This window comes from Notolepis coatsorum (assembly GCF_963971535.1).
Source record: "Notolepis coatsorum genome assembly, chromosome: 16".
Classification (NCBI taxonomy): Eukaryota; Metazoa; Chordata; class Actinopteri; order Aulopiformes; family Paralepididae; genus Notolepis; species Notolepis coatsorum.
This window is the reverse complement of record NC_140180.1, coordinates 58,243,248-58,523,044: the sequence shown is the minus strand read 5'-3', so window position 1 is coordinate 58,523,044 and position 279,797 is coordinate 58,243,248. Positions and strand designations below refer to the sequence as shown.

Here is a 279,797-nt window from a genome sequence, read left to right as displayed (position 1 = left end):
GCACTATACAACTAAGGTTAATAAGTTATAATTAAGATATCAATTGTATAAGATTTATTTAGGATAACTAAAGACAGGACTTTACTAAAACTTGACACTCACAGTAATTTCTTCCAGAACAAGCTTAAAATAGCAAAGGATATGTTGATCATTTGTCTGTCTATATCGTGTCTGTTTGTCTCTCTCTCTCTCTCTCTCTCTCTCTCTCTCTCTCTCTCTCTCTCTCTCTCTCTCTCTCTCTCTCTCTCTCTCTCTCTCTCTCTCTCTCTCTCTCTCTCACACACACCTTTGTAAAACACTCATGAGACCAAAGAAAATTCCTTTGAAAACAATATGTAGGGGAGCTCCAGTAGCTCACCATGTACCTCGATGCGAAAGCGTCGGGGAATACCGTGCTGCGTCGCGGATCTGGTTGACTCCGAGTTTGATTCCCGGACCCGCCGTCATTTGCCGAGTTTCTACCCCTGTTCTCCCTCCCGTTTCACCCTGCATCTGTCGGTCATGCTTGACCAGAAAAAGCGATAAACGCTAAAAAATGAAGTTAAAAAAAAAAAGAAAACAATATGTAAAGATATATAAGATGGTATATATATATACATATTGTTCACAATATGGTGAGGCATAAGACATGGTGTTTACGCATTCAAGTGGTTAGGGCTGGGCGATATAACGATAATTATCGCATCGGGGAAAAAAGATATCGATATTATTATTATTTTTTTGTTAAACCCAGAGACAGTGGACAGACTTGTCTTTCTTGCCTGCAACTTAAAGTAATGGCTTTGCTTGTCCAAATGACAATACTGACCAAATTGAGATTTATTTTTCTCTTTTGTTTGCTTTCTAATGTAAAATACAGTTTGAAACCGTCTGTACACAGTAGGCTATGTGTGCTAGCAGAGCTAGTCTCCAGTCACGAGTCACGGTGCACATGTGCGGTGGTTTGTCCACCAAAAAAGCGCCAAAAGATAGAAAAGAAACTAGCAGAGCCAGAACTGTTCAACTCCCCTGGTGCCACAGCCAGCAGAGAAGCCTGTTTACTTTCGCTTTCAAACCAGCTGCAGCCTGAGAACTGGAGTGTGAGGGGCTGTAACACTAAAGATAGCGGCAACGACAAAGAATTGCTGCAAAATAAACATACATCTGTTGTTAAAAAATATATATATATATATATATATATATATATATATATATATATATTTTTTTTTAAATACTTATAACAATATCGATATCAAACTGGACATGAAAAAACAAAGAGCACCAAACAAAGCTAACAAAACAAACAGCAGAACAAGCTCACTTGACTGGATCACAACTCACAAGATAGGACACAGGCACAGGCACGATACGGGAACAACACGGGGTACTGGAGGAAATGACGCCACAAGGAAGTGAGGACAGACCCACACTTAAATACAGAGACTAATTATAATGAGCAACAACTGGCAAGGCCAGGCCAAAACACAGAATCAAATAAACACCAAACTAGACACAAAAAGCAATATCACACACAACAACTAGACAGGTAGACGACATCAAACAAAGGCAGGGATGGCCCAAGATAATAGGAGGAGGTAGGAGACCACTGTCAGGAGGTAGGAAATGTCCAATGTCTTTATCATAACCAGCCCAGCAAGAGCTGGGCCTGGGGACGTTACAGTACCTCCCCCTCAATGGGGGGCTTCCAGACCCCCGAGAACAACGTCCGGACACGGGTGAAGCAGGAAGCCGGGACCCCGGAACGAACCCAGGGAGAGGACCTGGAGACCTGGGGCCGGGAGCCCGAACAAAAAACCCAGGAGGAGCATAGCAGCCAGGGGCGCTGAAAACGGGTGGAGAGGCCCGGAGAGGGGGGGTGGGGATGGGAACCGAGGCCCGGAGAGGGGAGGTGGGGAGAGAAACAGGGAGCTGGAGAGGAGAGCTGGATCCGGGGACCGAGGCCCGACGAGGGAGGGTGGGGACGGGAACAGAGGCCTGGAGAGGGAAGGCGGGGAGAGAAACAGGGGACCGGTTAGGGAGCCTGGAGCCAGGGACCGAGGGTAAGGACCCCGGAGCAGGATCCCGGACGAGAGACCCTCCAGCCGCCGGACTAGGGACCGGTTCAGGAGAGCCGGAACGGAGGTGCGGCAGCGACGACCCCCGGAGCAGGATCCAACGCAGACCACGGCGAAGACCACGGCAAGGACCAGGGCGCCGATCACGGCGTAGGGCGGGACCAGACGGGGAGCCAGGACCAGTCGAGGAGCTGGGAGCCGGTGTAGCAGCCGGACCAGGTGTAGAGGCTGGGCAGGAACCAAAGCTGGTTTGAAAGGCGAGGCGTGACGTAGGATCCGGAGATGAGGAGCCTGGAACGGTGACAGCCGGGGCTACGCTGACCGGAACCAGGCTGGCAGCGACGGCCGGATCAGCTGTGGAGGCCTTGTTAGCGGTACTAGCCCTGCTCGCCCTCTGAGCCTTGCTAGGCCTCGGAGGTCTGCGAACTGCGGGAGCTAGGCTAACCGTGGGGCCTGAGCCAGCGGTAGGGACTAGGCTACCAGGCGTGACTGTACTAGCTGTGGACATCTGGTCAGCTTCAAGAACTGGGCTGACCGTGAACCTTGAGCCTAAGCTAGCAGTGGGGACTGTGCTAGCTGGGGAGGCCTGGTTAGCTGCGGGGGCTAAGCTAACGGGTGGAACGGTGCTAGCTGTGGATGTCTGGTTTGCCTCAGGAACTAGGCTGACTGTGAACTTTGAGCCTAACCCTTGTGGCTTCCTAAGGATTTTGAAGGATTTTGACAAAAATGGGCCTTGGATCAAAGCCATATAACTTTAACTGTTTACTATTTAAAAAAAAAAAATTCCCCCATGATTAACAGTAATAGCCTAATCTCAATATATCTGTAACAAATTACATATATTTCGGAATTGTAACCACTTAAATTTGTGTTTGTTTGATACCACGTCCGTTTTTATTGAAAAAAAACTGATAAATAGTCATATTTATCACATTTCTATACATTTCTGATACCACATTACAGCGGTAGGGACTAGGCTACCAGGCGTGACTGTACTAGCTGTGGACATCTGGTCAGCTTCAAGAACTAGGCTGACCGTGAACCTTGAGCCTAAGCTAGCAGTGGGGACTGTGCTAGCTGGGGAGGCCTAGTTAGCTGCAGGGGCTAAGCTAACGGGTGGAACGGTGCTAGCTGTGGACGTCTGGTTTGCCTCAGGAACTAGGCTGACTGTGAACTTTGAGCCTAAGCTAGCAGTGGGAACTGTGCTAGCTGGGAGGCCTGGTTAGCTGCGGGAGCTAAGCTAACGGGCGGGACTGTGCTAGCTGTGGACGTCTGGTTAGCTGCAAGAGCTAAGCTAATGGGCGGGCTGTGCTAGCTGTGGACGTCAGGTTAGCTTCAGGAACTAGGCTGACCGTGAATCTGGAGCCTAAGCTAGCAGTGGGGACTGTGCTAGCTGGGGAAGCCTGGCTAGCTGCGGAGGCTAAGCTAGCAGACGGGGTTGTGCTAACTGTGGACGTCTGGTTAGCTGCAAGAGCTAAGCTAACGGGTGGGGCTGTGCTAGCTGTGGACGTCTGGTTAGCTGTAGGAGCGAAGCTAACGGGCGGGCTGTGCTAGCTGTGGACGTCTGGTTAGCTTCAGGAGCTAGGCTGACCGTGAGTCTTATGCTAGCTGGCTGGCTAGCTACCGGAGCTAAGCTAGCAGACGGGGTTGTGCTAGCTGATTGATTGATTGATTGATTGATTTTTATTGTGGAGTAAAAGACAGCATCCAAGGGATAAAAACATGAGAAAGTGCAAGCACTTATTTCCATCATGGTCCCTGATTTTGGACATGGACAGACATCATAAAACATAGAGCATCATAATAAAACATACTAAAACAGAGCATCATAATAAAAACATAGAGCATCATAATAAAACATAGAGCATCATAATAAAACATAGAGCATCATAATAAAACAAAGATCATCATAATAAAAAACAGAATAAAACATAATAGCAACCCCATACAAAAAAAGCACTTCCTACCCTCTCCTTCCTATGGCTATTCTATACTTCACTGGCTAGCCATTTCTTTGTGGCACGTCTAAAACTTCCCCCCTCTTCGATGTTTTTCAGGGCCACTGGAAGCTTGTTCCACTCCAGTGCTGCAGAATATAAAAATGTATTTGTGCCCATTAGGGAGTTAAATCTTGGCAGAATAAAATCCGTACTGCTCCTTCTAGTGGAGTATGAATGATTGTCACGGAATCGATTAAAATAATTAGATAGATATTTCGGACCTGTATTTTGAACTATCTTGTGTGTGAGACCTAATTTGATGTGAATTACCCTTTTATTGACCGGAAGCCAGTTTAGTTGCCTAAAGAAAGTTGGCCCTAGGTGAGTGCGTGGAGGTAGTTTAAGGACTACTCTAATTAATTTGTTTTGAGCTGTCTGAAGTTTATTTTTCAGGACCTGTGGAGCGCCACTGAACCAGGAGGTGGCAGCATAGTCAAAGTGACTCTGTACTAATGCGCCCGCTAGCATTTTAAGTGTTGCCTGGTCCAGTAGTTTCCCTTGTCTAGCTAGGAATTTCGTTTTCTGGCAGATTTTAGTGTGGGCTTTTTTAGCCATGGCCTCTCCTGTAAGATGTTTGTCCAGTATGCAGCCTAGATATACAACAGAATCCTTGTTTGTTATTTGCTTTTCACCTACTCTTACCTTCATTTCAATATCTTTACCAAGCCGTTTCTTTGATCCAAACAGGATGGCCTCTGTTTTTCCTAGATGAAGAGATAGTTTGTTATCTGACAGCCATGTCTGCACATTTGATAGCTCCTCACTAAGGGTCCTCTCCACTACTGCCAAGTCCCTATGGGAGACCAGAATGGCTGAGTCATCCGCATAAAGAAAAAGGTCTGATGAACAGGCATTCTTCATATCATTTATGTAAATGAGAAAGAAGAGCGGCCCCAGGACACTCCCTTGAGGCACCCCGCAGGTGATCGCCTTGGCTGAGGAGTAGGTCCCGTTTACATCTACCATCTGAGACCTGCCTGATAGATATGAGGTGACCCAGTTCAACGCTGACCAACTAAACCCAATCGCCTTCAATTTAAATAAAAGGACACTATGGTCAACCGTATCAAAGGCCTTTTGTAGGTCCAACATGATCATTCCACAGAATTTCTTTGCATCAATCTCCTTTCTGATGCAGTCAGTCAAATACACCAGACAAGTCTCAGTGGAATGAGATTGTCTAAAGCCTGACTGATGCTCAAATAGGATATTGTTACTCACTAAATATGTATTGATCTGTTCATGAATGATTTTTTCCATGACTTTTGATAGTATACTTAAAATGCTAATTGGTCTATAGTTACCTTTGTCTGACTTATTACCTTTCTTATAGAGTGGGATTACTCTAGCACTCTTTAGATCTGCTGGTACCTTCCCATGCTCAATGGAGAGATTGATTAGGTGGGTAATAGCAGGTGTGATGCTCTCTGCTGCGTCGTTAAAAAACCTAGCAGTGGATGCCTGTGGATGCCTGGCTAGCTGCGTGAGCTAAGCTAGCAGACGAGGCTCACCTAGCTGTCTCCATGAGAGCACAAACCTTGTCCGACATGACCCCCATCTGAGGCGCCTGCGTAGGGCTCTGCTTCGCTACGTCGTCGATCAGTTTTAACCAGAAGATCCATTTAGCCGGGGAGTAGCTGGTCAGATCCCTGTCTACCATCCTATGGATGATGGTCAACGTGTCTACCACTTTGTCTGCTGTGTTCTTGACTGGTGGCGTCATTCTGTTACGATTGAGGTTGATGGTGAAGGAGAGAACACAGTTGCAGACCAGGAAGAGAGGAGGCAGAGACGGCGGGGTAACGTGGACATATATAGGCTTTACTTGGAAGACGACACGATACAAAATGAACAAACAGCAGAACAAGCTCACTTGACTGGATCACAACTCACAAGATAGGACACAGGCACAGGCACGATACAGGAACAACACGGGGTACTGGAGGAAATGGCGCCACAAGGAAGTGAGGACAGACCCACACTTAAATACAGAGACTAATTATAATCAGTGATGAGAATAACGGCGCTATAAGTAACGACGTTACTAACGCCATTACTGTTTTCAGTAACTAGTAATCTAACAGATTACTCTTCCAATTTTAATAACGCTGTTGCCGTTACTGCAAAAAAATGCGGCGCGTTACTATGATTAAAGCCGTCAACTTGATCTCTGCGCCGAGACACAATAATTTTTTTATTTATTAGTGGGCGCTGGGACAAGCGTATAAACATGCTGCCGATTGGCTGAGGTTGAGTACATTTGCATGGTAAGCCAATCAGAGCCTCAGAGGTAGAGTTGGGGCGGGTCTTCAAAAGCAAGTTTACACACAACTTAGAACATAACAACAAGACAAGCGAGTCACAGTCAACGAGAGACAGGTATGGCGAGCCCAACTGCACCAAAACAAGTAGCCTTCTCTAAATGGAAGTATAGCCATTACTTTTCCCTCAAAGAAATTAAAGGAACGAGTGTAATCGTGAAATGCACATTATGCCCTGGGCAAAAGTACTTATCCACGTCGGTCTCGAGTAATTCAAACTTACTAAAACATATTTCAACGTTGCATGCTTCCACGAAATTAGTGGCTAAGACCTCCGAAGGAGAAGGAGACAGTGCCACAAAACCTAAGCAACCGAAGCTTGATTTTAAGGATTCACCACACGTTTTGTCTCAGACCGAACTGAACAAACTGGTAGCCAGGTACGTCGTGGAGGATATGCTGCCATTATCTACGGTTGAGTCGGACTCATTCAGGGCACTAGTTGCCAAAATACCGGTCAGAGGAGGAGTAGCCCTACCGTGTAGAAAGACGTTTTCGAACCATGTAACAAGAGCTATCTAGGTGTAATGGCGCATTGGATAAATCCGCAAAGCATGAAGCGAGGTAAGGCAGCCCTGGCATGCAGGAGGTTCAAGGGACGCCATACATACGACAAAATTGCAAAGGAACATGACCATATCTACTCCTCATATGGGATATCATTCAAAATCACCACAACAGTCACAGATAATGGCTAACATTTTGTAAAGGCCTTCAAAATGCATCAGCCAGTGGAGCGGGATGACTCTGATGATGACGAGGATGAGGTGACGTTTACTGACATCAGTCAAGCCTTGCAGACCCGTGTTGTTTTTGATGATGGTGGTGATGAAGACGATACTGTGATCACGTTGCCGCCACATCAGAGATGTGCGTCACACACCCTGAACTTGGTGTCATGCACTGATATTGAGAAGTGGTTACTGTCAACAACCGGAACAAAACATGTTTACAGAAGTACTACCACAAAATGCACAGGGTTGTGGAATAAAGCAAGTCGGTCAACGGTGGCTGCAGAGACTGTGCATGATGTAATTTCCAAGAAGCTGTTAGTCCCATGCACCACAAGATGGAACTCATTCTATGATGCCCTGGCTCGTATATCTGGGATTCCTATAGTTGAGCTGAACACCATCTCGTCCAAGTTTGGATTGACAGCCATCTCAGAACGAGAACACCAGTTCATTAAGGAGTACTGTACGGTCATGAAGCCACTTACAGTTGCCTTAGACATTCTTCAGGGAGAAGATCATTGTTTCCATGGCACACTCCTACCCACGCTGGAGACATTGATATCCAAGACCCTGCAACTGAAGAGTGGCCTGCACATCCTAATTGACCTTCCAGAGGCAATTGTCACAGTAAGAACTTTAATTTATTTTAGATCTTCAACAAATTACCCAATACATTTATTTTATTATATGAATTGGAAAAGATAACTATTCTATTCTAGCCTTTACAGTTATGAATCATTATGACTACAGATGAGATGATGGACCTTCAAAGCCTTGTTGTAAAGAAATAGAATGTATAGGCATATAGGGAAATTAATAATAATAATAATAATAATAATAATAATAATAATAATAATAATAATAATAATAATAATAATAATAATAATAATAATAATAATAATAATAATAATAATAATAATAATAATAATAAAAAAAATAAAAAAAATAATAGAAATGAATATAGGTTAATGTAAAATTAAATATCTATAAATATGTTCATAATAGTCTATAATGCATATCTCTCTATCTGGATAGGGATAGATACAGATAATATAATATGGACTTTGCATCCTTATGTATAATTTCAGGCAGTCAAAACAAGATTTGCAGAGGTGCTGGAAAGCGAGGATGCTGTCTTGGCTGCTGTGACTTTGCCCAAGTTCAAACTACGTTGGCTGCGGACACAGGATAGGAAGGACAAGGCCAAGGCAAGTCTGCTGGCAGAGTGTCGGAAAATTGTCCAAGAAGAAGACCAGCAAGCAGGTACCATCCCACCAACACGACACCTCAGCACAGACTCTGCCATAGAGGATGAGTTATTTTCCTTTGAGGATGAGAATGACACGTCTGATACTGCTGAAAGTCAAGTTGCAGATTATTTCAAATCAGGAGAACAAGGTATAGACTCTCTTAATGGATTTGCACTGATAAAGAAGATTTCACTCCGGCATAATGCAGCCACTCCATCCAGTGCCCCAGTAGAGAGACTTTTTAGCTTGGGGAAGCTAGTCTTGACTCCACTGAGAAACAGGCTATCTGACCAGAAGTTTGAGAAGCTTTTGGTTTTGAGATACAACCACTGGTTCAATGACAAGAAGGGGTGAATGGATAGCTAGATAGGGTATCTTACATATTTGGTTAATTGCTTAAAGAGCATAATTTAATTTAGATGTATTGGCTGGCTGCAGCCTCTTGAAGTGAGATTGTCAACAATGGCCAGAGAAAGAGATTTATTTGTATGGAGATGTATTTTTTTTTATGTATTGCCTGTTTACATTTGGATTCCTTTGTTTTGCTATACATTGCACTTTTCAGTTACATTGAAAACACCTCATATTGTTACACTGTTCTACTTTTTCGAGGAAGAAAATACTTGAAGTACAGCATACTGTTATCTACCAATTGTCTGAAGTTGTATTTGTACTACAAAGTTAATTTGTTATTTGTGGTATAGTGCTTAAAAAGCATAATTTAATTTAGATGTATTGGCTGGCTGCAGCCTCTTGAAATGAGATTGTCAACAATGGCCAGAGAAAGATTTATTTGTATGGAGATGTATTACCTGTTTATATTTGGTTTCTTGATAAAAGGATAAGAAGCTGCTGAGGTCAGTAACCTGATTGATTGATTGATTGAAAACTTTATTAACAGATTGCAGAATGGGTACAGTACAGTTCAATACATACAATTGTTTAGGGGATGCAGACCAGAGAAAGACTTTCGTCTTGTTTACATCAGGGTCCCCCATTTTCAATTCATCATAACATATATGACATACAGATAGACAGTACTGCTACATCTATACATTTATGACATACCAGATTTGCAAATACAGTACTGTTTGTGATACGAAAAGAGTCCATAAAAGAAGTATATACATTTGACGTAGAAACTGCTCTTTATATCTCCTGGGATGAACTCTGAATGGACTGGCAAGGGTATCTGGTTTCAAGATATTCATTTTATAAGCACATTGTCAGTGACCAGAGAAAGAGATGTATTTTTATGTAGATGTATTTTTTTTTTATGTATTACCTGTTTACATTTGGATTCCTTCGTTTTGCTATACATTGCAATTTTCATTTACATTGAAAGCACCTCATATTGTTACACTTTTCTACTTTTTCGAGGAAGAACATACTTGGAAGTACAGTAAACTGTATCTACCAATTGTCTGACGTTTTATTTGCACTACAAAGTTAATTTGTTATTTATTTGTGGTATAGTGCTTAAAAAGCATAATTCAATTTTCCCCAGTTGTGGCCTGTTGAATAAATATCAAAATTCCAAAACATCTATTGTGGTATTTCATTTGTATCGATTCACTATATAAACATAGTAATTATAATAATATACATACATGGCATTTGATTGGAGGCTAGTCTCACTTTGTCCCACAGCAACATTAAAATAGTTTAGATTTGTGTACATTGTTTATGTTAATAATGTATTGTATTAAGTTTTCATTATAATATTTAGATTTATCATAAATAATTGAACATGCACATGTATTTTATGTTCCGTTAAAGAGGGGTGGAGGTCGGGTCACATTTGAGCAAAATTTTACTTGAAAGTAACTTAATAGTTACTTTCTGAAGTAACTAGTTACTTTTTGAAGAAGTAACTAGTAACTGTAACTAGTTACTTTTTGAAGAAGTAACTAGTAACTGTAACTAGTTACTTTTTTAAAGTAACTTGCCCAACACTGATTATAATGGCAAGGCCAGGCCAAAACACAGAATCAAATAAACACCAAACTAGACACAAAAAGCAATATCACACACAACAACTAGGTAGGTAACTAGACAGGTAGACAACATCAAACAAAGGCAGGGATGGCCCAAGATAATAAATAAGTAGAAATTAACTCTATTATTTTAAACCAGACCAAAATGGCCACCTGCACCATCTGGCTCATCTGGCCACTAGAGGGAGGTAGGAGACCAGACCACTGTCAGGAGGTAGGGAATGTCCAATGTCTGTTATGGTTTGACACCGACCCCAAACGCAACGACACAAGAGAGTAGGATTCAGAGTTGCCAAATACGAGGGCTTGTTTATTTGGTACTAAGAATAAGAGAAACAGGGAAAGCAGGTCAAACAAGACAGGTACAATGATCAAGGGGCAAAGTTCTGCTGCTCTGCAGCTTCTCCCGTGAGGGTTGTCTTGGGACAACCGATGGAAGCCAGTGATCATCCACCAACACGGGAGGCGGCGGATCAGGAGCTGGAGGCAAAAGGGGACTGAGGGAGACGGGCTTAACCCGGGAGACATGGAACACGGGGTGGATGTGCATGGATGCAGGAAGCTTCAGGCGCAGGGCCGCCGGACTGAGTACCTTCAGGACCTCGAAAGGTCCGACGAAACGGGGTTTGAGCCTCCTGGCCGAGGACCGTAGCGGGAGGTCCCTTGCGGAGAGCCACACCCTCTGCCCAGGGCGGCAAGTCGGCGCAGGAACCCGGCGCCGGTCGGCACCACGACAGGCGCGCTCAGATGTCTGGAGCAGCGGACCAATCATCACAGTACTTCAAGAAGCCCGTGGTGGGGAAAGAGCCAAACCTTACAGCACCCGGCGACCCACACGGCCCCGGCCTGCCCGGACGGGACCCAAGGAAGCCGGCGATCAGGGGCACTGGAGAGGGGGACAAAGACAGAGGCCCGGAGAGGGGGACCGGAGACGTGGACAGAGGACCGGCGAGGGAGGCCGGAGACGGGGACTGGGACCCGACAGCGGAGGCCGGGCACAGGGACAGAGAACCGGCGAGGGAGGCCGGAGACGAGGACTGGGACCCGGTGAGGGGGCTGGACGGCACCCGAAGACACCGGGCACGACAGGAGGGGCTCCACCCCTTGATGGCACCGGAGGACCAGGCGATGTGGGGCTCGTGCAGCGCGAGCCAGGGCCTGCCCAGGACCACAGGGACAAGAGGAGAGCTGGTGACGAAAAACTGGAGCCTCTCAACGTGGTCACCAGCAACGGTGAGAAGGACTGGACAGGTGCGTTGAGTGACATCAGCCAGGCGGCGATGATCCATTGCGAAGACCTCCAAGGGCCTCTCGAGGTCCTCAAGCGGAATGCCGGCCCGGGTGGCAAACCCAACGTCCATGAAACTCCCCTCAGCACCAGAGTCCATGAGTGCACCCACCGTCGCCCGCTGGTCCGCCCAGGCTAGGGTGACGTCCGCCAGACGGTTGGGTGGTGCACGGGTGGGTATGGACGAGAGGTCCGGAGGCGACTCACCAGCGGGCCTCCGGGGCGGGGGACAGGAAAGACGGCTCACCAGGATCTCCCGGGGTCTTGGCGAGCCTGGTCCTCTTGGCCGGGCACGGCAATTGGAGACACGGTGTCCACCCCGGCCACAGTAGAGGCAACGGCCGGAGAAGAGCCTGGACTCCCGTTCGGCCGGGCTAAGGCGGTTGCGTCCCAGTTGCATGGGTTCCTCCTTGGTCACGGCTCGGGAGGGAACAAACCCACCAGTCACGGAGGGGGCAGGACGGTCAGCACTGTAGGGGCGGCCGCCGGGAAAGGGAGCCCCTGAGCGGCGGTCGATGGCACAGTCGTAAGGCCGGCGAGGCGGAAAGACCTGAGCCCTGGACTCCTTGAAAACCCCCTCGGGGTCGTAGTACTCGGGGGGTACGTCTGGGGTAAAGAAAACCTCCTCGAGGTCGTGGTCCTCGGGGGGTACGTCTAGGGTACCGAAATCCTCCTCGAGGTCGTGGTCCTCGGGGGGTGCGTCTGGGGGGTCCCCGTCGGGTTCTCTCACGTCTTCTCTCCTGGAGGCGTCCGTCGACGCGGATGGCGAGGCTGAACAGGTCCTCGAGGGAATCAGGTTCCTCCCGGGTCGCGAGCTGGTCCCTGACTGCGTCACAGAGCCCACTCATGAAGGTTAGGCGAAGAGCAGGTTCGTTCCATCCACTCTCCACCGCCGCCAGTCGAAACTCCATGACATAGTCCGTCACCCTGCCGCTCCCCTGTCGGAAGGTCCCCAACCGGGCTCCAGGGTCCAGACCTCGGGCTGGATGGTGGAACACTCTGCGGAGCTCCGCCACGAAGTCTGGGTAGGAAAACAAAAAATCTGCTTCCATTGCCCAGGAGGAAGTGACCCACTGGGCAGCATGGCCTGAAAGTAGGTTCGTTATATAAGCCACTTGGGACCCACGAGCAGAAAAACGGCTTGGTTGATGACGGAAAACCAACTCACATTGCATGATGAATGTGGCACACTCCTCGGGATTACCGTCGAACAGCCGTGGGACGGAGAGAAGGGGTTCCCGAGATGCGAGATCTGCTGGGGCTGCGGGGAATGTTCCTGAAGGGTGTGAGAGGTGAAAGGCATTAACGGTGTCGCCCAGCGAGTGAAGCTGAGCGAGAATGTCGGACTGTTGTCCCGCCAAAGCGGCCATTGAACCTTGAATAAGCAGGACCTGCTCTCGGAGTCCCTGTACAGCAGCTGCAGCCGCATCCAGCTGTAGGGCGTGTTCCTTGGCTGACTCTAACTGGACTGCCGCTGCTGTGCTGACTCTCTTGCGGGCGCAGACTGCGCAGGCCAGTACGAACCCCTTGACGTCGTTCCTCATGGTGGGCCACCAGAATCGACGAGCCAGGAAGGAGAACGTGCGATGAACGCCCGGGTGGCAGGCGAACCGGCTGGTATGGCCCCACTGGAGGACCCGGGACCGGACTGAGTTGGGGACAAAGAGACGGTTAACAGGTACATTGCCTGGAGCGCGATGGAAGCGTAGGGCACGCCTTACCACCCCCTCGATGCCCAAGGTGACTACTCTCTCTGTGTCGGCTGGGGTCGTCATTGGTTGGATCGTAATGTTATGGTTTGACACCGACCCCAAACGCAACGACACAAGAGAGTAGGATTCAGAGTTGCCAAATACGAGGGCTTGTTTATTTGGTACTAAGAATAAGAGAAACAGGGAAAGCAGGTCAAACAAGACAGGTACAATGATCAAGGGGCAAAGTTCTGCTGCTCTGCAGCTTCTCCCGTGAGGGTTGTCTTGGGAAGCAGGTGTTGACTTTTGAACCGCTCTGCAGAATCCTCTCGGTGGGTTCTCAGATGTTGTTGCGAGACCGAGAGAGGGAGAGAGGGAACGAGTCAGTGACAGAGCAGTCTTAAACGAGCAGGAGAACAGGGTGTACAATTCTTCGTGTTAACAACACAGTGAGCACAGTTCCAAACACAGCCCAAGTGAATCTCTTCGTGTTAACAACACAGAGAGCACAATTCCAAAAACAGCCCAAGTGAAACTCTTCGTGTTAACAACACAGTGAGCTAAATCCAAACACAGTCCCAGTGAATATCTTCATGTAAACACACAGTGAATATCTTCATGTAAACACACAGTGAATATCTTCATGTAAACACACAGTCCAATTGTGAAATAATATCTTCGGTGTGAGCAAACACACAGTGAATATCTTCATGTAAACACACAGTCCAATTGTGAAATAATATCTTCGGTGTGAGCAAGCACACAGAGGGAGATGGTAGATCCCAAAATATAATTCCATAAAGGAATAAGCAAAAATAGATAATGGCTGGGTGAGTGACTGTTTGACAAAAAGGTGGTAGTCTTCAGTGTAAGTCTACACACGAAAAACGGAATAGGTCAAGAACAGTCAAATAGATAACTCACCCAGACGAGATGCGTAATTGGAACTGGAACAACGGTGGAGGCGAGCGCGCGCCACGGGAGCAGGTATCCAAGCGAAGGCTTCTAGGAATTCCTGGAGATCAGCACAGAGAAAAAGGCAGCAGCAGCAGCAACGGGGAAAAACATCCAGAGACAAATCAAGGCGACAAAACAAGACGATCCAACAACTTAGGGTGGGGAAAAACGGGGTATAAATAATGAGGGATCGATTGATTGAAAAGCGTGGGGAAGTGAGAGAACCAATCAGCGACGTCTCTGGTGACGTCAACGGGGAGAAAGCAGTGACAGCTGGGGAATGTGATTGAAAAGCGTGGGGAAGTGAGAGAACCAATCAGCGACGTATCTGATGACGTCAACGGGGAGAAACGTGTGAACGAGGGGATAGAACCAATTGACAGAAAATGAATGAAAACATAGCGAGGGTGGTTAAAGGAACAGAACGAGTGAGAGCGCAAGGACAGAAACCTCACAATGTCTTTATCATAACCCCCTGGGAGGGCGTCTCTACAAATAGTAGCTCCAGTTCTGCAGACCCCTCTCTGATTGGTTGAGCTCCATTGCAGCCTGGAGACGTTACAGCCTGTAGCCCCTAAAGCTGCTAAAATACACATTTTGTTCACTGTTTTGTTTCTAGAAGTAGAACAGGTTGGAAACCCTACGTATTACTCTCCCCAAAACCAAGACTTCTCCCCAAGCAGAAACAATTTATGAGTAACGCATACCTACTCCCATTATGGGCGGTAAGTGTGTACACAAAGTTAAAACACAGATATACACATTCTCTCCTCAAGTAGATAATGTTTTTTTTGGGTTATCAATGAATACAATTTTTTACATGTATTAACTCTAGAATTGCCACAGTTATCTACAATAGCAACGATAAAAAAGTGCCAACCACATATTATTATAATAATCCATCCAGTTTTCTTTTAAGTGTTTTGGTTAATCAGTGTTTAGGGATGCTCGAAATTGGCTTTTTTACCAATACCTGTAACTGAGGGGTACAATTCCCTGACTGTATTGATAAGTATGGTATCATTAAACCACTACCGCTTTATGTACTTTAATTACTGGCCATACAGTACATGATATATAAATATGATGAACACTTCCCACAATGAATCGGTTCCACACAAATGTGTAATCAAGTATTTATTGCAGCAAAAGGTACATAATATACTTCTCTATTTTACTTTGGATGCGCTTATAAGGCAAAGGAATGTGCGTAGGCAAATCAATAATGAATGTCCATTCTCTGGTTACGCAGGAGGTAATTATACAACCTGAATCTTAGGGAATTATATCTATGGTACACTAGTAATATATAGCGGGAGATACTGGAAGGGTCCCCCCGGTTGTAAGCCAGCAGGGGTAGAGGATCTGTCGGTAGTAGAGAGTCTGGTCAACGATGACTAAGGAGACTCCAAGTACAGGAGACGGTGCAATAGTCTCTTGATCCACAGACGAATACAGCTGTTCTCCGTAGACTGTAGCTCCACAGTGAAGAAAGCTAGCCGGCCTCAGGCTCTCTGAGGCGCAGACTCGACTTGGCTCCTCACAGGGTAAATCCCACACGTGTAGGCGTCGGCGATTCTCCGCTCCATAAATCACAGGACCAAAACAAATATAATCCAGCCGCAAAGGGCTATGTAGTCGTCGGGTAGATTAATCCAGTGTACATGTCCACACGGTTCTCGTCTAGGTCTCCTCGGGTGAAAGCGCCATGAAAGCAGCCCAGCCTGGATAAGCACTCTAGCTGATACGAGGAAGCGTTGGTGATGCTGGTCACTGTAGAACTTTAGCCGCACAATACACTATACACAAATAGACTATTACTGACTTAATAGAAATATGTCGCACTCGACGGTATAGCGCCAAACTCTGACAATTCAGTTATTAATTCGCACGCGGTCTCAATGCTCTATTTGGGGCCAAACAGGCCATACTTCACCGCACGGAGTATCGTGGGTGAGGCTTCAACTTATTGGGTAACTCTACTTCTGTATTCACCTGCGCCATATTTATATGCACGGCGAACAATCTAGTGCCAACCTCATTTCTGTCTCGTATCCCTGGGCAAGGCCGGGCATGTACAGACATGTCTTGACGGTGGCTTTGAACCTGACTCTGGAGGCACGGCCCTGGCGCCTGTGGACCGCTGTCCAATAGGAGAATGAAATATTATGGTCTGTGTAACTAGGCTAAAGGGATATTCCGTGTATATGTACAAGGAATATACAAGGGATATCAAACGATATACAAATACTATGCAATATATATCAATCAATAAATATATATATTTGGTTTAATCTGATCCTTTGTAACAGCCGCCTCCTAATTAGTCCCACCTAATTAGCTAAGCAGAGACAGATTAACCGCACTGTCCACTACTCAATGTCTGTTGTGAGGGGTCGGGCAGTTCACAAAGTCATGGGGTCATGGTCGTCATCGATAGTATCGGGGAGCCTTGGCAGTTCTATTAGCCTCGCCACGGGTCGGGTGTAGATCCGTCCTTGGACGAGCACTTCGGCTGCTCGGACCTTTCCGTCGGCACCGGTGATCACTTTGCTTACGCGGCCAGCCGGCCACATAGCTCGGGGTAGTGACTGGTCGATAATCATGACGACTGTTCCTTCTGTCAAATTGTCTCTCTCTTTCACCCATTTCTGGCGGGTCTGTAGAGACGGTAGATAGTGGAGTAGGAAGCTGTTCCAAAACTTGTCAGCCAATACTTGACTGTACCTCCACATTCTTCGGCCGTTCGCTTCTTCAGGCCTGTACATTGTCTGTGGTAGCGCGGGGTCCAGCCGCCCCATCAAGAGTGTGTTGGGGGTGACTGGGTCGACATCTGCTACATCACTTGAGACGTAACCGAGGGGCTTTGAGTTCAATACTCCCTCGATCTCCGTGAGGACTGTCATTAGGACTTCTTCCGCCACGGTCTGGGCCCCAAGCACGGCGTATAGGGCTGTCTTTATTGAACGTACTTCTCGTTCCCAAGTTCCACCGAAGTGAGATGCGTTCGGGGGATTAAACTGGAAGTCAATCTGGGATGGAGCGAGGTGGGTCTTAAGTTCTGGGCCCATAGCTTGGAAGCTCTCTCTCAGCTCTCTTTCTCCGCCTTTGAAGTTTGTCCCGTGATCAGACAATAATATAGACGGTTTGCCTTTCCGCGATGTGAATCTTCGGAAGGCCATAAGGAATGAGTCTGTGCTCATGGTTGGAAGGAGTTCTATATGCATCGCTCGGGTGGTCATGCATTTGAATACAATACCCCACCGCTTCTCGGTTCCTCTTCCTTTCTTTATATACAGCGGGCCGAAACAGTCCATACCGGTGGAGTGAAAAGGCTTGTCGCCGAGTCGGAGGCGACAGGGAGGTAGGTCAGCCATCCGGGGTATACTGGGCTGCGCTCGCCACTTACGACAGTCTAGACAGGTTCGCTGGAAGCGCCGCACTGCTTCTCTCCCTTGCAGTATCCAATAACGACGTCTGATCTCCGCGAAGACTCTCTCTGCCCCGGCGTGATGCACATCCTCGTCGTATTTCTTTATGATCAGCTCTGTGACCTTGTGTCGGCTGTTTAAGACTATCGGGTACTTGACGTCATCCGGTAAGTCTGGAGCTCTCCGCAGACGACCACCCACTCTGATGAGACCATGGGCGTCGCTCTCGGGGGCTAGGTGGAGCAGTCTGCTGTCTGATGGGACGGGCTTTGCTCCCTGTAGACAGTCTAGCTCATCGGGGAACGAGTCTCTCTGGGCTCGTTGTAGTAGAAGAAGTTCTGCTTCTTCGTAGTCAGCTGCTGTAATGTCAGTAGTGAGCTGAACCTCTGGGTGGTGCCACAGGAATGTCTTTAGCTGCGCACTCTCTAGGGTGAGGCAATCGTCTATGTCGAGGTCTGTGGAGACGAGTGTGTTCAATCCACAGAACATAGATTTCTTGTTTTCGGCCTCCTCTTTACTCGCTTCCCGTGGGGTGGGTGTAGGCCACTCTTCTTCCGGGGGCTTGAGGAACTCTGGCCCGTCACTGTATAGGTTGTGACGGGTGAGGTCATCCAGGGACATTCCCCGGGTGATGACGTCAGCTGGGTTGTGTTTTGTGTCCACATACCTCCAGCTTGCTACTTCTGTTAAATCTTGAATCTCTGTGACTCTGACTCCCACGAAGACCTTGTATCTGCACGAATCAGACCGGATCCATGTGAGTACTGTCGTGGAGTCTGACCACAAGATTGTTCTTTGCACCGGAATGGTGAGTTCACGTTGGATTAACGTGGCGAGTTGCGCTCCTGCTAGGGCTGCGCAGAGCTCTAGACGCGGGATAGATTGTTGCTTTCGTGGGGCTATTCTTGAGCGAGCCAGGATGAAAGCAGTATGTATTTCTCCTCCCTCCTCTCGGGCACGCAAGTAGGCCACCGAACCGTAGGCTACTTCGGAGGCGTCGCTGAAGACGTGCAGGTCCATCTGGCACGTCTCCGGCCTCACTGTGGGTGGGAAGTAGCTGCAGCGTATGTTGACACCTGGGAGTGAGCTGAGTTCCGTCTCCCACTCTCTCCATGTGGATGCAAGGTGTTCGGGTATGGGGTCGTCCCAGCCCTGGTCCTTGTCCCATAACGCTCTTACAATCATCTTTGCCCTGGTGGTGTAAGGTAGAATACATCCCAACGGGTCATATTGTCTGGCGAGTGTTCTGTATACACTCCGTCTGGTGGTCGGTAGTGCAGTCGACCTTCCCTGCTCCTTGGTCAGGGGTGTGTGTTTATAATGGAGCGAGTCTGTTTTGAAGCGCCAGACTAGTCCTAATGTCATTTCTTGGGCTTCTCCTGGGATGGTCGCCATCCAGGTCTCGCTGCTTGCTGCCTTGTCCTCGGGGGAGAGGCTGCGCAATACTTGCGGGTCGCTGCTGGCCCACTGCCTGAGATCAAAGCCGCCTTTGATCAGGGAGGCGCGGAGCTTGAGTAGAAGGGCCTCGGCTTCTTCTGGCGTCGAGACGCTTTGCAGACAGTTGTCCACGTAGAAACTATTTCCTACACTTTGTCGGACCTCTTCATCAGCTGCTGGGTCCTCTGCGACGTGTTTTTGCAGTGCAAACGTAGCACAGCATGGGCTGCATGTGGTTCCGAAAGGGAGGACTTCCCATTGATAGATGGCTGGTTGCTCATCCCCGATCCTCTCTCTCCATAGGAACCGCAGCAGGGGCTTGTCCTCCTCCACTAGTCTCACCTGCAGGAACATCCCTTTGATGTCGCCGCTGATGGCCACCTTGTCTTGGCGGAAACGTAGTAACACGCCTAGTAGAGAGGGGCCGAGTGTTGGGCCGGGCAAGAGCTCTTTATTCAGATTTTGTGATCCGATCTGGTAGCTGCAGTTGAACACAATACGATCCTTGCCGTTGTGGTGGACTTTGTGGTGCGGCACGTACCATGATTCGGTCGTCTGATCGGCCTCTTTAATGTCAATTTTCTTTATGTGTCCCGCTGTGATTAGCTTGTTAATCTCAGCGCGGTACACTGTCTCTTGAGCGGGGTCTCTGGCTAGGCGCCGCTCTGTGTTCAATAGATACCGCTCCGTCGCTTCTTTTGGGGCGTGGAAGGTAGGCATACCCTCTCGCCTCAGGAGTGGAGTTGCGTATCTCATCACTCCGTTGACTTTGACTCTCTTTGTCCCCTGCTCGAGAAGGGCTATAGCGTAAATGTCTTCCTTGGAACGAATGTCTTTCTTTTCGTTCTTAAAGGGCATTGTCTCTAGTGTCCATAGCCTCTCGACATGCTGTAGGAGGGTGGTGTCTTCTTCTGTCACTCTGGAGTGGAGGCAGTTAGTGGCTGCTGTTCGGTTAAGAGACTTAGCGAGGGGGCCTTGTAGTGTCCATCCTAGGCGGGTCTCGACTGCTGCAGGACAGCCTCTGGGCCCTGTGTGGACCCGGTCTATCGGGACGATGAGGTCTGCATGGTCAGAGCCTATCAGCAGGGTCGGGGTGGCACCGTCTATGAGCGGTATAGGTAGTTGACGCAGGTGCACATATTTATCCATCAGCTTGGCGATGGGGTAGGTGTACTGCGACAGGCCTATTTCTTGGCTGGTGAAAGCGTTAGTAATCCTATACCGTCTCTCTGGCTGCCCGCTTGCTGCGATAGTGAAGGAGACATTCTCGCCCTTTATCGTCTTTAGATCTCTTCTTATTGTCCGAATCGTCATCTGGTTTTCGCTCCCCCGCAGCCCCAGCTGGGCCGCAGCGGACGCGAGGAGAAGGGTCTTCTCTGACCCGTCGTCAAGGACGGCGTAAGTGTCCATGACCTTATCTTGGTAACTCAGTGTTACGCGGACCACCTTTAAGAGCACCCGGGCGCCCCCGCTGCTGGCGGGGTCAATGTACATAACACTTGCCTTTGTGCTGCTTGAGGGTGCAGGCTTTCTTCTGTTACTGTCGTGTAGGACATCTAGGTGGGCTCCGTCACACCGACTACACCTCTTCTTTAAGCGGCAATCGGCTGCCATGTGACTGCGCGCACATCGGTAACAGCGTCGGTTGGACTTTATCCATTGACTCACCTCGTCGGCGGTCATCTTCTTGAATGTGTCACATTGTGACAACCAGTGTTCCTTTTCGCAGTACGGGCACACCATCTTCCACTTCTCTTTCATCGAGGGGGTACTGTGGTTCTTGCTGCTCGGTACTGATTCTGATTGGTGCATGACGGTCACCAATCTGCGGCCATCGTTTGCTCTCCTAGGTCCCTCTCTGGAGCTTGGGGTGCTCCGCATGAACGTATCCAACCGTAGGCTGTTGACTTCTCTCGCCAGGAAGTCGGCTAGGTCTAGGAGGGATGGCTCGGGACCGTTAGGATCATGGTGGTCTCTTTGCCGCCTGAAGCGCTCTTGTCGGGCGGGCGGAAGCTTCTCTAAAATCCTCTCGACATTAGAGTTCGCGAACAGTTCGTGCATACCCTTTTCTCTTTGCGCCCCCAGCATCCCTACCAGGGATTGTACCTTGATAGACAGGTCATCTAGTGAGCGATTGTCTGTGGCTGGGGGTAGGCGGTCAATATGCCTTATCTCTTGTATTACGTAGTCCCATATGCGTCCATATCTTTGGTCGAGTGCTGCTAGAGCCGCTGTGTATGGGGTAGTAGAGGTGGCATAGGCCAGCGCTATATTGTGCGCTCGGGCCACCTTGAGGTGCTTCAGTAGGATAGCATACTTGTACGGTTCATCAGCTACATCGGACATCATTGTCTCTAAGCACATTCGTAGCTCCGTGTACTGTGCTCTGTTCTCGTGGGTGAAGTCCGGAAACGTCGGTGTGCCAATGTATGATGCCATGGATGGCTGGCACATCGGTGAGCGTTGGAAGAGAGGCCTCCTAGGCGAGTCTCCTCTTACGCCTCTTGGTGGGCTGGTACCTGCTGGGTACCATGGCCCGCGTATCCAGGTGCTGTTCCTCGGGGCTGGTCGTGCGTCAAGCTCACCCGTGAATTGAGTCGGGGGTCTGTAGCGCAGAGCCGCGGGGGTAGAGCCTGGGCTGTACTGGACCTCCTGGTCCTGTGGAGTACTGTGCTGCTGTCGGGCTTGACTCTCCTCCTCTCCCTCTTCTTCTTCCTCTGGCAGGTCCTCTAGATCCTGTAGTCGTCTATTTAGCCTCTCCGCGGTGTAGACCGTTTCTTCCTTGTAGCTGGGTCTCACTTGGACCGGTCGGGGAAGGGGTTCGGAGGGGGGTATAGGCTCTCTCTGGTGGTCGGGCTCAGGGTCGCTTGATCGGGTAGGGGAGGGTGCCCTTGACCCTTGTCTTGACGAGGCCCTGGAACCCCGTGCGGAGGGAGGGGGTGTTGCCCTGGTGATCAGCTGCTCCATTATCTGCGCTTGTAATCGGTCGCGCTCGGCTTCGCGCTTGGTGAGAGCGAGGTCGCGCTCTGCTTCTCTTTGGGCACCGGCAGCGGCGCGCTGGGCTTTGGCGGCGGCGCGCTGGGCTTCGGCCCGGTCCCTTACCATATTCTCTTCCGTCTGAAGGCGTCTAATCTCTAGACGTATACGATCTTCGTCGCTCCGTTGCTGCGCCTGAAGGCGTTCTCTTTCCATGGAAGAATGTTCGCGCTCACTAAGCGTCTGTGCTTGGAGTCGATCGCGCTCTGTTGAGGCTGCTAGGCTGGCGAGGAATGCCTGTGCCAGCATCTTGTCCGCCTCGCTGGGGGAAGACGCTGGTTGAGGTGATCCGCTCCTGGCAGTACTCGTTGGAGATCTGTTCTCCTGTGGCGAGTCCTGGAGATCCATCTCCGGGGTGCTCTCCTCTTCTTGTAGCGGGTAGAGTTCCATCCCTGGAGGGCTGTCTTTATCCTGGAGCTCTCCGGGGACTACTTCTTCGGTCTTGGCGGGGGGTAAAGTCATGTCGGGTCCCTCCTGGTCCCTACCGTGAGCTTGGTCAGTTACGTTAGAACCCACTAGGGCCTCTATTGGCGGGGTAGCCTGGTCGATAGGGTCGGACATAATTTTACTATCTACTTTTTCCGCGTTTACCGTCTGTAGAAAGCTAGGTAGTATATTGGCAACGTAATCCTCTAAGTACTGAGGTGTCTGCCGTCTACGCTGCGGGCGATCTACTTTAGGAGAACCGTTTTGTGGAGTGTTCATCATTGGCCATGTCAATATTAATACCACTATATTAATATTACACTAGTTACCCTCCGGCTCGAAGGACCAATTGTAACTGAGGGGTACAATTCCCTGACTGTATTGATAAGTATGGTATCATTAAACCACTACCGCTTTATGTACTTTAATTACTGGCCATACAGTACATGATATATAAATATGATGAACACTTCCCACAATGAATCGGTTCCACACAAATGTGTAATCAAGTATTTATTGCAGCAAAAGGTACATAATATACTTCTCTATTTTACTTTGGATGCGCTTATAAGGCAAAGGAATGTGCGTAGGCAAATCAATAATGAATGTCCATTCTCTGGTTACGCAGGAGGTAATTATATATGGAGCTCTTGAATAACGGTCCGAAAAACCAGGAGAATATTGATCTCTGTTACAATAACTTATGTAGTTTTCTGCATAAAGAAATTGGTCGACACTGTGCTACAAAGAAAGGCGGGTCGCCCAAAAAGTATTTTAAGACCAAACAACCTTATTGGAATAATGAATTAAATGGGCTATGGCTTAATTCAAGGGCAGCCGAAAAATCTTTTCTAAAATGCAAGGAACAGAGTGTGAGAAGAGACTTACTGAATGAATTTAAAGCTTGTCAAACTAAATTTGATAAGAAACTCAGATTTTTCAAACGACGTTTCAAGAGAGGACAAGCTCTCCATATAGAACAACTACAAGTCAGTAATCCCCAGCAATTCTGGAAAGAAATAAATAAACTAGGCCCCAAAAAAACCCAGACAGTCCCAATGGAGATTGTATTGGATAACGGTGAATCATGTTTTGAAACTGAGCAGATTCTGAAAAAGTGGGAAACCGACTATAGTAGTCTGTATGCTTGTAGTAGTCACCCTTTATTTGATGATGGTTTCCTGACAGAAATATGTAAGTTAAAATGTGAGGCCGAACTTGGGATGAGCAATAGCCCTACAGGTTGTGAATTATTAAATAGTGACATTACGTTAGACGAGGTACAGAGTGTAGTGGACAGAGCGAAACTGAAGAAAGCTATGGGTATTGAGGAGTTGTCGAACGAGGTCCTTAAAACTCCCTATCTGCTGAATGTATTACACTGTTTATATCAAACTTGTTTTAACACAGGCACCATCCCCTCGATATGGAACAAGTCCATTATTAAGCCCATCCCCAAATCTGCAAAAGCTGAGCCTAGAGTCCCACTAAATTACAGAGGTATTAGTTTGATCAGTACAGTTTATAAATTATACTCAAGTGTTCTTAATAATAGATTAAATAAATACTTAGAATATAATGAAATGTTGGTGGATGAGCAGAATGGGTTTAGGGCTAAGAGAGCTTGTATTGATCATGTTTTTGTTTTATCATCGGTGGTGAGAGCCAGATTGGACGAGGGCAAGAATACATTTGTTTGTTTTGTTGACTTTAAAAAAGCCTTTGACTGGATTAATAGAGAGCTTTTGGACTATAAATTAATCTGTTCTGGTATTGATGGACTATTTTATAAGGCTATCAAAAGCCTGTATAAGGCCCCATCTGCCTGTCTGCAGCTGAATGATGTTAGGACCGGCTGGTTCCCCACACCATTCGGTGTAAAACAGGGAGATGTGCTTTCTCCTACTTTATTCGCCCTTTATGTTAATGACCTGGCGCAAGAAATCAAGCAAGCCAATCTTGGTATTCCAATAGATAATATAATCCTAAGTATTTTATTGTACGCTGATGATATTGTTTTGTTTGCAGAAAATGAAGCAAATTTACAAAACATGTTGAATATTATGAGTTCTTGGTGCATGAAATGGAGACTTGCGATTAACAGTGAAAAAACACAGATTATGCACTTTAGGAAAAAACACGAACAGCAGGAGTAGTCATAAGTTTCAATTTGGACCAACGCCTCTGATTTACACACATTCTTATAAATATCTTGGTTTTACCTTTAATGAGTACATGTGCTTCATAGAAGGAAGGAAAATAATGTCTGAGTCAGCAGGAAGGGCGCTAGGGGGCGTGTTGAGTAAAATGAAAGTGTGCACTGACCTTGGGTTTTCAACATATACACAATTATTTGATTCAATGGTGGGTTCTGTTTTGTTTTATGCTGCTGGAGTATGGGGTTTTGATGATGCTCCTGAATGTAATGCGATCCAGAACCGGGCCATAAGATACTTTTTAGGAGTCCATAAATACACACCAAAAGGGGCTATAGAAGGGGACATGGCGTGGGATTCTTGCTTGGTCAAGCAAAAGGGTGAAATGGTGAGGTTATGGAACCGCCTGGTCCAGCTGCCAAATGGCAGGGTGACTAAAAAGATTTTTAATTGGGACAGAGCACACGGTCATCCCTGGTCAAGAGAGATGTCTATGATTTTTTCTTCTACTGACTTGAGTATGATTTTTATGAACAATTTGCAGTGTAAGGTTCACATAATTAAAACAAAATTATCAACAATCCATCAGGATAAGTGGAAGGTGGAGATTTTGAAAAAACCTAAACTTAGAAAATATATTGCAATTAAAAATGAGTATTTTACTGAACCTTATGTAATGTTAAACTTAAAGAGAAGACGGAGGTCTCTGTGTGCCCAGTTGAGGTCTGGCACCCTGCCATTGGCTGTGGAAGTGGGTAGATTCCAGGGTAAACCTGAGGAGGAGCGGCTGTGTGTTCTGTGTGATCTGGGAGTGGTGGAGGATGAATATCATTTTGTTTTTTATTGCCCTTTGTACACCACTTTGAGGAGGGCTTTATTTGAAAAAATTCAAATTGCAAACCCAGATTTGTTTTGGCAGTCTGAGAGCTGTATGTTGAGTTGTTTTTTTGTGGAGGACATCTTCGGTTTTGCAGGATTTTTGGAGAAGGCATGGCACCTGAGACAAAACACACTGTATCCTATATAATTGTATTTGAATTCACCTTGTTTTTCTGTTTTTCTGTTTGTTTACATTGAGTACAGCTTGTGTTATATTACGTTTTATTGTATTTTCTTGTATTTTTCTTTTTTTATGGCCATCTTGGTCTATGTAATTTGTTAAGTAATTGGTAAAGTATATTATTATATACTTATTGTTATGTGTCTTGTAAGCCCATATGGGCTGGGCATACATCTGTATGTAAGACACGAAAATAAAAAATATCAAATCAAATCAAAATATACAACCTGAATCTTAGGGAATTATATCTATGGTACACTAGTAATATATAGCGGGAGATACTGGAAGGGTCCCCCCGGTTGTAAGCCAGCAGGGGTAGAGGATCTGTCGGTAGTATTCCAATATTAACGAATACACCGAAACGGTGATTGACTATGTCTGTACTCAGGTAGAAGTAATAATCCCCACCACCAAAATTAATATCTACCCAAATCAAAAGCCCTGGGTAGACAAATCCGTCCGTGAGGCTCTGAAAGTGCGCACATCAGCATACAACACCGGGCTGGTGACAGGCAACATGGAAGAACACAAGATGGCAAGATACAACGTCAGGAGAGCAGTAATAGAGGCAAAACGGCGTTACAGGGATAAAGTTGAACTTCAGTTTGAACAGGCTGACTCTAGAGGCATGTGGCAGGGCCTCAGAACAATGACAGACTACAAAGGAACCCCCCTCAAACTGAACAGTGACATCTCCTTAGCAAATGATCTCAACTCCTTCTATGCGAGGTTTGAGGCTGTGAATAACAACACCAGCCTACAAACCACGGCAATGGGGGGGGGGGTCTGCTGATGGAGACTCAGTGTTCAGGGTAACAGAGCATGAGGTGAGACGGATCTTTAAAAAAGTGGATATCAGGAAGGCAGCAGGACCGGACGGCATCCCCGGCCGCGTCCTAAAAGTCTGTGCCGACCAACTGGCCCCGGTATTCACTGACATCTTCAACCTGTCCTTGGAACAGGCCGTCATCCCCACCTGTCTGAAGAAGTCCACCATCATCCCTGTACCCAAAAAATCTACGCCCGCTTGCCTCAACGACTACCGCCCTGTAGCCCTCACCTCCATAGCCATGAAGTGCTTTGAGAAGCTAGTGAAGGGCTACATCTGTTCCTCCCTCCCCATCAACCTGGACCCTCTGCAATTTGCATATCGCCCCAACAGGTCCACGGAGGACGCCATAGCCCATGTGCTGCACACAGCAGCATCACATCTGGACAAGAGGCAGGGGAACTATGTGAGAATGCTGTTCATCGACTACAGCTCAGCATTCAATACCATAGTCCCCTCCAAACTCATAGCCAAGCTCAGGGACCTGGGCTTGAACTATGACCTGTGCCAGTGGGTCCTGGACTTCCTGACGGGCAGACCCCAGGTGGTAAGAGCCGGCAACTGCACCTCCTCATCCATCACGCTCAACATAGGGGCCCCCCAGGGCTGTGTTCTGAGCCCCCTCCTCTACTCCCTGTACACACATGACTGCGTAGCACAGTGGAACAACAACACCATCATCAAATTTGCTGATGACACAGTAGTGGTGGGCCTGATCTCTGCCAACGACGAAAGGGCCTACCTGGAAGAGGTAGAGAACCTGTCACAGTGGTGTCAGGAGAACTGCCTCTCCCTGAACGTCAGCAAAACAAAAGAGATGATTGTGGACTTCAGGAGGTCGGGGGTCAAGGACTACAGCCCCCTCAGCATCGACGGGGCACCAGTTGAGAGAGTGAACAGTTTCAAGTACCTCGGAGCCCACATATCCGAGGACTTGACATGGACCACACACATTGACAGTGTTGTGAAGAAGGCACGACAACGCCTCTACTTCCTCAGGCGCCTAAGGAAGTTCCAAGTCAGTCAGAAGATCCTTAGGAACTTCTACTCATGTACAATAGAGAGCATCCTGACCGGCAACATCACCTCCTGGTTTGGGAATAGCACTGCACAAGACCGTAGCAGACTACAAAGAGTGACACGTTCAGCCGAACGCACAATTAGAGGGGGGCTTCCCACCCTCCAGAACATTTACAACAAGCGGTGCAAGGGGAAGGCTAAGAGAATTATTAAGGACTCGAGCCACCCGAACAACTGCCTCTTTGAACTGCTGCCGTCAGGCAAGCGATACCGGAGTCTTATGGCGAGCACAGAAAGACTCAGAAGGAGCTTCTATCCCCAGGCCATCAGGCTGCTAAACGAACAATAATCGCTAAACGAACAATAATCACTATGCAACAACCATCAAATGCACACAGCACACACACCCACACGCACACACTCACTCAAACAAACAACACACTGCAGCACCCACTCTCCACACTTTAGATCACACAAACACACTTACACTTTATATTTATTGATAAAGGATTTGCACTACAACTCGTACACCTACTGTGAATTGTACCTAAACTGCACCTCGTCCATTTATGCCTTGCACTATATAGTATTGTATATTAGTACACTGCACAGTATTGTATATTGTATGGTAACTACGTCTACGAACATTGTACATATGTCTAAACTGAACACTGTGACCTCTTTTTTTACTTCTAATTTTTACTATGTTTTTATTTCATACTTATCTTGTCATGCACAGTCTCTGGAGCGCAACAGTAAGAAGCATTTTGTACAAAAGTATTCTGTACTTCTGTATGACAACTATTAAAGAAACTTGAAACTAGTAGAGAGTCTGGTCAACGATGACTAAGGAGACTCCAAGTACAGGAGACGGTGCAATAGTCTCTTGATCCACAGACGAATACAGCTGTTCTCCGTAGACTGTAGCTCCACAGTGAAGAAAGCTAGCCGGCCTCAGGCTCTCTGAGGCGCAGACTCGACTTGGCTCCTCACAGGGTAAATCCCACACGTGTAGGCGTCGGCGATTCTCCGCTCCATAAATCACAGGACCAAAACAAATATAATCCAGCCGCAAAGGGCTATGTAGTCGTCGGGTAGATTAATCCAGTGTACATGTCCACACGGTTCTCGTCTAGGTCTCCTCGGGTGAAAGCGCCATGAAAGCAGCCCAGCCTGGATAAGCACTCTAGCTGATACGAGGAAGCGTTGGTGATGCTGGTCACTGTAGAACTTTAGCCGCACGATACACTATACACAAATAGACTATTACTGACTTAATAGAAATATGTCGCACTCGACGGTATAGCGCCAAACTCTGACAATTCAGTTATTAATTCGCACGCGGTCTCAATGCTCTATTTGGGGCCAAACAGGCCATACTTCAGAGTATCGTGGGTGAGGCTTCAACTTATTGGGTAACTCTACTTCTGTATTCACCTGCGCCATATTTATATGCACGGCGAACAATCTAGTGCCAACCTCATTTCTGTCTCGTATCCCTGGGCAAGGCCGGGCATGTACAGACATGTCTTGACGGTGGCTTTGAACCTGACTCTGGAGGCACGGCCCTGGCGCCTGTGGACCGCTGTCCAATAGGAGAATGAAATATTATGGTCTGTGTAACTAGGCTAAAGGGATATTCCGTGTATATGTACAAGGAATATACAAGGGATATCAAACGATATACAAATACTATGCAATATATATCAATCAATAAATATATATATTCGGTTTAATCTGATCCTTTGTAACAATACCGATATACCGATATTGTCCAACTCTTAATTTCCGATACCGATATATGCAGGGTTTCCCCCCCCCCAAAAAACGGAATAATTTCAGGTAATTAACATTACATATCTCTTGTCGTGTAATTAACACAACATTATGCATACTTTGACAATAAATAAAATAATAATTTGTTCTTACTTGCTTGCCTCTGTAAATAAAGGTTAAATAAATGTAAAAAAAATAAATAATAATAATTTGAAAACCGATACCGATATTTTCCGATATCACATTTTTATGCCAATATCGGCTGATAATATCGGTAGGCAGATAATATCGGACATACTGTTTTTTTTTTTTTTTTTTTTCCACTTTTTCCTCCCATTTTCTATATTTTCTCCCATCCCAATTTCGTATCATCCAATTCAACCCTCCCCTGTCACGAACGCTGTTTCTTGCCTCCCACAAGCTGCAATGTGGACTAAGTCATACATGGCACAAGTCCCCTCCAGTACTTGAGGTAACAGCAGTCGCATCTTTTCACCTGCGCAGCTCGATCTCTCAGTGGCGAGGAGTAACGCGTGGGAGGCTCACGCTGCCCCCGACCCTTCCTGATTCTACTGCGCAGGCGCACCAACCGACCTGTAGGAGTCGCTGTCCACAACGCCCGATCCCCACCCATCAGTTTCCCACCCCCTAATATGGCCAATGTGTATTAGTATGAACGACCAGCTAAACTGAAAGCAATGTGGAGCGCTGGGATCGAACAGGCGATCCCAGCGTCTCCGCATTCGTGGCGAGCGCCTTGCCCACTACGCCACGTAGCCGCCCATATCGGACATACTGTTAACCAATCGTATATTTGTCATGGTCGGGGCTCGGGCCTTCCTCTGCCCTCATCCTGCCGCGCCCATATATGGGCAGCTTCCTGCCGCAGCATTCCCACGCTGCCAGACGAGCATCAATCAGCGCGGCTGTGAGGAATTCCCTCATCAGGCAGCCCCTATATCACCTGACGGATCCTGTCGTCCCTCGTCGCAGTGTTAAACTGCCTACCTAGGTACGACCCCTCAGTCCGAAGACCTGCTAGACACTCTCGTATTATTATTCCCTGTTCTAAACTTCCTTCTCGTGTGCCCAAGGACAAGCGAGCCCGTCTGGACCCCTGGAGCTTGACTACAGAGTTCCTGCTCTCACCCCCGACACAGCCGGTGTCTACCTTCTCCCGTACTGCACAAGGAGTGCACCTGTCCTAAGAGAACATTCTCCCGTACTGCACAAGGAGTGCACCTGTCCTAAAGAACATTCTCCCGTACTGCATGAGGAGTGCACCTGTACTAACCCCAAGAACATTCATTCCTGTCTGTTGTACATTTCTGAATGTAATTTCTGTCTGCTTGGGGAGAACGATTAAAGCACCCTAAACCGCTCCATTCTCTCTCCTCCTGTGTTTGCTATTGGGCTCCGCAAGAACCCCCTCCTCACAGAACACTGCGACCATGTCGGACCCAGCACCACAGGACGTCGGGGAATGGAGCAACAAGATCCAGGCCGCCGTCAATGGACACGCCATTCTGGTAAACCAACACTCACAGATACTGGACGAAACCATTGCCCAAATCGGCGCTCTCACGCTCAGCTCCGTGGAGCGAGACAGACAATGTGAGCGTTTTGATGCATACGTCACTGCCCAGCTAGACGCCCCACCTGTTGTATTCCCACCTGTTGTATTCCCGCACAGGGAGTCCCATGTCCCCGCACCAGAACGTTATGGCGGAGACGTCTTTAAGTGTCGTGCCTTTCTTTTCCAATGTTCATTAGTATTCGGGCAACAGCCACAGCCAACAGTTCCCCCCTCTGCGATTCGTACTCTGCTTATGTCGGCGACATGCGAAACGTTTTCGACCATCCCCCCGGGGGATCGGATAGTACCGCCGCCTTGTTTACAATCCACCAAGGTCATCGCAGCGTGAGCGAGTATGCAATTGAATTCCGTATCCTGGCAGCGGGTTCCGAGTGGAACAACACACCGTTACGAGGGGCTTTCCGCCAAGGCCTCAGCGACATCCTAAAAGATGATTTGGGCGTCTAAGGAGAAGCCATCTTCCCTTGACGAGTTGATTAACTTAGCCAGAGATTTGGACACGCACCTTTGTGAACGCCGCCGTGAAAGAGCCAGCGCCGTCAACAGTGTGCCGCTGCAGAGCCGCAGACCCAGAGCGCGCCGTTAATAGTGTGCCGCTGCAGAGCCGAAGACTCGGAGCCTATGGAACTCGACCGCTCTCGCCTCCCTCTCCGTGAACGCCGTCACAGACTCAGGACGGGAGCATGTTTGTACTGCGGGCAACTCGGCCACTCCATCGCTTCATGCTCGGTTCGCCCAAACGACAGGGCTCGACAGTGACGCTGGGCGCATGTACGAGCCTTAATTATACTCCCAGCCCCGGCCCAAACACGCAATTCAGTGCCACGCTTTATCACAATGGTCAATCGCTCCCTCTGTCCACGCTGGTCGACTCAGGCGCAGACGAAAACCTCATCGACGCTGGGGTAGTGTCCCGCTTCCACATTGCCACCGATGCCTTGCCAATTCCCCGCGATGCTCAAGGTCTAAACGGGAGGTTGCTCTCGCGAATAACCCGCCACACCACGCCTCTCCGCCTCCAACTCTCAGGGAATCATAGCGAGGACATCCGTTTACACGTCACCAATTCCCCCCATAATCCCATCGTTCTAGGCATGCCTTGGCTAAAGCTACACAACCCTGTAATAAACTGGCCAACGGGCTCTGTCACGAGCTGGAGTGCTCACTGCCACGCCTCTTGTCTACGGTCAGCTCGGTCGCCACTGGTAGTCACTGGTTCTCCCGTTCCCAACGAACCTATTGACCTTTCGACTGTTCCTCCAATTTATCACGATTTAGAGGCTGTTTTTAGTAAACAACAGGCTCTCTCCCTGCCACCTCATCGCCAGTACGACTGTGCTATTGATCTGCTCCCGGGAGCTATGCTCCCCGCTAGTCGCCTGTTTAACCTCTCACGCCCAGAGAGGGAGTCCATTAAGGCCTTTAAGACCCCGCTCGGTCACTTCGAGTACAATGTAATGCCTTTTGGGTTGACCAACGCCCCTGCTGTCTTCCAGGCCCTTGTCAATGACGTTCTCTGTGATGTCCTTAACCGCTGTCTTTGTTTATCTGGACGACATTCTGATTTTTTCCCGCTCTATGGAGGAGCACGTCCAGCATGTCCGCCGGGTTCTCCAACGCCTACTGGAGAACAAGCTGTTCGTCAAGGCGGAGAAGTGTGAGTTTACGTCTCCTCCATCGGGTTCCTCGGCTACATCATTGAGGGCGGCAAGATCCGGGCGGACCCCGAGAAGATCAAGGCGGTGTCCGACTGGCCCCGTCCCACCAACGTCAAGCAGCTCCAACGCTTCCTGGGGTTTGCTAACTTCTACCGGCGTTTCATCAGGGACTACAGCCGGGTCGCTGCACCCCTCACCCAACTCACCTCGCTTTCCGTGCCCTTCGTCTGGTCTGACAGGGTGGACTCCGCCTTCGCCGAGCTGCGCCGGTGCTTCACCTCCACGCCCATCCTTGTCCAGCCGGACACGTCCCGCCAGTTCGTGGTGGAGGTTGACGCCTCAAGTACCGGAGTAGGGGCGGTCCTCTCCCAACCCTCCGCTCTCGACCAGAGACTGCATCCCTGCGCTTTCTTCTCTCGCCGCCTGACCCCAGCGGAGGTCAACTACGATATTGGGAACCTGGAGCTCCTGGCAGTCAAACTGGCCCTGGAGGAATGGAGGCACTGGCTGGAGGGCTCAGAGATCCCCTTCCTGGTCTGGACTGACCATAAGAACCTCGCCTACGTCCAGACGGCCAAGCGCCTGAACTCCCGCCAGGCACGCTGGGCACTGTTCTTCGCCAGGTTCAATTTCACCCTGACCTACAGGCCTGGCTCCAAGAATACCAAGCCAGACGCCCTCTCCCGGCAGTTTGTCCCCGAAGAGGGTCCCGCGCACCCTGACACTATCCTCCCCTCCTCCTGCTTGGTGGCCGCCACCACCTGGGAGATCCAGTCCGTCGTCCGGGAGGCCCAGCGCGTCCAGCCTGATCCAGGTAACGGCCCACCTAACCGGCTTTTTGTCCCCGACCTTGTCCGCTCCCAGGTGCTCCAGTGGGTCCACGCCTCCTGGTTCTCCTGTCATCCTGGGATCAACCGTACCCTGTCCCTGCTGAGGCGGCACTTCTGGTGGGTCTCGATGAGGGAAGACACCCGCGCCTTCGTCCTTGCATGCACCGTCTGTGCTCGTGGGAAGGCTTCCCACCAACCGCCCGCCGGGCTCCTCCGTCCGCTCCCTGTTCCCGGTCGGCCCTGGTCGCACGTCGCCCTGGACTTCGTCACCGGTCTGCCCCTCTCACACGGTAACACAGTCATTCTCACTATCGTTGACCGTTTCTCGAAGGCAGTGCACTTTGTTGCTCTCCCCAAACTCCCCTCTGCTTCAGAAACCGCGGACCTGATGGTGCTCCACGTCTTCCGTCTCCACGGGATCCCGGTGGACATCGTCTCCGACAGGGGCCCGCAATTCATCTCCCAAGTCTGGAAGGCCTTCTGTCGGGCCCTGGGGGCCACGGTCAGTCTCTCCTCCGGATACCACCCGCAGACCAACGGCCAGTCGGAGAGGGCCAACCAGGACCTTTGGTCCGCCCTCTGCTGCGTGACGGCCCGGGACCCCTCTGGCTGGAGTGTTTTCCTGCCATGGATTGAGTACGCCCACAACTCTCTGTCCTCCGCGGCCACAGGTTAGTCCCCCTTCGAGTCCTCTCTGGGCTACCAACCCCCGCTGTTCCCTGCACAGGAGGAGGAGATCGCTGTTCCATCGGTGCAGCTGAGCAGAACCATCGCTTTGCCGACCGCCACCGGACCCCGGCTCCCGACTATCAGCCAGGTCAGATGGTTTGGCTCTCGTCCCGGGACCTGCCACTCAGGTCTTTGTCCCGCAAACTCACCCCCCATTTTGTTGGTCCCTATAAGATTCTGTCCATTATCAACCCCTCAGTCGTCAAACTCCAGCTTCCCTCCATCATGCACATTCACCCCTCGTTTCATGTTTCCCAATTGAAGCCGGTGGGCTCCAGTCCCCTGTCTCTTCCCGCTCCGGAGCCTCCCCCTCCGCTGGTCATCGACCTACATCGTCCGGCAGCTGCTGGACGTGTGTCGCCGCGGCTTCCAATACCTCGTGGACTGGGAGGGCTACGGCCCGGAGGAGCGCAGCTGGGTCTCCCGCGGGTTGATCCCGGATCCTGACCTCGTCCGGGACTTCCGTCGGGATAACCCTGACGAGGCTGGAGGGTCGCCAGGACGCGCCCGTAGAGGGGGGGGTCCTGTCATGGTCGGGGCTCGGGCCTTCCTCTGCCCTCATCCTGCCGCGCCCATATATGGGCAGCTTCCTGCCGCAGCATTCCCACGCTGCCAGACGAACATCAATCAGCGCGGCTGTGAGGAATTCCCTCATCAGGCAGCCCCTATATCACCTGACGGATCCTGTCGTCCCTCGTCGCAGTGTTAAACTGCCTACCTAGGTACGACCCCTCAGTCCGAATACCTGCTAGACACTCTTGTATTATTATTCCCTGTTCTAACCTTCCTTCTCTTGTGCCCAAGGACCTCCGTTCCAGCGAGCCCGTCTGGACCCCTGGAGCTTGACTACGGAGTTCCTGCTCACACCCCCGACACAGCCGGTGTCTACCTTCTCCCGTACTGCACAAGGAGTGCACCTGTCCTAAAGAACATTCTCCCGTACTGCACAAGGAGTGCACCTGTACTAACCCCAAGAACATTCATTCCTGTCTGTTGTACATTTCTGAATGTAATTTCTGTCTGCTTGGGGAGAACGATTAAAGCACCCTAAACCGCTCCACTCTCTCTTCTCCTGTGTTTGCTATTGGGCTCCGCAAGAACCCCCTCCTCACAATATTATCGTTTTTTTTTGTTCCAAGTGTTATTTTTTATTACATCACTAACAAAATAATAAAAGAAAAAAGTCTCATTTAATCAGATTAATCACTTTATTCAAATTGAGGATTTAGTTTGAGGATATAAAAAAATAAAAATTATAAAAAGAAATTAGATTTTTTTTTTATTTAATTTTTTTTATTAAAAACGAAGGTTCGAAAAACCCTGACGAAGTTTGAATCACTTTATTCAAATTGAGGATTTAGTTTGAGGATATATATAATAATTAAAAAAAATATATATATATATATATATATTTTTTTTTAATTAAAAACGAAGGTTTGGAACTCAAATAGGTTCCGTTGTGATGTCACAGTATGATGTCATAATAGAACATTCTAGAATATTTGTGTCACAGTATGATGTCATAATAGAACATTCTAGAACATTTGTGATGTCACAGTATGATGTCATAATCAAACATTCTAGAACATTTGCGATGTCACAGTATGATGTCATAATCAAACATTCTAGAACATTTGTGATGTCACAGTATGATGTCATAATAGTACATTCTAGAACATTTGTGATGTCACAGTAATGATGTCATACTCAAACATTCTAGAACATTTGTGATGTCACAGTATGATGTCATAATAGTACATTCTAGAACATTTGTGATGTCACAGTATGATGTCATACTCAAACATTCTAGAACATTTGTGATGTCACAGATGATGTCATAGAACATTCTAGAACATTTGTGTTCTATATATATTCAACAATTCAAAGCATTTCTCAACCAAGGTCCCTTGCCTACTGGTTTGCTGTGGAAAGGTGAGTGTCCACAACAGCTAGCTAGCTGTTCTACTTGAATACTGAATGTTAATATTGAATCAGACAACATTGAATACTGAATGTTAATATCAGACCATATTGTATGACAGTGAAGTTATTGAATCTTTTTGTAGTGTCTCTTTTCGGTGTTGCACTTTTTAGACGGTCCCTGGCTGCGCACTTGCCTCACAGCCGACTGCACATAGAGATCAATATTATTAAATGTACAGCTCCGAGGATGGCTCGTTTAGGTGAAAATAAGGTTGTAGTTCATTGTCTACCTTACTACGATAGGAAAGAGGTGTCCTTTGTGTTTTAAAAACATTTTGCTTAAAGAACGAAGGTTTGAATGTCCGTTCAAAGAACCCTGACGAAGTTTGAATCCCAAAAACAGGCTTCGGGGACAGCCTTACCAAACATATTTATATTATTCAAATGGACCTCACACATGTTCTGTTGTGATGTCACAGTATGATGTCATAATAGAACATTCTCGAACATTTGTGATGTCACAGTATGATATCATAATCAAACATTCTAGAACATTTGTGATGTCACAGATGATGTCATAATAGAACATTCTAGAACATTTGTGATGTCACAGTATGATGTCATAATCAAACATTCTAGAACATTTGTGTTCTATATATATACAACAATTCTCAAGATCTCATTGTGCATCTTGAGACAGGATATATAGACTGTCTATCCTACAACACATAGAAACCTGCATTTCTCAACCAAGGTCCCTTGCCTACCGTTTTGCTGTGGAACGGTGAGTGTCCACAACAGCTAGCTAGCTGTTCTACTTGAATACTGTTGTTAATATTGAATCAGACAATATTGAATACTGAACGTTAATATCAGACCATATTGTATGACAGTGAAGTTATTGAATCTTTTTGTAGTGTCTCTTTTCGGTGTTGCACTTTTTAGACAGTCCCTGGCTGCGCACTTGCCTCACAGCCGATCAATATTATTAATTGTACAGCTCCGAGGACGGCTCGTTTAGGTGAAAATAAGGTTGTAGCTCATTGTCTACCTTACTACGATAGGAAAGATGTGTCCTTTGTGTTTTAAAAATATTTTGCTTAAGAATGATTGACAGCGGAAATTCGAATCTGTGAATATCTTTCTAACTTTACCTAAGTCTCCCGATTGCGACAACTGATCAGACAGGCCGAGGACATCAAGGGAGTAAGGATAAAGGGAACGGAATATAAACTAGGCCTATTTGCGGACGACGTGATAGTGTATACATGAGGCAACCAGACAAGAGCTTCCCGGCACTGATGGATCTACTGAAGGAATACGGCCACTACTCAGGATACAAACTAAACGTGACGAAGACACAGACATTAGCATGGAACTATACCCCAACGACGGAAATTAGGGAGGAGTACGGGATAAGGTGGGACATGGACAAGATTAAATACCTAGGGGTGAACATCACGAGAGGGGTGGGGAAACTGTTTGAGGCGAACTATACACAGATAAATCAGAACATCAAGAGAGACTTAGAGAGATGGACAGTAATGCCCTTGGACTTCAATTCAAGAATAGAGATCATTAAGATGAACATACTATCAAGGCTACTGTACCTGTTTCAGTCACTACCGATACAAATACCACAGAATCAATTCAGGGAGTGGGACAGACTGATATCGAGGTTCATATGGGCGGGGAGAAGACCACGGGTCAGATATAAAACACTACAACTACCAAAGGAAGAGGGAGGGATGGCAGTACCCAGCCTACAAGACTATTATTATGCAGCGCAACTGAGAGCAGTGACGTGCTGGTGTAACGACATGATATGAGGCAAGATGGAAAGACATTGAAAAAGAAGGGGAGGGATACAAGGGCAACAGCGATATGCAAAATGATAGAGAAGGGGGAAATGCAAACACTACAAAAATTAAAGGAGAAATTTGGACTAGAAAACAGGGACCACTTCAGATATCTACAGGTTAGAGATTACTACAATAAAGAAATAAGGGGGGACAAAGACGAAGAACAGAATGGAATAATCAAGATGATAGTATGGGCATACGAAGGGGGGAAAGGAAGAGTAATATCAGCACTATACCGGGCTATAATGAACAGCAAGGGACACACGACCGATTACCAGTGGTGCGTTATTGAAATCATCTGGGGTGACACGCACCACGTGCACGCGCGCTCCCGCGAATGCGCATTTAATGTCCCCTCGCTTGGGCACAGACTAAAGACAGTGCCTAATTGCCTCTACGAATGGAATGTAACACGTCTTCACAACAAGTTAGGTGTGAATGTGTCTGAGAACGTATTTAACACACCTGACGACCGGCGCTATTGATATGCAAATAGCGAGTGAGCTTGCACACTGTGCTACCCCGTCCCAATCCCATGAACAACGCATGCCTGCCGATTACATAAGGGAGAAATGGGAGAGAGAACTAGAGATAGGAATAACAGAGAAGGAATGGGGTAACATATGCGAGGTGCAACATTCAACAACAGGATCAAGGGTATGGAAAGAGTTTGGATGGAAAAACATAATCAGATTCTTTATAACCCCAGAGTTGAAGGGAAAGTATGCACCAACACAAAGGACATGCTGGAGGATGTGTGGGAAGGAGGGGGCAAATCACACACACATATTCTGGGGATGTCAGAAGCTGAAGGGGTATTGGGAGGAGATAGGGGAGGCAATGATCAGAATATTAGGATACGTGTTACCACAAACGGGACTGGTGCTTTACTTAGGGGACCTGACACACGAGGGAATACAAGGGGGGGACAAGTATTTAATAAAGATAATGTTGATATCGGCCAGAAAAGCAATAACGAGACTGTGGTACAAAGAAGACCCACCGACAATAGCACAATGGGCAGTGGCGTCGTGTGGGTAAAATAACAGGGGAAGCCAAAAAAAATTATAAAAATATTATAACAATATATTTTTATTAATTTTTTTCTTTTTTTTTTTTTTTTTTTTAAGTCAAGCAGTCACCATGTACACTACAGTATGGCTCGGCGGCCAGTCAAACTTTCTTTTTATTTATTTAACAGATTGCAGAATGGGTACAATACAGTATGGCTCAATACACACAATTGTATAAGGGGATGCAGACCAGAGAAAGACGTTTGTCTTGTTTACATCAGGGTCATTAATACTGCTGGAGCATTGGTTAATTTTTGGTCCGATTTTTCCTTGCACGATTTTGCGCGCCGCGTGGGAGCAAATTCGAGACACATATTCGGTTGCAAAAAGGTGTCCCACGGTCTCCTCTATGGCCGTGAATATTTTCACGCGGATCGGAATCACGGCGCGCCCGTGGGACACTTTTCCGTTTCGGCGAGTTTATTCCACGCTTTCTGTTTTCCTTTTCTAAGCATTTTAGGGGCTACATGTGAATGAGTAAAAGTTGCGGGACGCCCAGATGTTTCCACGATAGAAAGCTCGCGTGGATCCCATAATAGGCTCACTTAATACAGCGTTTTTAAAATCACGCGACATTTTCAGGGTCGCGAGCCGACCTTTTCCCCTCGTTTTCGATGATGGAAGTGATTTAGGAAAAGCTTCGGCACGCCGAGAGGTCCCCGTAGATTTAATCTCGCGAGGATCGGGGCAATATTCGGCCCGTGGGAACAGTTATGGGTTAATACAATGTTCAGAGTGCAGAGGGGAAAATATGCTGAGTGTTTTCCTCTCAGCCCCGTTTTAAACTTTTAGGGTGTGGCAGTCAGCTCGAATCTGATTGGCTAGGATCGGATTTGGACTCTATAATGCTGGAAGCCTGGAGAAAGAGACCTACCATCTGCCTCCTCTCCTGCTGCAGTGAGCATAGTGAGGCTGACAGTGTGTTAGAGGGAGTGAGAAGGAGAAGAGGGAGACATTAAAAAAAAATAAAAAAATTATAACACAGATGCACAGATGAAAAAGAATGTAAACTATATTAATTTTTTTTTTTTTTTCATATTTCATATTTGATATTAATTCATATTTTAATATTAGGGAGGCATGGCTTCCGTTGGCTTCCATAAGGATTCGCCACTGACAATGGGTAGGAATAGTAGAGGAGATACAGGATATGGAGAGGATAACACACATACAGGAAGAGAAATTTGGGGAAAGATGGGGAAAGTGGGAGGATTATAAGGGGAATGAAAACGACATCACAGAGGAAGGAACAAATGAAACACAAGAGGGCGAAGGGTAAAGGAGGAAAGAGGTTCAAGGAGGGTCTCTGAACCCATGTCACACACTTAATGTTTTCTATTTTCATTTTTGTTTAAGGTACGGTGTTTTTTATTTTCATTTTCTGAGTATTAATTTTTTATTTATTTTTTGTCTTTATCGTTTATATCTGTTTAATAGTACTGTAGATGTCATTGTATATGTTGTGTTGTATGTCTATAAATGTTTAATAAAAATTTAAGTTTAAAAAAAAAAAGTCTCCCGATTGCGATACAATAAAGCGAATCTTCATCACAAAAATCATATTCTCAAAATAATCTGACGGGCAGATATTATTGCTGGCGGACCTATTTCAGCCTGCGAGTCGCCTATTGCCACCACTGAATTTAGGATATCTGTTGGGTAAAGTGCGTTTAGACAACACTATTTATTTGGGACAGACCATATTAGGCTATTAGTATTACTTCACATAAAAGATCATGTCTAAATGAAATGCACAAAACGAAAAATGTATGTATCATAACGTTACCCTGGTATAGATCTGTATGCATGTATTTATTCATAACGTTAATTATATATTCGTTAACGTTAGATCGTGCATGGCTTTTACATTGAAAAATGTACTTGTCACGTGGTTCCGTTCTCCATTCTTCACATCAAAAACTAAAAACGAACTATCAAAACGTACACGGACCAAAATCGGCCCATTATTTACTCCTTTTTTCATTTGATTCTGACACCAAAATACGAAAAACAGCTCCATATTTCAGTTTTTTCCTGAAATTTGGTTTAAAACTGAAATAGGAAAACACCTCGTATTTTCGTTTTGTTCCCTTTTTTCGTATTTCCGTTTGAAACGAAAAATGAACTATCAAAACGTACACGGACCGTGTACACTAGGGTGACCATATTTTGATTTCCAAAAAAGAGGACATGCTGGCCCCAGCCTCGAGATACTTAATGATACTTTGCACAATCGAAGCGTGCATGGCCACCTTCATTTCACTATGTCTTGTGTACTGTACTGTATGTGATGAATAAACCTCTTGAATCTTGAATCTCTACTAAAAGTTTACTCAAAGATGCCTTTATTGTTTTATATTATGCTTGGAAACATGCACCCAGAAAAGCAGCAATTTTTTTTAATACTTGAACTTGAGGACTGCATACTTTTTTTGCAAAGCTTATCTTTATACTTTATGCTTATAGCACATGCATAAGCCTGGTCTCTTTTGAAAGATAACATTCTGAAGTTTCGTACACAATAAAGAAAAATCACCTTTAGTGCTAATGAGTAACATAGGGCTGAACATGAGTTGAACTTGTGTACTCACGTTTTTGTGTAGTATAGTTGCAATATTCCAAAATAATATATTTTTTGTATAAGCTGAAAAACACCTGCCGATTCCTCCTGAGCAACGTCAGAAGGATACGCCCCTTCCTGACAAAAGAAGCCACCCAACTCCTCGTCCAATCAACAGTCATCTCCCGCCTCGACTACTGCAACGCACTGCTCGCTGGCCTCCCGGCCACTGCCACTAAGCCTCTTCAACTCATTCAGAACGCAGCGGCCCGCCTGATCTCAAACCTACCGAAGTCGGCCCATGTCACCCCACTTCTTAGGGACCTGCACTGGCTCCCCATTGCTGCACGAATCCGCTTCAAGGCCCTCGACCTAGCATACCGTGCGGCAAAGGGAACTGCTCCCGCCTACCTCCGGTCAATGGTCTCTAACTACACACCCTCAAGACCCCTACGCTCTGCATCTTCTGGCCGCCTCAGACCTACTCCTATCCAAGCTCCGGGAGGGTCATCAAAGAGAAGTCGCCTATTCTCAGTCCTTGCCCCACAATGGTGGAATGAACTACCCACCCCAGTTAGGACAGCCGAAACACGTCCAATCTTTCGCCGTCGACTAAAGACGCACTTCTTCAAACATTATCTGAATTAAAAAAAAATAAAAAATCTAACCCTAACTAACCATACTGTCATGCACTTGTCCTAATAAACTAACCTACACTGTAGCACTCAACACTTTGATGAACATTGTTACTCAGCTGATAGAGTTGTGCTCTTCCTGATGGCTTGTCGTACAGAACTTGTAAGTCGCTTTGGATAAAAGCGTCAGCTAAATGACTAAATGTAAATGTAAATGTAAAAACACAGCAAATCCATAGCCTGAAGGCACATGAACGTGTGTTGTCGGGCCTTACAAATACATTTAATTTTGATTTGATTATCAATAAGGTAGGATATCTGGAACACACAAACACACTATTTTTTAAATCACATGCCATGAAACTCTGGGACCTGGCTGAATTTAAGACTGCACAAATCATGTTTAAAGCACGAAACAATTCACTCCCGGGTAACATCCAAAAATTCAGTTATAGAGAGGGGGGTTACAATTTAGAGGAGAGTCTAACTTCAATAAACAGGCTGTTCATTCAACAATGTATGTATATTTCAGTTTGTGGAGTGAATATGAGTTGCATAAGATAATAGGGTGTGAAAGTCATGGAAAAAATTGTATACGAACAGGTCGAAAAATACCTTGCGGAAAAAAATCTAATCTACGAATTCCAATCTGGCTTCAGAACATCCCACTCCACTGACACATGCCTTCTCTATTTAAACGACCACATCAAACAAGAGGTGGACGCGGGCAAATACTGCGGCATGGTCATGCTGGACCTACAAAAGGCCTTCGACACTGTCAATCACACCATTCTGATTGACAAGCTAAAAGCAATTGGTTTTGATAGTCTATCAGTGAGCTGGATGCAATCCTACCTGGAGGGGAGAGAGCAGATGGTGGAGGTAAACGGTACCCTATCCCCCCCCCTCACAGTAAACTGTGGTGTTCCACAAGGAAGCATACTAGGTCCGCTACTGTTCCTAATTTATGCAAATGACATGTCGTCAGCTTGTGACTGCAACTTGTTCCTGTTTGCGGACGACTCAGCCCTGCTGGTCTCTGACAAGAACAAATTACAGGTTGAAAAAACCCTCAGCTCAGAACTAAGCAAAATCTGCATATGGCTCGCTGATAACAAACTATCATTACACATGGGCAAAACAGAGTCCATTCTCTTCGGTTCAAATAACAAACTCAGCAAGACCGACGGCTTCTCAGTTACAGTGGGTGACAATATTGTCACAAGGAAAGAAGATATTACCTACCTGGGTTCCATCCTAGAGGCAAATCTTTCCTGTGACAAAATGGCATCCAATGTAATAAAAAAAGTCAACCAACGAACTCGTTTCTTGTACCGGATCTCCTCACTGGTAAACAAGAATACCCTGAAGACTCTAGCAGGAGCACTCATTCAAGGGTACTACGACTATGCTTGCACCTCATGGTACCAAAGCACCTCAAAGGCGCTAAAAACAAAATTACAAACATCTCAAAACAAACTGGTCAGACTACTGCTTGACCTTACTCCTAGAACCCACCTCACCCCTGCCCACTTTGACAACCTAGGATGGCTTAGAGTAGACGACAGAGTACAGCAACTTGCAATGGGCCTGGTCTACAAGATACACTACACGACCAAGGTACCCATGTACATGACTAAATACTTCCCAAAGGTCAGTGAATACCACGATCACAACACCAGAGGGAGCTCCACAAATCATGTTAAACCCAGATTCGGCTCAAACAAGGGACTAAACACGTTTCGCAATTATGCCACATCAATGTGGAACGCCCTACCCAAAGCTGTAAAGGAATGTGAATCACTACCCACTTTCAAAAACACTCTCAAAAAACACCTAAGGGAGACTGCAACTCGAAACTGGCCCCTGTAAATGTCCGAACACAACCCCCGCCAACACCCCCCCCCCCCCACTCCTACCCCCCCCCCCCCCCCCCCCCCCCCCCCCAACCACCTCCAATGTACAGTCCCACCCCCACCTACCCAATCCAATGTACAGTTTCTACGCCTAATGTATATACTCTTTTCTTTCTGGACTCTTTTTGTATCACAAATACAGTACTGTAATTGCAAATCTGGTATGTCATAAATGTATAGATGTAGCAGTACTGTCTATCTGTATGTCATGTATGTCATATATGTTACGATGAATTGGAAATGGGGGACCCTGGTGGAAACAAGACGAAAGTCTTTCTCTGGTCTGCATCCCCTTAACAATTGTATGTATTGAGCTGTACTGCACTGTACCCATTCTGCAATCTGTTAATAAAGTTTTCATTCATTCATTCATTCATTCATTCATTCATTCATTCAAGGTATACTGAATACTGTCTTGTATGTCATGTATGTCATATGTTATGATGAATTGAAAATGGGGGACCCTGATGTAAACAAGATGAAAGTCTTTCTCTGGTCTGCATCCCCTTAACAATTGTGTGTATTGAGCCATACTGTATTGTACCCATTCTGCAATCTGTTAATAAAGTTTTCAATAAATCAATCAATCAATCAATCAAGGGGGTAGGAATACGTTTACACTTCATTCTATACTCCTGCTTGTTTGTTTTTTAATCTGTTTATTACTTGTTTTTTTATTATTATTTATTTTCAATTTATGTTCGAAATAAATAAACGCATTCATTCAAGATATTGTGTGAGCAAAAGTATAGTTAATTTACTCCCTCGAGTCTGGCCCGCGCGCGTGGATCTCACAGCTGTGCCCGCACAGTGCAATACTCCAATTCAGCCACTACACAGGCAATACAACGAGCACCGTTTATGTTACTTTTGATCACTTTTAGTAATTTACTTATGGTATGCTATTGTGGGCAAGTAAGCCTTGATTTACGATGAATTGAAAATGGGGGACCCTGATGTAAACAAGACGAAAGTCTTTCTCTGGTCTGCATCCCCTTAACAATTGTATGTATTGAGCTGTACTGTACTGTACCCATTCTGCAATCTGTTAATAAAGTTTTCAATCAATCAATTCAATCAATCAATTAATTGTATGTTTTGTGTCATGCTCAACATGTAGACGAGCACGATTACTCTTATTATCTACACACGATGAGCTTGTCTTTCTGATGCATCTGGCTGCTTCCAAAGACAGAACACATTCTTATTTCTGCATCCGCCAAAACAAACGCTGCTATTTTACCGCTAATATGGTCACATGATCAGGGCGGAAGCTGACTTTATACCACGCTGAATCTCCCGCGAACGCAGCCATTTACTCTTTCCCTCTTCGCTTCAACGCCGGTGAGTCTGAACATCTCCCCCGATGTGGAGCCATCCGAAATACAATTTATAGTCAACGCGAAGGTGCGTTAGAAAGATAAGAAACGCCGACGGACTATTTAGAATAGCCTTTGGACGGCGAACATTTGCGATATGGACCACTTGTGAGGTTATCCGCCAGATTTGCGTATTGATTTCTCCATGCTAACTTGCTGTTAGCCCCGCTAGCTTAGTGAAAATAATGGCTTCCATGCCGCTCTAGCTAACAGGTTAGCATACACAGGTCTCGTCTCACTGCATTGTTCTTTGTAACTGTTTCTAAGACAAACTAATGGAAGCACTCGTTGTAGTACCACACTCTTGACATGGTGTGTTTTGTACTGGGGGCTGCGTTATGGAACACAGTAGACTGTAACATGTAATAATAACGTTAAGAGTGTTTCCAGCTGAACAAGAGAGTGCGGTGGAGCTAGTTTTCTATGGCGCACTCAGCTAGCACCGTTACCTAGCTACACGTCTTTACCGTTATCAGCCTTGAGACGAGGCAGCCACGTTAGCTAGCTTGAGTTAGTTTCTTATTTGGTGGAAAATGTCGTCTAACGTTACAGTTGTGGCGTCATGTGCGATTCGAATCTAGAGGGATGTTATAGGTTGGCGTAATGTCGGAACGCGAGTCGCGAAGAATAAAGGCTAACGTCGACTAGCTCGATACTTAGCATCTAGCTAACAGTTAGCTGTACCGCCCAAAAAGCAGCACGTTGATCTCTTCAGCTACCGGCCCAAGTTTTCAGTGCGCTGTGGCGAAACTGCTCCTCCACCCTGTCCCTCGCACGTCGATGGCATTTTCAATATAATGCTAACTTTAGTCTCTTTCCCTGGGCTGGTAAATTAATTGGGGATCTAACGTCATCTACGAAGCGCATCATGCGAACTTACTAAGTTGATGCGATGCTGATAAGCCAATGTGTTAATGATCCCGCCTTGTGTTTGTTTCAGGAGACCAGAAAACACGACAAATTCAACAATGGCAGAAAGCGAACCATCGGTCCAGTTCAAGGTGAATATGATTAGCATCGCATCTCTGAACTTCATCGGGAAGTAGATGTCGTAGTTGTTTATATTAAGTTAGCCACCTAGCTAACTTAATTTAACCAGAACCAACCAGTTTGATCTGACTGAGCCCTTCTCCATGTCTCTCACAGCTGGTGTTGGTGGGTGATGGAGGAACAGGAAAGACAACTTTCGTAAAGAGGCACTTGACGGGAGAATTCGAGAAGAAATATGTTGGTAAGTCTAGTATCATTAAGTGTATAATTACACTATGATATGGCACTCCATACATTACATTTAACCATTACACTGTTGAAGGTGATTAATTTGTGTCAGGTCATTGCCTCATCCATCAGGTCTGAAGTGCTTGGTCATTAACAGTGAGTTGTGCTGGCACAACAAGCTTACTGCAGATGCTTTTCACAAAGGCTGAGGAAGATTAACTAAGGCACCGGTTTTCTTTCTTGTCGAGGACCCACACATTAATACATACAAGGCATTGCACCCCCATTTGATACGATTATTTCTGAGACCCCCATCTGAGCAGATAGGTTGTTTGATATGATTCCAGAACAATGCTGAAAGTTGACAAGTTCTACTATAGAGAAATCTCACATAATCTCTGCAGGTTTATATTCCCCGTTGTCATAATTTTTTAAGCTATTAAAGGATAACTGTTTAATTTTTTTTAACCTGGGCACTGCTGTTTTCTATAATTTGGACTAACCAGATGTCTTGCTCTGTAATCCTGCGAGGGATAGCTCAGTTGTTGCAGGAAGAAAACAATGGCAGTTGGAGAAAAGGGTCAAACCTAGTATTACCATCTATTTCGACAGGGATGAATGAATGAATGAAAACTTTATTTAACAGATTGCAGAATGGGTACAATACAGTACGGCTCAATACATACAATTGTTAAGGGGATGCAGACCTGAGAAAGACGTTTGTCTTGTTTCCATCAGGGTCCCCCATTTTCAATTCATATAGACATATATGACATACATGACATACAGATAGTCAGTACTGCTACATCTATACATTTATGACATACCAGATTTGCAAATACAGTACTGTTTGTGATACAGAAGGAGTCAAGAAAAGAGAGTATATACATTTGACGTAGAAACTGTACATTGGAGGAGGTTGGGTGGGGGGGGTTGGGTACATTGGGATATTGACAACCATACTGGGTAATTTACATTGGAGGTGGTTGGGGGGGGGGCGGGGGGCACACTGTATAAACAAGTAACACTGTACATTGAGGGGGGGGGGGGAGGAGACACTGTACAAACAAACACAATTGTACATTGAACTATTGACAAAACCATACTAGGTAAATGACTGTACATTGGAGGGGGTTGGGTTAGGATATTTACAGGGGCCAGTGTTGAATTGCAGTCTCCCGTATGGCAGTCTACTAAAGAAGACACCCTACCAAAAAAGACTCTTGGCGGATACACTTTTCCCCACAATACATTGCATACCGGTTTGCAGCTGAAGCTAGCAAGCTCAATTCGATTTTTTAAAGTATTTATTCCCTTCAATAAATTTATGTAACACACTCAACAGGGACAAATAAAACGTAGTTTATAAGAGTTCTTACAAATTCTATAAACTGCCTCTAGCAGTATACTTACAAAAAATAAAAACCCTGCATTTTAAAACCACTTAAGTCTATATCTTTGCTAAAGCAGGCTGAGACCAGTCCATAAGACCCTGATGTGTTGGAGCCCGCCCCAGGCTATAACACACCTGGCTCAGCCTGCCAATGTCATTCTTGCACATAAATTCAGCCCATGCACGACTGCTGGCAAGGCCAAATTAGTAAACTTTTGTTCTTACAACCCCATTGTTTTACTTAATTTTGAACTCCAAGTTCTTACTGCTGCTACATTGCATATATAACCCACCAACCATGCTTGTCATAAGGGCAACACCACTGTGTGACACCTGCTGACTTAAGTATATACAATGGCAAGGACTTTAACACCATCAGTGCCGACCTTTTTTACCTTTTTACCCCATTGAATGCCATCATCCACTTCAATGTTGGCGTTAAAAACGCCTATTCTATGTTTTAAATTATTGCTATGTGTCTAATCTGCCCGTCGCTTATCAATGACTTGTTTGCAGTCAACATTGTCGAAACGGATTGTTTTTTAATCTGTTCATATCCTTTTTATAGCATTTCGAAAAGCTATCGTTCTCTCGCAAATTTTCTGAAAATTGAAAGATTCCCCCATAAACGGCATTTATTGGAATATTCTCAAATACACTAGACACATTGTCATTTGTCTGCCTATTTATGAATAGTTTTCAAATAAACGCTAGATTATCGATAGTATATGTGTACTTATGCACGCTATAGACGCGGGCTGAAAAATCTATTCTCTCGTTTCCTCAAGATCACACACACATAGGGACACGCTGTTATCTCAGTGAATACAGCTCCAATTACCTCAAGACTGGTAACATAGACTCCTTACCTTAGATCAGATGTTCTCCAAAAAGATTATTCCAATTCCTGATCGCCATTCCAAATATCGATCGCGTTTATTGGCTGCTGTAAATATATATTCCAGGCTGCTTTCTGTCTCGCGATCAGATCCCTCTTGATCAGACGGCTCGCTAGCACAATGGAGCCAGTTGGCTCCACCTCTACAGATCCCAGGTCAGTCTAATCCAGTGCTTCCCAATCCTCTCCTCGAAGCACCCCAGCCGTTCCATGTATTTGTTAAATTCCACCACCAGCACACCTGATTCAACTTAACAAGCCCTTTATTAGTTGAATCAGGTGTGCTGGTGGTGGAATTTAACAAATACATGGAACGGCTGGGGTGCTTCGAGGAGAGGATTGGGAACCACTGGTCTAATCGACTGACCTGCAGTTACACAGGGATAGACGATAGGGGGCGCTTTTTCCCATCTGAGCTCCTGGAGAGGGGCTGCTGTACCAACGGGAGACTCGTTGATGAAATATGAATTCAGATTGCTAATAAAAAAATAATCAAACTACATTTCTCGTCATCGGCACTCAATGGGGGGGGGCTGATAAAACGAGAATAGTCGTCGCTGGCATCCAAAGTGTTAATACTCAAAGACGGCTAGAATAATGAGTGTATGAAATGAGAATTTTTATAGATTTGAGCACAGGTATATATATAAACAAATCTTGGTGCCATCATTCCTCATTTAATTCCCTTCCCCCCCCTCACTAGCCACCCTGGGAGTGGAGGTGCACCCACTGGTCTTCCACACGAACAGAGGAGCCATCAAGTACAACGTGTGGGACACAGCTGGACAGGAGAAGTTCGGGGGCCTCAGAGACGGCTACTATATCCAAGGTATTTTACACTTTGGTCATGGCAGGACCATCTAAAAGACCTACCCAACATGCAGGCAAGGAAATTAATAGCTAGTAAACAAAGTTAATTGTTGGTTCGTTGTGGTGGCACCATTACAGACGCCCTCGAAACCAACCTGCCTTAATCAGCCCCCATGTGTTTAGCTCACTACTGTATTATCAGTAGAAATAAAGTATATCTATTCACAAATCGTCCTTCACTTGTATTAGGAAATTATTTCATTGTGTGACCTGCCTACTTCCATTTTTCTAGGACTGTACCCATACACCACCTAATCAGATCATTTAAAAATTAAGGCAAACATTACTTTGGTTTCCATCACTGATGGATTTTAATCCTATGGTTTAATGGGTGAATTTCAACACCAGTTTGGTTAATCTAGCCTTCTTTAGTTTAGGTGCATACATTCCTTACTGTGACTTGATTGTTCCTCAACACCCACACTAGCCTTTTCTTAACTCAAAAGGGGAAGTTGTTCATAAGAACAATTTGTAGCACTTTCTCTCGTTTTGTAATGCTTCCTCCCCGTTTTACAATCTCCATTCATTTTTCTCCCTTGCACTCAGCCATGACTCATACCGTCTCTGCTCCCTCTCGCACCGTCTCTCCTGTCTTGTACAGCTCAATGTGCCATAATCATGTTTGACGTCACTTCTCGAGTCACCTATAAGAACGTGCCCAACTGGCATCGTGACCTGGTGCGCGTCTGTGAGAACATTCCCATCGTCCTCTGTGGCAACAAGGTGGACATCAAAGACAGGAAAGTCAAAGCCAAGAGCATCGTATTTCATCGCAAGAAGAACCTGCAGGTAATACTTGTGTTTGTATACTAGTGTTTAGTCTGGTTGAATCTAACCCTGGAGCGTTGGATTGTGAACGTGGTAAACCAACTCAGGTTTGCGCCAAACAAACTATCTGTTTGGTGGTCTCGGTCAGCTTCCAAATGAACCCTGGAGCAGTTCGTCTTGAGGTGTGAAAGCAATCGGACCAAAAGCAATTGGAGTTGGATTTTGGCAGCTTTTGTTGACATCTTCCCCTATATTCCCAATTCCAAAGTGCAATTTTTCATGATGGTCACCTAATACGGTTGTGATTAGGGGTGGAACGGTTCACAAAATCCACGGTTTGGTTCATATCACAGTTTTGTGGTTACGGTTTTCGGTTTGGTTCGATGTACGTAATTTTTTATAAATACTTTTTTACTGTTCCTCCGGGAGGCCGGAGACTGTCGCATGTTTTCCTCCGACACATGTGCAGCCAGCCGGCAGCCAGCCTGGCAGCGCAGATTCTCACCGGGAGAGTGTAACGTGTGGAAGGTCACACTGCCTTTCTCCAGATCCTACCCTCGCTGTGCAGGCGCCCCGACCGAACTGTAGGGGTCGCTGTCCACAACGCCCAGGACCCACCCACGGCTTCCCTCCCCCTAACTCAGCCAAAAGAGTTAGTATAGCGAGACCGCAGCCTCTTGCATTGGTGACGAGCACAATCTCCGCTACGCCACTTGACCGCTCCTTTTTTATTTGAAGGAAGAAAAAAAAAAGGTTTACAGCGGTTTGCCTTAAATAATGTTTGGCACACAAAGACCTAACTGACTGACAAATGTAGCCTATATTTTTCAAAGTATTAACTTAGTGCAAACAAACTAAATAGTTAAACCTTTCTAATTTTGTGGCCACATTATAGACAAAGGCCATCAACATAAAGTATGCATATGCTCAACCAGCACTAGACTTTCCTTTCTTTAAAATAAACACAAAAAAAACTATCAACAACGTTTACATTCCCTGATCGTCAGTTCTTAATGGAAAGATTAGTTTTCCGCTTGAAATTAAAGTGCAGTATTTGAAATACAATGAAAGGAATATGGCTGGATTTCTTATCAAAAGGAAAAGTGTCAGTTATTTAAATTAAATAAATAAACAAACATCAGAATGCCATCAATATGAAATGCAGCATAAATCAAACTAACACACTGTACTGTTTCAAAACAACACTGCTCTGTTCATTCTATTTTTAAAATACGTACATTGTCTGTCTACATTTATTTAGACTTAACATTATTCAAATATTGAGTGCAACACACTAACAGTAATTATTGTGAAACTGTGGTGGATTAATGTAATTCGGTGAGTTGGAACTGTATGGGTTGGGGGGTCCGCACGGACAATTTATCGTGTGGTACCTCCGGACCTTCTCGACTATAACGTTGCCGGAGTTGAATCGAGTTGATAACATGCAGTGGAAAAGCGGCAATAGTCCCGGTTGGAGTTAGTAAACACAGTTGTATGTTAGCCTTCTTGGATGTTGAATAAACGCCTATCATTGTCTTTCAACACCCCGCCTCTCGGACTCCCATTTTCTCCTCTGCTAGCTAGTAGCTACGGTAACATTTCATTGGCTGTATTAGAGCTGGCGGGCTACCATAGTTAAACATGCGTTGTGTTGTACAAACCGTGCTAACGTTATGGCAAGATGTGTGTAGGCCTATGTAATGTTAATGGCTATGTTTTTAAAGTCGTAATTAAGATGGATTTATATTGCGCTTGCCATTTCCACAAACTGACTAGCACCTGCAGCCAGCTAAATTACTTTTTTTCCCTTCGCATCCCCTGAACTGAACAATACACAGACGCCCCGAACCGTGGAGGTCGTGTCGAATGGTGTACGGTTCGAATGCGTACCGTTCCACCCCTAGTTTGATGCTAAACCGATACATTGCAGGCACAAGTCGAGTGACAGTAGCCTAGACATATAGCCTTTCATAACATTTTTGCAAGCCAAGGGGATCACAAGATTATTTTTATGTACATGTAGTCATTATGATTCAACGTTCTGTTTAATAAAAGGCTGACCTGCATGATCACACGGCTTGGATTAGAAAGCTTGGTTTGTCAATTACAAACATAGATAAGATGCATAAACAAAACTATAAACTGAAACAAAGGAAACCATCACTTTTTGTTTCAGACCATTTCAAACAAATCTTAGGTGTGATCACCCTTAACTCATTCAGCGCCAGAGGGCGCTGTATACTGTGGTTGAAAGGCCAACGCTTTAAAGTATAGGAATATGTGGCAGTGTTTGCAGGGCTATAACTATATTATAGCTATGGATACAATACTATTGCCCATTGAGTATCGTTCAATATGTGAAAAAGAAATAATTTTTTCATCCATACATTCCCGTTTTTTACCGTGGTGAATAAGTATGGTTTTAGGGTAATTCATGTGAGGCTGGTAATAGCCCCCAACGTGTATTATGCTAAATGCATTGCCGTTCCGTCCCCACACTCTACAATTAAAAAATCAAATGCATATGATAGGTATTATGTTCCATTATGAATGCATCAAAGGGGGGGGGGGGGGTATGCTTAGATCGTCACCAACGGAATACGTTATGGACTAGCGTTACACACATATGCTCGGAATCACAATGAAGCCATGCTTTGATCAACGCAAGATTTATATCATATAGCCCTTACCTTGACTAGGATCTGCCCCAAAAAGAATATTTCAATTATCTGATCGCGAGTCCCAGTATTGGTGTCGATCGTGTCGCCAACATAATCCGCCATACATCGTCCATCTGGAGCATTTGACGCTCCTCAAGCCGATCGGTACAACCGCTCCCCTTGCCCGACATGGAAAAGTTTGCCCGGACCATATAATCGACGCACAGCCCAATACAGAGTTTCAAAGGATGTGCAATACTGGCGTTTTTGGACTTTTGCGATCTCAGACTCATTCCCTATGACAGGGGTGGCCAACCCGCGGCTCGCGAGCCGCATGCGGCTCTTTGCCCGTCAATGTGCGGCTCTTCCATGTCACTCATTCCATAAGGACGTAGAATAAACATTTACAATTTTTTTTTTAAATGGTTCATTTGCATGTTCTTGGTATCTGAATCTAGGGACATATATGGATCAGTGTCATAAATAGTGCGTCTGTTACTAGGCTTGAGTAAATTGTAATTAACCAAAGGAGAATATCAATTCTATTTAAAAAAATTTTTATCTTTGACTGTAAATAACACCATGCTAAAATTGACCAGACCTGAAAAATCTAAGCAAATGAATAAAGGGAAGATGATTAAACAGAAGGTTTTGTAGATACAGTACTGAATTCTGCCATCTTTTTTATAATGTAAATTTCTCCACCATTTTTCATCATATTGCAACACCTTTTTTTGCAAGACGTTCACAGAAAGGTAGAGAAACTAACTGCGTTCTGTTTTATGGCAATAACATTCAGGTTTGTGGGAGATAATCCCAAAAAATAAGAGAAATTAAAAAGTAAATCCAGAAGTCGGATGATTGACAGGGGCTGGTGTGAGCTGGGTAGGGTAGTTTTTCGAAATTTGAAAGCCCTGAGTCTCTTCCTTCAAAAGGCTACACTCACTTTTGGCTGTGCCACTTCCTCCTGTCAATATGCGCCGGTTTCCGACTCAATGCCCTGAGATTTCTATAATCTTATATTTCACTAATAACAGTTAAAATAATTGGTAAACAAACGTAATGCTAAAAATATACACTTTTACTGTATATCTCGGGCTTAAGAGGTTAACCCTGTGAGGCCCAAATTAAAAAGAAATTAGCAACTTCAGAGGGTGGGACATATAAACACATTTACTATAAAATAGCATTGTGAGGCTGAACAACAGGACCAATTGACTATACATGTGCTTAAAGGGGAACTATCTTATAAATGGCTTTTTTCAGTGTTTACCATTGTTTCTTAGCTATGTGGACTTATATTAATAGGATATATGTCTCTAATTCTCATATTGGTGAATTCTTCCAATTCTCCTCTCACAATATTCACCCTCACTGAACTGAGTCATCTGAAAAATGTGCATATCTGTGATGTCAGAGATTTCTCAGCTGCATAATAATGTGGCAGTTGATGTGGCAGTTGGCACCAGGCCACACAGTGGTTGGAGCCCAGCCTCAAAACGGCTTAAGATCTTGAGGTAGAAAAATGCGGTTTTTAGTACTTGATTAGAAATACAAAACGATGCATTTTTTTTGAAAAAAAACCTATGTGTTCCATAGACTCACAGGAATTGTGTAAAAGTGCCCAAATAGTGAAAGAAATAGTAAAATTGTTCCCCTTTAACATTTTTTAAATAAACATTATTTTTTTAAATGGCTAAAAGTGATTTTGTAATTTTGCAACCGTGGGTCTCACAGGGTACTTTTAACTAGGGCTGGGCGATATGGCCTAAATATGATATCACGATATTTTCTGACCTTTCGGCGATACACGATACGCATCACGATGTTTTTCTTTTTTTCCCCAAACAATTCATTATGAGGCTTACCAAGACAGTATTTGAGTTTGCAAGCCAACATTAAAGACAAAATAAAATACCCATGCATTTAGCATTTTTATATTATATATTAGATTTAGATTATTGGATTATTAGATTATATATTGCATATATTTAGCAATGAGATATTATATGATTTAGATATGAAATATGATGAATTGAAAATGGGGGACCCTGATGTAAACAAGACTAAAGTCTTTCGCTGGTCTGCATCCCCTTAACAATTGTATGTATTGAGCTGTACTGTACCCATTCTGCAATATGTTAATAAAGTTTTAAATCAATCAATAGGATTTTAGCATTTTTATGAAACTACTGTATATTTGTATGTCTCTAAATGTTTTGATGAATTGAAAATGGAGCCGAAAGTCTTTTTCTGGTCTTCATCCTCCAGTCAGTCCACTGTTGTTGTATTGAGCTGTACTGTATTGTACCCATTCTACAATCGTTAATAACGTTCATTCAACTGGCAACAGAATAATTTTGATTGACAGTCGAGTCTGCCAATTACGTCACACCGCTTGTACCCGCCCTGCTGTTCTTAGCACCAATCGGCAAGCAGCGCTATTCTTTTTTTACTTCCTGAATGCCCTCCTTGATTTTAACGAGAGCTCAGCTCAACGACAACAACAGCTCACCGCAGCCGACGAGTGATTACTAGCGCACCGCAGCATGACAACGAGGCATAATGATTTTACTGCAACAAATGTTATAATAAAAGCCTTTCCATACATCTGTCTGATTGAAAACTTTATTAACAGACCGCAGAATGGGCACGCACAACTCGGCACGGACTGAGATATGAACAGTAACGCTTGCTATCTATGTCGTCATCGGACGTTGCTATGTTTGGGTAAATACGCTGATGTGTAACTAGGGGTGGACGGTATGGTCTAAAATTTATATCACGGTATAATTTGAAGCATAGACGGTAACGGTATATATCACGGTATCATCGTTTTTGATAATTTTTTTTTTTTTTTTATATATATAATTTTTTTTTTTTTTTATATATAAAATATATATATTATATAATTAGACTTGTACTTGTATTATCTGCGAGACATCGCCACCACGCAACAAGCTCTACTGTCTGTGTGTACATTAGTAGCCTCTAGCTACGGCCAGGATTCTCCGGAGCTGCAGCTGGACCTATACTCGAGTAGCCTCGAGCTACGGCCAGGATTCACCGGCGCTGCAGCTGGGCCCTAGTATTGGTATAACGTTAAATCACATTCACAAGCCCTCAGCTCGAATACGCATCGAATCAGTGTTATAAGACATTGATATCAGGAGCTATCTGTAGCTACTGCTAGCCGGATATATAACGTTAATACAATGCCTCAGTGAATTATTTAGTTCAATGGGACATTTCGTTTTGAACGGTGAACTAAGTTGCGTTAACGTGAGCTAACGGCTAACGGAGCTATCATACACGTCTACTCTCTACTAGACTTGATGGAGCGTTTGTTGATGTCAGGAGCTATCGGTAGCTGGCCGACTAGATACCGTTCGGTTAGACAATGCCTCATGTATTAAACTAAAAGTGAATAGTTGACTGGGTCATTTTGTAACGGTAGCTAAGCTAACGTTAGCTCAGGGAGACGTCCCGTCCCACTACTACTAGTAGACCCGTGTTTACATGCGTGCGGGAGGGGCTGGCACGCCCACTGCGCGAAGCCTCCTAAATAACTTTTTCCAGTTAGCACATATCTATTATCTATGACTAATTCTATCTATTTTTAGGGGCAAATGCGAGTGAAATAGTCGCGCTGTGGTTACATGACGTCATTGCTATTTTAGAGCTGCACTACCGGTTACACGGTATAGGCAAAATCCATACCGTAGAGCAAATTCATACCGTTTATACCGTATACCGTTTATACCGTCCACCCCTATGTGTAACTATATAACGTATAACTATATAATGTTGATGCCACAAAACGAATGCCTTTGTTAATCATAAATACTAACTAACTTTGATGCAGTAGTGTGTGTGTGGGAGCGGCGTTGTTCAAAAGTTTGAACGGGGTGGACCAGATTGACGCGACACAATCCTCTTGGGCAAAACATCATGATATCCACGATACGTTAAAAAAGTGTATTGTTAATGAACTGTACCCGATATTTATATAATATCGTCATATCGCCCAGCCCTACTTTTAACCCTGTGAGGCCCAAATAAAAAAGACATTAGCAACTTCAGAGGCCAGAGGGTGAGACCTATAAACACATGAAGGGTGCCGTGACTGAAAAAAAAGGTTGAGAAACGCTGGTATATGGTGTGGCTCTTTGTGGTACCACAGTAATTTGTGTGGCTCTTAGTCTCTGACTGGTTGGCCACCCCTGCCCTATGATAACACCAGGCTCGCTGGATGGATAATGAATGGAAATATCATTGCAATCTCACACTCATTCCCTATGATAACACCAGGCTCGCTGGATGGATAATGAATGGAAATATCAAATAAAAGAAAAAACTGCCATTAATATGAAAGAAAGGAGAAAGGGTTCACGCAAATAGCTTTATGCTAAAAAGAACAACAATGTTGTATATATCGATGTTTTTCAAACAAATAGCCATGTTCTACTAGAACTAACACACCTGGGTATGCATTTATTTAGCTAATGCAAGGAATTATGTGTTTTAGCTGGGAGACTTTTGCCCAAAACAATATTTTGATCAAATGCCAAACTTTATTACACTACACATATCCGATTACACAAGAAGCCCATACAGCTTGTCTGCATAGACTTGTGTAGAACACAATGGGGTTGAGTGCTTTGATATAATGAGTAATCATTATCAATAATATAATTATTGATAATGATTACCTCCCTTAAAGGCCAACTTGCAGGTTGTATTTTTGTTCAATAAACAATGTGACTAGGGCAACGGTCACATTGGGTCACATGAAGAGGGGGGGTGAATTATCGAAATTGACCCAGTTTTAGTGTTTTTATCAAACATTTTGTTGACCAAACCACAACCTCCACGCACATGCATATTTTAATCCATGGTTCATAACGTGCGTGTGTCATCTTAATGATGACGTCACATCAGGTGCAGGGCAGCAGGGGCTCTGAGAGTCACAGGCAGGTAGTGGCAGGAAGCAGAGAGCCTTGCTACTACTAGCCGAGGAGTGAATGAAAATGTATCTGTTTCGCCTAACACTATTGCTCCGTGATCATAGCCATTCATCTCTAAAGCGAACCACTATTTGTAAACGCCACATCCATGTTACCATATCTGTAATAATCTAAATCATTGTGTCGTTGACACATATTGTGTATATAACGTTAGTAGCTAAGTTAGCTAGCTTGGTAGCCAGCATTCTCAAAACTCCTAACATGCCTCGATTTAAAATAGTTCTCTCCTCTTTGTATACCTTTGTCCTCACAAGAATTCTGCCAGGGAACTTATGGACACGACAGCAGTGGTAGTTATAAGGTGTTTGAGCTTGTAACATTAACGTTAGTTGGCTAATAGCTATCGTGGTAGCCCCTTTCGTGACTGATTCACCGAGTGCTATCCGAGGGGCTACTATCGTATCAACATGCCGTGACGTGTAGCTTGCTAGCCGGCATGATGCGTGTGCAGTGCTTTGCCCCACAGGTCTGAGAAGAGGACCTGCTCATTTTACTCGTTCCCAAAACTCTTTTACATGCCCCGATTTAAAATGGTTCACGACGGTAGCCATAATGCTGATGTTAGCGGGGTAACTTTAGCCAGAGCCATATAGCCAGTAGTACTATGACCCGGACGGGCATAAGGCATAAGTTGCCTGGAGTGACGGCACAGCCCTGCTAGCGTCTGATAAGCTTTTTCATTTGCTCCGTACATGTTATTCGTGCGTGGACCTTTTTAACCCTTTCTGAGTGGCATTTCCGGTGTCAAATGGAGAAAAATAAATAATGAAATTAGATGCCAATGATGTAAACTACCCATAATTGAAGAGTAGGGTTTAACCTGCAAGTTGGCCTTTAAGTTTAGTAGTTAAACCAGATTGTTGGTTAAAGGGGTTGTTCACTTTAAAGAAACAATTTTATTTTTCGTTATTGGTTTTATACATTTTATTTTTAATATAGGTGATTTGAAGCAGAGCCAGTAGGCCACTGAAATCGCATTTATCACATTCCAAATTGTTGCCTAAATAGTTACCTAAATTAATATAAACTGTTCACTTTTTATACTGTCTTAAATATGATTTTCAGACATGTTTGTTGCCACACCAACTTCCACTAGCATTGTTAACTATATTTTCAATATGTAAACAAATAAAATGCTTTGTAGATAATTGAAATCAGTCTTCTTAAAATTTTAAACAAGTTACTTTTTCAACATTGCCATTTTTTCTATGTCATGACATTTAATTATTTATTTTTACTTTGTTACCCCACAGTACTACGACATCTCTGCCAAGAGTAACTACAACTTTGAGAAACCCTTCCTGTGGCTAGCAAGAAAGTTGATTGGCGACCCCAACCTAGAGTTCGTCGAGATGCCTGCCCTCGCTCCCCCAGAGATCCAGATGGACCCATCCCTCGCCGCGCAGTATGAGCAAGACCTCAAAGTAAGTACGGCCTCGGCGAGTGCTGTTGATCTGCCTGGCTCAATGAACCCTCTGAGAGACTTGCGCTCTACACCCTTCTGTAAAGACAGATGTGAGCCATACACCTGTAAAGGCAAATAAGTTACATTGGGATCTGAACTATATTATCAGTGTAAATGTGAATGAGTTCTAATGCCTGTCCTCTTGTCCTCTGTCCAGACTGCATCAGAAACAGCTCTACCAGAAGAGGATGATGACCTTTAACCTGTTAATGACTCCTCCCCCACCCCACCCTCACTGGACAGGAAGTTGTCGGAGTTTGGCCCCCTTTACTGTAAAATCCCGCAGAATTATTTTTATTTTTGAACATTTTTTTGTTTCGTTTTGTGTTTTAAAACTGAGTAAAACAGAATAAGAGAAACTGAAAACAAAGTGAAAGTCGTGTGATTCTGATTTCACTGTATGACACACCTGCCCCAGTGTCATTGTTGGCATGGTGACGTGCTATTGTTCATCAGCAGCCTCCACAGTGCTTACCCAGCTCACAATGCTGTTGTAAGGCCTACTGGATACACTTAAGGGGAATAAACTTTGAATAAAAACATTCTCAATATGACGAGCTGTTGTCTTGGGTTACTTTACTTTTTTCGTAAAAGCTCATTCTGGTTACATTGCTAGTGTTGCATACTGTTGCCCACCTTGCATGGCTCACATGAATGGGGGATCTGAATTCTGAATTGCCCCCCAAGCTTGTTTTCTCATTTGCTTGGGGTCGAGGTCGGGAGGTGTCACTTCATTGCAGTATGGGCTTGTGAAGACCTTTTGAGGCATGCAACTGCTCAGGCCTACACAAACGAGCTACAGTATGCATATATTGTAAGAAGTCGGCATAGCTTTTGGCAGTTGAATGCTAAATGGTATAGAAAAGTTCCTGGAAGGTGGGAATTTTGGAAATGTTTTTGCAAGGGCCAGCAAGGCACTGAAAAACTAGTTCATCTGATAAATGATTCTTGGTCATTTGACGAACAGAGGCCTTGCACTATCTGTAGTTCTTTGTTCAAGACATCCAGCAGTAGTTTTAGAGAAATTAGTTACCAGCCTATCTCAAAATTATGAAATAATTACTAAAAGACTTCATGCTGAAAGGTAATTGGTATATGACTGCTACACAAGTACAAATAATCAAGTTTAACATGTGTTTCAAAACATCAAGAATTTCATGTAATTTTCCATGTTAACCCCAACTCCACTGTATGTCTAATTTGTCTACAGAGCATGTGTTTTAATCCTACTGGACATGGAACTTCTATTCATTTGCTAAGGAGTTGAAAATACTATTCTATGGACTCGTAACCCAACTATAATGGAATTTATTTTTATTAAAATAATTAAAAATAAATCTTTACCACTGCTTTCTAGATTGGCTCAACCCTGCAGGCCTGACCAATGGTCACCAGGTGGCGGCCGTGTTCTTTCATTTCAAAGCTTGTATAAAAAGTCAACCTAAACCAAAAGCATCTTGGTCTATGCTTAGAACTACAGTTGAACTCCCCCGATGTTTTTAAAACCAGGCTTGATCAATAGTTTCAATTTAATCAGTTAAAAATGCCTTTTCATGCCTTTTCACGGTTTGAATTTGAAAGAAAATGCACTTCCTGAATTCACTTGATTGATTTGGTTATCTGATTATAACATTGTGGGGGGATTTGCCTGCCTGTAGCAAGACCTTGACCAGGTAGGTAGGCCCACGCCTATAGCCTACCATGCACACTCTGTTTTAAACCGACCACTTCGCCCCCATTCTCAGTGAAGGTAGAAATAAATGTCACAATAATTAATGACATGAAAATATAATTATACATTAATTTTAACAATCAGAATCTGTGTATGACCGAGAGAAAGAGAGGGATGGAACAGCTGTTTTCGCCCTGGATCCAGTAAAACGCATCAGCAGCCTGCAACCACTAGTCACGGGCCGTAATAAACAGTTTCCTTATCGGCTTAACGGAGCGAGGGCAGATGACCATGATCTGCTTGTGTGCAGGGGGGGGGGGGGGGGGGTAATGTCTATTCCTGGTGGAAGTGAGGCGAAGTTCAGTTCCCGATCATTAACATCGACCCGTGTGTTTACCTATAGGCCTATCTTTCACACTTATTGGTAGTCTAGCCTAATCCCTTAAAGTTGAATTAAGTGACCCAAGACCATATCAATGTCTAAATAAATGAAGAGCTGTGATCGTTTGGATGCGTACATAATACTTCAGTTGGCACCATACATGATGTAAACTTGTAAAGGCACTCGCAAGAAGGGACCTTTGTGCAGGTGCACCTATCACACCGGCCAGCAGGTGCACCTATCACACCGGCCAGCAGGTGCACCTATCACACCGGCCCAGGGCGTGGTTTCGATGCAAGTGGACAATGAGCTCTTTACGCATGCGTGAGCCAGAAAAAAGTACGTTTTAGAATGATTACTGTCGGCCAGCGGAGAGAGATTATGCGGCTGTACACAACTGCTGTTTTAATCCTCTGAGCGAAGAGATTTAGCACAAAAAAACACTACGGGTTTTAACCACAGCAGCCATATTGTATGGACATCGGCGGAAAATAACATTGTTTTTGTACAAAAACTCATCTTCAAAAGACAGCCGACACTTTGGAAGAGTTGATTTTCTTCACTGGCGGTGGGATTCTATTGCACAGCTAGTTTGCCAGCTGGCTGAGGAATTCAGAGATTAACGGCTTGTTTTTAAATTCATTTAGCATATTTTAGTGTTTTATTCATTTATTTGTGTGGAATTGATTGTCGGCAAGATGAAGGACCGATTGGAGCAACTCAAAGCGGTAAGTTGTGTAAAAGTCCGTTGTTAACAAACATATTAATTTGATGTCATCTCGGGGAAGACTGTGTGCATACTGACTATAATTGTCATTATTGGACAAATTCCATTATTCGTGTATCAATTAGCCTGACATAAAGCATCAGGCTACCTCATTTGTGACAACTCACAACTTCAGGGATGTAACTCAACACAGGTGCAGCAGGGTGCAATTTGGGAACCAAATAGAAATGGGGTTGATGGGACAGATTAGATTATCATCATTATCATTACTGGAGGGAAGTCATTGTCACAGCTAGACGCGTTCAAATGACAACTATATAACCTATATCACGAAGGACACAACTCACCGAACATATGATGGCATATAAATCATATAGCCCCAAAACAGTACACAATAGCAGCCTACTGCATCATATGTGTATGTTGACGCAGTCTTTGGGATTTGTTTGGTACTAAAGGTGCTGCAAGTGATATTTTTGGTTTAAATAAGTGTGTTATCCCTCCCACTTTATCTAATCAGGGGAGAGAACCCTAGATATTTTTTATTTACTTCAAGAAATCTTACCAAACCAAATTTTCTATCTGCACAGGCAGATTAGTTTACTGGTTTCAAGCTCATATCTTCTTAACTAGTTTTTATTTCTTTTTGTCAGACCAGTTTTGCAATGTGGAGTTATCTCTCCTGATTGGATAAAGTGGGAACGGGATAGCAGAACATCTATTTTCTGTTTATTGCAGAATGGAGGGACTGGGAGACCCATGTTACTGACCAAACACTAATATTAGTGATGGCTGTTGGAATGTAGACTACTTATTTTAACCAAAATACCACTTACAGCTCCTTTTTAAAGTGATCCTGACATCCTTATTATTGGAGATGGTGATAGGACGAGTAGTGTGGGATAAGGTGACAGTGAGAGATTATCTATAGTTCATTGTGCAGAGCATTGGTGCCATCACTGTCTGTCAGGAATAGGAATTTGATTTCATCCCAGACAACCTACAGTAAAAATGTATACACCCATGGCAGTGGCACTATAGGGCACTTTTCCCTCTTTTCTTTCTGTTTTACTCTGTTGGTGTGGATTGGACCTTTTGGCTTCAATCATCAACATTTACTTGGTAGCTATAGTCTAGACATATATGACACCTCTAGCATGACATGCCATTTAGAACACATGTAATGTGAACACAATTGTGTGGTTTAAATGATTGTCATGGAGTCACAGTGACCTTGCAGACAGTACAGGTAATCTTGGGGACCAGCTGACCCCTCTGTCAAAAGAAGTTGAATGGAACCTGGGTGGAAAGAAGAGGGAGTTGCTGGTGCGATTATGAGTGGGCACTAACCTGGGAATAGAATCTGCTGGTATCGAGAACGCTTCTGCTGGCTCACGTTTAACCTACTGAGCAGCACTATGTTGGACAGAAATTATTTGAGACATTAGCCTGCCAAACCAATTTTCTCCATGAGTAGAGATCTTATCTCTATCTGTGCGTGGAAAATTCAGAAACTGAAGTGCCTCATTCGGCTACTAGATTGTCTCTGTCTAGTATTGGGGGGGGTGTATCAGATTCAATACTCGTTCTTAGCCTGGTATCGGCCCAATATCTGTATCTTTACATCCTGGAGGTCAAGTAATATAGCTTCATATGAATGTATAGTACAGGAGTAGCAAGAATTTAAGTGTACTTTTTCATTCCTGACGATCATGGTGGTAGTTAATGACAGTAAGCAGGCTTGCTACCCATTGGGCGAGGCCCTGATCCACTTTAGCCCTTGGGATGCGTTGCCATGGCCACCTCTAACTGTTGGCCAAATATTTGCTGTGTTTTTACGTTTGTGAGATGTGGTGGTCTGTCCGCAAGCGTTAGTAAGTAACTCACTGCCATGTTGGTTTCACCTCGGGAAGGAAAGAAAACAAAGCGGGTCATTTAGCCCACAAGTCGTCCACAACGTTCTATGTGGAAAGTTTCAACTATGAGACCTGACTAGCCATAAGAGCAGAGATCATTCCGTTTGTATCACACTCCTCTCTGTCTGTCTCCCCACAACCCCCACCCTCCTCTTACCCCCTTGAGTTTCCTTCCTAATGTTTAACTTGCTGGTGGGGCTCTAGGCTGCATATCGTTGCTTGTGTGTGTGTGTGTGTGTGCACGTATGTGTGTGCCTGATCAGGTCACCTGATGGAATGCTAGAGAGTCTTGGGAAAGAAGAGTAACAGGAAGCTCGGGATCAACTTTAGCTTCAAGCTATTGGGTCATGGTTTTGTCTGAAAGCTCATACTGCCCAATATTTAGAGTAAAATAGTGTAGTATAGAATAAACGTCGCTCAGGCCATTTTAAACTTAAACTTAAAAAAGGAACTTAATATTGGAACAGGCCGCAATAACTTGATATGTTTGTGTTGCATTATACTTATTGAGTTTAATGTGTTAGCCTATTTAGTAGACCGTAAGCAATAATCTGTTAAATCCTCACACGTCCTGTTCAGTGGTCTTAGTAATATACTGTGCCCATGTTTTTGGCACTTCTCTCTGTTTACAATCCTATGTGTAAACAAACGGCCTAGTGATTGTGTTCAGTGCTTCTCTGGCTGACATGAGCCAGAGCCAGGAGGGGACAGAGTCAGGAGGGTACAGAGCCAGAGCCAGGAGGGTACAGAGCCAGGAGGGGACAGACTACAGAGTCAGAGCCAGGAGGGGACAGAGTCAGGAGGGTACAGAGCCAGAGCCAGGAGGGTACAGAGCCAGGAGGGAACAGAGTCAGAGCCAGGAGGGGACAGAGCCAGGAGGATACAGAGTCAGAGCCAGGAGGGGACAGAGTCAGAGCCAGGAGGGTACAGAGCCAGGAGGATACAGAGTCAGAGCCAGGAGGATACAGAGTCAGAGCCAGGAGGGTACAGAGTTGGAGCCAGGAGTGGACAGAGTCAGAGCCAGGAGGGTACAGAGTCAGAGCCAGGAGGGTACAGAGTCAGAGCCAGGAGGGGACAGAGTCAGAGCCAGGAGGGTACAGAGTCAGAGCCAGGAGGGTACAGAGTCAGAGCCAGGAGGGTACAGAGTCAGAGCCAGGAGGGGACAGAGTCAGAGTCAGGAGGATACAGAGTCAGAGTCAGGAGGATACAGAGTCAGAGCCAGGAGGATACATAGTCAGAGTCAGGAGGGGACAGAGCTTCAAGAAGCAGGATTACCCGGGCGGCTAGGTGGTGTAGTGGGCAAGGCACTCGCCACCAGTGTGGAGACGCTAGGATTCGCGTGTTCGAATCCAGCTCTCCACATTGTTTTCAGTTTAGCTGGTCGTCCGCAGTAATACACATTGGCCGTATTACGGGGAGGGAAAACTGAAGGGTGGGGATCGAACGTTGTGAACAAGCGACTCCTACAAGTCGGTTGGTGCGCCTGCGCAGTAGAATCAGGAAGTGTCGGGGGCAGCGTGAGCCTCCCACGCGTTACTCCTCGACACTGAGAGATCGAGCTGCGCAGGTGAAAAGATGCGACTGCTGTTACCTCAAGTACCGGAGGGGACTTGTGCTATGTATGACTTAGTCCACATTGCAGCCGGCTTGTGGGAGGCAAGAAACAGCGTTCGTGACAGGGGAGGGTTGAATTGGATGATACGAAATTGGGATGGGAGAAAATATAGAAAAATGGGAGAAAAAGTGGATCAAAAAAAAAAAGAAGCAGGATTACCCGGTGAGCCAGATATTCATAATGGCATGTCATCGTCGGATGGTATATGGTTACACGACCTCTATAAGAGCCAGTATGCAAGTTTAATTTGACAACTTCTTATTTAAAACAGCAATAATAATAATAATCTTTATTTCTATAGCACCTTTCATACATGGGATGCAGCTCAAAGTGCTTTACATATAAGGCATTAAAACAATTACAAATAAATATGACAGTAAATAGATCTACAGTATATCTACAATCCTCAAGCACCTTATGGGTCTGCCAAATAATTTTTTTAATACATTGACTCAATGAGTATAATATCAATCGAGTGTATATAAAGTACATATACTTAAAATTATGATTGATAGCCACCAACCACAATAGCCTAAGAATTACATGGATGACATTGATTTCATATTTATGTGGCTAACAGGGTGATTCTGTTCTAGACGAACTTCCTATGTGTTAGCCAGGTAAACCCAACACTGTAAACCGTCATGTCTAGTAGGCCTATTGTAAGGTTTTACAATCCATAAAGCCAAATTCTGCTGGTTCATCATCTCTTACTCTTTTAAAGGTCGTATTCCATCGCAGCCATCCTGGTCACAAACAGGTGATTCATGTAATCAAATGGCAGGTGATTATCATTAAATGACAACCTTGGCCAATGAGCTGTGGCATTGGGCCATCTTGTATGACAAACTATGTCGTGAGAACACTATGAATAAGACGGTGTCGAGTGACTAGGAAGAGTTATGAGAACCACACTCACAATGTGCCTATGTAGCAAAGCGGTGCTTCGCAACATTTCATTGGTGGCAGTTAAATGTTCAAAGGCGTCTGGTCTGACAGAAATGCAAAAGAAGAATTTCATTCAGAAGCATGACGATTGTTAAATTTATTTGACATTTTACAGCAAATACGGCACAATAAAAAGTATTGTTTTCTAGTGTTGGTCCTTGAGAGTTCAGTCAGTCAACTGGAGAATGAAAACGTGTCTCCATTGCTATTTCTAAGTGTTGGTGCTTGGTGATACCCATTTGTTTACGTTTGGATCACTGAATGGGCTTTTAACTACAGTGCCTGCCTTTATGTCTTTCTGTTTGACTGTTCTGTTTTGACTGGTCCTGTCTGTCTGTTAACTGATATTATCACCATACTTTAGCCACGATATGATAAAATTGCAATTCTTAATTATCCGCAGCACCTTAGATTTTGTGGATCGAGAAATGTATTGTATTGTGATCTACCACTTCACTCTTCTTTCATAATGACCAACTTACTTACTTACTTAGGCCCATCGCTCCCAATGGAGCATAGGCCATCTACGACTTTTCTCCATCCAACACGGCTTTGGGCTGTCCTTTTCTGCCTCCCCCCAGCTAGTTCCTCGTCTCTTGAGCTCCGCCTCAGTGTCCCGCCTCCAGGTGTTCTTAGGCCGCCCTCTCTTCCGCTCCCCCTGGGGATTCCAAGTCAGGGCCTGGCGTGTAGTACTGGTAGCCGGTTTCCTCAAAGTGTGGCCTATCTATCCCCACTTTCGTCTCGGGATCTGCTTCTCTGCTGGTTCCTGTCTTCCTTTCAGCCATAGTTCCTCATTCTTGATTTTGTTTGGCCACCGGATCCCAAAGATGCGTTTCAGACAGCTGTTTATAAAGGTCTGTATCTTCTGCAATGTTCTTTTCGTCATTCTCCAAGTCTCTGAACCGTAGAGAAGGACTGATTTTACATTTGAATTGAAGAGCCGCACTTTGGTTGTCATGGCGATGTCCTTGGAGGACCAGATGTACCACGCGGTCCATCCCTTGTCGTGGGGTGGTGGCTTGAGTGCCTCAGTGACCCAGAGAGCTATGCCAGCAGGTGCACGGGCACCTGGCAGGGTCACCCATGCTGGACAGGTCAAAGGGTAGAGGTGAGACAAATTGGATCAACCTCACCCCAGAGCTTAAATCTGTTTGCGTAGGGCCAACAACCCTACCTGGAAAAAAAGCATGTTACTAAAGCATCATAATGACCAAAGTCTAAATCAATTATAGTTAAAAACCCACGTATCAATTACTAGGTGAAATTCATGGTCTTTCTGCAACATTATTTGATATAATTATGTGGTCTGTCATTAAAAGCCTTGTAATCGTACTGTGAAAAATATCTGCTATACTGGCCATCAATGTATCAATACAGTATGGTGGGAGGAAGTATCAGGATACTATACCACCCACCCCCACAACCTGCCTAACCTGCATCCTACAGTGGCAGCTGTCTATTACTCTGCCTGGCCTCCTCTCTGTTTGCTTGACTGCCTAAACATCTCGTTTCCTACTGTGTGTGTGGAGGGTGTTGACCAGTCTCTCCCAGTGCTAAACTTCTGATCTGATTTTGTTAGAAATCCTCAGGGATTAAGTGTCATCATAAGGTATTACAGCGAGGGCTCCAATGAAACCTCTTTGGCAAAAGGAAACATTTAGTACGAGAACCAATCGTAAGTCCACATGTGTCACACATTCACACACACGCACACACACACAAAGGATCAGTGAACTGGGCCAATTGTAAACGCCTGTGTCTAGCCACTGCCATGTGGAGCGCAGTTATATAACTAGACATTATGTTGCTTTGCATGTAGAATAAGACTAATGTAAGGTCTTGAATGACAGAAAAAGCCACCAGCAGTGCTACCGTATCTATCTAGTGTTCATTCAGTGATGGGCAATTGGTAGCTCATGGTCCACATCTGGCTATTAATACACATTTAAATATGGCTCCAAATCCATCACTAACCTGCATGTATTTGATAAAGGCTGGTTGAAAAGACATTTCTAAATTATATTTCATGCTACATAAGTGGCCCGTTCCATATGGAATTACAAGACGCCATTATACAATGAAACAAAAGCCTGTGGGCCGGTGCTCCTGACGGGGAGTGTCCCGGTGAGAACCGATCCCACAGCTACAAACACAGTACAGTACAAAGATATTGTAGTGAGGCGGGTGAGGGGCCCCTCTCTCCGGCATCACCCCCCTCCAAACCTTGCATTTCTATAACCCTTCAAACTGGCCGATACGTGACAGCCAGATCTCTTAGGGTTTAGTCTCTCACTGCCCTTTTAGACGGGTCAATATATGGTTGAACCTCAAAAAATTGCAACAAAAGGTTTTTCAATGGATTCTGGTACCATTAGTCATGCTAAATAAAATAACATACTAAAAGTCTACTAAAAATCTAACCTTGCGAAAGGGGTCATTTTCAAGATGGCGGTCGCCAATACAATATTCACTACAGGTGGTGCTGTCAATCGATTAAAAATATTTAACTAGATTAATTGCATGATTGTCCATAGTTAACTCACGATTAATCGCAAATTAACAATTTTTTTCCTACCTTAAACAGATCTTTTTTAAGTTCCAAGTTTTAATACTCTTATCAACATGCGAGTCAACAAATGCTTGCTTTATGCAGCCATTTAACACAAAAGGATGACCCTCATGCATTGCAAATTTGCATCAAATTCAAAACCGAGTGATGCACAAAATAACTTAAAAGAAAATAATAATTTAAAACAATGAATAAAGTGTGCATGAAATAATAGGGGAAAGAAAACGTTAGGAACTTGTTACATTCACCCAAATAAGGGCTGAGTAATCACCCCCCCCTCTCTCTCTCTCTCTCTCTCTCTCTCTCACACACCCCCCCCCCCTAGCTCTCTTTCTCTCTTGCCCCTTCCTCATCTCTCTCACCCCCCTCTCTCTCTATATCTCTCTCACACACACACACACACACACACACACACACACACACACACTTCAGAAACAAACATAGTATCAATGAGAGCATCAATAATACACCTGAGTGAAGTCTAGTAAAAAAAAAAAAATGTAAAGTTAATCATGAGTTAAAAAAAAATAGTGGAGTTAATAGAATCGGGCGATAACGCATTAATACCGCGTTAACTTTGACAGCCTAAAAACATTAACTAATATCACCATGAAACTTCCCAAGTTGATTGCTAACAATACATCCAGGGAGCGAAATTAACTTTTTGACTCACCGGCCAGTGGCGGGTAGTTGGGAAGAATCTACCCGCCAAGCATATTTCTTACCTGCCAACTTTCTTTTGATAAATCTTTTTTTTATTATTATTTTATATAATTTTTTTTTAATAAAATATATATTATATAATCATACTTGTGATTGTGTTATCTGCGAGACATCGCCACCTCACTGTCTGCAAACAGCTCCACTGTCTGTGTGTATACTCGAGTGGCCTCCAGCTCCAGCAAGGATTCTCCGGCGCTGCAGCTGGGCCCTAAACGCTACACAAAAGGATTCTCCTGAGCTACAGCTGGACCCTATTCAGCAGCCCTCACTCATGCGATGTAAGCCAGGGACTCGAATACGCATGTTGTTGTAGGACATTGATGTCAGGAGCTACAGTATCTGTAGCTACTGCTGGATGGCGTTGGGACAACGCCTCAGTGAACTATTTAGTTTACTGCGACATTTCGTAGTGACTAGTGAGCTACCTAGCCAACGGAGGTATTATGCACTGGACTATTGCTGGAGGATTTGTTGATGTCGGGAGCTATCTGTAGCTAGCCGGCTGGATAACGTTACACAATGCCTCATGTATTAAACTAAGTGAATAGTTGACTGGGTCATTTTGTAACGGTAGCTAACGTTATCTCACGAAGGTCCCACACTGACTAGACTAACGTCACGGTGAGGCAATAGCCTCTGTTTACATGCAGGCATACAGAAACAGGAGGGGTAGGAGCAGCAGCAGCAGTGCGCGGTGCGCTGCATGTCTGTGCTGAGACAGCGAGTGAGAACTCCGCTAAAGAATTGGATCATGATTTTCGGTTTTCACGACTATTTGATTGCCCGCCACACGGCGGTCAGACCTCTCAGTGGGAGGCGCCAAACGTAAAAACTGAGCGCCAATGGCGGGTGGCGCTCTCTAGTTTCGGTCCCTGAATACATCAATATTCTTTTTTGTATTACAAGTTTTCTGAAATGGTATGTTTAAATATGCAAATGAGGCAATATCTGATTAAATATATGCTGAATTGAATACATTTCCAGAGTGCGAATGTGAATGCAAAAGTCAGCTATTTATAAATGTTTGTACAGTCTATGATTGCTACTGTACAGTGTTATTTAGGCTACAGACACTAGCAAATGCGAATCCACAATACTTTAACAACTTCAGTATGACTGGTTAATACTCCCTGCAAGTGGAATCAACCACATACTGTAACTCTGTAACACTCCCCCCTGCAGAATTCCACTTGCTCACAACACTATCCAGACAGAAAATACAATTTCGGACCAGTCAGAAAACACATCAGGTACCAAACAATCCAGAACAACATATCGTCAGACAAAAAATAAAGAATAAAAAATGACTCTTCACAATCAAGCATCATCAAGGTTTTAAGGGTTTCCTGACCAGTTTTGAGGTGGATCTGCATGTCACTTCCTGTTGCCAGTAGGTGGCACTATGACTTTAACTGAATATTAACATGTAGATGTGTTCAGGCTGGGACGCTCATCAATCTTTCTTCATCCTCTGATGACTCTTCTAGAAGAAACTTATATGGATTGTCACATAGAGCTGCCGCGATAACCGCATTACCGCGGTATCGCTGTTGCATCACGCTCACCGCAGAGTTAGGCTGAATACCGCGTCACCGCTGTTTTTTATCATAATAATAAAGTTGGCTTGCGGCTTTGCAGATATACCCTACTCGGTTCCAAGCGACCCTATTGGGTAGAAGTGGTACCAGAAAAGTCATGTGAAACATTGCAGACCACTGACTGGTCAGAAGAGAGACTCGTCACAGTTTGGAGGCTCTGAACAAAAACAGAACACCGCCATCTTTACTGCCTCGCTAAGGATGCATTTCATTCAGGATTTGTTTGCGACAGAACCAAGTGCAATAAACAAAAAAGAATGGATTCACTGTGTATTCTGCCTTATTTATTGATGAAACAAAACCGACATCAACCCAATTTACCACCGAGCGGAGAGTTTAGTGTCACAACAAGATCGCTGATGTGTTACGTTTGTTGTTGTTATTAGCCTAATACTACCGTCAGCCGATATACACGAGAGGTAACGTTAAACCCGGGTTGCTTGGTAGAATACACAATGAGAGGTAACGTTAGCTTTGGCAGAATAGACGCAACGAGAGTATGGTTAATGTTGTTATTGATTGATTGATTGATTTAAACTGTGTTAAACTCTGGCTTGCTGCAAGCCCTCGGACATGGCTAATTGGCTATGCCCACGGAGCTTTCAGTGTACACAAGCGAGCGGCACCGCCTGCATCCCCACACGGAGACAAACGGAGTAGTACCTGGCTGCAGTGGAAAAGGAACGAAGTACCAGGTGCCTAAAGCGGGTCGAGTCGAGTAGGTACTATGCAGTGGAAAAGCGCCATTAGACTAGATGCAGGCTATAAGAGTAGACTACTACTAAAAAAAAATAAAAAAATGCATTCAAATTTTTTTTTGTGCGCACTGTGCGGTAATAACCGCGGCGGTAGGAAATATTTCGCAAATTTGTGCGGTAAGGAAAATATCAATACCGCGGCAGCTCTATTGTCACATTCTTCAAGTTGGCATGGTCCACAGACAGTAGTACATACATGGTAATCCATATCTTCTACAACAGGGGTTCCCAAACTTTTCAGGCCGGGACCCAGAAAATAAGGCGTCAGAGAGCCGCGGCCCAATGCACATCGTCAGGTTTTTTTTTTTTTTTTTTTTTTTTTTTGGCCTGGCGACCGATTTTTTAAGCCAAATATCACTTCAATCCTATTAAGTTAGTTCAAGTTAGTTATTCATTTATATGTGCTATTTATGAGAGGGCTAACGTGTTGCAAAATAATAATGATAATAATAATAGCCTCATTAAAATACTATTGTTGCTTCGGTTGTTTTCAGCGTTTTATGTGCATAATCTGTTATTTAGTTTGAAATGTTCGTTGAAATAAGTAGATTTTTCGTTTTTGTTTATTAAGTTAATATAAAACCATATAGTCACATTTTAGAATACAATAGAATAGAATTTTAGAATACAACTAGAAACACTGTCCTGGCCTGCTTCTAAGTTCAGTGGCCTGACAAAAAAAAATTAAAATGATTTTTTTTTAAATCATCTCGCAGCCCTCCCATGGCTGCTCGCGGCCCACCTTTGGGTCGCGACCCCGACTTTGGGAACCACTGTTCTACAAGAGCAGCGGAGTGTCTTGCAGCCAGTGGAGCAGTTACAATGAATGACCTTCAAGAGACTGTCTGGAGCAGCATTCATACTTGTCATAAGTGGGACAAACCGATTGTCCTGCAGGTTCCACCCCCAGTGCATGGCATCCATTCCCTTTTCTTTTCCTATCCAGACCATGATCTGGTAGTATGCTCTACGACAGTGAAGTTTGGTCGCAGATTCAGTTGGGGGCAGACGTTCAGGCGTTACAAGTGACAAAGCAGAGGCAACTTTCTTGCTGAAGGTGTTACATCTCATTGTCGCAAGGGGGAGTCTGTGCACTTGCCACCAAAAAGGACAGCCATTACTTGGCACCCAAGGTCATTGATCACCTCTGTGGTCTGGTTTGGGATGGTGAATGAATTGGCACAAGACAAAATAATAGGGTCTCCTTTTACAAGCTTCTGAAAAGCAGTCTTTTTTCCAACACCAAAAATCCTAGAAGTTGTGTCACAACCTGTCACTGCATGGATGAATATCAACTGAGAACACATGTCATGTCCAAGGACTTCTTTCAGGCGATTTATGTCATAACACTGCCAATCGCTTTGAACTTGTCCGATCTGAAATAAAGGCCCTTACTACCTTCCTTTGCATAGTAAAGGAGTAAGACAAGGAGATCAGTATCTTCTCCAATGAGCGTAGTGGTGTGTAGAAGAGATGCCTCCACTGCAGCCTTTACTATGTCTACATCAGCATCCCCAGATGCATTGACCACAGTGCAATCCTTTTGTTTCAGTTCATCAGTTATCATCCGGATAAGTCTCTGTTTATTGATATCTCTTGACAGGAACTCCTCCTTCTTACCGGATAACTCAGTTTCAGCAGTGAAGCTGACAATGGGATGAATATTCTGTCCTCGTCTTTGATGCGTGTTGTCTTTGATGGTTGGCCCTTCCTCATAGCCATCAAAGACAACGGTCGTCGCTGAACCATAATGCCGGATGGTGAAGTCAGCATATGACTGTGCTATTTCACCATAGGTTTTTCTGCACTTCCATGGTATTCGGTGAAGGAGTGAACCTCCATCAAGGACGTGGCATTCCGTTTGTGGTACAGAATCTAGTATTGCATCACCACTTGCATCACAGATCGCACACGCTAGTTGAGGCTTATCAGCCTTCTGGAAGATGTTTCTGGCTTCAAAGAGGGCAGGAGGGAAAGGACTGATCTCGTAGTGCATAACCTCCTCCAATGATGGCTCTCTAGTTTGGGAGACTACCGGCAAATGTTGAAAAAGCAGTGCAGAATCAATGGTTCGATCAGGAGCAACCTTAATAGTTGAGTTTTGTCCAAGGGTTATTGCTTTATCCTTTCTACTGAACGAGACCGTGAATGCAGGCTGTCCAATCATTTTGTGCATGATTTTGTTTCCGACAGACTCATATTCATGCACGTTCACACCTTCCTCAGCCACAACTCTAGTGACAATGTTCCTTAATGAAGAGTCTGGTGAGAATGGTGACCATACAGCAAGTTTTGTCTTCAGCAGCTTCTTGGTTTGTGCTGTTGAAGTATGATCTGAGGATGTCTGAATTTCTCTCTCTCATTGTCACTATGCCCTCTAAACCATTTCCTTCTGCAATATATATGCAGTTCCCATATCGTTCCTTCAGCTGGCTTTTTAGGTATTGATTACCATAGGGGAGGGAATCGGCCTTAGATAGGCTTACCTTCCCACCCGAAATTGCAGCGACCAACCTGTGCCCAGACCTGGTCCTCTGGTCCAAATCTTGCCGGCGTGTCTTCATCGTTGAGCTGACGGCCCCATGGGAGGAAGCCATCGATGAGGCATTCGAACGGAAGAGGCTGCGATATGCCAACTTAGCAGCTGAAGCAGAGGGGCGGGGCTGGAACGTGAAGGTGTGGCCAGTGGAGGTGGGCTGCAGAGGCTTTGTAGCCAGTTCCACCACAAGGCTCCTGAAGGAAGTAGGGATCAGAGGACAGGCCCAACGGAAGGCAATCAAAAAACTTGCCACTGCAGCAGAACAGAGCAGTCACTGGCTGTGGCTGAAACGTAGAGACTCATCATGGGCTGCTAAATGAACACGTGGTGCCACCGGGCGTGCGACACACACCCAGGCCTGATCAGCCTGTGGTGGGCCAACCTCGGCAGAGGGTGTAGTGTGATAAATGGCCGAAACACCCAATGAGGTTGGGGAACACAACTGAAGATGTGTCGTACTGGTGGCACCACGTGATCATTGCCAAATTCCACCCCACCCAAGAGGATATCTCTAACCTCATGCAATTGTTGTGCTGAATATTTAGGGATCTTTAACAACTAGTCCTATTAAGAATCCATAAATACTTTCATTTTACAATTGAAATTCTACCTTTGACTTTGAAAGACCACTCATCATACCGGTTATCACAGCATCACACATAGGGGCCCCCCAGGGCTGTGTTCTGAGTCCCCTCCTCTACTCCCTGTACACACACGACTGTGTGGCTCAGCGGAGTAGCAATACAATCATCAAATTTGCTGACGACACAGTGGTGGTGGGCCTGATCTCTGCCAACGACGAGAGGGCCTACCTGGAAGAGGTCAAGGTCCTGGCGGGATGGTGCCAGGAAAACAGCCTCTCCCTGAACGTCAGCAAAACAAAGGAGATGATTGTGGACTTCAGGAGGTCGGGGGTCAAGGACTACAGCCCCCTCAGCATCGACGGGGCACCGGTTGAGAGAGTCAACAGCTTTAAGTACCTCGGAGCCTACATATCCGAGGACTTGACATGGACCACACACATTGACAGTGTTGTGAAGAAGGCACGACAACGCCTCTACTTCCTCAGGCGCCTAAGGAGGTTCCAAGTCAGTCAGAAGATCCTTAAGAACTTCTACTCATGTACAATAGAGAGCATCTTGACTGGCAACATCACCTCCTGGTTTGGGAATAGCACTGCACAAGACCGAAGCAGACTACAAAGAGTGACACGTTCAGCCGAACGCACAATTGGAGGGGGGCTCCCCACCCTCCAGAACATTTACAACAAGCATTGCAAGGGCAAGGCTAAGAGAATCATTAAAGACTCCAGTCACCCGAACAACTGCCTCTTTGAACTGCTGCGGTCAGGCAAGCGATACCGGAGTCTCAAGGCGAGCACAGAAAGGCTCAGAGGAAGCTTCTATCCCCAGGCCATCAGGCTGCTAAACGAACAATGAACACTACACAACAACAACCATCAAACGCACATAGCACACACATCCACACGCACACACTCACTTTAAACAAACACACTGTAGCACCCACTCCACACACTTTATAGCACACACCCACTTTAAACAAACACACTGTAGCACCCACTCCCCACACTTTATATTTATTGATGAAGGATTGCACTACAACTCGTACACCTTACTGTAAATTGTACCTAAATTGTACCTCATCCCATTTCTGCTTTGCACTATATAGTACTGTACATTAGTACACTGCATAGTATTGTATATTATATGGTAACTCAGTTGCGTCTATTCTGCATCGAACATTGTACATATGTCTATACTGAACACTGTGACCTCATTTTCTACTTCTAAATTACATGCTATACTATGTTATTTGATACTATCTTGTCTAGCACAGTCTCTGGAGCGTAACAGTAAGAAGCATTTTGTATGAAAGTATTCTGTACTTCTGTATGACAACTATTAAAGAAACTTGAAACTTGCATTGCAATATTGCCTTTGCAAAGGTATCAGTTTTCACACATCTGTAGTCAGCTCTTCCTTCGTGAACATTAGTTCTGCAGAAAATGCAGTCAGTTTTGCTGTTGAACAGACCATCAGACACCCTAGTACTCCTTTTATTAGTGGTACTGGATTCACCACTCTGTTTCCTCTTTAAATGAAGATCAATTTCTTTACTGTTTATGTACATTTTGCGACAGTTCAAATGCACTTTACAGCCAGCGGTCACAGAATGGTGTCACCTCTCCGAACACTAGCTTCATTGATCCCATCAGCACCCTTTTGGCAAATCTTGACTACATCACCTCCATCTTCCAATTTACAAATGGGACAGATCTGGTCACTGAGGGATGCACTCATCTTGTTGTACCCCAAAGAAAAAAAAGAAGAAATTAAAATGAGATTGGCACTGCATTATGAGTTTGTATACTTGCATGTTAACAGTTCCATAATAAACATCTAACTAATTAAATTTATCTTATTTTATGGATAGTTATGGTAGCTAACACACCCAATAACAGATACAGACACAGGGGTGTAGCACATTAACACATTCCCTGCCACGGTTATATCCATCAATATAGCCAGTCTGCCACCACTCTAGCCTATGGAGATGTTCACCTTCTTTGCAGGGCTATAACTTTTTAAATTGTATTGCTAAATTGACATTACTATGGCCCATTCAACATCGGTTATCTATCGTTCAGGATGTAGGAACGTTATACTTTTTCATTCATAGATTCATACATAGATTATCGTTTTCTGCAGTAATTCATAGAACGTGAGTTATAGGCATAAACGCATATATAGATTATCAATTGCCGTTTATTCCCGATACACGCTATATAAAAAAATTCAACTGTATATGATCCTATACGTTATGCGTCATCATGCGAGGATGAAAGGGGGGGGGGGGGGTCGTTTATAATTCCGTGATCGTCAGTAAATGCTTTATGTAGTATGGGTGATATATTGATCAGATCGGTTTGCAGTGAAATGAATGAACAATTGGGCTGAAAATAGCGTCAGCGTCCTCTTACCGTGCGTCAAAGAGACTGGCGGTGAAAGATCCCAGGTATAGGACGTCGATCGCCTAGGTCCATTTCCGGTTTGTATGTCGCAATAAACGCCGAAATCATATAGATTATTAAGTTTATAAAGCGATCCATATGTACTATAGTATCTGTCGGGAGCCTTGCGACAATATCTGACGGCCAACGCCCGACCATCCACCAGGCGGCGGTATTGAGCCGTCGTTGTATTGAGCCGTAGGGTCCAGCTTCAGCGCCGGAGGTGTATATATGAATTATGAATGCCATGGCGAAAAAATGAAATATTGATCTCAATATCGCTGTACAGCGTGGTCTGGCGGTCAAAGCATGGTGGGCAATAACGTTTTAAAGCGTTTCCGGTGGTGGATGTGTTAAAAGGGAACTATCTTACTGTTTCTTTCACCATTTGTGCAATTTGACACAATTCCACAATTCCTGTGAGTCTATGAAACACATCTGTAAGGTTTTTTTCAAAAAAATTCATTGTTTTGTATTTCTAATCAAGTACTCTAAAGCAGCGTTTTTCCACTTCAAGATTTCAAGCTGTTTGTGGCTGGGCTCCGCCCATACTCGGAATGCGATTTGAGTGACAGACTCCCACCTGTAGCTCCGCCCATACTACTCTACTATCGTCAAAGGGAACCTAATACAGAAAAAAATGCTGCACGCACACACAAACACACACACACACAGAGACTGCTCCCTCCCCCGAGAGCCCCCACCCGTGCTAGCTGTGTTCTCTCTGTCTCTGACTGCTCCCTCCCCCGATAGCCCCCACCCGTGCTAGCTCAAGGTGCTCCCATAGTCGAGCAGACTGTACACTGAGCAGACTCCGCGGAGGTCCGCGCGGCTCTTTGAGCTTTCATAGTCGAGCAGATCTCAGCGGACGTCCGCGGTCTATTTCCTACATTTCTCGCACCAGTTTTACTACATTTCCCACAAAAAAAGTTTTACGCACTTGAATAACGGGTATATACGCAGTAGGGCTGTCTTAAATGCTTCGAAGCTTCGAACGTTCGATTCGATGGCACAAGCTTCGAACATTAAAATATCGAAGTTTAAAAAAAAAATTAAAAATATTATTTTTTTTTATATTTTTCAATATTTTTTTTTTTACTTCGATTTGTGTGTGTGTGTGTGTGTGTGTGTGTGTGTGTGTGTGTGTGAACTACCCATCCCAGTTAGGACAGCCGAATCCCGTCCAATCTTTCGCCGTCGACTAAAGACTCACTTCTTCAACCATTATCTGAAATGATATAAAAAAAATCTAACCGTGACTAACCTTACTGTCATGCACTTGTCCTAATAAACTAACCTACACTGTAACACGCAACACTTTGATGAACATTGTTACTCAGCTGATAGAGTTGTACCCTTCTTGCTGTCTTGTCGTACAGAACTTGTAAGTCGCTTTGGATAAAAGCGTCAGCTAAATGACTAAATGTAAGTGTGTGTGTGTGTGTGTGTAGGTGTGTGTGTGTGTAGGTGTGTGTGTGTAGGTGTGTGTGTGTGTGCGCGCACCTTGTAGAATTCCACACATAAGAAAGAAAGATACTGGGATGAACAAACAAAATAGGAAATAAAATGTAGAAATGCATGCAATACATAAATAAATATGAATCTCCATATATGAAATATAACATTTAGATAAGGTGCTACTGAGATGTTTTGGTGAGTTCTTTGTTTTTTTGTGGAAGTTGCCCTTCTTAAAAATGCATGAACATTCACTGATAATTGGTCTGTAGTGGAGTCTACAAGGTCTACATTGCCGGACCATGTAGAATCCGGACCTTGTAGACTGACATAATTCTGTGCATAGTTTAGTCTACACAGGCCATATTTCAAATAATCAAAATCTTACTTCATTCATCTTAAACATTCTTGATTTGGGGGATTGGTAGTTCCCATGAAATCTGAAGTTGTTCAAACGACAACAGCGATCCACCTTGAATTAAATCACACAGCCGAGTGAAACCTTGTTGGATGCGTCAGTCACGAAAGGGGCTACTTAATTAATTAATCCAACCAACTTTATTTATAGAGCACATTTAAAAACAACAACGTTTACGAAAGTGCTGTACAAGTCCCACAACATAAGATTAAAAAAAAAAATTAAATAAAAAAAAAAAAAAAAAAAATTTGAAGCTTCGAATTAAAATCGAAGCTCGGCCCCGAAGCTTCGATTGCCAAAAAAAGCTTCGAAGGTCAGCCCTAATAGGCAGCGAGATGCAATGTACCGTATAGGCTTGAGGTGGACAGCGCGTGGTGCTGAAATGAAACACGCATTGCATGAAATAAAAGCACCAGTTTTATTTAAAAATATTGGAAACGGAGATAACATTCTATGTTATCTCCGTTTCCAATATTTCGAAATAAAACTGGCAATTTTACACACTTCATTTAGAAAAGCCATTCAAACATCTCTCTTGGCATGGAGCGAGTGGTCAGAGTAAAATGCAGATCGGCGTCACATTAAATGCAGTTCGATGTCAACCAAAACGCCGAGCAGCGTTTTGTGTGACACCAAGTCAGCGGCGCGGATGTCCGCGCGTCAGAAAATAGTAGCTTCGCACCTGTGGGTCTGCTGTCCGCTGAGATCAAAGCTCAAAGAGCCGCGCGGACCTCCGCGGAGTCTGCTCTGTGTACAGTCTGCTCGACTATGGGAGGGCCTTCAGTCTTCTCTCTCTGTCATCATCAGCGTGGCTATTTAGCTAGCTAGCCGCTAATGTTAGTTTACCATGTAAATTAATAACTAGTCTAGGATGCAAAGCACTTTCACTTTTCACTGCACATAGAAACAGCGGGAGCATTTCGGGAGCAGCACATGTCCTGTGTGTTTTGCTCATACTATTTACGTTAGGCTAACGTTAGGCTAACTCACTGCACTTCCTTCCTTGCGGTCTGCACTAAATAAAGGTAGATTGTGGGCAGTGGCTCCAACCACAGTGTGTGCGCCTGGTGGCAACAAACATAGAGGGGGCGGGCGTTATTATGCAGATGAGAATTGTTATTATTTCAGATTACTCAGTTCAGATGAGAATTGGAAGAATGCGCCAAAATGAGAATTGGAGACATAGACCCCATTAATATAAACCTACATAGCTAGAAAACAATGCTAAACACTGGAAAAGGCCATTTATAAGAGAGTTCCCCTTTAATTCATATTTACCCATGTTCCACATACTTTAGCCCATGCTAGTAAAATGATGCATGGTTAAGTGCTTAGTAGACCAATGGGTATACCGGTACAACCTCAATGTAAGACTAAACAAATATCTACATTAAGCCTACTCTTATAATCGTGTTGTTACAAGCCTAGGCTTCACCTGTAACTCTGCCCCTCCACCTGCCTCTACTTCTCTCTCTGAGCAGCTACTTGGCTGGACTGCTTCTGTCACCTGACAAAATAATACATTGATGCATGCCATATGAAGAGGGAGACAAGATATGCCTATATTTATGCAGCTTTAATTAAAGTATTATGATTATTATACATTATCCCCCTAGTATAACATTTGTCACAATACTGAGCCTCACAGCTGCCATATAAGCCATTATTGAGCCTCACCTGTGAATCTGCCTCTCCACCTGCCTCTCCTCTGTCTGCCTCATCCTTGTCTACCTTTCTTTTTTTGGATGCCATTCTGACTGATCAAGTAGCTGCCTTCCTGCCTGATCGAACAAATGACCAAATTATCCAAATTTCTCACACACACACACACGCACACGCACGCACACACACAGTACTTCAACCTCTAATCCAAGTCTGATGCAAATGGCTAAGCAAGTTGTTAGCTATCATTCATTGTGCTAGCTAGTTAGTTTCTACTAACCTGAGCTAGAAATTAGCTAGCTAAGGTTAGAAACATAGCTGGCTAAGGTTTGTTTACTAGCTTAGGTTAGTAGATAGGATAGTTATGTAAGCTACTTACGGTCATCACTCACGGCAGTGAAAAGGGAAATTCTGATAAGTCCAGTAGTGTTTTACAGGTCAGGTCCTCCGCACTGTCTGCACTAGGGGTGAGTGTGTCATATAGCAAGCAGTAGTGTTTTGTCTGCCATAGCATATCTCTGTGATCTCCCAAAATTGCTGGCTAACTAAAGCTTAATTTATACATTCTAAAGTTGGCAGTTGTTGTTAGAATGTTGGAAGTTTAAAATTCAGCTGCACTCCAAAAAATCAATCCAGCATATATTTAATTAGATATAGCCTAATAGCTATAGCATATTTAAACATACAATTTCAAAAAACGTGTGTAAAACAAAGGATTATTGTATTAATGTTAGCAATCAACTTGGGAAGTTTCATGGTGATATCTGTTAGTTAATTTCTTTACCCTATTCAACTGTAGTGAATGGTGTATTGGCGGCTGCCATCTTGAAAATGACCCCTTTTGCAAGTTTAGATTTTAGTAGACTTTTTGTATGTTATTTAGCATGACCAATGGTACCAGAATCCATTGAAAAACCGTTTGTTTCCATTTTTATGAGGTTAGGTGTTTTTTTCCCCATAGATTGACCCGTCTATTTCTTTACACTGTTTAGCACTGTACCATTGCAGAACAAAGGTCTGGCAGAGGCCGTTTGCATTTATCATTATCTTAACTCCTACTGAATGAATTCCACTGGAATCAAGTGGAGGGATAAATATAAACATATCCCACAACATGGTTCATAATTAGAACCATATGGTTGGTAGTTTGCTCACTAGGTAAGTAATTTCACTAGGTATAAATCTTAAATAATACAGTCGATGACGAGGACCAGCAGACTGAAAGACAGCTTCATAAGCTGTCAGGAATAGGTAATTACCCTGCCACCGGCAATGATGTCAACTTTGTCTCCTTGGAAGGGGAAAGGAATTCAACCAATGGGACAGTTACACCAACATACACCAACCTTTCAAGTCAGACTGTCGTGAATGGTACTTTGTGACAGACAAGCCATATTGCACTAAACATTGTAAATCTCCTTATCATTAATCTATTGGCACCAAATCTATGCACCCTTTCATGCTTGGATAGCTCATTCTGCTTATTACCTCATATAATGAGATTACCTCATGTATGTGTGACATACACCCTCCAGCCCTCGCATATTGACCACATAATCATAGGTTCTTATACTTGATACGCCATAGTGTTTCTACCCTGAATTATCAACTACCTTCAAAGGGGGCCCGAATTAAATATGTCTGCCCCCATGTTTGATGTCATTAAGCCCTCCTAATCTACATCACAATGCAAAGTGTCTAACACATAATTTGTTGTTGTTGGCTATAGCCTTAGAGCTAACATTAGCTACCACACATGTCAGCTAGCTACTGTTAATCAACCATACCAAAATTATTTGATTAGAAACTAATTAGCATTAGCTGTAACTAGGGCTGGGCGATATAACGATAACGATAATTATCACGATATATTTTAATAATCGATATGGAAACCGTCTGTACACAGTAGGCTATGTGTGCTAGCAGAGCTAGTCTCCAGTCACGAGTCCCGGTGCACATGTGCGGTGGTTTGTCCACCAAAAAAGCGCCAAAAGATAGAAAAGAAACTAGCAGAGCCAGAACTGTTCAACTCCCCTGGTGCCACAGCCAGCAGAGAAGCCTGTTTACTTTCGCTTTCAAACCAGCTGCAGCCTGAGAACTGGAGTGTGAGGGGATGTAACACTAAAGATGGCGGCAACGACAAAGAATTGTTGCAAAATAAACATACATCTGTTGTTAAAGTAAAAATAAAAAAATAAAAAAATAATATTTTATACTTATAACAATATCGATAATATCGAATATCGAGTGATATGATATTGTTATCGATATCGTTATCACGATATCATTTTTGGCCATATCGCCCAGCCATAGCTGTAACATTTGTAACCTGACATAGCAGCCCTAATGTTTTGTAGCAAATGTTTGCGCTATTGCTTGCCAACAGCAAAAGAAGATGTTAGACACTTTGCATTGTGGGGTAGATTAGGAGGACCAAATTACATCAAACATGAGGGCATACATACAGCATTTTGTGGGCATTTTGTTATTGTTCTGAACTGTAGGCTAATGTCCTCCAACTCATGAGTCATAATAGTCACATGATGTGCTTGTAACATTTATGACACCTGTTGTGAACGTTTCCTACATGGCTTGGATGAATATTCCCTTCCTTATATTGATCCTGTCAATGTCAAACTATTGATCCTGTCAATGTCAAACTGTTTTTCCACTATCAGCTAGCCTTTGTGTGTCTTTTAGGTTTTGTTTCATACATCATTTTGCTTCATACATCAGGCTGTCGGGAAGCTGAACTCATTGTTAATTCATTGTTTATATTGTACATATCTTGCAGTCCTGTAGATTGTGTGTTTGTATAATTGTGTCTTACATTTTTACTTTTGTTGTTTATATTGTCTTATGTTTTTATATACACATGGAAATCAGGGAAATGTAATTTCAACTTTCTGTATGTCTTGCACAATAGAAAATGAAGGTGACTTTGACTTTAAAGTTCATATTGGACTATATAGGAACTGGGAAGTGTGATACGTATCAAACTGAAGATGTAATTTTGTTGTGATTGGAGTATCAAGATGGCAGGGTTTCAGACGGGTCAGTTGACGCTCCAAAATATTACAAAACCATTTTTCACAAAATCTGACTTATTTGGATTTTTAATTAGCCTATAATTTGCACTCCAAACAATAACAAAGAAAACAATCACACTGACGGATAATACATACAAAGTATTGATATATTGGCGAGCCCTACTCCCTCATATTTGTTCTGTCAATGTCAAACTGTTTTCTAAAATCAGCCAGCCTGTGTTAGTGTGGGTTTGTTATTTTGGCTTGTCTTGCTCATTTCATCGCCACATTTTTCACCGACTGAGAGACACAGGAAGGAAGTGGGAGCTCAGTGTTCTCTAGCTGTGACATAGTGTGAGTGCACACCCATACAGTAGGCTACATGTTGTGGTGAATAAGCCCCTGTACACTACACACCCATACAGTAGGCTACATGTTGTGGTGAATAAGCCCCTGTACACACCCATACAGTAGGCTACATGTTGTGGTGAATAAGCCCCTGTACACACCCATACAGTAGGCTACATGTTGTGGTGAATAAGCCCCTGTACACACCCATACAGTAGGCTACATGTTGTGGTGAATAAGCCCCTGTACACTACACACCCATACAGTAGGCTACATGTTGTGGTGAATAAGCCCCTGTACACACCCATACAGTAGGCTACATGTTGTGGTGAATAAGCCCCTGTACACACCCATACAGTAGGCTACATGTTGTGGTGAATAAGCCCCTGTACACACCCATACAGTAGGCTACATGTTGTGGTGAATAAGCCCCTGTACACACCCATACATTAGGCTACATGTTGTGGTGAATAAGCCCCTGTACACTACACACGCATACAGTAGGCTACATGTTGTGGTGAATAAGCCCCTGTACACTACACACGCATACAGTAGGCTACATGTTGTGGTGAATAAGCCCCTGTAGACATCCAAAACAAGTTGTGTGGAATGGATCTAGCGCACAGGGTGTGTTCATTGTGCTTTTGTGTTCACTGGAGCAGGGACATTTAAGCTGCATTTATGGGTAAAAGTTGAAGGTTGAGGACTTGAAAGAACACAGTCTCAGGATACAGTGAAATGGGCTATGTTGCATTCAATGTAAGCCTTTCGTACTGTAAAGTTAGGGTTGTGCTGTATAGTATATACTAATATAGGGTGGTAGCATTCAGAATATTAGTTTGCTACTAGTATAGGGTTGTATATTTCCGTAATACTAGTTTAGAATAGAATGTGGGCCATATCTTGGAGGACATATTACAAAGCGCTTACAACTATCAGCTGAGTCAGGATAGACTGGGAGAAGTCAGGTGACGAGAGAGAGGGGGAGGGAGAGAGATTCCTTGTCTTTGCTCCATGTGAGGAAAGTCAAGGGTTCAGACTTTAGACTCTCAGTAGTTCAGTGTAACTCTCAAAGACATGAACATTTGAGTTGGTTTTGAGACAAACACAGCTCTCAAGGAGACGACCCACAGTCCTCTTCCTTATCTGCTGCCATCATTGTCCTCTTTATGCCTTTTTCTTCTCGTCTTTCTGACCTCCGACATAATATAGGTTTATGTTCCCTCTCTCTACGGTTCTGACACCACAGCAGCACGGCAGCGCGGAGCCTGTTGACATTGTATTGATCTGAGGTTTCTGATCATCTTCTAGAGGCCAGTTGAGAACAGTTTGGGTTCTTTAGTCCAGCCCTGCACACACACACTGTAAATATTCAATGATGTACAGTACACACCCTGCAGGACTATAGATCACCTTACACACCCTGCAGGACTATAGATCACCTTACACACCCTGCAGGACTATAGATCACATCACACACCCTGCAGGACTATAGATCACCTTACACACCCTGCAGGACTATAGATCACATCACACACCCTGCAGGACTATAGATCACCTTACACACCCTGCAGGACTATAGATCACCTTACACACCCTGCAGGACTATAGATCACCTTACACACCCTGCAGGACTATAGATCACCTTACACACCCTGCAGGACTATAGATCACCTTACACACCCTGCAGGACTATAGATCACCTTACACACCCTGCACGACTATAGATCACCTTACACACCCTGCAGGACTATAGATCATCACCTCACACACCCTGCAGGACTATAGATCACCTTACACACCCTGCAGGACTATAGATCACCTTACACACCCTGCACGACTATAGATCACCTTACACACCCTGCAGGACTAGATCATCACCTCACACACCCTGCAGGACTATAGATCATCACCTCACACACCCTGCAAGACTAGATCATCACCTCACACACCCTGCAGGACTATAGATCATCACCTCACCTCACTCTGCAGGACGATGTGTTTTCATGGAACAGCTCTTCCTCGCATTGATAATGCAGTCAGTTTTCAGTCATTATTGGCTGGAACTTTAAAAGGTCATACTCTAGTTAAGCACAATTAAGCTACATGAACATGAATCTCCCAGGTTCTTACTGACTGATTAGCATGTAAAGGTACTATAATGTAAAGGTACATTGTATCCCAAATGTACACGTGGTCTGATACCGTCTCTGCTCTGTCTTCTTCCTTCTAGACATGTGACCAAGACGATGATGAAGTGGAAATTGCTATTGACAATGCAGCCTTCATGGACGAGTTCTTCTCTCAGGTATGTGTGTGTGTGTGTGTGTGTGTGTGTGGGGGCGGGGGGGTACAGTCATCTGGTCTCACTAGTAGCAGTTAGCAGGGTATTGTTCAGTATCTGGTCTCACTTGTAGCAGGGTGTTCGGTATCTGGTCTCACTAGTAGCAGGGTGTTCGGTATCTGGTCTCACTAGTAGCAGTTAGCAGGGTGTTCAGTATCTGGTCTCACTAGTAGCAGTTAGCAGGGTGTTCAGTATCTGGTCTCACTAGTAGCAGTTAGCAGGGTGTTCGGTATCTGGTCTCACTAGTAGCAGTTAGCAGGGTGTTCGGTATCTGGTCTCACTAGTAGCAGGGTGTTCAGTATCTGGTCTCACTAGTAGCAGGGTGTTCAGTATCTGGTCTCACTAGTAGCAGAGTGTTCAGTATCTGGTCTCTAGTAGCAGTTAGCAGGGTGTTGTTCCATCTGGTCTCACTAGTAGCAGGGTGTTGTATTTGTATTTACACAGAGTTAAACAAAAGTCAAAAAAGATACATAATAACCATATTGTGAAGGAGAAGTTAGAAGCCTAGAGGCTTATCGAGAACTTCCCGTTTTGTAAAATCAAAACATACAAAAATATACATTATTTTAAATATACCAGTAATACATTCAAAAGATATGTGTTAACACAAACATACATACACACAGTACATACATACATATACTGTATACGGCGTAGTCGTACATAATAATACATAACCACCTACCCATGTCTGCCATATGCTTCAACCTGGTAGTCAGTTGAGCATATGTAACTGACCAGTCTCTTAATATCAAACTGCATTTACATTTACATATTCAATTTATGTCCCTTGCCTATTTGTAATTGTATGTGGTGTGTGTGTGTAATACATTGTGTGTGTTACAGATTGAGGACATCAGGAACAGTATTGATAAAATTGATGACAATGTGGCTGAAGTCAAGAAGCTCTACTCTGTCATCCTCTCAGCTCCCACATCAGACCAGAGTAAGACATTCTCTCTCTCTCTCTCTCTCTCTCTCTCTCTCTCTCTCTCTCTCTCTCTCTCGCCTTTTATTTCTCTCTCGCGCGCCTTTTATTTCTCTCTCGCGCGCCTTTTATTTCTCTCTCTCTCTTGTATTTTATGGCCTCTGCAGATCATCAGTGGCAAAATCTCTTTCCACTGGCTGAGCCACTGTGTTCCTATGGGGAGCAGCGACTAGGAGCTGGCTGAGCCACTGTGTTCCTATGGGGAGCAGCGACTAGGAGCTGGCTGAGCCACTGTGTTCCTATGGGGAGCAGTGACTAGGAGCTGGCTGAGCCACTGTGTTCCTATGGGGAGCAGTGACTAGGAGCTGGCTGAGCCACTGTGTTCCTATGGGGAGCAGCGACTAGGAGCTGGCTGAGCCACTGTGTTCCTATGGGGAGCAGCGACTAGGAGCTGGCTGAGCCACTGTGTTCCTATGGGGAGCAGCGACTAGGAGCTGGCTGAGCCACTGTTCCTATGGGGAGCGGCACTAGGAGCTGGCTGAGCCACTGTGTTCCTATGGGGAGCGGCACTAGGAGCTGGCTGAGCCATTGTGTTCTTATGGGGAGCAGCGACTAGGAGCTGGCTGAGCCATTGTGTTCTTATGGGGAGCACAGTGGCGCCCAACTAGGCTGCAGTGCTACTCTTGGCGTGGCGCACTGCTAGAAATTGCCACCGAGTGCTGTGCTCAAAGTAAAAATAATTTCAACTTTGCCCCCTATTGCCAAATGCGCTACATATCATACGACTACATATCATACCTGCGCCTTGCCTGGCAGCGAGCAAACAGCAGAATGCTGATCATGTCATAGGCTGTCATGGTACAGTACCAATACCATGGTATATTCATGATCATAGTACAGTCATGGTTATGGTACAGTCATGGTATATTCATTATCATAGTACAGTCATGGTATATTCATGATCATAGTACAGTCATGGTTATTGTACAGTCATGGTATATTCATGATCATTGTTGTGAAGGATCAGATTAAACCGAATATGTATATTTATTTATATATATATATTTAATTGTATTTGTATATCGTTTGATATCCCCTGTATATTCATTGTACAATATGCACTGAATATCCCTTTAGTCTACTAAACAGCCCATAATGGTTTCATTCTACCATTGGACGAGAACCTGGCGCCAGGTTGCCATACCCCTAGGTCCAAGTTCAATCGTGCCGCCTAACATGTCGTGGCAAGCCCCGGTTCCGCGCAGGAATATGTCGGGCGAAATACGAATGGTACTATTTGTTCATAGCGCATATATATATGGCGCAAGTAAAGTAGAACTTTCTTTTTAGTCCAGTTCTTTACCCTCCAACAGAGTGACAGACGCAAAAGCCTCCCCACGACGCACGTGTGGTGTAGTAAGGCCTACTTGGCCCAGAATAGGCATTGAGATATCGTGTAGATTAATAGTTGAATAGTCATAGTTTGGCACTATACCGGCGAGTTGGACGTATTCTATTAAGCTAATAATAGTCTATGTATGGTGCATCGTTCTGTTAGAGTTCTAAAGTTATCAGTACCCCCATCGTTCCTGACGTTATCTGGACGCTTAACCAGGCTGGGCAGACCCCTAGTGGTGCTTGCATCCGAGGAGCTCCGGGCCAAGAGCGACTGGACCTGTATATTGGATTACTCTACCCGGACGACGGCGAGCCTTCCACGGCTTGGATTATGCTTTGTGTGCTTTGATTATTCCATGGATAAAGGCCAACACTGCGGAGTGTTGGAACTACCCCCCGGAGAGGACTCCAGGTGAGACGGCGCTCTACACCAGTGAGGTCGCCTCACGTCTCTCCGTTGTGGACCGGCAGCTACCGTCCACAGAGGGTCCAGCTGTATTTGTCTGCGGACCGAGGTTCTGTGGGCACCGTGTCCAAGACTTTGGATTCTCCCAAGACACCGTCGGCCAGATGGGATACCGCCAGCGGCTTCTCTAACCCCCCCCCCTCCTACTGTCTTACAACCAGCGGGACACCCCCCCCCCCCCCCCCCCCTTAGTGTATCCAGCTATAATCATCTAAGTACCATCGCTATCGTTTCCTAAATATTCCAGGTTGTATACTTACTCCCTGCGTAACCAGAGATTGGACATTCAATGTTGATTTACCTACGAATACTCATTTGCCATAAAAGTGCATATTTCATATTTCAAATCATAAATGTAATTAAGTGATCGTTGTATACACCTTTTGCTGTATTAAACCTTCGATTTGGTACATTTGTGTGGATTCGTTTCATCAGGTGGGAAAGTGTTCATCATACTTATATCTTGTACTGGATGGCCAGAAGTTAAAGTACATGAGGTAGTGGTATTAAATATCATATCTAACAATACAGTCAGGGAATTGTACCCCTCAGTTACAATCATAGTACAGTCATGGTTATTGTACAGTCATGGTATATTCATGATCATAGTACAGTCATGGTTATGGTAAAGTCATGATCATAGTACAGTCATGGTATATTCATGATCATAGTACAGTCATGGTTATTGTACAGTCGTGGTATATTCATGATCATAGTACAGTCATGGTTATTGTACAGTCATGGTATATTCATGATCATGGTACAGTCATGGTTATGGTACAGTCATGGTATATTCATGGTTATGGTACAGTCATGGTATATTCATGATCATAGTAAAGTCATGGTATATTCATGATCATAGTACAGTCATGGTATATTCATGATCATAGTACAGTCATGGTATATTCGTGATCATACTACAGTCATGGTTATTGTACAGTCATGGTATATTCATCTCACATTTCTGTCAATGTTCTCCCCAGAAACCCAGGATGACCTGGAGGCCATCACCAATGACATAAAGAAGATGGCCAACAATGCCAGAAACAAACTGAAGTGTGAGTCAGCGCAGCACTATGATGACTGGGACTATGCTTAGGAGGACAATTTCCGTTTTGATGACATGTGCATAATAAATCGCCATCACATTATTTCTTAACACAGGATGTGTGAGGGAGTGTATTTCCTGTGTGGTTTTAAATCAGTTTATTAATCTAGCCCTTTGCATCGGTCCTCAGCCATCGAGAGGAACCTTGAGTCGGATGAGGAGGAGAGGGTGTCGGCAGACATACGGATACGTAAATCACAGGTAAGTGACTGTGGTCTAAAACAGTTCAGGGGGCCTCTGCCTGCAGTTTGCATGCTTTGGAGACCATCCTCATCCCCCATATAAAACATAGCTTCCGACAGTGCAGTTTTTAATAAATGGCATAATTCCACAGTCCTACAAATGCTCAACAAATGTTGAGCCTAATTTCTTGCTTACACTTCTGACATATTGTCTGAGGAGTAACTGATTTATTTATTATTATTATTATAAATTCTTTTTTATTTAGCTGGGGTAGATTTGCTGAGCATGTATACTCTTTCATCAATGCCCTGCTTCATACTCATGTAGTCATACTGACACTGTTGCCACTGAGCAGCTCCGGTGGAGCATTTGGGGGCTAAAGGGGCAGCTCATAAAAAAAGAAGAAAAAAAGATTACTGGGTGATGATTTCTGGAAAGCGACATTGCTTTTGAGTTTTTTAAATCGATTATTTTGGTGCTTTGAGCACAAACCAAGTACCACTTCAGCCCAGTGTATTTGAGTGGCAGCAGATATATCTACAGCAGATATATCTACAGCAGATATCTCTACAGAAGATATATCTACAGCAGATAAGATATCTCTACAGAAGATATATCTACAGCAGATATCTCTACAGAAGATATATCTACAGCAGATATATCTACAGCAGATATCTCTACAGCCGATATATCTACAGCAGATATCTCTACAGAAGATATCTCTACAGAAGATATCTCTACAGAAGATATCTCTACAGCAGATATATCTACAGCAGATATATCTACAGCAGATATCTCTACAGCAGATATCTCTACAGCAGATATATCTACAGAAGATATCTCTACAGCAGATATCTCTACAGCAGATGGCAATACAGAAGATATCTCAAACTAGGCAAATTACTAAAAATATATCTGGTTGGATAGATAGCACTCCAGATAAGAGTGAAAATATGTTTTTATTATTTTCATTTTGGGTGAGCTGCCCAAAAGTGCTTTGCTCAAGGGCACTTCAGCGGTGGAAGTGAGGTTGGGGGGAGCGTCATTTATTCACTTCACCCATCCGACGGCCCTTCGGTCAACAAACCCACTTCTCTACAGCAGATATATCTACAGCAGATATCTCTACAGAAGATATCTCTACAGCAGATATCTCTACAGCAGATATCTCTACAGCAGATATCTCTACAGAAGATATATCTACAGCAGATATCTCTACAGAAGATATCTCTACAGAAGATATCTCTACAGCAGATATCTCTACAGCAGATATCTCTACAGCAGATATCTCTACAGAAGATATCTCTACAGCAGATATCTCTACAGCAGATATCTCTACAGCAGATATCTCTACAGCAGATGGCAATACAGAAGATATCTCAAACTAGGCAAATTACTAAAAATATATCTGGTTGGATAGATAGCACTCCAGATAAGAGTGAAAATATGTTTTTATTATTTTCATTTTGGGTGAGCTGCCCAAAAGTGCTTTGCTCAAGGGCACTTCAGCGGTGGAAGTGAGGTTGGGGGGAGCGTCATTTATTCACTTCACCCATCCGACGGCCCTTCGGTCAACAAACCCACTTCTCTTTTTTTTTTTTTGTCTATGTTTTCTCCCCATTTTTCAATTTTTCTCCCTTCCCCAATTTCGTATTGTCCAATTCTACCCTCCCCTGTCTCGAACGTTGTTAGGCCATGCCTCCCACAAGCCGGCTGCAATGTGGACGAAGCCTTGCATCACGTGTCCCCTCCGGTACACGAGGAGGCAGCCGTCGCATCTTTTCACCTGCACAGCGCGATCTCTCAGCGGCGAGGGTCTGCGTGGGAGGGACACGCCGCCCCCGTTGCTTCCTGATTCTGCTGCGCAGGCGCACCAACCGACCTGTAGGAGTCGCTGTCCACAACGTCCGATCCCCACCCACCAGCTTCCCACCCCCTAATACTGCCAATTTTATTAGTATGAACGACCAGCCAAGCTGGTAGCAACGCCGAGAGCTGGGCTCGAACCCAGCATATCCTGCGTTGGTGGCGAGCGCCTTGCCCACTGCGCCACCTAGCCGCCCGCAACAAACCCACTTCTCTCAACCTTAAAGCCACCACTGACTGTGACTGAAGTGCGCTGTTCATTCCTTTGGAAAACAGCAGCAAAAACCAACGCCAATTGTGATCGGATAATTACTACTTCCTGTTGTCTCCCAGCATGCAGTGCTGTCCAGGAAGTTTGTGGAGGTGATGACTAAGTACAACGAGGCCCAGGTGGACTTCAGGGAGAGGAGTAAAGGACGCATCCAGAGACAACTAGAGATCAGTGAGTTAGACAGAACCTACCTCTATTGAGCTTTGTATTTCTGTATGTATGTGTATATAAACAAAGCTCTATAACGAACCACTGCAGATTCTGAGGGTTGAGTCAAAACTCGTCCTAACTGATGATTGCAAGTTCAGATTGTGTTTTCAAAGGGATAAGTCTTGACAAAGGCAGGAGGTGAAGATGCAAGCTGCTGCTGAAATACAGTATAAAATTACCCTTTTCTCTCTTTTCAAATCCTCCAGCTTAGCTGTTCATTTCCGGTAATGGCGCCTTAACACATCCTGCGCCAAGAACGAGTTACGCCGTTTTTGCCCGCCATGCGTTGAACGCCAAGAACGACTTACGCCGTTTTGGGATCAATATTACATTTTTTCGCCATGGCATTCATAATTCATCCAGCCAACCTCGGACTCCAGCAGGACCCTGTATGAGATTGCAACGCCTCAATACCGCCGCCTGGTGGATGGTCGCGCGAGTTACACTCTCGCCAAAACCGGAAGTGCCGATCGGTGCGTCGAGGAAATCCCTCTGGCAGTGATATCTTGTTACGTGGCTCCAGACAAATACTATAGTGCATTTGGATCGCTTTCTAAACTTAATAATCGATATGATTTCGTAGTTTATTGTGCCATACAAACCGGAAATGGATGTAGGAGATCGGCGTCAAATAATTGGGATCTTTTTCCTCCAGTCTCATCGGCGAACGGTAAGAGGACCGTAACGTTATTTTCAGCCCGATTGTTTATTCATTTCACTGCAAACCATCTGATCAATATATCGACCCATGCTAAATAAAGCCGCTACTGACTATCAAGGAATTATAAACGACCCCCCCCCCCCCCCTTTCCTTCACGCATGATTAAGCATAATGTATACCGATCATATACATTTGAATTTTTTGATATAGCATACTTATATTCTAGACGTTATTAACACAACAATGTATGAATGAAAAAATATAATGTTCCCACATCCTGAACGATAGATAATCGATGTTGAATGGGCCATAGTAATGTCAATATAGCAATAACATTTTAAAAGTGATAGCCCTGCAAAGAAGGTAAACATCTCCATAGGCTTTCAACGGTGGCAGACTGGGTATATTGATGGATATAACCCATGGCGCCCAATGTGTTAATGAATTTCCCAGAAAACCACAGAAGAAGGAGCCATTATCGTAAATGAACAGCTCTCTGTTGATCCCTTTGAAAACACAATGCAAACCTGCTATAATTAGTTAAGAGTGTTGACTTAACCCTCAGAATGCAGCTGTTCGTTATAGAGCTTTGTAAATCAGAATCAGAATGGTCTTTATTGTAGTTTTCACATACAAGGAATTTGATTTGACTGTTTTTGCAACTCTCTAGCTGGCAAAGCCACAACAGATGATGAGCTGGAAGAGATGTTGGAGAGTGGAAACTCTGCTGTATTCACTGCAGGGGTAAGTGTGTGTGTGTGTGTGTGTGTGTGTGTGTACACACACCTACTGGGATGCATGTGCCAACATCACCAAACACACTAATCCTTTGCCATCTCCAGATCGTGGATTCGGGCATCTCAAAGCAGGCCTTGAGTGAAATAGAAGCCAGACACAAAGACATTGTCCGCCTGGAGAGCAGCATCAAGGAGCTCCACGACATGTTTGTAGATATCGCCATGCTGGTGGAAAGCCAGGTACACTCCTTCACTCCATTCATCCATCAATGTTCACTCATTTATCCATCATTATTTCAGCCTCACAACCTTGCATTCTAACATTATTGCATTTATCTAGTTTTCTCCAGATCTATCTATCTATATCTATCTATCTATCTATCTATCTATCTATCCTATCTTATAGACCACTGCACTTCCGTGTTACATTGAGCTCATGGAGGAGAGAGCGGGGGGAGAGAATTAATGAATATGGATGAGAGCCTTGACATTAAGTGGTTTTAGTATACGTAAATTATATGATAGATGCCTGTAACTGTGAATTATTCCTGTACGCTGATGATTCTGCTCTGCTAATGTCACATAAGGATCAAGCCACTCTTGAGAGCTCACTGAGCGAAGAATTGGCAAATGTTAACTCTTGGCTTATTGATAACAAGCTATCTTTACACTCTGGGAAGACGGAATAAATTCTCGAAATGATATATATTCATCAATATAGATAAAAAAATAAATAAAAATCTAACCCTAACTAACCTTAGTGTCATGCACTTGTCCTAATATACTAACCTACACTATAGCACTCGACACTTTGATGAACATTGTTACTCAGCTGATAGAGTTGTACCCTTCCTGCTGTCTTGTTGTACAAAACTTGTAAGTCGCTTTGGATAAAAGCGTCAGCTAAATGACTAAATGTAAATGTAAATTCTGTTTGGCTTCAAAAATAAATTAGGTAAGAGCCTGGAATTCAAGGTAAAATTTTATTCTGACTACATGGCAGCAAAATCATCTGTGAAATACCTAGGTTGTATATTGGAAGGTAACTTAGATGCCGAAACATGGCCAGTAAGGTATTGAACAACAGAAAACTAACAGTTTTTGGCACTGACAGCTAGGTATTTAGATAGGGAGACAAAACTAGTGGTGGCCAACTTGCTTATTTTGTGCCATTTCGAGTTTGCATGTACATCTTGGTACGAGGGCCTAATCAAGTCCCAAAAAACAAAACTACAGTCGGCACAGAACAGACTGATCAGGGTCATATTAGGGTTGGGGCCCAGAGACCATATACTGTAGGTAAGAACCAACTTAGAGAGATCACCTGGCTACCAGTGGAATCCATGGTTACCATGGCCAGATTGACCATGGTACATAAAATCCGATGGAATACATAAGATCAGTGGAATCCAGGGTTACCATGGCCAGATTGACCATGGTACATAAGGCCAGGTCCCCATATTCTTAAAGAGATGCTTTACTCGGGTAAGCGAAGTGCCAGAGCCAGTGTAGCAGATGTGAGCCATCCTGCTTTTAACAGTAAGTGGGAAAGGGTTCATTTACTTACATAGGTGCTACACAGTGGAACGATCTCGACATCAGTGACAAACTGACAACCAATCTGAGGTCTTTTAAGCGGCAGATAAAAGCTGGTCTTTTAGAAAAGGTTCCCCTATAGAGCGTCATTAGTATAGAATTTTTGTTGTTGTGTATGTACTGTATATGTCATATGTTTTTGTATTGTAATGTATATTTAACGTATTAACTGTTAATTGTATGAGGACCTCAATGGAAATAAGTCCCACGACTTTCTTGTGACATCCTTTCGGCACTTTCTCGGCCGAGCTATAGTCACTTTTCCGCACCTACTCCCGAACTCTGCATGTGCAGATTGCCCACGGAGTATCTGGATTGTCCAGAGATCTATCTTCATCAATCTGCACATGCGTAGTTCGGGAGTAGGTGTGGGAAAGTGACTATAGCTCGGCCGAGAAAGTGCAGATCGACTTGGGATTGGTTTCTCTGTGTTCAGGAGACTTGGGCGTATACAAGTCTATTGGATCATGTCTCCAGCACCCCCACAGCCATAGCTTTTTCCCCCTTGATTTATTTTGAAAAGCAGTAAAACATATTTACAGCAAATCGAGGATGTCACAAGAAAGTGCTTATCGACTTTGGATTGGTCGCTCCGTATATAAAAGTATATTGGATCATGTCTCCAGCACCCCCACAGCCGTAGCTACAACTACTTAATGTCAAGGCTCTCATCCACATTCATTCATTTTCTCCCCCTGCTCTCTCTCCCATGATTTCAGAATACCGGAAGTTTTGCGGTGGTCTATCTCTATCTCTATCTATTTTCCAGCTCTCCCTCCACTCTCCTCTCCTGCTTTGGTCCAGGGAGTGATTCTCTTTTGTTTCTCTTTCAATCCCATCTACCTCCATCTCATCCATCCATCCATCTCACCCCCCTACCCCCCCCTCCCCATGACTAGGAGGTTCTACATGAATGCACAGGATTTATACTAATTGAGCACCAGTTGTTTGTCATACTATACTTGCTCACCACACTAGATGGAAATGATAAATGCACTCTTCTCTCAGTGCAATTAAACATTTAGTTTATTTTCAGACCATCAATGTGTTTCTGCTATGCTTTCGTCAGGGTGCCACAATCATACAGATTTTTTACCACACTAGAATTAAAACACTTTCATATCGTAGACCAGTCACTCATCACAGCTTATTATGTGTAACCACATATTTCTTGTTGGCTACCCCATGCTTTCTGAGGAAAAGCCGTGTTGGAGGTAAGGAGCTTAATTTTCTTGCCTTCTTTTCCGTCTTTGTGATGTGATTTCTGTGAAATATCTTTTTTAGTTTTGTTAACCGTTGTCTGTGGAATGGATGATTTCTACTTAGCCTGGGCTCACGCAGCACTTCAAAGCTTGGGACACAGATGGGGTCCTTTGACGTATATATGTCAGCAAATCCACATTAAAGTGAGCCTGTGCCATATTTTATGCTGATTGTATATCTACATTTTCTAATTGGTAATCGTTGCCTCAAGTTCAAGTTTGTTTATTATTTGTCGTAATAAAATACAGAATACTTTATGATGAAATACTTGTTTCTGTATGAGTCCCTGAGAGTGTGCTACATACAGTAAAAAGGGAAGTAATTAAGAGTAAGTGAAAAGTAAGTAAAGGAATGTTCAGTCAATATAAATATATACAATACAGAGTAAAATGAGTAACAGTGAGGTACAATGCAGAAATTAGATGAGGTACAAAACGTAAGGTAGGGTGCAAATGAGGTATGAATGTAGTGCAAATCTCTTTAATAATAGATGAATATAAAGTGTGTTAAAGGCCAACTTGCAGGTTGTATTTTTGTTCAATAAACAATGTGACTAGGCCAACGGTGACTTTCATGAAGAGGCAAAAAATATGTATCGAAATTGACCCAGTTTTAACGTTTTTTTTATACATTTTGTCGACCAAACCACAACCACCACGCACGTGGATATTTTAATCCATGGTTCATAACGTGCGTGTGTCATCTTAATGATGACATCACACCAGGTACAGGGCAGCAGGGGCTCTGAGAATCACAGGCAGGTAGTGGCAGGAAGCAGAGAGCCTTGCTACTACTAGCCGAGGATCTAGTATCTGTTTCACCTAACACTAGTGCTCCGTGATCATAGCCATTCATCTCTAAAGCTAACCACTATTTGTAAAAGCCACAACCACGTTACCATATTTGTAATAATGTAAATCATTGTGGCGTTGTACATATTGTGTATATAACGTTAGTAGCTAAGTTAGCTAGCTTGGTAGTCAGCATTCTCGAAACTCCTAACATGCCCCGATTTAAAATTGTTCTCTCCTCTTTGTATACCTTTGTCCTCACAAGTATTCTGCCAGGGAACTTATGGACACGACAATAGTAGTAGTTATAAGGTGTTTGAGCTTGTAACGTTAACGTTAGTTAGCTAATAGCTATCGTGGTAGCCCGTTTCGTGACTGTGATGCACCGAGTGGGGCTACTATCGTATCAAAATGCTGTGACGTGTAACTTGCTAGCCGGCATGATGCGTGTGCAGTGCTTTGCCCCACAGGTCTGAGAAGAGGACCTGCACATTTTACTCGTTCCCAAAACTCTTTTACATGCTCAGATTTAAAATGGTTCACGACAGTAGACATAATGCTAACGGGGTAACGTTAGCCAGAGCCATATAGCCAGTAGTACTATGACCCGGACGGGCATAAGGCATAAGTTACCGGTAGTGACGTCACGGCAAGAGTAAGGTTTAACCTGCAAGTTGGCCTTTAAAGTGAGTGTGTACATGTGGATGTGTGTTCAGTGAGTGTAGATGATGGGTTGTTACATAGTGTCATTGTCATTGAGCATCCTGATGGCCTGGGGATAGAAGCTCCTTCTGAGTCTCTCTGTACTGGCCATGAGACTCCGGTAGCGCTTGCCTGACCGCAGCAGTTCAAAGAGGCAGTTGTTTGGATGACTAGAGTCTTTGATTATTCTCTTGGCCCTGCAACGCTTGTTATAAATGTCCTGGAGAGTGGGAAGCCCACCTCCAATTGTGCGTTCGGCTGAACGGGCCGCTCTCTGTAGTCTGCTGCAGTCTTGTGCTTTGCTATTCCCAAACCAGGAGGTGATGTTACCAGTCAGGATGCTCTCTATTGTGCACAAGTAGAAGTTCTTGAGGTTCTTCTTACTCACTTTGCACTTCCTTAGGCGCCTAAGGAAATAGAGGCGTTGCCTTGTACTACTAAAGCTCTCACCAATACTGGAGACTGCGGAGTACAGTCGCGTGACATGCAAAAAACCTCTGTTTTCAACTTCCTTTGCGAATGAAAGACGCGACTATTCTTGTCCAGTTTGGGGTGACTATTATGTCTTTTAGAGTAGTGTTTTTCAATATTTGTTGTTAGTTTTTGTGTTTTCCATTTCTCACTGTTTTTTTTTTTTTTTTAGGGTGACATAGTAGAAAACATAGAGAAGAATGTGTCTAAGTCTGTGGACCACGTAGCCGCTGCTAAATCGGACATCATAAAAGCGAAGAGGTGCCAGACTAGAATCCGCAAGGTACTGTACTTGTTGTTCTACTTCGCTGCCATACTAATGTTCCCTCCTCTTACTTCCTCTGCGCTGGACACTGTAAAACCACACTGTCTCACACTGCATACTTGTGTGTATGACTCCCTCACCCCCAACACACACACACACCACCTCTGCGTCTTTCTCTCTTCTTTCTACCTTTTCCTCTGCATGCCTTTCTCTTCCTTCGATAACCCGCCACCATCAGGGCGGAATGATTGACAGGATTGAGAGCAACATGGACCAATCGGTGGGATTCGTGGAGCGTGCGGTAGCGGACACTAAGAAAGCGGCAAAGTTTCAGCAAGAGGCTCGTCGTGTGAGTGACCGGTGTCGAGAACTACTACGGTCTGGCTTCCCAAAAGCATCTTGTAGTAGCATTGACTTCCTCTTTTTCTGTTGGCTAACGGTGGAACAGAAGGGGAGTTCAGGGAATACCACACTCCAACACAGATCCCAGATCTGTTATTCCCTAGATGTTCTCAACTCAAACACAGACCTACTACCTAGAGCATATGGATAACTCGAGGCTGAAATCAAGTGATATTCCCATTTGTTTACACTAAAGATGCTCTTGGGAAACCCAGGCCAAAACATGGAGACCCTCCCCAGCATCACGACCCAGATGTTCACATTGACTGTCCCATGATGACCCCTGACCCGTCTTGACCTGGTGTGGTTTGTTCCGGAACCTTCACCCTGTGTCCTGTGGATCCTTCCTGCTTCTCAACCACCTGAACCCGCTCAGAAAAACCTATTTCCCCGCTCCTCATTTGGACCACGATCTCTCACATACACAGACAAGTCTCACAGACTATTGTATACACACACAAACACTCACTCGCCTTCACGCTAAACTTTTCTCTCTCTGTCTTTTGCCCTAACTGTTACTATTCGATGCAGCATTTATCCCGGTGTGATACCATTGTCTCCATATGATCCGTAACAGTCATATTAAAAACAAAATATGGATTTGCTTTTCTGGGTAAATATTTACTTATTCGCTTTAGCTTATCCAGCTTGGAATGATTGGAAATTAAATATCTTTATTAACAACTCAACGTCGCTAATTCCTGTGATTAATGTACTGATTTTGGCAGCAATACTAAATATGCACCCTCTGTATGACCTACAGTAGTTCATGTAGATTTTACCTATATACTTTTTTCCGTGTCGTCCCTTCTACAAAACGGTCATTGTTATTGTACTTTCTTAACGGCATCTCCTTTTAACACTTTGAGTGCCACGGATGCTTTATGTCGTTAGTTCATGCCGCCTGTTGAATGCCAGCAACGCTATATAGCGTTTGTTTGTCTTTTTTTTTATTAGCGATTTGAATTCATATTTCATCAATCAAGCCTCACGCTAGTGCTCCAAACTCTCTCTGAGCTCCATTGGGAAAATACCGCCCCCTATCGTCTCTCCCTGTGTAACTGCACCCCATTGGATTAGACTGGTGGGGGGGGGGGGTTCCAGTTTCCTCATTTTACTTTTCAGTCAAGCCATCTGAAGGATCGAAGTGATTGCAGAGCCGGAAAACAACGTGGAATACATATTTACAGTACCCAGCGCTGAATCAATAAACGTGATTGATATTTGGAATGGCGATCAGGAATTGGAATAATCTTTTTGGAGAACATCTGATCTGAGGTAAGGAATCAATTTTACCAGTCTTGGGGTAATCGGATCTGTTTTCACCTCTATATCAGCGTTTGCCCCATGTGTGTGTGTGTGTGTGTGTGCTGATCAGGAAATGAGAGAATAGATTTTTCAGCTCGCTTCTCTAGCGTGCATAAGTACACATATACTATCGATAATCTAGCGTTTATTTGAAAACGATTCATAAATAGGCCGAAAAATGACAGTTTTTTGTGTATTCCAGAATATTCCAGTAAATGCCGTTTATCACGGAAAAGTTATATTTTCCTGAAACTTTCAAGAAAACGAGGGCTTTTCAAAATGCTATAAAACGGAAATTAACCGATTATTAAAAAAAAAACGAAAAAAATCCGTTTCGACAATGTTGACTGCAAACAAGTCATTGATAAGTGACGGGCAGATTAGACACATAGCCATAATTTAAGACATAGATTATGCGTTCACAACGCTATCATTGAAGTGGGTGGTGGCATTCAACGGGGGTAAGGCGCACCGCATTGCTGGTAATCGAAGTGTTAAGAATGGCGGCTGAGTGGCGCAGTGGGCAAGGCGCTCGCCACTAACGCAGGAGATGCTGGTATCGAGCCCAGCTCTCTGCGTTGCTACCGGCTTGGTCGTTGGCAGTGTTAGAGGGTGGGAAAGCCGGTGGGTGGGGATTGGACGTTGTGGACAGCGACTCCTACAGGTTGGTTGGTCCGCCTGTACAGCAGAATCAGGAAGTATCGGGGGCAGCGTGAGCCTCCCACGCGTTACTCCTCGCCACTGAGAGATTGCGCTGTTCAGGTGAAAAGATGCGACAGCTGCCTCCTCGTGTACCGGAGGGGACACGTGATGCAAGGCTTGGTCCTCACTGCAGCCGACCAGTGGGAGGCATAGTCTAGCAACGTTCGAGACAGGGGAGGGGAGAATTGAAGGGAGAATTGGCGAGGCGAAATTGGGATGGGAGAAAAATTGAAAATAAGGAAAAAAAGTGGATACAAAAAAAAGAATGGCCTTGATTGCATAATATAGATGATTTCAACCTGACAACGGAGACTAAATGGACCACATTTGACTCAGTCAGTTGCTTGCATTAACCCTTTCACTACCACACTACATAAGGTTAACCCTTTCACTACCACACTACAGACAGTTAACCGGTGGTAGTGAAAGGTTAACCTTCTGTAGTGTGGTAGTGAAAGGTAACCTTCTGTAGTGTGGTAGTCAAAGGGTTAACGCTTCAACAGGAAGTTAACTGCCATTCCAAGCTGTTCAATTCCACTGAAACAGTCTGTATATACTTAATTTCCCCCTTCCCAACAGAAAGTGGTGATTATAGCTGTGATTTTGCTGTTGGTGGCCGTAATAGCTCTGATTGTGGGGTTGTCAGTGGGATTGAAGAAGGAAAGCTGATGTTTTTTGAGTAACAGGAGAGTGTAAAGGGTGAGTAACAACATGGACTCCTCCATGTCAGAGTGGGTGTGGGCAGGGAAGCGTTGGCAAGGGTTTGCATTCTCTTCAGTCTAGGCAACCTGTGTGGGTGTGTTTTTGCATGCGCACGTGTTCGCTTATGTGGGGTGTGTTAGTGTATGTTGTAGATTTGAGGGTGTTTTGTTTTCGCTCTCTCTGGTTCTTGCCTGCAGTCAGTCAGTCATGGCTGAACAAACAGCAGTGCTGGTGGTGAATTAGGTTAGTTCCTCGTAGCGTAGTAGTTTGGGTTAGTTGGTGTGTGGTCTGCAGTGTGGTGTGGTGTATCACTATTGCATTTGTTTGTGTGTGTGCATGCTTACAATTATGTATACTGTATATGTCAGTGAATCATATCAATATTCATAGACACTGATGTATGGTCTCTCTCTCTCTCTCTCTCTCCCCAAATAGAAGATGATCTGTATCGCCGTGGTCTGTGCTGTGCTGGTTGTCATCATCCTCATCATCATCATCACCCAGACAACATAGGATTTCTCTCTCTCCTCACCTCCATCATCACTCCATCCTGCTCCTTCCACGAGCAGAGAGAGAGAAAATACTTCTACTTATCTATCACTCCATATATATATATGAACATCCACTCCCTCCCCCTCACATGTCTGATCAGCTTAAAAGGGGACTTCAGACCAATGAGGAAAAAAGGTCTGGTGGAATTTCTCACCGAAAAACAAATCTGACCCATAGTCCGGGAGAACTTCTGACCCAACAGCAAAAAGAAAGCCTTGTAGGACATTTGACCAAAAGAAAAACATTTAGCCAATAGTAAAAGGAATGGTTGGACTTCTTACCAATAGAAAAAGGCCCAGTGAGACTTCTGACCAATAGCAAGAGGTCAGGTGGGACCTCTGACAAAAGGCCTAATGCAATATCTGGCCAATGGAAAGTGGTAAATTTTTTATTTTGACATATCTAGTAGAGCTTCAAACAGACATGTCTTCCTGGTGGATTTATAGGGTGTTAGTGTCTAGAACTATAGCCTGGAAGGATGTTTTCATGGGGGAATGGTAAAAGTTCTGGCCTAGCTGCAAAGCCATAACTCGTTATTTTCACCTAAAAGGGTATGCATAAACGTATCCCTTAGCTTAATGCTAACCTTAACCGTTCCCACTACCTAAAAAGAATGAATGAACATCCTTCCTTTCATGGCTTGTGAAGTCACTTTTCTGCTACTGAGGAAAGAAGAGACTCAGGCTGACATCAGTTACAAAACGTATATGTGTAAAGAGAATTTGATGAAGTAAGATCAGTGCTTCTATGTTTTTTTAGTCTGTGGCCCTTAAGATGAGAGGGAGCCCACCCCTCACATGGTCACGCAGAGTAATTAATTTGAGTGGCTGGGAACCACTGCAGCATTGTGTATACAACTTATAGCATTTCACTGTCCAACATTTCAACATTTAAGAATCATTATGGATGTGTTCATGTTAACTTATTTAATTGACTTAATTAATTTTACTTTTGTAGAATTTCCCTTGTTTCCGTCATTTCTTGCCATTATGAGCCATGACACATTAGTGATGTAAAGCTAACAGGATGCATTTCCTGTACTGGAGCTTTGTCGGTTAGGTGGGACATTATGACACCTTCCAATGAATACACTGTATGTCTGTCTGTAATTATCATCATGTAAAACACTGACTTTTCTTTCTTTCCTGATGTGTGTCTCACCTTGCAGAGAATAGCTTCCAGTCCTCTTTAACTTATAGCGGAATGGTGTTCCGTTTTGAACGCCTATGATTCTTGAGTTGAGAAAAGCCAGTGGATTTCAGTTTTCATGTTGAGGATGATGCCTTGTATAATTGTCAGTGTCACTACTGGTGCATGTTCGTCTGATAATCCAGTCTCACGTACAGGATATGGTCAAAAGGCCAATGCTAAAGTCTCCCACGTGAGGAGTTTTTGGTGATTCTGCTCTGGTGTGGGTCGTATTTCCGGGCATTTAGATCTCATCTAGTCCTAATGTCCGTAGCCACGTGTGATGGACCCTAAATGTAGCTATTGATTGTGAGTGCCTGAAAGTTCATAAGAGCTTTAAATGGCCTTATGCGTTTCACTTCTTAATTTAATTCCACTAGCCTGGAAAAACGTATGATTCAGGGGGCTGGATCCATGCTAGAATTCCACAACCTGCCCAATCGGATCCCTCTTGCATATTACTTTGTAGCACATTAGCCACTGGCAAGGGTTTTGAATGTCCACTAAGTAAGATCTTCGACCATTTACATACATTGTACATGTAATAAGCACGTAATTTGGTTGAGTCTACATGGTTGGAATTCCATCGGCATGCAATGAGGATCTTGTGGACTCGACCACTAAACGATGTGCTTATTCAAGCATAAATCGATTGCATGTGGATGAGTCTACGTGGTCCACATTTCAAACCATTGAACATCTCTGTTGGTGCATGGTTAATGACGTAAGAAAAATAACACTGTAGGCAGCATGTTTTAGACTGTTTTAATTGTACTCGTAAGTTATGGTGCCAAAGATTTCAATGAAGGAATTAAAGATTTATCTTTTTTAAATGGCTTGTTGGCATGTATTTCTTCAGTGGTTTCTTGTGACAAACAGCTATTTTGCCCGTTGCAAATGAAAGAACAAGTAACTTAGTTTTACAGTAGTGTTGGTGAAGGGGTAATTTTTTACTCAAACTGGTGATGTTATTACTTGATTATGAAAGCACCATGTGCCCAGTTTTTTTAAGTGGTGCAAGCGAAAGCATGTGCAGCTTTCCACTGAGATAAGAATAAACGTTATTGTCCCCAAAGGGGCAATTTACTAGGAACATCGGCGCTGCATCAGTCTGCGATAATGTTGTAAATGAAGAAGAAAACGATATATACAATCATTCATTCATTCAGTTAGTAAAAAGGACTTCAGACAAATATGACAATGCATAGAGACATTTCATGAGTAGGTAAACTAATTGCAAAAGCTTCAAAAAGCTTCATATTGCACCTTTCCCTAATTAAATTGCAACAAGATTTGGACTTGGACAAGAAAGAAAGAGGTGACAGCCCACTGTTAAGTGGCACCTCAAAGGAATAGACCTCTAGTGTTATTTAGGAGAGCGATGGATGTAGGAAGGAAGGAGAGCTTGTAGCGGTTGCTCTTGTATCTACTTGCTCTGAACGTCTCCCCGAGGGAAGAACTTCGTATTCAGGATATAGAATAATGAGAAGGATCCTGTAAGATTTTCTGTGCCTGGCTGACCACTACATTCTCCAAGATAGATTGGAGTGACGGATACTTAGTGTTTATTTTCAGTCGATTATCCATGTGGATTCCTAGGTATTTGTATGATGCAAGCTGCTCTATTTCACAGTCGCCAATTACCACAGGGTCATGTACTCTCACTTCTCTGGGGTCATAGATAATCTCTTTAGTTTAGGTGGTATTGAGAATGAGATGATGTCTCTCACACCAGACTTGAAAGGAGTTGATGTGGTAAGTGGTACTGGTAAGTAGAGGGGCAGTCGCCAGCCTTCAGTAGGCTTAGAATAAGTGTTGTCTGAAAATTTCAGAACATGATTGTTAGGCTGACTGCTTCTATACTCATTGGTATACAGTGTAAATAGGAGAGAGAGATGATACAATATAGAGAATGTAGATATGAAATGGATATTCATGGGTGGGACTTAAAGGTGGAATAGGACATTTCTGAGAAATGAGCAGGAGTGAGCTTACATGTCCAGCTGAAATAGAGGAAGCTCTGCATCACTTTTCAAGCTCAGTGCTGCACCAAAAAAAATTCCAGTCTGACAGAAGTGTAACGGGGAAGCCCGTGGGTATGTCCACAGTCACGGAAACAGGTGTGTTGACGAGTGACTGGCAGTGCGGGCTGGTAAATTAAACTCACTTCCCCATAACAGGGTTAACAGACGCATAGGTACGGTAGTTAGGAGTGAATTCACTTCTTAGTGCAGCGGCCTGTGTCGTCACCCGCGGGAGCCCCCTGTTCGACTCCCCCTCGGGACATTACATTTAACATCAAACACAACGCAGACCAGTATGATCCGTCACAGTGGTGCCGTGACCCGGATGTCCTGAGGGGCGTGAGTTTAGGGAGGTGAGTGTAACGGGGAAGCCCGTGGGTATGTCCACAGTCACGGAAACAGGTGTGTTGACGAGTGACTGTGGCAGTGCGGGTTGGTAAATTAAACTCACTTCCCCATAACAGGGTTAACAGACGCATAGGTACGGTAGTTAGGAGTGAATTCACTTCTTAGTGCAGCGGCCTGTGTCGTCGCCCTGTTCGACTCCCCCTCGGGACATTACATTTAACATCAAACACAACGCAGACCAGTATGATCCGTCACAGAGGCACCAGCAGCTGTAAGCTGGATTTTTTTTTTTAATATATATATAATAGAAAAATATTTCCCAGTCGTGGTGTTGGTTTCAGGCCTGAATCTTAACTAATCATATTATTTTTAACCTTCAAAGTGGTGTTCCTGCATAGGGTCTGATGAGAAAACGAGCCCCACCATTGCGTTCCTCGCCGATAAGTACACAGAGTACCAAACCACCTACCGCTCAGAGGCCGGGAAATATTTTGTATTCTTTTTTTTGAAAAACTCCTGAAAAGGGGGTCAATGTCAGACCTTGCAATCAAAAGTTAGGGGGCTAATAACCCTTGCCATAATTTCAGTGCGCCCCCTAACTTTTGATTGCAAGGTCTGACATTTTTCAGGAGTTGACCTAGAGCCCACCAAGGTCGTGCATATCAAATTTGGTCAATGTCAGACCTTGCAATACACTGTAAGGCACTGTAAGGCTACTGTCCTGCCTCACTTCCAGTGATGAAGCTAAGCTATGCTAACGGAGCGTCTATTCCCAAAGCTAAAATGCACGCACAGAGACAAAAAAGGTATGTATCTTCTTGTCTAACTCCAGGGAAGATGTTAAATAAGCTAATTTCCCAAAATGTTGGAGTTCCCCTTTAAAGCTGCTGTGGAAAATGTTTTGTTGTGCGTGCATAGCACACAACGCTGGGCTGGAAGAGTGACACAGAGCTTCCTCTATTTCTGCTGGACATGTAAGCTCACTCTTTCTCTGAAATTGTCTACTCCACCGTTTAAGTGGAAGTTCAACTTCCGTTAGTCATGTCTCAATAAGGAAAGAAACAGGATAGAAGCAGTGTGGATGAGATGATAGCCATTGGTAGCATTTTGTTATTGCAAGTGTGGGACAAGAGCATGAAACTTAATTATCTGACTAATCAAACACAGATTGTCTACCTGGCAAATAGGGAAAGAAATGGCAAGTAATAATCTTTGAGTCATAAAATCGTACCATTTCCCAATAGGGTGAGAGAATTCGTCTCGTAATACAAATTCACAAAACAAATGAAGTGATCTTGAAAAAGGACAGACATGCCCAATTTCACTTGTTCCATTCCTAGTGTCACTTGTTCCAAGAACATTAACTATTTCAGTTGGGAGTTCTAAAATATGCTTGTATAGTTTTATAATATGGTTGGAACAAGTGAAATTCTCCCTCCCTATTGGCAGAACCCCCAGCCCACAACACACACACTTGTTTACGAAAATACTATTTGAAGACTCAATAAAAGCTTAATACTTGTCAAGATGGGAATTCTTCATAGAGAGAATAATATATGTCTGACCTTTAAGATCAATAAATATTTGAGTAGAAAAGAGACTTTTTCATTATTTGCAGTGTGACTAGTGTTACTTTGACTTGTGAATGATGTTAATGTTAAGTCCAGTGTGTGACTATACAGTAGCTGTCGTCAACTACTACCCTACACTACACTACATACTATACACTACACTGTACTTTACTCCTGAAGACTGGTGAAGAGCTGTCAAAGTAAAGAGCTGGTAAGTTTTCTCTCGGTCTCTCACACATACATGCATCCACACGCACACACACATGCATGCACACGCACACCCTCTTCCCTTTCTGACCTTTTGTACAATCATCTCCTCGTTCCAAACAGTGTGTTTTGTTATTACCCGTACTAGAAAACTGGTCCATGTTTTGAAGCTGTTAATGAACATTTACCTTCTCAATGACCTCTCATATAAGCCTCCTCCTTTTGAACCCACAGAAAAAGATGATGATCACACTATGCTGTGCCATCATTGGAATAGTTGGCTTCTCCTATCTCTACAGCTTCTTCTCGTAAAGCGATAAAACAGGTAGGAAAAACATATAAATACAAAGACCCTAAATTATATTTTGTATTCTATTTTTTTCACTCTCTCCCACTTTTGCCCATTAAAAAATAAACACACAAAGCCTTCATCTCGCCAATTTTATATTGTGTAAAGAAAACTGTTCCTGCCTCTCTCTTTTACTGTTACTTTTCCATATAAGATTCCATCTTCCTATATGATACTCTTCCCTTTTGAGAAAAATATAGCCTTCATTACCCCTACTAGCCACTACTATTAGGCTACTACTACTACTATTCCCATTTTGTATTGTGAAGTCTCTCTCTCTTTCTCTTTCTCTCTCTCCAGGGAAAATGACATGATTTCTCAACAAATTTGAAGATTGATGATTGAAGTGTTCCTCATTTTACCTTGGCAGTTATATGAATATTAAAAAGCAATAAAAAAAGACTGACCATGTTGATCCTGTAACCCATTAACCCTCTGAATTGTAAAATATCATCTTGCTGTATGAAGTGTAGGAAAACGTGTCATACATTTTGTCTTATTGTTAACCACAGTGGAAGGTATTAGATATAAAATATTTGCAATATGGAATTTGTAAGTAATTGTAATTGAAAGGATTTCCTTAGACTTTTTTTTTTTTTTTTTAAACACGTAGGAGATAAAACTGGAGTAGAAATGTAGCATATGCATATAGAAGTCTGCTGTTTGAGCAGGAAAATCGTCCATAGACATTGGTCTAGATCCAAAAGGCCCAATCTGTAATCCAATGTAAAGAAATGGGATACCCCAACCAAAAAAATAGAAAGAAAAGAAAAGGAACATGTTCTCGTGAACTCTTGATACATCTAACACCTGTTATGTGACTTTTTACCTGTTATGTTTATTTACAATGATGTTTTTTGTTTGTTTGTTTTCTTACAATTCTGGGTAGATTTTCAATCTACAAATCAATCTCTTCAAGGATTTATGTGATGACGTGTGCTAGGTAATCATCACAGATAAGCTGGATGTGGCCAATTACTAAAACATTTTCTTTACAAACATAGCCACAACACTGGTTAATAAACTAGCCTCCCACTCAGGGCATTTTGGGGTAGAACACATCATAGCCTTACAAAAACCCAGGGGTCCGTAAAGACGACTTCAAACTTGAAATGGTAACAACAGATGAAGTACTAAATAAAACTGAGCGCCCTCCAACATAACAAGGCCACTGGCCATGACAATATCCCCTCCAAATTCCTCAGAGACTCAGCAGCCGCCATCACCCCAGTCATCACCCACATAATAAACCTCTCCATAAAACAGGGACACGTACCCAAAGACTTCAAAATTGCAAGAGTGACCCCCCTGCACAAAAAAGGCAGCAAAATAGACCCAGGCAACTACCTCCCTGTTTCTATTCTTACCTCCATCTCGAAGGTCATGGAAAAAAGAATCTACGAACAGGTCGAAAAGTACCTTGCGGAAAAAATAATAATCTATGAATTCCAATCTGGCTTCAGAACATCCCACTCCACTGACACATGCCTTCTCTATTTGAACGACCACATCAAACAAGAGGTGGACGTGGGCAAATACTGCGGCATGGCTGGACCTCCAAAAGGCTTTCGACACTGATTGACAAACTAAAAGCGATTGGTTTTGATAGTTCATCAGTGAGCTGGATGCAATCCTACCTGGAGGGGAGAGAACAGATGGTGGAGGTAAACGGTACACTACCCCCCCCCCCCCTCCCAGTGAGCTGTGGTGTTCCACAAGGAAGGATACTAGGACCGCTACTGTTCCTAATTTATGCAAATGACATGTATTTGCAAATCTGGTATGTCATAAATGTATAGATGTAGCAGTACTGACTATCTGTATGTCATGTATGTCATATATGTCCTGATGAATTGAAAATGGGGGACCCTGATGTAAACAAGACGAAAGTCTTTCTCTGGTCTGCATCCCCTTAACAATTGTGTGTATTGAGCTGTACTGTATTGTACCCATTCTACAATCTGTTAATAAAGTTTTCAATCAATCAATCAATCAATTCAATCAATCAATCGTCAGCTTGTGACTGCAACTTGTTCCTGTTCGCGGACGACTCAGCCCTATAAGGCGCTATATAAATTTAAGATATTATTATTATTATTAACAATTGTGTGTATTGAGCCGTACTGTATTGTACCCATTCTGCAATCTGTATACAATTTTCAATCAATCAATCAGTCCAACAAAAAAGATCTGGATTGTGGTTTTAGCTGGGTATGTACGGTATTTTTTTGGACTTTCGTTTTGTGTCCTAATCTTTGTGTATGCTTTGTGTGTGTGGTTGTCATGCGATATATTTGGATATTTTTCTGCAAGTACTGTGCTGCTGGACTGATTGTGATGCGTGTCTTCTCTGTAACAGTGGTTGTCACGCATCTAGCGGCTGGTTGTGTTTCAACCCAGTAAAGCTTTTTATGTAATGAACGATTTGTGTGTTGTAAATTGTCTATAGGGGTTGCCTCTCCCTCGTTTTTTCTTTTACTAATGCTAGACAGTTTGATTTTACAAGATTAATTGCTACTAAATGAACCTGTCAAATGTCTACAACACTTTTCCAACGCACTAGACCCGATACACACTCTCGGCATATTTCTGCTGTAGCTGCGGAACTATAATGACTGACAGGCATAAATTATGTGGCATAAATTATTATCCAATATGTACGTTTTGCTAGTTCGTTTCATTATTCCATTTTGACCTCATTTCAACACCCTGGCGAATGGACGTCGTCTCGTCCTATCTCATTAGCATCACGCTGGGTGTGGTTTAAAGATGGTAACGTCGTTTTAAAATACCATGTTCGTCGGATGAGCGGGGTCAGGGCACTTCTTTGTGAAGAGAGTTGGGAAGAAAGGGAAACGTCCGAAGCTGCAACCATGAAGACAAATCAAACACACGTATTTTATCATAGTCACATCACTATTAAATAGCATGTATTATATCCAATCAGAGCGCCAATATGTTGATTGATTTATCTACTATTGGCCAGTGGTGTAAATAGGGGCGGGTCATCCCCTCTCGGGTTACTTGGTTTGTGTGTGTTTTGTGCTCAGCTGAAAATGGCGGCTCGAAGCGAATCGTCTTAACTTTATCGTACAATTACAAGCATAACAATAACATAGCCATAAATACTCAACATGGAGATAAACATAGATAAAAAATATATATCTATGGATATACACTTCACTGAGAGCCCATAGAAGCTTTTGTCCGGAACCATTAGCGTTACCTTGTCCTAGATCACAAGAGCTTCAAAGACTTAAAAGGTATGGTAAAGTATAACAACTGCTGGAATAACGTAGCTGTCGTTAGCAAGCTAATGTTAGCCCGACGTTTTATTAAAGGGACAACAAACGAGCTAATGCTAGGCTTGCTAGCTAGTTTAGCGTACGTTAATATATGCCTACGGTTCGTCAAGATAGACACGTATTCAAGTCATTCACAATACAGGAGTATTCCAATTGATCCTTACAATATCCCGAAACGCATGTGAGATGCGTGTCTAGTGTAACGTTAAATAGTGTTCCATTGTCCACATCATTGTGTGTTTGTAGCTAACGTTAGCTTAGTTTACTAGCTACAAGGCTGTGTTCGCCAGTCGCTATCATTAGCTAACGACCCAGTAGCTTGTCTTCCGAATTAGATTACATTTATTGTCATTGCACAAGTACAGAGTACAACGAAATTAAATGAGCACATAACCAGAGTGCAGTAAAGTGCATTGTTACAGTATACAATAACATGTGAATATATGGAGTATATATGACAAATCTACAGAGTAAATATGCTAAGATAATGTATATTATTATTATATATACAGTATTACAGTGTGAATACACGATGGTAATAAATCATACTAACCAGTGGTTTTACTAATATGAGAGTAGGTAAGTATATATATTCAGATATAGATGAATATACAGTGTCCAGTGTAGGTATACACACACACGTATATATATATACTAGTGCTGTCAATAGATTAAAAAATGTAACTAATTAATTAACAGATATTTACTTGAGTAAAATCATGGATTAATGTAAAATCAACACACAGAAAGTATATTTAGATTCAAAGACTATTTTAATAGCTTTCTTTGAATACAGTTTATCTTCTGTGAAATACAAATGTTCAACAAAACCATCAACATTGACTCAGCTAGACCTCTTTCTTATATCCACAGCGCTAACAGAAATAAAAACAACCGATGCCTATGAAGTGCAGATTGGCTTAGAGGACGATAATGTCTTGTATGAACTACCAGTAATATAAATCATAATAACAACAAAAATGTGTTCCATCTTCATGTCAGATGATTTTCAAAAAGGTGCATGAGTCGATGCAAAAAAATAACAAGCAAAGATACTGCTGAAAGTTCAGAACATTGAAAATGTTTCACTAGATTAATCTAGATAATTTTTTTTTTAACGCTTTAAATAATTTAAATTAATCTCAAGTTAAAGCATTAACTTTGACAGCCCTAATATATACACATACATACATATACATGCATACATACATAATACATATAAGATATATGCATACATACATACACACATAAATGTATATACCGTGTTATTGTACATTGCTGTCATACAGTGTTATATGGATAGACTATAGATTGGATATAATGGTATAATGAAGGTAAGTACAGTGTAAAACAGTAGATAAGTATGGACAACAGTGTTCAAAGTTCATACAGTATAGGCAACAGAGCCTTGATTATAGGCAACAGAGTGCGGTATGGAGAAAGTGATTGGGGGTGTGGGTCTGTCACCATGGTGCAAAGTTCAGTGATGACAGCTGAGGGGAAGAAGCTCTTCCTGGAACTGAGATTCCTATAGCACCTCCCTGAGGGGAAGAGGGCAAACAGTCTGTGGTTGGGATGACAATGTGGTTGTCTTCCTATTTCACAGATTGACGAAACCAAGTGAAATTTTATGTTTATGGATTCAGTGATTTAGCAAGCTTGCATAGCTTGCGCTAACTTCCTAAACTTTATTTCTCCTGCTAGTGACCATGGAGGATCCGAATGCATGTTACAGCAAACGCTTGGTGAGTAGTTGGCCTACTGTTATTGGTCATTATTTTGCGCTTTGCTTCGCTAAGTTCAACTTCTGAGTACGTTTGGACAATGCACGAATAGAGGCCTTGCACGTAATGTTTGTGTAGTTCTTTCTTCCAGTATGGCTGCCTGTAACCATTGGTAGAATAAGTAGAACACTGGAGAATATGGACAAAATCCTCCACGATAATATGCGTAATTTCATATCTTTAATGATATATATCATGATATAGTATGTTTTCTGTAAATTTGATGAACACATTGTCTTTACAAAATAACCACATGCCTCATGACTACCTTTTGGTAATCCTGTGCAGTGTGCACTAATTTAAATGAAAGGCACTTCCGGAATTTCGTCTTGTGTCACACTCCATGTTTATTTGTTATCTGAGCCCACATGTAGAGAATGTAAAGCAGGAGGACGTAACATTTCTGACAATAGCGATAGAAGGAAATCTATATCAATAGAAATGATCCCACAATATATTGTCATATCGGAATAGCCCTACTGGAAAAGCATATTACTGATGATACTAATATGATCTGTTTACAAGATTCAGTAATAATAAGACACCAAATTATTATTTTTGTTGATATATTTCTCATATCAACACATAGCAACAGTTGTCTCCTCCATTGCCTTGTACAAAACAATGGTTGCTATGTTACAGGCAGCCATGTTGGAAGACAGAGAACTACACTAACATTCTGTGTAAGGCCTCTATTAACCTGTTATGTCACTAAGAGTCCTTACTAGCCAGGTCAAACATTCAGCTCTAATGTAATCACAATGGGAGCTCCGCTCACTGCTTCAAAACGAAAACGACTTGTGGGTGGTTTTTAACTCACCATTTAACTTTACGTTTATAACCTGGGAATTATTATGCTAATTTGACCATGTTGATGGGGGTTTTGTACGCAGTTAGCGGCCATAGAAAACCTATTGAGATCAACATAAAATATTGCATGGCAAGCAGTCATTGGCAATGCATACATTTGACCATAACACAAAAAAAAAGTTTTAGTGGCCAACCAATCGTTCTTTAGCAGTATTTTCATCTGACTATGTGTCTTCAAAACGCTATGGATGCAAGCACCCGGAGACACCTGACCCCTGACCCCATTTATGCTTCTTTCGGAACCGGCTCCGGACTGCTACTGATGTGGTCTGATGGTCGGACAAGTTGTGGGTGGGGTGAAGCAAGTCACTCAACAAAACCGATGCGTCTGAATGTGCCAACCACCTCCACAGCGATAGGGCAGATGTAGTGGGGTATGAAGGGGCCTGGGAATTGCGTTGCAATGAATCCTCTTCTCACAACCATTTCCAACAAGCTATGATACTGTAGTTTGGGGACAAGTTGTAGGCCTATGTGGAGCTGCTGTCATGGCTTTTCCTTTCTTACACCGGGACACACATTGTCCAATGTGGTTGAGGTGAGTGAGCAAATTTAGTGTTTTCTTTTTAGTAATGTAGTGGAATTTAGTATTTAAACAGATTACCTGTTTGCAACAGAAGCATGCTGCATGGCCGCAAATACAGTCAATGAATGCTAGCAAGCCACTAGCGTTTGCATTAATGCTAAAAAAAAAACATAGCCATATAGTGCCCACACTGCCCAGTGCTGATGATTTCACTTTTTATTTTCCTGTAGGAAGAGCAGTTGATGCCAGATGACAGGACAGGAATTATGTTCTCTCTCAGCCTGCCAGTCACAAGCACAATCATGCATTCTTCCTTACACCCACATTGTTTGTTTTGGGACTGTGTACTACTAGGCTACTAGCTGCATAGGCCAATGGTTCTCAAACCTTTTCATGCCAAGGACCATCAAATGGATACATTTGGTTTATGTCACAGGGACCCCTATTGCATTTATTTAATTAAATTGTCATTTAGCTGACGCTTTTATCCAAAGCGACTTACAAGTTCTGTACGACAAATCAGCAGGAAGGGTCCAACCAGCTGAGTAACCCCTGAGGACCCCTATCTCAGAAGATAGTTGTTCATATCATTTAGTAGACTTCCATAATTGTCTATAGTCTACTCTAGTTGGGGAGATAACAGTGGAGAGTGTGTGAAACGTATGATCAGAATAGTAAATAAAATATCAGTGATATCAAACTACTCCCCTGGGATCCCCCAAGGACCTCTGGGGTCGCCAGATGGCCCAGACCACACTTTGAGAACCACTGGCCATAGGCTATTTGACACAATTTTGTACAACCTATACTTACTTGGTGTCGAATTCAATAAACAACCCAGACATCATTATATGACTTTTGTTTTTCCTCAACTAAACCTATGTAACCAAATGCTGATGACAATGATTTTTACAGACAATATAGTTTTACTTTCTACTCCAACAATATCTTCCCAAACTCATTTGATGAATAATTATAGGCCAGCCAGGGTTACACAGGACTCTGATACTTGTAAACAACCATATATTAATGGCATAAAGGATAGCTCATTAGCACAAGTAAACTGTCATTATGTTGAGTATGATGCTGTGTTCTATTCCCCCTGAATAATTTTCTTGATGTCATCCGATTACATCAAAGTATGAAACTTAAAGTGACAGTGCCCCATCAACACAATACCAAGACAACTGTATGGTGAATTATGTCTCTAGAACCCACTACAGTGTCAAACTAAATAGTACCATATGATACCAATTATAATGTCAGTAAACCTGCTTGACACGCCTAGTGGGTGAACCGCTACTGACAAGTATGACTGATTAGAAAGAGAAACTGTGTTGGTAAATTTTCCTATCGATGACACATAACATGTTTTATGAGATATCCCTGAACAAGCTTAAAATGTCCATCATTCAGTACCACGATGGCATGTCCAAAAATGGCTACATATTAGGGATGCTCGATATTGGCTTTTTTACCGATACCGATATTCCGATATTGTCCAACTCTTAATTTCCGATACCGATATCAACCGATACCAACCGATACCGATATATGCAGGGTTTCCCACCCCAAAAAACGGAATAATTTCTGGTAACTAATCATTTCACTGGATATATATATAACAAATATTGTTATTGTTTTTTTCTTTTTTTAAACCGATACCGATATTTTCCGATATCACATTTTACTGCCGATATCGGCCGATAATATAGGTCGGCCGATAATATCGGACATCCCTACTACATATGATATCACCATGGGCAACATGGTTCAAATTGGATCATAAGAAGGAATGCCACACACTCAATATAGCTTGTATAAATTATTTAATGACTAACATTTTGACAGTGAACTGTCTTCATCAGGGTATCGGAGGAGGATTGGAATACCCTGATCAAGTTCACTGTTGAAACATTAGTGATTAAAGACTATATGGAGGAGCTACAGTGAATCTAGGTTATGGTATTCCTTTTTTTCCTCACAATATTTGTATTTAATTATACCAACTAAATTAAGACATTGAAAAGAAGACAAAAAATATAATCAAAAGAAAAAAATACACACAAACTGGCAGCTGTTTCACAAATGTGGGACATCTAGCTTCCAGATACAGATTTTCTCAAACTTATCAGAGGATCCCCACACTGAGTCTCAACTTCTGAAGATTATGCATCACCTCTTTTAGCCACTGAGTCCAGCTTGGTGGATGAGGACTCTTCCAGTGAAGAAGGATCAGTCTCTGTGCTAGAAGTAACACATTTTGTTATCCGGAGTTTAGTTCCAGAAAGATTCCTCCTTATTTATATCTTAATGCCAATACAAGCACCTCAAACAACGTGGTATGCACTGTGCATTTACCTACTCATTCATTAAAATTGGTCATATAATGGCATTCTTTTAGTGCAAAAGTTCTACCATGGTGATTTCATGACTTTTACCATGGCACACCATGGTACATTATTTTAAACAATTGCTGTGCCATGGTAAAACTGAACTGACCCTCATACTACCATGACAGTTTTTTTTTAAGGGCTGTTTTCATAATACTATGTAGACGTGACCAGATATTGTGCAACTTTATTATTATTTAAAAAATGAATGTAAAAGTGACATGGAAAACACTTTCACAGGCTGCTGCAGCTAATAAAAAATGGCAGGTAGGCATTTGCTCAAGGCCATTATGGGTTACGATTTGCAAGCGTCTCCATATTGCCTCGTCCTTCAGCATGCTTCACGTGCTCAATGTCCCCTGATGTAGTGTTGACTGGCCAGTAGTAGCCACAGTAGTCGCTCTGCTCACCTGACAAGTTTGAACCTAGCGTTACAGCACACAAACAAGAGCCAAAAATATTAGTCAACATGTTATTACAACTCGTACAAAATAGCAGTATAAACGAGGAACAAATTGCACAGCCCTGGAGGTAATGCCTAAAAACAAACACACACCGCGGCACACATGTATAATGTAGAAAAATGCTTTACACATAACGTAACGTCCCATTTCTTCCACACACCACAAAAGCAACAGAACGAGTCTTACTGTACCTTTACCTGGAGGGATCGTGCAGACAGCCACGAGAGCAACATAATGCTGTGTTTTGTAGTTGAAGACCGGGAAAGTAAACTCTGCTCTGTTATGACCACATGCTTCTCGCTTATAGCCCCAACACATTTAGGTAAATTCCACAACAACCAAAGTTATTTTCTATGTCAAATTCCATATCGTCGTCCTCGTGTAATTTTTTTAAACGTCCCTGCACTTTTTCTAATATATAGATAGATAGATATATTCATCGTGGTGTATTGCTGCCTCCCGCAGTGCGTTTGGGAATTACTTAATTTTGAGAATACAAATATATTTAAAAAATGTTTACAGCTAAAGCAGTACCTAATCCCTTACACTTCTTTACACCTGTACAGTTATATCATCAATACAGAAATATATTTGCGCTGCTTTAATGACCATTTCTGTTTTTCTTCCTGAATTGACAACAAGTAACAGTTTCAACATCAGATTATCCTTTACCCCTTTTCATTGCTTCTACATAGGACACTTTACTTTCTGTATAGGACACTTTCCTTTCTACATAGGACACTTTCCTTTCTGCATATGATGCATTCATTTCTGTATAGGACACTTTCCTTTCTACATAGGACACTTTCTGCATATGACACTTTCCTTTCTTTATATGGCACTTTCCTTTCCACATAGGACACTTTCCTTTCTGCATATGACGCATTCATTTCTGTATAGGACACTTTCCTTTCTACATGGGACACTTTCTGCATATGACACTTTCCTTTCTGTATAGGACACTTCCCTTGACACATTACCTTCTGATCTTACTTTTTTTACTCTGATCTCCTTCACTCTTCTTGGACACTGAGTATCACCTGTTTCATGATTGCCTTCACAGTGCAGACACTTTGCCTGCTCCATCTCAAGATTGCACTGACTAACTGAGCACCCATCCTGTTCACACCTGCTGCACCGACCTGAAGTCCTCCTACATGCAATATCGATATTCCTGACATAGGAAGCATCGAAGAGGAGAGCGCAAAAATGATCTAACCTGATGACTTACATAATCAAGATAAAATCTCTCTGCCCATCAAAACACAACAACACAGACTCCAACATAATGGGTCTCATTCCTGAATATTTTCCAAAGAGTTCTCTTGGAAGACTTATCTTGGAACCGACTGAGACAGAATCAATGACAAGTTCACTCTGAGTCCCCAACGTGCCGGGAAGATGTCTTAAGTGTCTCAAACGGTCACAGCTGTGATATCTGTGTTGGGGAATGGCACCAGTCTGAAACGCGAACGCGCGTCCCCGTTCAGGTCATTACAGTACAGTACTGTACACATATTAACGCCGCCGGAGTCTTGTGTGCGCCTATATATAGTATCTACTAAATCCTAATGAAACAAGTAACTAGAATAATATAAGCCTACTGTTCATTCATTAGACACATAGGCCATACTTGTTATGGAATATTAATGGTCTATTTCCACGCGATTAGCTTTAGTTCTTATTTATTTATCCACTGTCATTTGCAGTGTTGGTGTACTATGTGGCAGGGCCTCAAAACGATGACAGACTACAAAGGCACCTCCTTCAAACTGAACAGTGACATCTCCTTAGCAAATGATCTCAATACCTTCTATGCAAGGTTTGAGGCTGGGAATAACAACACCAGCTTACAAGCCACGGCAATGGGGGGGGGGGGGGTCTGCTGATGGAGACTCAGTGTTCAGGGTAACAGCATGAGGTGAGGTGGACCTTTTAAAAACGTGAATATCAGGAAGGCGGCAGGACCGGACGGCGTCCCCGGCCGCGTCCTAAAAGTCTGTGCCGACCAACTGGCCCCAGTATTCACTGACATATTTAACCTGTCCTTAGAACAGGCTGTCATCCCCACCTGCACTGAAGAAGTCCACTAACATCCCTGTACCTAAAAAATCTAAGCCTGCTTGCCTCAACGACTATCGCCCTGTAGCTCTCACCTCCATAGCCATGAAGTGCTTTGAGAAGCTAGTAAAGGGCTACATCTGCTCCTCCCTCCCCATCAACCTGGACCCCCTGCAATTTGCATACCGCCCCAACAGGTCCACGGAGGACGACATAGCCCATGTGCTGCACACAGCAGCATCACACCTGGACAAGAGGCAGGGGAACTATGTGAGAATGCTATTCATCGACTACAGCTCAGCATTCAATACCATAGTCCCCTCCAAACTCATAGCCAAGCTCAGGGACCTGGGCTTGAACTATGACCTCTGCCAGTGGGTCTTGGACTTCCTGACGGGCAGACCCCAGGTGGTGAGAGCAGGCAACTGCACCTCCTCATCCATCACCCTCAACATAGGGGCCCTCCAGGGCTGTGTTCTGAGTCCCCTCCTCTACTCCCTGTACACACATGACTGTGTGGCTCAGCGGAATAACAACACAATCATCAAATTTGCTGACGACACAGTAGTGGTGGGCCTGATCTCTGCAAACGACGAGAGGGCCTACCTGGAAGAGGTCAAGGTCCTGGCGGGATGGTGCCAGGAGAACAGCCTCTCCCTGAACGTCAGCAAAACAAAGGAGATGATTGTGGACTTTAGGAGGTCGGGGGTCAGGGACTACAGCCCCCTCAGCATCGACGGGGCACCGGTTGAGAGAGTGAACAGTTTTAAGTACCTCGGAGCCCACATATCCGAGGACTTGACATGGACCACACACATTGACAGTGTTGTGAAGAAGGCACGACAACGCCTCTACTTCCTCAGGCGCCTAAGGAAGTTCCAAGTCAGTCAGAAGATCCTTAAGAACTTCTACTCATGTACAATAGAGAGCATCCTGACTGGCAATATTACTTCCTGGTTTGGGAATAGCACTGCACAAGACCGAAGCAGACTACAGAGAGTGACACGTTCAGCCGAACGCACAATTGGAGGGGGGCTTCCCACCCTCCAGAACATTTACAACAAGCGGTGCAGGGGTAAGGCTAAGAGAATCATCAAGGACTCCAGCCACCCGAACAACTGCCTCTTTGAACTGCTGCGGTCAGGCAAGCGATACCGGAGTCTCATGCAAGCACAGAAAGACTCAGAAGAAGCTTCTATCCCCAGGCCATCAGGCTGCTCAACGAACAATAAACACTATGCAACAACCATCAAATGCACACAGCACACACATCCACACGCACACACTCACTTTAAACAAACAACACACTGCAGCACCCACTCTCCACACCTAAACACACTTTATATTTATTGGTAAATGATTTGCACTACAACCCGGCGTACACCTTACTGTAAATTGTACCTAAATTGTACCTCATCCCATTTCTGCTTTGCACTATATAGTATTGTATATTAGTACATTGCATAGTATATTGTATATTGTATGGTAACTAACTCAGTTACTTCTATTCTGCATCGAACATTGTACATATGTATATACTGAACACTGACTTCTATTTTTACTTCTATTTTTACATGCTATACTATTTTATTTCATACTTATCTTGTCTAGCACAGTCTCTGGAGCGTAACAGTAAGAAGCATTTTGTATAAAAGTATTCTGTACTTCTGTATGACAAGTTCAACTATTAAAGAAACTTGAAACTACTATCTGTTTTATTGATTAATGATACATTTGAAGGAATGCAAGTTATAGCTATATCAAACAAATGTCTGTCCCATTGTACCAATCATGTTGGCTATAACCTGCATTCTTTCAAATGTATAATTAATTAAAAAAAAACAGATATGTAACAAATAAGAAATACAAATTCCACAGAAGACATTAAATAATTATTTTCAATAATTTCACAATAATAGCATAATTGTGTTTGAATATCTGAGTAATTAAACTAATTATACATTTGTCCAAAATAGCTGGTTCAGATATGGTTAATCCAGCTGCCCTATGATCGGATGAATCCATATTATTTATCTTTCCGACATCAAATGTGTAATTTATTATCATGCAAATATTGTCATGTTTATTTTTATTATGATTAAGTCATTAATTCCAAGGAGGCCTGTAGCATTGACATGAAGGAATCACTATGATTCCTCCCAAATAAAGCCATTATGAACGGAGAACACAGTCTGTCAAGTTAATAAAATTTCCAATCAGTCAATCAATCATAAGTGTGCTCCTCAGCACATTCTACTCTCAGCCACGGCCAAATACGATCTCAGGAAAATTTGGGGAATCGCGCTACTAGAGCTAATATGTCTTAAATTGGCAGAAATCTGTCTGAGAGGAAATTGTCATAAATCCGTTCGGGAATGAGACTCAATCTATTCTAATTTTCCTTTCTCATTATGCCTCAACAGTCTCCTCACCTGACAGACACCCTGAACTTATCTGAACCGGTCAACCCTTTCAGAGGAGCTGTCGTTGGAAGAGAAAAGAAAGAGAGAGATATGCCCTATGACCCATCCATTTGTTATATCTTAACAAAGATTGTCTGCTCAGCCGTGAAACATTCAATCACGATCAGTCCATTTCTTGTGACTCTTACTACTTGACATCTCCCATATTTCTCTAAACTAGACATACCACCTTATGTGGATTTGCAAGGATATTACCGACTTCCCTCTCCACTACCCTTACCCCTATTACATACAACTCTTAATTAACCTTTCTTTGTTTATTCCTTCCTTCCCCTTGTGTTTTCAAGTCTATTTCCATTTTCTTCATTCTCACTCGTGCCACCTTTTTGAACCTTTTTCCCCCATCGAGGAGCTGATTAATCTCACATGTATGCTACTTGAAAGGCATCATTGCAAGCCTACACTATTGGTAACAAGGCTCTATAAAGGTGGAGAAGCCATCTTGCCACAGTCTTGTTTGAGTGAGTGAACAGAGCAGACTAGATACCTATTGGCATTTTGCTATACCTATGTTAATTACCTGAAATTATTCTGTTTTTGGGGGGGTGGGAAACCCTGCATATATCGGTATCTGTTGATATCGGTATCGGAAATTAAGAGTTGGACAATATCGGTATTGGTAAAAAAGCCAATATCGAGCATCCCTAGGTGCAAAGCTTGAGCTCACGGCACACCGTGAGCCCTGAGTGCCGACCTTAGTTGCAGGTAGAGGAAGAATGATTCGCCGGGTAGATCATAAAACATATCTCAACATCTGAGCATGGTAGATATTCTGATCGTGAGATTTACATGGATTTAATAACAACTAGGGGAGTGAGTGGCAGCAAAGCACCATAGGTAGTTAAGGTTGTATGGGAGAGGTTTGCTTTCTCTCAGGTAGACAGATTACCAGATGCAAGTGTCTGTAAATATTGTAATTGTAATATCTGTAATATAGATTGCTGATAGAAAACATCACATCAGCACACAGGCAGGACAGCACAGAGGTCCACTTAGCATCTGTCTTAAATCTGCATTCTAACAATCAACCAACAGATGGCAGTGGAGTAGCATGAATCCTTGTCACTCAGACCACCATCACATTTAAACTGATTGTCACAAACAAAGGTCTAATAATAATATAAATGTACCTGGACCGGGTTGATGTGAAGCCAACCCGTCCAGTAAGTGCATTTAGCACAGGTCCCGATAGGAGGGTATAATAATGTTTTCCAAAGTAAATGATATTTATTATATAAAGGGGAATGAAACCTGTAAACACACGCAATAGGGATAAGGTAAGGGAGAACAAACAGGGATATACCATAAGACAAACAACACTAAGCAACAAGGTAAACACTAAACAAATACAAGTAATATAGAGTGTCACAGGACACAAGCAAAAAGCCACGTGGTTGGCACTCTGGGAACCACCCAGAAATAATATAACCACATTAAGGCTATTCAAAATAAACAGGTGTGACGCAGTGGAGGCTGCTGAACAGGTGAAGCACAAATTATTATTTTTTTTTTTTTTTTATTTTTTTTATTATTGCAAAACAAAACTTATTAAAAGTCAGTACTCAACACACAATGTATAATGAAACTTTCAGTAAAGGTGGTTAAAATATATGCAAGTACAGAAACAGGATAAAACAAAAATAGTCAATAATAACATTTTAACCGTATACCGTGTATATCCAGCGAAGTTACAATTATATAAATGTTAGTATATAATATACCCCTAATACCTATTTTCTAAAACCCTACACACATATGCTCCAGCTCAAATCCCCCCCTCCCGGACCCCCTCTTGGATAGTACCTCCATTATCCCTCACTCCTAACCAGACATCACCATTATAGGCTAGCTTTTATTCTCTCCACCACTTCTAACCACATTAACATTTTGGATTCATTGAGCCCCAGAATTCTTGCTGTTGATATTTCTTGATATATCACATCAAGATATGTAAGAAACCACACTTTCCGGCACATTTTTTCCGGTTGAAACCAACGTGATGCAATCAGTTTTTTAGCTACTGTGATACCCGATAAAACCAATCTTTTTAGTTGTGGGTTCACTGCAAACTCAAAAACATCATTCAATAGCAATACCGCGGGGTGTACAGGTATATTCCAAAATACGAGTATTGATAATTGTTGGGACACATCTTTCCAGAATGCCTTAACTGGTGGGCAGTCCCAATACATGTGCATAAATGTTCCTTCGTCCCCATTTGTACATTGGGAGCATTTGGAGTCTTGTATAAGCCCCATTTTGCACAGCCTTATAGGAGTCAAGTATGTCCTGTGAATATAGTTCAGATTGATTTGTTGATGATCCGGGTTCCTTGATGTAAGTCGGACATTTGCCCAGGCTCCTTGCCAATCAAAGTCATTTTCCAGGTCTGGTATATCCCTCCTCCAGACATTGTCTAGTTGAAGGGTTTCGTACGAGGACGTTAGTAATTGATAATAAAAACCTGATACAAAACCTCCCAATGTATCTCTTTCATAGAAAAATTTGTGGTATCTGTGGTGTTCAATTGGTATGTGTAATGGAACACCGTGAGATCTCATACAAAGTCGTAACTGTATGTAAAAAAGCCATGTGGACTCGTGAGGTTAAACTTTATGCATATTTCGACATAACTACAGAGGCCCTTGTTATTAAAAATATCCCCTAATGAGTGTATGCCTCTTTCTTCCCATACAGGGAATCTTATAGGTCGTTTTCCCATTAAGAGAGCATTGTTATTGAATATGGGAGTGTGATTATGCCATACTTGATTGTTAGGAAATTTCCTTTGTGTTTCCCGCCATGTCCTGATTGCATGGGTTATTATTGGGCCAAATTCTCGCTCACAATGCTTGATTGAAAGTTTAGTGTATGCTATGTCTTTCAATCTCTGTGGGGCTACTATGTTTTCTTCTAATTTCTAGCACAAATTATTATATTATATTATATATTAAATTATATTTTTAAAACATCCCCCACTGTGTGTCAGTGGTCAGTGGACACAGATGAAAAGATATTAACATTAGGTGACAGCGGACCTGACCAGATGAAAACATATTATTTGACAGCGCACCTGACCAGATGAAATCATATTAGGTGACAGCGCACCTGACCAGATCAAAACATATTAGGTGACAGCGCACCTGACCAGATCAAAACATATTAGGTGAAGGTGACATCTTAAAAGGAAAGATGAAATTACCTACCTGGGTTCCATCCTATAGAGGCAAATCTTTCCTGTGACCAAATGGGATCCAATGTAATAAAACTAAGTCAACCAACGAACTAGATTCCTGTACCGGATCTCCTCTCTGGTAAACAAGAATACCTTGAAGACAGGAGCACTCATTCAAGGGTACTACTACTATGCTTGCACCTCATGGTACCAAAGCACCTCAAAGGCACTGAAAACAAGATTACAAACATCACAAAACAAACTGGTCAGACTACTGCTTGACCTTACTCCTAAAACCCACCTCACCCCTGCCCACTTTGACAACCTAGGATGGCTTAGAGTAGACGAGAGTACAGCAACTTGCAATGGGCCTGGTCTACAAGATACACTACACCACTAAGATACCCATGTGCATGTCGAAATACTTCCCAAAGGTCAGTGAATACCACGACCACAACACCAGAGGGAGTTCCACAAATCATGTTCAACCCAGATAAAATAATTTAAAAAGTTAAAAAAAATTAAATAAAAAATTATTAAAAGAAAAATCGTCATAACTTAGAAATGAGATTGCATAGGTCTATGAATCGATATCGCGATTCTGTTTCGATTAATTCCCCAGCCCTACAGTGTGTACAGTAAGTTAGCTTGGTGATCATCATTGTGATGTAGGCTAAGCTGACTAGCTACTGTTAGCATACAAGCTTTTACAAACACTGTAGCCTACTTACTTTTTCATCCACAACTTTTTTTCTGATCCAGATGCATAAGTCCACTTCTTCATGTTGCTCAGTTGCTGGTTTATACTTCGGTCCTAATGTTGGCGCAAAGTTTAATTTAGCCTGTGTTGTTATAGCTGTACAGCTTACTAAACTACTAGCTTGCTATGTTTCACACAGTCAAAACGGGTCCAGCTGCAGGTTCGGAGGTTAGGTTTAGCTCGGGCCAATCTCAAGTTTCTCAAGTTTCTTTATTAGTTGTCATACAGAAGTACAGAATACTTTTATACAAAATGCTTCTTTCTGTTACATTTTGTATAAAAGTATTCTGTACTTCTGTATGACAACTAATAAAGAAACTTGAGAAACTTGAGATTGGCCCGAGCTAAACCTAACCTCCGAACCTGCAGCTGGACCCGTTTTGACTGCGATGTAGCAATCTCTGATTGGATTTTCAAGGCTGCCAATCATTCATCCTCTGTGTATTATTGGATTGTCAAGGCTGTCAATCATTCAATCCCCCATTCAATGGCAAGAGTTTAACTGCACAGACCGTGCTTAGATGAAGTTAATAGCCTATTTTGATTGGCTATTATTTATTATTTATTTAAATTGGGTCAACCTGTGCAGATATTCTGCACGAATATTACTGCAGTCATTACTGCAGTGCAGGCCTGCTCAGAGCTGTCAATTTTGGCCATTTTTGAAGAAAAAAATAATTCACTGGCATTTTTTTTACAGAGGAAAACATTTCTAATAGAAATAATAATAATAATTAAAAAAAAAATATATATATATGTAAATTAATAATAATTATGAATTATGAGTGAATTTGTGTTTCACGTGTTGTCATAGAGAAACCTCCACTGGTGTGACGGTTCACACAGTCCCAAAACAGTTGGGCAATGAGACCAACACAATAATCAAATCCACAGTGGCAATGGTCAACACAATATTCAGTCCACACAATGTCAGTGACAATGGCAAAAGGCCATGAGTGTGTGCAGCATCTCAGGTTTTATCCACCCGCGGCACCCGCCCCTTAACTCAATGGAGGCCAAACCCGAGATAAGTCGGGTTAACTCGCCATGCGTTGGGCGCCAGACCCGAGATTTCTCTGGGTTTTTGGCGTATATTCTTTTATTCAATATTTGTATTCATTATTCATCCAAGGACCTTGGTGTTACCATAGGAAATGAGTCCGAGTTCGCCAAAGTGCAATACCGGCCGCATCCAGCTAGACGGCGGTATCGAGCACCCTTTGTAACCTTGTGTATCTTGGCCTGTGGAACGGCCAAATGTCTCCGGTTTCACTTTTCCTTGTCGGCCGAGTGGATCGGTTCCATTGAAGCGTGTCAAATATCCCCGATCCATATGTTGTGGTGGGTTATGCCATGGACCAAATGGACATTGGATGTACCAGATGGCGATCAAACAATTGGGATATTATTTTTGGAATATTTGTCAATTTTAGCTTGATCCTGCAATGCTTTTATACCCATCGGGCTGATAAGCATTTTTAGTGTTCAATACGAATGCCGTTACTGACAATAGAAAAAAGTAGTAGAACGCGCTCACCTCACTAGACTTGACACTGGGTGCTGTAACCTCTGATATCATACATAAAAAATAGGGAAACAATGTCCAGGCACGCACTCCAGGTTTTTCCAAATTTATTGGCAGCCTGTAATCATATGACGTTTCGGTGTGAACACACCTTCTTCAGAATGGCTTGCATGAAGGGTAAGTGACCCTAGTAAATACAAGTCAAACAGGAAGTGACAACATAGGAAGTGACGACACATTCCCACAAGAGATCTGCAAAAAAGTACAAAATACCACGTTACTGACAATAGACAACTGACAAAATAATCAGAAAGAAATGGCAGAATTCAGTACTGTATCTACAAAACCTTCTGTTTAATCATCTTCCATCTATTAATTTGCTTAGATTTCATGTCTGGTAAATTTGAGCATAGTGTTATTCACAGTCAAAGATAAAAAATGTTTTATTGATATTCTCATTTGGTTCATTACAATTTACTCGAGCCTAGTAACGGACACAGTATTTCTGACACTGGGAATACATTCCCTGAGATCCATAGATGTCCCTAGAATCAGATACTAAGAACATGCAAATGGACCATATAAAAAAAACTCTGTAAATGTGTATTCTACGTTCTTATGGAATGAATGAGATACAAAAAAAATGCTATTTATATAAAAAAAAATTATATATATATATTTTGAGTTAATTTTCATAACGCGATAATTTGCTGTGTAATTAATCTAATTAACGCGATAAACTGACAATCCCATTTCGCTGCAATATAAAGTATTCGAATGAGGTGAACAGACTGAATATGTGATCTAGCAGATGCTAACAAAGTTTTCTGTTGGGGACATAATTAATAGTTAATAATAATCAAGTTGCAGTCAGTGTGTGGTAAAGACACTTGTTGTACATTGCTTCATGTACAATTCGCCAGTTTGTGATGCACACTAAATAATCTGATAAGCTTTCATGTAAATTCCGTGAATAAATACATAATTCCTGATTTTGCCTTTTTACAGATACACAGATTTTCCATCTATGACACAGATATTGTGATGTATCAGAGATGAAATTTCTTGCAATATATCGATTATCGCAGACATTGTGTATCGTGATATTATCGTTATCAAAGGCCAAATATTGCCGCGGTATCATATGGAGAATTACTTGTATTGTCCCACCCCTACTGTCTGGCACTTACCTCTTAACACTTTGAGTGCCACGGACGCTTTTTGTCGTTAGTTCATGCCGCCAGTTGAATGCCAGCAACGCTATATAGCGTTTGTTTGTCGTTTTTATTTTTTATTAGCGATTTGAATTCATATTTCATCAATCGAGCCTCAGACTCTCTCTGAGCTCCATTGGGAAAATACCGAAAATTCCTCATTTTACTTTTCCGTCAAGCCATCTGAAGGATCGAAGTGATTGCAGAGCCGGAAAACAACGTGGAATACATATTTACAGCACCCAGCGCTGAATCAATAAACGCGATCGATATTTGGAATGGCGATCAGGAATTGGAATAATCTTTTTGGAGAACATCTGATCTGAGGTAAGCAATTTATTTTACCAGTCTTTGGGTAATCGGATCTGTTTTCACCTATATATCAGCGTTTGCCCCATCTGTGTGTGTGTAGCCGGTGTGATCTTATTCTGCATTGTGTTTTTCGATTCAACCCCTGTTAAGGGATTGCCCTGAGTGGGAGTTGAACCCCGGTCTCCCGTGTCACGGGCGGCATCACAGACCACTATACCAAGAGGTGAATTCACTTCTTGCTATTGGGTCTGGATGCCTCTGGGGAGTGAGTTTACTTGCAGTACCGCTTAACGTCCACAGCCACTTCACTTACTGTCCCTCGTGACTGTGGATAGACTGCGGTACCTCCGTTACATGTGCGATCAGGAAATGAGAGAATATATTTTTCAGCTCGCTACTCTATCGTGCATAAGTACACATATACTATCGATAATCTAGCGTTTATTTGAAAACGATTCATAAATAGGCCGAAAAATGTCAACGTTTTTTGTGTATTCCAGTAAATGCCATTTATCACGGAATCTATATATTTTCCTGAAACTTTCAAGAAAACAAGGGCTTTTCAAAATGCTATAAAACGGAAATGAACAGATTTAAATTTAAATTTTTTTTTAAATATCCGTTTCGACAATGTTGACTGCAAACAAGTCATTGATAAGCGACGGGCAGATTAGACACATGACAACGTTTTTTGTGTATTCCAGTAAATGCCGTTTATCACGGAATCTATATATTTTCCTGAAACTTTCAAGAAAACAAGGACTTTTCAAAATGCTATAAAACGGAAATGAACAGATTTAAATTTTTTTTTTTCAATATCCATTTCGACAATGCTGACTGCAAACAAGTCATTGATAAGCGACGGGCAGATTAGACACATAGCCATAATTTAAGAGATAGATTATGCGTTTAGAGCGCTATCATTGAAGTGGGTGGTGGCATTCAACAGGGGTAAGGCGCACCGCATTGCTGGTAATCAAATACAACTTCTGTATTTTTAAACCTGGACCCTATTTCTCCATCATGTAGAGTCTAAATGAATAACGAGGACAACAATTTTTGTAATTGGTCCAGTATTGAGGGAGATTGTTTCCGCCGGCAGCCGCAACATGTCTAGGGAAGGTTAGGGTTATGATTCATGTCTATGGAAGGGTAGGGTTATGATTCATGTCTATGGAAGGTTAGGGTTATGATTCATGTCTATGGAAGGGTAGGGTTATGATTCATGTCTATGGAAGGGTAGGGTTATGATTCATGTCTATGGAAGGGTAGGGTTATGATTCATGTCTATGGAAGGTTAGGGTTATGATTCATGTCTATGGAAGGGTAGGGTTATGATTCATGTCATGTCTAGGGAAGAGTTGGGGTTGTTGTTGCCTGTTTAAAACTGTAATTCACTGTTTACACTCAGAATTCACAGCCATCTTCCATTCAGTTAACTCTTGTCACAAGCCAACCCCTGAGCCCTCCCACTGTTATCCACTTGTAGAGATAATGTGACTAACAGGCATAACCAACCTGTGAGCAAGGCTTACATCTCCAACCAGTGCTTCCTGTATATCAATTAGACAAATAATATTTAAATAAAATGTACCCAAGAAGACAAACAAGTACATGGCAATTGTTTATATTATATTAGTGTCTTAAAATCCATGCTAATAAGAAGTGTGTTAGTGGTCCAACCTGCACGAGAACACGACCTTGAGGGAGTCGCAACCAAATTATCTGCCACCTCCACTGCTACAAGAAAACTATAGGGGAAACATTGACATTAAGACGTTTCTGAAAATAATTTCTCTTGTCACTAGCGTACGGGAACACGCCGGGATTACCAGGATGATGGGATCTCAGATGATGAGATTGAGGGGAAGCGGACGTTTGACCTGGAAGAGAAGCTGCAGAGCGACAGGTTCAACTCAGACCTGGTCAAACGCATGGAGGGCAAAGGTCAGAGGGCAATCATTATCTGAGAAGAGTGTTTTTTTTTAATATACTTTAATGAACTGGTATTGTGTGAATTTCCAGACGTTAAATTGACTCCTTTTGCATACAAATGCTGCAGCTAACTGTGAACTGAAAGGGATGCACGGACATTTTTTATTTTAATTGGTTGTTTATTTAATGTTATTTAACCCATGAAAAGTCTGGTGTATTGATAGCTCTCAAACTTTGTTTGTGTCTTATTTCTAGACTTCACATTTGAGTACATTCAGAGGGGGGGGCTCAGGGATCCTCTCATCTTTGAGAAGCCAGATGGTCTCGGCATCAAGTAAGTTCCTCTAACCCCACATTGACTGTTCTTTCTTTTTGGAATGCTGTAGTTTTTGTTTGATGTTTCTTTTAAGGTGTACTCTACAGTCACTCACTCTGTTTGACCGTATCTCAAGAAGAAATAAGAAACGGGACACAAAGTTCTCACCCCTCCTCTCTTTCAGAATGCCAGACCCTGATTTCAGTGTTAGCGACGTCAAGTTAAATGTTGGTAAGTTCCTATTATATTCACCCTCAAAGCATTTCAAAGCAATTCTCATTCATGATAGTTATAGTATCAGTGCACCCTCACTTGAACTGGTGAATCACATTGTGCTCACAAAGTTGACAATTGCCTGAGTTAGATAATCCATCACAGTAAATATTTTGTCGCAATAATAATAATAATAACTTTATTTGTATAGCACTTTTCATACAGAGGTTGCAGTTCAAAGTGCTTCACAACAGTAAAAAATACAGGCATAAGCGAGCATAAAAAGATAGACAGGTAGAATCACAGTGTTTCACATTAGGATCTAGCATCCCAATAGGCTCTCCGCTTACAGTTTTCAGTAACACAAATAGTAAAAATAGTTTAAAATGATTCAGTTTAAAAATAGTCAAAAAATTATAAAATAGAACGGACATAAAAAATACAGGCATGAGCGAGCATAGCAAAATATGGCAAATAATCAGTGTTTCACATTTGGATCTAGCAAATAATAAAAATAGTTTAAAATGATTCAGTTTAAAAATAGTCATCAGTAAGAAGTAAAAAGTGCAATAACCGACACATCAATTTGATAGGCAGTGTATAAGAGTAGGCAGGGTAAGAATAGTGCAGGTAAATACAAGTTGTGTCAGGATATCCCTGATGTTTCCTCTTGCCACTAGGTGGTAGCAGATATCTATCAGTGAAATGCCTGAGCAAAGAGAGAGGTTTTAAGCTGTCTTTTAAAGATGTCTAGCGAGTTGGCTTCCCTGATGTTTTGGGGTAGTTTTGGGGCATAGTTTATAAAGGCTGCATTACCGATCCTCTTTTGACTGCTTCTGGGAGCCTCTAGTAGTCCAGCAGCTGATGATCGCAGTGTTCTTGCTGGTGTGTAATTTATTAGAGTGTTGGCGATGTAGCTAGGTCCCTGTCCATTTAGAGCTTTGTATGTAAGGAGAAGGACCTTAAAGTCAATTCTAAATGTTACAGGAAGCCAGTGTAAAGCAGCTAAGACTGAACTAATGTGCTCTCTCCTTTTGGTTCTAGTTAGCAGTCGGGCTGCAGAGTTTTGGATTAGCTGAAGCCTCTCTGTGGTTTTCTTAGGGAGACCTGTGAAAAGTGCATTACAGTAGTCTAACCGGCTAGATATGAATGCATGAATTAGCTTCTCAGCATCGTTCTGATTAATAAATGGTCGTACTTTTGCTATATTTCTGAGATGGAAGAACGATGTTTTCGTCACTTTGCTAATATGAGAATTGAAGTTCAGTTCTGAATCTATGATAACCCCAAGACTAGTGACCTCAGATTTGATCCAATGGGTTAGTCCCCCCAGGTTCTTTATTAATGTTTCTTTTTTAGTTTTGGAGCCGATAATTAGAATTTCAGTTTTGTTCTCGTTTAGTTTCAGGAAGTTCTTACTCATCCATTTATTTATTGCCAGTAAGCAGTCTGTAATGGAGCTAATCGCTGTATCATTTGGTTCAGCAGATATGTACAGTTGTGTATCATCCGCATAGCTATGGAAATCTACATTATGTTCTCTGATGATATCACCCAGCGGTAACATGTAAAGGGAGAAGAGTAAAGGACCTAAGCAACTCCCTTGTGCAACTCCATAGTTGTTGTCGTATATATCAGACATGTGATCTCCTAGTTTAACATAGAATTTCCTCCCTCTGATGTATGTTTTAAACCAGCCCAGCACATGTTCTGAGAAACCGACATGGTTTCAACAATGTTTTTCTTTTGTTGCCCATTTCTTTTCATTGCATTGTTCCAAATATCGACATACTGTACAGTAACACACAACAGACCCAACCCCAACATCCCTCGCACATTTCCTATAAAAAATATAAATACAAGGAACAATATGGGCTAAAAGAATATGTAGGAAATATTGCTGCGTAAATAATTGTGTGATTTCTAGACAAAAGACAAGTTGTAAAAAGTCATCAAGACGTAATCTACAAGAGGAAATTAACTATGATGTATTATTATTATGACAACAAACTGCCTGTAGTCTTCATGAGGCAATTGTCATTTTGCTTTTAGGATGGGCATTTACCTATTTATTTAAATAAAAATTGCAGATTTGAAAATTGCAGATTGGATGTTCAGCTGGAACAATAATGACATATCTACCAACAAAACACCATTGAAACATATATAGAACAAAACTGGCTTTGCTATCCCCAATCTCTGTTAGCCTCTTTGTACATTTCAGTTTTTCCCTCTTTTAGCTGATGATAATGTAATGTGTATATAATTATATATATAATACATTTATAGTAATTTTAGTCAAGTTTTTGCTGTTTCAATTTCATATTTTTCTTTTTACTAATTTATTTTCTTTTTATTGTGGCCAGGTGAAAAAGCGTGTTTGTTGAATAAATGAACACCGTCCCTCTCCTACAGGCAGTCGACGTATTGTGGACGTGATGGACGTGAATACCCAGAAAGGCATCGAGATGTCCATGGCCCAGTGGAGCCGCTACTACGAGACCCCGCACTCGGAGCGTGAGAAGCTCTACAACGTCATCAGCCTGGAGTTCAGCCACACCAAACTGGAGAACCTGGTCAAACGGCCAGCTTCGGTAAGACCACACGCTGTGCTGCTATGGCACCTGAAGTCCCCAAGGGGATTAATAAAGGAACACTTGACTTGACCTTTTTTGTTAATAATAGTCTTTTGGTAACTGAAACTCTGCCTCTTGTTGATTCTCTGCTACACTGACATGGAAATAAATTCAGACCTTTGCCTGCAAAATACAAAAAATATATTTTAGGATGGAATCATCTGTATTAGGGGTGTAAAGGTACACGTATCCGTACCGAACAAGTTTCAGTGTGTACCGTACCGTACCGAACGGATACAACGGTATGTTAACCACAATTTTTTAAAGATTACAAGTCTATTATTAATTTCAATATAGAATATTCGTTGACAGCCCTACAAGTACAATTAGTTACTGCACACCCTGAGTGGAACATGGAAAGCCAAACTTTCCCCCACTGTACCGAAAACCGTACCGAACCTTGATTTCAAAACCGAGGTACGTACCGTACCGTGGTTTTTGTGTACCGTTACACCCCTAATCTGTATGTTTTTAAATATTGAGGGATGAATTTATGCCAAAATGAAGTATATTTTTCTAAATGGATGTATTGAGTTTTGAAGTGAAGTCCTTCAACTAAAGGCAATTCATCAATCAGTAATCCCTTGGGTTCCCATTTGACTAACTCTCTCTCCTATGTATCTACTGTAGGTGGATCTGATTAGGATAATGTTTGACCAGTTCTCTCTCCTCTGTATCTACTGTAGGTGGATCTGATTGACTGGGTGGATAACATGTGGCCCCGTCACCTGAAAGAGAAACAGAGAGACTCCACCAACGCCATCATAGACATGCACTATCCAAAAGTACAGAAGTGAGTACAACAAATACATTATTATTATTATTACTGCATTAATGTAACCCTGTATGTATTAACATAACTATGGTCACATCCTGTGTCAATGGTTTACTTACTTTACCTTTCTCTCTTCTGATCTCTTCATTATGTTTCTGTCCTCTCCTCTCTTTCTCTCCCTCTGTCCTCTCTTTCTCGCCATCTGTCCTCCTCTCTTTCTCTCCTTCTGTCCTCTCCTCTCTTTCTCTCCCTCTTTCCTCTGCTCTCTTTATCTCTCTCTGTCCTCTCCTCTCCCCTGTCCTCTCCTCTCTTTCTTTCCCTCTGTGCTCTCTTTCTCCCCCCTGTCCTCTATTCTCTTTCTCTCCCTCTGTCTTCCCCTCTTCTTCTCCCTCTGTCTTCCCCTCTTTCTCTCCATATGTCCTCCCTTCTTTCTGTCCTCCTCTCCTCTCTTTCTCTCCCTCTGTCCTCCACTCTTTCTCTCTGGCATCCTCTTTCTTTCCCTCTGTCCTCTCTTTTTCTTCATCTGTCCTCTTTTTATTTATCTCCCTCTGTCCTGCCTTCTTTCTCTCCATATGTCCTCCCTTCTTTCTATCCCTCTGTCCTCCACTCCTCTTTTTCTCTCTCCTCATCTTTCTCTCCCTCTGTCCTCCTCTCCTCTCTTTCTCTCCCTCTGTCCTCCACTCCTCTTTCTCTCCCTCTGTCCTATCTCTCTCTCCCTCTGTCCTCTCCTCTTTCTATCACTCTGTCCTCTCTTTCTCTCCCTCTGTCCTTTCTCCTCTTTCTCTCTCTCTGTCCTCCTCTCTTTCTCTCCCTCTGTCCTCTCTTTCTCTCCCTCTGTCCGCTTGTTCCTCTCTTTCTTCCCTCGCTCCTCCAGGTACTGTCTGATGAGTGTGCAGGGCTGCTTCACAGATTTCCATATTGACTTTGGAGGCACATCGGTTTGGTACCACATCCTGCGAGGAGGAAAGGTTGGTCAGGGTCTTATGGGGGTGATACACTAAGCCATTGGTTCTCTAACTTCTTCATGTCAAAAGCCCTCAAACTGACACACAATGTGCCAGGGACCTCCATTTCATAAGAATCTGTCTTGTTAGATGTGACTTAGTCCATGATTCCATAATGTCTAATGTAATACTATATATACCTATATGTCATGCATGTCCCTATGCCATAAATGTCATGTATGTTGTGTATGTCATAAATGTCACTATGAATTGAAAATGGGGCACCCTGATGTAAAAGACAAACATCTTTCTCTGGTCTGCATCCCCTTAACAATTGTGTGTATTGAGCCGTACTGTATTGTACCCATTCTGTAATCTGTTAAATAAAGTATTCATTCATTCATTCATTCATTCATTCATTCATTCATTCATTCATTCATTCATGTAGGTGGGGAGATAACAGAGGAGATAGTGAATCCTATGATCAGAATAGTAATTTTTAATACGTGGTCTCATTGTGCTAAGTTCTAGTGAACAAATGATAAACTATTACTTATTTTGCTGGGGACCTTCTGGAACCCCCCCCCAAGAGCCAGAACTGCAGCTGTTAATGGATAAAAATCTATCTATGTAATAGATAGCAATGTTTTGTGTTTAACGGTACCTTGTCCAGCTTTAAATCACTACAGTGTGGAATTCCACAGGGAAGCTGCATGGGGCCCCTCTTCTATGCCATTTTTACAAATGATTTGCCATGGGTATTAGAAAATACATTTATGATTATGTACGCCGATGATACTACAATGTATGCATCATCAGACAAGACTGAAGAGCTTAACAAAGTCCTTCAGACTCTGAGAGAATTGAACTTAGTGTCCGCTTGGGTGTCTGAAAACAGGCTGAAATTAAACATCTCAAAAACCAAGAGCCTAATATTGGGATCCAAGCATGCTATAAGAAAAGACGTGAAGCTAAGTATATCTTTAGAAGGAACAGTTATTGAGCAAGTTGGAGAGGCAAAGCTATTGGGTGTCACACTTGATGGAACACTCATGGTCAACTCACACCAACAATGTGGTTGCCAAAATGAGCAGAGGTATTTCAATTATCAGAAGGTGTAGTTATTTTCTAACCGATCTGATATTGAAGCAAGTCATTAGTTCTTTCTCACCTTGATTACTGTCCAGCTGTCTGGTCTAATGCCTCAAGACAAGCACTCAATAAGATCCAGCTCACTCTGAACAGAACTGAACATAACCTGAACTGCTCAATGAGAAACAGTGTGGAGGGGATGCATACCAATCATCAATATCATATGAAAGTCTCATAACTCAAATATTTTTTACTTGTGGTGGTCACCAGTCAAAGTGATATGACCTTTGACCGCTTGCAGGTGTTCTGGCTGATACCGCCTACCCCCCACAACCTGGAGCTGTATGAGACCTGGGTGTTGTCAGGAAAGCAGGGAGACATATTCCTGGGGGACAAGTGTTCTGACTGTCAGAGGATAGAGCTCAAACAGGGATACACCTTCCTGATCCCATCAGGTAGGATATTAAACATGCACTCGTCTCCTCACACCCAAAGCCCTCTATTCACCTTATTTGCCCTGCTGGGCAATGTTCATGTAGGTATTCCCAAACCAAATAAATAATACATCTACAGTATATGCTCAAAAACTGCTTTGCTAGCTCATTCCCCTTGTAACAAAGATATTTGTAAAGGCAAATGGGGGGCCTGGCGTTTTTCATTCAAAATGGACCTTGAAGGTAAATCTATCTCTTTCTAGCAGGGTTCCTATGACCACGGACAACTGGCAGAAATCATGGAAGTTGGAAATTGTGTTTTCCAGACTTGGAAAAGTTATGGAAAATGATAAAGATGTTGAAAATGTCATAGAAATCTGTTCATCATCTTAATTTCACCTGGTCAATTGATAAATGTCAAGTCTGGCTGCTGGCAGATCTAGTTATCTTTATATAATATATACTTTATACTTAAGTATCAAGTGATTGTTGTAGCCTGGGGCATTCAAATCAACTATTCAACATTACAATTACATTACAACATTACAATACTCAGCAATCCACGGATGACACTAGCCACTTAATTGAGTTGATTAATGAATATGATCATGTACAGTTAAAAACAACTGAATACACTGATCACAATCTGCAAGATATGGAACAGGATATAGACCCGGACAATAATTTCCTCCTCAATATCAACGACAACTGCTGCTACTACACTAATGAACAGTACAATCAGAATATTGATTATAAGGGCAAATTATCCATTATCCACTTCAATAGCAGAAGTATGAATAAAAACTTGTAATCCATTAAAGACTACTTACACACCTTTTCACAACCATTTCATATCATTGCAATTTCTGAAACCTGGATTAGTAATGAAAAAGAGATGGACTATGAATTGAATGGTTATGACTTGATTAACATGAATAGACAGAATAAGGGGGGTGGTGGAGTAGCGATTTATGTGGATAACACCTTGAGATTCAAAGTATTGGAGGACATGTGGTTGATAACATACTTGAATGCTTAACAGTGGAAATGTGCATGGAAAACAGTAAAAATGTCATCATTACCTGTATATATAGGACACCAGGTACAAGCATTCACAGACTGGATGGAAAGCATGTTTTTAAAGAAGAGTAACAAAGCTGTGTTCATCTGTGGAGATTTCAATGTTGACCTGTTAAATCCCAATAAACACAAAGCTACTGATGATTTCATAGATACAATGTACAGTATGAGCCGATTCCCCAAAATCACCGGACCCAGCCGATTTACATCCCACTCTGCCACTTTAATTGACAACATATTTATTAATGACATTGAGAACAAGACAGTGAGTGGGTTACTGATCAGAGATATCACTCACCACTTGCCAGTTTTTGTGGTATACAATGGCAATTACAAGATAAAAAGACCAAAGAAGCAAAAAGGTCGGATGAATCCATCAATTCATTTAAAAATCCGAAGTGGGATGTAATTGATCAAAGTGGTGATGTAAATGGTGCTTATAACACTTTCCTTGGAATGTTTAGGTTGTTGTATGATAAGAATTGTCCAATAAAAGAATGGAGCACTAAAAGAAAATATATCAATTGTCCATGGATCACAAAGGGATTACAAAATGCCTGCAAAAAGAAAAATACTCTTTATAGGGAATTTATAAGATTGAAAACAAAAGAAGCAGACACTAAATATAAAACATATAAAAATAAGTTAACTCATATTATAAGGTCAAATAAAAAAGTACTATAAGAAAATACTAGATGATAATAAAAACAATATTAATGGGAATATGGAAGTTATTAAACAGTATTATAAGAAACTACCACAGCTAATAATTATCCAAAATATTTCATTGATGATGACAAAGATAATTATAATATAGAAGATGTGGCCAACAGCTTTAATAAATTCTTTGTAAGCGTTGGACCCGATCTTGCAAAAATTATTCCTGATCCTGGGACAGCTGGTAAAAAGAATTGAGGGATTGTTGGAGAGAAATCCCAGTTCAATGTTTTTAAAAGCAGTAGATGAAGTCACCAGCTTGGCTGGCCGTCTGCACTGATACAATTGGCTGTATCAGAGGGTGGGAGAAGCTGGCGGGGTGGGTCCGGGTCGTTGTAAACAGCGACTCCTACAGTTCGGTCGGGGCGCCTGCTAAGCGCGGATTGGACGTGAGGGGGATAGTGTGGTCCTCCCACACGCTACGCCCTCTCAATGAGAATCCGCGCTGCCAGGTGAAAAGAAGCGGTGATTGGCTGGACGTGTGTCGGAGGAAGCACGTGGTAGCCTCCACTCTCCCAAAAAAAATGATCTGACTGTGGGGGGTAAAGCGCAGCGACCAGGAAGGGACTGGGAATTGGCATACGACTAACATTGGGATGGGAGAAAATCGGAGGAAAATGGAGGGGGAAAAAGACAAAAAAAAAAAAAAAAAAAGCAGTAGATGAAAAAGAAATGTTGGACATTGTAAATTAATGTAAGAACAAAAAGTCCACTGATTGTGATGACATTGATATGACATTAGTGAAAAAGGTCATTGCTGGGTTTTCAAATGCAAATGCATCTGCAATTTATCATTTCAAACTGTTTCATTTCCAGATGAAATGAAAATAGCTAAAGTAATACCACTGTATAAAACTGGGAGCAAATACCACTTCACAAACTATAGACCAGTCTCTTTACTCCCACAATTCTCAAATACTCGAATACTCGAAAAACCTGTTAACAGGTTAAATGCTTTCTTAGATCTCTGATAGCCAATATGGGTTCAGAGCAAACAGAACAACGTCACTGGCAATAATAGAAACAATAGAGGAAATAACAAATGTCATAGACAAAAAAACAATATGCAATTGGAGTATTTATTGATCTAAAAAAAGCATTTGACACAATCAACCATGATATATTAATTAACAAATTGGAAAAGTATGGCATCAGGGGAGTAGTACTAGACTGGATCAAAAGTGATCTAAATAAGAGACAACAGTATGTGAAACTGGGTGATTGCTCTTCAATGTGTTTGGACATTGCTTGTGGTGTCCCCCAGGGGTCAGTGTTGGGGCCAAAACTATTTATACTGTATATCAACGAGATGTAAAGTGTCCAAGTTACTGAAATTAGTTTTGTTTGCCGATGACACAAATATTTTCTGTTCTGGGGATAATTAAAATAAACTGCAGGACATTACGCAGGAAATGTTTAAACTTAAAATATGGTTTGATTTCAACAAATTGTCATTAACTCATTCCCTGCCAACAATGAGTTTACTTGTTATTGGGCGCCATGCGTTGAACGCCAACAACGAGTAAACTCGTTATTTGGTCAGTTTTAATTTTTTTCTATTTTAATATTCAATGTCACGGACCTGTATGTTGCCGTTAAAGGATAACTCCACTTTTTTTTTTTAAATTAGCTTATTTAACATCTTCCCTGGAGTTAGACAAGAAGATGCATACCTTTTTTGTCTCTGTGCGTGCATTTTAGCTTTGGTAATAGACGCTCCGTTAGCATAGCTTAGCTTCATCACTGGAAGTGGGGGAGGACAGTAGCCTTACAGTGCCTTACAGTGTATTGCAAGGTCTGACATTGACCAAACTTGATATGCATGACCTTGGTGGGCTCTAGGTCAACTCCTGAAAAGGGGGTCAATGTCAGACCTTGCAATCAAAAGTTAGGGGCGCACTGAAATTATGGCAAGGGTTATTAGCCCCCTAACTTTTGATTGCAAAGTCTGACATTGACCCCCTTTTCAGGAGTTGACCTAGAGCCCACCAAGGTCATGCATATCAAGTTTGGTCAATGTCAGACCTTGCAATACACTGTAAGGCACTGTAAGGCTACTGTCCTCCCCCATTTCCAGTGATGAAGCTAAGCTATGCTAACGGAGCGTCTATTCCCAAAGCTAAAATGCACGCACAGAGACAAAAAAGGTATGCATCTTCTTGTCTAACTCCAGGGAAGATGTTAAATAAGCTAATTTAAAAAAAAAGTGGAGTTATCCTTTAAAGGCATACTGGGACCCCGAGGGTGCAGTACCGCCCAGATCCGGCTAGGTGGCAGTATCGAGAGTGCAGTAAACCCTGTTCCAGACCGTGTGTTGGTGCAAAATTTAGACGGAGCCGAGTAAATCGCTTCAACCGACTACTTCAAAACGCATCTGGCACACTCGATCCATAAGTTGTGCCAAATTATGTCCGGAACCAGATGGACACCAATACTGGAAATCGCGATCAGACAATTGGAATATTCTTTTTGGAATACCCCCGATCTGACATCAATTTCAGCTTGATCCAACAATGTTTTTTTTTTTTTATCCACTTTTTCTCCCATTTTCTATATATTTTCTCCCATCCCAATTTTCGTGTCGTCCAATTCAACCCTCCCCTGTCACGAACGCTGTTTCTTGCCTCCCACAAGCCGGCTGCAATGTGGACTAACTACATAGCACAAGTCCCCTCCGGTACTTGAGGTAACAGCAGTCGCATCTTTTCACCTGCGCAGCTCGATCTCTCAGTGGCGAGGAGTAACGCGTGGGAGGCTCACGCTGCCCCCGACACTTCCTGATTCTACTGCGCAGGCGCACCAACCGACCTGTAGGAGTCGCTGTCCACAACGCCCGATCCCCACCCATCAGTTTCCCACCCTCTAATACTGCCAATTGTATTAGTACGGACGACCAGCCAAACTGAAAACAATGTGGAGAGCTGGATTCGAACACGCAAACCCAGCGTCTCCACATTGGTGGCGAGTGCCTTGCCCACTACACCACCTAGCCGCCCAGCTTGATCCAACAATGTTTTCATATCGATCCAGCTGATCAGCGTCTGTAGTGTTCAACAAGAAAGCAGTTACTGGCCATCAAAGCATAAAAAAGACCCCCCCCCCCCCCCTTTCATGCATTGATGATGAAACATAATACCTATTATATACATTTGATTTGGAAATAGTAGCGTGTCCAGGCAAGAAACGCCAACACTCAGGGGCGTAGCTGGGGGGGGGGGGGGGGGGGTAGATTAGGATGATTCCAAGGGCCCAGCACTGGGGGGGGCCCAACTTTTTTTTGTTTTGTTTTTTTTTACAAGACATCACTCTGGTGTATTTATTGATGTTCTCATTGATGCTATGTTTGTTTCTGAAGTGTGTGTGTGTGTGTGATGTATATAGAGAGAGAGGGGGGGCTTTGGTAGACTATTGCATTGGTCCATTCATTGAAGATGAACGCAATGCGACATCCTTTACTAGGCTCACCCACCAACAGTGCAGGTGCTGAACTGCTGATCTGAATGTATAGGTAAAAACCATATTATGCGTTTTCATCAATAAATAAATGGCCAAATATTTTTTTGCTTGCGCGCTCGCATTCACTGGGGGCCTACAAATACATTCTTTCATGGGGCCCAGAATCTACAGCTACGCCCCTGCCAACGCTTATAGTAGAATACATGTATCGCCCTATAAACCAGCTTTTCAGGAATGATCCCAGATCACTCCTAAACTATACTTATATTCACCACGGGATAACGCGCGAACGTATGCATGAAAAAACTATCTCTTTCTTGCATGTTCGACGGAAGAAAGTCACTGTCAAATGACTATAGTATTGTCTCGATAGCTATAATATAGAATATAGATATAGCTCTACAAACAAGGTGACTCACTCCTATCTTTAAAGTGTGACATAGCTAGAACGGGACCAGGCTAATCCCTGGCGCTGAATGAGTTAAATTTATCCAAGACCAAAATAATGCTGTTTGGAAATTGTAGGAAAGATATGTGTACAGATACAAATAGATGGGGTGGAAATTGAAAGAGTGTCTGAAATAAAATGTCTTGGTGTCACGATTGACAATTTTTTTTTGGGAAATCGCATATCAAACATATTTAAACCAAATTGGCAAGGAGCATTTCAGTAATAAACAAAGCAAAGCAGGTCCTGGATCACAAATCACTTCACATTCTCTACTGTTCACTAGTTTCACCATATTTAACTTAGTGCGTTGAAGTCTGGGGAAATAATTATAAATGCTCATTACACCCATTAACCATCTTACAGAAAAGAGCTGTGCGCATCATTCACAAGGTTGGATATCTGGAACATACTCATTCACTTTTCTTACAGTCAAAATAATTAAAATGTACTGATATTGTAATGTATCACACCGCACAAATAAAATGCAGTCAAATGGTTTTCCAGAGGTACAGAGAGATGAAGAAGGGGTTTGATAACTGGCAGTATGTATGTGTATATATGTGCATATGTAGGTATATAGTTGTATATGTATACAAAATGGCTAGAGGAACTATACAGGGTAACATACAGTTTTGGCAAATATTAATAAGGTATTATACATTTTTTTATTGTTAACTAAGTTATTTTTTCAATATAAGTCTAATGTATGAATTAGTAAAAATAATATAGTATGTTCTGATGAGTAAATAGGGGTGGGATTAAATAAGTGTATGCTTCTTCCCACTACTTTTAACTCAATCAGCGCCACAGCGATATGCGTGATGTGTTGTTAATAGGCCGACGCTCTAAAATATAGGAATACGTGGCGGTGTTTGCAGGGCTATAACTATATTCTATATTATAGCTATGGATACAATACTATGGCCCATTTGACACCGACTATCGTTCAATATGTGTTAAAGAAATAATTTTTTCATCCATACATTCCTGTTTTATACCGTGGTGAATATGAGTATAGTTTTAGAGTAATCCTGTCTAATCCCAGAAAACGACGCTATGCAGCAATACGTGCAATTCACTAAAAACGTTGCCGTTTCTCGCCTGTACGCGCTACTATTTCGAAATCACATCTATATTATTGGTATTATGTTTCATCATGAATGCATGAAAGGGTGGGGGGGGGGGGGGGGGGTCGTTTTTTGATGCTTTGATCGTCACCAACGGCACATGTTGTGGAGTAACGTTACACACATATATTCTGATCGAAGTGAAGTCATGGTTGGATCACAGCAGGATTGATACCATATCGGCCTTACCTTCACTAGGATGTAGCCCAAAAACAATATTCCAATTATCTGATCGCGAGTCCCAGTATTGGTGTCGATCGTGTCGCCAACATAATCCGCCACACATCATGCACCGGGAGCATTTCACGCTTCTCAATCCGATCGGGACAACCGCTCCCCTTGCCCGACCAATAAAAATCCGACCGGAGACTTTTGATCGACGCACAGGCCAAGATATAATGTTTCAAAGGGTGCTCGATACTGCCACCTGGGTGGATGCGGCCGGTATTGCACTTTGGCATTCTCAGGATGATTCCCCACGTTAACCCAGATGTCCGTGTGCCTGTAATGAATGGAAATATCGAATAAAAGAAATGATGATGAAAACCCGACTATACTCGTGTCTGGTGCTGAATGGTTGGCGAGTTAACTCGACTATCATTGGGTCCGACACTGATTGAGTTAAATATGTAAATGATGAAAGAAAAAAAAATTTAGTTTGACTTTTTAGTTTGTTCTTTGTTATTATCTATTTTTATTACATGGCGTTTTAACATTCGCCGAAATGCTTGATTGTGATTGGTCATAGCGCTCGTCAGAGGTCCGTTATTACTCGATAACGGACCTCTGCCGAGCAATAATGACCGCTGTTCGCAATCAAGCCCACTGACACACTGCAGCAGTGCAATCAGTCCACACACCTGCCGGCGATAATAATAACGTTATTTGGGCTGACAGCGGACGGAGCCACAGAACAACTGCGTCTGCATTTGATCTCGTCTTGTCGATGGTGTAAAATGAATTAGGTATATTGTTAGTAAGTTAGCCATGTAATAAGCGGGATAATGTATAGCTATAATCGGTCATTGTCGCAAAATAATTGACCTTCACTACGTTTAAAACACCTCTGCGAGGCGCCTCGGTATTCTAAACTCCGTGTCGGTCAATTATTTTGCGACAATGACCTCGTAGCTATACATTATCCCTTACTTAAACTTCAATCAATCAAAACAATTGATCAATTAAACACAGACATGAATGAGTCATGGAATTTGATCAGCCAAAACATCTAGGAGCCCTGTTGTAGATGCAGTGTCACGCTGGAAGTGGAAATGCAAAAAACAACAAGCCGGCAGGGTGAATAGTGTGTGTTGTGTTGCAGGCTGGATCCATGCAGTGTACACTCCAGAGGACACGCTGGTCTTCGGGGGGAACTTCCTCCACAGCTTCAACATCCCCATGCAGCTCAACATCTACGGCATCGAGGACCGCACACGGGTCAGTGGCATGTCACATGTTAGGGGTGTAATGATGCATCGATTATAATGTGTTAGAATCGATGCATCGATTTGAATATGTTAGAAATTATCGATTATAATAGAAATGAATAGAAATTAAAATAAATTATTTATTTAAAAAAATTTATGTATTTGTTTTTTTTTACCTATAGTCCATTCATGCTGAGTGAATCAGTTCCCCCAGCCACATTTGTGTATTCAAAATTTTTGGGGGAATTAACTGATCGAATCGAATCGTGGTCAAATGAAGAGATTTCATGATGCATTGAATTGTTGCCTGAATAATCGTAATCGAATTGAATCATTGTGGGGTCGAATCGTTATACCCCTATCACATGTAGACCATACAATCACTTTTACCCCTGCAGTGACTGTAGAATCACGATTACTGCTGCTACAATGTTAGTCTATTCATGTACATAGACTTTAGAATCACTTTTACTACTCCTACAATGTTTGGGTGTTCATACAGAGACTGTAACAGGGTGGCCATGGGTTCTTAAAATTCACATTTACTAATAAAAGGCATTAAAAAGCATTAAAGGTCCACTATCTTATAAATGGCCCTTTCCAGTGGTTTGCATTGTTTTCTAGCAATGTGGGGTTGTACCAACACTGACTAGATGTGAAATTCTCATTCAGTCCCATTCCTCCAGTTCAGCTGATACAAGATCCTCCCCCACTAAACCAAGCCATTCAGAATTGACTCGCTCTCCTACGTAGGAAGGCGCTGATCTGCCACCGCCCGCCCACAATCAACTGTGATATGTTGAAATTATGATCAAAACGGAGCGAGTGGAAATAATGCAGAAGCGGTTTCCCTGTCAGACAGCACTTCCTCAAAAGAGAGAGGGAGAGACAGATAGACAGACAGATAGATAGAGAGGGAGAGAGAGGCTCATACGGTGCGAGTCTCAGAGCGATCTCTCCTCTCTGCCCCTGCTTTTTCACACACTCGCGACTCGAGCCGCTGGGCACTCTGTGCTCTCGTCTCTCTCTCTCGTCTCTCTCTCTCGTCTCTCTCTCTCGTCTCTCTCTCTCTCTCTCGCTCTCTCGCTCTCTCTCTCTCTCAAAAAATCGACATGCCATCCTGCATTTGGATCATACAGATGTGATCAGATTAGGCACAGCAAGTTAGACATTACAGCAAGTTTATATGTAACGGAGCTGACATGGTCACCTTTTTGCGTTGTGTTTAACTTCGATGCCCGAGGGAGTTTAGAACCCGGGTCTGCCGCGACCGCTATCAAGCGGTGAATTCACACTTAATGACGTGTACGTGTGTCTTTTTAGGTGGAGTGAGTTTAACTCGCAGTACCGCTACTCGCCAGTCACTTCACAACGCTTGAAGTCCATCGTGACTGACAGTGCCATCTGTTACATATATACGTTATTAGGATACACATTTATTTTTCTTTCCCAGTACTCCACAGGATTCTCCAACGCAAAGAAACTCGTAATGAATTCCTATGTTGACACAAATGTGAAGGGATAGGAAATGTCCATTGTGTTAAATTGCGCACCAACCCCGAAGCCATTTCCTGAATCAGTGGCCGCGGACCGAGGCTTCGGACATCATCACATACGTCACCGATACACGCCTCGATACACGCTCCACTTAAATATGCCTGGATTACTCGACACAAGCATCGATGCCTCGCTTCAAACGTCACATCACTACTCTCCCCCAAAGGTATCTGACAGTTAGGGATGGGTATCGTTAGGATTTTATCGATACTACTACTCTTATCGATACTGCTTAACGGTTCGATACTCTTTATCGGTTCTTTTGGACTATTATTATTACTTTTTTTTTTTTATTATTATTTGAATGGCTTAAGGCTATATCTGTACTTGATGTTTGTTTGTTGTGTTGCATATTTGAAATAAACTTCAATCAAATCAAACCCCCCCCCTCTTAAAAACAAACCTGTGTTTAACCTAGCCATCTATAAAACATCATGCTAAAACTGTGAAACAAATGTCATACTCCCCTAAAGAAAGAAATACATAGCAAACATGACTCGGTTATGCAATAGTGCTGCTGCTTTTTATTTTGTTAAAATATTTTAGTTACTAAGACTAGAATCAAGAGGTTTATTTGTCACATACATACCAGGGCATACAGTGAAATGCGGGTGGTCATGCCCGCATTGATTGTGCAAAATACAATAATAAAAATAGGCATAGAAAAAAAAAATAGGTAAGACACGAGACATGCATGATAAAAAAAAAGACATGCTAAGTTCCTGAGAAACTGGTTCCTATATTCCAATTTTAACTCTTAACTCATTCAGTGCCAACCACGAGATTAGTCGGGTTAACTCGCCAAGTCGCCATGCCAAGACCAGAGAAAACTGGTTTTAATCGTTATTTCTTTTATTAGCGATATCCATTCATTTTCATCCATCCAACCTGATGTTATCATTGTGAATGGGTCTGAGCTTGCAAAAGGGCAAATACCGCCGCCTATCGTTTCCCGGATGGTATTGCACATCATTGGATTGGATTGACTGGGAATGTGCATAGAAAAAATTCCGTCCGGGTCTTGCTTCTCGGGCATGCAGTATCGTGTTACCAGATTGACTGAGGACCCTCAGAGCAGCGTCGATTATGTGTTTCGGACTATAACATTGGATCAATAAACGCGATCGATATTTGGAATGGCGATCAGGAATTGGATAAATCTTTTTGCAGAACATCTGCTGTGAGGTAAGGAATTTGTCTTGGGGTAATCAGATGTTCCTATCACCGCCATCGCAGCGTGTGTGTGTGTGACGTTAGCGCTGACCAGGTCATGGATAATCGATTTTTCAGCCCGCTTCTCTAGCGTGCATAAGGACACAAATACTATCGATAATCTAGCGTTTATTTGAAAACGATAAATAAATCAGCGTGTTTTGTGTATTCCACTAAAGAGCTATTATCGCGGATTTCTCTGGAATTACTAGAACTCTCAAACTATACTCTTATTCAAAACGGTATAAAACGGAAATGTACTGATGAAAAAACAATCCGTTTCGTACATGTTGACTGCAAGCAAGTCAATGAGCGGGTGTATTAGACCCATAGCCATAATTTAAGATATAGTTTAAGCGTTCGCAAATTTCCCCATCCTCCCATTGACTAAAGCGCTGGCACGGAACGGCCTATTTGGGCATAGGGGCGTGGCTCTGAATGTGTTAATGTATCTAAACTACTATACCTCCTTCCTTTAAAGTGACTTTTCCATTATTTAAAGTGACATTTTGTTTAAAGTAGTGCTGTCAATAGATTAGCGCAGCGGACTAAGCGTCTGTCTACCACCGCAGAGACACTGGTATCGAATCCGGCTGTCAGCGGTACCTCCGGCTTGGTCGGTCGTCCATACTCATACAATTGGCAGTGTCAGCGGGTGGGGTGTATCCTGGTCGTTGTAAACAGCGACTCCTACAGGTCGCGTTACACTTCCACAGTGAGAGTCCGCTGTCAGGTGAAAAGAGGCGGCTGGCTGTCTCCACATGTATCGGAGGAAGCATGTGATAGACTTCAGCGCTCCCTAGACCGGCAAGTGGGGGGGGAAATGCGCGCAACGACCAGGAAGGGGAGGGGGGAATTGGCATAACGACTAAATTGGGATGGGAGAAAAATACAGAAAATAGGAGGAGAAAAAGTAGATTAAAAAAAATTCATTTTTTTTTACTTAAGACTGAAGCTTCTAACAGATATTTACTTGAGTAAAATCATGGAATTAATATAAAATCAACACAAAGAAAGTATATTTAGATTCAAAGACTATTTTAATAGCTTTATTTGATCTTTGAATACAGTTTCTCCTGTGAAATACGAATGTTCAACAAAACCATCAACATGGACTCAGCTTTAAAGACCTTTCTTATAAACCTTTAAAGACCTTTCTTATAAACCTGCAGCGCTAACAGAAATAAAAACAACCCAGGCCTATGTTAAAGTGCAGATTGGCTTAGAGGACGATAATGTCTTGTATGAACTACCAGTAATATAAATCATATTAACAACAAAAATGTGTTCCATCTTCATGTCAGATGATTTTCAAAAAGGTGCATGAGTCAATGCAAAAAAAGAACAAGCCAATATACTGCTGAAAGTTCCAAACGTTGAAGATTTTTCTCTCCATAGATTAATCTAGATTAATTTATTTTAATGCTTTAAATAATTTAAATTAATCTCAAGTTAAAGCATTAACTTTGACAGCCCTAGTTTAAAGTGATTGTTTTAGCGGTTGCCACATGAGTTTTGTGTGTGTGTCTGTGTGTGCTCATGTGTACTTGTGAGTGGAGAGTTCTGATGGCCTGGGGGAAGAAGCTGAGCCGGAGTCTCTCTGTTCTCGCAGAGTGTGTACGTAAGCGCTTGCCTGACCGCAGCAGCTTGAACAGGCTGTTGTTGGGGTGGTGGGGGCCTTTCATTATTCTGCAGGCTCTGGATTGGCACCTCCTGTTATATAAGTACTGCAACGGTGGTAGTGCAATGCCCGTAGTACGCTCTGCTGAGCGCACCACTCTCTGGAGTGCCTTCCTGTCCTGTGCCGTGCTGTTTCCAAACCAGGCAGTGATGTTTCCAGTCAGAATGCTCTCTACAGCCCCGGAATAGAAGGAGTGGAGTATCTTCCCCGTTACTCTGAACTTCCTTAGCTGTCTCAGGTGATAGAGGCGCTGTTTCGCCTTTTTCACCACCGAATCTATGAGTGAGTGTTGACCATGTCGCGTCCTCTGTGATGTGGAGTCCCAGGGACTTGAAACTGCTCACCCTGTTCATGATAGCCCTGTTTATCCACAGTGGCGTGTGTGTCCCCTGCTGTATTCTCCTAAAATCCACGATCAGCTCTTTGGTTTTACCAATGTTCCGGAGTAGGCCGTTATCCCGGCACCAGCGTGCCAGTTCATCAACCTCCTCCCGATAGGCCTTCTCATCATTGTTGGAGATCAGCCCCACCACCACCGTGTGGTCCGCAAACTTCACTATGGAGTTGGAGCTGAACCTGGCCACACAGTCATGTGTGTACAGTGAATACAGCAGGGGGCTTAGAACGCAGCCCTGGGGGGACCTGATACTCAGGGGGATTTTCCTGGATGTATGAGCCCCCACCCTGACCGCCTGGGGCCTGTCACTTAGAAAGTCCAGGATCCAGGCGCTCATGGCGGAGCTCAGACCCAGATTGATCAGCTTGTCAACCAGTCTGGTGGGGACTATGGTGTTGAAAGCTGAACTATAGTCAATGAACAGCAATCTCACATAGCCCCCCTTCTGACTGTCAAGGTGAGATAGTGTGTTGTGTAGTACTTGGGAGACCGCATCATCAGTGGACCTGTTTGTCCTATATGCGAACTGCAGTGGGTCCATGTTACTAGGGAGAGAGGCACAGATGTGGTCCTTGACCAGCCTCTCAAAGCATTCATGACCACAGAGGTGAGTGCCACCGGAGGTGAGAGGTGAGTGCCACCGGACTAAAAGACTACAATATGACTACAACGATTTCATGACCGGCTTCCTGTCCTCGCGTTTCTGGTGCAATGCACAGAGATTTTTAAATCATTGGTAAACAATCGTAGTGCTGAAAATATACACTTTGACTGCTGTTTTTATAGCCCCTTTCGTGACTGTGATGCACGCCAACAAGGTTTGGCCGACATTTTAAATTTTTATAAAAGTGTAAACAGCGAAGAACGTATGGCTGCTCTCCCCCGAACGCCGCAATGAGGAGTAGGGTATATCTGCAGCCGCATTGCCGTCTCGGTGATGTTTACACGTTCATACATTTTTTTTATAAATGTTTATTAGCAACGCCAAGCCTTCAAACCATTGCGTTTCTCTGTCCAAGACCCTCGTGCAACTGTGAGTACCTTTGAAATTTCTCTGCGATACTTGTATAACGAATGTTTCACATCGGACCAGTTCCTCAGAGTTAAAATTGGGTGGTTTCCTATGGGGGTGCAAGGGACTGTGGATTCACTCGGCCAAACCTTGTTGGCGTGCATCACAGTCACGAAAGGGGCTACTGTTTTTATAGGGTTATGGTTATACTCTTGGCTACATTGGAAAAATAAACACAACATTGTACTTATTTGGAATAGCAGTGTCGGAGATCAAATGCCGGTTTGGCAACATGAAGCAAAGGCGTCGGATACCTAACTTAACGTTACATTTTCAACAACAGATTCGCTACACATATGAACTCGACATAACGTTAACGTTACTCCGTTTCCATGAAGTGTTTAATTAAGTCCATGGAGTTTCCAGTGTTGCTGCCACCGTTGCGTCGCAGATGGATCGTACACTCTGTTAGCTCCGTAGCTAATCCGCTCCTAGACTACCGAAGCAGAACCGATAACGTTGGATCTTATCAATACTCAGTTTTTTCTAATTTAGAACCGGTTCCCGTTTAGAACCGGGTTTCGGGGGGCAACCCTACTGTGGATGACTGTCACTCAAAGCGCATTGCGAGTATGGGCGGAGCCCAGCCAAAAACTGCTTGGAATCTCGAAGGGCAGAATGTGGTCCACCAAAGTACTTGATTAAAAATACATAACAATGAATTTTATTGAAAAAGACCTTACATATGTGTTCCATAGACTCACAGGAATTATGTAAAATTGCCCAAATAGTGAAAAGAATAGCAAAATAGTTCCCCTTTAAATAGTCTTAAATTCTGTTTGGAAAGGTCTTAAATATTTATATATGAATGCTATAAGCAGGTCCAAAATGAACGGCAAGTGCCAAACTCCTGTACATTTAATTTTTGGCCTCGGTTATCGTGTTAGTCTTTGGTTTTGGCTATTTGTGTTCACAAACTTGGTTCTTAATGACCACCACCACATGATTGGTGGTTGTCTGCATCTGTATCGATAACTTGCTAACACTCTGCTTCCCCCGAGGTTCTGCCTGTGCTCTCCCATTAATCTTCAGTATTTCAGAGAGTCTCATTCATGATAGTTAGTGTCACGGAAACATGGGTGACGGCAAAACTAACAAGAGTTGATAATTGACATGGTAGGGCTGGGTGGGATACAGATGTAATGGAGTCTAGCTGTTGGCACCAGGGAACGGATTGTATACCTGCCAAAGGAGAGAAAATGTCCAGTATTCACTGGGGGGTCAAGCGCTATTTTTTATGAATGGTTGGACGAAATTAATGCTACTTTGGTCTACCGCTCTTACGCTGGAGCTAAAAAAGCAGCGTACATTTACGAGCATCTGGGGGGGGGAAGCAAGGCAGGAGATAAAGTATCGCACACAGGCTGAACGATCAAGTCCAGTGCCGGTGTTAGACATTCTCCAAGAGATATATGGGCAGCCCCAGTCACTCACTAAATTACAAAGACAGTTCTTTGATAGAAGACAGCAGGATGGGGAGTCTGTACGGGAATATTCACATGCATTAATGGCTATCATGGAAGAGATCAATCACTAAGGTGAAGGAGGCGTGGTGTGGCGATTTTGCCTTGCGTGACCAATTTGGAGGGAAACGCAAGTCATCATCAGCAAGCCCAACCATGGAGACAACCTGAGCACAGGCAATATATTATATTTAAGAATATTGCATGCAACAACATATTAATTCCCTACTGGCGGACATTGAAGGAATCTGAAAGACTGATTTTGTACATACAGAGACAATTCTATGTCCAGGCTAAATCTATGACCCTGACCATGATCATTATAATCCAGAATCTTTATGAAAATGTATGTTTAGATTTTATTTTGGAATTATGTTTTGTTTTGTCTTTACTTTTGGATTTCATTTTCTGTTTGGGTAGAGTTTGGAATTAAATGATCAGTTGTGTTTGTTTATTTGGGGTGAAAAACATTTTATTTTGGGTTTCTGATTTGTTTTTTCCATTATCTAAATTGCCATTTTCGGTTTGATTTGTGGGTTGGGAAATATTTTTATTTGAATTTATTTAATTCTGACATTTGTGGTCCGAACAGTCCAAAATGAAATACCAATGGTGGGGAAGAAAACACTCTTTTCTATCCTCTTTTAAACCTCAACCAACATTTGCCAGGGATGCCCTTTCTCTCCAATTCTTTTTGCACTTCACATAGAAGTGCTTCACATAATTTGACTGGTCTCGAAAAGCAATCAAATAATTGGGAATTTGGTTAACACAATGACTTGTATAAGAAAACGATGTAATCGTAAACAAAAATTCAAGTAGATCTTAGTAATTGGTCTTCACACCTACTGAGTTTCAATGCAAGAATTGACATTATAAAAAAGTCTTTCTTACCTAGATTGTTATAATAATAATAATAATAATAATAATAATATAATTATGGGAAAGAAACCAAAGATAAATACATACACTACATTGGCCATCAGTAAGGCTAACTAGAAGGAGATGGAGAGAGAATGCAAGGGTATCCCAATATAGGCAACGATTGGGCATCACAAATGAATGAAAACATATCAACCATTTGAGTCCCTTCACCTCATTCACACTACACATTTGGTTTGACGTTATAAAACTTCAATTTGTGGACCCAAGTAAAAATAAACTTTGCGCATGATACATAATCGAATTCAAATTGTATGGAGACCAGATTTAAGTATTGGACAGGTAAAGATATTACTGCTTACTAATATAATGTAAAATAACACATTACAAAGCTTTTAAACACTAAGAGATAAATACATTTTATACACGTATAATTATGATATATGCAGTTATGCCAGCACTTAAAATAAATTGGGAAAAATTAAACAAATCTAACGAAATAATACTATTGACAATAAAGGCATACAATAATAACTTTAAATCAGTAGTTTCAAAACTTTACCATAGGATTGCAGAGAGCAGGAGAACTACCAGTCTATATTAAGGAAAGATGGGAGAAGGAATTAAATGATAAAATAACCAGTCAACAATGGGAGAACATGTGTGAAGCAGTTTTTCTACTTCCTGTTCCTTCCTTCCATGTATTGGTGTTCAGATTCAGATTCAGATTCCTTTATTGAGCCATTTGTGTAAAACACATTGGTAATTGTTGCAGCAATACAGTGTATGCATTTTTTTCTTTTTTCACAGTAAACAAACACCAACACAGACAAGAAACGAAAACAGTGCAGTGGGGGATTAATCAATAAATAAAATACATATATATATATATAAAGTGAAGTGTGCAGAGATCCAGTACGGACTAGTGCAGTGCAGTCAATGTCATTTAGCCAGTGTCACTTGGGGGCAGAGGGGGGGGGGGGGGGGGGGTACCGAGGGGGGGGGGGGGGGGGGGGGCCTGAGGCATTGATCAGCCTGGCGGCTGAGGGGAAGAAGCTCAGTCTGTGTCGAGCTTTCACAGCCTTTGGGATCCTCAGCCTTCTCCCAGAGGGGAGCAGGGTGAAGAGGCTGTGACCGGGGTGGGATGGGTCGGCCATGATCTTTCTCGCCCTCTTCAGCGCCCTGGAGTCGTGCAGGGACCTGAGGGAGGGCAGGGGACAGCCGATCACCCTCTCCGCGGAGCGAATCACCCGCTGCAGCTTGGCAAGATCTTTTGCCGCTGCAGCAGGGAACCAGGAGATGATGGAGTGGGTGAGGATGGACTCAATGATGGCCGTGTAGAATTGGGCCATCATGGTCCTCGGCAGTTTATATTTCTTCAACTGCCGGAGGAAGAACATCCTCCCCTGGGCCTTCTTGAGCAGGCCCGTGATGTTGAGCTCCCACTTCAAATCCCGGGAGATGGTCATGCCGAGGAATCGGCATGACTCCACGGAGGTCACCTGAGTGCCTCCCAGTATGATGGGAGGGGGCAGGGCTGCTTTCTTCCTGAAATCCACTACCATCTCCACTGTCTTTTGAGCATTGAGCTCCAGGTTGTTGCAGCTGCACCAGCTCTGCAGCCTCTCGATCTCCCTCCTGTAGGCCGACTCATCCCCCCTGGAGATGAGACCCACCAGGGTGGTGTCGTCAGCGAATTTCAGGAGTTTGACCGAGGGGTGTAGAGAGGCACAGCTGTTTGTGTACAGGGAGAACAGTAGTGGGGATAGAACGCAGCCCTGCGGGGAACCGGTGCTGGTGGACCTAGAGCTGGAAATGCTCTTCCCCAGCCTCACCCGCTGAGACCTGTTGGACAGGAAGTCGGTAATCCACCTGCGAGTGGAGGCCGGCACCTGCAGCAGGGATAGCTGGTGCTCCAGGATGGGTGGAAGGATGGTGTTGAAGGCCGAGCTGAAGTCCACATACAGGATCCTGACATAGTTGCCCGCGTAGTCCAGATGTTCCAGCGTGTAGTGCAGAGCCATGTTCACAGCATCCTCTGTGGATCTGTTGGCTCTGTACGCGAACTGCAGCGGGTCCAGCACAGGATCTGTGATGAGCTTCAGGTGAGCCAGGACAAAGCGCTCCAGGACCTTCATGACCACAGAGGTCAGGGCGACAGGTCTGTAGTCATTAAGGCCCGTGACCTTGGCCTTCTTGGGGACGGGGATGATGGTTGAGGCCTTGAAGCATGCTGGGACGTGACACAGCTCCAGCGATGCATTAAAAATGGTGGTAAACACCGGTGCGAGCTGGTCAGCGCAGTGCTTCAGGGCAGAGGGGGAGACAGAGTCCGGGCCGGCCGCCTTCCGGGGATTCTGACTGGAAAACAGCCATTTCACCTCTCTCACACTGACAGAGAGAGGGGGGGGGGGGATGTGGGGGGGGGGGGGGGGGGGCACTGGGGTGGGGGGATGGAGGTTGTGACCGAGTGGGTGAAGGAAGAGGGCGGGGGGGAACCTCTTTCTCAAACCTACAGTAAAATGTGTTTAGCTCGTTCGCCAGGGGGAGGTTATCAGGCGCCTGTGGTGACTTCGGCTTGTAGTTTGTAATGGTCTTGAGGCCTTTCCAAACGGAGGAGGAATTCCCCTCAGAGAGCTGCTGCCGCAGTTTCTCTGAGAAGCGAAGTTTCGCCTCCCTCACCTCTTTGGCGAACTTGTACTTGGCCTGCCTGAACCGATGAGCATCACCACTGAGCCTGGCCACCTCCTTCTCCGACCTCAGCCGCCTGAGTTGGGCTGAAAACCAGGGTTTGTTGTTGTTGTAGATCTTCCTAGTGCGGAGGGGGACACACACCTCCTCGCCGAGGCTGATGAAGGATGTCACAGTGTCCGTGTAGTCATCCAAGTTGTTACCAGCCTCAGGCCCCGCCCACTCAACAAAGTCCTGGTCACAGCCTGCCCTCTCCAGCCAGGCGCGGAGACACTCGCATGCCTCACTGGACCACACTCTGAAGCTCCGCACTACAGGTTTTGATTGTTTTAATCTTTGATTGTTTTAATCTCTGCCTGTAGCGAGGGATCAGGTGGATGAGATGATGATCACTGTTGCCCAGTGCAGCACGGGGGACAGAATGGTAGGCCTGCCGAATAGTACAGTAGCAGTGATCCAGAGTGTTCACTCCCCGAGTTGGGCAAGTGACTTGCTGCCTGTATTTAGGGAGAGACCGGCTCAGATGAGCCTGGTTAAAATCCCCCAATACAACAACAAAACTGTCCGGGTGGTTGCGTTCAACATTCGTCAGCTGTTCGGCTAGTGTGTCTACCGCTGCGGTGACGTCAGCGTCAGGAGGAATGTAAACACAGACGAGGATGTAAGAGTTGAACTCACGGAGGAGTGAATTCATCACTCCTAGGATGAACAGGTAACATATAATAAATGTAACATCGATAGACCATACATGTTGGAGAGGTTGTGGGGACGATGAGGCAAATCACCACCACTTTCTTTGGAGCTATACAAAGATACAACTATTTTGGGGAAAGTTCTAGAAAACCATGCAGCATGTTCTTGGGTGGCAGATACTGTGTGTCACTTTATTTGGGAGATCTGCCAGAAGAAAAACAGGAAATGACGGATACCTTCTGCATATATTGACTGTAGCAGCAAAAAGAGCAATCACTAATATGTGGTTACGGACTGACCCACCAGATAATTGGCTTGAAATCATGAGAGATCCATAAGATGGAAATTTTACTTTCCTACTGAGACTGAAAAATTATTTTTATATATGTCGCAAGATGGACGAAATTGACAATATACTCATTGGACAAATAAGAGGTGTGGCTGGTGGATTTCCCCTCATCCTCACTGATTTACCCGCCTTCCCTCTATCATGTGTGTGTTGCCAATCACTCAAAGAAACCTACATACAAACTATAATGCTATATAAAGAATACCTACACATAAGCCTTATTATATATGAAAAGTATTTCACTTTTGTATCCAGATGTGATTGATAGCAGCAGGATGTCTGGCAACAATGTTGTACTGTGATTCTGTTTACTGTCAAAACTATCTAATAATATCTAAGTGTTAACACAAAAAAAACTCAACCAAATCTAATAGCGCCTTATGCCTTTTCCTTCCTCTTGCTGGGCACCTGAAAAGTGAATGGGCCCTCCCCAAACCTGCTTTATCTCATATCATACGTTCAGTGCTGACCTCCATGGGATTTCCCATTTCCCCCCCTTATTGCCGGCCCTACTTCCGGGGTACAAGCTTCTTTCATGACTGAAATGATCAACAAGTTCATTATATTAAAAGCTTGATAATGGTATACTGAGAAACAAATTGACATACTGTAATACAAATATATTTGGGGTATTATCATCATTTGCCTAACAACTATAATGTTACATGGTAAGGACTATAACGTTACAGGGTGTACCGAGATGTATTGATTGAATTATATTGATTTTTTATATTGATGTATTGATTTATATTTCTTCTCAGAATTTATTTTGTATAATTAAGTATTTTTCCCAAACTATTGGGTTTTAATTGTTTTACACAACTGTCATCTCTTATCTAACTGTCGATATATATGATGATGTATTAGCATATATCATCAACAGGGGGAAAGAATGGTTCTTTTAATAAAAAAGAATTGGACAATCTGATTAATGGTAGTTTCCACAGCCTGACTTTTACTATAATTCTATATATTTGTGGTTACACAAATCACTGTAATTTTTTTTTTTATAAAAGACACAATCATGCTTTAGATTTAGTTTTTTTTTAAACGTTTTGACACACACAGTTTCCATTCATCCCAAATGGGGATAGATCTATTCATAATGCTGCTAGAACAGTAGCATTACAGAACTTTTCACTCATCTGTGATTGTCCTGTGATCTCGTTCTCTCTCTCCAGGTTCCAGCTAAGTTCCGCTACCCGTTCTACTTTGAGATGTGTTGGTATGTTCTGGAGAGATACTGCTTCTCTCTAACCAACGTCTCCCACCTCACCCCTGACTTCCAGAAATATTCCCTTGGCATAGGTACGGACTGGCACACGCACACACACACCGGAATTTTCCCCCATTTTTCTACCCTGCGGCTTATATAATGGTGCGGCTTATATGTGACTCCACGTGACCAAACCCGAAAATGTAAAAATCGAAATATTGCTTTTTTGACTGCATTGAAATGTTATTTATCTCTTCCCTTATTTTCTAAACTTAATACAACTTGTAAATGAGTTAATTCTTGTTATTTGTCCGACAGTATTGTGTCCCAATGCTAATTACATATGGTAATTAAACATTAAAACACCTGCGGCTTATAGTCCAGTGCGGCTTATATATGTACACATCATTCAATTTAGCTGCTGCGGCTTATATTCAGGTGCGGCTTATAGTGCGAAAACTACGGTACATTCAGTATGTTGACATCTAAGGATGCAAAGAGCACCGTCTCCACCTCACTGGCTGCCTATTACACCCTCTTACACACACACGCATTCCTCTGTGTCTCGCATGTAAATACACCCACACATTCAATATTAAGACTCAATATACGCTTAAAATTGTTAGGATGGGCATTTTTCTCCCTTCTTTCATATCGTCTTTCTTTCCAACTCCTCCCCCTGCCTCCCTCTCTCAGGTCTGACCCGCGCTGATACCGAGGGCAATGGCCACTTAGGAGACGGCACCTCCAACGGCCAAAATGGTGATTCTGACGGTGACTGTGAAAAGGACGAAATCAAGGAGAAGGTAGATGATGATGATGAAGAAGAGGAAGAGTTGACCCCCATCAGCAAGCATGCCGCTCCGTCCGCCCTGACGCCATTTGAGCTGGGGGGTTTGTGCAACCTGCTGAGGAAGCTAGAGGAGCTCCCGGACCAGAAAAAGTCTGTCCCAGCCGGGATACAGGACGCCTCAGCACTGCTCCAGGACATGAGGGTGGGTGTCGTCATGTTCACTGTACAATATGTGGGTCACCCCTTCATGCCTGAATGGAACTGGTAGCGATCATATATATTCCACATATAAACATTTTATTACACTCACCCAAGTGCACAGGGATATTGTAATCACCCGTGTTTGTCTGTACCCACAATAATTCCTGTAATTCTTTTCTGATTTGGCTCAAACACCTTTTTCATATGGGGGTCACTTGTCTTTAAAAAGGTTTGGTATCAGACTCGTATTATTGTGGGCTGTATATGTAAGGGTTTATTATAAGGACAGACACGATCGCAATGAAATATTGCAAGCCACTGCCTGTTGTGTTGCATCACAGTATTTTATGTGATGTAATTGTAGCTAATAGTTAGATAGTTAGATACTTCCCAACACCTGTCATTGGAGCAGGTTGGTACACATATATATGGAGGTTAGGTGCCCTTGCTTAGCTGTTCTTTGGCAGTATTGGCACTGTCTCTACCGGGGATCAAACCAGCATCCCTTCGATGATTAGGTTGCCTCCCTAACCAACCTGGAATATCATTACACCATTCAGTCTGCTGTGTCTTGGTGTGAACCTGGTTCCTTCTCCTTCTCTCCTGTCCAGGATATTCTGACGGCACACTCCAGTGACGACCCCAAGCTGTCCTACACTGGAGAGCCCATCGTCAAGTGGCCCAAAAGGGTGAGCAAGCAGGGTGCACATCAAAAACACTGTCATCCACATGGTTTAACATTTAACACCCCTCGCATCGGTATACATAAGTTAGGTGCTCTGCTGATTCCGTTCCACTGAAGTTCTATTGGTTCACACTTCCTGATTGGTTCAGAGTAGATTGGATATCGCCGTGATCTTGAAGGTTCAGGGTGGTCTTTAATTGGCTTGCTGGTTGTTCTGTTGGTCTCCGATTGGTTGAGTTAGTTGCGGGTTTGGTAACCTGGCCCACTCTCGACCTGTGAGAATCTCCTCCAGTAGGCTGAATGACCCCAGGCCAAACTCAGGGGACCATGTCCCAGAACCCCCCTAGCGGCGCTACAACTCATAACCTCAGTGTTTCAGAAATCCTGTCCTGCCCAGGTGAGATCCTTGGTAATGCACGTCTGCCAACTGCTTATGTAATTACCACTGACTCAGATACTGTATAGGAATGTAGACTCACAGTATGCCAACCTCCAGCTCTGCCATTTCACCACTGATTGGGGTGTATGGACCTGGTCTGTCATGGTGTGCAGAATGCTCTTTTCATGCTTGACATGCCTGTTTCCCATCGACTTTATCCTCCCTCCCTCTCTCCGTCTGTGCAGGCTCTGTGCAGATATCATGGGAATGCGTCATCTCCCCAAACAAAGTGCCCTATTACATCAAGTAAGTTTATCGTGAGGGCAGTGTGGGGGATATGCATTATGCATGCATGTGTGTGTGGTCTGTGCAGTCGATAGTGTAGATCTCTCCAGGCAAATGTGTGTATTTGGCAGTGATACTTTATAAGCATCATGTCCAACTATACACTTTGTCTGTGTGGTGCATTACAAGCATAACGTCTGCCTGGTCTATGAATTTGTGATTATGTGTGTATGTGCTTGGCATTAAAAGCACCACTACCAACAGTGACCCATGTATGGTGTGTTTATATCTGGGTTTATGTGACCAGCATTGTAAATAAAGAATTCACTGCAAGACTGAGTGTTTTAGTGTGTGCGTGTGCATACGTATTATGAGCTCTGAAGTATGAGTAGTGGGCTGACCCTGACCCTCTGTGCCTGTATGTATGTACAGGTTTGCACGTGTGTGCGTGCATGCGTGTACACAATCCTCTGAAGCCTGTGTGCCAGGAGGTTAATTGAGGGGAGCTATACACCTGTGTCCGGTCCCTTCATTGGATATTCAGTGCCACGTGCCACAGCTCACTAACGCTAGTTGAGCTCCAGCAACATAGGCGGCGCGTGAACCAGACAGTAGGGTAGGCTATATCGCGAGGAGCGCGCAAAATGTTTCTTTTTTTGTCAATACACAGTGCAAATGAAGGCATCCAATAATAGATTAACCACCATTGTCTTACCTTAATGCAGCAAAATGCGACGTTTCGTCTTTCTTGGCATCAATGATCTTTTCTGCTTTAACTTTGTCTGTGAGATCACTTTCAATGTGAAGCAGACTGGCGCATTGTTGTTCTTTTGGATGTGATGTGCCTCATTTCTGAGAAAGACCGTTCACGACTTGAATCACAAGTTGCAGTGCTGACAGCAATGAAGGGAACGTCTTTCGTAATTTAGATCTCATCGTGCTTTGAAAACAATGTACATACAGTAGCTCTAAAAAGTTTCCACGATTTGATGAACTCTGACTCATCATGTCCTCTTACTAGAGCAAGCCCTTGTTTGCCAAGATAAAGCAACATACAGCCTCAGGTGATCCGTGTAGTTATGCCCAGGGCCAACCCGGTGCAGCTTCTAAATTACTTTGTTTATATCGGGAAAATACCGTATATCCATTTTGCTTTTTGAAATTTGACTCAAAATAGTGCGCTGGTGTTCGCTACAAAGCGATCGGCGGGCGGAGATTCAGAACGCAGATGTTTGCCTTGCTGCGGCCTGCGGGATCAGGATGATCATATGCATGATGTGATTGGCTACATTATTTAACCTGAGCCTATGCGTGAATCGGTTACTGCCTGTACCTGGAATGTTAAACACTATCACCTAGCCGACTGACACCTTCGTCGTTGACACCTCGGCCAGCGGGCTGCAGCACAAGACACACAATAGCCAGCAGCCTGCGCACATATATTATATATACATTTCAAAATTCCCAGCATAATATTCTGGGTAGGCATAGCCCCCCCTGGCCTTATAGACCCGCTGCCTATGTCCAGCAAGGAGGGTCCGTGGTCGAGCCTCTGTACCTGGTGTTGCAGGTTCATCACCAGGGCCACTATACTCCTCTCACCCCACCATGCACACTCGATCCACTATATCCTATCCTCCTTTCCTCCTCCCACATCCTCTACTTCTAAGACCTCATACAACAGCAGGGCACCCCAGCTTCCGGAGAGAGGGCGGCCAAAGCCATTTCCCTCCATCTGTAGCGTGACCACTCTCTCCCTTCTCTCCATCTTTTTAACTCTCCGTGACCCATAGGCATACCATACTCTGCTTTTACCTTTCTGGGGGTAATTTATTCCACAGGTAGGGAGCGCGGTAGGCAAAGGCTCTGTGGCCAGCGGATTTCTTTTTTACCCTAGGAATCGATAGGAGCCCAACATTTTGTGAACGAAGAGCACGAGCGAGCAAGTATCGTATAATGAGATTGGATAGATAGAGCGGTGCAAGCCCATTTCAAATGTTGTTATATTTTAATGTTAGCTAACTTGTTACAGAGTTTGTAATGTTAGGTAAGGTAATGAAAGCTTACTGTTATGTTAACATTATGTTTTTGCTGCTTGTCTAACTAAACGGATTAGCTTAGTTCATTATGAGCTAACATTAGCCCCTCTAATTCACATGACAAAGATTTTTTGAAAAACTATTTGAGAGTGCCTCTAAATGTGGTTTGAATCAGATTAGCAAAAATCAGGACATGCCAAAAAACTGATTTACATAGCCTAACTGATTATATAAGTCGACCTTGCCCTAGGGGTGGACGGTATAAACGGTATACGGTATAAACGGTATGAATTTGCTCTACGGTATGGATTTTGACTATACCTTGTAACCGGTAGAGCAGCTCTAAAATAGCAATGACGTCATGTAACCACAGCGCGACTATTTCACTCGCATTTGCCCCTAAAAATAGATAGAATTAGTCATAGATAATAGATATGTGCAAACTGGAAAAAGTTATTTAGGAGGCTTCGCGCAGTGGGCGTGTCAACACGCAATTGTCATTTCATAATAAACACATATCACCGCGGCGCACAGCAAGTTTCAATTTCAGTTCCTGGCATTTTTAACCAGTGGAGAAAGGTAAGATATTTCCCTATAGTTTTTCTTATATGAATTATTCTACATTAATGAAACATACCTGGTGATCAACTACAGTTTGCTGTGAACATTATGATGTGTAGTGTTCTGACGGCTGGGCAGCGCGAGCTGGATGTTGGATTTTGCGATAAGCATTATGCAGCTGCAGAGCCGCAGAATCCACCATAACCCACCCATCTGTACCGGCACCGTGCAGTACTCCAATTCAGCCATTGGCAATTCAGCTGTTGGGTGGGGGGCGCTGTTGAGCGGTCCCCAGATAGAGCCTTAAAACAGCTGAATCTGCTGCTCTGCAGCGACATACTCTTTGCAAATAAGTCGTTGCGAGGTGGAGAGAGTCATCACGCAAACCCACGATAATGTTGCAGTCTCTCTGCCAAATTTCTCAGTTCTTCGCTTGATATAATTAATACAAATGTCCAATATAACGGAATTCGTTAGCTCATAAAAATGTGATTATAACAGACTGCTGTTTATTAATGTCGGGCGACTGCCCACAGACACCCATTTGATTTAAAGTCGGCAGCAGCACGGAGTCTCGGGACTTATTTTATTTGGAATATAATGACTGTATACGCAAAAGTAGCCTAGTTTTAAGTTAAAATATTATAAATCTACATGCCTTGAGGATGTCATTATTTATATAGCCTGCCTATCGGGCAAAAAAAATAATTCTAACGGAAACACTGATACCGTGATATATACCGTTACCGTCTATGCTTCAAATTATACCATGATATAAATTTTAGACCATACGTCCACCCCTACCTTGCCCCATCACAACAGTGCTATCAAAATCTTGGAAAGAAGTTGGACCAAAAAAACAAGTTTCCTGGTTCTTCAGTGGTTGAGGTAGCTAGCAACAGGGACTAATATTTCTAATATATTTTTGTGTGGAAATGTTGAATTATGTGTATCTCAGTATTACACACCCTTTTTTGCCCTCTCCCATTGTGCCAACTGCTGAACCTGCACTGTTCCACTATTCCACTGTGAACCTGTTTTAAACATGTACTGTTCCACTATTCCACTGTGAACTTGTTTTAAACTTGCACTATTCCACTGTGAACTTGTTTTAAACTTGCACTATTCCACTATGAACTTGTTTTAAACTTGCACTATTCTACTGTGAACTTGTTTTAAACTTGCACTATTCCACTATGAACTTGTTTTAAACTTGCACTATTCCACTGTGAACTTGTTTTAAACCTGTACTGTTCCACTATTCCACTGTGAACTTGTTTTAAACTTTTCTTCTTTTCTCATTACAGGCATGTCGAGCCTAAAGCTTATATCTGCAACTGATGCACAGTATTCAGCAACCGTGCTGAAGTCAATGAATGAACAACGAAAGCATGGATTATTTTGTGATGTCACCATCATCATACAAGATAGGAAATTCAGAGCTCACAAAACCATCTTATCTGCCTCAAGTACGTATTTCCACCAGCTCTTCTCCATAGCTGGGCAAGTAATTGAGTTGAACTTCATCAGAGCTGAAATCTTTGAAGAGATTCTCAATTACATTTACAGTTCCAAGATTGTACGTGTCCCTTCTGACATGCTTGAGGAACTCATAAGTGCTGGACAGATATTGGGTGTTAAGTTCATTGCAAACTTGGATGAGGATGTTATGTTTGTCTCAAAGACAGACACCCAAACCAGAGCAGTACATCAAAAAAAGCCTTCTGAGATCATTGATTTAGATGCTGCTCACTCTGAAGAAGATTTTGTGTCAAATCAAAACCAAGAAGAAGAGAGTGTTGCAGTTACAAAAGTGCAAGAAACGAACACCGCCCATTTGACCACAGTTGGAGCCAAGCCTTCCAATCTCAGTACCCTCCCTAAAATGTTGCTGGAACACAACCACCTGCATAGCTCAGACACCTGTTCCAATATAGCATCTTCCCCTGCCCAAGCCTCCTCAGGAAGTGCACCTACAACGCCAGCTAGGTCCAGTAGTTGCACCCCTGAGCCCACCAGCACCACCCAACAACTCACTGAAAACAGTGAGATAATGGGAGTCCATCAGAAGCAGGTTTCTACCACGCCTCAACAAGGAGACTTCAAAATAAGGCTCTTAGATGTTTCTGGAGGAACAATAAGCAACACAGGTCCCAAATCAGTTGTTGCTGCCAAAAAAACACTAGATAAACCCTCAGAGATTGACTCAATTTCAACAGGCTGTAAAGTTTATGCCAACATTGGGGAGGACACTTATGATATTGTCCCAGTGAAAGAACCCCCAGGAGAAGGAGGCTCCACAGGCCATAAAAGGAAGAACTCTTTAATGGCCACTCCATTGAAACCCTATGAGGAAGCACCTATCTCACCAAAGGGCAGTTCCAACGAGAAAAAGGTCAAGACGGAGCTGGAGGATCACCACGAGCTCATCATGGACGGGAAGACCATCTATGTTTGCATTGTCTGCAAGCGCCCCTACATGTGTCTGCCGAGTCTGCGGCGTCACTTCAACACTCACACCTGGGAAAAGAAGTACCCCTGCCATTACTGCGACAAAGTCTTTGCCCTGAAAGAGTACAGATATAAACACGAAATCCACCACACTGGAGAGCGGAGGTACCAGTGCTTACTGTGTAATGAGATGTTCAAGAACTACCAGTGGCTCGCTAATCACTGCAAGCAGGCCCACAACCAGGATCCTTCTGGAAGAAAAGAGAAGGACTTGTACCGCCTGCATCGCAGAAACACTGAAAAGGATGAGGACTCCAACGATGATTTTACGTTTGTCTCAAAAACAGATGCCCAAACCAGAGCAGTAAATAAAAAAAAGCCCTCAGACATCATTGATTTAGATGCGGCTCACTCTGAAGAAAATGTTGCATCAAATAAAAACCAAGAAGAAGAGAGTGGTGCAGTTACAAAAGTGCAAGAGACAAGCACAGCCCATTTGAATGCAGATGGAGCCAAGCCTTCCAATCTCAATACCCCCCCTAAAGCTTTGCTGGAACATAACCACCTGCGTAGCCCAGACACTAGTTCCAATAGACCGTCTTCCCCTGCCCAAGCCTCCTCAGGAAGTGCACCCACAACACCAGCTAGGTCCAGTAGTTTCACCCCTGAGCCTGTGCGCACCGCCCAACAAATCACTGAAAACAGTGAGATAACGGGAGTCCATAAGAAGCGGGTTTCTACCATACTTCAACAAGGAGACTTCAAATTAAGGCTCTTAGATGTTTCCGGAGGAACCATAAGCAACACACGTCTTAACGTTCCCAAATCAGTTGTCACTGCCAAAAAGACAATAACATTAGATAAAGCTTCAGAGATTGACTCAATTTCAACAGGCTGTAAAGTTTATGCCAACATTGGGGAGGACACTTATGATATTGTCCCAGTGAAAGAAAACCCAGGAGAAGGAGGCTCCACAGGCCATAAAAAGAAGAGATCTTTAATGGCCACTCTATTGAAACCCTATGATGAAGCACCGATCTCACCAAAGGGCAGTTCCAACGAGAAAAAGGCCAAAATTGAGTTGGAGGATCACTACAAGGTCATCATAGACGGGAAGACCATCCATGTTTGCATGGTCTGCAAGCGCCACTATGTGTGTCTGACGAGTCTCCGGCGTCACTTCAACACTCACTCCTGGGAAAGGAAGTACCCCTGCCATTACTGTGACAAAGTCTTTGCCTTGGCAGAGTACAGAAATAAGCATGAAATCCAACACACAGGGGAGAGGCGGTACCAGTGCTTACTGTGTAACGAGATGTTCATGAACTACCAGGAGATCTCTACTCACTGCAAGCAGGCCCACAACCAGGATCCTTCGCGAAAAAAGGAGAAGGATGACACCGTCAACAACTTGTACTGCCTACATCCCTGTAAAACCCTACAATTTAAGCCCTTCTCATGGGCTTCTGAGGATGGAGCCGGGATCCCTGTTATCTCTGAGGACGGCAGCGTGCATCACTTAAGCTCCACAGAGGAAGCCCAGTCCTCTGCTCAGAGCAAAATGTTGAACTGGGACGACATCTTTATCGAGCCTGAGCCTGAGCCTGGCGCTCATGTATGGCCTGGGACCAATATGAACCCTCCTCCCCAGGGCTCTTCAGAGTTTGAGTTTGGCATGCCAGAGACCTACTGAGCAAAACAACTTGCCCACTATCCATTATCCGTGCCTTTTCAATGGTTTGCCCCCTTTTCAATGGTATTTCTTGGGTCCATGTCAGCAATGTTTTTCTTTTCAAAATGCTCAGTGCTTGTTTAGTTTATTGCAAGTATTAATATTTAGGCCTTCTTAACACATTGAGTGCCAGCCACGAGAAATCTCGTTATTTCATGCCATGCGTTGAGTGCCAGGGAAGAGAAATCTCGTTATTTAATCGTTATTGCTTTTATTAGCGATATCCATTCATTTTTAATCAATCTAGCCTCAAGTTATCATTGGGACTGTCTATGAGCTCGAACAGGGAAAATACCGCCCCCTATCGTCTCCCGGATGGTAATGCACCCATTGGATTGGACTCAATGGAAATGGATGAGAGAGAAAAAAATTCCGGATTCCACATTTGACTTCTCAGGCATGTAACCGGAGACGATCGGATTCATTGTGGACACTCAGAGCAGCGTGGAATATGTTTCGAGTACCTAACGTTGGATCAATAAACGTGATCGATATTTGGAATGGCGATCAGGAATTGGAATAATCTTTTTGCAGAACATCTGATGTGAGGTAAGGAATCTATGTTACCAGTCTTGGGGTAATCGGATGTATTTTTCACATATATCTCAACGTGTCTGTGTGTGTGCGTGTATGACGTTAGTGCTGACCAGGAAATAGATAAGCGATTTTTCAGCCCGCTTCTCTAGCGTGCATAAGTACACATATACTATCGATAATCTAGCATTTATTTTAAACCGATTAATAAATCAGCCGGAAAATGACAACGTGTTGTGTGTATTCCAGTAAAGAGCTATTATCACAGAATCTTTTTTTTTTTCTAGAAATTTTCCAAAACGTCCGTTTTTCAAAACGGTATAAAACTGAAATGTACAGATGAAAAAACTATCCGTTTCGTACATGTTGACTGCAAGCAATCATTGATAAGCGACGGGCGTATTAGACACACAGCCATAATATAGAATATAGAAATAGCTCCGCGAAAATCATGCAATATCGGAAAATCAGTCTCAAACGGCTGGCATTCAAGCGATAAATCGTGCTCCCCCTGCTGGCACTCAAAGTGTTAAAGCTGTTCATGCAGTTTAACAGATCTTCATTTTATAGTCAAGACATATGGTACAGTTTTAACTGAGATCAAGATTCTGGATTTTTGAAAAATAGTGAATGTTCTCCTCAGTAAAGTGAAAACGTGCTTTGGTGAATGCATTGATCAGGTTAAGCAGCTCTGTGCATGAGGATTCAGATGCATGCTTCAGCAAACACAATGGGTTTATAGACTGTGATTAAACACAGACTATTTTAATAAGTTATTTTTGTTCTATTAAGAGACCAAAAATCTATTTTTGCAGTATGTTGTGGTTGGATAAGTCATCTCTGACTAACGTTGCAGGGAAATTATTAATTAATTAAATACTTAAATTTACATTTACACTTTTATCCAAAGCGACTTACAAATTGTGTGCAACAAGTCAGCAAGAAGGTACACCTGTGGCAGTCGAGGGAAAGTGGTATTGTTTGTTTAGCAGTGCTTGAGTGCTTCACTTTGAGTGCATAGTAGCATAGACATAGACACCACAATAGTAGTATAAGCATAGTAGTATAGACAGTAAGAAGGTTAGTAAGACTTTTTTTGTATTTATTGAAAAGGTCTGTTTTAGTTGATAACGGAAGATTGGGTGGGTTTCAGCTGTCCTGACTGTGGTAGGAAATCTGTTCCACTACCGTGGGACCAGGACAGAGAATAGCCTGCTTTGTTTCAATGACCCCCCAGGAGCCTGAAGAAGAGTGGATCTCAGGCCGCCAGAAGATGCAGAGCATATGGGTCTTGAGGGTGTGTAGTTTGACCATTGACCGGAGATAGGAGGGAGCCGTTCCCCTTGTTGGACATAATTCCAGGTTAAAAAACTTGAAGCGGATTGGCAATGGGAAGCCAGTGCAACTCTTTGAGCAGTGGGATGGGCTGACTTTGGTAGCTTGGAGATCAGGCGGGCTGCTGCGTTCTGTATGAGTTGAACCGCCTTGGTGGTGCAAGCCGGTAGACCAGTAGTCGACTGTTAATTGCAGGAAGAGTTAGGTGGCTTTTGTCAGGAAGGGGCAGATCCAGTTGGTTGCCAAGGACCACACCTAAGTTCTTGCCACGGCTACGTTCTCCACAGTGATTGAAAGGTTAGTCAATGGGGAGGATTCAGCCAGCAAGTGCATAGTCTGGAGGAATGGGGAGGGTATCTGGTCCGGCAGTTGGCATGTAGTGGGACAGTTCGATGTCACCAGTGTCAACTTCAGCATCTGTAAGGGGAGATAAAGATGACACATTTAGGGATGAGGTTCTTGTTCTATCCCTTGGAGTGGGTGGGGGTTGGTAGAAGTAGCTGCAGATCTTCTCTACCTTTTTCTCTATGAAGGTGGCACGGTCCTCTGCAGACAGTGTGGAGGGAGGGAAGGGGCTGAGCAGGGATGACATGGTGGCATACAGCTTATGGAGGTTCTTTGCAGAGGCCTCAATCTTATGGTGAAAGAAGGATACTTTGGTAGTAGTATTGTAAGTGGTGATGTCATCAGGGAGGCAGGTATTTTTTCACTTCCTCTCTGCAGCTCTGACGTCTCCATTAGCACCAGGGGAGTGCCATCTTCGGGGAAGCTTAAGCTTAACAGCATGTCCAGCTCATCGAAATGTGTTCAAGGGGACCTGGATGGTGATGGAGAATAACAATGGTGAGATTGAATGGACTAGACTCAGATACAGTATAATATTCAAGGGAGGAGAGGGTGAGGTCAGATATTGATATTATACTTGTGGTCCAGGTTGCACAAATGTATAATGTATTGTTGATTCAAAGTCGTTTCCTTTAGTTTCGCCCTGTGTTCTGTTGAGACACATTTTCTTTACATTTGGCCGTATTTCTGTGTTTTTTAAAAAAAAATTATGTCAATGTCAAAAGCTGCCTCCTGTGTACTGTAGGCTATGGTTTGCCTAAAGGTCGATACTAGGAGTGACATAACCTGACAATTATTTGTACAGATAGCACTTAGTGCAACATAATGCAGCATAAAACTATTATCTAATATTATTTTTCATCGTATTGCTGTTGTGTCAGTATGTAGTTTTCAGTATGTGTAAGGAAGTAGTGCTAACATTACATTATATGTTACTTTATATCATTCAATAAAAGCACACCAGCTTTTGTTTTGAATTAAATGATCTGTGCCGTTGGGGTATCCTGTATATTTGTGCTCAAGTTTTTTTTATTTAAACTTCTTTATTTCATTGTTATTTTGGAAATGTATTTATTAGGTCTAAAGTAAATAAATTGTAATTATCTTACCTCATTATTCTCCTTTTTTCATATAAAGGTTCCTTTCCAATTACTGTAGTAAGAAAGTTTGACATTAAATAAATTATATTAAAGGTGCTATAAATGTCTCACTACACCTCCCATTTCATTTACATCACATCACACCTCTGTTGCTCGAAGCACACCTCCAGTGGTTTCCAGTTAGACAGAGACTTTAAAGGGGAACTATTTTACTATTTCTTTCACTATTTGGGCACTTTTACACAATTCCTGTGAGTCTATGGAACACCTCTGTAATATATATATTTTTTTTATTCATTGTTTTGTATTTCTAATCAAGTCCTCAAAAACAGCATTTTTCTACCTCAAGATCTCGAGCTGTTTTGAGCCTGGGCTCCTAAACCACTGCGCCGGGCCGGCCCCGCCTGAACATTAACATGCAGCAGTGTCTTTATGACATCACATATAGGGCACATTTTCAAATGACTCAGTTCAGTGAGGGTGAATATTGTGAGAGGAGAATTGGAAGAATGCGCCAATATGAGAATTTTGAGACATAGATCATATTAATATAAGTTCACATAGCTAGGAAACAATGCTAAACACTCAAAAAGGCCATTTATAAGATAGTTCCCCTTTTAATTTCGGACCTGCCAAAATTTTTCAAATGATTCATTCACAATCATAATATTTTTTTGGGGAAAAGCAATTTTAGACACCTTTCTAAAAGCTCTTGATGTATTATTATTATAATTTTTTTTATTTAGACAAATATATATATATATATATATATATATATATATATATATATAAAGATATCAATAGCACCTTTAATTATTCATCCACATTTTGAAAGCTTATACACTAGATTATCTGCACACAAAGTAGGGCAGGACAATATGGAAGGAAATTATTACAAATATATTTTGTTCAATATATATAATATATTGTTCAATGTTTGTTTGTAGGTTTCCATATTAAAATAACGTTGTCCCTTACTCCCTCTTGCCTGAACAATACACAATTGTGGTGTCTGCTTTCCATTTTCTTTCATTTTCAATTGTTGTTCAAATCGTAACGTTATGAAATCGTTCACTATCAGAAACTCTCCATCACCATCCATAGTTATTTAGCTAGCTAGAACAAAGGCTATGATGACGTTTAGCTATTAATGTGATTTGATTGGTCTGACACTGAAGCCACATTTCATCTGGCTTCCCTTGGTGTGCGTATTGATGTGCAAAGACCATCCACAATGGAGTTGAGCTCAAATCTTACTGGCTAATATATTTTTTTAATGTTGTCAAGGGAAGCCAAAGTCCAGTTGGCTTCAATCAATCAAATACTACCGGGAGAAGCGTATGTATCCGCCTGCAAGTTATATTTCCTACTGGCTTAGCGTCTTGCTCTGCCTGTTGGACTATGTACGTGCCTATTGCGCACGTTGAAAGAACTTTTCATGCACCTTACATCTACCTAGCCACGCCCACTTCCGTAGTATATAACCAGGTGAAGTGGCCATGCTCACCCCTCCCTCGTATATGCATCCTCAGCGCTGTACAAGAGTGTTTCTAAAGAAAAAATATACTGACCGTAAGATGGACTGAGTTCCACCACCACAACAGTCCTTGCTGCCTTTTCGGGGCTACGTCACTGCAGCGTCCCTGCCATTGTGGGGGATCTTTGGGCCGGCGTGCTCTCACCGAGAGCTCGCAGGTGTCCAGAGTAGATGTGGCGGGGGGATACGAGTGTGAGGCAGCCGCGGTGAGTCCTTCTGGCGGGAGAAGGACCCATGGCCCTGGTTCCAGCGTTGTCTTGGGGACGAAGCAGGTTTCGCCTCCGGGCCTCTCGACTTCAGTTCCCTTGATGGCTGATGACTTCAGGCTCACTCTCGGGGTACGAGTTCAGCGTACCGATCCATCAGAACGCAAGAGCAGCGGCCAGTCTGTGGAGGTAGGCAACGGGTCTCTGGAGGCTTGAAGCAGGCTTAAAGCCGAGACTAGCCCTGTTCTCAGACAAAAGGGAAGTGGTGCATTTCCCTGGATGTTCTCCTATCTAAATAAATAGAGATGAAGGACGTATGGCGTGTCAGCTAACCACCCCGACTGCACAGCATGTATCCCTGGCGGAGGGGGTGCAGTAAATTATTCCTGCAGCTCCCCCAGGCTTGTTGCGGCCGCAGCCTGTGATATTGAGCTCCCTAGGGAGAACACGCACCCTGATCAGGAGCTGCTGTGCATTTGACACTTATGTCAGTCACCATGAGATTGTGTCAAATGTGAGGAGTTGAAAAAAAAGAGCCCTACCTGTCCTTTTTAAAAAGACGCAGGTGTGCGGCTGGGTCTGGGGACTTTAGACCGGTAGGCGCGTTTTGATAAGCCGCTCGCCTCCGTCTTTTGCCCGAGATGATGTGCGCTCTGATCAGAAGCTTTTACCTAAGGGTAAACGGGCGAGTGAAGTGGTCGGGTTGGCGGATAAAGCCTACACCACCGCTGCACGTATGTACAGTATCATTGGACGTATTTATCAGAGAGATGAGGTGCGTCCACCGTCCAGTAATGCATCGTATTTATCAACGGTGGTGGTGGGCAATGTGGTCTTGGATCTCCGAGATGCCCAGGCCTCCGGGGCTATACTACACTTAAAGACCGGCCGACCGTTTTAGATTTTTGGCTCATTTTCCCTTATGTTAGATTTCTTTTTTTTTAAACTTACATTTTTATTGAACATTTATAGACATACAACACAACATATACAATAACATCAATAACACAACAGTACAATGATGTGGGCCCCTTGAACTCGGCTGCGCTCATCCTCCCAGACCCCCGCAAGAGGAATCCCCCCCACCCTCCCCCCCCCCCCCCCCCCCCTAGAAACCGGGCTCCCCCGCATCCCAGGTCCGTCCCACGCGGGGTCCAGCACTCAGCGACACAGGCATCTTGAATCTGATTGGGCCCGACCCAGTAGAGGGGCGAGGGGCAATACTCCCCCCCCCCCCCCCCCCCCCCCCCCCCCACCGAGCCAAGCCCGCTACCTCCCATGCCACCAAGCCCCCCACCCCACGCACAACTAACCCAAAACCCACGGGATCCCACTCTCCCAGGTCAAACCGCATAAACGCTGACCCCCCACCCCCCCTGAGTTGAGCCCATTGGCGCCCCCCATATCTTAGGCCGCTGCGCCCGTAGCCGGGCCCCCATCGACACAGGTCCCTTGAATCAATTGGGCCAGGCCCAGTAGAGGAAAGTATAGGGGACTCCCCCCCCCACCGAGCCAAGCCCGCTATTCCCCATGCCCCCGAGAGCCCCACCCCACGCCCATCGGCCCCCCAACACACAGGGCCCCGCCGGGCAAAGCCCAGCCTCTCTGATCCCCCTGTGAGAGACCCCTCCCTCCCGCCCTCCTCCCCGAGAGATAGAACACCCCCATATCCTGGTCCACCATGCACAGAGCCGAGCCCCCACCCACCCCCGCCCGACCGCCAGGCCCCCGGCCCACTAGAGCCCCAAGCCCAGGTCCGCAGAAGGTCTAAGCACCACGCCTCAATGGCCCCGCGACGCCAAGCCCGGTGCCCCCCCGGCCCCGACACCTGACCGCCCAGGCACAACGGCCCAGGACCCCAGGAAACCCACTGTACCTCCCATGTCACCGACATCACCGCACACGTTTATGAAAATAAAATAACAATACAATAAGCGCACTCTTTCCCCAGTTGGCGGTTTGGAGGGGGATCAGCCCTCCTACTGGAGAAGCCCCCCCCCCCCCCAGAGACGAAGATACCCCCCGCAGGAGGCTCTTCAAGCCTCTCTTCATGTCCAACATTTTGAATTTTTGTCCTTCATATTTGTCCATGTGCACATTTAAAACATATATACTTTACATAAATCGCTCCCAAGGTGTACGGGGGATCCATATGTCACCCCCTCTCCCCTGCTGGTAGGTGCAGAGTATTGGCTCTCTTGTTGAGAGGGCTCTGCCTAGTGGCGAGGGGTGCCTGATGTCTTGGCCCCCCTTCATCTCACTATAATTGTCCAACATTCGTGTTGTCTATTGTGCTAGAGCTCCTGGTCAAAGTTCTCTGTCTGCTTTTCCTCCTGTTCCGAGACCCCCACCTTCCAGTCCTCCCGTGATTCGAGTCCCATGTTCCATTGTCTCTCCTTCATCCCAGTCCAATGTGTGTAAATCTCTGTGTGTTTATAGTTCTCCATTATTCTATGTGTTGTATATTTACCCTCCTAATTATTTCCATCTGCAGTGATTATAGTGCGCGTTCGTGTATGTGTTTCATTGGGCATTATTGTCTATAGCTGGGGTGGTTAATCCGTTCTTTATGTACTCCTCTCGTTCGCCTCCCCGTGTCTCACCTCGTCTCTTCCTTCACGTCTCCTTATCATTTCCTTCACCTCGAATCTCAAAAAGTTAATAGTAATCGCTCTCGGGGGGCCTGCCAGTGGGCTGCTTCGACGCAGGCGCCCCGTGGGCTCTCTGAATCTCCATCACCATATACAGGGCCATAGACTCCCTTTCCACTCCGTCCTCCAATCCCCATAACCGGGTATTATTTCTCCGCGGTCTCCCTTTCATGTCCGACAGCTTTTCCTTCATTTTTTCTTGTTGTAGAATTGCAATTGTCAGTACTTCGTGTATCTTCGTTTCCCATTCCTCCGCCTCTGCCGTTCTCCCTTCCAACGCCGCCACGCTCTCACCCTGTTCCACCATCTTTTCATTGACCGCTTCGAGTCCCGCATCCATTTCTCCCCCGATATCCTCCTGCTCCGTCTTCAATTCCTCCCCCAGCCTCCCGACATCGGTCCTTATCGTGTCCGTAATTGTCTGCATATCCGCCAATATTGCGTCCGTCATTGTTTTCATATATGCCAATATCTCGGCCTGCATGCAGACCGCCCATCCTGGCATTTCCCTGTCGAGCGCGGTCGGCCCACCTCCTCCTTCCACCTGGTCCCTCTCTCCCTCGCGACGGGGATTTTGTATCTTCAAATTCTCCCTTCTCAGAGATCCCTCATTTTCTCTCTTCTTCTCATTCCTTGTTTCCTCCTTGTTCCTTGATTGCATCTCCATTTTTTATTTCTTTTCGGGTCTTTATTCATCCGTTTTTTTACTTATTCGACCAGGAGCTCCAGCACACGCGGCTACCCGTTTCCTCTCGTACCGGAAGTCATGTTAGATTTTTTTTATGTGAAAATATTGGTTGCTTGCAGATATAGAGGGGGCACAAAAACTGTGTTCAGGCTGATCCAAGATCCGTCGCAACCAGGATAAGAGTCCTGTGTTCCCGATGTACCCGCTCCAATAACTGGTGTATCAGATGGATGGGGGAAAACACATACAGTATTCTGTGTGTGGCCACGGGTATACAGAGAAGGCATCCTCTCCCAGAGGAGGGTTGTCTTTCTGACTGACTGAACCACAGAGGGCACTGGTGGGACTGACTGCTTGCAAACAGGTCCACGGTGGCCTCCCTGAACTGATTCCAGATCAGTCTGACTGTCTGGGTCCAGTCTCCACTCGTCTGGGTGGGGACCTCCTTGTGACATTTCCAGAAATGTGGAGAGCCCTCAGGCTGCGCAGATTGCGAGATGCCCATAGCCAGAGCTCAACTGCCACCTGGTGAAGACGGGGGAGTGCACACCTCCCTGTCTGTTCACATAAGCCGCCGGCATTATGTGGTCTGTCCTGACCAGGACGTGGTTGTCCCCCACCAGAGTGATAAGCTCCCTGAGGACCAAATGCACCGCCTTCAGTTCCAATACATTGATGTGTAGTGTAGACAGAGCAGGCCAACTGCCCCCACTGTGTTGGTCCGACATGTCCCCCCCCCGCACCCCGTGAGGGAGGGGTTGGAGAAGACTGTCACATGAGACGTGACACTGCCCATGGGAACACCTCTGGTGAGGGTCCCCGGCTTCCTCCAGTGGTTGAGGTCCCCTATCACCGATAGAGGGACTCTCAGGCGCCTCCAACTGCCTCTCACAGGGTCGATTCTCATGCTGGAAAAATAAAAGAGGAGGCCAAGCGGGACCACGGAGTGGGAAGACGCCATCTTGTTGAGCAGGCGCATTACGGACCAAGCTGTAACCGACCTACTTGGATGAAACTCCCTGAGCGTGCCAAGGATATCTCCCCGGCACCGCTCCGTGAAAGTTGCCCTCATAGACCTTGAGTTTAGGATCCAGTTCACAGCGAAGCCCAGACTGGACAGGTGTTCCACGTTCCACCACCCTCCTGGTCCAGTATGTCATCTTCTAGGTAGAATAAAATCCTTATTCCCTGCCGACGTAGAGGTCCTAGCGTGGTCTCCAAGCACTTGGTGAAAGTGCGAGGGTCCAGAGAATAGCTGAACAGCATCCTCTGGTATTAGTACGCTATTCCCTGAAAGAGAGCGCAGGAATTCCTTCAGGTCTATGGATGTGAACCAGTCTCCCACCCTGACTGCACGCAGCAGGTGTTTGGCGGTCAACCTTCTGAACGGTTTCACCGCAATCAACCGATTGAACGGAGGTAGGTCCAGTATGGGTCTGATTCCCCCCGTTTTCTTGGGTACCAGAAAATATCAGGAGTAGACACCTCATCACGTCCTCGAGTGAGACAGTGAAAATTACCTGCTGCGCCAACAGAGATTGAATCTCTCGGCCAGGGCTGTCGTCGCTGTGGCATCTGACAACAGAGCAGAGTTCAAACCCATGAACGGAGGGGGCTGGGCGATAGCTACACCCAAGGGGAACCCCGACAAGAAGGGGGGGGGGGTTAGAACCTGGGGAAACGCCACACGTCACATCTGCCTCAGAAAGGAGATAGGTCCGCTAACAGAATTTATTTACATTTCTTATATATAAAACTATTTATTACTCAGATTATCCTGAAACTGTAGCCCTGTGATGGTATCGTCACCATCTATATTACAGGCACCCCGCACTCTACAGCCACTGTTAGGACCTGAGGTCTGGGCCGGGGGGGGGGGGGCTCGACTGGTCAGAAGGAGGCTGTGCCGAGCGGAGCGGTGCTCTTGGTGCTGCTGGTTGAGAGACAGTCGCTCTCTTTCCCTTGGATGGGGCGGTAAAGCTCTCTGGAAGCCTGGAGGCACATCCGACACTTCGTTGGATTAAAAATCGCCGCTACCTCCTCTATGGACAAGCTAAAAAAGGCCATCATAAGAGGGTGGCTTTGAGGAGTCAAGTCAAGTCAAGAGTTTTATTTGTCACGGCATACAAGCATACGGTGAAATGCGGGGGGTCATGCCCGCAGCGATTGTGCAATAATACAAGTAATAAGAATAGGAATGAGAATAAGAAGAACCTTCCTCACCTCCTCCAGGGATGAGACTGCTCTAGCCACAGATGCGTATGGAACATCGTCTTCCCTGAGGTGTTAAGAGGTTGGGGGGATGCCACCTCGGCTTTAGGTGTTCACAGACCATGCTAGAGCGCTGCGCATTGATGGGTATCGGTCAAGTGTTTATCAAAGTGAGTGTCGAGGAAAGAAAGATTAATGTTAGAGAACTATGAAGAGGCAAAAGCCATCCGGGGCGCAGTATAAAAAGAGAACAAAAGAAAAAGTGCCATTTTTATTGTATTGTCAACATTAGCGAATCGATCATGTAATCTTGCTAGTTAGCCAAGCCAACGTTAGCTAGCCAGCGTTTGTTATTGCCATTCAATTGAAACTGTCATAAGGCAAATTGCTTAATACAGCAATTTGTGTAATTTTCATTGTGTCATGAAATAGAAATTTGAGTAATAATAACAACGTTAGTTTTGGTGTAGCGAGCTAGCCAGTGTGGTGGAATGTTAGTTAGTTGGTAATGTTAAGTTATATTTACCTCAGTCAAAAAGGGGGGGACGGGGACGCAGTGATGAAGCTTGCCTAGGGTGCCAAATGTGCTAGGTCCGGCCCTGCCTGGAAGGATGTTTTCATGGGTGTGAGAATAACAAATAATAATTTTGGGGAAGCACCATGTCCCCAGCTTTTTGAGGTGACCAATTGTGGAATTCTTGTTGAATGAGGTGTCCACATCCCACTAGTTTACTTGAGTCACTCATGTCTTTTATTCCTAATAATATTAAAGTCCCCAAAACCTTTTTATTTGTTTTATTCTATTTATTTTTGGGCTTTCTGTATTTTTCACCCATCCCAATTTAGTCATTATGCCAATTCCCTTCCTGGTTGCTGCGTGCATCCCTTCCTGGTTGTTGCATGCATTGCCCCACTGTTGCCTGCGGATGGTGTAGAACTATCACATGCCTCCTCCAATACATATGGAGTCGCCAGCCGCTTCTTTTCACCTGACAACATTTCAGTTAACTTAATAAACCAATTTATAATAATAGAACATTTAAAAAAATCTGTGCTGAACAGTTCAGACATATTTACAGTTACCCATTTAACAGTAACAGGGCTACACATATTTCTTAATGTCAACATATTACATATTAAATTACCTCCAAACAGTTTCTATGGTGTACCTCCCCTATACTAAAATGAGTTGGATGCTTTTCAAAGATTTGTTATCTCCAAAAAAGGTTTATCAGGGTTATCGTTCCATATCTTTTTTCCCCTACTACCATGATATTACCATCTGTATCATGGTATAAATGAGATTATATCATGATATTACCATCTGTATCATAGTTTAAATTAGATCATATCATGATATTACCATCGGTATCATGGTTTAAATGAGATTATATCATGATATTACCATCGGTATCATGGTTTAAATGAGATTATATCATGATATTACCGTTGGTATCATGGTTTAAATGAGATTATATCATGATATTACCGTTGGTATCATGGTTTAAATGAGATTATATCATGATATTACCGTTGGTATCATGGTTTAAATGAGATTATATCATGATATTACCATCTGTATCATAGTTTAAATGAGATTCTCTCTCTCTCTCTCACATATATATATATATATGAATGTAGATATACACACACTGTGACAGATCTCCTCCCCCCTCCCATGGATATGTGAAGGATGGGAGATACTTCTGCCACAGGAGGAGTAGAGTCAATTAGGTAGCTGATTAGTACTGATAGAATACACCTGCACAGCATTAGTTCACACACATCTCGCATGCACACACCCCAGACACACACACTACAAAGTCACTTGTTAGTCAAGAGTAAGTTGAGCGGAGTTGTGTTATTGAGAGAGAGAGAGAGAGAGAGAGATTGAGCATTCAGAGTTGTGACGGTGAGAGTTAGTGAGGGGTGAGGAGAAAGCGAGTAGGTGTTCTTTGTGTACTGAACCCTGGACTGGCTGAGAATCTCCCTTGTGTACTGACGCTGGACCGGACGACTACCCTGAATATTGAACAATCCCTTTTTCTGTCTGCGAGCCTGTTTTGTGTTTTTGACCATCGGACTGTCTATGACCATTCTCTTGCATATCAAACTGGATTTTTGCCTTAATTCAATAAATATTCGTATTGATTGATATTTCTCTTGTGTGGACCTTTTGAATTTGTTTGTATTTGAACCGTGGCGAGTCTGGTCCCCACCATATTCGTCACCACACACACACACACACACGCACACAAACATGCACACCACTGAAAGAAAGACAAGTGAAACCAATTACGTTTTAAAACAATGCTTTATTGATGCATTTTTTATTAGATATAATTATATGTTGTAGTTATATTATTCAAGTCATTTATTTATAAAGCATGTTTAAAAACTCAAGAGCCAACCAAAGTGCTGTACAATCGGAGCATAAAATGTCATACTACAAATTTGGGAGGAAACCGGAGTACCTGGAGGAAACTCTCGTAAACACTAGGACGACATGCAAACTCCACACAGAGGCTGTGAGTTAACAGTGCTAACCACTGCATTTAATTTAACTTAAAACTATCATTAAATCATTAATAAAATATAAGAATAATAAAAAATTAAATAAAAGAGTCAAGTAAGAGGAGTCATAAAGTAAGGTCACTGCATGTGAATGAATGAAAACTTTATTTAACAGATTGTAGAATGGGTACAATACAGTACGGCTCAATACACAGTTTACACACAATTGTTAAGGGGATGCAGACCAGAGAAAGACGTTTGTTTACATCAGGGTCCCCCATTTTCAATTCATAGTGAAGGTCAGACGCAGACAGGAAGTCCATCTCCACAGCCTCCTCCAGGATCTTAGCAATCAGAGATTAAATAGAGCCTTCATTACCCCTATACTAAGATCAAATAAGACAAGATATTCCTTTATTGATCCCCTTGGGGCAATTCAGGAAATTACTAGCAAATTCAAATTACTAGCAATTACTATTGGGCTACTACTACTCATCGGCGTATTTAGACCACTATCAGTAGGGCACGTGCCCTACTGATGATCATCTGTGCCCCACTGATGAAATGTTTTTTTTTTTTTTTTTTTAACAAATGTTTTTTATTTTCCCTTTTTTAACATGATCAAATGATCATTTAACATGATCAAATAATTATTATAATATTTTTTACTTCGCTTTGAAATATTATAGTGAAATATTTTGCACTGCATTTATCTTGTTGAAATCCTCCAACAGGCTCTTTTTTGTAAGTTGACTGGTTTGCACACCAATAATACAGTGCAATAATAGAATAGTAGAATAGATAGTAAAATTATGCAATAGAATGGCCAGAGTAAAATAGTGCTACAGTACAATCAACAGCGGGGTGTATTAGAAGGCTATGGTGAAGAGGTACGTTTTTAGCTTATTTCTGAAAATATTAAGAGATCTAGCTTCCCTAATGTCCATAGGTAGTGTGTTCCATAACTTTGGTGCATAGTTAGCAAAGGCTGCATCCCTGATTTTCTTTAGACTGTGGCTTGGAACCTTCAATAGACCAGTAGTAGATGATCACAATGTTTATACTTTGTATATAAGGAGGAGGACCTTGAAATCAATTCTAAATGTTACCAGAAGCCAGTGTAGGTTACTTACTTGTAACTTCGGGTTTGATCCAAGGAGTAAGTTTCCCCATATTGCTCTGTAACATTTCTCTTTTTGTTATAGGACCGACTAGTAGGATTTCAGTTTTGCCCTCATTTAATTTTAGGAAGTTGTTCGTCATCCATTTGTTTATTGCTAAGAGACAGGCGGAAATCGAGTTTATAGCTGTGTGATCATTTGGTTCAGCGGAGATGTACAATTGTGTGTCATCTGCGTAACTATGGAAACATACATTGTGCTTTCTAATGATGTCTCCTCAATGTTCAATGTTCAATGCAATGTTCAATGCAAGTAAAGCACTTTAAACTTTAAGTATGACTAAATGCTTTCTTGACTATATATATAGTAACTGTTCCAAAATGCATAGATTTCTATGTATTTTAGGGGTTTGGGTGGCTAGCTCTTTTTAATATAAATGTCAGATTGTTTTATTTATTTCATAGATTTCTATGCATTTCAGGAGTTTGGGGGGCTGGCTCCCCAAAATAATTAAATAACATAACCCTAACCTAACCCTAAAACCGAAATAAAGTTAAAAAAAATAGTTACAAAATCCACCCATTTTCGCCCACAAACCGGCCAAAACCGGCCAAAATGTTTTAGCGGTCGCGCTACGCGCTCCCGCTTCATCGTTTTTGGTGCCCTTCTGTGCCCTACTGAAGTGCTGGGTCTAGATACGCCCCTGCTACTACTACTACTACTACTACTACTAATATTTCCATTTTGTATTGTGAAGTCTCTCCCTCTTTCTCCAGGGAAAAGTACACAATTTCTCAACAAATTTGAGAACCCCCCCCCCCCCCAACCACCTCCAATGTACAGTCCCACCCCCACCTACCCAATCCAATGTACAGTTTCTACGCCTAATGTATATACTCTTTTCTTTCTGGACTCTTTTTGTATCACAAATACAGTACTGTAATTGCAAATCTGGTATGTCATAAATGTATAGATGTAGCAGTACTGTCTATCTGTATGTCATGTATGTCATATATGTTACGATGAATTGGAAATGGGGGACCCTGGTGGAAACAAGACGAAAGTCTTTCTCTGGTCTGCATCCCCTTAACAATTTTATGTATTGAGCTGTACTGCACTGTACCCATTCTGCAATCTGTTAATAAAGTTTTCATTCATTCATTCATTCAAGTGTTCCTCATTTTACCCCGGCTTCTTGGAATATATTTAAAAAGCAATACAAATAAATAAATAAAGACTGACCATGTCATACCTGGAAGTTCCAGGCTGGAACACATCTTAATTGTAAAATATAATATATAAATATATTATTTATAAATTGTTTTTATTATGTTTATTTGTATATGTATGTATTATATTTTACTAACGCTACGCAGTTTGACACTTGCAGGTGGCAAGATGAGTGAGCCTGTCAAATGTCCAAATCATGCACAACACTTTTCCCAGTGACCCACGCACTACAGCTAAACGCTCTCGGCATCTTTCTGCAGTAGCTGCAGAACTATAACGACTGGCAGGCATAAATTATGTATGCATAAATTATTCTCCAATATTCAACTCAACGATAGGATCTCATCATTCCATCTTGACCTCATTTCAACACCCTGGCGAATGGACGTCGTCTTGTCCCATCTCACATATCCCCTCCCAATCGTATGCTTGCTTATCTCATTAGCATCACGCTGGGTGTTGTCTAAAGATGGTAACGTCGTTTTAACGTACCATGTTCGTCGGATGAGCGGGGTCGGGGCACTTCTTTGTGAAGAGAGTTGGGAAGAAAGGGAAACCTTAGTAGCTACAACCATGAAGACAAATCAAACACACTTCTTTTATAATGTATTCAATATCTTCATTAAATAACATGCATTATATCCAATCAGAGCGCCAATATGTTGATTAATTTATCTACTATTGGCCAGTGGTGTAAATAGGGGCGGGTCATTCCCTCTCGGGTTACTTGGTTTCTGTGTGTGTTTTGTGCTCAGCTGAAAATGGCGGCTCGGAGCGAATCCTCTTAACTTTATCGTAGCATAACAATACACACATAGCCATAATTACTCAACATGGAGCTCAACTTCACTGAGAGCCCATAGACGCATTTGTCCGGAGCCATTAGCGTCACCTTGTCCTTGGTCACAAACGCTCCAACGACGTAATAAAAGGTATGGTAAAGTATATAACTGCCATTGAAGCTAAATAACGTAGCTATCGCTAGTAAGCTAGCATTACCCCCGACGACTTATGAAAGGGACAGCAGCCGAGCTAAGGCTAGCTAGCGTACGTTAATAAGCCACTTTGACTAGCTAAGATAAACACTTACTCAAGTCTTTCGCAATACACGAGCATTCCAATGTATCCTTACAATATTCAGAAACGCATGTGAGATGAGTTTCTAGTGTAACGTTACATTACATTGCCCACATATCATTGTGTGTTTGTAGCTAACGTTAGCTTAGCTTACTAGCTAAACAAGGATGTGTTCGCCAGTCCCTAGCTAATTGCCCAGAAGCTTGTCTTCCTATTTCGCAGATTCACAAAACAAAGTGAAATTTGATGTTTGTGGGTTCAGTGATTTAGCAAGCTCGCAAAGCTAAACCTAACTTCCGAAACTTTATTTCCCCTGCTAGTGACCATGGATGACCCGAATACACGTTACAGCAAACGCTTGGTGAGTACTGTACTGTACCCACTGTTGTGGTCATTGTTTTGAGCTTTGCTCAGCTAAGTTCTAGTGTTTGGACAATCGGTGAATTAACGCTACCTCACCAAGAGTCCTGCACTGTAACACAATGCACTGCTTCGTATCATAGATGTTGTGTAGAGGGGCAGGACGCCTCTCTTAAAATGATGTTGACATGTTACTTACTATTAATTAACATGTACTCTTTCTGTCCGTCGTGGGTTCAAGTTCACAGTCGCACACACTGACTTACCATCACGTCCTTTTCCGGGATACAAAATGACTGAAACGAATTAAAACCATTCTTCCTTTTTTTGTAAGATACATTTAATAGATTAAATGAGAGGGGGTGGGGGAGTACACAAGTTTAGGTCAAATAGAATACCTGTATACGTTGACTGTTCTTTTAGATTTAGAGTATGTGTACGCCTATTTGTCAAGGAAGAAGAAAAATAGACTGGTAATGTTATTTAACATTCTATTTAATTTAATTGTCTGTAGCCATTGTTATTACTTTGCATTGATGGCATGGTTGATTTCCTTTATAATAGTTAGATTTTAAATTGTGCAGGCCTGACAATAATCCATGGAGGGATATTACCCTAGCTGTGAGGACGTGATGGGGGTTGGGAGGTTTGGGTGTGGGGGTGTTGCGCTTTATCCATCTGTCTACCCAAGCCTACGCATGCGGTGTATGGGATGGAGGGAGGGGGGGATGTGTGTGTGTGTAAGATTAACCCCTCCTATTGTAACGCTGTATTGTTCAGTTCCCTCATGAACTGTTGAGTAACTGATTGTTAGCGCCGTGGAACCATTTAGAGTGTCATACTTTCTGAGGATCTGTATTGTTTTGCTGCGTCTAAATTTCTCAAATGTAATGACATTAGAGTCGGATCTTTTCACATATCCCTCTTAGGTAAAAATGTTCATCAAAATGTTCAGGCATGTTCAGTAGGTCTCTTAAAATGACTTCCTTACAAAAAAAATTAAAACAGGTTTGTACCATTCAAATATCTATTGTGCATTATGTAAACAAAACAAATTACCTGTGCTTATTGGTGCTTGATTGAGAACGGGCTGTCTCTCGGAGTGAGATCAAATTAATGAAAGTTTGCGGTATATAGAACGGACATTCATACACAGCAACGCGCCTCCGAGCAATGTGTGATAAACATGAAACAATATATTTCCTTGACATGAAACGGGAAATGGTAATCAAATCATTGGGGACCTGCATGACTCTTGTGTCTAGGGGTGTAACGGTACACAAAAACCACGGTACGGTACGTACCTCGGTTTTGAAGTCAAGGTTCGGTACGGGTTTTCGGTACAGTTGGGGAAAGTTTGGCTTTCCATGTACCACTCAGGGGTGATGTAGTGTGCAGTAACTAATTGTACTTGTAGGGCTATCAACGAATATTCTATATTGAAATTAATAATCGACTTGTAAAAAAATATAAATAAAATAATAATTTATTATATTAGATTGTGGAAAAAACAGCCCCCGGTGGGCGGTCGTTAGTGGTTAACATACCGTTGTATTCGTTCGGTACACTACACATCCGTTCTGTACGGTAAGTTACATACTGAAACGGTTCGGTACGGATACGTGTACCTTTACTACACCCCTACTTGTGTCTATTCAATATCTAGAATAGATAGAATATCTATAAAAAAAAACTGAAATGTAGGCTACTTAAATTCTTGATGCTAGATTTACCAAAACCCTAGCGTTGGCATAAAAAAAGAAAATAGGGGGTGCTCCAGTAGCACACCATGTTACCGCGCTCGCGCGGGACTCCGTGCTGCGTCACGGATCTGGTTGACTCCGAGTTCGATTCCCGGACTCGCCGTCATTTGCCGAATGTCTCCCCCTGCTCTCTCTCCCGTTTCACCCTGCAACTGTCGGTCATGCTTGACCAGAAAAGCGATAAACGCTAAAAAATAAAGTTTTAAAAAAAAGAAAATAGGCCAGCAGCTGTAGTTTACATAGCTTGCATACAACTTTTTCGAGGTTATATATTTCCGAATGGGACTTTTTAGATTGCTCAGAGTGCAAATCACTCTCCACGGCCGCGGCACAGTTAACACTTGTCCCAAGCTAACCCCTGAACCCTCCCACGGTTATCCACTTGTGGAGATTATGTGACTGTAACAGGCATAACCTACCTGTGAGCAAGGCTTACATCTCCAACCAGTGCTTCCTGTAGTGTATATCAATTAGACAAATAATATTTAAATAAAATGTACCCAAGAAGACAAACAAGTACATGGCAATTGTTTATATTATTATCTTAAAATTCATGCAAATGCACATTGTTTGATCCCCTGCCATGGTCTTGGTTTATTATGACACTCATGGGTTTCTAAGGACATGGGGTGTACGGTAGGGCTGCACGATTTTTGGAAATAATCTAATTGCGATTTTTCGGACAGATTGCCATTGTGGGTCTTTTCCATTTTTAAACTTTTTTTTTAGCGTTTATCGCTTTTCTGGTCAAGCATGACCGACAGAAACAGGTTGAAACGGGATGAAGAGCAGGGGAAGACCTTCTGAGAAAATACGGCGGGTCCGGGAATCGAACTCGTGTACCCCAGATCCGTGACGAGCACGATTTTCCCCGACGCAGAAATAGCGCCGAGATATGCGGTGAGCTACGGGAGCTCCCCCTCTGTGGGTCTTTTCAGGACACCGAGCCTGAAAATGTTTCTTTTTACCTGGGAATCGATACCGGTACCCAACGGTACCTTTTTTTTCTGTACTTTACTCTCCCTCTCTGAAATCTAAACTTCACAACACACAATCTAAAACCCCTTACCTCCCTCTCCCAAACCGATCTTGTATCTCAATGGGACTTCCTGGTTAAATTTTTTTTGTATTTTAATTTTTTGCGATTTGATAATTACATCATTCCAATCGATTTCGATTTAAAACCGATTAATCGTGCAGCCCTAGTATGTCTTAGAGATTGGGAATCGGGGATAAGGCCGGGTCTTTCTGCCTAGGAAGAGCACCAAGTAGCTGATTTGAGGTCAGCCCCCCCACACTGCTGCTAGTTTATCTTGCTTCAACGGTTAACCATATATTGAACAATAATGACATTAAGACGTTTCTTAAAATTGTTTCTCCTTCACTACTAGCGTACGGGAACACGCCGGCGTTATCAGGACGATGGGATCTCTGATGATGAGATTGAGGGAAAGCGGACATTTGACCTGGAAGAGAAGCTGCAGAGTGAAAGGTTCAACTCTGACCTGGTCAAACGCATGGAGGGCAAAGGTCAGACTCAGAGGGCAACCATTACCTGAAAAGATTTTTTTTTTTTATACTTTGATGAACTGGTATTGTAGTGTGAATTCATTTACAGACATTACATTTATTCCTTTGGTAGACAAATATTATAAATTAAACAGTGAACTGAAGGTTGACATTCAGAATTGTATTTGGTTATTGTTCTTCGCCAGACAGAAAATGTTCTACATTGTCCTACAGATTCTCTAAATACAGACGAATGCTACAAATTGACATGTGACAAAAGCATCTCCTTAATGTTATTTAACCAATGAAAAGTTTGGTGTATTGATAACTCTGTATGGCTTTGTTTGTCTTATTTCTAGACTTCACATTTGAGTACATTCAGAGGGAGGGGCTCAGGGACCCTCTTATCTTTGAGAAGCCAGATGGTCTCGGCATCGAGTAAGTTACTCTAACCCCTCATTAATTTGTGTTGACTGCTCTTTCTTTTTGGAATACTGTAGTTTGTGTTTGATGTTTCTTTAAGGTGTTCTCTACAGTGTTATAAAATGTCTTTGTTACTCACTCTGTTTGACCATATCTCAAGAAGAAATAAGAAACGAGATACAAAGTAACTCGCCCCTCCTCTCTTTCAGAATGCCAGACCCTGATTTCAGTGTTAGTGATGTCAAGTTATTTGTTGGTAAGTTTCTATTATATTCACCCTCCTCTCTAGAGTAGATCACCGTTTGTCAAACCCATGGCCAGGGACCCAGGGATAGTGCCTAGTGGTCCCTGGATTGGTTACTTGGTAATGAGAAATTCTGTTTTCTATTATGCATTTGAATGTAAACGGTCCCTGAAGGTGGCGGTATCACAGAGTTCTGCAGTGCCCTCCTTAGAATACTTTTCTCTGTGCCCTTAGCCCCTGGTGAAAATAAAGAATAACTTCACTTCACAGATATTTAGGGTTTTTAAAGTCGACTAATAGTCATAGAATTAGTTGACTAATCGATTCGTTGATTCCATCAACACATCTGTAAAGTTTGACATTTCCTAATGCAAAAGGACCTCCTTAAATCTGATGTTTACCAGAGGTGTCCTTGTTTTTTCTCCAGAAAATAACTCATTCAGCATGGTAAAGCATGAAAATCTACTAATAAATTCTTGGTCCACTAAGACCAAACCGACTATGAGGGGGCAGCCCTAGTAATTTTACTGTGCAACATAGAATCTCATGACATACCTGCCAACACTCAGAGTTCCCGGGTTTCTCTTATTTGAACCCTTTCTCCCACTGTGCTCCCTCTTGTGCTTTCTCTTGTTAATCTCTGTATTTCAAAGCAATGATCATTCATGATAGAGTTATAGAGTGTCAGTGCACCCATCACTTGGACTGATGAATCGCATTGCAAGTTCCCTCACACATTTCCTATATAAAATGCGAAGAACGATATGGGCTAAAAGAATATGTAGGAAATATTGCTGGGTAAATAAGCCCCTTTCACACACTCACTGGACTCCTGAACTTAACCGCACATTAATTGGAGTGGCTGTATGCGCAAATGCAAACGTTATAATTATTCCAGGCTGAGTTTACCCTCCTAGCACCCAAGTCCTAAGTCTGCGTATTGACAAGCTGAACCCATGTGCGAATACAAGCAGATCATTGTTTGCAGAATTCACACAGTGAGTTGATTAACGTAGACTAACCATGTTCCTTACACAGCAATGTTGTACAGTTGGCATTTTCCCACTGATGGTTAAATGAAAACATGTGTTGTGGATCAAATTTATATCTGCGTTATCGTCATTCTCTTCAATTTCATTCCCGACCAAGGACAAGACACACGAGGCATTTGGCGTCTCGTGATTTGAGCGAGTTTGCAATGTGTGCCCAATATGTTCCAAAATGTGACTGGTGAGGCATGTGCCTAGGAGACTACAGCAAAGTCATGCATTTATATTTAAAATCTGCATCTCTGCATTTTACCCTGTATGATACGATTATTAAGTGGTCATAATTTGGTCAAACGGGTCAGCTTTCGCTCAGTAATGCTTTGAAACAGGAGATTTTTTAATTACGGTATGTCAAGATGATATGCTGGCCAGTTTGCTCCACTGTCTGACTGAGGATGAGAGATATGAATTGCTGTTTGCTTGTGATTCACAAACGTCTACATAAAGGAACAGTCCATGAATAATATTTTTTTTAGAATTGATTGTAAACAATTTGATATAGTATCATAGCGTAAAACCTTGTTTTGTGCATTGTACGGAACACCGTTGGTCACATATTTCACTCTATGGACCACTATGTGTTGACGCTTATTTCATTTAATTTCAAACCTTTATTTTAACTTGAGAAAAGTTGAGGTAGCCCTAATTTCCAACAATGTTGAGTTACATGCCAGTTAAATTAATATTTCAAATTATGACCTTACACAGGTGGAGGAGTTCCATTTCTGTGTTATGCCCAGTTTTCCATATGTGAGAGAACACGTCTACCATGGAGAATCGCATGCTTTGTGCGAAAGAGGCTTAATTGTCGACATTTGGACAAAAGACGAGCTGTAAAAAGTGGGTCAACCATCAATACCCTACAGGAGGAAATTGACAATTTGATGAACCCTCTTTGAGACCCGTGGGATCATCTGTGATCTGGGGTGACATGCCTGTCTTCCAGAGGCTGTGCTCTGTCTTAAAGCTAGAGTAAATATACTGGTATCATGTGAAACTGGACCACCATGGTAGTGGTCGAACCATATGAGTTTTTCAATGGCCAATGTCTGCATTGCAGTAGCTCTCTACACTCATGGAATGGCAGATTTTTAAAGAAAAATCTGTTTTAGTACAGTCAGGATGTCTTGACTGTGGGTCTATGTAGCACAACTAACTGCTAGCCACAACAAAATGTTTGTTGATGAAATTAACACGGTCACTCTCTTACAGGCAGTCGACGTATTGTCGACGTGATGGACGTGAACACCCAGAAAGCCATCGAGATGTCCATGGCCCAGTGGCGCCGTTACTACGACACCCCACCCTCGGAGCGTGAGAAGCTCTACAACGTCATCAGCCTGGAATTCAGCCACACCAAACTGGAGAACCTGGTCAAACGGCCAGCTTCGGTAAGACCATGCATAGTGCTAACACAAGTGCAAAGTCTCATACAGTAGGCTACTTATAACCCACACAGTGTATTTATTACGGCCTTGTCTAGAGCTCGACCGATCGGTCAGCCAATATCACAGATATATCGTATCTGTGTATACGTTGTCCTTAATATAAAAATGTACAGTACATTATGGAAAAAAAAAGAGCTTGATGTAGTGCCCAATTCTACATATCACATTACTTGCTGTGTAGTATCGGCAGTGGCCATTTATCCATTTGTACATGTCTGCTTAAAGGGGAACTATCTATAAATGGCCTTTTTCAGTGTTTAGCATTGTTTCCTAGCTATGTGGACTTATATTAATATGATCTATGTCTCTAATTCTCATATTGGCGCATTCTTCCAATTCTCCTCTCACAATATTCACCCTCACTGAACTGAGTCATCTGAAAATGTGCTGATTTGTGATGTCAGAGAGACTCAGCTGCATGATAATGTGGCTGTGTGGCATCAGGCTCATGATGAGCTGCACACAGTGGTTGGAGCCCAGGCTCAAACGGCTTAAGATCTTGAGGTAGAAAAATGCTGTTTTTGAGGACTTGATTAGAAATACAAAACAATGAATTAAAAAATTACAGAGGTGTTCCATAAACTCACAGGAATTGTGTAAAAGTGCCCAAATAGTGAAAGAAATAGTAAAATAGTTCCCCTTTAAAACACTAACCAATGGCCTCCATGGCTGCATCAGGCAGCTGGGGTGGTGTTGCCTCAAGTAATGTGACGGTCTGTGCAGAGTTGAAGCACACTTTACAGATGATCTGCTATGTAATGAGTTGCCGTTTTAGCCATAGGATTGCAAACAGCTAGCTTTTCGGCAAATCTTTGGATGGGGTTGACTGATTGGTGACGGGACATTGTACAAAGTATCTTTTCCGTCGCAAGACTGATTTCCATCATTTGGTCCGAGGAGAAACTCAAAAAAAGGGCATAGGTATTGAGAGAGAGACAGAGCAAGTGTGTTTTGAATATGTGAAGACGTGATTTGATGGTGTGGATTGCAAAATACTGTTAATAGCAACAGGCTAAGAGAAGAGATGGACTAGAGAAAACGACAAAGTGCTCAAAGTTTGGGATAATTTCAAGCTGAAACAAAACTAAAACTCTTTGCAACCCAGAGTGTTTCATAAGAAAATTTGTATAGTTATATTGCCTAGACAAGCTGAACACCCTCCAGTTAGCTTTGCTTGCTCAAACCAGAGGTTTTAAAGGCCCAAATGATTTCTGAAACCAGAAGTCTGCACATCATTACCACAATTCCTTTTACTGATCAGTTGCTTGGTTGCTGAGAAATTACTGAAGATAGTGACGATTTCTCAAACCTGTCTTAAGTCAAAATGTCAACAACAAAAGGACTGAAGTAGTCTCTGTGGCAGCATTTGAAGCCATTAAAAAGGTTCCCCAAATATTCTTCCCATTGCCTGATCTGAAACATTCCCACATGCTCATACTTGCACTTCTGCACCAAACAGGCTGATTAGCTCTATAGACAGTGCCCTGGGCGTACTGCCCTGGCGGACATAATAATGACATTTCAAGTGAAGTTTACTGCTAAATATTAACATGTTTTAGGATGGTATCATCTATGTTTTTAAATATTGAGTGAAATGGAGGCCAACATTTAAGTTTTGATCAGTAATTCCTTGGGTCCTTGGGGGGCGACAGTGGCTCAGGAGGTAGAGTGGTCGTCTGGTAATCTGAAGGTTCCCAGTTCGATTTTGGCTTCTCCCGGGCAGCGTGTTGAAGTCTCCATGAGCAAGACACAACCCCTAACTGCTCCTGATGAGTAGGTTGGCACCTTGCATGGTTGCCTCTGCCGTCGGTGTGTGAATTAGTGCACTGCATCCCTGCCCGAGCCCGACGGGGCCCTACCCGACCCGACGGGTTCGGGCTGGGTAGGGCTTTGTTTTTAAATAAATAATTCGGGCTCGGCCAGGCAGCCCCTTTTTTTTTTATTGCGCGAGTGCTGCTTTCACTTTCTATTTTGCGCCGTAACGATGAATTAAGGGAAGGGAGAACTCGAGGAGAGTAGAACAATGCTCAGCATTCCCGCAAGTAGCAGCAGCAGCGAGAGAAACTTCAGTGCCGCGGGGAGAGTAGTGGATAAAAGGCGGACCACACTGGAGCCATCTACGGTGGACTCTATTCTTCTCCTCCACAACGCATTTAAATTCTAAAGGAATTAAATGACTAGTGTAAATAGTTCAAGAGAGAGAGGCAAGGTTGGCCAAATAGGCATTATGCCCTGAATGGTCGATTATGATTTATTATTAGCCTACGTTAAAGTTCTTTGTTATTGGATTTTGGACAGCTGGACTTTGTTCAAAGCGGTAGGCCAATGCCATAAGCCAAATATTGTATTATTTTCTGATTTATTATTATTTGCTGGTGTGGGGTCGCGCCGCTGCCCTGTTCTGTTGTGCTTTCATTATATAAATGTTGCTCTGCTCGAAATCTGATTTCTGTTTGTTTGTATAGTGACTGAGTAGGCCATTGTGTGTGTGTGTGTGTGTGTGTGCGTCAAAGAAGATTCCATATACCGGTAGCCTTCAATACGTTTTAAATGTTTTATTGACCATAGTTAATTAATTGACTTCCCATATTTGCGACATCAAGCTTTATGCAATTGCAGCATATCTCGCCCTGCATGTGTAACATTTAGCTCATGTGTATTGTAAATCTAAAATAAAAATAAGCCAGGCTGGCAAAGGTGGCAAAGCTGGCACGCCAGTACCTCTGTATACTCTCGCATCGGATTCGGTAGCATCCTAGCAGTGATTTTGGACTGATTGTGACGAGGCACCGTGTGAGTCAGTCTAACGCGTTGTAAGATTCTGATCAAACTGGCCAGTATCACGTCTTCGTCTGTTTGGCTCTCCATCCAATTCCTCTGCGTTGTGTCATTTTTAATGGTCCTGACGTCTCCGATACTGGTAGATAAGATCCTTATCTCCCCCGTTAGTGCAATCCATAAACCATCCTAATTCTCCACCTCCGTAACAATTCGACACTTCGACACCGTGAGATACCTTATGAGGAAAAGCGTTGTTTTATTGCTATAAACAGAACCTCATAATCAGATGTTGTCAGATGTTATCAAATTGTATCGTCCTTGAAGAGTCTATTCTAATGATCTTTCGGTGTGTTCGTCTATCGTCCTTTTGTGATTCAGTCCAATAGTGTTCAGGCCTGTTCGTTAGCCTAAGACCATCCTCGTGGTAGCCGAAGCTACTGGTGATGTGGCATTCTCCCCCCCCCCCCCCCCTCTCTCTCAATGAGAGGAGAGAGTGTCTGTGTGATCCCAGTCCTACTCGCTCTTGGTCAGTTCTAGTCTGAGTCAGATTCTAGTCTGCCTTACACCCGGAAACACCGTTCGACTCATAGATGTTCGTCGTCGCAACGACGGCCCCGCCTTCTGGTTGTCATGCGACGTGTTGTCATGACAACTGCATAACCTTTAACACTAATAAACTCACGTTTCATTAAGATGAACCTCTCTCCCTCCTGCCCTGGGAGACAGTACACTCTAATCTCAGATGTTCTTCCAAGGAATTCATAACAAAACCCTCGCTGACGCGGCCTGTGCCTGTGAAACCACTGGTTCCACCACCGTCAATATCACCGTCTTCCATGCACATTTCAATCACCGTTTTAGCTGTGGTCACCTCCCCCCAATCTATACATCACATACATTGAAAAAGCACCCCAAATCTCTCAGCGTGCTGGGAATAGACAGCATTCTAATAAGAAATACGCGAAACAGGCTATATAATGCTTGTTAGTTTTCAGCGTGATATGGGTTATTTAGGTAGACCTATTGGACTTTTTCATTTTTGTTTAAGTTAATATATAAACAGTGATTCGAATATTTAAAACAAAAAAATTATTTAATATTTGTCTATATAATATAATTAGGGATGCCCCGATCACGTTTTTTGTCACCGATCGTCGTGAGACATATCGGCCGATTCCGATCGTTTTTTATTACAAAAAATTAAAAATTATTTTATATATATATATATTTTTTTAATGAAATATATATATATTATATAATTAGAATTGTACTTGTATTATCTGCGAGACATCGCCACCACGCAACAAGCTCCACTGTCTGTGTGTACTCTAGTAGCCTCCAGCTACGGCCAGGATTCTCCGGAGCTGCAGCTGGACCCTATACTCGAGTAGCTTGCAGCTACGGCCAGGATTCTCCGGAGCTGCAGCTATATATTCAACAACATGCCCTCAGCTCGAATACGCATCGAATGAGTGTTATAAAACATTGATATCAGGAGCTATCTGTGGCTACTGCTGGCCGGCTATATAACGTTGATACAGCGCCTCTGTGAACTATTTAGTTCAGTGGGACATTTCGTTTTGAACAGTGAGCTGGCGTCAGCTAACGTGAGCTAGCTGAGGTATCATACACGTCTCTACTAGACTTGCTGGAGCGTTTGTTGATGTCAGGAGCTATCGGTAGCTGGCCGGCTAGATACCGTTTGGTTAGACAATGCCTCATCATGTATTGGACTGGAAGTGAATGGTTGACTGGGTCATTTTGTAACGGTAGCTAACGTTAGCTCAGGGAGACGCCGTCCTCCCGTCCCACTAGACTAGACCCGTGTTTACATGCGCGCGGGAGGGGCTGGAGGGAGGAGCAGACGCCGCACCACTGTGTGGGAGTGAGTGCAGCTCCCGGTGTCTGAGACAGAACTCAGCGAGTGAGATCGGTTTTGACGATCGGCGAAAATAAAGCATTATCACCGATCGCATATTTATACTGATTATCGGCAGATAACGATCGGTGGCCGATCGATCGGGGCATCCCTAAATATAATGCTTTAGTTTTCAGCGTGATATGCACCTATCTGTTATTTAGGTAGACCTATTGGACATTTTCGTTTTTGTTTATTTATTAAGTTCATATAAAACCGTGTTTTGAACATTAAAAAATAATAATAATAATTTAAGTCTAATATTATCTTTTTCCTGGATTTCACTCGGGCTAGAGCTTAAAATGTTGCATTACAGTCGGGCTTATTGTCGGGCAGGGCCTGAACGTCATGGGCTCGGCTGGGCACAGGCTTCATTTCAAGGCCCTTGCAGACCACTAGTGTGAATGTAAGGCATAAGTTGTAAAGCACTTTGGATAAAAGCGTGAAAATGCAGTCCATTTACCATTTGACTAGTTCTCTCTCTCCTATGTATACTGTAGGTGGATCTGATTGACTGGGTGGATAGCGTTTGACCAGTTCTCTCTCCTCTGTATCTACTGTAGGTCGATTTGATTGACAGGTTGGATAGGGTTTGACCAGTTCTCTCTCCTCTGTATCTACTGTAGGTCGATTTGATTGACTGGGTGGATAACATGTGGCCCCGTCACCTGAAAGAGCAACAGAGAGACTCCACCAATGCCATCATAGACATGCACTATCCAAAAGTACAGAAGTGAGTACAACACATTTATTATTATTATTATTACTGCATTAACACTTTGTATGCCACGCCGGGTTTTCCTTTTTACCCCCTTGATGCCACCATCCACTCCCAATGTTAACGTTAATATCGCCTAATCTATGTTTTAAATTATGTGTCTAATCTGCCCGTCGCTTATCAAAGAATCATTTTCCAGTCAACATTGGCAAGGCAGATTGGTTTTTTATCGCTTCATTTCCGTTTGATAGCATTTTGAAAACCACCCGTTTTCGTGGAAAAAACCACACATGCCTATGATAATCGCCTTTTACTGGAATATTCCAGAACGTTGTCATTTGTCTGCCTATTTATTAATCGTTTTCAAATAAACGCTTGATGATCGATAGTATGTGTGCGCTCGCAAGCTCATGCCGCGCGCTGATAATCGCTGGTCTTATTTCCTCATGGCTTTTACAGTCAAAACACCCATATCACATATAACATAAACGCTTATATCTCTGTGAAAACGAGTCTGATTATCCTAACACTGATAACATAGATTCCTTACCTGACATCAGATGGTATCCAAATGGTATATTCCAATTCCTGATCACCATTCGAAAAGAATCGATAAGTGTATTGATCCAACGTGATACAGAACACATGATCCGCGCGGCTCAGAGGCTCCAGAATGAACTCTGGTAGACCCCGGCTGCATCAGTGAGAAGTAAAATGTGGAGTCAGAAATCCGTTCTCCCATTCACTTTCATTGAGTCCATTCCAAAAGGGTGATTTACCATCTGGGAGACGATAGGGGGTGCTTTTTTCAGATCTGAGCGGCGGCGGTCCCTGGATCTCCAACGGTAGGCTCGCGTGATGCAATATGATTTCAGATCGCTAATAAAAAATAAAAAAAAAACGAGAATACTCAGGGCGTGGCATTCAACGGTCGGGGCGTAAACCCGAGAATAGCCGTGAGTGGCATACAAAGTGTTAATGTAACCCTGTATTTATTAACATGACTATGGTCACATCCTGTGTCAATGGTTTACTAACTTGAATATCTGTGCCTTTCTCTCTTCTGATCTCTTCATATTTTTCTGTCTTCTGCTTCTTTCTTTCTTTCCCTCCCCTCCTCTCTTTCTCTCCCTCTGTCCTCTGCTCTCCTCTCTTTCTCACCCGCTGTTCTCTCTTTCTCTGCCCTCTATCTCTCTCTATCCTCCTTTCTCTCCCTCTGTCCGCTCTCTTTCTCTCCCTCTGTCTTCTCTCTCCCTCTGTCCTCCGCTCCCTCTGTCCTCTCTTTATCGCCATCTGTCCTCTATCTCTCCCTCTGTCCTCTTTCTCTCCCTCTGTCCTCTCTTTCTCTCCCTCTGTCCTCTCCTCTCTTGTTCTCCCTCTGTCCTCTTTATTGCCATCTGTCCTCTCTATCTCTCCCCTATCCTCTCTTTCTTCCCTCTGTCCTCCTCTCTCCCTCTATCTGTCCTCTCTTGTTCCCTCTCTCCCACTATCTGTCCTTTCCTTTCTCCCTCTGTCCTCTCTTTCTTCCCTTGCTCCTCCAGGTACTGTCTGATGAGTGTGCAGGGCTGCTTCACAGATTTCCATATTGACTTTGGAGGCACATCGGTTTGGTACCACATCCTGCGAGGAGGAAAGGTTGGTCAGGGTCTTATGGGGGTGATACACTAAGCCATTGGTTCTCTAACTTCTTCATGTCAAAAGCCCTCAAACTGACCCACAGTGTGCCAGGGACCTCCATTTCATAAGAATCTGTCTTGTTCAGGAGGTTCAAGACCTCCTGGAACTAGGGCTGTCGCGGTAACCGCATCACCGCAATCCCGCGGTGTGTCAAGGCACCCACTGGATGGGGGGGCGTGATCATTTTTAACTCTGTTTATTTAATGACTACATCCGTTTTCCAGTAGCATGAGCTAACTTCACGTTTCCATACAGTTTACAACTCACAGATGAAATCAGGATTTATTTTCATATCCCGGACTCGAGCCCCCAATGTATAACTTTTCCTGTAATTAATCTGAACCGTAGTAGAGTACAGGGGAGCATTCTCCCTCCCGGGCCGAAGTGCCGGTCATGTAACTTGCTCAATGTTATGACTAACGTTACACGCAAATGAAGTGCTGCCTCTCTCTACTGACCCCGCTACACTCTGACTAACCCCTACGCTCACTTCGTTAACGTTATCATAGCTATTATGATCTGTAATGTCAACTGGATAACGTTTGCTTTGTTTGCAAATGTTAGCGTTCGCTATCTATGATGTTAGCTATAGGCTAGCTATCTATCATCTTTATCATCATCTTTCCTCCCTGTACTTAAGGGTGTACCACAAGGTTCCGTACTGGGACCTCTACTCTTCTCCATATATGTAAATGTTCTTTGTATCAACCTGTCTAATGCTGCTTACCATTTCTATGTTGATGACACAGTAATTTATTGCTCATCTCCCAGTGTTGTGCAAACGATGGAGTTCTTGCAATCTGCCTTTGACATTGTTCAGTCACATCTTACCCAGCTTAAGCTAGTGTTAAATGCTGGCAAATCAAAGTTTATGCTCTTCTCAAATGGGAAGAGACTCCCAGCTGATCTTCCCAGACTTGTTACTGCTGGAGGGACTGACATCGAATGGGTTGCTTCCTACAAATATCTAGGCATTACAGTGGACGAGAACCTTACGTTTAAATCTCACATAGACAAACTTGTGTCAAAGCTGAAGCTTAAACTCTGCTTCTTTTTCAGAAACAGGTCCTGTTTTTCACTTAAAGTGAGAAGTCACCTGATCTCGACCACCTTCTTACCACTACTCGATTATGGTGACTTACTCTATATGTATGCACCTGATCAGTACCTTAGAAAGCTTGATACTGTGTACCATTCTGCCTTACGCTTTGTCACGGGATGTGGAAATCGAGTGCACCATTGCACCCTATATACCATTGCAAGTTATCCATCTCTACAAATACGGCGATTTTCTCGATGGCTCTCTCTGGTGCACAAAGCTCTGCTTAAACTGGTTCCCTCGTACCTAAGTGTGCTTCTGTGCACAAAGCAATATAAGTATGCCCTTCGTTCTCAAGCTGCTCTAACACTGGAAGTTCCCCATATGAGAACTGAATTGGGAAAAAGGGCTTTTAAATATGCTGCTCCTTCATCTTGGAACAAGATACAGGAGGACCTAAAATTACCAGGACTGGTGACCCTCGGAGAATTCAAAGCCATTTTAAAATCCTACGAACTCAGTTCCCTTGGTCAGTGCAACTGTGTTTGATCATTTGCCTGTTTGATAACTTGCCTGAAATTGGAGCTTGATGTAAATGTTTTATCTGTATTTTATTGTGATGTTCTTTTTTATGTTGAAACTTTCTGCTGCCTTGCTTGGCCAGATCGCTCTTGAAAAAGAGATTTTAATCTCGATGCTTATCTGGTTAAATAAAGGATTTGATTGATTGACTATAACGTTAGCTATTAGGCTAGCTATCCATGACGTTAGCTATTAGGCTAGCTATCTATTGATTGATCTTTTTTTGTGCCATCAGGCTGTCTCCCCCGTTCCCCCCATGGTCTCATGCTCCTTTTGTTTTTGTTTCTTTGTTGTTTTGTTTTTGTTTCTTTGCTTTCGTTTCTCTGTTTGTACCCCTGCTCCCGACTACTGTCAGCGACTTCGGGTTATTGAGAAGCGCTATATAAATTAAATGAATTATTATTATTATTATTATTATCTATGACGTTAGCTATTGGCTAGTTTCCCCCAATGATTGATGACACAAGTTGTGATATTTAACTAGCTATGTATGTGCATTCAAATTCACTAATGTTAAAATAGTGTTATAATAACGTTAAATGTTTGCTCAAATAACGTTAGTTTTAAGTTGGAGAAGGGATGTGTGACTGCTTGCTGCTTGCGTAGACCTACAGTATATATCCCACAACGCATCACTCTTAAAGGAGCAGGCAACACCCTACTACTTTTATCCCATTTCAGAACGTTGCGGGACAAATGGATAGATTATCAAACATTTTTTTAAATAGTTTCGGGACTCCTACGACCTTAGAATTCGAATCTAAGTCTAATCACGATCACGGCTAAACTAGCATGTCTTAATAAAAAAAAATATATACAGGTATATATAAAATGGATTGGTAAGTGATATGACCTTTGACCCCTTGCAGGTGTTCTGGCTGATACCGCCTACCCCCCACAACCTGGAGCTGTATGAGACCTGGGTGTTGTCAGGAAAGCAGGGAGACATCTTCCTGGGGGACAAGTGTTATGACTGTCAGAGGATAGAGCTCAAACAGGGATACACCTTCATGATCCCATCAGGTAGGATATTAAACATGCACTCGTCTCCTCGCATCCAGAGACTTCATGTAATAATAATACAGTTACAGTATATGCATCAAAAACTACTTTGCTAGCTAACCTACAAACATGAAACTGTTCTGACTGCACACTATTGATGTAACTAGTCTAAGACATTCACTGGGGGAAATGTTTAGGTATTTCAACTACAATACAAGGTTGACTCGGGCATTGACATGCCTGTCTTTCCAGCCCCGTCCAGCAGAGCACATCTGAGCACACTTAGGTTTCACTTGACGCCTGGACCATTCACTGTCTCTCAAAACGGCGCTCTGAAAACTACAATCGTCCTCAGTTCCTGCAGTCTGGACACAAAAAAGGGGGTAGTTCCTCCAATAGTTATTAGAACTATGAAAGTTCTTCTGGTCCGAAAAGGCAAATAATCAAAGGGGGCCAGGCTTTTGTCATTCAAACTTAGGTTGAAGGTTAATCCATCTCTTTCTAGCAAGGTTTCTACAGTCAAGGAACTTGGGAAGAATCGTGGAAGTTGGAAATTGTGCTTTCCAGGCTTGGAAAGATTATGGAAATCTGTTCATAATCTTAATTTCATCCGGTCAAATAATAAATGTCAAGCATGGCTGCTGGGAGATCTAGTTATCTCTGAAGGAATAATAACCTAAATAAGATATTTCCTGATTACTTAACCCCTTAACCCAGAGCGGTCCCGTACCAGTACGAGATTGATATCATTCACGCCATAAATAGATTAATACAGAATGTGTTGCGTAATGTAATGTTGCGTTTCTTTTTCAAATGTAGCCAAGAGTAAAGACCCTAACCCTATCAAAACATCAGTCAAAGTGTATATTTTCAGCACTAGGTTATTAGTGAAATATGAGTTTATAAAAATCTCTGTGCATTGCATCGGAAAGTGGAGGATTTAGGTGGAAGTAAAGCAAGCTGTCATAGGTGTGTGTACCGGTAGTCCTATGGACGGGGAGACCCAGGGCTTTCGATGGGCTTTTTCGAATTTCATAAAACCCAACTCATGCCAGCCCCTGTCCATGTGACAATCTGACTTCCAGTGTGAATTTGTAATGTTTTTTTGGGGTCATATCTCACGGGGTCCAACAAACCTGAACCTTATTGCCATAAAATAGAACATAGTTAGTTTCTTTACCTTTCTGTGAATGTCTAGCAAACGTCTTGCAATCTGATGAGAAATGGCAGAGATATTTACATTATAAAAACTGTACTTTACAGTAGATTTCATTCACGGTTTTTGCTGCCCTGTCAGGGGCGCCTGGTGGTACTAAATCCAGATTGAACTCTGCCATTGGAAAGGGGAGATTTGGCCATATCCATAGATGTGTGATGTGTGAGGTTAAGTTGTATGAAATACTTGCCAAGAGTGTAGTCGATGCAAAGCTATTCATTTACGAGTCCCATGGTCCGAGTTCCGAGCGAACCAGGAAGCTTTAGACGGGCACCAAATTTGGATTTGCCGTCGCAAAACCAAAAAAAGGCATGCAGGAAAAGGGTTACAAATTTCCAACACAACCATGGTCCATTGACAAATGAGTCATGGAATTTGATCAGCCAAACATGTAGGAACCCTGCAGTGTCACGCTGGAAGTGGAAATGCAGAAGCAACAAGCCGGCAGGGTGAATAGTGTGTGTTGTGTTGCAGGCTGGATCCATGCAGTGTACACTCCAGAGGACACGCTGGTCTTCGGGGGGAACTTCCTCCACAGCTTCAACATCCCCATGCAGCTCAACATCTACAGCATCGAGGACCGCACACGGGTCAGTGGCACGTCACATGTAGACCATACAATCACTATTATTGCCCCTACTATGTTAGTCTATTCATGTACCTAGACTGTAGAATCACTACACCTACAGTGTTGGGCTATTCAATTACTACCCTTGCTGGTCCTTGCCTTTGTATATATAACACTTTGCTACACTAGCTATATGTCACAGCCAGTCAAATGTATGATCCCTCAGGTGATGATATATCATAATATTTAAATGTTTCTTATTTAGACAAATCTTTTTGTACCTAAACATGAAATTCGGGGGCCACTTATTTTTCAAACACTCGCCCCAGAAGGTGCTGAAATTGGACCAACTTGACACCAGTCAAATCAAGATGTTGGCGTTTCATGAAAGCAGCACAAAAAAAAGACGCAATCATCATTTAACTTATTTCTATTTAACACACAGTTTCCATTCATAGATATCTATTCACAATGCTGCTAGAGCAGTAACTTTAGAGATCTCTGGTCATTCTCTCTCTCCAGGTTCCAGCTAAGTTCCGCTACCCGTTCTACTTTGAGATGTGTTGGTATGTTCTGGAGAGATACTGCTTCTCTCTGACCAACGTCTCCCACCTCACCCCGGACTTCCAGAAATATTCCCTCGGCATAGGTACGGACACACACCACACACACACCCTTTTATTTGAATCCACAAATCGAATCACTTATGTTGTAAGATTCAGAGGTTCAGTATGTTTTTAAGGATGCAAAGAGCATCGTCTCCACATCACTGCCTGGCTGCCTATTACACCTTCCTTTGTGTCTTACACACACAGACACGCACGCACACACACAGGGCTTCGATACTATGCCAAAAATCATTATCACAATTATTTTGATTGATATTGAAATCACCATTATTAAACACAATTACTCCTTGATTTGAGAACATCATTTCTTCTCGGCCAAAGGTTGCCTTTCTGTTATCTTCTACAAGTTACCAAAGACGTTTCAAAATAACTGGAGAAACACTCCGTGGCTCCCTCCTCCCTCTCAACACGAGCTGATTTGTGTGCTGCATTTACAACACAAGACTAAATGAGAGCAATGCGGCAAAATAATAATTTTAACTTGTTTTCATGATCTTGGGAAGACAAAATCGTAATATAAATGTAAACTTGATTAATCGCCAATTGGGGGACCCTGCTGTTTTTAATCATTAAAAAATTAGCTTTTTCCCTATCCATAGATGTATGACTTAGCCATAATAAGGTCTAGGTCAATTTTGAATGTATAATTCAAATGGATTATATTTTATAATATATTACTGTATCTACAAATCCTTCTGTTTAATCATCTTCCCTTTATTCATTTGCTTAGATTTCTTGATCTCAAGAAGGTGCTGAATGAGCTCAGTGAGCGAGGTCAGATGCAGCACAATTATAACATGGTGTTTGTTATTCACCGGCAAAGATGGCAAAAAAAACGTCATTTATATTCTCCTTTTTTGTTTCATCACAATTTACTCAAGCATAGTAACGGAGACAATATTTCTGACACTGGGAATACCTACCCCCAGGTCCCTAGATGTTCCTAGATAGCAAGAACATGCAAATTGACCTTGTATAAGTGGAGCAATCTTCCATTTACTTGGTCATGTACATTTAGGTGACATTTCTGAAAATAGGGCTACAGCTTAACAGGACTCAAACATAGGATGGGGATTTTTCTCCCTTCTTTTTCGTCTTTCTTTCCAACTCCTCCCCCTGCCTCCCTCTCAGGTCTGACCCGTGCTGATACCGAGGCCAACGGCAACTTAGGAAACGGCACTGCCGACGGACAAAATGGTGACTCTGACAGCGACTGTGAAAAGGAGGAAATCAAGGTGAAAGAAGAGGAAGAGTTGACCCCCGTCAGCAAGCATGCCGCTCCGTCCGCCCTGACGCCCTTTGAGCTGGAGGGTCTGTGGAACCTGCTGGGAAAGCTGGAGGAGCTCCCGGACCAGAAGAAGTCTGTCCCAGCCGGGATACAGGACGCCTCAGCACTGCTCCAGGACATGAGGGTGGGTGTCGTCATGTTCACTGTACAATATGTGGGTCACCCCTTCATGCCTGAATGGAACTGGTAGCGATCATATATATTCCACATATATACATTTTATTACGCTCACCCAAGTGCAAGGGGATATTGTAATCACTCGTGTTTGTCTGTACCCGCAATAATTCCTGTAATTCTTTTCTGATTTGGCTCAAACACCTTTTTCATATGGGGGTCACTTCTCTTTAAAAAGGTTTTGGATCGGGGAGCTCCAGTAGCTCACCACGTACCGCGAGTGCTATTTCAGCGCCGTGGACAACCGTGCTCGTCACGGATCTGGGGCTGAGCGCGTTCGAATCCCGGACGGCAGCCGTGCCTTTCCCAGAGTGTCTTCCCCCCCATCTGAACCCTTTCAGCCTGCTTCTGTCGGTCGAACTTGACCAAGTATGAATGCGATGAAAAAGCGATAAACGCTAAAAGAACCAGCTGACTGGTCAAAGTTAAAAAAAAAAAAATAAGGTTTTGGATCAGACTCATATTATTGTGGGCTGTATATGTAAGGGTTTATTTTTATAAGGACAGACACAATCACAATGAAATATTGCAAGCCTCTGCCTGTTGTGTTGTATCTAAGGCTGAGATGATATGCCATTTGGAAGAATCGATAAATCGGGACAAAATTATCGATAAATATCGATTTTTTAAATGATTATTTTGCTTGTGTAATAAAAAATAAAAGGGGAACTATTTAGCTCTTTCTTTCACTATTTGGGCAATTTTACACTATTCCTGTGAGTCTATGGAACACATCTGTAAGGTTCTTTTTAATAAAATTCATTGTTTTGTATTTTTAATCAAGTACTTTGGTGCACCATTTTCTGCCAGATTCCAAGCTGTTTTTTGCTGGGCTCCGCCCATACTCGCAATGCACTTTGAGTGACAGTCACCCACCTGAGAGAGATAGAGAAGGAGTGAGAGAGAGGAGAGATCGCCCCGAGAGCGCGTGTGTTTTCCCACACACACGCAGCCGCGAGTGTCTGTAAATGCAGGGGGAGAGACAGATGGAGAGAGCGCTCCGAGAGCGCGCATGCATTTCCCCCCACACATGCAGTCGCGAGTGTGTGTAAATGCAGGGGGAGAGACGGAGGAGAGATCGCTCCGAGACGAGTCGCACCGTACGAGAGCCTCTCTCTATCTGTCTGTCTCTCCCTCTCTCTCTCTCTCTTGAGGAAGTGACAGGGAAACGCTTTAGCATTATTTCCACTCGCTCCGTTGTTGAGTGAATTGTTGATTGTGAGAGGTGGCTACAACCACAGAAGGAGCTGAGGTATGCAGATCAGAATTCTTACACGTCACAGATACGCTAAATTCAGAATGGCTTGGTTCAGTGGGGGAGGATCTTGTTTCATGTGAACTGGAGGAATGCGCCAAAATGAGAATTTGAGACCTAGACAGTCTCAATGCTAAACACTGGAAATGGCCATTTATAAGATCGTTCCCCTTTAAAAAAAACTTTTTCTTAAAAAATAAAACAAATATTATTTAATGTCGTTAGTGTATGTGTGTCACGTGCACTCACTCGTTTTTGCGATGCTGTAGTTGGCCCACGCCCCAAACGATTTTTTTTAATTTTTTTTTTAGAAAAAAGTATTTTAAACGTAATATTTTTTTCACATGCAAAAAAAATCTGTGAAAAAAAGTGACGCCACTTATCGATTTCACACAGTTATCGATAATTATAGATAAATCGATAAGTGGTCTCAGCCTTAGTTGTATCACAGTATTTTATGTGATGTAATTGTAGCTAATGTTAGATACTTCCCAACACCAGCAGGTTGGTACACATATACATGGGGGTTAGGTGCTCTTGCTTAGCTGCACTTTTGGCACTGTCTCTACCGGGGATCAAACCAGCACCCCTTTGATGACTAGGTTGCCTCCCTAACCAACCTGGAGTATCATTACTCCATTCAGTCTCCTGTGTCTTGGTGTGAACCTGGTTCCTTCTTCTCTCCTGTCCAGGATATTCTGACTGCACACTCCAGTGACGACCCCAAGCTGTCCTACACTGGAGAGCCCATCGTCAAGTGGCCCAAAAGGGTGAGCAAGCAGGGTGCACATCAAACACAGTCATCCACATGGTTTAACATTTAACACCCCTCGCATCGGTTTACACATATAGGAGTACTCTTACACTTAAGTCATGAATGACTGTGTACTTGGATTGCACTAATGATTTATTTGGCACACACTCATTGAATAATTGAACATTTCAAGTACTAATCAGGTCTTCATCCACAACATGTCAGTTGGCAATGTGATGGGGAACTGGATTGGAAGCTACGACATTGTGATTACATTACATGGCTTGTGCCTTAGCATGGTCAGTCACCAGGGCCCTCATTCATCAACATGACGTGGAAAATGTTCTATTTCCACACCTAAGCACAGAATTTAGAATGAGGGCACGCACAAAATAAACGGGATTTACCACACGTGCGTACGCAGGTTCTACGCACACCTGTCATGATAAATATCACCTTGGCCCTGCGCCGAGGCTCGTGCACACTTTCACCTATTTGCATACCAGAACCGCCCCGATTAACCATATATGGTAATGGACCACCCCCATGAAATGTGGAAAAGTGGACTAAGCCGAGGGTGTTGTACACTGTCGGATATTATATCTATTAACTTCCTAAAAGACCATTGCTGCCTGGACACCGCAAACACTAATAAAGACCATTAACCACTGTTTTGCCGTTGCCCGTTAGTGTCATTAATGCATGCTGGAATAAGAATGCCTTTCTTAATTTATTTTTAATATTAATAATTATTATAATACAATAAAAGACAGCTCCGTCTTTTAATACACATATATTGTACAGTAACGTCAAATAAATACTACAGTCCCCGCTGAAATAAAGGTTCTGCACGCACATACCAGCAGTGATCTACAGCAGTGTTTCTCAACTGGTGGGCCGCGACCCAAAAGTGGGTCGCGGGGCCATTTTGAGTGGGTCGCGGATGTGTGTGTAAAAAAAAAAAAAAAGTAAAAAAAGATTTTTTTTTCTTTTTTTTTTTTTTACTTTTTTTTTTTTTTACTACCTATCTTTGTGAAAGTGGCTTCTCAGCTCTGGTCCAGCTGAAGACAAAGCGGAGGAACAGATTGGACATTGAGCATGACCTCAGAGTTGCTTTGTCTACAATCACCCCAGACGTTGAGACTCTTGTCAGGAGCAAACATCATCCCCAGTTATCCCATTAGTCCCCTGCATGTTAAGCTAAGAATTCTGCTAAGAAGGATATATTATTTATTATTATTATTATTATTTTATTTCATTGTGTTTTTAGCCCTTAGTTGCACTTTTGTTGCAACCCCAGTTATCCCATTAGTTCCCCCAAACGTAGGTCTGTTATGTTAAGCTAAGAAATCTGCTAAGAAGCATATTATTTATTATTATTTTATTTCATTGGGTTTTTAGCCCTAGTTGCACTTTTATTGCAATCCCAGTTATCCCATTAGTTCCCCCAAACTTAGGTCTGTTATGTTAAGCTAAGAAGTCTGCTAAGAAGCATAATTATTTATTATTATTATTTAATTTCATTGGGTTTTTAGCCCTAGTTGCACTTTTGTTGCAACCCCAGTTATCCCATTAGTTCCCCCAAACTTAGGTCTGTTATGTTAAGCTAAGAAATCTGCTAAGAAGCATATTATTTATTATTATTTTATTTCATTGGGTTTTAGCCCTAGTTGCACTTTTGTTGCAAACTCAGTTATCCCATTAGTTCCCCCAAATTTAGGTCTGTTATGTTAAGCTAAGAAATCTGCTAAGAAGCATATATTATTTATTATTCTTTTATTTCATTGGGTTTTTAGCAATAGTTGCACTTTTGTTGCACTTTTTTGTGTTTATTTCATGTTTTGAAAGATTGCGTATTACTGCAAATATTGTTTTTTTTACATAAATCATAGTGGTTCAAAATTTTGGGTCGCGACTTAATGACTAAGGAAAATGTTGGGTCCCGAGGCTAGACCAGTTGAGAACCACTGATCTACAGCATAAAAGATAGCCACTTTATAATACTATTCTGAGTAGATAATTCATCTGTATCGCAACAGAGTCACGGATCTGGTCGGGGCAGGTAGCATTATGTCGGGAAAATCCTTATGAAATAAACAAAAGTGAATTAAAGAATTTAAAAACAATGTTTAGCATATTAAATCGTTTTATAAGCTTTCTGAGTAGATAATTCATCTGTATCGCAACAGAGTCACGGATCTGGTCGGGGCAGGTAGCATTATGTCGGGAAAATCTTTATGAAATAAACAAAAGTGAATTAAGGAATTTAAAACGAAGTTTAGCATATTAAATCGTTTTATAAGCTTATAGCTTTTTTCGTGCTGATTGGAGAAGGGTCCAGCTGCAGAGCCGGAGAGCAACTCTCGGGGCCAAGATAGCACTTATACTATTTTGAGAGAGACAGCAGAGAGACAGACGGCAATAGTAGAGACTCAGCCCCCCCCCCCCCTCTGGACCACCTCCTAGTAGAGACTTCTCTAGGAAGAAGATGAGGATTAAGGCGAGACACTGCAGGTGAATAGGCAAATATACTTTTTTTGTTGATTTTGAGATTTTGTTATATTTTGCTTCCTAAACATGTCTTCTATGAAACTAGTGACAATAAAACGTCAATAACACACATTTAGTTGTTCATTTTACTTCATTTTGCCTTATTGCATCCATAAATGTCCACATATTTAATGGGGAAGTGCCTCATTTGCATATATAAACATACATTTCAGAAAACTTGTCTCTACTAGGAGGTGGTCCAGAGGGGGGGGGGGGGTCTCTACTAGGAGACTAGTGGTCACACACACACTGTGGAACAGTGTCTGTCTGTCTGTCTCTCTGCTGTCTGTCTCTCCGGCTCTGCAGCTTGACCTTCTCAAATAAGCACGGAAAAGCTTTTAAGCTCATAGCTCCAATTTGGGTCCCAAATTGCGGTACAAATGAAGGAGGTGTCTCGGGTAGTGGACTCTAGTTAATATTATGTTCTCTCTGCAATTAGACTGCCCCTCATTCATTCATTCATCCCTATCTGATGCTATCTCTGAAAACAGTTCCTGCGAGCGCAGTCAGTGCACCCGATAACGCTATATATATAAACCTGCATTCATTTGGAGAGAAAGACCTAATATTCCACATGCTATTTAGGGTTTGACAATAATTACACTATCGCTATTTCACAATGAACTATAATGAATTACGGGGGTCATACAGAACACGCGCCAGTGTCTTTATTTCCGCGTTGAAACGAATGCATGTACTGAGGAGCGCTTGTGCCGTAGTAACGATATTCTACCACTGGGCGTCAGCTAAGCATGCTCAGAGCTGTGCGTACACATAAGCACAAAGTCAAGTTCAAGTTGAAATTGATGAATCCCACTCTTTGCTTAGAAATGGTCGTACGCACAGCTTAAGCACATATCTGTGCGTAAGTCACGTTGGTGAATGAGGGCCCAGGACACCCCTGACACAGAACTCTAATCCCCCCCCCACTCTCTCCTTCCGCTGTTCATGTTCCAGCCGTCGTGGTACCAGCCGCCCATCGTTACGCCCACCGTTCTTTACCGTCCTCGACTGGGCCCGTCCCCCCACAAGCCCCTGGTCCCACGGCCCGTCAAACCAGCCTCCTCCATCTCGGCGTTGAGGCGAAGGCGGGTGAGGTGCAAGCACTGTGCCGCCTGCTGCCGCAAAGAATGTGGCACCTGCCAGTACTGCTACGACATGAGGAAGTTCGGTGGGCCGGGACGCATGAAGAAGGGCTGCGTCATGAGGCAGTGTCTGGCTGTGAGTTGTTCATTTACATTTTTGTTTGTTATCATGATGGAAGAAGAATCACTCAAGCATACAGGTTTCTTTTCTTTTTTATTATTTCACACATACAATACAATAATGGTTTGGTCAACGGATCTTCATTAGGGAATTTAAAGGATAATTCAGGGTTGGGTGTAGGGCTGCTCAATTATAGCAAAACTCATTGATCTTATCTTGTTTTCATGATCCTGGGATCATTTTCGAATCCCATGCCCATCGAACGAAGCTTTGCAGTATTTAAGACAGCCCTACTACATGGGTGACACACAAATCTCCTCCATGGATTAGGTTACTACACTGTTTTGGAAGTTTGTTATTATTTAGAGTTGAATGTGACGTGACTCCGTCTAGAAGGAAATAAATCTCATCATATAACTGATTCATGAGGTGATCATGATGCATACAATGTTCAGAATTGGTGAAACATCCGCCCATGCTGGGGTTCTCCTTTTCAAAGGACGTATATAATTCGATAAATACCTCGATGGATGTCTGTCAATTTGAAATAATTGTTTTACCACATAAATGTGAAGAGTTACCAGCGTGCTCAAGTGTTTATTTATCAACTTTGGCCAAAGACACGTGTGAAAATAATGAAGTATCATCATGTGTAGTCTTTGCTACACCAAGTCATGGCATCATATCTGATGGTGTGTGGTAGTAATCGTTAACCTCGCTCTCTCTTCCTCTCTGTATAGCCGGCCTTGCCCAACACTGCACGGTGTGCTGGATGTGGTGAAGGAGAGCCTGAGGACTCCAACCCTGCAAACCACACACTCATGGAATGTTCCAACTGCGCAGAAGTCGCGCATCCTGAATGCATTAAGGTGAGTGCATTACGCATGCATGTAGCTACCACTAAATGATCAATGTTGTTGCGTCTGTGTCAAATTGTGGTATGACTAGGAAATGCATAAATATTTATTGCATTCATCAAGTCTGTCAATGTTATCATATTGTTTAGGGATGCAGGATATATTGGAGAGTAGACCATATCAGTATTGGCCTATATCTGTCTTTTTTCACGTGATTTTTTTATAGCTAAAGATATCAGAATTATTCACCGCTGTAGGGACCAACCAAAATATAATGCAAAGGCAGCACACTACAATGAACTTGACATATACTGTAGATTCGATTATTTGTTTACATTTTTTTTTTTATCCACTTTTTCTCCCATTTTTCTATATTTTTCTCCCATCCCAATTTCGTATCATCCAATTCAACCCTCCCCTGTCACGAACGCTGTTTCTTGCCTCCCACAAGCCGGCTGCAATGTGGACTTAAGTCATACATAGCACAAGTCCCCTCCGGTACTTGAGGTAACAGCAGTCGCATCTTTTCACCTGTGCAGCTCGATCTCTCAGTGGCGAGGAGTAACGCGTGGGAGGCTCACGCTGCCCCCGACACTTCCTGATTCTACTGCGCAGGCGCACCAACCGACCTGTAGGAGTCGCTGTCCACAACGCCCGATCCCCACCCATCAGTTTCCCACCCCCTAATACGGCCAATGTGTATTAGTACGGACGACCAGCTAAACTGAAAGCAAATGTGGAGCGCTGGGCTCGAACAGGCAAGCCCAGCGTCTCCAGATTTCGTGGCGAGCGCCTTGCCCACTACGCCACGTACCTGCCCGATTATTTATTTACATTTATTGTCATACAGCAAAAGAACAGTACAATGAAAAGAAGTTTCACATCCAACCAGAGTGCCAATAATAGTACCAATAATTGCACTTAAAACATATATTGTGATATAGAAAACTTTTTATTAGCATTATTTCTTTCCAGCCCTAGTCATAACTTTTTGTTTGTCAGGAGCGTGGTGAGGGGAAGATCAACAAGGTTTTGCCCAGCTGCTGGGAGTGTCCCAAATGTTACCAGAGTAAAGGATCGGCCTCGGAGGTACCAATGCTACTCTAAGACCACTTCTCTTACCTTCCTTCATAACGTTACACTCTCAACAATCGTTCTTTCTTGGCTTTGATGTTGGTTATGACACTAGTTCCAATTTAGTTATGATAGTTATAATTTCCTCCTTTTGTTCTCTCTCTGTCTGTGTGTCTCTCCATCACTCTCTTCACCCCCCAGTCTTCAAGCGACGAGGACAGTGTGGCGTTGGACGCCTCGGCCTCCCCGCAGCCTTCCAAGCCCGCCCACCGGGAGGGGATCGGTGTCACAGACGGGATGAGACGAGGGAGACGCGGCAGACCACCATCCAGGCGAACAGCTCCCCCACCCTCCCAGAGACTGTTACTGCAACACCAGCAGAACCGCAAGAGAGCCGGGGCGCTGGAGCTGAGACTCAAGGAGAGGGTGAGAAAGGGAGGGAGGGAGGGAGGGAGCTAAGACTCGAGGAGAGGGTGAGAAAGGGAGGGGGAGGGAGGGAGCTAAGACTCAGGGAAAGGAAGGGATGGAGGGAGCTAAGACTCGAGGGGAGGGAGGGAACTAAGACTCGGGGAGGGAGGGAGCTAAGACTCGGGGAGGGAGGGAGCTAAGACTCAGGGAGGGAGGGAGCTAAGACTCAGGGAAAGGGAGGGATGGAGGGAGCTAAGACTCGAGGGGAGGGAGGGAACTAAGACTCTGGGAGGGAGCGAGCTAAGACTCAGGGAAAGGGAGGGATGGAGGGAGCTAAGACTCAGGGAGGGAGGGAGCTAAGACTCAGGGAAAGGAAGGGATGGAGGGAGCTAAGACTCGAGGGGAGGGAGGGAACTAAGACTCGGGGAGGGAGGGAGCTAAGACTCGGGGAGGGAGGCAGCTAAGACTCAGGGAGGGAGGGAGCTAAGACTCAGGGAAAGGGAGGGATGGAGGGAGCTAAGACTCGAGGGGAGGGAGGGAACTAAGACTCTGGGAGGGAGCGAGCTAAGACTCAGGGAAAGGGAGGGATGGAGGGAGCTAAGACTCAGGCAGAGGGTGAGAAAGGAAGGAAGGGAGGGAGGGAGCTAAGACTCTGTGGGAGGGAGGGAGCTAAGACTCAGGGAATGGGTGGAAGGGCGGGAGCTAAGACTCAGGGAGAGGGTTGGAGGGAGGGAGTTAAGACTCAGGGAGAGGGTGGGAGGGAGGGTGAGAAAGGGAGGGAGGGAGCCAAGACTTGGGGAGAGGGTGAGGAAGGGATGGAGGGAGCTACGTGCAGAGTCTCACACTCCCTCCACGGTCATAACAATGTACAGTCTTCCTCACAACTCACCCCTTGTGGGATTTTTTTTTTTTATTATCTTTTCCCCCCTCCTTTTTCAGATTTTTTTTTTCTTCCATCCCACTGTTAGTCGTTATGCCAATTCCCAACCCCCTTCCTGGTTGTTGCGCACTTTCCCCTACTGTTGGTCCGAGAGGCCGGAGACTGTTACGCATGTGCAGCCAGCCGGCAGCCAGCCTGGCCGCGCAGATTCTCACTGGGAGAGTGTAACGTGTGGGAGGCCGCACTACCTCTCTCCAGATCCTACCCTCGCTGAGCAGGCGCCCCGACCCAACTGTAGGGGTCGCTGTCCACAACGCCCAGGACCCATCCGCCAGCTTTCCCCACCCCCTAATACTGCCAATTGTATTAGTGTGAACGGCCAGCCAAGCTGGTGACAACGCCGGGAGCTGGATTTGAACATGCGAACCCAGCGTCTCCAGCGTTGGTGACGAACGCAATCTCCGCTACGCCACCTGACCGCCCCCCTTGTGGGATTTCTGAGTGTGATTTCTGTTTCAGTGGCACAAACGAGTATGTTGGTGTTAACCAAATAAACATAAAAAAAAAATTAGCACCCTCAAAAACCACTCGGGTTCAGTTGAAACGGCGAGTACTTTAGTAATCGATTACTCACGCTCATTCCATCCCTAATTTCTACCAAATGAAACTCTTAACAAACTGTCTCCAGTTTATCATGTTTCCCCCCTTTTTCTTTTTGTGTTGCAGATAAAACTGGAGCGCAGCAAATTGTTAGCGGTAAGAAACACTGCATGTCCTTTCAAAGAGTCTGACTGACGTTTTTTCTAATACTTTATGTACGTTTCAATATCCAGAGCCACACTTTGTCCTTTACCTTCTTCCAGAGCACTGGCTCCCTTTCTGTTTCCACCTCTTTTATCTTAATTTTAGAGCCTGACAATACTAGATTTCTGGGGCAGAAGGTCAATAATGATATCGGGGAGTAAAAAATTATTCAGATATTGATATATTGGCAAAAATTATATATATTTAGTGGTGGGACTCGATACATTTTTTAAATTGATTTATAGTTAATTAATCTAAATTAATTAAATAAATAAAAATACGCATATCAATATTTGATGAGAAAAGCTATATTTTTCAATTCAAATGGATTTTGGTATACGAGTGAATCAATCAATATACATATGTTTTAAGCAGCAACATCTTGTTTATTAGCTACTACACAGACCAACAGATCAGTGCAGCAATTTTAGGAATAATATATATATATATATAGCGCAAAGAACCTTTTGTAAACTCGAGCACTTTCAAGGTAAAAGTAAAACGCAGTACTTTCAAGTACCGGTACATTCCAGAACAGTTGACCATTGGGAAAACAACTTCTTGATTGATCTCTGTTAGCCCCCTCTTCACCCTCTGAAGCAAACAGCAGTGGGCTCTTCTTCGTTGCTGGCTCCTCTGAGTTCTGGAGTGGCCCTGTTGGATTCTTCTCGCAACAGTGCCTCAATGCTGGTCCACACCCCTTCTCGCTCTCCTCTTAGTAAACACTTTAAATCCTTAAAGCGTGGGACAGTCGCATATCTGTACCAATTAACACTTGATTAAAGAAAATTGCAAATAAAAACAGTAGCAACAGCAGTACATTTCATTTTGGAAAAGCTATTTAATTTCTATTTCACTAATTCACCGTCAATTCACAAAGCTTTAATGGACAGTAACTTGTAATAAATCCCATTAAAGGTCCCCTATAGTAAAAAAGGCCTTTTGCATTGTTTTCAAGCAATGTGGGGTTGTACCAACACTGACAAAATGTTAAATCTGTACCAAGTCCCGTTTCTGCAGTTCAGCTGAGACAATAACGCCCCCTACTAAAACAAGCCATTCTGAATTGACTCGATCTGTGACGTGTAAGAAATCTAATCTGCCACCGCCCGCCCACAATCAACTGTGATTAGAGGAAATTATGAGCAAAACGGGCAGGCAGCGAGTGGAAATAATGCGGAAGTGGTTTCGACAGCAGAGTTGCCACCTTCAGCTTTTCCACTGTCGGCACTTCCTTAAAAGTGTTCGACAGTGTTCCTAATCGTTTACTAATGATATCATGCTCCACAAGCAATGGGCCAGGGCAGTGGCAGTTTTTGGGCTACACACTGTTGTTCAGGAGACTCAGCCGCGCTGAGATGAGACTTGCTTTACCGGCTTCTCTCCTCTCGTTTCTCCCTCTCACAGACACACACACACACACGCCGAACGGAAGCGCTTCTCTCCTCCCGTCTCTCCCTCTCAGACACACTCGCCCAATTTACGTCACATACATGCACGCACGCACGCGCACACACACACACACACACACACACACACACCAACACACACCCAGAGACGGAGCGGGTGTGTGTGCGCTTTGAAAAGGTTTCTCCATCCTAGCGTATCTGCCAGTGCACGTGGGTGACTGTCAATCAAAGCGCATTGTGAGTATGGGCGGAGCCCAGCCAAAAACAGCTTGTACTTTGGAAGGGGAGAAAGTGGTGTACTTGATTAAAAATACAATGAATTTTATGGGAAAAAAAACTTACAGATGTGTTCCATAGACTCTCAGGAATTGTGTAAAATTGCCCAAATAGTGAACAATTGTGGACCTTTAATAAAACAGTTCTTGTTGTTGGTGGGTTTTTGTTTACCTGCATTGTTCAAGGAGGGTCTCCAGCTTCTGTATTTTGGTGGTCTACAGTTCACAGCAATCCAGCGAGCCAGTGTGTTTGTGACTTCGTTCGATGTGTCACCTGGTCTAGTGTGGGTTGGCGACCCTGCTTGCTTGTACTGTAACTCTAACGTTAGCCTGAACAGCATTAGCTCTAGCATCCACGTTAGCTGCAATGCTTAGCATTGAGGTGATATCGTAGGCTTTTTTAAAACATTTTATTATATCTTATTATTTATTATAAATCTCCCATTCAACGGGCCAACCAAATAACTTCAGTTATTTATTATTTTTTAAGGATCTCTTTTTCTTGTTACTACGCTTTCAGCTTTGTACATTCTCTTCCAACCATTGCCGTGCAGTGCTGTTAACATCAATCTATTCCCTGGCATAATCAAGTTATCTCTTCTCTTTCCCTTCTCTCTGCTCTCTCCTCCCAACAGAAACATTCGTCTCTTGACCGTTCCTCCAGGCTGCTGGGCTCCAGTAGCCTATCCCGGCTGCGCTCTCCAACCGGCAGACTGTCCCGGGGCAGAGGCCGGGGAGCCGCCTGGAGCAGCAGGTCCACTTATCGCCGCTCCTCGGGAGGGAGGGTGCCCTACCAGCAGCAGCAGCCCTCCCGCAAGCTCGTGGTGGAGTCCAGAGGGGAGCCCCGCAGAGGCAGGGGGAGAGGGGTGAGACTCCGGGGAGGAGGGGCAGGGAGAGGGATGAGGAGCGGGAGGAGCCACGGGGAGATGGAGGACAGCGAGGACAACAGCACCAGCTCCAGCAGCAGCAGCAGCAGCAGCAGCAGCAGCAGTAGCAGTGAGGAGGAGGAGGAGGAGGAAAATGAGAGGAGAGAGAATGGAGTGAGGGGAGGGGATAAAGAGAACCAGCCACAGGACAGGCGAGGAGGCAGAGCAGCCAAAGACAAGGGGGAGGAGGAGGAGGAGGAGGAGGAGGAGGGCAGTGAGGAGGCCAACCAAAACGGAGCAGAGGAGGAAGAGATGGAGCAGGACGGGCTGACGGGGGACAGTCTGACGAAATGCCCCTATCTCACAGTGACTCTCCACAGACCGCCCTGGGCCAAGCGAGACCCCTCTGCAATCGTCCCCAAGCTGGAGGCGGCCATCGCCACCCGGACCGCCCCTGCTACCAGGCACAGCCAGACGAGGGCGCTCCTCCGCCCCCCGATCAAAAACCACAGCCCCCTCCCCGAACAGCACCCCGTCCGCTACGATAGACGCACCCCTCCGAAAACCCGTAGCGGACACGCATACACTCACAGCCCTCGACAGGAGAGGACGGAGGTCTCGAAAAGAGCAGGGCCGGGCCGGCCGGACAGACTGAACAACGGTGCCTCCTCCTCTTCCTCCGCCTCTCGGATTCCCCCTCTCCGCATCCCTCTGTCTGCCCTGCAGGAAGGAGGGGGCGAGGCGGACAGAGAGAATGGAGGGAGCGAGCCGGGCTGCGAGAGGGAGGTGTGGGTGTCCGTCTTCCATTACCTGAGTCGAGCAGATCTCTGTGTCTGCATGGCCGTCTGCAAGAATTGGTACAAATGGTAAGACTGGGTGGCACTCAGAGTCAGTTCATATCATATGGTAGCAGATCAGTTCATACGCTGAGTTTTTCTCATGTATTTTTTATTGGAAACTCACTTGAATCAGGTTTTCATATTTAGCCTTACCCTGTTTTAGTCTGGTATTGGCTCAATATTCAGTAACCGTATTGGTATCGGTGCATCCCTAGTTCTTGGATTTTACTGTGCTCAATAATAATTAGTTCTTTATCCATCCTCCTGAAGGAAAAGAAAGAGGGTTGCGCCTGCACACTCGGATCCATATATATATATTATATGAGAACGGGTGTTAGAGTGTGGTGAAGGCATGTTTTGATCATAAATGTATGATAAATGTTTCTTGTATGTGCGCTCCACCTTCTTTTCTTGATCCTCTAATCACTACTGTTGCTGTCCGGGGGAAAGCAACGATTGTGATTCGTAGGGTCAAGAAAAGAGGGTGGAGTTTGAGATGGGTGAATTGTTTTTCCTTCAGGTGCTTAGACAAGCGGCTGTGGTCGCGCATCGACCTTAGCATCAAGCGCTCCATCACTCCACAGGCCTTGACGGGCATCGTCAAACGACAGCCGGCCACGCTCGACCTCTCCTGGACAAACATCTCAAAGAAACAGCTCAGCTGGCTCGTCAGCCGTCTGCCTGGTACACACACACTCGCACACACATAGACTTGTACATGTCTGTCGATATTAAATATTGATGTTGATGTTAAAAATCTTTTAACACAATTATTGTGTATTACCCTTTTTGACCCTGACCTCCTTCCATAGCTTAGACAGCCAGCTTTTGTGTTTATGTTCCTGATCACTCTGACATGCAAAGCGGGAGAATGAGTGACCAGACGGGATGAGCGTCTTATTTCATTATACAAACTTTCCGAATGGACTCTTTGATTAAATCTCCCGTGTCTTATAAATGGCCTTTTCCAGTGTTTAGCATTGTTTTATAGCAATGGGGGGTTAGTATCAATGGGTCTGTGTCTCTAATTACCATATTGGCGGATTGCTCTAATTCAGTTGAGACAATCTCCTCTCCCAGTGAATTAGGTCATTCTGATTTGACTGTTTTGCTGACGTGAACAAGGCACTGATCTGCATAACTAAAGCCCCCTCTATGGTTGTAGCGACAGCAGAGCGAGTGGAAATACCTGCACTTCCTCAAGCAGGTTTTGACAGTCAGAACGATCGAGAGAGGGAGAGAGATAGAGATAGAGAGGGAGAGGAGCTTCTGTCTGGGAAACAAACACACACATTTTACACACAACCTGACCGTGCGGGGAAACAAACACACACGCATTTTACACACAACCTGACCGCACGGGGAAACACACACGCATTTTACACACAACCTGACCGTGCGAGGCTCGTGTGGGGCTTTTCCCTGGGAGCACTGCACATCACTGTCAAAATATCTTTGACTCTCACGCGCACGCCCATATTCGATCCGTGCAATAATATTCACAGCGGTATATATTGTCAGTTGAAACAAGTTACCAATGCATTGTCTCGTGGGATTATGCCCCCCCCCTGGCGAAATTAATTAGTATCCCCCTCAATCTCTCTGTCTCTCTCTCTGCCAGTCGCAGACAGTGGGAGACTGTTACTCAAAGCGCTTATGGGCGGAGCCCAGCATAAACAGCTTGGAATCTTGAAGTCGAAAAATTTGGCTTTTGAGTAATTGATTCAAAATATAAAACAATGCATTTAAAAAAAACTCTACAGATGTGTTCCATAGACTCACAGGAATTGTGTAAAGCTGCCTAAATAGTGAAAGGAATAGCAATGCATGTCCCCTTTAAGCCAAGTTGTACAGCAGTGATTTCCCAGCAAAGCAACACATATGAAGTACACAGGTCAAGCTACGCTATGCTTACTAATTAGGTTAAAGTTAGTTAGCAGTAATGCTAACCGATTGTCCAAAGGAGTCATCTGCCAACAAAGTTATTGTTAGATCCGAAAATAAATTGTTCACTAAATGGATCACTATTCAACGTTGATTATTTTCCCTAACCATTTTGTCATGCATTTATTTAGGACCACAGCCTCTACAGATGCATACCTATGCCATTAACACTTAACCCCTTAAGCCCGACAGTACTGGGCCGAAATTAATATCACGTCATAAATGGATCAATACAGTCTGTATTAATTAATATTGTGTTTCTTTTTCAAATGTTACCAAGAGTACAGACTTTAACCCTATCAAAACAGCAGTCGGAGTGTATTTTTTCAGTACTACGTTTGTTTACCAATGATTTTAAGTGTTATTAGCCAAATATGTGTATAAATATATCTGCGCATCCCATTGGAAACCTGATGAATTAGACACGAGGAAATGATGCAGTCATTCATGTTTGTAGTCGTAAGAAAGAGGAGACCAAGGGCTTTCGATGGACATAGAAATGTCATAAAACTACACTACCCAGCTCACACCAGCCTCTGTCAAAACTAGGGGTGTAACGATGCAACCTCACAAAGATTCGATTCGATTATGATTATTCAGGCAACGATTCAATGCATCATGAAATCTCTTCATTTGACTTCGATTCGATAAATGTCAGTTAATTCCCCCAAAAATTTTGAATACACAAATGTGGCTGGGGGAACTGATTCACTCAGCATGAATGGACTATAGGTCAATAAAAACAATACACACAAAAAAAACATAAAAAGCTTTCCATAAACATTTAATTTCTTTCATTTATTCATTACCACAGCCCCTGCAGATGCATTAAGCTCTGTTTCTGCCTTAATTGCGATTAACACTTTCTGTGCTCGTTATTGGGCGCCAACGGTTGAGTCCCAAAAAATGTAAAGTTGTTTTTTCAATATTTGTATTCATTATTCATCCAGGGACCTTGGTGTTACCATAGGGCAGGGCTATTCAACTAAATTGTTCAGGGGGCCACATTGTCAGAAACCCAAGGGGCCAGGGGCCGGACTGCCACGGCGCCTCCCCGTGCTATGAATATATGTACACTTGACACAACACGCAACCACATTTTCACAACTTTTATTTAACTACATTGCAAAAGTAGTATACTTTTCAAAAAAAGTGCTTCATTTATGTGCAACATCTCCTGCAGAAAGTGCTTCATTTATGACTGTGCAACAACTGCAACATCTCCTCTTCAACATTTCAATATAAAAATAAAATAAAAAACAAACAAGTGCATGATGTGCATCTGAACATTCTAACATCAACACTTGAACAAAAAAACACATTATAGTGCAGCTGAGCTTATGAAAAAGTGCTTCATGTCTGTGCAACAACAGCAAATCACAGCATCGTATTAGCACTTATTGTCCACTCTTAACTCTCAAACATCAGGGGGGTGGGGGGCAGACAGGCCTAGCCTACATACACACATCTAATGAGAGCGATTGCACTTCTTTGACTGGGCAATGGCAGAGAAAGAGGGTTCATAGGAAGTGAGGGCTACCCGCAAACAGTGATGCAAATGCTCATTTGTCAAGGAGGCACGTTGCTTGTTTTAATGGCATTCATGTGAGAGAAACTGGATTCACAGGTGTATGTTGAGCCAAACATTGTTAGCACAGATATTGCCAGCGTTTTTATTTTGGGGAATGTCTTGACATGAATACACTTTATCCAAAATGTTGTGGTGGATTCATTCTCAAGTGCCTGCTTCAGAGCAGATGATGCTTGCATGTCAATTATTTCAAGTTGCAGGAGACCTTCATCAATGTGAAGTGATGCAAGGAACTCTTGTCCTTTTGTGGAAATAGCAGCTACATTGGCAAATAGGTTGCTCACAAAATGCATCAATTCTCTGGACATGTCAAATTCATCAAATCGACTTGCAAAGTTTTCCCTCAATTTATCAATGAAATCTGTCATTAATTGAGTGACTTTTGGCTCAATTGTGCGTGTTAACGTTGACATGAAAAAAATAATTAAAATAAAATATTTTATTTTTATTTATTTTTTATTTTTTTTATCATCATGTAATCTTTGGCGGGCCGGTCAGAATCATCCCGCGGGCCGCCAGTTGAATAGCCCTGCCATAGGGAATGAGTCTGAGATTGCCAAAGTGCGATACCGGCCGCATCCAGCTAGACGGCGGTATCGAGCACCCTTTGAAACCTTATATCTTGGCCTGTGCAACGGTCAATAGGAATATTATTTTTGGAATACTCCCGATCACAGGTAAGCAGGGAACAAAATAAGTACCCGCCAACCGCTAATGGTGGGCAGATTTAAGGTTTGGCGAGTAACAATGAGAGGTCTGCCCGCCACCTGGCGTGTAACAAGATAGTTCATATCGATACTCTTATTTTGAAAATCCTGTGCCGGGTCTCATTTCCGCCCCAAGCGTAGCTCCAGTCATAATATCTATGGCTCCGGCAGCTAGCAACGTTCGGTTCGTATCGATACTCTTATTTTGAAAAACCCTGTGGCAACTCGACGAGTCATATCCGCCCAGTCCGTGCTATGTCTGTGTGGCGCAGGGCTACACAGCAGTGCGCCTATTTTGCGACCCGAACGGGTCAAATGCATCGAACATGCTTTACATCGTCGCCATTCCTTTATGCCCACATCGCCCGAAATTAACGTTACGTTAGCGTAAGCTAACAAGCTAATCCTGATCAGAGGCAGAGCCATAGAGAACAGCAGACAGTGTGGACTGGTGAAATGGGGGGGGGGGGCACTCTCCCTTTCTCTGTGTGTGCGTGCGTTTGGAAAGACGATGAAGTCACTAGTCAGGACTCAGGACAAGAGTATATTATAGTAAACTGAGGATTACTGTGGATGGACAGATAATGTTGATATTCAAATATAAAAAAGTTTCGAGAGTGGAAGTTTGAAGACAGACTAGACTACAATATGATGCGGGGGTAGTGCGTTGAAACTGTGTTTCATGCATTCATGATGAAACATACTACTATATAGATTTCATTTGGGAATAGTACCGTGTCCAGGCAAGAAACACCAACGCTTATAATAGAATTTACCTATAAGGCTATTACTTAGCCTTTCGGGAATTACCCCAGACCACTCTGAAATTATACTTATATTCACCATGGGATAACGCGAATATGCATGGATAAATTATCTCTTTTTTGCATCTTGACCAGAAGAAAGTCACTGTCAAATTACCATAGTATTGTATCCATAGCTATAATATAGAATATAGATTTAGCTCTACAAACAAGGTGACGCACTCCTATCTTTTAAAGCATTGGCATTGCTACAGCGGGTCCCGTCTAATAGCTGGCACTGAATGTGTTAAGCATCACCTATCGTGCAAAAACACATTAAAAATGTCTGAGCATTTGTCTGCCCTAGAATTAACTTGTGTATCTACCTACTAAAACAACTGAATCTGTATTTGTCTTCCAGGGCTGAAGGATCTGATGTTGTCGGGATGTTCCTGGTCCTCCATCTCATCTCTCAGTTCTCCCAGTTGCCCTCTGATCCGGTCCCTGGACCTACGGTGGGCTGATGGAGTCAAAGATGCTCAGATCAGGGACCTGATCACACCTCCAGGTGAGCCTACTTCAGCGTGAAGCAACGGTTCACTTTGTTTAAAGGTCCTGTGTCTTATAAATGGCCTTTTCCAGTGTTTAGCATTGTTTCCTAGCAATGGGGGATTATATCAATGTGCCTCTCCTGCTCTCTCTTCAGCCTCTCGCCTCTCTTGCTCTCTCTTCAGCCTCTCGCCTCTCTTGCTCTCTCTTCAGCCTCTCGCCTCTCTTGCTCTCTCTTCAGCCTCTCGCGCTCTCTCTTCAGCCTCTCGCGCCTCTTGCTCTCTCTTCAGCCTCTCTCGCCTCTTGCTCTCTCTTCAGCCTCTCTCGCTCTCTCTTTGGCCTCTCTCGCCTCTCTTGCTCTCTCTTTGGCCTCTCTTGCTCTCTCGCCTCTCTTGCTCTCTCCAGCCTCTCTCGCCTCTCTTGCTCTCTCTTCGGCCTCTCTCTTTTCAGCGTCTTGCTCTCTCTTCGGCCTGCCTCGCTCTCTCTTCGGCCTCTCTCGCCTCTCTTGCTCTCTCTTCAGCCTCTCTCCTCTCTTGCTCTCTTCAGCCTCTCTCGCCTCTCTTGCTCTCTCTTTGGCCTCTCTTGCTCTCTCTTTGGCCTCTCGCCTATCTTGCTCTCTCCAGCTTCTCTTGCTCTCTCTTCGGCCTCTCTCTTTTCAGCTTCTATCTCTCCCTTCGGCCTTTCAATCTCTTTCGCCTCTTCCTTCAGCTTCTGTCACTCTTCAGCCTCTCTCGCTCTGTCTCTTCAGCCTATCTCCTTCCACTCTCTCCCTCCCATTCTTTCCTAATTTCCCCGGTCCCCCTCATTTCTGTCTTTGCTTCCATTACTCCACTCTTCCCTCATCTCTCTTTCCTTCCCTCATCTCTTCTTCCCACGTCTCTTCTGCTCCCACTTATCTTTCCTCTCTTTTCCTACCCCTACCTCCCTTTAACCGTTCCCTCCCTTATCTTTAACCCCAACCCCCCCCTCTCTGTCTCATGAATTAAGGCGAGACAGTACCCCCAAAATCGCCTTTTTGCAATTTTTTCCAAGATATTGAGATTTTGTTATATTTTGCTTTGAATCAAATCAAATGTATTTGTAAGGCCCGACAACACACGTTAATGTCCCCATGTACACGTCTTCTTTAAACAAGTCAAGAAGAAACATAACAATAAGTCAAGAACAGAACAAGAACACCATAAGGTCCAACTAATTTAAAATAAATGAAAGAATGCAAGCACTCCCAGACATAAGGTAAGGAAAAACTCACTAAAACCTAACAATAGGGAAAAATGCTCCACAGGCAGTGTGGAGGAGAGAAACCTTAGAAGGGCCATTCAAGGGGGGATCTCCCTTCTTAGATGTCTAGTAGTGTTGCAGACTAACAGTTGGTAAGCATGCACTCAAGTGTGTAGTGAAACACCGAGTGCATGCAATAGCAACTGAACATTTTGAAAGATTAAAGATAGAGCTGATAGCGAATCTATTTGAGGCACAGAGGTGGCGCAAAGAGGGTTGCGTCCTCCCTGTCTTAATCACGGGACATGCAACACTCCGGTCATAACTCCGAGACAGCCGGAGACAGGGAGATAGGGGGCGGCGCAGAGAGGGTCACATCCTCCCGGCCTTCATCACGGAACGTCCGACACTCCGGTCAGCACTCCAGGACAGCAACTCACAGGGAGACGGGACAGGCGTTAGACAGCTTGTGTGATTTTAGTGGGCGGACATAGCAATAGATACAAGTGGTAAGCATATATGTGAATAGAGTAGATATATGAAGTAAGCATATTATGTGAATAGAATAGAAGTACTTAACCCAGCAATGAAACCGCGTTGACAGGCCAGTTGACAAGACCACGGACAGACGACGGTAAGTAGCTGATCCATGGCCTCGGTGGTGCATGTAGAGCAGTCACTGCAATCTTGGCCAAGACCCCGAGGCATCATCACCTTAGTCAGCACTAGGAGACAGGCACTCAGAGAGATGGGGGAGGGAGGGGGGGGGGGGAGGAGTTAGAGAGTTCCCATGTTTGTGGTGCTGCAAAAAAGCAGACATGAGAGAAAATAGACATCCTAACTAAAACTAGACAGATTAATCTAAAGGTCAGTCCCCGACCAGGTGAGATCAGGGTAGGTTGAAGGAGAGAGAGAAAAGATGAGTATTAAGCAGGGATTTAAAAGCTTCGACAGAGCAGGCGCCCCTGATGACGGCAGGTCATTTGTTCCACAGGTAGGGAGCGCGGTAGACAAAGGCTCTGTGGCCGGCGGATTTCTTTTTAACCCTAGGAATCGATAGAAGCCCTGCATTTTGTGAGCACGAGCGGGCGAGTATCGGGAGATGAAATCTGATAGATAGCGCGGTGCAAGCCCATTTAAAATTTTGTAGTTGAGGAGTAGCACTTTAAAGTCAGATCGGGCTTGAATAGGAAGCCAGTGTAGGGCGGACAAAACTGGTGTGATGTGATAAAATTTTCTAGTTAGTATCCGTGCAGCCGCATTTTGCACAAGTTGAAGATTTTTGATGCTTGAATTAGGTAGGCCTGAAAAAAGTGCATTACAGTAGTCCAAACGTGATGAGACAAAAGCATGAATCAGGGTTTCAGCATCAGCCAGAGTTAAAATGGGGCGAATTTTTGCGATATTACGAAGATGGAAGAATGCAATTTTGGTGATTTTTTATATGTGCATTAAATGAGAGGGAGGAATAAAAAAAAATTACCGGTACTCTGAGGTTGTCCTGAAACAGGCCTCTGTGGTTTTGGGGGGCCAACAATTAACATCTCAGTTTTATCTGCATTAAGGAGTAGAACGTTTTGCGACATCCACTTTTTGACGGCAAGCAAGCAGGCATCAAGGTTTTGTAGTTGGGAGGAATCATTTGGCTTAATGGGTATATATAATTGGGTGTCATCAGCGTAAAAATGAAAGTTTATGCCAAATTTGCATATGATATTGCCGAGGGGTAGCATGTAAATCGAAAATAGCAAAGGGCCCAGGACAGAGCCTTGTGGGACACCACATTGCACTGGGAGGGTCTCAGATGTTAAATCATTATAGACCACGCAGTGTGTTCTATCAGTTAAATAGGATTTAAACCAAGCTAGTGCGAGACCCCGAATGCCGACATGATTCTCAAGCCGACCTAGAAGAATCGAGTGATCATTAGTGTCAAAGGCTGCACTGAGATCAAGCAATAAGAGCACTTTGCTTCCTTAACTCATTTGGGGCCAACAGCAGCGGGCACTGATGGCCCTTCAACGCCAGTGCTTTATCCAATGTAGGATAGGACTTACTTGCGAGTGCTTAAAATATATCAAATATAATAGCAATTAGGGATGCACCGAATATTCGGCCACCGAAAATTATCGGCCGAAAATGGTTAAAAATGCATTTTCGGCTTTCGGCCGAAAGGGTTTTAGCACCAAAAATATATCACAGAATGTCAAAGAACAGGGTTACGTAACGTTCGTAACCTAAAGTGTTGTTGTGAAGACGTAATCAAAACGCGGCTACAGACTTTGCGCAACGTATAACGTGAGCAGCTTGGGAGCTCTTCCTGTGTTCTACAGCCTGTGATAACTAACTCCTCTTGGGAGTTGCGCTGTTTCTATGTAAACTCTGAGCAACGCATCCAATAAATTAGTTTTATTTTTTCCTCCTTTTTTCCGATTTTTCTCCCATCCCACTGTGAGTCGTTATGCCAATTCCCAACCCCCTTCCGGGTTGTTGCGCACTTTCCCCTACTGTTGGTCCGAGAGGCCGGAGACTGTTGCATGCTTTCCTCCGATGCATGTGCAGCCAGCCAGCAGCCAGCCTGGCCGTGCAAATTCTCACTGGGAGAGTGTAACGTGTGGGAGGCCGCACTACCTCTCTCCAGATCCTACCCTCGCTGAGCAGGCGCCCCGACCGAACTGCAGGGGTCGCTGTCTACAACGCCCAGGACCCACCCGCCAGCTTTCCCCACCCCCTAATACTGCCAATTGTATTAGTGTGAACGGCCAGCCAAGCTGGTGACAACGCCGGGAGCTGGATTCGAACCCAGCGTCTCCAGCGTTGGTGACGAACGCAATCTTTGCTACGCCACCTGACCGCCCTCATAAATGCGTCTTTAACGGGCTTTATATCCTTGCCATTACTATATGCCCGTCGCGGTTAAAACCTTTTAAACTAACGTTAGCGTTAAGATAGCTAACAACGCTTTCGTCCTATTTTACTCGTCATCCCCCGCTAAGAGTCACAGGAGATGTAGTAAATACAACAGTCCTTCCATAATTCCATGAATTATGACCGTAGCCACTACAGTAACATCATTAAGTCTGCTATAAGCTATTATCCCTCTTGTGTGTGTCTTTATGCAGATCTGTATGCAGTTTTAAAGCACCTTGGCTATGTTCTGAATGCACTTTGTTGTAGTTATCCTACAGAGAAAAGAAAATGCACTTGACTTTAATGCACATTTTGTTGTATGCAAAGAGAAAATGTTTAAATTGTACAATCTTTCAGCTGGAATTAATGTATGCATTCAAAAGTGCTGAATAAATGATTTATGGGCCCATAATAGTGATTATTAATATTATTTAAGTTAAGTTTTGCCATAATCATATCTTTTGCCATAATCAGGTAGCTGAAAAAAATAAAAATACATTATATATTTATATTAGAGGTGGGCATAGATTACATTTTTTAATCTAGATTAATCTATCTGCAATCCTGGAGTTAATCTAGATTAAAATGGCTCATTTGAAGTCTGCCGAAGGCATTCAAAATATGTGTGTTCTACCTAGGGATGGGTATCGTTAGGATTTTATCATAGTTACTACTCTTATCGATACTGCTTAACGGTTCGGTACTTTATTGACATTGCTTTATTATTTATAACTTTATAAATAAATATTATTTCTTCAGCAACAGCAGCAGCAATGTTCTTTTATATAACTTTAAATAAATATAATAAATAAATATTATTTCTTCAGCAACAGCAGCAACAATGTTTTAAATGTGTCTGAATTATAGACTTTTTATAATAAACAACAAATGTAAGATAAAAAAAACTATATACACTGAATGATTACCGGTAGTTGTTACCTAAAGCCCTTGGACTCCACTGTAGAGAGGGTGCAGGCCTTTGACAACAAACTGGGTCACAGCTCTTTTCACCCTATCCTCTGTCATCCTTCCTAGCTGCTAGGGTGAAGGGACTTGGCTTGGCTGGGACCGGTGGTGGAGGGAGAGGGAGGAGGCGTGGGCTGCAACATGGTGGCTTCAGCCTGACAAATAACTATCTATAAAAAGTTGTCATCTTTCAAATATATTTGTAGCTAAACAATTAGCTAAGCAATTATATTTTATTTATTAGCCTATTCGTAATAATTCGTTATTAGCCTAGCTAACTCCGTATTATCTTGGCTTACCTGCAGTGGACGTCGATGGAGATGGAACACTGCGAGCAAAGCAGTCGAAAACGGCGCATTTCTGCAGACTAATGTTATGTTTTGACAACAGATGTTTTGACAAATTGCTTGTATTGCCACCCATACTTGCAAATGTTTTATTGCACTTGTGGCAACGTGCGTTGTCGGCATCGACTTTCGTAAAGTGTACCCAGACTTTCGTTTAGTTCTCTCGGCCATGATGAGCGCAGAGCTCGGTCTGTGTCCTCCGCGCTTCAGCAGCACGGAGCCAAGTACAGACCCCGCCCTTATGAAGTACCCGTATGTGTATGTGTGAGTGAGTGAGTGTGTAGCTCGCTGCGGCTCGCTTCTCGTGCAGACCGAGAGAGGAGAGGAGACCCAACTGAGAATAGATTAACGGTGTCAATTGTGTTATCGCGCGATAACAGTCCGGCGTTAACGGCCCAGCTCTAATTTATATTAATCATTTTCGGCCATTCGGTTTTCTGCCAACTGTTTCCTATTTTCGTTATCTGTTTCGGCCAAGAATTTCCCATTCGGTGCATCCCTAATAGCAATAGATCTAAATAACACGTTGATCGTCAGTGAGTTGCTTCCAGTCAACATGCACGAAACATTTCATACATTTCCGTTTTATACCGTTATGAATATATTTCTAGAGCGTTCTGTCTAATCTCAATAAACTCCAGCAAATCGAGCTTCAATGTATTTCATTAGAAATCGTGCCATTTGTTGCTTGATTTATGAATCGTTTTCAAATAAACGCTAGATTATCGATATTATGTGTCATCATGCGCGAACAGAAGCGGGGTCTGAAATCGCTTCTCCGTACTTTGGTCGGCGCGAACCTCACACACGCGCGCTCCGATGGCGATGAAAGAAACGGATTAACCCAAGATTCATAACAAAGTCCTTACCTCACATCTGATGTAGTGCAAAAAGATTAATCCAATTCCTGATTGCCATTCCAAATATTGATCACGTTTATTGATCCAACGTTATATGTCCAAAACACATAATCCACGCTGCTCCGAGTGTCCCCAGTCCATCTGTTATAACGATACTGCATGCCCGAGAAGTAAAACCTGGACCGGACTTCTTAGATCGATGCACAGCCCCAGCCAGAGGGATTCCAATGATGTGCAATACCATCCGGGAGACGTTAGGCGGCGGTATTTGCCCTTTGCGAGCTCAGACCCATTCCCAATGATAACGTCAGGCTGGATGGATGAAAAATTAATGCATATAGCTAATATCGAAAACGGACAATTAGTTGTTTATTTTACTTCATTTTGTCTGATTCTGTCCATAGCTCACAATTACAATACAGAACTTTGAGGTTGTTTTCTGAAAAACTCGTTTTTATTAGGGATGTTCGATGTTGGCTTTTTTACCGATATTGTCCAACTCTTAATTTCTGATACCGATATCAACCGATACCGATATATGCGGGGTTCCCCCCCCCAAAAACACAACATTATGCATACTTTTCAAAATAAATAAAATAAGAATTTGTTCTTACTTGCTTGCCTGGGTAAATAAAGGTTAAATAAATATTAAAAATATATATTTTTTTTTGAAAACCGACACCGATATTTTCCAATATTACATTTTAATGCCAATATCGGCCGATAATATCTGACATCCCTAGTTTTTATGCATTTTATATACACACAAAGACACGGAACTCTATTTCCCTAGTACCTACACACACCAAACTTTCCACATTTCTTCCCATCCATATTATGCTTATTTCAGAGGGGTTTGTTGATATATCATTCATAGCCGGGTTTATATTAAATTTTATACCAAAACTAGGCGAATTTTCTTTTTCTATGACAGTAGACGGTATTTCCTGATGTATGGGCTGAGAAGAGGACATAGCCACAATCCCCTCTAAAAAAAGTTTCGTTTTGAATGTATCAACAAAATGAAACCAAGTTTTTGAATCTGGTATTATCCATGTTGGTGATGCGAGTCTTGGCGATGCATGCACATTTTTTTTTAACATTTTTATGACAGTTTCATAGTGATATCTATTCAAATATTTCTTTGCCTATTAGGGGGTACTGTCTCGCCTTAATTCATCCATTCATTATTCATAATTAGCTAAAGAAATAAAGAGGGAAAAAATAGCCTCAAAATCGGTGGAAATATTTTTTTAATGAATCTCCCTCCAGGCTGTGACAACCGCAGCCAGCTACGGACTATGCATTGCTTCCGGCTGGCGGGCCTAGACATCAGTGACTCCACCCTGCGCCTGGTGATTCGCCACATGCCCCAGCTGACACGGCTGGACCTGTCCCACTGCAGCAGCCTGACTGACAACTCCGTCAACCTGCTCACCGCTGTGGGCTCCTCCACCCGCAACACGCTCACTGAGCTCAACCTAGGAGGTGAGTGATAATATACTCTTTTGTGTCTGTTTTGTCTACCATCCATCTTGAGCGTGTTTCATTGATGAAGCACTTGATGTTACTGTAGCCCAAAGTGAAATCATATATGCCATTTGGTGGGTGCTTTCATCCAAAATGCCTTACAGTATCATGACTGGGTGGCCCCAGTGGAACTCCTAACCCCGGCTTTCACAACCTTGAGTTTATTACTCTACATCGCAGTTTGAAAACTGATTATGCAGGATGCATGTACATTAAATCATTGGACGCCACCACTTAAGTGCGCGAGAGGGCGCTAGAGCGCCACCGCTTTAATCAATGGGAGGACTGGGAGATTTGTGAGTGCTTAAAATATATCTTAAATTAGGGCGGCTACGTGGCGTAGTGGGCAAGGCGCTCGCCACGAATGACTGAGACGCTGGGCTTGCCTGTTCGAGCCCAGCGCTCCACATTGCTTTCAGTTTAGCTGGTCGTTCATACTAATACACATTGGCCGTATTAGGGGGTGGGAAACTGATGGGTGGGGATCGGGCGTTGTGGACAGCGACTCCTACAGGTCGGTTGGTGCGCCTGCGCAGTAGAATCAGGAAGTGTCGGGGGCAGCGTGAGCCTCCCACGCGTTACTCCTCGCCACTGAGAGATCGAGCTGCGCAGGTGAAAAGATGCGACTGCTGTTACCTCAAGTACCGGAGGGGACTTGTGCTATGTATGACTTAGTCCACATTGCAGCCGGCTTGTGGGAGGCAAGAAACAGCGTTCGTGACAGGGGAGGGTTGAATTGGATGATACGAAATTGGGATGGGAGAAAATATAGAAAATGGGAGAAAAAGTGGATAAAAAAAAATATATATATATCTTAAATTATGGCTATGGGTCTAATACACTCGTCGATTATCAGTGAGTTGCTTGCAGTCAACATGTACAAAATGGATTGTTTTTTCATCTGTACATTTCCGTTTTATACCGTTTTGAATACGAGTAGTTTTGGTGATTTCTAGTAATTCCAGAGAAAGATGCGATAATAGCCCTTTAGTGGAATACACAAAACACGTCGTCATTTTTTGGCTGATTATCGAATCTTCCTGAAATCAAGCCTAGCAGATCTATAGTTGAAATCAGGTTACATGGCCTGATTATTTAAACCACGCCCGCACGGCTTGGATCGTCCCAGAAAAAAACTATACCATTCCCAGTGGAGTGCAATACCAGCCGGAAGGCGTAGGGGTGGTATTTGCCCTTTTGCTAGCTCAGACCCATTCCCAACGATAATGTGCGGGAGCTTAGAGGACTGTATATAATTATCACCTTAGGGCAGTGGTTCTCAAACTGTGGTACGCGTACCACTAGTGGTACTTGGTGGTACTGCTGGTGGTACTTGAAAACATTTCCAAAAAAGCTAAACAATTTTTTTTTTTTTTTTTTGCAGTCAGGCCACTGAACTTAGAAGCAGGCCAGGCCAGTGTTTCTGGTTGTGGCAGCGAGATAGTTAGATAATCTAAGTGGGGAACAACCAGGAGATCACTGTGACAGAGAGTAATGCAGTCTAAACAGTCATAAATCTTTAATTCAACTTCAGCCCTGATCATAACCATTTATTTTTGATTTCTTGTAATGTCAGATAAAAAATGAAATACTCCCACTTTTCTGAAAAGAGTTGGTGTTAAATCTGACATTACAAAAAATCCATCAAAATATGTGTTGCTGCTAATCATTGACACATGCCTAGCCTGTAATAATCCCCCCCAGAAAAATGTACTTTGCATTTGATATATTGTAAATATTTTACTTTTTGTGTTTTTTTTAACAATAATTTGTGATGCCATCACACAAACTGGCATTTAAAGGGTAAACATTCAAAAATGTATTGAATATGGGTTTTCTTTTATTTTTTACAATAATTTGTGATGCCCATCACAAACACTGGCATTTAAAGGGTAAAAATTCAAAAATTCCTGCACCAGAATGCAGGAAATTAAGTTTTTGTAACAAAATAATTGTGTGTGTGTGTGTGTGTGTGTGTGTGAGTGTGAGAGAGAATGACGGACAATTGCTTGCTGTGAGAGAGAGAGAGAGAGAGAGAAAGATAGAGAGAATTAAGTACATTTGCTGAAATACAGTTGTTCTTAATTTTCTCACTTGCTATGTGAGAATGTTAGTTATTATGTTCTCAATGCCCCTTGCATTGTATGAGTTGTGTGGAAGCATTTGCTAGTTCTAGTGCTATCCCTTTGTACATTGTGTCTGACAAAAGTTAACAATAAATAATGGTATTAGGAATACATTTGCCTCCTGCGTGAACTGTGCATAGCTAATAGACTGTATTTTAACGCCGGTCATATGGTGGTACTTGGAGAGCCAGCTACGTTCTCAGGTGGTACTTGGTGTAAAAAGTTTGAGAACCACTGCCTTAGGGGGTGTGGTAGGATGCCTTAACTCTTAAACTAATTGTACCAAATACACAACTGAGTGAATAACTTAAAATGGAGTCACCTAAACTAGAAAGAGCGAGGAAACTGTTTGAATCATAATGCCTTTATATAAGCAAAAAAGGGGAAAAAAGATACATACAAAATATTGTTATCACGTTACACAATGCCTAATTAAATACTATTACTAAATTTAGATGGGCGCCCAAATAGTTCTATTAAAGTGTTCTGGCCAAACGTTGCCGCGGTTACCACTGTGTCAGAGGAACAATTCCCTCTGCAGGATGAGAGAGATGGAGAGAGTTAATAATCCTGGGGGTGAGAAAAGGACCCGGATGGGTTCTGTGACGAGGAGTAGTAGACCGCTGCGTGGTGATGAGGGCGGGAAGACGCTGCCCGGTCCGATAGGCGCCACCAGTCTGCTCCTGCAGACCAGATGCTCCGCTGTGGTGGATCCGAGTGTCTCGCTCCGCTCCGTGGTGCTGCACGCGCACGGCGCACGCCGACAGCTGCTGCAGACACGCTGGTCCCCTCTGTACCACAGGCTACTGCTATGGCTACTACTTAGGACTAGTTGTGTCCTTTTACAGCGTCCCTTCGACACAGACCCTATCTAAATGTTCTCTGGTCTGTGTTATATATCGACTGATATGTCCAGTATAGAGCAGCTATCGAAGCATGAGCCGAAGCTACTTTAGGTATTAGCGCCGAGCTAGCTAGCTTCGGCTAACTGGTAACGATAGATGGGGAATACTATAGTCCGCTGTAATGTGCTAATCCCAGACGTTTACTAAACATCGAATTAGCTGGGTACTAAAACTCACTCTCTCTTGGTGGTATAATGTCCGCTTGGTAAGCCACTTTACATACTTGGTCACCGTCAAACTATAACGTTAACGAGAGCAACGCTGGGTGTACGTTTCTCTAACATGTCCGGCCAAGTTCTACGTCAACAAGCTCATAGAGGAAGTGACGCACATACGAGGGAACACTACCACCTCTGGCCCACTAGATGGCAGCACCGTCATATAACCTGAGATGCCATCAATAGGCAGACAGTGTAACATTATGTGGTAAATAATAACTTAACTCCCACATATTAAACAGGTTGGTGAACTTAAAGGGGGATTATTTTAGGTCTAATTTTACCTAATTGCAGACCCTTCAGCACAGATAACATCAGGCTGGATGGATGAAAATGAATGGATATCGCTAATAAAAGAAATAACGACCAAACCCCGACTATACTCGTGATTGGCGCTCAAGCGATGGCGAGTTAACCCGACTATAATACTCGTGATTGCCGCTGAATGAGTTAAGAATATTTTAAAAGTAAACAAGGCTGTATCAAAAACCAGGAAAAGACTAGCAATGCTTAACACATTCTGCGCCATAAACGAGTTAACTCGTATTTGTGATCGTTATTTCATTTATTCGCTATATCTATTCATAATTCATAGCTGCAGCCTCTGGTATCCTCTTCAGAGCCTGCCAGGCGGAGCTATTGCATCTCATTGAAAATGGGTTGGTGTGTTTTAGGAGGCGATCTGAGCCGGGCGGGCGGGGTTTAAATACTCGGGCGAACCAGTTCTATACAACGGTGGCATCGAGCAGTAACTCCGCCCGCCCGTCATTGTGAACCGGTCGGTAGTGTGGTGCGGACCTCCACGAGCATTATTTGGAATTGCGATTAGATATTTGCATTATCTCTTTTGCATTACATCAGATACAAGGTAAGAAGATTATATATAAATTTGATAGTTGATCTGACATTTATTTCTACCGCGATCACAGCTATATGTGCACAGTGTATGGCTGTTTACAGTTGGCTGCGGTGGGGGGGGGGGGGGGGTGCCCCGCTACGACGGTCATTTCATGTATTGACGAGGAGACATACTAATGATGATCTAGCCTTGATTTCAGGATGATTAGATAATCAGATGAAAAATTACAACGTGATGACTGGATTACAGTAAACGCGTTTTCTCGCCTTTTTCCTGGAATTACTGAAAAACACCCAAACCATACTCTATTCAAAACGGTATAAAACAGAAATGTACCGATGAAAAAAACAATGTCTCTGGCATGTTGACTAGAATCAACTCACTGAGACCCGACGGCATTATTAGACACATAGATATAATATAAGATATATTTTAAGCACTCGCAAATGTCACAGACCTGGCGATGAATGGGGTATCAGCGCCCCATGGTGCTGGCGGTCAATGTGTTAAGTTAATTTCAGTTACTAAAGAGCCGCCACAGCTTACTCCTCTTTTCAGGGGGAAGAGGTCAGGTGGGGTCTCCCAATGTGAAAACGGGGTCCCAACTAATGTAAAATTCCTATTGAAGCTAAAATGATTGTAATAATATCTGATAGTTTTAGACTTTAAAGTTTTAAATTGCAGTGTCAGTTTAACCTCTTGAGCCCTAGCCATATTTTCAGAAAATTTGCCTAAAAGTACATACCAAAGTAAATGGAAGATTGCTCCACTTCTACAAGATCCATTTGCATGTCAGAAATACTGTGTCTGTTACTATGCTTGAGTAAATTGTAATGAACCAAAGGAGAATATAAATATTATTTGTCATCTTTGACGGTGAATAACACCATGCTGAGCTCATTCGGCACCTTCTTGAGATCAAGTATACTAAAAATCTAAGCAAATTAATAAGATTATTTACAGTTATATTTTGTATCCACTTTTTTCTCCTATTTTTCTCCCATCCCAATTTAGCCGTGCCAATTCTCCCCTCCCCTGTCTTGATCGTTGCTCGCATGTGCCCCCCACTGGCCGGTTGTAGGGAGGATAGAAGCCCATCGCATGTCCCCTCCGATACATGTGTAGCCAGCCAGTCGCATCTTTTCACCTGCCAGCACGGACTCATTTGGCGAGGAGTAACGTGTAGGAGGCTCACACTGCCCCCGCCATTTTCCTGTCTCTGCTGTGCAGGCACCCCAACCGACCTGAAGGAGTCGCTGTTTACAAAGTCCAGATTACCACCCATCGACTTCCCACCCGCTAACTCTGCCAATTGAGTTTGTATGACGGCCGGCCCAAGCCGGAGGCAACGCCGACAGCCGGATTCGATACCGGTGTCTCATGCGTTGGTGACGAGCGCAATGTCCACTGTGCCACCCAGCCGCCACTCATTTACAGGGTTTTTTGTAATAATAATTAATACTAATAATTCATTACATTTATATAGCGCTTTTCTAGACACTCAACGCGCTCCCCACAATGTAGGGTGGAAATTGCCTCTTTCACCACCACTGGTAGCACACAACCTTGGGCTACGCAGGCTCAATGGCTGCCATACACTGGCACCAGGCACACATCACACTAGACAATGGCTGAACGACTCGACGAAATGAGAGAAAGCAACATTACTTAATACAGACTGTATTGATCTATTTATGACGTGAAATAAATCTCGTACCCGGTCGATTGGGCTTAAGAGGTTAATATCACATTTCATCCTGCAATAGTGGTTGATATCCTGATTATGGTCGACCACCATTGTTGATTATGCATTTATTTATAGGGTGGATATTTTTTTAATTAATATCAGGGTCATGCTGCTGTACAAAGACACACAATGATCAATGAAAAACAGACATTGTTTGTTAATGCACTAATATTCTGAACTGAGTGCCCACTGTGTTCTCTTGTCCCCCAGGCTGTAGTAAGCTGACGGACACCTGTTTGAAGTACCTCCGGCGCCTCTCCTGCCTCTCCCTGCTCGATCTGCGAGGCTGCAAGGGTGTCTCCAGCAAGGCCTGCGAGTCCTTCATCTCCGAGCTGTCCGTCAACACACTCTACTGCCTATCTGAGGAAAAGCTGATCCAGAGGATATCTTAAAGCCCACCCCCCTCTGACAGCAGGGTGTTATTGAGGTGCGGGGGGGCGCATGCGATATGGCAAGGCTGTCAGTGTGATAAAGGAAAGACTTCAGAGAAGCAGCGATGCTCAGAGTATCTGTTCTCTCTACAAAGGGAGGAGGTGGCATGCAAACGGGGAGTGCTTACTCACTTACTGGTGACGGTGAGGGGGGCTGTCAGGGCTGGAGCAAGGTTTATTTTCAATGTTGTATAAATTTTGTATTATACAGTTCTTTTTCCGAGTACTGATGAAAAGAGACTCAGGAGTTTGGAGTTTGGGAGCCAACACGGCGCGATGAAGGGGGAGGTGTGTGGTTTTTTTTCTTAATTTTTTTTTAACAACTAGCCAAGGGAGAACGTGATGGATTTATTACTGACGGTTCATCCAAGTGGTTACTAAGTGCTTCATGGCCAGACTGTCTCAACCTGAAGGCTCTGTTAACATGGATAAACCCTTCTTTGGGCTGGTTCTCATGTCTTGGCTCTATCCCAGGCTTGTTTTACAGTGTGCTGAGAGAAGGGATACTAGCCAAGGCATGTGAGAGATACAAGTAAGGGTATTATGATTGTTATAGCGTGTTGGGCTGGTCTCGTAAAATGGTGTAAACCAGGACTTTTTTTTTTTTTTTTTATATAAATGCGACTTCGTTTCTATATATTTATTTCAGTCGCATTCAGGTTTCATGTTGGGGAAAAAGTGAGGACCAATGATCTCATTCGTAGCAAATCCACCTAGGCCAAGCAATATATTTACATTTGGTGTGGTTTGAGTTTTTAGAAATTGGATACATCAACATTATACTTTGTTAACACCGTCATGGAGTTAATCAAATAAAACTAATTGTGTTACAAAAAAGGTCAGTCGCACAAGCAACATTTTTCATTGGTTACCATGAGCAAGATCAAATTTGTATCATTAAAAATGCATTCACAACTTGGTTGAGCATCCTGGTGTGACATCCCCGTCGGAGCACATATGAGTTTACCAGTTTTACGAGACCAACTGGAGGCATGGGTCCCACTCCCAGCTTGAAGTTGGAGGGGTGCTGAGGCCAGAGAGGGTTCAGGGATGGTGCGAGAGGGCAATCGACGTGGCAACGAGCCCACACCCAAACAAGGGTGCAGTTGTAGTGGGTTGAGGTTTGAACAAATAATAAGTGAGGCTGTGAGGTAAATGGGACTTTTTTTCAAGCAACCATTAGAATTCAGGTGCTATTACTCCCAAACTCCTGTTGCTTTGTTTTTGTATAAAGACAAATTTAGAACAAAATGTTAATATTCTAGAAAAACACCCTCCCACCTCTATTTGATATACACATTCTGCTTTTTTCCCCCATGAATGAAAATACCTACTTTTCACTGAATTTCCATATATTGTCAAATACATTGTAGAAATGTGTGTGGTTTTATTGGTTCTCATTTTTCTGTCCCTTCAAGTCTAGTGGTTCTGTTACAAGGGTCTGTTCCCCGACCCCCCTCCTTGCCATATCTCAAAAAGAATATATATATAAATATATACTTTAGTGTAAATGTGTCTTTTAGAATATAAAATCCTGTAGCATTGTAATTATTTCCAGAAGCCTTTTTCACTTTATGTTATTGTTTGTGTTATTGTTTGTTATTTTTCAAGACAAATAAAAAAAATAGTAAATAAAGGGTAACTTTTTTAGCGTGTTGGTGAAATGCTTTCATTACAAATGGCATATTATGCATCAGTGGATGTAGATCTAACCAAGTTCTTCTAGCTATGATCATACTGTCTTTAATGACAGCGTTCTGCGCGTCCCCCAACCTCTCCCTCCTCCAGCCGCTGCCTCCCAACCTGGAAACACATGACGTGAAAATAAATAATGCAAGCAGGCTGTAGAGATTAGATATATAACTTGCTTCACCTCAATAGCGCTCTTTCGATAATGAATTGTCGTCTTTCTGTTGGCGCTTTGAGAGAAGTTTAATCAATGTTGACATTTTTGCAGACGTTTTATCGGCAACAGCTGTCATCGACGACATCGGACGGATCCGCTGCTCTCACCTTGTGACCTGGATGTGGATCCGGAGTCGGGGCCGTATTATCTGAGTATCTCGGGTTTATTGTGACAGCAGCTCGGAACAATTGCATCGCGATACACGGTGATGATAACAGCAGCGGGGAGCTGACGCTCACGTCTCGGCTGCTGCCACTTAAACAAAACCTAAATGATGGACGAGTTTGGACTGAAACGTTGCAAAGCTAGCTAGTTGTTTTGTTTGCATTCTGGAAATGGGGGCAAAGCACTGAGAGCAGATAACAATGTTGTTAGCCAGTTAGCCAACAATAGCTAGCAGCTAGCTAATGAGGATAGTAGCAAGTAGCTACCAAGGTTTAGAGGGCTAACGTTAGCCGAGCTAGCGATGCTCATGATGCACAATTACACTTGAGCTGATGAGCTACTTTACTTTAGCACAGCTGGCTTAGTTATCAGTGAAATCATTCGCCCTGCATTGCAACTGGCAAGCGAACTAACCAATCTGGTTCTGTATCGACTAGTAATCTAGTTACCTGGTTCGCTCGCCAGTTTAGCGAAAGGGGCTGAACATATTAGGCACAAAACGCTGCTATTTTGCCCATAATTTTAGTTAGGTTAACATCACTGCAAAGTATTGTCAAGCTAGCAAGCAGCACACTAACAATGACTCTAGAGGCGTTTCCCCTACATGTTCTGGTTTGGAATAATCAGTACCTGGAGCTGGACCGAGAACTACAGAAAAAAGAGGTAAATTAGCAAAAGATCAATACTTTTTCCGTTGTTGGGACAGTTGATGTGTGCGCTGATGTTGCCGCACTGTGCGACGCCCCACATATGTTAGTTGTGTTTGTGAACCTGCAGCAGGACGTGGAGGGCTCGGACCCGCGGGGACGCACCCCCCTGGAGCTGGCCGTGTGTCTGGGCCACCTGGAGGCGACCCGGGTGCTGCTGAGACACTCCGCCGACCCAACGCACTGCAATGCACAGAGCTGGACAAGTGAGTGGCCTGGTCCAAGTAGCTGTTTGTTAAATGAAACAAACATATCCAGCAGGGCATGTCTATAAATGTGGATGTTGTTACTTTTCCTTAGTTTTGCAGGAGGCAGTGAGCACTGGGGACCCGGAGCTTGTTCAGTTGGTGCTTCAGTATAGAGACTTCAAGCGTGCTACAGAGAGGCTAGCAGGCATCCCAGAACTGCTCAGTAAACTAAGACAGGTAAGATGTTCTCACAGTGGTGTGTGTTGAAAGCCAGTAGCCTGTCTTCTAATAATGCATATTAGTGTCAACCTAGATGGAAGTTTGGTAACAATGGGTATACTGTGGGCTTGAACGGCTGTATGACTTTAAAACCAGGAGGCTGTCATCTTTATGCACCCCATAGCACTGTATCCCTTGTTGTCATGAGAACCATATGACCGTCAGTCATATGTCATCAAACATTCTCACAAGTCTTATAATGTTCCATCAGACAGTACAGATATACCAGAAAACATGTAACATTCTCTTAGTATAATCACTATGAATTGAAAATGGGGGACCCTGATGTAAACAAGACAAACGTCTTTCTCTGATCTGCATCCCCTTAACAATTGTGTGTATTGAGCCGTACTGTATTGTACCCATTCTGCAATCTGTTAAATAAAGTTTTCATTCATTCATTCATTCTCCCTTTCACTTATTGTACCGGTTTGCCTCACAACGCTGCCATATTGGTTTGAGTTTGATGCAATTGGACGTACAGGTGCAGAAGTGCCCGTTCACTTCAATATTAAAACCTCTCTATAAAAATGTCACTTCAAGAACCTACATAGTCAAAACAACAGGCAGAATATACCATTGGAATCCCAAACCCATGATTACCTGACTCCCGGTTGTTTTTCCACCGTCTTAGTTTTTGTGTTTTGATGGAAGTGAATTAGTCATCAGCTCACTGAAATGTTCATAGCGATCTAGGAAAATAAAGATGGCATGGCGGCGAAGTGAATAAGGCGAATGTGATGGACCGTCTCTTCCAGGCGCGGGACTTCTATGTGGAGATGAAGTGGGAGTTCACCAGTTGGGGTGAGTGTTTGTTTCTGTGGGTTTCCTCTTGCTCAGTATCACAGAAGTCAGTTTCAGCACCACAGTACAGGACAGCTTCTCCCCATGTGGCAGCTGTCACTCATTGTACTTGAGGAAAGACGGGACTTGGAGAAAGTTGATGAATTATGGAGCCATTTGTGACACGATTGGCCTAGGCTTTATTGTTATTGTAACAGTTTCAACAGAAGGCTTTGTTCTGGCCGATATTGTGAGTGAAATACTTGCAATACATTTGTTTAAATTCTACATTTACTTACTCATGATGTGGTTGAAAATAGAGATGTCCCGATCAAATTTTCCTGCTCCCGATCCGAGTAATTTTAATATTGAGTATCTGCCGATACAGAGTCGCAATCCAATATTTTGTAATATCCTAGATAATATAGCAGCACAGTGCACACTTCAAGTATATTAAAGTTAGTAAAACCATTTCAATGTAGGTAAGATACAGTATGCTTTGTAATTTAATAATTGAATAGCTCTGCTTAAAGAAAAATATAGCCTACATCACAGCTTTCCCTTAACTCATTCAGCGCCGGGGATTAGTCGGGGCCCTGTGGTCACAGTGCCAAACGTTAAAATATAGGACTGAGTCACCTTGTTTGTAGAGCTATAACTATATTCTATTTTATAGCTATGGATACAATACTATGGCCCATTTGACATCACCTATCTTCCGTTCAAGATGCAAAAAAGAAATAATTTTTCCATCCATACGTTCCCGTTTTATACCGTGGTGAATATAGGTATGGTTTTAGAGCGGTCTAGGGTAATTCATGAAATCTTGAGTTAAAGCCCTATACGTCGATTCCACTATACACGTTCCCATGTCTTGCCTGTATACGCTATTATCCCGAAATCAAATCTAGATCATAGCTATTATGTTCCATCATGAATGCATGAAAGGGGGGGGGGTCGTTTCTGATTATTTGATTGGCAGTAACTGCATTCGCATTGAACACTAAAAACTAGGGATGCTCGATATTGGCTTTTTTACCTATACCGATATTGTCCAACTCTTAATTTCCGATACCGATATCAACCGATACCGATATATGCAGGGTTTCCCCCCCAAAAAAACGGAATAATTTCAGGTAATTAACATTACATATCTCTTGTCGTGTAATTAACACATTATGCATACGTTGACAAAAAATTAAATAATAATTTGTTCTTACTTGCTTGCCTGGGTAAATAAAGGTTAAATACATTTTTTTTTTTTTTTTTTTAAACGATACCGATATTTTCCGATATCACATTTTTATGCCAATATCGACATCCCTACTAAAAACGGTTATCAGCCCGATCGGTATGAAAGCATTGCAGGATCAAGCTAAAATTGATGTCAAATCGCCCTTACCTGTGACCGGGAGTAATCAAAAAAGAATATTCCAATTGTTTGATCGCCATCTGGCATATCCAATGTAGGGCTGCAACTAACGATTATTTTTGTAGTCGACTAATCTGTCGATTACTTTTTCGATTAGTCGACTAATCTAACGATTATTTCTGTCACACCCTCCATCTCTGCTTCCTGTGGGCGTGGCTCCTTTTCAGGGCTCCAGTGCATGTTTTACCTCACATGCTCAAGTCTGCACACCTGTGAATGTCACCCTCCCTCTGCCTTAACATGATCCCATAGCAAATTTAAATAAGGACTCAAGAAACATTTGAATTTGGATCTTAATAATGCAAATAATGTTTTAAAAGTAGCGGCCTCTGCCCCAGCACTGCGGTTCTGATGGGGCTGTTAACCTGGTCCAAGAGGGTGACATGGATCCACTCACTAGGCTCCACCATCTCCAACAGCTGTAGGGGGAGAGGAGAGGAGGACGAGTCATTTCAGACAGACTTCTAGGTCTTTTGTTTGCTGTGTGTGAGTGAGAGGAGCTGTGTGCGTGTCTTACTCTGATCTCCTGCAGGGGAACACACCATTTACAAATGACAGCGTCCATAAAGGAACCTGTGATTGCATTGCTATAGCAAACTTATAAATCATCAGATATAAGATAGCTAGCACTAACGTTCCCTGTCTCTGCAGTCTTAGTCCAAAAAGTTCAACTTTTTTCAACTGAGGAAAAAAAAGCAGCCTAGTCTAGACCATGGCGCTATATAGACAGTGGACGTTAGCACTAGCTATCTTAACTTACCTAATTAATACTCCAGTCTGCAAAAATACGACACTTGGTGCTAATTCACGGAGCTGTAAACACCGGTAGCCTAGCCAAGCTCTAGTGTGCTTAGTAGGCTGTAAGCTTGGCACCGTTTAGCTAACGTTACGAGTCGTTGGTGGACACTGGACACGCAGCCTCAACAACATATTAACTGAAATAGCGTTTGCTAGCAAGCATTATCCATGAGACGTTCTGTTTTCCAACATGTAAGCTAAAACTTACCCATGATCCGAGTAGCTGTCATCACGGTTCCAGGGTGCTCCTCGCTGCTGCTTTCTTCTTCTTCATCGTTAGTACACAGAATGCAGTCATGGCAGACGAGGGAAATTATACTGCCCCAGCACGTTGAACGTTGAATGAACGTTACCGGCTCTCTGTTTTTATACGACACATCGACACAAAAATTCCACGTCGACAAATTTGTATGATCCAATGTGCATTTCGTCAACGGCATAATTCACCACAACATATGGATCGGAGATATTTGATGCGCTTCGATGGAACCGGGACAACCGTTCGCCTCGCCCAACAAGGGAAAATGAAACCAGAGACCTGGGGCCGTCCCACAGAGAAAGATACAAGGGTAGAAAGGGTCCTCGATACCGCCGTCTAGCTTGATGCCGCCGGTATTGCACTTTTACATTATCATGAGGATTCCCCATGTTAACCCCGAGTCTGTGCGCCTGTAATGAATAGAAATATCGAATAAAAGAAATAACGAACAAATAACGAGTATACTTGTTGTTGGCGTTCAACGATTGGCGGCCAATAATGAGTATACTCGGCGATGGGAATGAGTTAATGGGTATTATTCTTTTTCTTTTTTTCTACAAAACAGGATCTGAATTTGATTGGGTTTAACACTTTAGTTGCCAAAGGACGAGTTTAGGCGTCCTTCCCCGCCATGCTCAAGTTGCCGAAGACGCCGTAACTCGTCTTTGATATCAATATTTCAAAAATCTGTGATCGGAATCATATTTCCTTTCCGGGGCCCTGAGACACAAATAAAATAAAAATTGAAGTGATTCGAACTTGTCACCAACTGGACCGCAGGCTCCACAGCAAGCTGGCGAACGAGTTGAGCTAACCGTCGATGTTAAAACAGGGGGGATTGCTTGTCACCAGCTTGGCTGGCCGTTCACACTAATACAATTGGCTGTATTAGAGGGTGGGAGAAGCTGGCGGGGTGGGTCCGGGTCGTTGTAAACAGCGACTCCTACAGTTCGGTCGGGGCGTCTGCTAAGCGCGGATAGGACCTGAGTGGGATAGTGTGATCCTTCCACACGCTACGCCCTCTCAGGGAGGATCCGCGCTGCCAGGTGAAAAGAAGCGGTTGATTGGCTGGACGTGTGTCGGAGGAAGCACGTGATAGCCTCCACTCTCCCAGATGATCTGACTGTGGGGGGTAAGTGCGCAGCGACCAGGAAGGGGATTGGGAATTGGCATACGACTAACATTGGGATGGGAGAAAAAATATGGGAGCTAGGCCACCCATAATGTTGGCCTGTTCCTTTAACACCATCCACATTTTATTTCATTGGCCTGTCCTCTCCTTCGTTTCTCACTCCCCCACTCCTTTCCTCTTAATTTGTAGCATGTTTTATGATGACACAGATGATGATGATGATTATTATTAATTAATTAATGAACAAACAAGTTAATTAACTATATTTTTTACTTGCCCTGTTGCTAGATATTTGTTTATTATTGTGCTATTGTAATGCCCACTTATTTCCCATGTGAAATAGTTTTGCAACCGCCACGTGAGTGATCAATACACCTCAGCTTCTTCTCACCTCCAACTCTCTCAACTCCTCCATCTCTCTCCCCCAGTGCCCCTGGTATCCAAGGTGTGTCCCAGTGACGTGTACCGGGTGTGGAAGAGTGGCTCCTGCCTGCGCGTGGACACCACCCTCCTGGGCTTTGAGCACATGACCTGGCTGAAGGGCCGTCGCAGCTACATCTTCAAGGGTGGAGGTATGGAACAGACTCTAGTCTGTATGTAGCGATGCCCAGATGTTTTAGCCGGATAGCTTTCTACTAAACGTACAGAGAAAAAATTGGTATCTATCTTCTTGTCTGACTCTGGAGAAGACGGTAAGCACATTTCTCATAATGTGGGGGCGTGTTCCTTTTAAAGATCCATGGCTTTGAGTAGGACCCGCTCATTGTAGGGCATGGTTCGAAGCTTTGAGTAGGACCTGCTCATTGGACGGAGTTTCAAGTTTCTCTCTCGTCGCTACATAGTGGACTTTAGTTTAACATGTCATCCGAATTCCCACTACTTTCTTTTTTGCACAGTTCCTAGTTGTTGAGCCGGTGTTCTTTATTTAACGACGGTCAAGTGTATTTAAAGTGGGTCTGGTCTGGAGAGACTGCTGTCTAGTCCCTCTGGTGTTGTGCACTGACTGTGTGTATGTGCACTGACTGTGTGTGTGTCCTCCTCAGATGACGGGGCTATGGTGATGGAGGTGGACCATGAGAAGCAGGTGGTGTACACAGAGCCTCTGGTGTTGTCACCCCGCGATGCCCCATCTCTCCTGGCCGCCATGCAGCCCTCGCAGGAGAACACTGCTCAGAGACTCACCTCCCCTATTGTCTCCACCCACCTCAACACACGCAACATCTCCTTCGAGAGGTAACAGGCACACACATATATATATATATATTTTACATGCACACTATATATATACATACATACACACACACACCTGTTACCTAGTTAGTAACAAGTCAAGATGGTCTCTATCGGATTTGTCTACAAGGGCGTACCATAGGGCTCTTTATTATGTCCACTTTTATTCACTATTTGTATTTATATAAATAATCTGGTTCAAAACGTGCCGGGTATTAATTAAAATCTTTGTGTCATAAACTGCTGTGCGTCAACTCTTGTACAGGACATTGAATACCTGCAAAATACTCTACTTCAGCTGTAACTAGTTCTTAATGCAGATAAGAGCAAGCTTATGTTGTCTACTGCTGTAGGAATAGGCCACATGATATCCCTTCAGTGGTCACTCTTGAGGGAAGGGAAATAGAGCTTGTTAACTCTTATAAATAGCTGATGACTCAACCTGTACAGTACCTGGTGAAAAAAGCTGAGGCTAAAATTTTATTTATTTTAGAAATAGGTTGTAAGTTGTCCTTTTTTAATGGAAAAAAGCTACTTGTTGCCGTGTTGGACTATGGTGATCTTTTCTATATGCAGACCACCACTCACCTAGTTCATATGGTTGACACAACTTACTAGCGGTGTAACGATACACAACCACGGTTCGGTATGTACCTTGTTTTTGAAGTCACGGTTCGGTACGGGTTTTCGGTACAGTGGGGGAAAGTTTGATTTTCCATGTTCCACTCAGGGGTGATGTGTGCAGTAACTGTTAAGTAAGGCTGTAGTGTCGATTAATATTCTATATTCAAATTAATAATCGACTTGTTACATTTCTTTAATAATAATTATGTCAGATTGTAAAAAAACGGCCCCCGGTGGGCGTGAGCTGAAGAACGTGTAGTAATGAATAACAACAACAACAACAACCGCAACCATCTGTGATTTGCACCCGGTTGGAAATACTTCGGATTTTGATTAACTTGTGGAACCTCGAGACACTTTTATGCAAGCTATGTAAACTACAGCTGGCCTACCTTTTTTTTATGCTGATGCAATTTTGGGAGTTCTAGTGTCAAGAATGTAAGTAGCCTACTTTTCAGTTTTTAGCACTTTATTGTAAAAAATCGCTCAGGGTAAAACATTATTGAATAGAGAAAGAAGCGTCATGCAGGTCCCTAATGGTTTGATTACTATTTCCCGTTTCATGCCAAGGAAAAGATATCAATTCATGTTTATCACATCACACCTTGTTCAGAGGCGCGGTGCTGTGTGTGAATGTCTGTTCTATATGCCGTAAACTGTCATTCATTTGATCTCAGAGACAGCCCCTTCTCAATCTACTAAATCTAGCATAAATTCCACCTCACACACAGAGAGAGGGTGTGTGTGTGTTCGCCACACTATGAGGCTATGTTAAATGACAGGTAATCTCTGTGTTGTGCGTGGGCTGAACGAACAACATCCGGCTTTGAATAAAATTCTGCACGTGCGTTCCGTTTCTTGTTAACGTACGGTTGTATTCGTTCGGTACACAGTGCATACTGAACCGGTTCGGTATGGATACGTGTACTGTTACACCCCTACAACTTACCATGCTTCCCTGAGCTTCATCATGAATCACCACTGTCAGTTATACTCTGGGTAGGATGGCCTGCTCTGACCACTACGTGGGCTCATACATTGGTACACCTGTATAAGGCAATTCTTGGTCTGCTCCCATTCTACCTATGTGTCTTCATGACACAGAAAAGTGCTGGACACTACTCTTTGCGTTCTCAGGACTTCTTTATGCTTTCTGTCCTAAATGTATGGAAACTGGAAAAGGAGCATTTATGTATTCTGCACCCTCTGCTTGGAATACATTGCAGAAGATATAAAACTCACCAAATTAATCTTGTTAAATACTTTCTAAATCCAAATTTTTAAGAATTTGAGGCAGATTTCTTAGGATGCCATTTCTTTTTTAAAGTTTTTTAATCTTGTTATGCAATTTTGAACATTATGGTTGCGGAATTTTGAACATTAATATAGTAACAAAAAATGTATGTAAAGATATAGGGGAGTAATGGTGTCCTGAGCAGAGAATGACGTTGTGTTGTTATTCCAGCTTCTCTGTTTTTTGTTTTGGTAGATGCACCGGCTGCGCATGTTTTCTTTTTTTATCCTCTTTTTCTCCGCCTGATCTTCTATTTTTCTCCCCATCCCAATTTAGTCGTTATGCCAATTCCCCCCCTCCCCTACCTGGTTGTTGTGCGCATGTTCCTCCTACTGGTCGGTACAAGGGAACCCTGAAGTCCACCACATGCTTCCTCCGACACATGTGGAGACAGCCAGTGGCTCTCTTCTCACCTGGCAGGGAGGACTCTCATTGGTGAAGTGTAACGCGTGGGAGGTCACGCTGCCTTCACCATTTCCTGCCTTTCGCTGAGCAGGCGCCCAGACCTGACCTGTAGGCGTCGCTGTCCACAACGCCAGTTTCCCACCCACGGCTTCCCTCCCCCTAACTTCAGCCAAACGAGTTAGTATGACGACCGGCCCAAGCCGCAGGGCAATGCTGACTCCGGGAGTTGAGACTGCAGCCTCTTGCATTGGTGACTAGCGCGATCTCCGCTACGCCACCCGACCGCATTTTCCGAGTCCCTCCCTGTGAAACTGTTGGCCCTCCCTCTTCCTATTTCCCCACGTGGAACGCACCTGATTGGATAAACACGCTGCTAGTCAGTTGGGAGGTCCCTGGTTCTCTGTTCTCAAAAATCTGGTCAACTTACTATTTTTCAACCTCTTTTTCAACCTAAAATATGTTTGTGACCACATTTTATGTGGGGAAATAGGAGACGCAATTGCTGGATCTTGATTCATATTTGATCTGCAACTTCTAGTTTGATCTGCATTTTGTAAGCCAGACACCTCCGTGTGTGCACGCTTGGTCGTGGGAAGCAAGAATACATGACGGCTTGCTCCTAAGTAAACTCTAAAACTAAAATGGTTCAGAAAAATATTTTTCTGACACCATTTTAGGCGAGAAATAGTTTCTTAGAAATACTTCCTTGAAATATTCAAGAAATAATTACTTTGCTGTGAACGCAAAAGGGAGATGGTAGATGTGGCTGATTCATTGTTTTGGTTTGAGATGCTGGTGCGCTAGTGACATCTAGTGGCTGAATTTGGAATGTAGCACTTTAAATTCTCTCCTTTTGTGTTTTTATTTATGCTGCTGCGTGTCTTGGCCAGGTCTCCCTTGAAAAAGAGATTCTTAATCTCAATGGGACTTTCCTGGTTAAATAAAGGTTAAATAAAATAAAACATGCACACACCTAACATTTCCCTTGAGAAGTAACAGACACAGACAAACACACATTCACCTAGGATTTTAACAAACCCTTTATTGATGTCTGTTTTAAACTTTTCTGCCTGTGCATTAAACACAACATTTACATCACATTTGAAATGAACAGATAAATGAGCTCTGTGTCCTGCCCCCCTTATTCTCTCCCTGTATTCTGCTGTCCAGGAACAAGTCTGGTATCTGGGGTTGGCGTTCCGAGAAGAGCGAGGCGGTCAGTGGTTATGAAGCCAAGGTCAGTAGCAGCAGAGTGTGTTTACATTAGGGCCATGTGACCACAATATATATCATATCAGTATTATCTTTATTAGTTTTGACCATATAATGGTATTTAACGGTATTTTGTATGAGAAACCCAAATATCGTTCTTTAGGGTTTTCATCCATGTGCTAAGCAGAGTTTAATCATAAAATAGCACTCTAACCCTCATCTCGGTTGTATTTGTTTGTGACTTAGTAGAAATGTTGCAACAAGAAGGTGATCGCTACATCACAGTATATCGTAACATACAGATTATATATATATATGTTAGTGAATAAAATCGTATCATATTGAAGCAACATTTCTCGTAGCACCCACAATGGAGTGGTTCCGTCAGGAATGGAAATGGTACCGTATGGTAAAGCCTGAGGTTTACACCCAGAAGCTGTGTGATTTATGACGCTGTTTTCTCATCTGCCTGTTGTGTCTCTGTGCATTGATGGCTCCAGGTTTTCAGTGCTACCAATGTGGAGCTGGTGACTCGGTCGAGAACAGAGCACCTATCAGACCAGGACAAGTCAAGGAGCAAAGGTGAATGCACTTACACACACACTCACACCAGGGTTTCCGCTAGAAAGAATTGGTGCCAGTTCACATGTCCAGGAACGTTATACCTGCTGCTTAATGCTCAAACGTCATCAAAATAGTCACTACCTCTCTCACTGCCTTCAGAATATTTTTTATTTTAAATGTTTTATTACATTTTTAAAGCAGTTATCTTAGTATGAATCAGAACAAGATGAAAAGAGACCAGTAGAAAAAATATATACGGTAAATGGGGGGTGCTTAAATGTTTGGGAACCAATGCTTTTAGTTGATGGAATCCTCATTTGCACACACACATGCACACACACATGCACACACACATACACACGCGCACACACACGCATCTCGCAATGCCACATTGCAAGGTAAACACACACACACACACCAAGGTATTTCAGAACTAGACTTCTGATTTCTTAAAGGTCCCATGCATTATAAATGGCCTTTTCCAGTGTTTAGCATTGTTTCCTAGCAATGGGGGATTATATCAATGTGGTCTGTGTCGTTAATTATCATATTGACTCATCAGTCTAGTCTCGAGTTCACGAGATCTTCCCTCACTCAACTAAGCCGTTCTAATTTGACAGTATTGCTGACGTGAATAAGGTACTGATTTGCAGGGGTGTAAAGTACTTGAGTAATTGTACTTCGTTACAATACTTAAGTACTGTTTTGGGGGATTTGTACTTTACTCAAGTATTATTAGGTTTGTATACTTTGTACTTTTACTCCATTACATTTCAGAGAAAAAAAACATACTTTTTACTCCTTACATTTAAAATGCAGACCTACAAAGTACAAATCTCACAGGTCCAACTACTTTAATTAGAATATTTGAATTGTTTATCTGGTCGAACTAATGTTAACGTTATTAATCCTGCGACCGCAGGTAAACAGCCAATCAAATCCCCATCAATGGAAAATGAACCCGCCCATACCCATGCTGATTGGTCCTTGTGCAACACTAGAAAGTGGGGATCTTTGATTAAACACCTGCTATCAAGTTTCAAGTTTCTTTAATAGTTGTCATACAGAAGTACAGAATACTTTCATACAAAATGCTTCTTACTGTTACGCTCCAGAGACTGTGCTAGACAAGATAGTATCAGATAACATAGTATAGCATGTAATTTAGAAGTAGAAAATGAGGTCACAGTGTTCAGTATAGACATATGTACAATGTTCGATGCAGAATAGACGTAACTGAGTTACCATATAATATACAATACTATGCAGTGTACTAGTGTACAATACTAGTTGTATCAGAAGAAAAGACAGTCAGATCGGCATTATGCTGTGGTTAATATTGTGATATTAGTCAGGGTACTCCAGTATTCTGTCTTTAATATTGTGATATTATTCAGGGTACTCCAGTATGCTGTGGTTGATATTATTCAGGGTACTCCAGTATTCTGCCTTTAATATTGTGATATTATTCAGGGTACTCCAGTATGCTGTGGTTAATATTGTGATATTATTCAGGGTACTCCCAGTATGCTGTGGTTAATATTGTGATATTATTCAGGATACACCATTATTCTGTTTTTAATATTGTCATATTATTCAGGATACGACAGTATTCGGTCTTTAATATTGTGATATTATTCATGCTGTGATGGGAATGCCGTCCATTTTAGTTTACCTTCAATGGAGAAGTGCATTAAATAATTTTAATGCAAAAAAGTGTCATTTCAGCATTGTCTATCACAGAACACATTCCATTGTGGGCAGTGTGCTTGGTTTCATTCCAGCCTTGCCTAAACACCAGCTGATGATTTCACTAATTGGCTCACCTCTTCAACTAACTCACCTGGTGCAATGTATAGTTAAAATGAAAACTTGGCCCACGATGGAATGAGTTTGAGACCCCTGGTTTATCCCTTTAAAAAAAATGTACTTTTACTTTTTAGTACTTAAGTACATTTAAAAGTAGGACTTTTTTACTTTTACTCAAGTGTGTTTTTAGCCAGATACTTTGACTTTTACTTGAGTCAGATTTTGAGACAGTACCCATACTTTCACTTAAGTATAATTTCTGGGTACTTTTTACACCCCTGCTGATTTGCATATCTCCGCCCCCTCAACAGCAGAGCGAGTGGAAATACCTTCACTTCCTCAAAGTGAAGCGAGGCAGAGAACAAGCAAGCGGGAGAGAGAGAGATAGAGGGAGAGGAGCTTCTGTCGGGGAAACACATGCATTTTACACACAACCTGACCGCGCACGTGGAGGGACTTCTCCCGGAGCACGCTCATAAAACACACGCATTTTACACACAACCTGACCACGCACGTGGAGGGACTTCTCCCGGATCACGCTCATAACACACTCATTTTACACACAACCTGACCTCTATCTCTCTCTCTGTGCCAGTGCAGACTGTGGGTGACTGTCACTCAAAGCGCTTATGGGCCGAGCCCATCCAAGAACAGCCTGAAATCCTGAACTAGAAAAATTATGCTTTTGAGTACTTCATTAGAAATACAAAACAATGAATTTTTTTTGAAAAAAACTTTACAGATGTGTTCCATAGACTCACAGGAATTGTGTAAAGTTGCCCAAGTAGTGCAAGGAATAGCAATGCTTGGGACCTTTAAAAGCACAATTAGTGGACGTACGCTACTTGGAAATATTTCCGCATGACATTATGACCGGAGAGATTTAAATATGTCAGACTTTTACCGGTAAAAAATAACGGTCATTTACACACACAGACACACAGATTTCTTTTTGTTTGTGAATATGCATATACGCCATGCAAAAAAAGATGACCAGTTTTCTCTCTGCCTTGCCCAGGCTCAAAGACCCCTCTGCAGTCTTTCCTTGGAATAGCTGAACAGCATACTGCTCACAATGGGGTGAGTGTCCTCACAACACGCACACACACACACACACACACACACATGTGGAAAGACCGTCATTAAACTCTGTATGTGTGTCTCTCAGAGTAATGTTTCTGAGTGTGCCAGTCCCCACAACCCGACAGCCATCACAGCGGAGGAGTACTTTGACCCAGAGTTCAACCTGAATGGCCGAGACATCGGTCGGCCCGGCGAGCTCACCAGCAAAGTCCAGAGGTACACTTTAGCTATAGAAAACATTGTCAGTGGTCCTCGACCAAGCCTCTCGCCCCCTACAGCTACTCCCTACAGCTACTCCCTACAGCTACTCCCTACAGCTACTCCCTACAGCTACTCCCTACAGCTACTCCCTACAGCTACTCCCCTACAGCTACTCCCCTACAGCTACTCCCCTACAGCTACTCCCCTACAGCTACTCCCCTACAGCTACTCTCCTACAGCTACTCCCCTAAAGCTACTCTCCTACAGCTACTCTCCTACAGCTACTCCCTACAGCTACTCCCTACAGCTACTCCCCTACAGCTACTCCCCTACAGCTACTCCCCTACAGCTACTCTCCTACAGCTACTCCCCTAAAGCTACTCTCCTACAGCTACTCCCTACAGCTACTCCCTACAGCTACTCCCTACAGCTACTCCCTACAGCTACTCCCCTACAGCTACTCTCCTACAGCTACTCCCCTAAAGCTACTCCCTACAGCTACTCTCCTACAGCTACTCCCTACAGCTACTCCCTACAGCTACTCCCTAAAGCTACTCTCCTACAGCTACTCCCTACAGCTACTCTCCTACAGCTACTCTCCTACAGCTACTCCCTACAGCTACTCCCCTACAGCTACTCCCCTAAAGCTACTCCCTACAGCTACTCCCTACAGCTACTCCCTACAGCTACTCCCCTACAGCTACTCCCCTAAAGCTACTCCCTACAGCTACTCCCCTACAGCTACTCCCTACAGCTACTCCCTACAGCTACTCTCCTACAGCTACTCCCCTACAGCTACTCCCTACAGCTACTCCCCTACAGCTACTCCCTACAGCTACTCCCCTACAGCTACTCCCCTACAGCTACTCCCCTACAGCTACTCCCCTACAGCTACTCCCCTACAGCTACTCCCCTACAGCTACTCCCCTACAGCTACTCCCCTACAGCTACTCCCTACAGCTACTCCCCTAAAGCTACTCCCTACAGCTACTCCCCTAAAGCTACTCCCTAAAGCTACTCCCTACAGCTACTCCCTACAGCTACTCCCTACAGCTACTCCCTACAGCTACTCCCTACAGCTACTCCCCTAAAGCTACTCCCCTAAAGCTACTCTCCTACAGCTACTCCCTACAGCTACTCCCCTAAAGCTACTCTCCTAAAGCTACTCCCCACAGCTACTCCCTACAGCTACTCTCCTAAAGCTACTCCCTACAGCTACTCCCTACAGCTACTCCCCTAAAGCTACTCTCCTAAAGCTACTCTCCTAAAGCTACTCCCTACAGCTACTTCCTACAGCTACTCCCCTAAAGCTACTCCCTACAGCTACTCCCTACAGCTACTCCCTACAGCTACTCTCCTACAGCTACTCCCCTAAAGCTACTCCCCTACAGCTACTCCCCTACAGCTACTCCCTACAGCTACTCCCTACAGCTACTCCCTACAGCTACTCCCTACAGCTACTCCCTACAGCTACTCCCTACAGCTACTCCCTACTGCTACTCCCTAAAGCTACTCCCTACAGCTACTCCCCTACAGCTACTCCCCTACAGCTACTCCCCTACAGCTACTCCCCTACAGCTACTCCCCTACAGCTACTCTCCTAAAGCTACTCCCCTAAAGCTACTCTCCTACAGCTACTCTCCTACAGCTACTCCCCTAAAGCTACTCCCTACAGCTACTCTCCTACAGCTACTCCCCTAAAGCTACTCCCCTACAGCTACTCCCCTACAGCTACTCTCCTAAAGCTACTCCCCTAAAGCTACTCCCTACAGCTACTCTCCTACAGCTACTCCCCTAAAGCTACTCCCTACAGCTACTCCCTACAGCTACTCCCCTAAAGCTACTCCCCTACAGCTACTCCCCTAAAGCTACTCCCCTAAAGCTACTCCCCTACAGCTATTCCCCTACAGCTACTCTCCTAAAGCTACTCCCCTAAAGCTACTCTCCTAAAGCTACTCTCTACAGCTACTCCCCTAAAGCTACTCCCCTAAAGCTACTCTCCTAAAGCTACTCCCCTACAGCTACTCTCCTAAAGCTACTCCCCTAAAGCTACTCCCTACAGCTACTCTCCTAAAGCTACTCTCCTACAGCTACTCTCCTAAAGCTACTCTCCTAAAACGACTCCCCTACAGCTACTCCCCTAAAGCTACTCCCCTAAAGCTACTCCCTACAGCTACTCCCCTACAGCTACTCCCCTAAAGCTACTCCCCTAAAGCTACTCCCTACAGCTACTCCACCTTTTACGGAAACAAGAACGCTCAAGTGAGGGTGGGGCTGGGCAACTGATGGAGTTTCAATTTCAGTGAGGATTTTGGCTTCCCACGATCCCCACGACAAGATGATCCAGATAAAATGATTATTGTGCCGTGTTGCTCTCATTTTGTCTTGTGTTGTAAATGCAGCACACCCTTCCTCCACAATGGTGCGCTCATCTGAGAGGTGTTTGATTTATGTCTCTCTCTCTCTCTCTCTCTCTCTCTCTCTCTCTCTCTGTGTTCTGTGTTGCACGTGGTCTGTTTCTTTCTCTCTCCATCTGTCTCTCTACACCCCCCCCACACACTTCTTCCTCTCAGGTTTAAAGCCACCCTGTGGCTGAGTGAGTCCCACCCTCTGTCGCTGGCAGAGCAGGTGACTCCCATCATCGACCTCATGGCCATCTCCAACGCCCACTTTGCCAAACTGCGTGACTTCATCACCCTGAGCCTGCCGCCCGGCTTCCCCGTCAAGATAGGTGTGTCCCTTCCTCAACGTGTATGTTACAGCGCTGTTTCACCAAGAAGTAGTGTTTTATTTATTTTTATTTTACAAAAGCCCTGACCTTCCCCCCTAGACCCTGGTTTCAGTTTATTTAAAAAGGACCGTACACATTAATCAACATTTCTGTAAATGTGCCAGTTTTAGCCAGCTGGCTAATTCGCAACTGTAGTCCTTTTGGCAAGATGTTATAAAACCATACCATTGGTGTGCTGTATAGACCCCATATATCATCCAGCCATTTGATTGATCAGCGGTAGTTATGGTATATGTCCTGTATAGTAGGGTTGGATGGTCCTCCCTAGCAGAGAGGCGAGAGCTGCATTGGCATCTGCTTCTATATAAAGCCATGATTGGAGTCTGTAGTCGACTGCCTCCACACCATAAAAACCTGGATGTCAACCAAATTACTGAAACTGAACAGCAAAAAGACAGAGCTCATGGTTGTGGGCCCCCAAGGCACTGCTCGGGAAGGTTGGAGATCTCCTCCTCCACGTTGACGACTGTTCCATCTCCCCGTCTCTCGAAGTCCGTAACCTGGGCGTCACCCTTGACTCCACACTTTCATTTCATTCCCACATCAAATCCGTCACCAAGTCCTTCTACTACCTCAAAAACATCTCCCGTCTCCGACCCTCACTCTCAGACTCTGTGGCTGAGACCCTGATCCACTCATTTATCACCTCCCGGTTGGACTACTGTAACGGAGTCCTGTTCGGGGTACCCAGCAAAGCCCTGGACAGGCTCCAGTATGTTCAGAACTCAGCTGCCAGGGTTCTTACTCACACCAAGCCCTGGCAGCACATCACCCCCACCCTCATCCACCTCCACTGGCTCCCAGTCAAGTTCCGCATCACCTTCAAGCTCCTGCTCCTCGCCTACAAGTCCCTCCATGCCCTCGCCCCCCGATACCTGTCTGATCTCCTCCACCAGCACACTCCATCCCGGAACCTACGATCCTCTGATCAGGCCTCTCCATCCCTCGCACCAGGTTACAGACTTTTGGGGACAGAGCCTTCAGCGTGGCGTCCCCTACTCTCTGGAACTCTCTCCCCCCCGAAATCCGCAACGCCCCAACCCTGGACACCTTCAAATCTGCTCTAAAAACACACCTCTTCACCAAGGCTTTTCCCCATCAATTAGTTTAGATTAGGTCCATTATCCATTATCCCTTACCTTCCCTCATCCCCTTTTTTCCCCCTATTTCCCTAGCCCTATCTTTTGTCCTGCTTGTGAAGCGACCTTGGGTCCTATGAAAGGCGCTATATAAATTTGATCTATTATTATTATTTACTCTCATTCACTCACCAGTTCCTTCTCTTGTCCCTTCGCTACTGACAAATTCCCAGCAGTCTTCCTGTTTACTTCTTTCACCGACGCCCACATGTACGTATTTCGACCAATCACAGTCTAAGTCCCAGGATCACGAGCATTTATAAACGGTATTTATTTTTTGGCACTATGGTACGCGCCACAAGGGCGCCCCTATAAACAGTATTTCAATGCAAAAGCCTTAAACATATATCCGAACTTAAATAATATAATTATTATCAATAGCTCAACTACCACTTATTAATATTCACATAAAGGTACAGTATATAAATCAATACTCAATATTAACTTATTTAACATCACACAGAACTAAAGTGCAAGGTATCTTTCCAATGGACTACCTCAAGCCTCTCATAACTCAACTAAACCTCCACCACCCCATAGAAAGCTACACGCATACATTGTCAACAGAGCAGCTCCATACTTGATGACATCACAGGTTTGATTGTTACTTCTCTGGTTTCTGGCTTTGGGGAGAGCAGCTCATGTTCACAGATATTGATTGAACATTCCTAGGACATGGAAATAACTAATTGGAATTCATAATCTGGGTGATGTTGCCCTTTAAATGTTAAATAGATTGTTTGATGTAATAACAACTCGAATAACAAATAGTCTGTATACATAAATATATGGTGACGGTTGTAGTTTGTCCTAAGCAGACCTGGGACATTTATAGCCGCTATCCAACAAGACATGTAACATTTGAATTGAACATAAACAAAGAAAAGTCTTGGTCATGGAAGTTTCACTATAGCATTATATCATGAAATAGTCATGGATAAATCATAGGATTAGCGAACAATTTACATGAGCCCTGACTACATGGAATATAAATTCTAAACTTAAGATGAGACAGAAATTATACTGGCAGTATAATAATCTAAAATAATCACTATATTTTGACAGTATTTTCCTGCCCTAAAAACTCTCCCTCTTTCTCTCTCCCCCTCTCCTCCAGAAATCCCTCTATTCCATGTGTTAAATGCCAGAGTGACCTTCAGTAACCTGTGTGGTTGTGACGAGCCAGTCAGCTCAATCACTGTACATACACCAGAGGCCTCGGATGAAGCTGGTATCTACACACACACACACATTTTATGACTGTTGAGAATGTAATTTTTTACAACCATAATCAAATGACTCATGACTGAATAACTTATTGGCATCGGTTATTTTCTTTAGATTGTTATGAACCCATCAACAAATGACTAATCCACCCCCATATACAGTATTTCAAAGCACAAAAAGTTTATTAAACACAGATCATCAGTAGTTTGAGATTATGGTGGTGTGTTCTGCCTGGATTATATTGGTTCCTGAACCGCTTTTGTTATGGTGAAGTTCCACGTCCTACTACCACATTGCACCCCCCAATACTAGATAGATAGATGGGAGAATAATACTCCAACTTCAGCCTCTTCCTTCTCAGGGCAGTCACCTTCTCCCTTTGACTGCGAGGTGGACCCTTCCGTCTTTGAACCACCCCCAGACTACGCTACACTTGGCCCAGGCCGTAGCGAACCAATGAGGGACGAGGATGACAATCTGCTGCAGTTTGCCATTCAGCAGAGCCTGTTGGACGCCGGGACAGAGAGTGACCAGGTCAGACCAGGAACTAGTCCACACCATGTTTGTTTGCGTTGAGCCAATCTAGCGTAGCCGTCGTTCCATCTCTTGGGAACATGCACTAGACCGAAGCTCTGGGGAAAGCCCTGTTGAAAAGCTGCCTTGAATGTCTTGCTGGGATCAAGCAGGAGGAGGTGTAGCTTAGCAGTGACTGATTGATTAACTTTATTAACAGATTGCAGAATGGGTACAGTACGGCTCAATACAACAACTGCTAAGAGAGGATACAGACCAGAAAAAGACTTTCGTCTTGTTTACATAGGGGTCCTCCATTTCAATTCATCAAAACATTTAGAGACATACAAATATACAGTACTATGTAAGAAAGAGAGAACATCATAAAAATAGAAAATGTACATTAGAGGGGGCTGGGGTTGGGTGGGGATGGTGGGGTGGGGGGATTTTGACATGTACCGGGGCCTGTTTTGAATTGCAGCTACCCATAGCGTAGGTGCTCTTTGAGAGCGGTTTTGAAGGAGGGTAGGGATTCACATTCCTTTACGGCTGTTGGAAGGGCGTTCCACATTATTGTGGCATAGTTGTGAAATGAGTTTAATCCATTGTTTGAGCCGAATCTGGGTTGAACGTGATTAGTGGAACTCCCTCTGGTGTTGTGGTCGTGGACTTCACTGACTTTTAGGAAGTATTTAGACAGGCACACCATGGTATGATGACGTGCAGCATGCACTGTGAGTACAGTAACCTGCTAAACACTGCCTCCTCCTGGTGGGGGCAACGTCACTAACTGATGAAAAAAACTACTCTCCCCTTTTTGTATCAGCAAAACAATTCTGATTCCACTCACGATCATGGCTGTGTGAAGCGGAAATGGGTTTCATACCCTGATATGAATCAATGTTGCTCTTTAAAGGCGCTAGATGGATAACATTCATCCTCTAGATGTCGCACTAGAGCAGCATGCCATTTATCCAATCGGGTGCATTCCACATGGGGGTAATGGAAAGTAGGGAGGTGATTCATGCACGCAACATGTAAACATTCATTTAGGATACATTCATTAATCAATATATATGTTTTGGGGGGAAAGCAATACTTCTATTCTGCACATTTCTAAAATCTATGTGGATGTATTTAAAAAAGTTAAATGTTATCTATAGCACCTTTTAACTCTAAATGAAAGCATTGAAAACAATGCAATATTTTAGTCTTCACTTCTCCATCTCTTGTATATGTTCCCTAGGTGACCATCTGGGAGGCTCTGACTAACAGTCGCCCTGTCTCTCAGTCTCCTCTGTATGGGGAAGACTCTCAGCTGGAGAGGTGAGGATAACTATATTCTACCTTGTCTCTATTTCCATGATTCTCAAGATTATAACCTGTTATCTATCATGCTCTCTTCTAATCCTGCTGCTGCTGCTCCTCTTTGGTTTTCATCAGGCTCTCTCTCATGCTCGAGCGCTTGGAGCCTTGTAGCTCTATTGACGAGCTTTGTATGCATTACATATATAAATACAAAGCTCTATGACGAGTCGCCATGGATTCTGAGGGTTAAGTCAAAACTCGTCCTAACTAATTATTGCAGGTTTGCATACTGTTTTCAAAGGGATCAACAGAAAGCTCAGAGTCTTGACAAAGGCCGGTGGGGTGAAAACACAAGCCACTGCTGAAATACTATAATATGATAATAAGTCTCCGGTTCGTTATGTACATACAAAGCTTGTCAATAGAGCTAAGAGCCTTGCTTGTTCAGGAAGAATGTTCTCTAAGGCCATAACCTCAGAGAAAGTTTTATTGAAGTCATCTCTCTATTATTCTCTCTCTAATAGGGCCATTCAGGAGTCCCTGACTATTTCATTGGCTAGTAGAGAGGAAGATGACACGGCAGACCCCAGCCAGCCCTCCTCTGTCTCCCCGTTGGATCCTGCCCCCAATTCACCACCTTCCTACAGTTCTGTGGCTGAGCCACGGTTGCCAGGGCCCTTCACTGTGGCAAACCGCTTTGATGAGCAGCTGCGCATCGCCATGGAGATGTCCTGCAGGGAGCAGGACGAGATAGACAGGTAGAGAGAAATGTTGACACGTTCTTATCATATAGTTATTATAGGAAGACTAGAGGGCAGGATGTTCAGCGTAGGCGGTTTTAACTTGACATGGACATTTGTACAATTATTTAAAATGTCTAGATGGTGGGAACGGTTAAGGTAAGAGATGGGTTCATGAACAGTTTCGGCTTTGCAGCTATAGGCCAAAAAGTGATGATTCCCATGAAAATGTCCTTCCAGGCTATGGAATCTAGACACTACCATTAGCTTTATTCTCTTATGTCAACAGAAAGCAGAAAGAGGAAGAGGATGAGTTGGAGCGGATCATTCAGCTGTCACTCACCGAGAAGTAATGTCACCATGACAACAATGGAGGCGGGTCTTCATTGGGGGGAACAAACCTGTTAATTTATTCTCTCGCCTGGTTTATTTTGATTTTTTTTTAGTTTTTTTATATATCCTGGCGTGTTAAGTTATTTTGGATATTTTATTTGTCTCATTCTCTCAAAGTCTGCTCTGGAAGAGTGCATGAGACACAGTAAGGGGTTGTGGAACAGAATGGAGTTTGTGGTGTAAACGGCTTCTCTTGAATGCTACACTACAGTGGGTCAAAGGGAGACAAGTCTGTTTTTCATGACCCTGCTGTCTTTATTGAGTGAGACTTGATCCTTCGACTGTAAACCTATAATATACATCTATTAAGGATATTGATAATCATGCACCATAAGAAATTACCATTTTAATGTAATTATTGATGAGAAATAAAAATTATTATAATATTTGAAACAGAATTATGTTGGCCGAGTCTTGCGTGTGAAAAATAAAAAGGGTGATTATGGTCCTGAATCGTCTGGTGGGATTCTTTATTCACATGACTGGTAATAAGACTACAAATGATAAATACATATTACACATTGAGACATGATGTGGATTTTTCTGAAGTGCTCACTGTATTTCTATGGACATTTATACCCATTATATCTTACAGAAAGACATGGTATTATGAGGGAGAGAACAATTAAAACAAAAGTACGCAATTCACAAACTATAATGTACAGTACTCTAAATACAAATAACTACAAATGTAATAAGAAGAGGAACAAAGAACACATTTTTAAGAATAATCGCACATATAGCTATACAAGCTCCATCCTTATTTATATTTCAGACGGGTTTCTGCTACCATTGAGTTGACAGGGTTGGCTACACTTTCCAAGCCACTTAGAGGCATTTCATTAGTAGCTTATTGGTTTCTATGGACACTTTTAGTTGCCTGACACTCCAGACTGAATCAGACAGATTTAAAAACTGATAGTGGCTCGGGGGGTAAAGCAGTCGTCTGGTAATCCAGAGGTTCTCGGTTCGATTCCCGCTCCTCCCTACCCCTAATTTCTCCTTTATGAGCAGGTTGGCACCTTGCATGGTTGCCTCTGCTGTCGGTGTGTGAGGGAATGGGTCAAATCTGCTCAGAAGTCGGGGCGACAGTGGCTCAGGAGGTAGAGCAGTCGTCTAGTAATCGGAATCCCGGTTAGATTCCTGCTCCTCCCGGGCAACGTGTCGAAGTGTCCCTGAGCACGACACTTAACCCCTAATTGCTTCCAATGAGCAGGTTGGCACCTTGCATGGTTGCCTCCGCCGTCAGTGTGTGAGTGAATGGGTGCATTACAACCAAGCCTGTATGTCTTGCCCTAAGGCCTCAACAGTCACAAGAAAATGGCTCGTTTCCCTATAGGCCTTTGTTGCAAAATGGTGGACAGCATGAAGTCGGACACGTTTTTAGCAAAAATAATCATATTTATTCACTATTTTTAAAGAACAAGAGTAGAGAGCTGGTTACACCAGCCTCCTTGGTTCAGACAAAAAAACAAGGTAGAACAAGCAGCTGAACAAGAACAAATGATGATGCTCCCGGTCTGTTTATATAGGGTGAAGCCTCTCGTCACCACACCTGTGTTAATTACAAAACAATCAATTAAACACTACAGCCGCAACACAAAAGACACGTACCCACCACCATGTGAATGTACACACAACAGTGAGGAACTAAATTGTAAAGCGCTTTGGATAAAAGTGCTTTGGATAAAAGTAAAAAAAAAATATTATTCTCTGACCCCAGTGTTTAAAAGAAAATCTCTGCTCACATCATCATATTGATTACACATTGTACAGAGTGCATGAAGAAGTCCTGCATGGATTTCACACAGGCTTTAATTGAGTTTTTCCATTAAAACGTTCTTAAATTTTTTATCTGGAATATTGCCTGGTCTAAATGCTGTTCCAGAGGCTTTCCTGTAGGATTCTGGGAGACGAGATGGATTGAAAAAAATTATACATATTGTGCAATGAGGGATACAGAACACAATAAACTGCAATACTAATAATAAAATGTAAAATCGATGTACAGTATATCTATGCAAAACAAAAGTTGAATACTGTCATAATTGTCCAGCTTATGATTGATTGTGATTATGGAGGTATCTGTAAAAGCAGAACTACTCATCGCTGCTGCATCAACTGGTCCCCAATCTGTTTCCGCCGCCGCTGTAGAGCCTCACGAAGCTCATCGTCCACTCTAGCTAGTGGGAGGTTTTGGGCTGGAGGACAAAGCAAGGCTGTCAATGATCCCTGTGGTCTACTGTAGAACGTTCATGTGCTCATATTTCTGATTGATTGGTTTGATTTGGGTTCTTCAGGCAAAGATTCATTCAATCGTAAACATTTATTTTTATGGTATGATTTGATTCGGTTAGATTACCTTATAAAAGGTGTTGAAGGTGCACAAATATGATGGGACAAATTCAGTCGGATATAACTAAATAATGCAATCAAAACCTCACACCACATAATTAGATAAATAAACACGTTAATTTTGAATAATTGTGATTCATCTCAATTACCACTACAGAGATGCATTCGAATTTCAATATTCCACATCCTCATATTATACGCCTCCATTTATGCTCCTTTTCCTTTTCTTTTTCTTTAAATAGCAAATGTGCAGCAATATCGTATACCCCAAACAAACATGCACATAAACACTCATGCACACCCTGACTGGGACTATTATTGAGCCAAGTGAGGACATTTTCAAAGTGATCACACAGGAATCAACCTCATTGGAAACGTAGGTGAAGTGGCAGTAAATTAATGCTAGGAAAAGAGGGAGAAACCTTGATTACTACTGTCTTCCGACAGGTCTTCACACCTTGCTTTGGTTTGTTAGGTGTATCATCATCAGGCAGCACATATTCGTCCTCTGTAGCCTTGACTGGAGGAGCCTTGGGACTGGGAGGGGTGGCCTGTCTTGCCTTTGTGTGGATCATGGGTGCCACTCGAGCTTTGGGTGTTGCTTTGGGTTTCGATTTGGATACCGATTCAGGGAATACTTTGGGTACTGTGGAGGCATGGCTCTGCATGGGCGGCAGCTCTGTTGAATGTAAGCACACACACACAAGCTAATTTCTGGTATTAAGGGTTTGTGTGAATATAGATTGCAGTAATATCAGTAAGCGTGATATATATTACGTGATCTTTTTCACAGTGCATCCTGTGTTACCGTGGTTGATATAACCTGTTACCATGGTTACAGATCAATGTAACACCTGCAATGTGTGAAGTATTCCTCTAGGGGTCAGAAGCATACGGAGGCAACACACAGCCAAGAGGCGAGTTGACCCCATACTTGTTTGTTGGTTTGGGGGGAAATTGCGCTAAAGTGGACAATTTCTTTAATCTAAAACTGTTGATTTGATTTTGGTGCTATAAACACAGTGGTTCTCAACCTTTTTGATGCATGCCCCCTTGAAACAGGAATGCCTTTTTGCAACCTTGAACATGGTCAAGGATAGACAGAATGATGGATTTTGACACCAAAGAATGATTCCAAAGAGGCTAGTCCACTTGATTAATAAATGGAGGAGAGCTTTAGACTTAATCAGAAGGTTCTGTGTGGAGTTTGCATGTTCTCCCCGTGCTTGCAAGGGTTTCCCCTCCAGAAAAAGAGATAAACCCAATGGAAAAACATGCAGAACAGATCGCTAACGCTGTCACATCCCTGACGAAGACAGACGGGGCACTTGGATTGGTTCCCGGGCGCGGCCCCACGCCGCAACCCATGTCTGCTCCCAGCTGCCCTTGGGGGGAAGGACGACGGGATGGGTCAAGCGCAGAGAGGAGATTTAATTGCCCAAAAAAAAGGTGTGTTCCAATGTGTCACCCATCTCCCATCCCATTTGCTGCATGACAATGTAACAATGTGTGCTACAAATAAACTTCTTTATTTCAAGTCCAGTTTAATTTTCATTCATAAAAGCACTATATAAATGCAGTCCATTTACCATCTGTACCAAAGATTATAAACATGATCTATTAATATATCTTTTTGCGAAAGAAATGTATCTCGTCCCAACTCTCAGGCTGTGAACCACTGGGTTTAACTGATTTGAACCTGGGCCTCCCGCATGGGAAACCTACCAGTCAGCCAAAGGGGAAACTTCCAAGGGAGATATTAGGCTTACTAAGCTTCAGATAGGGCTACACTGCTACCACTGTAACCCACCTGGATTTGAGCCCAGGTTTCTCGCATGGCAAGCCAAACATCTAGGCTGCTAGGCCCCAGACCAAGGCAGATATTAGTCTTAGTAGACTTCAAGCAGGGCTACTCTACTCCGCTACAGTGACAGTTCCTCCCTTGTGGTGTTGGCCCACCACTGTTTAAGGCATATAGGGGAAGCACTGTTTTATAGCATTCCTCTCACCAATATGAGTGTCGTAGAGCTGTGGCCTCACATAAGGATGAAGAAGATACTCCGTCTTCTCCAGGAAGTATGTCAACACGGCACTTAAGGAAGGCAGAGTCACCTGGAATGGCAGACGGGTAGAAAGTGAGAGATAAAAAATCAGACTTTGGAGCTTTCCTAGTGAGCCAGCAAGAAATATTATCTACAGATTCCTCTATCTGTAGTTTTAGACGCTAGCTTCAGAGGGTTCAATATGGTTTTGGAAATGTTAACTGAATATAAAGTATTAATGTCCTTGCGGGCCACTGGGAAAGTTACAGTGGGGCCGCCAGGGACTATCACTGTTCTAGATTGTAGAATGTAGTGTGTAGAATGTCTTTTTGTCAGTTTACACCAGGATGAGTCACCAGGAGTCAAAATGTACTCCATGCTATGGGAAATCTAACCTTATGAGTCTCAATATTCAAGTACAATGTAGACTTTCCTCCAATATCAATCCTATGTTTCATGCTTTGACGAGGAAATAATCTTTAAATCCGACAGTCACACTTACTGGCGTGTTCAGCTCAATGACGAAGCCTGAGTCTGTGGTGGTGACCCTGTAGTTCTTTAGGACTGGCCCACTGAAACACCAGGAAGAGGACAGTCATCTGAAAGCCTCCATCTGGCAGTGTTTCATAAACGGCCTTCAGAGACTTCAACATGGAACACCAACCATCAGGTTGTAAATAACAGGTGGCATAATGGTCAAGAGTCAAGACAGTGTTGTAGTCGAGTCACTAAATCTCGAGTCCGAGTCCCCAATGTTCGAGTCCGAGTCACCAAAGAAGAGACTGAGTCGAGTCAGAGTCAAGTCCCCATTACCCTAGTCCGAGTCCAAGTCCACTCTGGCAGTCAAAGAGCTGACATACAAATAAAAAAGGTCACTCTACATGAAACATAAATGAGGGAGTTTATTTACTTTGTGACACAATAGCCAAAGACATTTATTTTTTAAATAAATAACTATGAATTAACAAGTCGGAGTCTTCGTCTGCACCTCGTCTGTCCGAATGCAGTCAATGTTCGAGTCCAAGTCATTATTGCTCAAGTCCAAGTCGAGTCACGAGTCCTGAAAATCAGTCCAGGACTCGAGTACTACAAGACTTGAGTCAAGATTGTGTGGCAGACTGAAATGCAATTGTGTGGACAGATGGTAGGTATCTACATTGCTGTAATACATAAAACGATGCTAGTAAGTAGCTGTAGAACAGAGAGTCAGAGACCAGTCATGCATGGGGGTTGACTTGGTTTAGGCCCTAGGGTCAACGTTAGGGATCAGTGGGGTTAAGTTGAAGGGTCAAAGACCTTGCATTGACTTGTCTGAGGGTCAGGGCGTAGTTGTCGGCCAGGATGGAGGGACGAATGATGACATTTCCGTAGTCCGGGTTTTCCGTCAGCATCCGCTCGGCCACCTGGCGGCTCACAGCGAAGAAACACCTGACATGGAGGAGAAAGAGCCACATGCTACCTTATCAACAATAAATACAGAAGAAAACTAAGTGAACATTAGTTCACTACCTACCTCAAACTATAGTCTACCCTTATAACTTAACTTAATTTTCCATCTGCATAAGTAAACAAACAACTAACTGTTATGGTCTATTTCCAAGTAAAAGAAAAAAAAGTACATTATGGAACAGAATATACGTATTAAAAAATATATATTTCCCACACACTCTGAACACACCCCTCTTCTCCACAGTGACATGAGAAGATGGTGAAGAGAGAAAGATACAGTAAGGAACAAAGTAAATGGAACTCTTAAAAAAAAAAAATGTATACTTTTTCTCCCATTTTTCTATTTTTCTCCCATCCCAATTTCGTATCGTCCAATTCTACCCTCCCCTGTCTCGAACGCTGTTAGGCCATGCCTCCCACAAGCCGGCTGTAATGTGGACGAAGCCATACATTGCATGAGTCCCCTCCGGTACTCGAGGTAGCAGCCATCGCATCTTTTCACCTGCCCAGCACGATCTTTCAGCGTCGGGGGTCTGAGCTTTGGAGGGACGCCGCCCCCGTCGCTTCCTGATTCTACTGCGCAGGCGCACCAACCGACCTGTAGGAGTCGCTGTCCACAACGTCCGATCCCCACCCATCAGCTTCCCACCCCCTAATACTGCCAAATGTATTAGTATGAACGACCAGCAAAGCTGAATGCAATGAGGAGAGCTGGGCTCGAACCCAGCATCTCCTGCATTGGTGGTGAGCACCTTGCCCACTGCACCACCTAGCCGCCCCTGAACTCTTTAAATCTTTAAAGAGGAGTTGGAGTAACTTTTTTGATGGCCATCCTGCCCCATTTTAAGTGGAGATTGTGGTAAACTCACTCGAGCCCCTTTTGAACCCTATCAGTACACATACGCCTGCTGAGAAAATCAGAGAAAAAGAACGCAAGCAGCAGATGTGAACTTCTGGAAGCTTCTGCTCATACTCACAAAGGCATCTCAGGGACGCTGCTGTCATATTCATCTTTGGGCGAAAGAGGTGAAGTGGAGGAGGACGGGGGTGAGGTGGAGGAGGATGGGGGTGAGGTGGAGGAGGATGGGGGTGAGGTGGAGGAGGACGGGGGTGAGGTGCAGGAGGATGGGGGTGAGGTGGAGGAGGACGGGGGTGAGGTGCAGGAGGATGGGGGTGAGGTGGAGGAGGATGGGGGTGAGGTGGAGGAGGACGGGGGTGAAGGTGGTAGGAAGGTGGGACGGGGCAAGAGAGGTGGACGATGAGGTAGAGATGGACGATGAGGTAGAGATGAAGGGGCTTGTCTCTTCGTCTCTTCGGCCAGAACTTCCTCCAGCTTCAACAACTGGCCTGGCATCAGCTGAAGATGACTGGGGATCTCCTTCTGCAGGAGGAAGCACAGACAGCTCTTTGTGGTCTTTGTCATCGTCATCATAATCAACATCATCATCATTGTCATCATCTGCATCATCATCATCATCAGCATCATTATTTTCATTCAATATTATCATCATCAGCAACAGCAATATCATTGTCATTGTTACATTGTGACTGACAATATACAATATACTTACTTTGGCCACAGTCATGATAAAGCCTCTCCATTCCTCTACTGTGTTAAGGTTATCCATCTGCATAAGTAAACAAACAACAAACTGTTATGGTCTATTTCCAAGTAAAAGTACATTATGGAACAGAATATATATTCAAAAAAAGTATAATTCCCACACACTCTGAACCCACCCCTATTCTCCACAGTGACATGAGAAGATGGTGAAGAGAGAGATACAGTAAGGAACAAAGATGGTGAGGAGAGATACAGTAAGGAACAAAGATAGTGAGGAGAGGGATACAGTAACCTCTTTGGTTCTTATGAGTCATCTTGATTCAAATGATGAACCATATATTACTTTGACCAAAGGAGCTGAGACAGAAACAGAACCAGCTTTCCTTTGATTAGTAGGAGGATTGTTGAAGCACTTTCTTTGTTAGATTTAGACTATGACAATGAAATGTATAGGCATGCTGGAGTTTCAACCCTCAAACCTCTGGACTTGGTCTATCACTCTGCCCTCAGATGTATCATTGGGAACAGATATGATACTCACCATTGTGACCTTTATGATAAGGTAGGTTGGCCTTCTCTTTCTGACAGGCGCAACAATCATTGGCATTTGTTTATTTTCAAAGCTACCTCCTTATATCTCAACGTTGTTAGAATGGAATCTTGGTACCTATTCAACCCGTTCTAGCGGCTAAAGTTGGAGGTTCTTCTAACATTTACAGGTGAGAGTGGCAGATAATGTAATATGAGGTTTTGATAGATTTTTAACAGACCTTTAGCTGTACCTCCTCCTTGGCCAGGGAGAGAGTGAAGACAGTCGGTGACTTGTTCTGATATGGAGAATGCATTTCCACTGATATCAGCGCTTGTAGGTCCACCTTCTCTGTGTACTGACAGATTAGAATAGATTATAGAATCATCACTGTCCTCAGCGCTTGTAGGTCCACCTTCTCTGTGTACTGACAGATTAGAATAGATTATAGAATCATCACTGTCCTCAGCGCTTGTAGGTCCACCGTCTCTGTGTACTGACAGATTAGATTATAAAATCATCACTGTCCTCAGCACCTGCGGGTCCACCTTCTCTGTGTACTGACAGGTTAGATTATAAAATCACTGTCCTCAGCACCTGCAGGTCTACCTTCTCTGTGTACTGACAGATTAGATTAGACCACAGTTAATGTTCATTTACAGTTATTTACACTTACACCTATCGCAGTTGCTCTAGATAGAGACACCACCTAGGCCTACTAAAAGCATGGATTAGTGTATGTCACTAAACCGTTTAAAGGAACAGGCCAATATTCTATGTGGAAATATGCTTACCGTCTTCTCCTGAGTCACGAAAGAAGATAGATACCGGCTAGTTGGTCCGTATCCACTTCCATTCATTTGTGCTAAGCTAGGCTAGCTTGCAGCTGGATAGCTTTCTACTGAACACACAGAGAGGAAATTGGTATCTATCTTATTTTCGGACTCTGGAGAAGACAGTAAGCACATTTCCAATAATGTATGTGTTCCTTTAAGGAGGAATGACACCTATTTTAAGAATTCACATATCGCTGCTGGCGGGACAAAACCTCCTAACTCCAAAAACCCAACTTTTCAGCAGATGAAAAAAACGAACACAGATTTGAGGGCGAATAGAGTTACGAGGTTTAGACAGATGATTGGTTTAATGCTTTCCCATTGTGTAGACTTTGTAAAACCACACACACATGGAGGATGATCTACTGTGCCTTGGGACACTTCAGTCAATATCTGTGAACAACTCTCACCAACCTAGAATCACAGAGATAACCTGTTCAATTTGTGATCACTTGAACGTCATATTCCAAGATTTATTCACTTTTTGGACCCAACAACATTGATCACAACATAATCAAGTAATAAATCAAATGGCAATCAACTAACACTGATGCTACAATAAGAGATAAGAGCTCACATGAACCTCTTGACATGATTACAGGAAACTTAAAAACACTTTATAGTCCTTATGGGCTGCTAGTCCCAAATACTTTCTGAATTATTTTATGAATAATGAAGGGAAATGGAATGCAATTCAGTCCGTGTTTCAGGCAATAATATTGCTGCCTTCTTGTCATTATTTGTGAACATGACCTACTTCCTCTTAAAGCTAGAAAACCAGAGAGAGAACCCTCAAATGTATGATGTCACCTGGGTGTAAAATCTGGGTTTCGTAGACAATGACATATTGCGGAGCCGTACAATGTTAAGTTGGGTTCTCATGAAATGACATTAACAAGTCATGTGAAGTTGCCATTGCACATATGGTAGGAAAGTGAACAAATCCAAGTGGTCTTACTGTATCTTGGATGTCATCTGTGTACAGGAAGATTGTGGATCCACGGAGCTCCCCATAATATTTCTTGAAGTCCTGGAAATGACAGCCATATTGTTTTTCACCACTTTGTCACAGTATTTAGGCTTTAGGGTCAATGCAACACAACAGCAGCATGGACCCTTCATTGTGTTATGAAAAAAGAATATAGGCCAACACATGTCATATTACGTTTTTGAAAAAGAAAAGTTGTGTGATACTAAATATGAGGTGCAAATGTTCACTTATTGGACAGATTCTCGTAAAACACTGTTTAATCTCCCATATATCTCATTACTATTTCACTATTACTATTACTCTATTTCACAGATAAAAAGTTGGGTGAACTGAGTTTGAAGTGGGTTTAACCTCCGCTACATCCCCTGCTCTCACTCTATCATCTCTCCTCTCCCTCTCCCTTGTTCTCTTACCTTCTCTCCTGTGTTTTTCTTCAGCAAGTGACCCGAGTAGTAGAGAGGCAGAGCGGTGATGGTGTTTCTCCTCATGTGGACGAGCCTTGGAGGCGCAGGCATGATCCCGATACTCTGTCTAATCAGTACGTTATCCTCAGCTTTGGTCCAGCTTTGTTCGGAAACAAGTCTATTTTCTGTCCACTCTGGCTCTGTTTGGTTCTTTTCCTTTCCAAGGTTGAGTCTACACAGTATATACAAGGTGTATAACTGGGTTGAAATGGGTCTTCAGGTGAATAATTTCCTCCCCAAAATATGAACTGTCCCTCTGGAAGGATCTTCAGTGACCCTGAATGAGTGGGTAGCCACACATTTACACTGAGCTTCCAGTATGCTTGAGCCGATTGTTGATATGATGAACTCATCTGAACACTCTTCTACTGTACCTTATGACGGTGCTGCAGGTCCCAGCTGGGCTTGAGTAGGAGAATGAGGAAGTTCAGCAGGGATTTATCCAGGGGGAAAATACCATGGGGGAATGCTTGTGAACTTTGGACCTGGGCAAGACCTATTTGTTTGTGACACAAACGTGCAAGAAAACCGTCATGCAAGCACATACACTGTAGTGGTAGAAGCATGCATATATTACTGACTGGATATACTGGGCAAATACCCCGGGGCTTCGAACCATCAAGGGACCCCGAACTCCCAACTGGTCTCAAGTGTCCAGTGCTTGTGTGTAGATTAATTGCATCGTGAAAGGGGCCCCAGTATAATGTTTAAAGTTTGTCAGAGTTCATTTATCAAAAGGCCCTAAAGTTTTGTATTCCAGAATCCAGAGCTGTTTTCTTTGTCTGTCACCAGTCACCACAGGGTGTAGACAGTGGCATAATCCGATGATGGGTAAAGGAGATAAGTATGCTGCATTTGTATGATACAGAGTAGGTCAAAATTCATATTTGACAAACTACACACACAAAATAGAGACTAATGCTGTCATACATCAATCTTGTGGATGTCATAAATATAGAAAATAGCCTATCAGAAAGAAACATAAGGATAAGGTGTAGAGATACTGAGATAAGGGGACCCTGCTTTTTTTTAATCATAAATCAATCAATAGAGACCGTATTAGATCCCCACGTGGGGTATCATTGGAAAGCCACACTCATTGCCTATGACCCTGTCCAAAATCTTTCAAGATCGCCAAATGATTGACGGAGCTAGAGCCCCGGGAGTCGTGTACGTGTCGTGTACTTTGCAGTGTACTTTGGCGCACGCCTCACATATCGGCATGTAACTCGAGAACCGCTGAACGGATTTTGCTGCCTGAAAGGGCAACCGACAGGCAACAAATAGGGCTTTAAGTATTAAAAGAAATGCACACCCGAGCCGCTAGAGGTCAACAAAGTGGCACGTTGCGAATCGTCCCACATGTGGGCCCTTGGATTAAGAGGTTAGTGTTGTGTTTCTTTTTCAAATGTAGCCAAGAGTAAAGACCATAACCCTATTAAAACAGCAGTCAAAGTGTATATTTAAATTTTTACCAATGTTTTTAAGATTTACCGAAAATAAGAATTTATCGAAAAAATGCTAATTATATCTCTTATCGTAAAACCGTGAGGAAATTACTAAATCCAGATTTAACACTGCCATTGGAAAGAGGAGCCTTTTTTCTATCCATAGATGTATGATTTGGCCATAATAAGGTCAAGTTCAAATATGAATTTATAATTAAAATGGATTATAATTTATTACTGTATCTACAAATCTTTCTGTTTAATCATCTTCCCTTTATTCATTTGCTTAGATCTTTTGTACACTTGATCTCAAGAAGGTGCTGAATGAGCTCAGTGAGCGACCACGGTCCCAGCACAACTGTAACATGGTGTTATTCACCGACACAGATGCAAAATAAATCATAGTTTATATTCTCCTTTTTTTCTTTTTTTTTTTCTTACATTTTTATTTAACATTTATAGACATATAACCCTTAGACAATACTTACAATGACATCCATAACATAACAATATACAAATATGGGTCCCTTGAATATGGCGTCGTTCAGCCGCCCATTATATTCTCCTTTTTTTCCATTACAATTTACTCAACCCTAGTAACAGACACAATATTTGACTTGGGAATACATACCCCCAGGTCCCTAGATACCAAGAACATGCAAATTGACCTTGTAGAAGTGGAGCAATCTTCCATTTACTTAGGCATGTACCTTTAGGCAACATTTCTGAAAATAGGGCTACAGCTTTACATGTTAAAGGTGTTTACCGAGACCACAGATCTTAGGTCCATGGGAAGAGCATTCCATAGCCTGGGGTCCCCGGTTTCGAAGGCTCTGTCACCTTTTGTCTTTAATCTAGACCGGGGGACAGCCAGCAAGCCCTGGTCAGACGACCTGAGAGATCTATTCGTGGTGTAAGGACGCAGTAGGTCACAGATGTACGCAGGTGCCTGACCATGGAGTGCTCTGTAGGTGATGACCAGAACCTTAAAATTAATTCTAAATTTGATGGGGAGCCAGTGAAGGGAAACTAAGATGGGAGTGATGTGGCATGACTTTCTGGACCTAGTCAGCAGCCTTTGCGCCTGAATTCTGGACCATTTGTAGCCGGCCCAAGGTGGACGCATCGAGGCAGGTGAACAGGGAGTTACAATAGTCCAGGCGGGATGAAACAAAAGCATGAGCGTTCAGCTGCTCGGCTCCCAGACTCTGGAACTCCCTGCCCCCACACATCCGACACTCATCATTCAGACCACAATTGAAAACCCATCTGTTCAAACTCGCATATTCACTATAACCTCCATCACTGCCCAATACCCCCTGCTGTTTGTTTGTCTGTTATTTTAACTTCACTGTTTTTTATACTTCTTGTTTTTTATCTTATTATTTTCTTAACCTTGTCTTTTAACTGCCTTGCATACTGGGCATACTCACTATAACTGCACCCTGTGTGCCACTGTTTTATATTTCATACGTATACATTGTTTGTCTTGTTTTTAACTCCACTGACACTTTTGCCAAGATCATTGTTTTAATCTTGACTGTTCTGTTTTTATGCCCTGTAAGGTGACCTTGGGTGTTCTGAAAGGCGCCTCCAAATAAAATTTATTATTATTATGAACAATCATTTCCAACTCCGCCTGGGACACAACAGATCGAAGTTTAGCAATATTTAGCAGATGGAAAAAACAGGTATGTGTCAGTGAACTAATGTGTTGATCAAAGTGCATTTGCTGATCAAAGATAACACCAAGGTTTGGACCTTAATGTTGTTGAGAGGGTACCCATTCACGTAGCAACTTTTGTGGTGACTTTGTCTGAACCTATAAGAACCACAGTTTTATCTGCGTTTAACTGAAGGAAGTTGTTTGCCATCCAATCCTTGACAGCAATCAGACAGACATATTCACATCTGTCTGTACATGCCTACACATAATCATTTTACATATCTGTAGATACTATATCTGTACTGTAATGGGCTGAGGGGAATGGTGATTGATGGCTTCTATTTTCCTGCCTGTTGGCGCCTCCCAATGGAGAGAAGAGGACTGACAGCTTCACACAGGCAGACCCACACACACAGCTGTCTCCCAATTAAGCAATCAGCATGCCTCTCAAAGAGGACAGACAAATAATCTCAGAGTGTGTCTTGGAATGGAGAGTGAGAGAGCTGTTGGGAGACATTTAAAACCGTGAGTTGACAACCGGTAAACCGGACAGCGGCCCGGCCTAGTTAGGGACTGGACTACAGTAAAGGTAGTTAGGTGCTCCAATGGGTATGATTTTGTTGTTTTTTTGTAATTTTTGGTTTTGCTTAAATAAATCCCCCTGGCCATTGTCCAGCAGGGAGCTAAAGCTATTTGACTGTTTGATTAATTGTACAACCATATTGCACCTTCCACTTAACCCCTGTCAGCTACCTTTGTTACAGTACATATCCCTTAACTAGTTATGCTGCTGGCCAGTATGACTATGACCATACTGTCTTTATACCTGTATGATGATGATGAAGACTTTATTCCAGACTCCAGGTCCATATTACACATGTACAAAACAATAAAAAAAAGAAACAAGGACAACAACATAGATTAAAATACATAAAATGTACATGTCAAAATACTTCCCAAACGTCAGTGAATACCACGATGACTACAACACCAGAGGAAGCTCAACAAATAATGTTAAACCCAGATTCGGCTCAAACAAGGGACTAAACACGTTTCACAATTATGCCACATCAATGTGGAACGCCCTACCCAAAGCTGTAAAGGAATGTGAATCCCTACCCACATTCAAAACCGCTCTTAAAGAGCACCTACGGGAGGCTGCAATTCGAAACTGGCCACCGTAAATGTCCAAACCCCCCTCCTAATAGACAGTCTCCTCCCCACCGCATGTATATATTCTCCCCCTCCAAATGTACAGTCTCCTCACCACCGGATGTATATTTCTCTCCCGCCCACCCACCCCCTCCTAATGTACAGTCCCCTCCCCATCATATGTATATACTCTGTCAGGATCTATGAGTAACAGTACTGTATATTTGGATACCGCATATGTCACAAATGTATCAGTACTAAATACCTATATGTCCCTATGCCATAAATGTCATGTATGTTGAGTATGTCATAAATGTCTATGAATTGAAAATGGGGGACCCTGATGTAAACAAGACAAACGTCTTTCTCTGGTCTGCATCCCCTTAACAATTGATGTATTGAGCCGTACTGTATTGTATCCATACCCATGTACATGTCAAAATACTTCCCAAAGGTCAGTGAATACCACGATCACAACACCAGAGGGAGCTCCACAAATCATGTAAAACCCAGATTCGGCTCAAACAAGGGACTAAACACGTTTCGTAATTATGCCACATCAATGTGGAACGCCCTACCCAAAGCTGTAAAGGAATGTGAATCACTACCCACCTTCAAAAACACTCTCAAAGAACACCTACGGGAGACTGCAATTCAAAACTGGCCCCTACAAATGTCCTAACCCAGTTGTACAATAAAGACCAAGCATAGCTTTGTCAGTATTCCAATGTACCCAACCGCCCCCCCCCCACCTCCAATGTACAACCCCACCCCACCTACCCAACCTCCTCCAATGTACAGTTTCTGTGTCAAATGTATGTCAGTATTCCAATGTACAGTGTCCCCCCCCTACCCAACCCCCCCCCCCCCACCTCCAATGTACAGCCCCACCCCACCTACCCAACCTCCTCCAATGCACAGTTTCTATGTCAAATGTATATACACTCTTTTTCTGGATTTTTTTTTTTTTTTTTTTTTAGTATCACAAACAGTACCAGGGGCGGAGCTATAGGCGCGGCAGGGGAGGCAGCGGCCTTAGGGCCCGCCCACCGTCTGGCGGGAGGGGGGGCCCGGGCCCCGGCCCCCCCTCCGGCCCCGGGCCCAGGCCCGGGACTGAATGGAGTTGCCGTTCGCGTGTGGGACTGGATCGAACACAACTGGTGGTAACGGCAACTGGGACTGGTGCGTTTGTTTTGATTCTAGGCTCCTCCCGTTTTGCCAGTACTGTGGTACGAGTACGACTGATAGCGTGTGGTTTAGGAACAGGGCGTTTTGCACAAATCCAGCGCTCCCTTTCCTTGGCTGTGAGTCCTGTATTTGAAAATCTGGTACGTCATAAATGTATAGATGTAGCAGTACTGTCTATCTGTATGTCGTGTGTGTCATATGATGAATTGAAAATGGGGGACCCTGATGGAAACAAGACGAAAGTCTTTCTCAGGTCTGCATCCTCTTAACAATTGTATGTATTGAGCTGTACTGTACCCATTCTGCAATCTGTTAATAAACTTTTCAATCAATCAATCCATTCTGCAATCTGTTAAATAAAGTTTTCATTCATTCATCCGTTAAGCGCCTTGGGTCTTCTGAAAGGCGCTATATAAATT

General features: G+C 43.3%; 5 protein-coding genes across 7 annotated transcripts; 4 read left to right on the top strand and 1 right to left on the bottom strand.

Annotated features, from left to right (window-relative positions):
- The first annotated feature begins 45,532 nt into the window (after positions 1 to 45,532).
- ran (RAN, member RAS oncogene family) lies at positions 45,533 to 60,481 on the top strand. Its single transcript, XM_084331574.1, has 7 exons — positions 45,533 to 45,590; positions 46,566 to 46,626; positions 46,772 to 46,856; positions 49,838 to 49,963; positions 50,606 to 50,793; positions 59,716 to 59,886; positions 60,085 to 60,481. The coding sequence occupies exons 2-7, from the start codon at positions 46,594 to 46,596 to the stop codon at positions 60,127 to 60,129; spliced, it is 648 nt and encodes a 215-aa protein (XP_084187700.1). The 5' UTR covers positions 45,533 to 45,590; positions 46,566 to 46,593; the 3' UTR covers positions 60,130 to 60,481.
- Positions 60,482 to 62,345: 1,864 nt separating this feature from the next.
- Positions 62,346 to 106,227, top strand: stx3b (syntaxin 3b). Of its 2 annotated transcripts, XM_084331296.1 has the most exons (11): positions 62,346 to 62,709; positions 87,551 to 87,625; positions 88,508 to 88,607; positions 91,437 to 91,511; positions 91,692 to 91,762; positions 93,944 to 94,052; positions 95,423 to 95,496; positions 95,595 to 95,729; positions 100,485 to 100,595; positions 103,569 to 103,688; positions 104,127 to 106,227. In XM_084331296.1, exons 1-10 carry the CDS (start codon positions 62,680 to 62,682, stop codon positions 103,656 to 103,658), a joined length of 870 nt encoding a protein of 289 aa, XP_084187422.1. In that variant the 5' UTR covers positions 62,346 to 62,679; the 3' UTR covers positions 103,659 to 103,688; positions 104,127 to 106,227. The 2 variants fall into 2 exon arrangements, with proteins under 2 accessions (XP_084187422.1, XP_084187423.1); XM_084331297.1 differs by lacking the exon at positions 103,569 to 103,688.
- A 6,765-nt stretch (positions 106,228 to 112,992) lies between these two features.
- On the top strand, positions 112,993 to 239,473 carry kdm2ab (lysine (K)-specific demethylase 2Ab; the record flags this gene model as incomplete). The annotated part of the gene is made up of 37 exons (XM_084332032.1): positions 112,993 to 113,193; positions 114,940 to 114,980; positions 132,611 to 132,749; positions 132,993 to 133,071; positions 133,238 to 133,284; positions 135,682 to 135,860; positions 136,589 to 136,695; positions 137,552 to 137,645; positions 139,015 to 139,168; positions 147,300 to 147,415; positions 160,584 to 160,710; positions 161,315 to 161,613; positions 162,224 to 162,301; positions 162,922 to 162,982; positions 166,869 to 169,703; positions 186,614 to 186,654; positions 189,808 to 189,946; positions 190,285 to 190,363; positions 190,558 to 190,604; positions 192,854 to 193,032; positions 198,415 to 198,521; positions 200,048 to 200,141; positions 202,674 to 202,827; positions 204,497 to 204,612; positions 205,113 to 205,239; positions 206,351 to 206,631; positions 208,629 to 208,706; positions 212,198 to 212,461; positions 213,187 to 213,315; positions 214,306 to 214,392; positions 214,579 to 214,803; positions 216,392 to 216,421; positions 218,789 to 219,885; positions 220,379 to 220,542; positions 225,265 to 225,411; positions 232,969 to 233,184; positions 239,292 to 239,473. Exons 2-37 carry the CDS (start codon positions 114,945 to 114,947, stop codon positions 239,471 to 239,473), a joined length of 8,334 nt encoding a protein of 2,777 aa, XP_084188158.1. The 5' UTR covers positions 112,993 to 113,193; positions 114,940 to 114,944.
- A 2,086-nt stretch (positions 239,474 to 241,559) lies between these two features.
- Positions 241,560 to 264,142, top strand: ankrd13d (ankyrin repeat domain 13 family, member D). Of its 2 annotated transcripts, XM_084331520.1 has the most exons (16): positions 241,560 to 242,246; positions 242,361 to 242,496; positions 242,591 to 242,715; positions 243,516 to 243,561; positions 247,590 to 247,733; positions 248,205 to 248,394; positions 251,885 to 251,951; positions 252,427 to 252,508; positions 255,318 to 255,379; positions 255,468 to 255,598; positions 258,157 to 258,314; positions 260,631 to 260,744; positions 261,102 to 261,274; positions 262,500 to 262,579; positions 263,086 to 263,319; positions 263,591 to 264,142. In XM_084331520.1, the coding sequence occupies exons 1-16, from the start codon at positions 242,163 to 242,165 to the stop codon at positions 263,652 to 263,654; spliced, it is 1,890 nt and encodes a 629-aa protein (XP_084187646.1). In that variant the 5' UTR covers positions 241,560 to 242,162; the 3' UTR covers positions 263,655 to 264,142. The 2 variants fall into 2 exon arrangements, with proteins under 2 accessions (XP_084187646.1, XP_084187647.1); XM_084331521.1 differs by lacking the exons at positions 241,560 to 242,246; positions 242,361 to 242,496 and having other exon boundaries at positions 243,446 to 243,561.
- Positions 264,143 to 265,797: 1,655 nt separating this feature from the next.
- LOC311242967 (signal-transducing adaptor protein 1-like) lies at positions 265,798 to 273,975 on the bottom strand (the record flags this gene model as incomplete). Its single annotated transcript, XM_084332031.1, has 10 exons — positions 265,798 to 265,877; positions 266,507 to 266,728; positions 268,059 to 268,161; positions 268,594 to 268,663; positions 269,388 to 269,519; positions 270,518 to 270,921; positions 271,112 to 271,168; positions 271,875 to 271,991; positions 273,428 to 273,499; positions 273,874 to 273,975. 10 exons carry the CDS (start codon positions 273,973 to 273,975, stop codon positions 265,798 to 265,800), a joined length of 1,359 nt encoding a protein of 452 aa, XP_084188157.1.
- Positions 273,976 to 279,797: the final 5,822 nt, after the last annotated feature.

What these genes read in the sequence shown, in the direction of transcription:
- stx3b (XM_084331296.1), top strand. Translation starts at nt 62,680, where the DNA reads ATGAAGGACCGATTGGAGCAACTCAAAGCG. An exon ending in GATTGGAGCAACTCAAAGCG is followed by an intron (nt 62,710 to 87,550) that starts GTAAGTTGTGTA and finishes TCTTCCTTCTAG; the next exon opens with ACATGTGACCAAGACGATGA. An exon ending in GCCAGACTAGAATCCGCAAG is followed by an intron (nt 100,596 to 103,568) that starts GTACTGTACTTG and finishes CCTTCCCAACAG; the next exon opens with AAAGTGGTGATTATAGCTGT.
- ankrd13d (XM_084331520.1), top strand. Translation starts at nt 242,163, where the DNA reads ATGACTCTAGAGGCGTTTCCCCTACATGTTCTGGTTTGGAATAATCAG. An exon ending in GTGGGAGTTCACCAGTTGGG is followed by an intron (nt 243,562 to 247,589) that starts GTGAGTGTTTGT and finishes TCTCTCCCCCAG; the next exon opens with TGCCCCTGGTATCCAAGGTG. An exon ending in AGAGGCCTCGGATGAAGCTG is followed by an intron (nt 260,745 to 261,101) that starts GTATCTACACAC and finishes CTTCCTTCTCAG; the next exon opens with GGCAGTCACCTTCTCCCTTT.
- ran (XM_084331574.1), top strand. Translation starts at nt 46,594, where the DNA reads ATGGCAGAAAGCGAACCATCGGTCCAGTTCAAG. An exon ending in ATTCGAGAAGAAATATGTTG is followed by an intron (nt 46,857 to 49,837) that starts GTAAGTCTAGTA and finishes CCCCCTCACTAG; the next exon opens with CCACCCTGGGAGTGGAGGTG. An exon ending in ATCGCAAGAAGAACCTGCAG is followed by an intron (nt 50,794 to 59,715) that starts GTAATACTTGTG and finishes GTTACCCCACAG; the next exon opens with TACTACGACATCTCTGCCAA.